This window comes from Buteo buteo, chromosome 10 (assembly GCF_964188355.1).
Source record: "Buteo buteo chromosome 10, bButBut1.hap1.1, whole genome shotgun sequence".
In the NCBI taxonomy this organism is placed as follows: domain Eukaryota; kingdom Metazoa; phylum Chordata; class Aves; order Accipitriformes; family Accipitridae; genus Buteo; species Buteo buteo.
This window is the reverse complement of record NC_134180.1, coordinates 6012157-6284811: the sequence shown is the minus strand read 5'-3', so window position 1 is coordinate 6284811 and position 272655 is coordinate 6012157. Positions and strand designations below refer to the sequence as shown.

Below are 272655 nucleotides of genomic sequence, written 5' to 3'. Positions count from 1 at the left end.
ATTTGGGGATGCAGGATGTCCACTGCTATTTCTTGCCTCAACTGCTTTAGTTTTCCAGCAGCTGCTGCCATGCCCTCCCCTTTCTCATTCTACACTTTATTGTTTGTATGTGTTTAATAGCAGGATTATTTCTGTCTTTTCTGTACTCACCTAACTTCCCGTCTGCCTCATATTCCTTATCTCACTCTGTCAACTTTTAATCAACTGTCTCAGATATTTTCATTAATTTCAGGAAGGGGCAAGGATTGAGCATAGAGCAAAGAACATTTTCTTACCGGTCCAAATTCAATCCAGCCTCAGCATTAGTGCTTAAAACATTGCTAGCAATGACTGCAAGTCTGGAAGAAGCACTCGTACCTCACCACAGATTCTGCTCCAGAATTTCAGCTTTCATTGAATAAAATTGCTACCAGCAGTGTCAGGAGAGAAAGCACCAAAGGAAGTAGAGAAAATTAATAGTATGTCATGTGTCATGGATGAGATCTTCTTCATCTGCTCTGAGAAAGTTTGCTAAGAAACATGTAAAAAAGAGCAAAGAGGAACACAGTCCACAGTTGTGGGATTAAAGCAGACAGACAGCAGACTGTATGTAGAACAAAGATTTTTTTCAAGACAAGACACCACGCTGTAATGTGTAGAGGGTGTATTTATTTCTAATTCCAGACATATAATGATTAGCAGGAGCCTTGAACAATAATATTCTTCTGCTACAGCATTCACCTCCTTACTGAGGCAAAATTCAACCTGTATCACACTGGGGGAAGCATTAACCAAGCCTGGGGAGGAGAATTCAGGTCTGTGCTTGGGATTGTTCACTCCTTTGTTGCAGGAAGGTGAGTAACTTTCACGGTCAGGAGGGCCTGGGTGGCCCGTTAGACTCCTGTACTGGAATCAGACCCTGGTCTCATGTGACCAAAAAGAAATGAGAATTTCATTAAAAAACCCTCTCATATTTTCCCCCTCATCTCAACAGCAAAGTGGCAAAGGAAGAAGCTGGGGGGACCAGTGCTCAGGGCTCCTCAACTTTCCACAATTCCCCTTCGTCACTTTTCCACACAGTAATTTGCTTATAATACCACGTGCTAAAAAGAGCCATGTCTGTAAAACAAGAGCAATGGAGAAGCTTTCTACAGTACACTTCATTTACAGCCTTTATCAGGCAAAGGAAGTGTTGTAGTGTGTGATACGCCACAGCCTTCAGTGTAGTATTAGCTACTGAGTCTTCCCCTCGCTGGCTTCCCCATAGCTCAGGAATTCTTCCAAAGTAATAGGAAGACAGACTTCTTGGCAATAAAATACTGGGAAAACACCACTGAAAACAGATGAGGTGGCCAGGTAGGAACAATATCACCATTTCCTTCTAGACAGGCTGCTGGCAGCCTTGGAGTCTGTCGAAATGGAGCCACAGGCGTTCATGTGCATAAGTAGCTGCTATTTATATAGGTAAATAGCAAAATTAATCTAAGATGAAGGAAGGGGTTATTCATATCACCTTTAATGAAATATTGGGCCAATAATCTCTAACATTATGAGTTTTGACTTTCACATACAGAGCTGAATTTTATTCTAGTTATACTTTCAGGGATCCCAAGATAAAAGACTCCTATGCAGCCTGTCAGGGTAGCCCCAGGTTCTCAGCGCTCCATGGAGTTCAGGTTCCCTCATAACACAAGCAAGCCCCTAATCTTTTAGCCATTTGGCAGTTTGGAGAGTGTAGTGGAGGAGGGTGGGGACTGGCTCTGAAATACAGTTCCTCCGAGTTCACAAAGCTTGCTTTATCAGCCAGAAGCAATCCCAGCTCTGCTCTGAGAATCACTTGAATCATTGCTACTCCAGTGGAGCTGTGGGAGGGGAGTATGCAGTGCTCACATCCCCGCACTGTTATTATATAAAACCTGGCACTGATCTCCAAGCTAATGAAAACAAACCCAGTGTTTTTTTCAAAACAACCATTTGGCGCCTAATTTTCAAATCCGCAGACCAACTGCAGCTGGCTCGGTGCCCATCACCATAGAGCTATTTACATATTTTCCTCCAGCAGCTGCAGTAACCTGTTATGTACTCATGTCTGGCCAGGCTGGGTCAGCCTCTGTCATGCTCTTACTGGAGGTAGGTTAAGATTTCAATTTTATTCTGCTAAACAAACAAACAAACCCCCAGTGTGTTAGGAGCTCAGTTTTTAGCAAAGAGAGGTGAAAGCAGAAACATTTGGCTCCCCTTTGAAAGATAATTAGCCCATTGTGCACTGTAACATGAGAAATGCTGCATACATCTGGGAGTGCTGAGATTCATTAAGACAAAGCCTCTGTCAAAGGTGAAGTTTACAGAGTAAAACGTATGTGAGAGGGGAGAAGACAGGTCTATGGACATCAAGAGGTATGTGCATGGAATCAATCTCTCTTGTGCATATTACATGATTAATAAAGGAGATGAAAGGAATGCTTTCTGCAATTCCAAAGCACACTCCACCCAAGATCTCAAAAGTATTTTACAAAGGATAATTTATCAACTTTTGTGACAAAATCAAGATGACTGTGAAGATTACTTAGGTAATGTCTGTATGTCTTGAGCTTCATGGAGTAGCTCGGTGGACCTGGCTTTCAGGTCCTATCAATGCATCTGTCTCATTGGAAAACATTTTTCCAGTCCACAGCTGGTAACGACAGTAAAGTGCCAGCCGGGGACACAGGCTCAGTTAGCACTTGTGTTGGAGCTGCATGCCCTTAACATGAGGGACAGCTCCGACTAACCATGAACCTACAGCAGGAAGCCATTCGCTGTCTTGAGTTTGGTACCTGACTGTACAAACCAGGAGACACCTTGCCCTACCCCACTCTCCTGCAGCCTGTGCTATGTACTGAATTTTGAAGGCCAGCAGCAACACATCATTTCTTTCTCTACCACCAGCGCACTGTGGGTGGGTGTGGGTGAGTAGGTGCAAGAATCAGATGTTTTGGGCAGCTGTGAAAGAGATTTGCTTGGATGGAGTGAATGAGCAGGAGCTACAGCAAATGAGGAGAAGCATTAGGTTGATGGAGATATTTGCAGGCTACCTCAACACTGCTAAACTCCATTTCTGGCTATCAGACTATCATAGCTTTGTAGGATTTATTGGTTTACAGTGTCTACAGAAATAAAGGAAAATCAGTTTCAGCTTCGCCCTGCGTCGTGCAGTGTGGACAGAGTTGCATGCAGTTTTGCCCACTGGAAAGGTTGGGGCCCTTACACAGTGGGAGCTGGAGAAATGTCATTTCTCGGTGGGTAATCCGCCCAAGTGCAGGAATTTCAAAACTGGGCCTGCTCTGACTGAACCTCTGAGCTCCCTCAAGTGCAAGAGATTATACATAACTCCATGTAATCCAGAGAAATAACTGGCGAGTTCAAAACATTGAGCTTCCCAACCTGCAGAGAACTAATAAATGACATGAATTCACTAGCTGACAGTTCTTCTCATGCACCAAAGAGACCCGGCCAGTTCTCCCTCAGTACATCAGGAAAGATTGCCTCAGTTTATCAGCATGGTGTCCACCTCTGTCACTCCCAGTAGTGTGGACAGGTTCTCTGAAGGGGTCTGCGATACTGCCATCATAAATGATTCGGGGCTTCATCAGTCTCTGGGGATTTACTCACACCATTAATGGAGATGCCATAGCCCCAGTTATAATCCCCCTGACGTAGCGTACACAGCTCAGTGCAGATGTGTACAACCCCCGTGGCACAGGCAGATGTGTTCTTAATGCCTGCTTGGGGTCTAGCACCACTTCGGTGGTTGTCTTGGAGAGTGGTCTACCTGAAAACACCTGCCTGATGTGTGACACCTGGACTCTGTTCAGCTTTAACCAGTGAGATTAATCTGGTATCTGCTGGATAATAAAGAAGCAGTTGACAAACCGTTATGCAGCTGTTGCTGCGTTTGCATTTTATAACATATTTGGAGTTGGAGGCCGATGAGCGCTGGGAAACTGTGAACTGCTAAATGACCTCAGGTATGCGGGAAGGCAGAGAGATTGGTGTGGGGTTACGTGGTTAGTGAGGCCATTGGCAGCTTATACTGGCAATTTAAAAAGCGGTAAAGAGTTAAGTCAGTGATGTATCCGTGTAGGGGAACACCACATCGTGTAGATAAACTGCCACTTGCAGGAGTCAGCATGCTGGAAGTGTGCATCCTCTTTCCTGTGCCGGTATCGTGCTGGTCTGAACTGGTTTGGAGGGACAGAAGCTCCAGTGTGTGCAAGCCTGTCATGAGTGTGTGTTACAGAATAGAAATCACTATCCACCCACTATACCCCTCCTGCTAAGCAAATATTTTTTGGTCATACCTCACTCAGTGGTTCTGGTTCAGTGGCCACCCCACCCAGTTTCCCAGTGGCAGGGGCTGGGTCTGCAGGACTGGCTTAAGGCCAGAGGGGAGAATACCTCCGCCCTACACTCTGCGAGGAGCTGGGAGTCCTTCCAGTGTTGTGACCGGGCACCTCAGGTACCCAGAGCTGCTCAGCCAACCTCAGGACGTCTTTGGCTGCATGACCAGAAAGGAGGACTCCCACAAGGAGAAAATCCTGTGGGAAGAATCTACATTTATATGGGCCACCCATGGGTGCTATGACTGCTTAGCCCTTTGCCTTTGCTCTCTCTTTACACAAATCTCTTGAATTCTGTTTACTTTTTCATTCAAATAGTTTTCTCCTTCCCGCCCTGCACATTTCTCCTTTGGTGTCAACAACAGGCAGCACCCTGGCCACACCAACCAATTCATGACCAATTTTCCTGTTCGTTCTTGTCAAAAATGCCTTCTTATGTAAAAGAAATAGCAATGTTTGCTTTCTACAGGATTCTAGTGTTGGCATACATACAAGGAAGGACCGACACCTCCTGGGAAGGTAGATAACCCCATTAGTCCCTTCTTCTCAGGAAACAGTCTTGTAGGGTTGTCCCTGCAATCCTCGGCCTCTTGGTGGGTCTTCTTCCGAAATAACTCACTTTGGGAAGGACCTCCCCTTCGCAGTCCCCCCATCTTCCTCAACCCTTGCATCATTCTTGCTGCTTTTCTGTCTTCCTTTGGCCTGAGGACCTCGGTGACCAGTGGCTGCTCCCTGCCCTGCAGGAGGTCACAGGTATGCCCCGGACTCGGCAGATGTCCCCAGCCTCCAAGGATAAAGCGTGGGCAGGTAACCCATCCATGCAAGCAAGGACTGGGAAATGTTAGAGCTCAAAGCCTTTGCTGAACATACTGTGTCATGAGATCAGTCATGTAAAAACGCTTCGTAGCTGTCTGGTGGCATACAGTGCAAGCAGACAGCACAGCTGAGAGCCAGCTCACACGCAGCTGCTCCTGTGGAATGGTGTCACTGGAGAAATGAAGGGGAGGCTCTGTGCTGGGGAGTCCTTCTCGCCTCCAATGGGGCATGCCGGTCAAAGCCCTCTTGGGGTGGGTAAGAGACGTGCCCTTGCTTAGTGAGACCGGGTCTGGGTAGGTAGTGTCCAACCACAGATAGTGCCAGTTAGCTTCTCTAACGAGAAGCACCAGGGACTGCTCAGGTAAATGCGCAGGTCACCTCAGGGCTGTGGGAAAGCCTATGCGAGAGTGGTGAAGGATCCTTCACGCAGGCACTCCGCAGCTTGGGACATGCCTCCTTCCCCTGCAGCACCTACACGCGCCCACCTGCACAGGGCACAGCGGTTCGTAGCATATCTATATGGCATTCGGCCATTGCAAAACATTGGCTGTCTTGTAAAAGGCAGCAGTAACGCAAATGGTGGTTGCATTTGTCCAAAGTGGCTAATTCTGAGGGAATTCCGTAGGGCTGTAAATGGCCTTTCCCTCCTGATAAGGGTGAAACCTTTCCAACCCCAGCAACAGCAGCAGGTAGGGAAGGAAGGTGAGTCACTGTGGTTCTACTGAAAGGTGCGCTGGCACAGCGGGGAAGCAGCATGTGATACACCAGCACAGCGGCTGCAGGAGAAAATGAGGTTCTCTATGTGGTCCCCTACAAGAAGGCAGGAAATTTGCTTCTCAATGACAGAAATAATATAATATATTTACCCAAACATCCTTTTCACTTGGAAGTGATGAGCAACTTACAAGGAAGACCAAAGCTGAAGCACCTATAATTGCAGAAGTGGATACAAAATTAAGGCATTTAATTGCATGGCAACAGAGGTGAAGTAGATTAGCCCAGACTGTAAAGTCCAAGTGTTGTAAGCCCCAGTGCAGCCTCAGAAGGGTTAAATCCTTTCCTTCAGCAGATGGAAGCAGCCTGCCTGAACTTGCAGCTGCAGATGGTGCCTCTGCTCGGGCAGAGCAGGCAGTTGGACTGGCCAGGTGGATGAAAACCATCAGTCAGCAAAAGCTCCAAGGAACAGGCAGGAGTTGTTTTCCAATTCTTCCTGGAGCAGGTGGACTCAGGAACAGATGTCAGTCTGTGGCAGCACGGGTGACAGTTTTAGCAGTGAGCCTGCGCTATAAAAGAAGCCTTTGCACAAAACATAATATTAGAAATACACATATCCTTCCCTGTTCATTGATGTTACACATAGTGATAGGGGAACTGCTGCAGGGTCGTCTGCCTTTCCTCTCTCAGGAGTGCAGTTTTCGTGGCTTCTCTGTACGTGTCTGTATGCCCATGCACACGTGCTGCATCAGAGGGGATACCACGGCTTGAGTGGAGCCGCTGGTGCCCTTGCTTATGGGTGGTGTAGGAGAAGGATTTAGCCTACCGTTTCCTCTCCTGGTTTTGGTGGTAGAGGCTGTTGGTTTCTGCTGTGGAAATTCTTGCAAGTTACCAAATACTTCTGGGAGGTATTGTCTGGACCCCAGTTTACTTACCAAGACCAGAGTTTTCTTTAAAGTCAGGTTCAAACTACTTCAGCTGGAAGAATGAAGGATGAATGTGAAAATTGCCCTATGATGTGCAAAGCAGTGTTTTGTTTAATAATATGCTTAAACGTAACTAATAAACCACCACCAAAGAAAGTGGTTAGAGTCTCTGATTGCCTCAAAGCAGGGCTTTAAAACTACATGAGAGAGACAGCGAGCAACACGGTAACTGTCTGGCAGAAGGCAGCCAGAGGTTAGCCTGGCTGGGCTTAGACTGATGCAGCTTGGCAAACACTATGTAGGCTTGCTTGGCAAACACTACGTAGGAGAGAGACAAAGCATCCAAAGGCAGCAGAGTCATTCCAGTGGGAGAAGGTTGTTTTTATTAAAAGAGGTAGTGGGGACTCTGCAGCAACCTTCACTTCTGTCCCAAGAAGCAAGGAAAGGCCACCTCGGTTTGGCTCTGATTGTTCCCTGGACAGCCCTGTTACACAGCAGGGACTCCACCACCACCAGCATCTCACCCAGAGAGGCTGGACGGACCCCTTCCCTAGCTCTCTCCTGCCCCCTCAAAAGAGCACAGTGGAGCATTGGTGGCAACTACTACCAAGTGCCCAAGCAGTGCCAGCATAGCACTGCATGTCTGTGAGAGGGGCCTTGCTCATAATCACAAGCTTCTGTGTCTAACAGCCACAGCCACTTCTTAGCTGGCAGAGAGAGATGTTATCACTTATGCTGTTCCCACATCCTCTTTTCAGAGCCCTGTTCTATCTTGGTGCATGGGGGTATTTCCATCCTTGACTGGGCCTCAGTTGCAGAAATATTGCATATGATGAACGCTGTGCAGGGATTTTTACTGGTTGCTGTTGTGAGTAATTATTTCCTGGAAGACACTGAGGCTCCATCATGTGCAGAAACACCCTGCATGAACATGTGAAGTTGAGCTAATGAAGCACAGAGCAGACCTCAGTGCAGAACCAAACAGCCCCGAACCTTGCAGAAGTGAGTGGGGCTTTCAGGTGTTTGAGGTCCGGAAGCCTCTAGTAGGACAGCCAGGATGCACTGGGGAAGGGGCATTTCCAGAAGAAACCAGTGCACTGAGAGCAACAAGGTCTCAGCTCAAAGGGGAGGCCTCTGGCTATCTATGGGACTGGTGCTGAAGTGCTTTCACATTGGCTGCTATGCATATTTTTGTTAATTAACATAAGACAGTAGCCTCTGAATTTAAAGTAGCCTGGATTTAGGCATGAGGCTGAGCCTGTCTCCTGCTTGCCTTCCCAATGCCCAGCCCTTCCAGCCTACCTCGGTCTGCTGGCTTGCAGGGTGACCTATGTCGCTTGCTAGAAGACATCTGGCAGAAAAACATGGCTGGATCTTGGCAAATGCAAACACCTGCATCTTGCAAGGCTTTGGCCAAGGAGGGGTAAGAGAGGAAGGTGGAGCTATGCTGGACAGCAGCAGGCTACAGCTTCCTGACTGTCCTCCTCACTTCCAGGGAGGTGGTTAAGTTCATGCTTGGAATTACTGGGTAAAGGGCCTCCACCATTGTGCCAGCTATGGGAGTGCATCCTGTGAGAGCATCTTTAACCTGATGTTACACAACAGCTTGTTGGTGAGTATAGGCTCCACAGTCACCCTCTGGGAATTCTGGCTCCCCTAGCAGGAGGGAAGGCACCTCTGCCTTTCCATGGTTGCAAATGGTGGATCTCAGAAAGCGTGTGTGGCTTTTTGCCCATGACAGCATGCAGGGGGCTGCCTGAAAGAGGGATGCAGTGAAATAAGCAGGTTGAGATGAGTTTGGACCTGACTTGCTTGCCTGCCTTGAAGGCTCATACCCCTGCAGTGAGCAGGATAAGCTTCAGCTTCAGAAGACGATGGGATCCAAAGCATCATCATTCAGCGGTGCATCCTGCACCTCTGTGAGGTAGACCATGGATTGTGCTGATTCTATACTTGGAAAAGAGGAGGGACACTAAGATGAGCCTCATCTGTCTTGTGGCAGAGAATGGCACTCTCTTTATAAACCTGCAATAGATGGGAGAAGGGCAAGGTGTTCACATGCTGAACTTTTCCTTCTTCCCTTGGTCTCCAGCCGAGTCCAGCTGAACTCTGTCTTTTCCAGTTCTGTCCCTGCATGTCCATGCAATGTTTGTGTATGTCTCTTGGGTAGTTTGATGCTGCTTCCATCTTCCATGCTCTGCATTTTTGCATTTAAACTCAATCCAGAATTCCCCATTCAGCCAGTCTGGCCTCCTGCTGTACTTGCTCAACTTCTGGCACACTGGAGTGGATCGTTCTCATACTCGTTCTTCTCCATTGGTTAATCAGAAATTCAGGTGGCTGCTTCATATCTACCCCAGCTCACTTCTGCTTCTCCTCTAGGCTGAAAAAGCCTCATTCCTTCCACCACTCCTCACAGGACATGTTCTCCAGGCCTCAAACATCTTCATGGCCCCCCTCTGAACTCAATCTAGTTTATCAACATTTTTCTTACACTGTGAGGCCTGAACCTAGACACAGTACTCCAGATGTGATCTAATGAGTGCTGAGTAAAGGGAACAATCACTTCCTTTACTCTACCAGGTGCACTTCTGTTAATAAAGCCCAGCATGTTCACCACAGCCAGGACACGCTGCAGACGTTCAGCCTATTGTCCACCAGGACCCCCACGTCCTTCTCAGAAGAGCCAGTCAGTCCCAACCTGGGGCTTCTGATTCAGCCCCAATCAGGTGGTTTCCTTTACCTTATCTCCCTTTTTTCTCCCTCCCATGCCCACCTGTTGGGGTCTTTACTTGTAACGGTTCCGGGAAAGTAATAAGGCAAAGAGCGTGGGGAATTAATGCAGAATACAAAGAAAGGGGGAAATTCAGATGAGATGCAAACCATTTGCAAATGCTGGGAATGTGGGAGAAGGCATTTACCACTGTTGGAATGGGGCAAAAGCTTCTGGAAACTGAAAAACTGGATTTTCTAAGAGGGACTTGTGAAGGCAATGATGGGAGGCAAAGGGTCTGAAAGAACCTTTTCTTGGGGGAAAAGCAGTGTTTTGGGGGGCATTCAATGAAGAATAGGAAGGTAAAATAAGGAGCAACCTGAAGAGAGTTTGGAAACTGTACATCTATGTGTTTGCACATTGAGTGGAAAAGAAAGTGTCATGAGTGGAACATAGCAATAGCCAGGGTGAGCTGGGGAAGAGCCCCGTATCTGCAGCACGCTCCGCTGGGTGGTTTGTGCTCACAGACCAGGCACCAGAAAGCAGCAGCCTCCTCCTCTGGGCAAGTGTTTATTTCAGGGCCACCGAACCTGGTGGTGGTCACATAGACAAAGCAGGTAGCATCTCCTTCTTCTGCACACCCAGAGCTGATGTAAGCAGCCACTTTAAGATAGCTCCAGGCACAACGGCAGTGGCAGGAAAGGTGACACCTCCTTCTCCAGCCTGGGGTGTGTGGCAGCTTCTCCTGCAAGAAAACCAGAGCTTGGGGATGGCAGGAGCATTAGCTGCCCTGTATGATAGTTCTCATCAGTAAAGATGATCTCAAACTTGGGTTGATTTTGCAAATAACAAATTTGGCATCCCTAATTTTTTTTTGCTTGACTTTCAGGAATGTTAGAAGGGAGCAGATTGGGGTTCCTTTTGTCTGTGTAGGACAGTCACCTTCACCCTGCAAGTGTCTGTCCATATTCTGCCCTCCTGTGGAGAAAAGCGTTAGAGCGAGACCTGTTTTATGATCTAAGGGATGAATATTCCTCACTGCTTGAACCTGTGCCCTGAGCTGGGTGACAGAGTCCAACGGGGCGTTGTGTGTCAGCTGGGACAACTGCCCTGGTACGGCAGGAACGAGTCCTGCCAAGACCAGTCCTCTGGTGTGTCCAACAGCAAGATGTAAAATTCTGTACTTTGTTTAAAAACTCAAGTTCTTCAATTCCCAATTAAATTTATATTTTCAATTCAATTTATATTTTCAATTAAGTATTTTCAATGTTAAGAAGTCAAATGGAATGGCCGTTGACAGCAGGAAACAGTCCTTTAGGTTGAACAGCACGTTCACCTCAGCTCCTTTTCAGAGGTAAGGATTTGTCCGGGCAAGAAAATCGCAACCTCCTTCATTTCAACAAAATCGTTTAACCTGTTTCTTTTGTCTGTCAAACGTGGCCAAACCCTAAAGTCCTTCCCGCGCTGGGGGCGGGCGCCTGAGGACCCCCCCCCCCGCCCAGGCCCGTCCTGGCTTTGGCCCCGTCTGTCCCATCCGATACTGAGCCCGAGGCTCCGTCGGGCCCTTCCCGGGGGCGCCGGGACCCCCCGTGTCGCCGGGACCCCCCCGTGTCGCCGGGATCCCCACAGGCCGGGGACGCCGCGCGGGGTCGCGGCTTTCGCTCCCTCCGCCGGCGGCGGCACCGCCCGCCCGCCAGGGGCCGCCCTCCCGGCCCGCCTCTGTGGTCCCAGCGCCAGATAGAGCGCCCTCGGCCCCGCGTGGGCGGCCCGGAAGAGGCGCTTTCCCAGCGTCCTGCGGGCTCTTCCCTCCTTCCGGTGCGGCGCCATTAGCGCAACTACAGGTGAGGGCCGGGGCCCGGGGATCCGCGGCCGGGGATCCGGGGCCATCCGCGGCGGGGCTGACCGCTCTCTCCCCGCAGGCATGGCGATCCGCTACCCCATGGCCGTTGGCCTCAACAAGGGCTACAAGGTGACGAAGAACGTGTCCAAGCCCAGGCAGTGCCGCCGCCGCGGGGTGAGTATGAGGCGAGCGAGGGCCGGGCCTGCCGGCACCGGCGCAGGCCCGCTGCCCCTCCGGAGCCCGCCGACTGGCGGAGGTTGCGGGCAGGGGCCTGTTGCTGCTGGGGTCCGCGCCTCGTGTTGCGGTGGCGAGTCTGGCGTGGAACCAGGCGCCGCCGGAGAAGGTCTGCCGATCCGCCTCCGTCCCCGTTCCCCGGCGGTGGGAGGCAGGGCGGCTGAAAGGGATGAGTTGCCGTTCGCAGCAGCTCAGGACCGCGGTCAGGGAGAGGTGTAGTGCTGCAGCTCGGCTCCTTCTCCGGCTGCCGAGGAGAGACGGGAAGGTTCTGAACCCACACAGCGCTTGGTGATGGCGTGGCCGTGGTAGGCTTGTCAGTGTGGGGCTGAGAGGGGCGGTGGGCCTGTGAAGGCTGCAACTGGCAGTCTAAGACCTAACTGGAGGCCTAGACTGTCTCAGTGCAAGGTGGGTGTCTGCCTACAGCAGCAGTTGGTGTAGGAGTTGAACGTGTCTTTCTGGTGGGTTGCAGAAGTATGTGCTTTGTGGGTCTTGTCCTTTTGTGGTCTCAGGGGTGCAGAGCTCTCTTCGGCCCTGAACCGCAGTGACTGGGAGTAACAGAAAACCTGCAAGAAACAGTGCTTTAAGGGTTTAGAAAGCTGGTGATGTTAGACATGGAGCAGGGGATTAAATCATGGAGAGTATTGAATCTGGGAAGGTGGGTGTGGAGTGAAAGAGCTGGTTATAGGAGAGTTGGCAGTAGAGCAGTCTGTAATGGAAGAGTAAGATAGATGCATTTCAACCACAGCTTAAATTGAATTAGCAGTTTGTTGTGGTTTAACCCCAGGGGGCAACTAAGCACCACACAGCCCTCCCTCACTCCCTCCTGGTGGGATGGAGGAGGGAGTCAGAAGAGTAAAAGTGAGAAAACTTGTCGGTTGAGATAAAGACAGTTTAATAAGTAAAACAAAAGGTGTGCACACAAGCAAAGCAAAGCAAACCAAGGAATTCATTCACCACTTCCCATTGGCAGGCAGGTGTTCAGCCATCTCCAGGAAAGCAGGGCTCCATCATGCATAACCGTTACTTGGGACGACAAACGCCGTTATTCCAAACGCCCCCCCCTCCTTCTTCTTCCCCAGCTTTATAAGCTGAGCATGACATCATATGGTATGGAACATCCCTTGGGTCAGCTGGGGTCAGCTGGACCAGCTGTATCGCCTCCCAACTTCTTGAGCACCCCCAGCCTACTCGCTGGTGTGAAGCAGAAAAGGCCTTGACACTGTGTAAGCACTGCTTAGCAATAACCAAAACATCTCTGTATCATCAACACTGTTCTCAGCACAAATCTAAAACATAACGCCATACTAGCTACTATGAAGAAAATTAACTATCCCAGCCAAAACCAGCACACAGTGAAATAGAAAATAGGCTGGGTGACTTCTGAAGTCCCTCCTAGTCTGGTTCTCTTGCTTACAACAGGTGTACCCCGCAAAACTGCCCCATAATGACAAATACTGGGAGTTATCCAGGTTTAATGAACGTGTGTGTTAATACAAGAGATTAATGCAGTTTGCATCTTTTATCCCATTTGATTAAATGCTGTGTCTAGATGTGGTGTCTGAGATGCGTAGCAATGCAAACCCTGGTTATCTAACGGTCCTGCTTTTTTAAAAAATGTTGGTGCATGCAAATGTGCAAAATACCCAGTACTGTGGCTAAAATGAAAAGAGATTAGCAGGTCTTGTCGCAATCACTGCGCTGCATAGCACCTACCGGGGGATCGTACTTCCTTGGGACGTGCTAATAGCATAAGCTAGTTTTGGGGCCTTAGCCCAGAGTTTGCCACAACCCTTTGTGGTCCTGTCTGGGTAAAGCAGCACTTATTCGTTGTGATCCATACATGTTTTTCCCTCCCTCCCTTCTTCTAGCGCCTGACCAAACACACCAAGTTTGTGCGAGACATGATCAGGGAAGTCTGCGGCTTTGCACCCTATGAGAGACGTGCTATGGAATTGCTGAAAGTTTCCAAAGATAAACGTGCTCTGAAGTTCATAAAGAAAAGGGTAGGTCAATCTGCCATCTTATTGAGGCTGGCAAAAACTCTGCTATTGTTAACTTTGTTTTCTGTCCTTCGCTAGGGATACTTTGCTTTTTAATTAATTCTCTTATTTTCTCAGTTGTTTGGGAAGTTACTGGTCTAATCTGAGGGAGTGGAGGGAATGTTCCTTGGGTTGGGTGGGAGAGCAGGAGATGGACATAAAGGTACTTTGCGAAAAAGGCCCTGAGCTACGTGAAGCCAGACTTGCCCTGCTATTTTTGCGTTATTTGCAAATCTGGTCTGGGGAAGAGCGCGGCAATACTGATGGAGGTTGGGTACCATTAACCAGGTAACTTGAAATGGATTTCATTGAGGGCAGCCATGAGAGCTGAAAGCAGCTTCTACCTTTCCCAAAATAATTGAGTAGAACTACTACTGAGATGTGATGGTATGTAGTTCCTGGCTGGCCAGTCAAGGTGGATGGGGTTTGAGTCCATGTTTACCAGAACTTTACCATCCTGCCTGCTTCTTGAATGCCTGAAGCAGCCAAGAAGTGTTAGCTGTCCTCTGCTGGGATGAATGCTGACTGCACTGCTCTCTCCCCTGCAGGTTGGCACTCACATTCGGGCCAAGCGAAAGCGGGAAGAACTCAGTAACGTCCTGGCAGCCATGAGGAAAGCTGCTGCAAAGAAGGATTGAGTTGTACAGGCTGTAACTCAATAAAGTCCTTTCTCACAAAAACAGTGTAGTGACTTGATGGCACATCTGCTTCAGCCTGTAGGAATGGGGTGCTCCTGGGGCTGCTGAGGAACTGTGCTGACAAGGCCCTGAACTGCAGTAATCCAGAACTTGCATTGCTATTCTATTTTACCTGCTGCTGGAGTTGCTGATATTAGAGTTGCTGGTACTAGCCTGTGGTATGTTCTAGAGGGGGAATCCTCTTCCTCCAGACCTTGCGGAGCTAGCCTTTCTCAGAATGTGGAAGCCTCTGCAATAGCTAAGCTTGTGAAGGCTGCGATACCTCCACCTCCCAGTCCATCTCCAAACCTAGATGCTGGTAGGACAGAAGTCAGTAGACAAAAATTGCTGTTGAAAATAGTAGTAACTTTGCACTCCTTCCCCGTGGCACTTCATTCTGTTCCTTGTGCAGCTTTTCTTGCTCATGCGTTTCCCTGTGTTCCCTCCATTTGTGCCCTACTTTCTGCAGTATGTTATCAAATCATGGAAGAATTGCAGTCAGTAAGAGCTCCATGAATTTCAGCAGGATGATTCTTTATTCTACACTAAGGGCTACCTTGCTGCGAGACAGGATGAGTGCTGTTCTTCCTGCACAAGGACATGCATTTCAAGTAGACTTCATGTAACTCCTCTTCCCCTATTTAAATTCAGTTTTTCTAGTATTTGCCTTAAGATGAAGTACTCAAGTTCTCTGCCCCAAGCCTGTGCTTACTGAAGTACAACAGTCATGCTAAGACATGTAGTTCCTTTTTTCACTCGGTGAACATAATACAGCTCCTGCAGTGGCAGAGACAGGCTATGGTAGAGTGCAGTGCTAACTGCTGCTACTGAGCACATGGCTCTTCTGTCTGTGCCTGCTCTCTTTAAGCCTGGAGTTGTTTCTGATGGTATTGACCTGTGATTTTATCTGGAGAACCATGTCCCTCGGGAGCTGAAAGTGCTAGCTCTGCTGAACTGTCCTAAATTTTCAGTTTCCCCTCCAGCCTAGTACAGGCTTATAAGCTGAGACAGGGAGAGGCTTCTGAGAGCTACTCATCTACCAGCACATCAGGAACACTATGTCAATCATAGCCCTAGCTCTGTAGAGTTAAATATTTTTGCATAAGTGTTGTTTAGAATTACAGTGAAGTAACTGAAACATCTTTAATTAGAGAAGACTAGACTAGCTCCACTGCTGGTAGCAGGTAACATGCACATTCCTTAGGTAAAATTTCACAATTTTATTGGAAATACTTAATGTGGATCATAATTCAATATTAAAGAGTGAGAAATACTTTATTCTAGCAAAGCCATAATTCATTTCAGCAGCTGCGCAGCAGCAATAGCTCCATGTCCCACTTCAGGATTGCCCCAGGTCACCCCATTTCTGGGTGGGGGCTGAGCATTAAGGGACAGACCACCTTCCAGCCATTAGGTTGTTGAGTGTCATCCTCCAGTGGAATCCAGCTTTGAAAATGCTATATCAAATACCTCTTTGTAGTGCTCAACAAAATGCACTTCTAGTCCTTCTGTAATGAATCCAGCAAGGTCATAATAATCCTTTTTATTCTCTGATGGCAGAATGATGCAGGTAACACCTGCCCTCTTCGCCTATGGGGAAAAGAAAGTTATGTAGTTTGTTGAGTCCTAGTAATCCATCAATCTACTGGAAACACACTCTCCCGCTTTAGAAACCAAGAACAGTTATTTAGGAGCACGATCTGGCTTTACTTTGGAGAGCAGCAAGGGCATTACTTACAGAAGATGTCACTAAGGATGGATCATGTTCTAGATCTCCCCAGGCCCCCAAAACACACACCCTCTAGTCCCACCTTCTCAGCTGCAGGGACAGCTGAAGTGGCAGCAAATATTTTAGAAGGGCTATGTCAGCACATTGGGGGATTGTTTAGAACAATTCAAGAGTCTTTTCCAACTTGGGTGAGGATAAACCCTAGAATCAAAGGAGGAATTAGAAACAGCTTATCAGACCAACCGACCACATCAACATGCATAGCCCATAGCACCTTTCTACAGAACCTTTTGATACGGACATCTGCATTGGAAGGAGGACAGAAAGTGGAGCCCACTCATGAAGTGGCAGGTTTGTACCCACTCACTTTGTAGGTGATCCTGCATTTATCCCTGGGTGGCCACTCGCACTTGTCCAAGTGCAGCCAGTCATCAGTGCCACAGACATCCCTACCATATGTTAGTCCTTCTTTAATGACTACCACAGAACAAAATGCGGAATTGCCCATTTTAAAGTCACACGAGGAGAAGGAATCCCACTGCACAAGGCTGTAGCCCAAACAGATTTGGGGACAGAACACTGATGTGAAGCCCCAGCTCAACAGGCTACTGAAAGAGCTAATACCATTCTTGAAGACAGAAAAATGTGCGTGATGCAAGGCTTATGTAGGCAAGAGCTGTGCAGATGAAAAGTACAGAGAGAGATGCAATGCTCGGAAAAGAATTCTGAAAACTGCAAATGGTTGAAACAAAAAAAACAAGCACCACTATAAATCCAGTGCTTGCAAGAGTGCTTCAGAGAACTCGATCTGTATAGCTTACTAAAACAAACAAACTTCACAGGGGAAAATGCAAGACATTAAAAGTTCCTTCCATCTAAACCCAGAAAAACATAGGGATATCTATGTGAAATTTTAAGTCAGGCAAATTCAAGCTGGAACTAGGCAACACAGCCTTAATGTTAAGGACGATACCTTATGGATACTGTCAAATCTACACTGGATGCCCTCCTTAAATAGGTACTTCAACCCAGCACAGATTATTGGACCATGCCAGTCTGTGTTAGAGAAGACAGCTTTAACAGCCAGATGATACCTTCTACCCTTAATTCTACCAGTCTAGTACCTAGATCAACACAGATGCCCTGGCACAAAGCCTGGGGTCCCATCTCCTTCCTCACAGCCAGAGACACAGGCAAGATCCCCATGTTCCCCCAGCAGGCTTTTCCACAGTATGTATTGAATCACTGCCTCTCCCACTACAGGAGCAATCACTCTGGGTGTCCCAGTCACTGCTGAGCCCAGTCCAGGGCTCTCTCCCACAGATGATGGCACAGAGACGAGAAGAGCTCTTACCGCAATAGTTTTCTCCTTGATTCCACCAACAGGAAGAATTTTTCCAGTTAATGACACCTCTCCAGTCATGGCCACGTTCTGCCTCACTGGGCAATTCATGGCCAGCGATAGCAAAGCTGTTACTATAGTACATCCTGCACTTGGTCCATCCTTTGGTGTTGCTCCCTGTTTAAAAAAAAAAAAAAAAAAAAAAAAAAAAAAAAAAAAGCACAAACCCCCTACCTTTAGCTCATTCACAGAGTAGGAAAGCCAGACGCTATCTTTGTCATTGCTGTTTGAACATGGCTCCAATTTCATGGGGTCTCAGGAAGGTTTTTTGCAAAGCATCACTGATGGAATCCTGCTATTTGAATTGGCTGATCTATTAACAACTATGTCAATCCTCACCTTATTCGTGAGGAATAATCCATGAGTCTACAGTTTGATTTCTGGCCCAATGCCACCACAATACTCATCAGGTTCAGGACTTTGAATAAGCAACATGAGCAAAAAAACAGAGCATGAATGCCTTGAAGCTTTTTGTTGACTTAAGTCAACCACGGAAACAAGGAACAGAGGTCAGCATCACAAGGGAAGTGAGCATCAAGAGTTACAAAATAGTGGAGGACAATACTGAAAATCATTCAAGGCAGAGAAAATCATTCAGTTTAGAAAACCCAACAAAATCCAGACCTAAACTAGTGACAAGTCTGGATTTATCTGAGACCAAACAGATCTTTGAGGTAAGCAGAAGAAATGAATGTTTGAGAGGGATCAGAGGCAAAGATAATGTCTGATGTTTTCTGATCCTCCAGGAAATGAACACACAGATAACATGAAGTACTTGGACAGACACAGAGCAAGCTGCGACAAGGAGACTGTGGACTAGGTTAAAGCATGCAATAGGTCAGAAGCAAAGCTTGGGCACAATCATAATACAAAACCTGTCTAAGGTAATGCACCTGCCCAAAGGCTGTTACAGTGTATGAGTCCCTCTGAGCATTGTGAGCATTTGTTTTCAGTCCCAAACACTGGGAAAATGCAATCACTGCCATTATATAGACTAGAAACCATGGCACAGAGGCCAAGAGTAGTATTTTCAATTAAGTGTAAATGACCTGAAGCCTTTATGAAGGCCTGGTAACAGAGACCTAAACTTTGGTTTCCTTGTAGCTGCATACAAGCTTTTATTCAAATTGCTTATCTCTATGCCACGGTTTCCCCACCAGCACAACAGGGCCAACAGCTACAACAAAAGTCTAGGAATCCTTACAGCATTATCCAAGCCCCTGTATTCTTGCCACATGCTTGCTGCAGAAAGGAATGGAAACATAGCTCGTAAGAATGCTTTCACAAGATCCTGAGGAAAGTGTTGTATTTTCTAGGTTTTACTGCTAAAAGGGCATTCTGCACAACATATGGACAAATGAAGTGTTTTCCAGCTTCATGTCTAGGTGGAGCAAACCAGCCTAGCTGCTATGCATGCTCTGTGAATTCTGCATCAGTTTACCTCTGGCACATGCAAGTGGATATGGGAAGACATGAGAAAGTCATTGTTGGGGTCCTTCTGCATCAGAAAGGCTCTTGCAAACGTGTAAGCTATTTTGGCACTCTCTTTCATTACATCTCCCAGTTGTCCTGTTACTTCAAGGGACCCATCCTTGTTCTCCTTGTCTTTGGGTCGCCTCAGGGATGTTTCAACAAACAGAGTGGAACCTCCTAAGAAGAAGAGAAAAACAACATCCTGAGAAAAGTTAAAGGAAAAATCAAACCAGGAGGTTTTGGTGATGCAGAAGCAATGTCAGTAATTTGGAACTGGGGCTCTCTGATGAGACACTAGCTTTTGGGTAAACAGCAGTTGAAACCTGCTCTCTGAATCCCTTCAGGAAGGCTAGCTAGGAATCTCAACAGCACTGCACTGACAGTCTCCATTCATTGCTCTTTTGGACTTCACACTCCACCAATATGGATGCAACCCCTACTCAGTGGAAATAATCAGTTCTTATAATGGTTTCGGGCTCTTCATAACTAAAAAGTAAGATCAGCTCATACCATAAAACCCTTCTAGCCAGTTCAGCCTTCCAGTATTAAGACATCTATTCAACTTCTCCACCATACTGATAATATCCCTCTTAACTACTTCAGTTCTACCCAAGGTCAATTAGGGTATGCAGGGGTCATATCCTTTGCTGTGTGCTGTATTTCCATACTGTGGTGCATATAAGTCCCTAAGTTACTAGGGGAGTAATCCAATGAATGGTAAACTAGCCAACTGCACCCACCCCAACAGAGTGCTAGAATACCTGTATCTGCCCTTGACATTGAAAGCCAAGTCAGTGGTGCAACATCACTGAAGAGATATAGCATGCCTCAGCTGTGCCATAAGTCAGAACAGCACCTCCTGCTTTTAAGGAAGCAGACGAGGTCTTGTCCTCTCTGAAAAGGCTCATGCTTTTAGTTATTGCTGTTCCTAATGTATGTGGTTCATATGGGATATGGAGCATAAAGAGAAAACATGCTGGCCTGAAGCTAAAATGAGCCTGGGTAAGGGAATAAGAAAGCGTTCTTTCTTCAAGAAGAAGTAGTCAGGATCTAAAAAGCCACAGAAGTTAATTTTACTGGTGCCAGTGGAAGAACTTCACTGGACTCAGCAGGGAAAATTCAGTTTGACTATCACATTCAATTTCTGAAAATTATATGGTAGTGTAGACATTAACCCCAAAGTCATTTTGTCTCACCCATAGCTGTCCAGGCCAGACCCATCACCACTCCTGGAGGAGTGGTTTCATACATGCGATCCACAGTGAAGATTGGCTTTCCTACGAAGTCCTGCAGGTTTTCAGGTGTTACTTGGACCATCTCTGCTTCTCCACTCACAATTTTATAGGCAGATTTCCTCAATACCTGAGTGAGACAGTAATTTGTTTCTGTAGAAAAAGCTGAGAAGGCTGAAGCACAGTGGTCATGGTTACACACAACTTTCCCTCACCTTTTCTACTTGTTTCTGCAGATTCCTCACCCCACTCTCTCTGCAGTACTGCTTGATGAGAACAGTCAGGACATCTGATGTGATTTTGGCTTTGTTTTCATCCAAGCCACACAGAACTCGTGCTTGAGGGACTAAGTACCTCTGAAAGAAATAACCCCCCACATACATCTGTTAGTATTTGTGACAAAAGCCTGGTGGTCCCAATTCACACAACTTCATTCTACTATTAGCTCAATGCCATTTTCTGGAGTCCACAGCCTAAGGAACACCCGCATTACTTTAACTGGCTGTTCAAATCAGAGGAACTCTGTCCAAAATGCAATGTGCCTAATTTTTTTGGACACAGTTGGTTGTAATTATGTAAGCCTGAATCTGCCAAAAACATTTTATCAGATGTAATTCACAGCAAACCAGTGGTTTCTCTTACCTCTGCAATTGCAAGTTTCTCTTCTGCTACGTATCCCGATACATTGATCACTTCCATTCTGTCCCGCAGTGGCTCTGGAATGGTTTCTGTTACATTGGCAGTACAAATAAAAAGTACCTGGAAGTATTACAAGATCCTATTAAGCATTTTCATTAACCTGCTGCTTTACTCCAATCAATAGTTCCTCAGGTCTGTGTTTCTCTGCCTGAAGGGCTGGAGCAAGATCATCTCTGTGGAATCTAATTTTTATTACAGGAAAGGGTCTGGATTTTAGAACTATGTAGTAGGATGTTCCTTACCCCCAAAATAAATGTTTAGAAATACACACAGCACAAACTGTGGAATTGGAATGCTCCAATATGGACCAGGAAACTATTTGCCTGGGGAGATCTAGATCTCACTTCTAAGTTATTTCTACCTTCTACAAAGTTAGCACAGAAGTGACCAAATTTATATATATATTTCTAATCCATCAAGTCTGCAATTAATGTAAGCTGCACAAAAAGTGCAACAGTGTGCAAAGACAACCAATTTCAAAAGCTTGACAGCAGCATGAGGCTACCTCACTTTATAGCAACTCTGCCAATCATTACGTAGAAGAAAAGCTCCTGCCTTTTCTACCTGATACCACGCATCTTTGTGTCCCTAGCTCTACAGGGAGTTAGGGCTATAGGACATATGCTGGTCATTGTGTTCTGTTAAGCATGTACAGACACTTCAGTTAAAGCCAACTCATGCAGAGACAAAACTATACCACTCATGTCTCAATCCCATCTGTCTGACTTTCCAACTGACTAAAATATCAACATCTTTTCATGGACAGGAAATCTCTGCATTGATACACATTCATAAATTCCAGCTCTACAACCTCTGCAGAAGAGAGAAATACCTTTGATAAATCCACAGGAACATCAAGGTAATGATCCAAGAAGTTAGAGTTCTGTTCTGGGTCCAACAGCTCTAGAAGGGCTGAAGATGGATCCCCTTGATATCCTCTTCCTATTTTATCCACCTATGGGAGAAAAACTTTAAATACTCTAAGAAGTTTCTCACCACAATAAATTCTCACTCAAAGATTCTTTCCAGGCTCCATCTGAAAATCTTCGTGTGTTTGTTCATAAACAGCCACCACCAGTCTATCAGTTTTGTGTGCATTCACCCAAGCCCCCACTATCCTATTGTGTGAGTTCATGACACACCTGACAAGACACAGGACTAACAGTGTTGTAGAGAAGCACTGTGAAGTCTCAGGGAATGTGCATACAATCAAAAGCAAGTGAGTTATCATGGATTAGTGGGCTACTACACGTTAAGCTAAGCTAAGCTGTATTCACAGACCAAAATACTTATTCCACAGTGGGAGGACTACAGGGTGCTAGCTTGTACCACTTCCCTAATAGGTAAGCTAAGACACTCTCCTTACTCTGCCCAAAGTGCAAAGTGCCTATACACAGCCACTCATCACAGCTCAGCTAGTGACCTTTGCTGCTTTCACAGAATCATAGGCTGAGTGAGGCTGGTAGGGACTTTGAGGTCATCTTGTCCAACCCCACTGCTCAAGCAGGGCCACTTAAGAGCCAGCTGCCCGGGACCATGTCCAAGGTTGTTGTCTCTTTCAGCATGTTCACGTCCCTCAGAAGGAGAGGTCACAACAGGGCCACTCTCCACTGCTTTTTCTCCCTAAAGAGTGGTGTTAACTAGATGAACATAATGCCATTTGCTAATACAGCCAATGCAAGGCTCCTCACCAACACCACTTAAGTAGAAGTGCCATGACCTACAGCTTTCATTACCTTTTGAATCAGGATACACGTTGGTTACATTACACTGCGACTCATTATCCAGTTTCTTGGTTCCCCATACCATTCCCAAGGCAGCTGCTGCTGGTCTTTCCCAGGCATGGCAAACAAGGAGGCTAGAGAGACCTTTCGTCTGTTCTGAACACCTGCCAATATATCCTGTCCTTATGTGCTTTTCCACAAAGCAGTAGGCTGGTAGCCCTGACTCACTTTATTCTCAAATCAGACCACAAATTGACTGTAAGCATCTACTCCTTACAGTCTTGCTTTAGATGTGCTGAGAGAGTGACTCTGTCTAATAATCACATAAGCAATAATGTTTTTCTACACAATGATGTTCCCACACCTAGGTAGGAACATGAGAGCTACTGAAGCCTCTGAATATGCAGCCAGCTCCATTAGGATCCTCGCAATCCAAATAGCTACAATTTAATGAGAAGGGCACAACTGAGATATTAAAGTTGAAGTCCATTATAGGAAGAGAAAACAAAGGGTCTAAGGTATCACTGTCATCCAAAGAATTTGAGAGCCCAGCCTCATTTAAATAAAAAACCCCTGGGATTTTTAGGAGAGTTACTGCTTCACCTTTCCTATTGAGGTCAAGAATTGATACATGTTTTTAAGATCAAAAACTAGAAGAAAGACCAGGTACATCACCTCATCGATCAGTATAAGTGGATTCTCTGTCTTGGTCTTCTTCAGACACTGGATGATTTTTCCTGGCATGGCTCCAACATATGTCCTCCTGTTTTACCAGAGACTGTATTTAGGGAACCACTGTAAACTACAGCACACATCACACAACACAGCATGCAGCTGATGGAACAGGTATATCCTGCTGGGAAACAAGTCTCTATTTCTTCTACATATATCAAAAGGATTCTCTATCACCATAGAAACCACCAAGACCCATCTAGTCTGTTTCCAGTAGAGATCAGACATGCATTTTGGCAGAATACTCCTGGACTGCAGTTTTTATCTTTAGTTTTAACCACTTTTATATTAGAGGGAAGCAAAGAGGTACGGCTGAGAACAGAGATGTTTGAATAGTGACTTCTTGGGGTTTGGGTAGAGAAACATTAGAAAAGGGAACATTGCATTCCCTCACTTGATAGGGACAAAAACCGGAAGATCAGTGTAAATCAAAAGATACACTGAAGGAACAAACTGCTAACAGCAAAACACAATCTTTCTGCTAGAGGGAACTGGCATCCAGGAACATACAGAAGCAGAACAAGAGGGTAACAACAGAGTGAATGCCAAGAAGCACAGAGCAGAGAACACCCTGAGAAGTATATAAAATACTTTGCTTCTGCATCATATAGGGCAGAACCTCACAAGTTCAATTAACACCACAGAACAGCTACTCTTACTAGTTTGAAAACACTGCTTGTTTTAAGGTGTATGTGGAAGGAAAATAAACCTGTGGCAGGGTCTGATCTACTGATTTTTGTATTCACATCATCTTGTTCTCCCCATGAATATTCTTGTTCCCAAGTTTTCCTCATGCAGCACCTCCCTCCTTGTTATTCAGAAACCAAGTCTTAATCACACCTGAACATGTGAATGGCCCTGTCCAAACTGTCACCATTCCCTAGCACTGGCATTTATAGACAGACATGAATTAGCATTTGGCATCAGTCCAATGCTTTTGGGTAGCTCATGCATTTTTTCAAAGACCTCCTATAAGCATACAAAAGAAGCAGGAAGTGACTGCACTTAGAATATGATTATGTTCCAAACTCTGCCCTTTGCTATCCTTTTCACCTCTTCCTATATCCCAACTCCTATCAGCAAGGGTTGGCAGAACAGAGATGAAAATTACAGACATAGTCCAACTTCAGTTAGGTTCCTATTTTGACAACATAAGTAAAAATTGCTGGATAGAGAAACTGTTCAAGTTACACTGACCTGTGTCCTTTTATTTCTGCTACATCAGTCATCCCTCCAACACTGAAGCGGAAGTACTCTCTGTTTAGGGCTCTGGCAATGGAGCGGGCAATGCTGGTTTTGCCGACCCCAGGGGGTCCATAAAAACACAGGATCTTCCCTTGGGTGGATCCTCGCAGCTGGCTGACTGCTATAAATTCCTGCAGAATAGACGAAACACCAGTAGTGAACAAAGGGCAACTGCAGCAACACCAAAACACATTTGTTATCAGGTCAAGCAATGATTACAAAACGAGCACCATATACAAAACTGGTCCTCAAATTTGTTGGGGAGGGCAAGGGGAGAAGCTAAGTAAGGATACTGTACTGGTGCACCTCTTTTCCCTCTGGTTATTTACACACTTGGTTGTCCCTGGCTTTTGTGCTCTGTACTCATCTCACTGGGAGAAGTAGTCTCGCTCTCTCTCCACTGTCTTGGAGCGGGAAGACAGACTTCTAGTTCTTCTCCCAGCTTCCCTAGTTCTCACCTGAGTCTCTAAAGCTACAAGTGATCATCTCCTACTGTACCACTTCTTTGCCAAGTTAAGCTTGCATCTTTTCACACCCCTGTGCTAGGCAACCCTCAAATAACACTCAGCAGTTGAGAAATGAAAAGATCATGGTTCAGAACTGAAGTCTCAACTGCTCATGTGCTTACAGTGACGAAATCACTGTGCAAGTGAGCAGAGATGTGATTCCCCTGTAACAAGCCAACTATTTAGCAAAGATGAGCCTTGATCTCTTCCCCCTACAGCACTGAACTCCACAGCAATACTATACAAGGACAATAGCACCAACCTAATTAAGGCTCAAACCTGTGTAGGTATTTCTCAGTACCTTAAAATCATCAACCTTGCTTGCATTGCTACAACTGGGGAATCTCCTATGTGTTGAAATAACCACATCAATAATCAAAGCCACAGACCTGTATGATGCAACTCTATCTATTTCTATATAAAGGCTGAGCCTAGTCAGCATGAATAGTGCTGACAAGCAACCTAAGAGACTGATACTCAAAAGGGGTTATCTGCTTGCAAGTGTTGAACAACAGCCTTACCACAAATCATTCAAAATAATAAATCAGATAGAGGGATTTAGTCACAAGTCTTGGGCACTACTAGGGAAAGAAGCCCCCTTTGGCTGTCAGTGAGGAGATACTTCACAACCTTTATCTTTTTTCTAGAAGAGACTGGAACAAAACAATTTAATAAAAGCAGAATTCCAGGATGTCTAAGAATTTACTATGCATTATATATAATGACATCATACTGTTAGCTTAGGAGATGCCTATATGGCTTCTGTGCACAATAATTACTGAGGAGGCCTAAGTGCTGTCCCCAAGGTAACACAAAGCTCTACTACATATAGCATGTGGGAAAAGTCAGAGAAACTGCCTTACTACACTCTTTGGAAGGAAATACCCAAGTTGAAGGCTAGCTACACTCAATAGCTTGACCAAATCTGCTAAACTCTCACCACGATTTGTTAATGCAAAGTCAGTTACTGCACCTGTCTCCCCTCCCCTGGGCACTTTGATGCACTTGCCCAGTATGATACAAATCCTGCCAGCACTGGGATTGTCTTTCACTGCTTGAATGCGTTAGCTGGCTACAAGGAGGAGCTTATTCCTGTCCCCTGGAAATGAAGGCAGTTCCCACAGAAAGTCACTGAAGTTGCTGCAACCTGTTGCAAGTATCTAGTCTTATCTAAAATAGCTTCCCTAACCACAGCAAGCACAGGCAGGACATCCTCAGGCAAAAGTGACACAAGTTGTGGAACAAGGCAACACTGAAAACTACCCTGTCTGCTTATTATGAGGGCTGTATTGCACAGACTATAAACCCTTCAGCATCAAACACAAATCTGAGGGACAGGTAAAGGTTGTGAGGCAAACATGCATCTTAGTTAACTGACGCCCTCTTAATTTTAGAGTTGAGTAGAGGTTCAGTATGTTTTGGAAAGGCAGTACCTTTGCCAGTCAAGAAGAACAATTTTAATAGTCTCTGAACAAACTGATTAAAATCCAGAGACTGTTTCTCTTGGACACTTACTCACTTGCTCAGCATTAAGTAGCAGAACAGTATATTGCAGTTCAAAATCAGAACATGACCTTCATTGCCTCAAGTAATTAAACACATAAAGTGAACATCAGAACGTTCTGTTCTTTCATGCAGCTTTCTGTTTGATCCATGAATTAACACAATTCAATGGAGAGCTGCAATGTGAAACACATGCAAAATGCTCAATGCTAAGCAGAGTGTCAAATGGGACACACTGCCTATTCCTGCCTTACCAGAATTCGCTTCTTGACATCATCCATTCCATAATGATCCTCCTCCAGAACTGCTTGGGCTCTGCTCAGCTCCAGGTTCTCCTCACTACACTTACCCCATGGTATGGAAGTCAGCCAGTCCAAGTAGTTCCGTGTAACACTAAGAGAAACACACAAGTGAGAGTAATTTCACAACAACCAGCTCACAACTTCCTCCACTGCCTTCCAAAATAATCTCATCCAGAACAAGTGGGATATGAACTACTCATGGAAGGGAGACTATGAAAAGAACATCATTACCTGGGCAGCCATTGCTAACCTTCATGATCTTCATTCCCTTGTCCGTCCATCCCTGCCCCGCTCCAAAATCAAAGCTTTTTTTCACAGCTTTTGCTTTCCCAAGACAAAGAACTTCCAATATACCATGCAAAGACCTAGATTTCTGCACACAAATTCCCTGTATGATTTTTTGGTCTTGGGCTGGTTCCTGTCTGAAGATGAGCAAGATTGTTTGTAAGCTCTGCACTACTGTCAACTGTTCGGATCAGGTCAGGAAACTTAAAAGGTAGAAAAACAGTTTCCTCTTGTTTCCCCAGTGGACCAAGACAATGTAAAGAAGAAAGATTCCTGGCTCAGAAGCAAGGAAACACAGCTGGATGTACAACACGACAGAGAAAGATTTAAGACTGGGGCATAAGGATGTTAGTGCGGAAGCTAACAGCAGAGATAATCAGTTTAAACAGACTGTTACTAAGATCACAAGTGTGTAAAAGCAGCACTCATCTGTTCTAAAACCGCACACCCAGATCAGCGATTCAAATGTACAGGGAGGTCGGCAGGATGCACTAAACAGTAAATTGTGCACAGTCATGAACACAGAGAAGCACAGCCTCCTTATGCTTGGCCGGCTGGTCCCAGGATTCACCCTAAGGCAATTGCCACACCAAGAGCTTTGGCTTTTTTCTCCCAAGTACTTCCTTTGCAAACTTCCTACCACTGTTACTATTTGGAGGGAAAGGTACTATGCTGGCTGTGAAGCCCAGTGTGTCTTTCCTAGCTTCCTCCCTCCTCCTCCTCGTGTATGATTATCAAGATGTTTCTCATCCAAATCACGTCTGCTCTCAAACACAGTCTTTTACTCCATAAAAGATACTTTATTCTAGAAGCAAAGATCCAGGACATTAAAGTGCTGATGACTACACTGACTGCTGTAGCACAAACCACCTCAACAGACAAACGTTCAAAGAAAGCTCAGGTTCTGACAATCTATGTCATGGATTATGTGGCAAAAGCTATTCACTCCTTTGCAATTCCAGCCCTGCCCCAACGCTTCAGGGACCACCTCAGGTAGCTTAGCCAATGTCATGTGTTAGCAACTAGCTTCTCTTCTCTCACATCTAATGAAAACACCTAAGTACAAGTGAGAAGAGCCAAAATTCAGGGCTGAAGGAATCACTGCACATTTCTTGAAGTGGAACAGACTGCACAGTTCCTATCTACAGTGTTAGGCTGCAAGAGAAGACCTAAAACGATCAAAAGAATCACAGAATCGTTTAGGTTGGAAAAGACCTTTAAGATCATCCAAGTCCAACTGTCAACCCAATGCCATCATGCCCACTAAACCATGTCCTGAAGTGCCACGTCTACATGTGTTTTAACACCTCCAGGGATGGTGACTCCACCACTTCCCTGGGCAGCCTGTTCCAATGCTTGATAAACCTTTCAGTAAAGAAATTTTTTCTAATATCCAATCTAAACCTCCCCTGGCACAACTTGAGGCCATTTCCTCTCGTCCTATCACTTGTTACTTAGAAGAAGAGACCAACACTCACCTCGCTACAACCTCCTTTCAGCGCGGTAAGGTCTCCCCTCAGCCTCCTTTTCTCCAGACTAAACAACCCCAGTTCCCTCAGCCGCTCCTCATAAGACTTGTGCTCCAGGCCCTTCACTAGCTTTGTTGCTCTTCTATGGGCACACACCAGCAACTCAATGTCTTTCCTGTAGCAAGGGGCCCAAAACTGAACATAGTACTCAAGGTGCAGCCTCACCAGTGCTGAATACAGGGGGACGATCACTTCCCTGCTCCCGCTGGCCACACTATCTCTGATACAGGCCAGATATACTCTTATGACAGTGGCCAGATTGAGTTCTAGCTAAGCTTTTGCCTTTCTAATTTTCTCTCTGCATGACCTAACAAGATCCCTGTACTCTTCCTGAGTTGCCTGCCCTTTCTTCCAAAGATGGTAAACTCTCCTTTTTTTCCTGAGTCCCAACAAAAGCTCCCTGTTCAGCCAGGCCAGTCATCTTCCCCAACGGTTGATCTTGCAGCGCATAGGAATAGCCTGCTCCTGAGCCTTTAAGACTTCCTTCTTGAAGAATGTCCAGCCTTCCCGGATCCCTTTGCCCTTCAGGACTGCCTCCCAAGGGACTCTCTCAACCAGTGTCCTGAACAGGCCAAAGTTTGCCCTCCGGAAGTCCACAGAGGTAAACTACGATAAAACAGGAGATTTGGAGAACAATCCTATAGCTAGGATGTGATCACATGCTACATTCAAGGAAAACAACGATGACAAAAAGAGAAAAGAAACTATTAAGATAAGAGCTTCACAGAATTGTATTGATTTCTCTCATTCTCCCAACTAACCCTGACAGCAGAGGACACAGCCATGGACTCACTTGAATTCTGAAGAGTGATTATCCAGCAAGCCCAACTTGTTCAACTCTTCATCAATCACATCCATGACATGTTTTGGCACTACCAGGTCCTTTAGTCGCTCACGGAACTTCTCTTCTATAGCATCCTTGTCCTCTTTTTCCAGACCTAGCTCTTTCTTAATGATCTTCAATTGTTCTTGGAGAAGATATTTGCGATGTGTTTGCTTTATCTTCTCTTCAACCTAGACAAAGCAACAAATACAGTAACTATTCTGTTCCTGGCACAACTCATCAAACATGAAATGCTTCCAAATACTTCTCCGTTATGACCTTTTCAGCAACTGAAAATACTACTTGGAAATAATTTGCAGCATGTTCTAATATAAAAAGTGACTCTGTGACATACTCCCTCCACATCTCAGTGGTCTCCACTGGCCATGACTCAGTACTTCAATGTTTTGTTTACGCTGGGGAGACCAAAAGCTGGGCAGAGTAAGCCAGACGTGATCTCCCTAGCACCAAATAAAGGGGAATAACCACTTCTCTTGACCTGCTGTCTACGCAACTGCAAATAGAGCCCAGTACGCAGCTGGCCTTCCTTGCCGCAAGGACACACTGCTAATTCACGGTCAGCTTCCTGTACATCAGGGCCTCAAAGTCCTTTTCTGCAAAGCTATTTTCTATTTGGTTGGCACCCAGCCTGTCCTGTTGCACTGGGTTATTCCAACCCAGGTGTGGGATTATGAATTTCTCTTTGCTGAACTTGAGGAGGTTCTTTCTGATTCCCTGAGGGGGACCAGTAGTAGCTAGTTGCGGTTAGACTTTACAGTGTCAATCATAACCTTTTCTGCCCAGTAGACTAGCCAATTTTTTCACCCACCTTATACTACTACCTTCCAGTCTGTAACATCCCAATTTGGTTATAAGAATACTATGGCTGACCACAACAAAGGCTTGCTAATGTCAAGGTATACAACAGTCATTGCTCTCCCTTTGTACTCTAGGCCTTCTTATTAGAGAAGTCAAGAAGGTTGATGAGGCACAGTTTGCTCTTGGAAAAATCCCTTCTGGCTCTTCCAAATCATGTCCTCCTTCATTTGCCTGTACAGGGCTTCCAGGAGCATTTTCCCCAAAATCTTCCCAGGGATTGAGGGCAAGCCGACATGTCTGTAGTCTCCCTGATTCTCCTTCATGAAGATGGGCATGGCATTTACCTTTTTTCACTTACCAGGAACCTCCCCATTCACCACGGTGTTTCAAAAATGATTGAGGCAACAAAATGACATTGATAAGCCCTCTCAGTATCCTTGGATGCATCCCATCTGCACCCACAGACTGCATGTGTCCAATTTGCTTAAGAAGTCTCCAACAATTTCTACCCCGGACCAAAAGCATTTTGCACTTAACATGAATTTTAAAAGCCCCAATTATTGGGAGTTAATAAACCCAGGAACTTTTAGCTCAGTATACACAAATCTTTGTACTACTTATACTTCGTTACCATTTTGATGCAGTTATTGTATTCTGATTAAAATTTACAATAGTCTGGAACTACTGCAGTTCACAGTAGTTAGCAGAGGGTCTTTTAAAATAACATTTACACTATTATGTGCTATATACAGTATTATGCTGTATATTTTTACACAGGTGTTTGGTAAACTGCAGTGTAGGGTTCAATTACATGGAACTTAGTTATCGGGCCTGAAAGTAGCTCATGGTCACAAGAGTGTTCCAGACGCCTTTAGAAGGCTTTGAACAGACTAAACAAGAAGATAGAAGAAGAAAGATCCCAATTAGAAAAACACAGGTGCACATTCCACGATAAAGGGAACTTGGCACAAACAACCTCAATTCAGGGACTTATCTCGACCAATTGGACTAAGACAAGTCTTGCATGCTCTAATTAATACGGCCAATTATGTCCTATGTTTATGCGCGTGTATAACTAACCTTTTCTTACGTCTGTGTGCGTGGACAGTACCGATGTAACCAATCACCGTTTATGCTTGTGCGCGTGGACACCAAATGCTTGCATGCAGCAACCAATTAGAATTTCTAAGCAACTTATAGAATTGTATAAAAATGATCGGCTAAGCTCAATAAACTACTACTACTTTGATCATCATATTGGTGTTCCATCATCCGGACCCCAGATGGAATAACCCTAAACCCTACACTGCAGTCCTCTAGGATTTACCTGCTTGCATGAAATTACAACTTGGACACAATTCAACAGCAGATGCTATAGCCTCATGTCTTGTTACTTTTACAATGTGCATGAAAAATTGCATTTCTAATGGAAGAAGAATATAAAATCTTAACTCTAAAATGACCTCCCTTTACAGTGTGTACCATTGTCTTGCTTTAAAATTCATCACTGGCCATACTAAGCATCACAGTGGTGGACATGATATAAATACATACTCATACAAGGTATGCGTTACTTGGAAAACTTACCTCCCTTCCAAGACGCTGCTGAAGTTTGCTCAGCTCATACTCCTTCTTTAGAAGGGACAGGGCTTTGTAAAGCCTTTTGGGAATCTGGAAAAGATAGACACAAAATGAGTTTTCAGACACAATATTCTTGTCAACTCCCAGTGAGAAAGGGAGAATAAAAAGCTCCAACAGGTTGTCTGAGAGAACTCTCCAGCACCTGCAGATGTGGAAAAATGAAACGTGTAGCAATTCCACAGCATGCAACCAATGCACAAAAGAAAATTATTTGCTACCGAAGATGCAGAGCATCCAGCCTTTCCCTTAAGTCAAGTTATTAATGACTTACTATATCGTTCAACAGGAACCTAGTCACCAGTATTAATCTATCATCAAACATAGCACTGAAGTTCCCTCTGTACTGAGGCTGGTAAAGAACATACAACAGACATACTTTTGATTCAGTTAGCATAGCTTTAGTTAAAAGCTTCATCTTACACTGGTTTCTTCCAAGATGTCTTGAAGTTCGTGCGACTCTGCCCCTGTTAGTGCTGCACCCATGTCACTCAGATAGATAGGGTTATCTACCACACGTTGTCCAGCCTGCATCATCTGAAGTACAGACTCTCTGAAAAAATAGTAATAAAACCCAAAATGCACTGTGTACTTTTTACATTCACAAGGGAGTACCCTTATGGAGTGATTTACTTGTTATGACAGAGTAAAGAAATTAAACACAGCTCAGTTTCACAGCAAAATAACTCTTTTTTTAAAAATTTGACTAAGCCAGTACTCAGTAACAAACACATCAATCACTCAATGAAAGGAACGATTGCTGATAAATAAAACCAAATATATGAAATGCTCTCTTAAAAGTTATGTAAAATTTTTTGTGTTAGTATGCTAAGACTCTTACTATGCTCATATTACATGGATCAGACCATGACACGTATTGCAATGACCTTCACTTAGACCCAGATCACCTGCCATAGGACTTATCATCCTGCCTTGTATTTTAAGTTTCACATCAGGTTTTCACAACTTCCCCTCTGTTTCCAACAATGGATAATAAATCTTACATCCCAAGACAAAATTCTAGGTGACAATTCATCAAATATCTCTTCTTCATTACAGCAAAAGGACAAGGCATACTCCAATCTGAGAACACGATGCTCCCAAAGCAGGACAGCATGGGAAAACATACCTGTACAAGGGGTTCAAGGCAATGATATCCCGGATTGTTTTGACAATTTCTGCAGTAAGTGCCTATAAACACAATAAAAATTTAATCAATAAAGACTGGAAAAGGACAGACAAGGCCTCAGTACAAACATGACATTCCCCAACCTCTCCAGCATGGGAGCACAGAACTACAACCCCTGGTCACCCATCTGCAATGGTGTGCTGTAATGGTACTTGGTGTTGGGGCAGTTATTCCTCCTAGGAGGCAAGGAAACATAAGAACGGCTATAGGCTGGCTTCCTGCATGCACAAAACTTAACTGGTTCTTGGCCAGCAGATATGATCAAGTTGACCACTCAAGTCACCTTGGAGCAGTTTGATAGAGGATATTACACAGATTTAAGCACAGCCCAACCTCCTCATTCAGCAACTTTTTGAAGTGACCAGTTCTAAGGAATTGAGCTGTTGTAATGAAAAATCATTATTTTCATATAATCCCCTCATGCAGTGACTGTGAGAAGAAGCTACTGGTTTCTGAAATTAAAGCCCGATTTTAGAACTCTTCATTTTAAGCATGAAATGTAGGTGCAATTCTACAGGACAAGTCCAGGCTTGTATAATTAATTCACTCACTTTCACCTCTTCTGTAATCTGAAAATCTTCATGAACCACATTCTCTACTTCTACCATGAGAACCTCCTGCGAGGAAGCAGCTACAGGATCTAGTACCACTTCCACAGGTTGGTCCTTTGCTCCAGGCTCCTCTTCAGCCTCTTTCTTAGAGCGCTTCTGTTTCCTTCTAATTTTCTGTTTGTTCTCAGGCTCCTCAGGCTCAACCTCTAGTTGCTTGTTTATACGAATCCTGGAAGCCAGAAGAAACCAGCTACAATCAACTGCCCTCTATTATATGTGATTTCAGCTCTTAAGCATGAAAAGGAAAGACTCTAAATTGTATTTTGAGTAAATTAAAAGTTCAAACTTTGACAAAGGTGACTGATTGTACGTGTTTTGACAAGGCTTAGCTTTTGGTTCATTTTGTCAAAATAAGGCTTGATTTAGTAAAACAGTAATAATCAAGTGGTAGATACTGATAGGACTTACTAAGTAAATTTACAGTAAGTTGCCACACAAAAAAGTTAACTGACCATTGAATTAGCCTATTGGTGCATGAATGAGAGGCCAAGGGCAGCTGACAGCACCTTTGTCATAAGCCTTGTTAGCTTTTTTGCAGAACTACAAGACCAGATTTCTAATGACTAAAAGAAAAATAATGTAAATAATGTTGGTGAATATACACATGCACACAAAGCTCAGTATCGCAGACTGACTTCTCAGTGACAAGTTGCAGCACAAGAGCAGAACAATTAATAAAGCATCACGGTTAGTATGTCTGCTCAGGAGCTAGTTTCTCTAGCTACATGAACCAATAACTCTGATGTGGATTTACACCCTCTTCCTGTCTCTCGTGAAAAGCAAGTTCACTGTTTCACTTTAATTCTGAATATTATGTTCTGCTTTTTCAGTTTTCTGATTCTCAACAATCAGTCTCTCCTTCAAACCACATCTGCTGCATTACCTACTGTAATACGAAATATTATATACCGTGTGTATAATGGACCTTGAAGTCATTCCATACCTAGACATTTGAAATTTTAGTCTATCACACAAAGAGATTTCCTAGATTATGATTTTGAAAGAGATCAAACCCACAGTATATTCCACAACAATTAATTGAGTATTAATGCCTAAAAGGGACAGGCTAGATCACATGGCATAATCACCTTCCAAAAAAATTTGTTTCCTCATTACTGTCTTTAAACTTTTCTGAATTTTGCCTGCTGTGCATACGACCTCACGTCAGATGTTTTCAATACAGATTATGACCTACAGTTGTCCAGAAAGGGATCAAAATCTTGCCCTCTCCACTGGCTTAAAAGGTTTCCCCACCAAAGATGAGTGCTAGACAAACACTCAGGAACTGCAATAGCCTTTGACAAAGTTGTCTTTCTAGGCTGTAAATATGGAGTCCAAAAAAATCTTGTGGTGTAGCAGACTCCCAGCTCACAGGATAATTGCAATTATGTGCAGGGTGCAGGTCTTATTTTCCATGTGATCTCCTTCAAAAAGTAAGACCTCCTCAACTACTCTGACTGTCTGCCACTAGCAACTTTTGACTACTCTTGTCAACAGAATAGAGTCACAGACAATTAAGTTAAAAAACGTTTTCTGGAGGACAGGGTTGGCTGGTGGTGGAAATCAGCTGCTGGGTAGAAGAACATCCCCTTGTAGTGCAACTGCAACAGAGTTTGGCAGTAGCCAGCAGGCCAATCAGCATGTAAATAGCTCCAGACTGACTATAGAAGCTGCTGCTCTGACCCTGAAAGCATGCTAGAAGGTTTATGGGGAGAGCCAAAGGAGGGATTTAGAAATGAGAGGACCCACACTTGCAGGACACCACATTTCATCATTTTGGCTGCTGATATAAGAGTTTCCTTTTCTATATTTTTATCCTGTAAATGCAGCGTACTCCTCAGATCTGATACCCAGTGTGGTTCCTATGGACATGACTGACCAGTGTTCTGTGTCTCAATCAAATAAATAAAGACCAATTTCCAACACCTTCCAAGTTATAGCGAAATATTTCTATTACAAGTAAACCAAACCCAATAGCTGCCTATTTCCAAAATCTAATCAAACAAGGTTGTGCTTTGATAATGCAGCAGGAGGTCTAAGACTTCATTTGGAAAGGAGTTGACTCGCAAACTCACACAAATTCAGCTTCAAGAAGTACTGCCCATTCTCTGCTGTCCAGAACAAATGTAACTGAAGCAAAGTGAGTGGGAGGAAAAAACCCAATGCTTCAAAGCAAAACCCACCCTGAATCTGTCTCCCCCGCCATGTTTCTGTCCTTGTATCTTCCCTTATAATGGAAATTAATTATTTGACACTTTTAAAACCACAATTTTATATTGTCTTAGCTCAAAATACTTCACACAAATAGCTAAACCCATATTCCCAACAATAATCCTATTCTCTTCAATTCAGTTCTAGGACAAGACATAATTACTGTTCTGGAATGCCCTTTTTTTTTTTCCTTTAAAAAAGCAAAAATACTGTCTTGAATTAGTTCCAGAGAATTTTTTTCACCATTACTAAACCTAAACCCCTAAACTTCAGCCTTCACAAATGTTTGCTTGCATCACATGACAATTTATATGAGAATGACAGGCACTAGCTCTTACTTTTTGTGACTAACCTGTTGCATCTGCAATAATACACAGAATATTGGGGCTGGAGCACCAGAGCTCTATCAGGATACATTGTAGTAACAAAGCAAAAGCTTGCCATACACAAGCTGTGTAGAAAATTGCATATATGTGGTGAAAACAATAAAGGGATATATCTGTTCATAAAGAAGTCTGGTGAGATGCAGTGGAAGTACAAGTAATTACCTTCGGTGTCCCATGACTATCATACGCAACTTGTCTCCAAGGTCCTGCATTTCATGGATCTGTACAAAAGTTCCCATCTGGTAGATTTCATTCAGATCTTCCACCACATCAGATTCATTGCTATTGAGGAAAAAAATTGGAGTAGATATTCAGAATCTTGAGAAAGCAGGTAATATTGAAAAAGAAAGAAACCACCACTGGTTGCAGAACTTTAAACTGGACTCAGGAGCAAAACCACTTCACTTTATCCCCACTGTTACCACCATGTAGCCCCCGTTCAAATCACCCAACTACCTGGATGGTTCATCTCCCTCCCAAATAATAACAGCCTTTTCTAAAGCAAGACTCAAGCTCCTAGCAGTGCTGGTGGTGGCAATGAAAACTGTCATAGTAAGAGGATGGTCCAAGCCTATATACAATTTCTGTAATACTATCCAAGGCAAGGAATTTGAGATCATAGCTTTTAGTGTAAATGCAGCCTAGTCACAAAAATAGCTTATTTTTAAAAAGATAAGAGAAACAACTTACTTATCATCCTTTTTAAGAAAAACACCAGCATAAGGCTGGGCAAGACGAACTTTCCTCCTCAGCAGCTCAACCAGCTTCTTATTTTTTACCTAGGACAACAATAGGTATGAAGTCAGAGATGGATTTTCCATAAGCTTTGAATCCTCAGTGTGTAAGGCCAGGCATGGTAAAACCCTATGACAGAATTATGAAGTCTAATCTCGGATTTTTCTAGTCTTGCCCTCATTAGGGGACAGTAATATGGAAGCAGAAGAATATTAGAGAAACATGGAATTTGAGTACTTAAAACAAGTCACTGAGTACATAAGACAAGCTTGAAGGCTGGGGCAGAAACTAGGCCTAATCTGTACAAGCCTTAGGAGCAAGAAACCTCTCAGTCACTTGAGCAACACGTTGCTATCACTGTTCCCTTCCCCTTTGATACCTGTATGTCCCAGCTCTCCACTTCTACTGAGGAGCTAGTCCAATCTTCCCCCTCAATTGCCTGAATTCTGCCCACCCAATCTAGCTTAAATCCTCTTCTCCAAAGTCCCTCTACTTAATTGTTCTCCTACTCCCACCAGCCTACCTGAGTGCCCGCTTTGAGTCCCAGCCAGTATTTCTTCCTGTTTTACTTTCTTATTCCCCTCTGCTCTCTGGATGCCACACATCTGCCCCTGGCAGATCTCCCAGCACCACTGTAACTGTTATCACAGCAGGCTGAACCCTCAGTGACCAAAAAAATACCTCCTCGTGAATTTTGCTGTTGCACAAAGTCACACTACTGACCACTGAGTGTTCTTTCGAAGTGATGGACATAAGCTGCATTGCTCAATGCTTTTGAGAATAAACAGCATAGTCTTGACAGAGCAGCGTGAGCAGTACCACTGTTGTTGGCCTATTCTAATCTTGGCACACCTATTTTAATTTTGCACAATGTATAGCAAAACTATGCTTGCCAGTGTCACAGACATTGACAGAGAGAAGAAAATTAGTAATTCCATATTCACTGTAGAGACTTCACATTGTCAGGAAAGGAAGTATTAAATGGTAGCACAATGAATTCGCAGGATAAGAGAGAGCACTTAACAATTATCTTAATGTAAGAAACTGTTGACCTATGTGTTGAAATTAATGACCTGTACGTAAAAGTGTCATAGGATTGCATGCCTAAAGATCATGATAGTATAAAATCTTCTCCTTCCCCCAATACATCTATGAAGACACTAGAAGTTTCACATATTAGATTTGGACATGCAGAAAAATACCACAGTAGAAATACCATTATGATAAATAACACTACTGGAACAGGAAAATATTGCTTCAGTTCTTGTTACATTTACTCCAAAATCAGATTGGTAAAATACTAGTGAGGTGCAAATATATGAGTACTTGTTCCAAAATGGCTGCATTTCAGGAGGGAAAAGTATTTCTGGTCTGTAAGGTCAAGTCACATATCAAAGATCAAATTTATGGCTCTTAAATATACATATAGGGGTGCAGAGGGGAAAGATCACACTCCGAAATTTTGAGATTACCATCCCTATCTCTCAGCACACTCTCCCACCGTAGCAGCATTGCTCTATACTGAATTCATGCTTTCTTCATGCAGCTCCCAGTTTACTGCCTTCACAAATACTGTTCTTGGTGCTATGACACAAGCCCACGAAGTTAAACCAAGGACACGTTTGCTTAACCTTCAGCAAAAGAACACAGAGAAGACAGCAAACTCTGAAAGACTTTCTGCACGAATCACTGCCCTTGCCCGTTAGAAGCATTACTGACTGATGCAATACTTAGGAAACCCGTAGTCTGTAACTATCCCAAAACAAACTACTATTCCAGCATGGGCAGGCTACACAGAAATAAACACTAAGAAACAGAAGGCTGTAGAGCATTATACACCTTTCCACCCTCCCCAGCGCTCTACGATTAAAAGAAACCTGAAGAGACGAAGAGTGTGGCTTTGAGGAGACAAGCAGCCCTGGCACTACCAGAATCTGGGAGGCTATACCTCATGCACCTTTGCATATGGTCAAGGACGGTTACACCGCCCACCAGAAAACCCCGGCCGAAGGGCAGCCGCTCTCCTTCAAGAGCTCTCAGCCAAGGCCAGGCGAAGCCACGCTCGGCAACCCGCTGCAAAACCGCCCCGGAGCCGTCGCCCGCCCCACGGCCCCGACACCCCTGGCGGCGGTCGGCTCGCTCCTTCCAGCCGAGCCCGCCGGGGCGGCGAGAGCGAACGCCCGGCTCCGGGACCGCCCCGCCGGGCTGCGGGCGGGCCGGGCCGGGCTCGGCGGCCCCTCACCTCGATGATCTTAATGAAGCGCGGGAAGACGGGGTTGCGCGTCACGGCGATGAGGGGGACGTTGGGGAAATGCTCCGGGACCAGCAGGGGCGTCAGCGCCGTCATGACCGGCCCGGCCCCGCCAGCGTCCGCCCCGCCGCCGCCGCCGCCGCTACCGTCCTCGCCGCCGCCGCCCTCCAGCGCGTCGCCCCCCGCCAGACCGCCGGGGCTCCGCTGGTGCCATCGCGGGCCAACGCTGAAGGCGGCGGAGGCCGGCGGCGCGGAGCCCAGCGGGGCCGGGGGAGCCGCGGAGGAGGCGGCCGCCAAGAGGCGTCGCCGCGCGGGTCCCAGCAGCGCCGGCCGCCAGCGCCCGCACAGCCGCAAGCAGCGGGCTGCCGCCATGCTGCCGGCGCGCGCGCCTGCGACACTTCCGCCGCCGCCGCCGCGCGCAAGCGCCGGCAGCGCCAGGGCCCGCCTTGCCGAGGGGCGCGTGGCGGCGCGCACGTCCCGAGCTCACCTGGGGGTCGCGGGTTCGCGTCCCGGCCCCGGTCCCGGCCGAGCGTGCGGGGTCTGGGCGGGATTTCTGAGGGGACGGACGGCGGCCGTGTGCCCGCGCCCTCCTGAGGTTGTGTCAGCTCGGCCATAGACTAAGGGAGTCCATAGACTAAGGGAATGATATCTGTGTATTATATTAAAGGATGGGAAGAGGGCGTGGTGGTTAATGAGGTTGTATTGGATAGTGTGGGACCTGAGCATGATGTAAATGGTATGGAATTAGGGATGGAGAATGTGCTGGTTTTGGCTGGGATAGAGTTAATTTTCTTCGTGTAGCTGGTATAGGGCTATGTTTTGGATTTGTGCTGAAAGCAGTGCTGATAATACAGAGATGTTTTTGTTATTCCTAGGGGTGCATAAGAAGTTGGGAGGGCATACAGCTGGGACAGGGATATTCCATACCATATGATGTCATGCTCAGCATATAAAGCTGGGCGAAGAAGAAGGAGGTGGGGGGACATTTGGAGTTGTGGTGTTGTGTCTTCCCAAGTAACCATTATGAGTGATGGAGCCCTGCTTTCCTGCAGAAGGCTGAACACCTGCCAGCAGATGGGACGTGGTGAATGAATTCCTTATTTTGCTTTGCTTGCATGCATGGGTTTTGCTTTACCTATTAAACTGTCTTTATCTCAACCCATGAGTTTTCTCACTTCTACTCACCTGATTCTCTCCCACATCCCGACGTGGGGGGAGTGAGTGAGCAGCCAGCTGTGTGGTGCTTAGTTGCCAGCTGGGGTTAAACCATGACATGGACATACGCAAAAGATGGCATCAAAGAAAAAGCTTTCGGGAAAGGCCTTGTAAAAATATGAATTTGGTATTTGACTCATGACATAGGCACAGGGAGATAAGGAAGTGTAATACATAATGCTAAAAGTAATGTCCCTAACTTTGTAAGTCATGGTCCTGAGGAAAAAAAATAGAAAAAAACATCATGGAAAAAAATTCCCTTTATTTTTCAAATATGCAAACTATCTTTATTAACACTGAAACTCACAGCATGAAGAAAAAAGCCCTTGGGAATTAACATAGTCAAACTGTCAGAATGCTATGAACACACTGTACAGCACTGATTTCCAGCTATCTCTTTCTTCCATGGGCAGAGGAAAAGAAGTACATACAATTTCAGGACAGTTTTCATGGGGAGATCTGACTCCTGAAACAATGTGCACATATCACATATGTAATGTGACACATGGCCTATCATCCAAAAATCCATATTCTTCATGGATTTTCACTCTTAAAATTAATTTTGAAGAGATGTGTCCTAATCCAAGAGCTCTTCATTTATATATGCATTGAGATAGCTCTCTATTTCATCCCAAATGTTGCCCATCTAATCATTAGGAATAAATCTGTTTGCAAATAGGAGAAACTTGGAAAGTTTCTGCAAGTAGAAGCAGCAAGACTGCAGTAAAGAAAAGACTGCATAAACTCTCAAATATCTGGTAATTTAAAAAGACAGTTGATAAAATGATTTAATAATTTCAGTTATCCAGTTTTGAAGGCTGAGTTAGTACAAGGTCAGTGTTGGGTTTGGAAGGAGTACAAACACTTCTGTATTCTTGGCTGAGCTCTTAAAGCCTGCCTCCTTGCCAAGTCAGATGCAGTGGGGATGTGGGTCCCTGGGATATGTGCTGGGAAGTCAAAGACAAAGTGGAGAATTTTGTCTGTACATTGAGAAGTTCTCTTTATATCACCAGCAGGTACAACTTCAAATCAGCATGTACTATGCTCCTTCCTGGTAAACCTTGCTTTGGAAGACTAATTACTGGAATAAAGTAAAATATTCTCTGTTTTTTTAAGGATGGGATTAGTTGGGTAAATCAAGGTGGCCACCAAAATGAAGTATGCAGCTTTACAGAGTGAGAGTTTAGTATTGCCTTTCCTTCTTGGATTAGCAAAAAAACCCAACCCCTCTGTGTATGTTTGTGCACATGTGTCCCTTTCATATATATATATATATATAGGTTTATATATATATATATGCAAATTCCTGACAATACTTTACTGTTTGGGTACCTTAAGCAGATAGATAATCCCAGTCATAAACTGCTTAATGACATGGATAAACACCAGAGCTAAAAACTATCAGCTGAATTCTGAAATTCCCCATGGGAGACTCATTTGCAGTATTTGAAAATGAGGCCTCTACTTGTTTGTGCTCCATTAATCTTGTGTTGAAAGCAGGAAATCACAAATGTCAAGGCTTGGAGTGTACTACTTTGTGGGAACATCTGAGATCATGTTGATGCAATGTGGTATGGAGAGCCCCTTTTGTGATATGTTCACATGTCTGCTAACAGCAACTGAAAACAGGTTAGACTCCTGCTGAGTTTTATTAAAGTATCATTAGGATCCTTCCAGATGCCTTTTAAAAATGATCAGGCTGGAAGGACCCTTTGCAATATCTCTAAACCAGAAAGCACGTGCATATATTATAAAGCCAGAAGGGACCCTTATGATCATCTAGTTTGGCTGTCTGTATAACCCAAGCCATAGGACTTCCCAGAATTAATTCCCATTTGAGATAGAGTTCAATCCAACAACCTTTTCTTCCAATTCATCCATCAGTTTGCCCTTTATATACAGGAAGTCTCTTCAGGATTAGAATTCAATGCTTTCTTGAAAAGTTGGACAAATAGTCTGGAAAAAAAAAAGAAAAAAAGATGCAGTTCAATATGGACAAATATAAATTACTGTACTTAAGTAACAATAATCAACTGCACAAACACAGGCTGGGAAATTACTGGCTAGGCAGGAGTTCTACTTAAAATAATGTACAAATTATCATGTATTACCACTGGAGTGGAGTCAATGCTATCATGCTGTTGTGAAAAAATAAGGCACTTTATTGGGTTTTATAAGCAGGTCTGTTCTTTACAAAGGTTTAGAGTCACATCAGCTGAGCTGTGTTAATGATAAGCTAGCGCTGTCTTAGCAAGCTAAGATACAAGCTACTGCAGAGTATCTTAAAACTCTTTGATTAAGATCCAGTCTTTAGATACAGCCGTCTCATCAAAGTAAGAGTCTCACCTCGCTAAGATTTAAGATAAGATGAACAGACTTGAATTCCTTGTATGTATGCATCATGGGCAGTTTCCTGATCAGCTGATGCACAGCATGCTGTTAAACTGTGGCAACTTGAGACTAAGATCTAAATCTTAATGTGCATGAAATATTCTTTCTTCAGTGCTCAGCACTAATAAATCTTTAGTTGGATTGTTGTGTCAAGTTTTAGCTACTCCACTTTAAGAAGGATGTGGAACAGCGAGGAAAAAGTCCAGAGGAGAGGAACATGAATGATTATTACCTGTGAGGGTATACAGGGTCTGTTTAGTCTAGAAAGGAGAAGAGCAGACATTATAATTGTATTCATACAAGATAAAAAAATGCTGCAAAGAGGAGGATAATAATTTGTTATCCTGCTCACTTGCCCCCTGCTAGAGCAGATCTCTTGTCAGGATAAGCAACCTGCCTCCCTCAGTCAGGAAACAGCTTGCTGCCTTAGGGTCTGGCACCAAATACTAGTAAATGGAGCTACAATACATTTCTATTTACCCTGCTCTATTATCCACTTTTATGTGAGATGCATTTGTCCATTTGTCTCAGATTCCCAACAATCGCCCAGCCCATAAAAATAGAATACTCTGCCCACAGGATGTGGAATGTGGCAGCACCAATATATAATCCTGCAATTCCTGAAAGACCAAAAAGAGCCTCAGGATCTGGCTTTGGACATCTCCAGAAATGTGTTTTAGGAAGCTTTGTTAGTGCTTGGGAGCTAAGCATGGGCACTTGTGCAGTTGTGGTTGGCAAAGTTGTCTCCAGATGACGCCTCTGAGGTCTTCCTTCCTGAGGTCCACTTAGGTGCACCTCTGAGTTTATGGCTAGGCCTTCTGGATGAAAAGAATCAGTATGGAAAGCCAGGGTAGAGGGGTTTAAGGCATATACTGGGTTTGGAATAATGAGCAGATCTCAAGTAAAAGCTACCCAATTTAGATAGATCGGCTGTGCAACAGGAGGTTGCTTGCTGCTGTTTCTGAGCTTAGCCATTTCTAAAGCAGGACAGCTACACTGTAGTAGCCCAAGAACTGTGGATCCTTTACATTGTCCTGTTTGTGTCTAGACATTCATTTACTGGATGTTCATGGACCAGGATATTATGGAGCAAGCCCTATTGGTCCTGTTCACTGGAGTGAGAGATACAGGCTGTGTTCCTGGCCACGCCAGGGAAAGGGGATAGAGCATGGATGAAGCAGGTCTCTTCTTCTTGCTCGAGCCTCGAGATGTTTTGGATGTTGTGTGGGCTTATGTCCAAGTGTATTAAACAGAAGCTGAGCTCCATTTGGTAGGAACTGAGAAATTTATCCTGCATTTATAAGTTTAGTGTCTGGAAAACTTGTACAAGTGCTGAGAAGTGACTGGGTACTGCCTATAAAAGATAAGGAGCTGTAGAAAGACAGAGATATTTGGAAGCACAGTCTGGAGCAATGTGACTGAAGGGAAGTCACTTCTGAAAATAGCCAAAGATGAGCAAAGGAACAGTTCCCTTAGGAGTCTTCTAATGAGGAGTGAAACTGTTTTCTGAGCAAATCTGGGGTAGCAGGGAGTCATTCCTGGCATGGAGGTACCACCCAGCTGCTCAGGTGGGCAAACTGTTCTTAAACTTTGCATTTCCCCTTCTGGTTTCACCAAGAGGAGAACAGCTTGCTAAAGAGAAATGAAGTTAACTGGTGTTTGGCAGAGTTTGGTAGAGGGGAGACCTGTTTCAGAGGCTGCATAATGGATATAATAAATTCTTTAATTGTTTGCTGCTTTCACAGGCCTTTAGCAGCTTCCACTACTGAAAAGCCTATTGACCCCTATTTGTGCTACCAGCCAGCACAGTAAGCCCTGTCCCTGCTGTATGGTCTCACATTCCTTCAGGAGCTGGGTGACTCCAGAATCTGCAGCCAGAAGGGTTGCTGGAGGAGTGAGAAGCTCTCAGGAAGCATCATCCGCATATCTGTGCAAACACCAGGACTGTGAGCAAGGAGGACACTGTGTTTATGATAAACACTCTTGGCAGTGAAGAGCTTGAACAGGAGTGCTGGGGCTCTCCAGAGATCTCCAAATGGCCAATGCTAAAAGCTTTATGTGCTTGGGGGAAGCCACCGACCAAGTGAAGGCTTTGCAGCTGTATCCTGCAGGGCGGAGTCATCACGGCAACATTTTGGTGCCAGCCCACAGGTTTTGGTGTCCCCGACCCACCTTGCCACTTAGCTGTGCTCGTACTTTAGCTCAGAAACGAAGGAGCTCCTAGTCCAGCTCATTCACTGAGTCTTCTTTACTCAGGTCTAACTCTTGGACAACATAAGAATGACTAAATCAAGCTTCTGTGGAATAAAACTTTCTTTGCAGTTTAATTTCCTCCTCTTTAATACCAGTCAGAAAGAGATGGGGGAGAAACAGGATCAGGGAAGACTGCATGTGGCAGAGGTGGGGAGAAAAGTGTGCATCTCGGAGAGTGGATCTTTCTCTGTCCTCTACTATAGACTTCTGTTTCAAGTCTTGGCTTTTATAGCATTAGTCTGCACTTTGCTGCCCAATTTCACAGTGCTGTCTCACTCCTGGGGTGCCTGTGGATGTCATTCTGTGGGCAAACCAGGTGGGAGAGCTGGTCTTTCTCCTCTATCACAGAATTACCAAGTTCGCAGTCCTGCGCATCCAGCTCACGCCGGGAGAGATGCTCCACAATGCCAGCCCCCAGAGAATCCCCCAGGACATTGGTGGTTGTTCTAAGGCGGTCCCTGAAAAATCAGAGAGAAAAACATGAAATATAGCTTCTTAGCAACAGCTAAGGGGATGAAGACTATTTCAAGAAACATCTTCAATGAAACTTTTTCTACTTTTCAAGTCACTCTAATAATTGACACTTCAACACTGACAGGAAAATAACTCCCAGAAAGCCTTCCTTGATTGATAGCCTTGAGCACAGGCTTCACATTCATTCCTGCTCTATTGCATTCCTAGTTTCTCACTGAAAATTTTGGACTTGCCACAAAATGAGAGAAACGTTATTGTGGTTCCACATTGACAGTTTGCTTTCCAAAGGGCTGCTAAAGCCTTTCTGCAGACTCAGATGAGTCTCACTACATCTGTTACACTTGAGCTGCATTTTGTTTTACAAGAAGTGCAGGAATTCTGGTGCAAACCTACGACTTAGTGCTGCTGTGGAGCCAAATTTCCTCAGGATGGACAGTATTCACTAAGACAAGGCACCAGATTCTTTGTGCAAAATAGCAAACGTAAAACACCCTTTGCAATGAGATATTCTCCACAACCACAACTGTACGTAAGAGCTGTAGCTATCACCAGTCCAGCAATCCATCAAATACTTCAGTGGTAACAACAGATAAGACTTTTGGTACCTGATTGAAACCAACCTTTCTGGGTCAGTACAAGAGGTAACCTGGCATCTTAGGAGGCAGGGCTTTTTCCAGCCAAGTCTGTTCTTATGCACAGTTCACAGGAGAAGTGGAGGTGTTGGGCAAGACTCTGTTTCCAACTGCTCAGCCATGGCTGGGAGCAGACTTCGGCTGCTTTGGCTACAAACCAGCAATACAAGATACAGAAGAACAGAGGAAACACTGACAGTGTGTCCCTGAGTTGGGATTTTGTTCTGTTTGAGAAGACTGAGAGAGTGAGGACTGTGCACAAATGCAGTCTTCAACCTAGTTCCTAAGAGCACTCCTGTGAAATCACTTGTCCCAAGGTTTAAAAAGGAAAGAAAGCTGAAATGGAGCAAAGTAGCTCATTAGCTGCACCCATCTAAACACTCCTCGACTGTGTACAGCCCAGTCTCATCCCACTTTCCGTGTTTGGTAGTGCAGAACCATCACTCTGCAGTGTGAGTTTGCTTATTATTGGCACAACTTGTCCCTACCATTCTGGAGATAGTTTCTGAGTGCCTTTTAAGATAAAGCAAACTAAGGACATTCTGCCTGGTGACCAGGCTGATCTGCAAGTGACCTCTGATGCCTTGGGTCATGAAAGTACATGGTGAAGTCTCCAGCATGGGCAGAATGTGCTACTGTGCAGAGGTCTCGTGGATACAGGTGTGTTTTAAGCTTAATGATACAGGTTACTGAGACTGCTTTTAGCAGAGACGTTGGGAGTACAGGTGAACTCTGTAAGCACTGGCAGGGAGCGCACAGCAGTGCATGCTGCTGAGCAGAGAACTTACAGAAACCAGTCCACAGCGATGATCAGCGTAATGTCTTCAGTAGGCAGCCCCACTGATGTCAACACTATAACCATTGTCACCAGTCCTGCCTGGGGAATACCTGCGGCTCCAATGCTGGCTGCTGTGGCAGTGATGCTGGAGGGAACAGGAAAGCACAGCTATCAGCAAAGGGAAGAAAAGAGGTAGTCGCATTTGCAAAAATGTCAGGAAGTAGCTCAAACTCATAGTCTACAAAACACCTTGGCAGCCTTTCTGCCCTGATCACCGAGCAGGATGGTGACACATGGGACATCAACACAGCAGCCAAACTCCCACCTGCCAGGCACCCATTCATAACAGACTGCACACTGCAGCTTTAGCTAAGGGACCTGGAAATGCAATAAGGCCTCAAGTGGGGCCTCAAAATTGTGGTGCCCAAATCATGTGTTCTTCTAGACCTAGAGGTGTAGTGCACCCTTCCTTTCCACACTTTTTTTTTTCTCATTGTATCTTCTGAGCAAAAGAGGAACCTGACCACACTTCAGATAAGACAACAAAACAAGCCCTTCCTGTAGCCTCAAAACTCTTTCAAAAGTCACCTTATTGTGATGATCTGCCCGAAGTCAAGTTCATAGTTGTTGACTTGTGCAATAAAGATGGCTGCAAGGGCCTCGTACAGAGCAGTGCCATCCATGTTAATTGTAGCTCCCACAGGCAGAACAAACCTCGTGATGCGCCTGTCCACACCATTATTTTCTTCCAGGCACCTGAAGGTGATGGGTAGAGTCGCTGAGCTGAAAGGAATTTACAAAATAACATGAATTCGGTATATGCTGGCTTTGAAAGAGGGACTAAGCCTCTGCCTGGTTTATGACCTTACCCACCTGCTTTTTCACCCTGCCATGTGAGCCAGAGGCCAGAAGCTGCTAGGAGAAAGAACAGTCTAAGCAAGGCTTCCTCAGATATGGTGCACGCTGCAGTTGCACATTCAGACATGGCTTTCCTCAGGGGGCTGGGACAGGGGCTGTGTAACCCTGAGGCTGATGATGCTGGTATAACACCAAAAGAAGGTGATGCTGGAGGATTCAGGGTACATAGGACAGAGCCTCAAGACCAAAACTCCTTTTCCAGCTATTTAAAAAACTTGAGCCCTTTCTCACCCCCCTCAGTGCATAAGACAAGAATAACGCATGTGAGAGAATATATCTTGCAGAGAAAGCAGAGAATTGTTTCTGAAAGAGAACATGAGCAGGAAAAATGCTGTGTGTTTCAGTATGTGGGAAAGACTGTTATGCGCTTGCCAGGAAATGAATATAGCAAGAAACATGGCATCTAGTGAAACGACAGCTACCTACAATCCCTTGCTTTGGCTGTGTTGCATGGCAGTGTGAGTCATTGAACAGATGGGTGTTTATGCCTTTGTCCAGGCCTCCAGTGAGTTTAATGCCAGCTGCATACTGGATTTGTGCTTGGGAGAGAGAAATGTGCAAATGTGTGAGTACATGTGTGTGAGGTATGTGCATGTGGAATAATGCTGCAATTTACTGGGATTTGATATTTGTCCTGAGCTCAGCATTTCAGTGCTGCAAGCAGAGTCACCACCATGTTTGGTAAGGAAGAATACAGGCCACGCACCGATGGCTAGAGGTGGCCACATGATTAGGGCTCCTGAGCAGGGGAATGGGAATCTTTCCACTCTCAGATGCGCTTGGCTGGACCAGTGCAAAAGCTGCTAGTGCTAGAAATTGTGAGAACACAGTGCTGCACTGAGGGCAATGGAGTGCTAAGCAGCAGCCCCAGAGTATCCACACCAGCCCCAACCCTATTCCTATGTAGCCATCGTACCTTGAGGAGGTGCCCAGGGCTGTGATGAGGGCCTGCAGAAGCCCTGCAATGAATACCCAGGGGTTTCTGTGAGTGACGATGAAGTAAAGCAGTGGCAGGATGCAGAGGGCATGAATGAGGAGTCCAACGATGACAGTGAGCGTGTACATCCCCAGCTGACCTCCCATCACTGCTAGGTCATCCATCTCCAGGATTTTGCCAGCAATTAAAAACATGATTCCAACTGGAGCGTACCTGTGGCAGAAACACAAGGGCAATGCTCAGAACTGGCACTCACACTTTCACACCAGCTTTAATGCATGCTGTCTGGACAAATCCCCAATAAGACAGCACACCAGAAGTGCTCATTGAGCCTAATTGTTGGATGATACTTCTGGTTTCTTTTCTGGAAACCTGGAGAGAGCTGGCACTTGTTCACCACATGGTCAAGAAACAGCTCTTGTTGCATTGTCAGGGACCCCAGCACTGTTGTGTGCACAGCTTGGGCACTGGTGGAGGTTTCCTCCTCCTTCTGGGTTCCCTACATGTTTCTACAACACTCCTTGTAGAATTGATAGGGGAGGTTACGTAGACGAGTCTTCAGAGTCCCCTCCTTTCCTAACAGACCTTGGGCTGAGAGTATTTTTTTTACTGAGAAGCACAGGGAAGTACAGGATAAACAGGGAATTGGGGAGTAAAAGAAATAGTGTCCTATAGGCTCTGGGATATCAGCCTTGCTATCTTCAGATGTTCACATTTAGGGAATAGGAACATATAGGGAATCCACATCTGGTGGAGCAAGGACTAGGCACACCAACACCTGTGAAAGCAGCCATGGCTTATATAAAAACCCATTTTGAGGTACACTGCTATCCTTTATATTCCTTATGGTTTTTTTCCCCCTCCATAACAATGCATCTCATGAGCAGCAGTGAGGCTCCACAGAAAGGAAGCCATAACACAGACATGGAGAATACCATGGGCACTAAACTAAACATGGACAAATAACTGGACCAAAGAAAATCCCAGCTCCATGGCCACACCTCTCAGGGCTGGGCCTCTACAGCTCAAGAGCTCACATGCAATTCATGCACAAGGCTCAGAGGTCCACATGCCGAACTCCAACTTAGCCTGGGAGGTTTGGAAAAGTTTCAGGAAAGGATTTCACAAATATTTCATTTCCTCTGACCTTCCTCTTAGAAGACATCCTTGGCTGCAGCTAGTGACCAGATGTCCCTAGGAAAAACAAGCTCCTGGGAGATGCTCTGCAGAGTGTGGCTTCAGGAAGGAGTTCTGGGCTGCAGCTGACAGTCCTACCTCCTATACCAGCTGGATTTTGTAAGTCAGGAGGTCTCTCCAGACAGTACCTACTGTATGCACACAGACAGTTTCCTGAGTGTAACCAATGTTCTATACATCAATGCCCTGCCTTCTTTCACTGTAAGGGGTTGCTGAGGAGGAGATGTTGAAGGCACCTTGAAATTGTCTCTGGGAGTAGTGTGCAGGTCTACTTGTTCCACTGTGCTTGTGTTCTCCCTTCTGTGCCCTCGGGCAACTCTTATCTTTTCTTAAAAAAGCAAGGCCCCAAGTTCTGGCTCATCCGTGGAGGAAAAGATCCCAGAAGGGCTGGGGCTCCCCAACACTCTGCTATGAGCTCAGGGTTGTTCTTTCCCTTTGTGTTTTTCTGTGTAAGGCCTGTCCCCCTATGCTGAGGATGCTGTTCTGAGATACAAGACTGTGACTAGAAGACCAGGGAAAGGAAGCTGGAGTGATCTAAAATGGGAGAGAGTGCAGGGCCGACAGATCCCTTCCCTGTCAGACAATTCCATGTATTCTGCCAGCCCCACATCTCTCCTGTCCCGTGGTACCTACCACAAACTGCTATTTAGACCTTGAGCCCTAGATGGGTAAAGAGCTTAAAGTAACAAGATTTGGTAAAATGCTGCCTTTTAGAGAAGACTCATCTCAGCAATGCCGTGTTTATCTGGACCACGTAGCACAGGCAGCCTTACACAGAAAGCAACAAGCAGCTGAGCTCTAGAGGAGCTGGGATCTGGGACGCCTCATATTGAAAGGGAGTAACTTCGAGTTGACCTCGTCAACCCAGCTCAGCTCTCAGAGCTTATGCATACAGATGCCACCCTGAGTAGCAGGAAAGTGGCAATAGGTTGTTGTGCTTCATAGCTAAGTCAGACTCCTGGAACATAGCTGGAAGGAAAGCTTGTGGTGGGAAAGCCTCACACCCTACCCCTGTTGGTAAGGCTAAGAGATCTTCCACTCCAGCTCTGTGGTCTTCCAAGGATGTTTCCAGCAGCCTCAAGGAAAGCAAGTCCTGGTGTACCTGATATTTCTAAGGTAAAAACAAAAAACAGGAAATGAAATGTGAACAAATATCCCATCCAGACTTTTCCCTCCAGCCTGATGGAGCCAAAGGAGAGCTGTGCCCATCTGCTTTTCCTGTGCATGTCATCCTTAAAGCTACCCCACTTCTCATCAGGTCAGTGGAAACTGCACCTGCAGACCTCCTGCTCCAACCGGCCGTGCTCCTCACCAGATGATAATGGCCACCAGCCTCATGATGGCTTCGTTGAGGCAGTTAAAGAACTCCCGCAGGGCCCGTCCCTTCTGCTTCATGCTGCCGATCACCAAACCGAAGCACATGGAGAACACTACCAGCCCCAGCGCGTTCACCCCATTGGCTGAGCCCGGGATGGGAATGACTTCTTCAAAGGTCAGCACCTCGGAGATGGTCCCCAGGGCATGAGTGACGTTCTCCAGGATGCTGGTGAAGTTCTCAGGCACAGGGATCTGAGTGGTTGTCACACCTGCTGTGACATTGGTGCTGTGGAGGACGGTTCTGGTGAAGACCCTGGTGCTGTACTGCGTCTTGTACTGAAAAGACACAGATTATCAGATACACTCACAGGCCCTGGTTCAGGAGCTCAGGACAACATGCTAGGCTCTTGCATCCCTTCCTAAAGAAAGGAGAGTACTGCAAGTTCCTGCTGACCTGTGTGGGAAACTTGCCTTGCCTGTTCTCAAGCTCCCTAGCTTAGTGATTTCATCAAAAAGTTCATAGAGCTGAAGGTCAAAAGAGACCATTGGAGCATCTCAGATCCCTAGGACAGAGGTATTCTGGCTTCTCTGATAACCCTTTATGCTGTTTCCAAGGGCAGTAGCACTACAGAAGTGAAATATACTTGGAGAATCTGCTCCCATTTCACTGCCAGTCCAAGACTGCTACCTGAGATCACACAAACCCTTCCTGACTCAGCATGGGATGGGGCAGAGGTTGACGTCTCCATCTACAGACAGCTTGAAAAGCTTTTGTGGGGGATGATATAATACAGACTAATGACTGCAATGCCTTCTGGAGCAGTCGGATTTGGGGAAGCGTGAAGGCAGTATAAAGCAATTGCTGTTCCATCCCTCAGAGAAGTAGGTTGGACCATGGTCTAGGGCACAGGGCGCAAAGGGAAGTTATAGGCTAGGCGGGATTTCATACCTGTTTGAAGCAGGCTTCTACCAGGTTGGGCGGGAACATATTCCTGCAGTAGATAAAACAAGGAAAGAGTTATTGTCCTGTTTGACTAGCAAGAAAACATGGGCTTCCTGGCCAATGCCTCTGTCCTGGAGCAGTATCTCAGGTCACAACTCTCACAATGCCAGCTCAGGCTACAGAGCAGATGGGCCATTTCTGTTTGACTGACAGACAGAAGATGGGAATATGCTGATCTGGAGCCAGGCACTCTCCTGCATCTTTTCAGACTCCCGCCGCATCTTTTCAGAAGGTTGTATTTCAGGTATGTGGAAGGAGACTACATACATACAGCACTGGGATATGGGTCCATTGTAAAAGCATCATCAAACCCAACCAAACCTTGAAACAATACCATATTACAATTTTTAACATACTGCCTTGCTCTCAGCCTCATGTCTACAGGTGTCCTTTGAGCTCTGTTACTTTGTACCTCAGAAACATGGCTTCATACCACTTGAGAGGGTACAGCTTTGCAATTCACTGTGTAAGGTCACAGCAAGGGAGGGAGAGACAATGTCTCGGGAACCACTTCCTTGATTTCCTTGGATTGGTGAAGATGGATATTTGGAGTAGCCTTTTCTGGGTGAATTTCTGAAGGACATGCAGTCATTGACAGTTTTCATTACTTGTTTTGCTGAGCATGCCTTGGCCTCATGCATTAATACCTCTAACAGAAGAGCTGGACTACAGAGCTCTAGGTCAAGCACTCAATCTCAGAGTGGCAAAGCCAGTTAGCTAGACTAAGCTAGAAGTAGTAGGCTGGGCAAGACTCAGCCATAAACTCTTTCCCTAGGAGTGTATGCCTAAAGCTGTGACACTTCCGAAAGACATTCCGTGGAGGAATGTAATCTCACTGATACGGTCTCAACATGAGACCATCTTGTTCACCTACCTCACCAAGTCCATGAAGGCATCTGTGGTCTGCACCTGCTCAATTCTGCCTTCTCGGTGAAGCTTGTCCTTAGATCCTTTTCCTGGGTGGATGATGATCACCATGAGGATGCCAATGAAGACTGCTATGATTGTGGTCACCATGTAGTAGACGACAGCCCGCATCCCCATCTTCCCTGAGGCTCTGCCATCCAGTGAGGCCATTCCTGGGGAGTCACATAGAGAGACAAGGTGAGAAGGTCTATTGTCTTAGAAGGAAGGGGGAAGCCCGAGAAAGATTCAAAGTGTGCAGGGCACATCTGTGAGTTGGACAGGGAGCTGGGTTCTCTAGAAAGCACAACATGCAAGGGGCAGACTTTGGAGCTCCGGGGTGATGTCAATAGGGGAGAATGTGGCTTGTGGTTACAAAGAAGCATAGCACTGGTCTTAGGCTGCATTTGAGCAGCTCCTAAAGCTCTCAGAAGGGAAATAATCCCCTCTCAGTGCACTGGGCCTTTCAGTCCCCACTGGTGGGATGTTTCAGCAGGTGGAATGCCTTGCAGTACCTTCTGCTGTCTGAAAGCTTGGATGGCTGGCATGTCTTCTATGAAGACCTAGATGAAACAAGTTCTCCAGACAGTGATCAGCTCCAGCTCTTTTGGACTGACACGAATTAACCTTCCCTAGGCTGGAGGAAACCTGAAGCTGACTTGGGCAACAAACTTGTTGACGTTTGAGGTTACATAGGATGAAATCCTTGTTAGTGCTCAAGTGTTGGGGATTGGAAACACCACATTGTGTCCTCCCCAGTCTTCCGAGAAAGCACAAGGCCTTCTGCTTCTCTTCCCCACTACTGAGCCAGCAGGAGTAGGAGTGCAAATCATGTTCACTACAGCTGTAGGTTCAGGCTTGTCACTATTAGCCAAGCTAATCCAAGCACCTCCAGCTGGGGCACAAAGGAGTACTCCAACAATAGGTAGCATCTGTCTTTGCTGATTATTGCCTTGGCTGAAAGCAGCAGAAAGCATCCTCACCTGTAATCAGGCTAGAGACAATGAGAGGAAGAACCAACATCTGGAGCATACGCATCAGCAGCTCGCCGGGGAAGGAGAAATACTTGATCTGGCGATAGGTCAGCTGGTACGGCCGAAGGGAAAATGCCAGGATGATCCCTGTGGATCAGCAAGGGATGAGAATGGAAATGGGACAGTGTGATCCAGTGGTATGTCCCTCAGTCCTACAGTGTGGCTTTTCTCTTTCTCATCTCCTTTCAGCTCCTCCTCTCCCCAAAGGAGCATATGCTCTTTCTTTTTCTAAAAGGCTATGATCCAGTTTTTACTGTATGCTCTCTCTCTCCCTCTGACATATTTATATGTACAGGACCCTTGTGCTAAACCACAGGTTTCCTCGTTGTTCTGTCTGCTGCTCCTTTGGGGTCTGTTCCCAGAAGTTCATGAACACAAAAATGCTGTGACTAGAGATATGATCTCCCAGCCTAACCTAAGTGTGACTACACAGTTCAGAGACTTTGTTCCCCCACCTCTTAAAGCTGAGTTCAGCCGGTGAGTTAGAGGCATATAGCCTGGACCAAAAGCTAGGGACAATCCACTCACTGCTGGGCAGATTTAGTTTGCATTGTATCACGGCCCTTTGCATCAGTTACCCCTTCTGGTCCTGTCAGGCTAAAGCTGTGGGATGAATCTGAAGAGCCCTTGTGCCTGTAGCTGCACTCACAAGAAGCCTCTGAAAAAACCTGGATGTTTTTTATGAGGGTAGGTGGAGCTGGATCATCAAACCCTATCTGTTGTAGACTGTTTGCAAGCTGCAGCCAGAAAGGATCGACAAGGACTTCCTCACACGCACCCTCTGCAAGGTCTGTTGCTCTTGCACACAAAAGTACTCCTGATGTGAACAGCACTTTGAGGTGTCAGCTCATCAGCTTCACCCTCCCAGCCGAATCGTTATGATAAAATAAAATCTTTGTAGAATAAACAAACTTTTCCCCACATTTATAAATGGTGCCCAGTGTTGCCACCAGCTCCATACCTAGTAAGACTGCAACAATGGTGAAGAGGACGAAGGCGTTTCTCCTGAAGAAGCTTTTAGCGCTGTCGGCAGTGATGCTGTGCATCCGCTTCTTGGCCCGCGCTGCCCGCTTCTGCACCGCCTGCCGTAAGCGCTGCACCCGGCTCTCGGCATTGAGCCGCTTGGCTGCGTCCTCGTTGAGGAACAGGCTGTTGACATGGCTCTGCTCGCTCATGGTCAGCACGGCTGCTCAGTCCCCAAGGCTCTGCCTACGCTGGGCAGGGAGAAGCACAGGCAGGAAAGAATAAGCTGCAGCACCCCACACCTTGCCTTCATTTTTAAGTCATTTTCCTGGGGCCCTAAGCAGGTTTAGTGTTGATTAATGAGCTCCTCTGCTGCTCTGCAAGGAGCAGACCCCGGGGCAAGGCATCGAGGGCTGCCAGGGTCTTGTCACAACTGTTCTGGTGTCTCTGGAGAGGCTCTGGCCTCTGTAGCACCCAACCTGCACTGAGGAGTGGTTTGTGGTGGCCTGGGCAGACAGAAAAGGCTCCACAGCCACCCAGGCTTGTTCGTAGGAGTTTTATCAGTTTGGACAGGAATGATTTTTTATCACTTGGCAATAAAACCAGTTCCTATACACAAACGGTTCCAAACAAGACCAAGCAGCAAACAACATTTCTGACCTACCTCCTAGAAGGACAGGCCCCTACCAAAGCAGCTATCCCCATGACAGCAAGTGGCACCGGCTGTTTCTGCAGAAAGGAACATAATCCCTTTGCCTTCTGTGGAGCCTGAGAATAATGCTTTACTGATTTTCCTTTGAAGCGCAACAGGACTTTCTAGTAGTATCTCTTGTCAAACTCCACTGATGGGGTTAACTTGCTGTCCTGTCTTCACAAATACTAAGGCTGAGTTCAAACCTACTCCAAAGAGCTAAATAAAGAACCAGTTCTGCTCCATTACCTACTGGCTGCAAGACCTGGAGCAGCCTACTATTCTTTAACTGTTTATTTTTTACTATTATTCCCATATTCCTCAGAACAAAAGAACAAGGGGGCTACACAGGCATAGCAGTCCACTCAAGTGCTGGAAGGCACCAGCAATCCAACAGTTCCTATCATTAGGAGGATTGTTGCCTGACTATGCAGGTGCTGTTTTCCTACTGTCACTGTGCCTTGACAGATACAAGGTCTGAAAATGATTCTTGTTCCCAGGAGTTTGCAAAGATAATACAAGACTAGATGAAACCAAAGAAGAACAAAGTCACCTTAGCACATCAGCAGATGCTGAAAGACCTTTCTTTGGTGTTGCAAGTCATTTGCAATCCTAAATTTAAGTCAAAGAAACCATCACAATTGGGATTACATTCTCTATAAAGTACACATCTAGTGTCTGCCATTTGGACCCAGATAAATGCCTATCATGAACTGAAGACATCGCCTTAAAGAGGAGTTGGTTCATGGTACAACATTCAAGGTCATTTCCAACAGACAGATGGAGGAAAACCTCCATTCTGATAGAAGATTTGTTTGCACAGATGCTAATGCCTTCATGAGGTTCAGAGCAGTGGAGAGACACCTGAGGTGGCCCAGCCAAGTCACTCTAAGCCCTCCCAAGGCTAAGCTGTGTGAAGGCCACTGGCAAAGATTCTGGGCTTTTGCTGCAGGAAACTTGCAGTGCTGCTGTGGTCACCCAAGCTTTTGGATTAGCAAACAGCATTCTGTGGATTTTGGTCTGCTGATTCCAGCTTGACCACGCATTCCCTTTCTTATTACACCACCTTGCTATTATCTGTTGGTGGAGCCAATACACATCAAACTAGGTGAAAACTTTGCCTGTCTTCCTCCTTTTCACTGCCAGTCCTACTTTTCACAGCCACATACGAGAGAAAAAAACTGCAAAGTACATATTGCTTCAGTTCATTAAGTTTGTGCCTCCTGAACTCCACAGTAGTTTAAGAAACTATGGATTCAGTCCCCTGTGCCCCAGAATTGTATTATTGTATTTAGTAGCATCCCAGATATAGGGTTGGACAAACAAAATTATTAGCTGTTGGGTTCTAATGAGCCAGGACTTTCACACATCTCGTATCCTCCTGTCTTGCCAGTTACTGGCATCCCTGGCCCTACAAGGAAGAGGACACCTCTCAGAGCTCACCCTTTACTATCACAGACTCACTGAATAATCCCTTTTCTGATCCATCTTATTATCTTCTTTTGTCTGCAGGATTTCCGGAAGTCTGTCCCAGAGCTTACTGCCCTTATGGTGAGAAAAGTAATTGTCTGCACTGTCAGCGGCTGGAGGGATAGAATAGAATAGAATAGGCTCTTTCAGTTAGAAAGGACCTACAACGATCATCTAGTCCAACTGCCTGACCAATTCAGGGCTGACCAAGTTAAAGCTTGTTATTAAGAGCACTGTCCAAATGCCTCTCAAACACTGACACGCACGGGGCATCGACCACCTCTTGAGGAAGCCTCTTCCAGTGTTTGAATACCCTCTTGGTAAAGAAATGCTCCCTAATGTCAAGCCTGAACCTCCCCTGGCGCAGCTTTGAACCATTCCCACGTGTCCTACCACTGCATCCCAGGGAGAAGAGATCAGCACCTCCTTCTCTATGTCTCCTCCTCAGGAAGACACAGAGAGCAATGAGGTCACCCCTCAGCCTCCTTTTCTCTAAACTACACAAGCCCAAAGTCCTTAGCCCCTCCTCATAGGACATGCCTTCCAGCCCCATCACCAGCATTGTGGCCCTCCTCTGGACACATTCAAGGACCTTCATGTCCTTCTCAAATGGTGGGGCCCAGCACTGCACACAGTACTCCAGGTGAGGCTGCACCAACACCAAAAAAAACCTCTCTTGACTGGCTGGTTATGCTGTGTTTGATGTACCCCAGGATGTGGTTCAATTTCGTCCTATGAATGCTGAGATGTGGCCCAATGCTCAACTCTATCTAGATCCCTCTGCAAGGCCTCTTGTCCCTCAAGAAAGCCAACAGCACCTCCCAGTTTGGTATCGTCAGCAGCTTGCTAATGGGGCATTCAACTCCTGCATCCAGATCATTGATTAAAATATTGAACAGCACTGGCCCTAGGATTGAGCCCTGAGGAACACTGGCCAGCCAGATGTAGCCCCATTCACTACAACCCTTTGAGCTCTGCCATCCAGCTAGTTCTTCACCCAGTGCACCATGAACCTGCTCACCCCACAGCTGGACAACTTGTCCAGAAGGATGCTGTGAGGGACAGTATCAAAAGCCTTACTAAAATCCAGAAAAACTACATCCACTGCCTTCCCTTCATCCACTGGGTGGGAGACCTTATTGTAGAATGATATAATTTTCCTTTGTGAACCCATGCTGGCTGTGCCTGATTATTGCATTATCCTTTAAATGCCTTTCAGTAGTACTCAGTATAATCTTCTCCATAATTTTTCCAGGAACTGAGGTTAGACTCCCAGGTCTGTAATTCCCTGGGTTTTCCTTTTTGTAGATTGAAATAACATTGGCTAGCTTCCAGTCAGCAGGGTTGCGGTGCAACTTCCGACAGCAGAATGGATTATCACCCAGCAATCACTTCTAAAAGCAGAACCATCAAAGAAAGTTTCAAACCCCAAAGACTCTCTTTCTTACTCCCAAACCACTCATGCTTCATCAAACAACCCAGCACACCTTGGTAAGGTGAAGTGCTACCTTACTTTGATATGCAAAGTTCTCATCTCTTTAGCGAAGGGAAAACAGTCGCTCTGATGGCTCTGAAATCACCCATCATGGGCTTGCGACATGCAGAGCAGGCTTCCCATTCCCTATGGTGACCTGAGGAGACCCGCGTTGAACCAGGACTATGGAAATGGAGACTCACCTTTCCTCCAAACCTTCTCTTTCTTAGAGTTGGACCATACCACAGCAACGGCATGAATTCCTGTACGGGGAAGGTGGGAGCAGAACCCACACTCACCTGCTCTTTTCTCCAGATGTCTCCCCATCCACACGCACTGGAAAATGTATTCTTGTGCAAACAAAATGAAATTTATATTTTGATACGGGAAAGTTCAGGATTAGTCATTAGATCCCATGTTCCTCCATGTGCTCAGCAGCCTTTTCAGAGCAAAACTTATTGCACAGAAGGAACTCACCAGCAGAACATGCTCCTATGATGTCCCCACCCTCTTGCTGACTTGCTCCCTTTCTCCATCTGCATATTTTGCAATAGAGCGGCCCCCTCCACAGCACATTCCCTCTGCATCGCTTGCCTAAAATTGCGTAAATATTTTCTATTGCATCAGCTGGAAGTTCTGAGACTGCCACAGTAAGTCACCAAAATACTCTTGCAGATTAACAGGCTGTCAATGGTTTGGATTTTCCTTCTTCTGAGGAAGAAGGTGGCTTGGCTCTCTTGGTGAAAGTTCTCCTATTTATGGCAGCTTCTCCAGGCTCCACTCTGCCAAAAGCACTCAGGGAGCGCATTTTTGGAGGTAACTTCAAGGTTGGACTAGGAAGCACAGGATATTTTGCAAGAAAGTTCAGTGTTGCAAAACTAATGCCTAGTTCCTGGCAATGAGGTTTCACATAAACAGTGGAATTTTGGCTATTTTAGTGACATCAGTCAGAAGATGGTGAAAGTAAAAAATGGGGAAGGAAGACTTTTGCACTATATTTTTTTGTCTTGCTCTTTGCAGATTTTTGTGTTGTTATCTTCCCATCTACACAGGGAGAAGATTTCCAACATGGGGGGAGGATGGCAATAGTGCTTAAGGACCTATAAAGAGCTAGGAAACAGGAAATCTCTGAATCAGCTGAGATGTATCTGTTCCAACTTGTACTGTATGTTGAAGAACACCTCTCCTCTTTATGCCTTCTCTGCCAAAGCAGCCAACATCAGAAAAGCTGAAACCATCCAGTGTGCAGCACCTTCCCATGAGCATTTTTTAAAGACAGAAGGTAATAAAATCCTGGCTGAAGGGAAAGAGGAGCTAGCCGTTGCACACTCGCCAGGAGGCAGTTTTGCTGGAGGGTTAAGTGTGGTAGCATCACGGCAGATTTGCATCCCCTTGTCACAAATTGCATACTTTTGGCCCCCACATGCACCCTTCTCCTTAAATACTGCTTTATCGTAAAAAGGACATAAGCAATGTCAGGACATGAAAATAATTTCATTTTCCGAAGGGTATCCTAGCTCTTCTCAGATCTGTGACAAGGGCATGCAAATATGCCCATATGCTACAACCTACTGAGTGGTTTTTTGCAAGTTTTTCTGACATTTGCCCAATGGGGAATGCTATACACAAACCTGAGTCTGCCCATCCACTGTGGTGGTAAGGACAGTGATGGAACAGCCCTGGGACATGGGCTGAGCTCTCTGCTCTGCATCCATCGTCCCACTGCAGCCTGGTGGCACGTGGGGAGAGTCTCATCCCCCGAAACACCAGGAACTGAACAGCTCCAAACTTAGAAACTGAGAGTAAAATATTGCACACAGCAGAGAAACTTCTTGAAATATTATCTTGACTGTATGCTTTGACTAGGGAGAGCAGTAGAAGTAAAAGACGATCTTCAAATGCATCTAATTGAAGAAAAAACCACATCAGTGAGGATATAACCTCAGTGTCAGATCAACCAGATTTAAAGAAAAAATTTGGCAAGAATCCCATACAAAAGGTTTTTAAAGCAATGGATATCTCATGGGATGAAAGGAAGATTCCCTTATGATCACTTGTGGTGACAGACAAAACCGAAATGGGTGGAATTTCATGGCTATTTATGCCAATCAAGAGATTTCAGTTGTGAGGTCCAATAAGAAACTCTGCAGAGTGCAGAGCTATTAATCTGCTCACAAGTGACATGGAAGATGAACTGCTCTGTGAATAAGTGAAAAGCAGTAAACACGGGAAGGATAACTCTTAAATGTACACTCTAGTGATTCAAAAAGATATTGGAAATATCACATGAAAGCACAGGCTGACAGCAAAAGAGTGTTAGAAATTATTATGGAAGAAATGAGGGGACAGAAAAGAAAACGGTCGTATGATGACCTACAAATATAGAGCATACTCCACCTCTGAGAGGATAAGTGGCATCCCCAGGCCTGCCCTGTTTGACTTGCTCTGACACCATGTGGCTACATCCTTGCTGGCCGGACCCTGCCCTGCCGCCACCTATTTGTGCTTGGCTCCCAGTCCCTTTGGGAGCTACGAGCCCATGTTGCTCCCTGACAAGGCTTTCTTGGAGGCCAGATATTTGGAGATGACCCCTGAGGGTGTAGTGTTGACATTTCAGACTTTGTCTTGTGATAAAGTGGAAGTGCCCAGGCATGAATTATGCTTGTGGGGAATAATACAGCTTTCATGTTGCAACATGAAATGCTCAAAACGGTTTTTTTCTTTTTTTTTTTAGTATTCAGAAATCAATATGCACATCTTAAATATTGCTATGTCACAACAACAGAAAAAAATGAAATTGTTGGGGACAATTTTAAGTTGTTTGCTGAAGGAATTTTGCATTTATCTCAGATGCTAAGAAAGCAATTGTGAAAGCCTTAATTTTCTTCTTACTTTGTTTTTTGTGCAGGCTGAGCTTCAGAAACTGATGTTTGACTGTTATAGAGCTGCCATCACTGAAATATTCCTGCACTCAGTTATTCGAACAGAAGCATCAAGAAGCAGGCTGTAAGTATTTCTTGCGGTTTTTTTTCATGTGATGAAAGATTTTGACTTCTGTATTGAGGCAGTTTGCATCCATGGAAGCCCACAAACAAGTTCCTCCTGAGCGGTGCACGTGTCAGACTGTCAGCAGGGGTTAAGGGGAGTCTTTCCACAAGAATGCATGAGCCATAAATCTGGTCTGTGCACTGGGCAGGCATGTAGACTTTCTGTCTGCCTGTTTCATGGTGTCTGGGGTAGCCCTGCAAAGCCCTACGGGAATGGTGTCTAAAACTGCGGTTTGGTGCAGTGTAGTGCCCAATGCTATACATCTGCAGGGCTGCACCTGAGGGCAGGATTGTGGGGGGAGCTGGAGATGGGCTGCATCTGCTTATGCAGTGCTACACAGGTGAGAGAGGGCCCAGTTCCACGTGGAAAACAGCTCCCAAGAGGTCAGGGCAGTGGTGCTGGCCAGAGAAGGTCAGTTCTGTGTGGCAGTGATGCCCTGAGTTTCTGCCAGGGAGAACAGACAGAGTTTGTGCTGTCCAGAGAACCCATTTCACTGTTATGTTTGTAACCAGCAGGGGAAACTCACTGTCCAAACAGAGCTTCACATGCCTTAGCACTCCTTCACAACAGGAACAGAAACTACATTTAAGCCTACGGAAAATAAACCTACTCCATGCCTGTGCACAGCTCTGCCCTCGCTCCAGTCACATGCAGCAGCCTCTGGGGTCACGGGGCTGCAAACTTTCTGAGCACGAGGGGAAAATGCAGAAGATCTTTGGTCTGGTTTTGTTCAGGCAACAGTCAGGGTTAGGCTGTGCTTGGTGGAAAGGAAATGCATTTGACTACTTTACATGGTCCAGATGAAACTAAATGCTTGCAAACCACTAACAACAGTGCAGCCTTTTCTTAGGGCCTCCATCCAGTACATCACCCCTGGGACCCCAGAGCTCTCTGGAGGTCCCAGGTGGGACCAGCAGCAGGGTCCAGAAACTGCTCTGTTTGTGGCCAGCAGGTCAGAGGAGGTGATCCTTCCCCTCTGCTCAGCACTGGTAAGGGCACACCTGGTGTGCTGTGTCCAGGTCTGGGCTCCTCAGTACAAGAGACATGGACATGCTGGAAAGTCCAAGGAAGGGCCATGAAGATGATGAGGGGACTGGAGCATCTGTCAGACAAGGAGAGGCTGAGAGAGCTGGGACTGTTCAGCCTGGAAGAGAGAAGGCTCAGCGGGATCTTATCAATGTATACCTGAAGGGAGGGTGTAAAGAAGACAGTGCCAGACCCTTCTCAGTGCTGCCCAGTGACCAGATGAGAGGTGGTGGACACGAATTGAAGTAGCAGGAAATTCTTCTGAAGCATAAGGAAAGGCTTTTTAACTGTCAGGCAGACTGAACACTGGAGCAGGTTGCCCAGAGATGTTGTGGGGTCTCCCTCCTTGGAGATATTCAAAAGCTGACTGGACGTGGTCCTGAGCAACCAGCTGTGGTTGACTCTTTGAGCAGGAGGGGTTGGACTAGGTGATCTCCAGAGGTCCCTGCCAACCTCAGCCATGCTGTGATCCCTCCACCTTCTGCTGATGTCCTGTGAGACAAGGCTTTACAGGACTTTTCAGACAGCACTGACACACCCTGTCCCTGGCAGTGTCCTGGAGCTGATTTACATGTATAATTAGTACATGGCCACAGTCTGGTTCCCCACTCTTCTCTCACCCCCTAATCCCTGCACAGCACTCTTGCACCACACTGAAAGATAAACAAGAAAATGCTACTTCATAGAAATGGCCAAGTGCCGTTTGTGGCTGTCGGACAGATCATGAGGACCCCAGGGGTGTCTCAGCAGAGGGGGAGCTATTGGTCAAGTGGTTCCACGGTGACATACTCCACTGGAACAAGGAAGGTCCTGCCCATTGGCAGGGTACGGCATTATAGGGCACTTTTGCCATGGTGTGCGGGGTTGGAAAAAGTAAATAAAAAGTTCAAGTGAAGACTTAATCTGCCTTCTTGCCCTGCATTTTGTTGTCTCATGAGGCAGAGCATCAGCAGTCGGCTCACGCGCTGCTCCCTCTGCCTACATATAGTGCACTTGCATGGCTTTCTGATTGTTATCGTGTCCAAGAGATATCAGCCGATTATCACATAACCCTAAGGAAGGCAAAAAACTGTGTGGCCAACACAGCAGAGGAGAGCTCCAGTCTCCAGAGGGTTCAGGCCCTTGGCTGGGACAAATCCAGCTGTCACTACTCAGAACAAATGGATGAGACAGTGATTGAAATGCTGGTGCTTTACATCATTGTCCCACTATTGCTGATATCTGCATAGAAGAACACACAAGGGGTTAATCTAATTAGTCAGTTTTACTCCTGGGACTAACAGAAGTTAGCCAAATTAGAAATGCCCACCGCAAAGTCTCTCCCAGGTTTACCAGCCTCCAGGGACTGGGGGAAAAGTGGCAATAAAATCCCAAAGCAGTGATGTTTAGTACAGCATGTACTGTCACACCACTGCCATGGGCACAGAGTGTGGCACTCAGATAAGCCTTGCTGCTAAAGGGATGACACTGGAAAAGCGTGTCAGAGTCAGGCATCCCCCCCCTCAACAACGGTTACCCCAGGCTCCCTCTTCCCTCTACTAATGCAACTCTCTTGGGGTTTTTTTGTTGCTGAAAGCCAGGCAGAGACTGTGAAATATTCAGCACTTTTGAGCCCACTGCTTCTCTTGTCTCCAAGGAAACTCTGCTATTATGTTCAATATCAAAACCAGCAGGATTTTCAAGGAGGGAAGTCTTCACAGGTAGCAGCAGGGAATCACCCTAAGGGGGAGAAAAAGGAGGAATCTCTGCAGGAGGAGAGGGGTTGGGAAGAGCTTTGCACAAGCTAGGCAGATACAGAGGAGCAAGGCATGGGGTCACTGAGAAAATTGTACTAGTCTTTCCATGGTGGACAGCTTCTGGTGCTGGGTCACCTAGTGAGAGGGCAGAAGTTAAATAGCCCATCCTTGCGTGGAGGGAGGGAAGGCTCACTGCTTGCGAGGAAGGGATGTGCCAGGCTGTTCAGGGGAAGGCAGGCAGGGACATGCTTCGCCCTCCGGACTCTGCTCAGTGGCCTGACAATTGCAGTTAGCAGCTATAAAGACCTATTTGCTTTTGGGCAGATCGTTGGCACTTCAGAGTAGGAAGCTCCAGCCCCTCCACCACCAGGTGAGTAAACCAGGTGCTTTGCAAGGACCATCTTTGCAAGGATGGCAAAGGACGAGTGGATGTCTCCACTGCCGCCTCACTTTCCCCCATCAGTAGCTCAGTGTCTGTGGTCAGGAGCATTGAATCCAGCCACTGTGCTATTAGCTGGGGTTTTTCAGTCCTGAGGACCAGGACAGAGAGACCTCACAGACCCCTTGCCTGGAGGCATCCTCAGCCCTCAAGCTGTTGGATCCTTTGCAGCCTGGCCCATTGCTTGCCCTTGGGAAGGGCAGTACAAGCTGAAAGCAAGGCAGCCAAAGCGCCTATGCTGAAAATTTCCATTCACAAGCCCAACTGGGGTGAACTCAGCCATCTTCGTGTTGCTATAGCAGCCCCTGGCAGGGCTTTCTACTCAGCGAAGTGCTAGGGCATCTCCATTTTCCACTCGCTACCTGGCAGCCAGCCCCCTCCCAGCCAACTGCTACCACGACAATGGACCCAGGAGGAGAACGGATCTGCCCAGGGGCCAGCCGCTGACCCATCTCTATAAGAGAGCACCAGCTAAGGGGAGAGGAATCTGCAACAGGCAGGAATTTCAAGCCCAGCTAAGCTCTAGAGTGACAAAGTGATCACCAGCTGGTCAGCTGGTTTGGGGCCTAAGTCCGATGCTCGGAGGACAAGTGCTGCTCTCCCCATTGCTCCCTACTCGTGCTAAGGTCCTCTGGTAAGGTTGTCTCTCTCTAGCTGTCCACCAGGCATTTCACCCCAGCCCAGAACACACAGACCCACTTTTAAAGCACTCCCCTCTGGGCAGTCCCCTCTCCTAAAGCAGGGTGAGAGCTATCCCTGTTGCTCTCTCATGCATATGCTCAGGGAAATCTCCTGCCATCCTCCTGTCCTGCTTCAGCCCCTGGACCTGGCACTGCTCTTATTCATGCATTCAGATTTGCTGACAAAACCACTCACCTGGAACGAGTGCCGGTTGTCAAGCAGGAAGGGCAGCGGGTCTTTTTCGCCTTGGGGGATTATTCTGAGTTGTTTCGTTCTTTAATTCTTTAAGCTCAAAGGCAGGATGCAGGATTTTCTCCTTAGAAAGGTACAGCATTAGCAGAGAGCTCTGAGCAGTACCTCCTGAGAGAGGAAAGGAAGACTGTAATATGCTCAGGATACATGGCAGTAGGGGGTGGGGGAGTGGCATGTAGGAGGAGACTGAAAAAATCTTCGATGATTGCAGGAGACGAGAGGACAGAAAGCACCTGTCACCATGATGTTGCATACAGCCCATACTGGATTTAACACTACCAGTGTTTTTGCACTCTCTTCTGCCTCCTCACATAAGCTGCAAAGAGAGTTAGCCGTAACAGAGAGCAGGGCAAGCTGTTAAATGAGAACCAGATCTCATCCCCATCCCACTCCTGTCCCTCAGTCTGTTCCTTCCATGAGGGTGGCTGCGTGCAGAAATCCATCCAGCAGCAACAGCTGGATACCCTGAACGGGCAGGTCCTTCACCAGTCCACTCTGTGTAAGCAGGACCTCAGAGATCCAGACATACCCCTATGGTTTGTCCAGATCAGCCCGAGGGGATGGACATGTGTCTGTGCCTCAGCTGAATCACTGTAATTTCCCATTGGTGTATTAGGCAAGTCACAAGGAGGAATCATTTCATTGAGTGTGCAAAGGAAATACGTTAGCAATACAGTCTGTCAGGGAGCCAGACTCTGCTTGCAAGGAAGCAGGCAAAACTTCCACTGTCTTTACTCACTGGTCTTTTAAATATTGATTCCTGCTGCAGTTTCTTTGATAGAAGTCCTGCATTTCAAAATTCCCATTAACGCACTACGCTAAAAACACAAGTCAGGTTGCAGGTGTGAGCACCACACAGCCCACGCTGGCCTCTGAATGGGGCAGAGTGAAAAATTATGTCCAAAAACCAAGCCCCAGCACCAAGGTTACAACAGCACCTCTGTTTCTGCATGATTCACAGGGGACATAATGGTTGTTTCCTGACAGTAGCCTTCTCCTTAATTCAGGTTTCACCAGCACAGGGGCTTTGCTGCATGCTCCAGCTTCAGCATACCAACAGCGATGCATTGTGTCTGCAGCTAGAACTTGCCATGGAGTTTGAGCTCATCCAGCAAGGGGTGGGTCAAAGCCAAAGTGTCAGGTTAATCTGACAGAGAGTTGTGGAACTGAAATCCCCCCAAGCCCTGTGTCCCCATCAGACTCTGTGGGAAGAGGAGAGCTAGACCTCTTCAGCCCAGGTTACAGAGACCAGCTCCCAACACCAGCTGGCTTTTTGCAGACATTAATCATAGAATCATAGCATCATTTAGGTTGGAAAAGACCTTTAGGACCATTGAGTCCAACCGTAAATCAGGACGGTGATTAGATGGGATTTTGCTGGATGGGCCATTTGGAGCCTGGGGTCTTGACTATCTCTGTCATTCTCCCTTGTTTTAACTTGCTCCATCTGCCAAATCAGCATGGACACAGGCCATTACCGCATCAGGAAACAAGGACACACTGTCTGCAACAGACAAATTGCTTGGTCTTCACGCGACTCGGTTGCTCACATGTAAAGGGAAGAAATGTCACTAATCTTCCTATTGAAGGCTGTACAAGTTCAGTGAGGTCTCCGTCATGCAAGTGTCAGCTGGGGACTGGAAACCCAAGCCCTGTACCTTGCAAAGTTTCAGTCACCTTTCCAGCAAAGCACGTATCGGAATGGGCTACATAAGAAGATAATTTTATTCCAAAATTAATGTCTCTGGTTATAGGGAATAGACTATAGCGCTCTGCCTGCACCATTTATCCAAAATACTCCTGCAGAAACGTGGCTGAGAGCCAGTCCAGCCACAGAGGGAAAAGGAGGCAGATCGTGGCAGCGCAGCCCGGTACACAGCTCATCTCCTTTGCCTCTTCTGCTGGGTCCACAACACCAGCTGCTGGTGGGGCAGTCCCAGAGAAAGGACATCTCTGATTCCTTGTGCCCTTGCTTCTCTCAGTGGCTTAGCCAGCAGCTTTTCTTACAGAAGGGTACCTGACTTCACTCTTACCTGTTTGCTGGAGGTTTGGGTGACCTGCAGCAAAGAGCTCTTTTCCTGGACAAGTGCATTTCTGACACTACCCAGAGAGGGGCAGAGCTGCCACACACTTGGCCATCCCTCGACCGACCGCTGCACATTTCTCCCTGAATCTACCTCAGGGACAAATGGTCGGCTACCAGTAAATAATTGTCCTTCTCCACTTCCTATGCCTGAAGTCCAGCTTGGCTTCTAGAATCTGTACTAATTCCTACCCAGTTTTATAATCCCCCGGTTTATACCCCTAGGCCTTTTTTAGCCATAAATTCACAGTGACAAATGCCTTAAACCTTCTCCTTCAGCAACTTTTAACATGCTTCATTTTGACTCGCACCCGTGGCAAATTCCAGACACCTTCAAGTTATTAAATAGGACACAGAGCAGCAGTCTGTAGCTATGGAGGAGGTGAAGAGCTCTGCATCTCCATCCTCCATCAGGATGGAGATGCCTGATGCCCAGGCAGAGACTTTCCAGGGTGGAGCAGTCCTTGGGGAACAAACCCCAGGGTGACCTAACTCCCCCAGGTCTCTCCTCTTTCTACGAGTGCCAGGCACACCTGATCATCCACATCACACAGAGGCCACGTGATAACCATAAGTTATCAACAACGGGTAAAAAGGAAACTCACAATGTCAGTCTTGTGAGAGGCAATGAGAAAAGACATGACAACTGCGCCTCATGTCACTTAGGCACCTTATAAAAGGTCTTCTGATGCTATCCTTGCACAGCCGTTTGAAGATAAAGGAAGGGCTTGTTGGTAAACAGCCTGGAATAGCTTTCCCAAATTAGCTCCCCGGTGATTCTCTCCAGAAAGCACCTTTCAAAATTATTTATGCTAATCTCACAAGTAGGCTACAAATGTTACATAGGGACAGGGCAGTTTTTCACCCACTCCCTCTTTAAACATGCCCTCAGTCTGTATCTCTGCCCAACTTGGAAAGACCTCAGTCCTAAACAAGTGAAGTTCTGGGCAAAGGACTCTTGAGACAGATTTTTACAAAGTGTTTGTGTGTCTAAAAGAGAGGTTTGCAGGTCCAGTAGAACAACTACTTGTTTATCATCTCTTTGTTTTCAAGAAAGATATTGATTATCTATTGGATCTTTAAAAAGCAAAACACCTAAAGATGGGCTAAGGGTTGATTTATAATGTAATGATAAGGAAAAAACCCACACGTGAATCTCTGTTAGCATGCAGTTATGGCAAATTCAGTTTGCTATACACAACCCGGATGAGGCATTGCAGGGCTGGGTTAGAAAAACCCAAGCAGATGGCTGTGTCCACCATCCCATGGTTTCACTGTCTTCCAATAAGCACTTACTGCATTAGCCTTTTGAAAGGCCTCAATTTGTCTGAACTGCTGAAAAAAAAAAGCACATTAAGGAGCATGCTGTAATGAATCGCAGGTATAAGTGTGTGCAGCCCTGTCACCTGAACGTGCAGATGACTGGGAGGATGTACGTGAACCATCCTTACCTGGACGTGTCAGAGGAACATGGATGTTTTCTGCTGGAGTGCAGAAAGCTACTGGGATATTCCCAGTTGCTAATTGTCGTGGGGAAAGATGTGATTTTCTTGTATGTTAAGCAATCCTTCAACCCTTCCTTTCCTGGATTTTGCAATTCTGTAGTCTTGTTCTCCTTGTTACAGTAACCTTAATTTGGGGGTTGGGACTAATTTTGTATCCTGCACTGCTGGCTTGGCCCAGGGAGCAGAGTCCAATTATGCAGCTGTGACCTTCATTCCAAGTTAGCAGAGTTTCTGCAAATGAATCTCCTCTGTGTTTCATAGAGCTGCTCAAATAATGGAATTTCCTTCCTATGGGAAATGCCAATATTTCAACATTTATTTTTGCCCTATTTTGGAATAAAAAGTCAAAATTTCAACTCTTGTAACACATGAAGTTCAGGGAAATTCAGAAATGTAAATAAATGTTTTGGATCAGACTGATGTACATCTACTCCTACCTGAGCTGTAATATTTCTTAATGTGAGTGCTTCTCATGATAATTTTTTTACCTCCTTGGATAGACTGCAACTCTCATGATACTCTGCAGTGTCCCCCTGTAGCAGAGGTGCTATGGTGCATCATACTTGATGCAGCCTGGAGGGACAGCAAAGGCCAAGGAGAACAGGACCAGGACGGCTAAAAGAGAAAGAGCATGTGATGCAGTTCTCACTGATGGCACCTACCGGGACATTTTGGCTAGAATTTCTGATGGGAAAATGAAACAAAGAAAGTGATAGTTAAAAAATGGTATATTCAATGACAAAAATTATTACCCTAAATTTTTGACTGCATCATTTCAACTGATGAATGAGACAATCTCCTGAAGTTTCCGTTGTTCAAAAGGGCCCTCATTTTCTCCTTGGTTCTGCTAAGAGTGTATGTGATTGAGATATTTCAGCTATTTTGAATCGCAGCTCATGTTGCCTGCTTCTACCAGTTGCACAGGGAACTTGTGCTGCACATTTCTAGGGGGCAGTTGTGCTTCAGGAGTTTGTGTGATTTGTTTCGTACCATTCTCTGTATATCACTATACAGGCCCAGCTAGTGCGAACTGCAGATGCCTAAGGTGGTTGCTCTGGTGATGCCTGAAGTCTTAAAAACATCATTTTGTCAAACTGTTTAACAAATTTTACTGACACTTCCACTGGAGAATGAATCCCCTGCTACCTCCCTGGTGGAAACTCACCTGGATTCCCCCAGCATGACAATAGGTGTGAGGAGTTATTTAGCTTTTCTTCCCTGCCCTAATCCACCTCTGACACTTCCTTCCAGCCCCATACTTTTCTACTGGCACTACAAACTGCCTAGCAGTTTTTCTGCCCAATGTATTTGGAAGAGACTTGATTTAGGTTTTATGCCATAAACAAATTCTTTCTAAAGACCTTTTTTTTTTGGCTTGCCTTATTGTATTTGTACATTTAACTCTACCCTATTTTATATTTCACCCATGACTTGGGAATGCAGCTTTCTTCCATGGTTTGTGCAGCACAGACAGTTCTAATGGCAATGTGGCACTGCTTTTTCACTTCTTTTTTCCCATGAGCAGACTGTGTCTACCCTTTCTTCCCACCACCGCTCTGCCTCCTGCAGTCTGTGCTTGGCTGTGCTTTGTACAGCACAAACAGCTTCCCCAGTTCTCATGCTCCCAGATTTTGCAGCATTCTCCCTGTTCACTGTTGCAGTTTCTGTGCGCAGTAGAGTTTCAGCACAGATGCTAACAGCCATCAGCTGCCTGTTTGTATATTAGCACGGAGTTTGCGTTCTTTGTTGAGATGGACAGAAAATCACTTTCTGCTTCTGCAGTAGATCAGTCACAAAAGCAAAGTACCAGAGCTGTCGCTTCTATGCTCTACTGGCATTTTAGCTGTTGACCACCTCTTTTAGACATACTATGAGATGCTTCTTTTTGCACTAGGCAGTTCTCTCACAGTCACTTACTCACAAGTTTTGACAGCTGAATTCCAGATGTACCCAATTACTCTGGCTGCTCTGGGGACAGATGCGTACTGCAACCTCAGGAGTGAAGTCACAGCACATAGAAGCATTTCTCAGGGCCCATCTTCACACACCATTTGAAGCACTATGAAACACATCCTGCCAGAATGAGGGATGGCATCACTCCCAGGGATTGCCCTTACAAAAATACTATTTCTTACCGAAACTCTCATATGCAAATTCATTCAATGAGAATATTTCCTGCTGTGGAGAAGGGTAGTGTTCAATACGGCACAAGATGGATGTGCCTTGCCACAGCTGCACTGGGAGGAGGGAGAAGCCAGGGTAGATATGATCACTGAGCCTTTCCCTGTCCCTTTCTCCACACCCTTATTTCTGAAAACCACTATCTGCCCAGCAAGAGGCAATTCAGACTGGCAGGTTATCTGAATGCCCATAATAGAGTAAAATTAGTGTGATCTGTTCTTATGTCTTCATCTCCTGCCTTTGATCCCACTCCATTCCTTCTGAGTGATGCTTTTCAAATAGTGAGGCTCAAATCTGAGGTGTTTTCTTCCATGGTCCAGGATCTTTTCTGGGGATAGAATCATAGAATTGTTTAGGCTGGGAAAGACCTTTAAGATCAAGTCCAACTGTTAACCTAACACTGCCAAGTCCCCCACTAAACCATGTCCCTAAGCACCACATCTATATCTTTTAAACACCTCCAGGGATGGTGACTCAACCACTTCCCTGGGCAGCCTGTTCCAATGCTTGATAAACCTTTCAGTAAAGAAATTTTTCCTAATGTCCAGTCTAAACCTCCTCTGGCACAACTTGAGGCTGTTTCCTCTTGTCCTATCGCTTGTTACCAAGGAAAAGAGACCGACCTCCACCTTGCTACACCCTCCTTTCAGGTAGTTGTAGAGAGCAATAAGGTCTCCCCTCAGCCTCCTTTTCTCCAGACTAAACAGCCCCAGCTCCCTCAGCCGCTCCTCATAAGACTTGTGCTCCAGGCCCCTCACCAACTCGGTTGCCCTTCTCTGGACACGCTCCAGCACCTCCATGTCTTTCTTGTAGCGAGGGGCCCAAAACTGAACACAGGACTCGAGGTGTGACCTCACTAGTGCCCAGTACAGGGGGATGAACACTTCCCTAGTCCTGCTGGCCACACTATTTCTGATACAGGCCAGGATGCCGTTGGCCTTCTTGGCCACCTGGGCACGCTGCTGGCTCATATTCAGCCGGCTGTTGACCAACACCCCCAGGTTCTTTTCTGCCAGGCAGCTTTCCAGCCACTCTTTCCCAAGCCTGTGGCACTGCATGGGGTTGTTGTGACCCAAGTGCAGGACCCGGCACTTGGCCTTGTACAACCTCATACAATTGGTCTCGGCCCATCGATCCAGCCTGTCCAGATCCCTCTGTAGAGCCTTCCTACCCTCCAGCAGATCAACCCTCCCGCCCAACTTGGTGTCATCTGCGAACTTGCTGAGAGTGCACTCAATCCTCTTGTCCAGATCATTAATAAAGATACTAAAGAGAACTGGCCCCAAAACTGAGCCCTGGGGAGCACCACTTGTGACTGGCTGCCAACTGGATTTAAATCCGTTCACCACAACTCTTTGAGCCCAGCCACCCAGCCAGTTTTTTACCCAGTGAAGCATACACACGTCCAAGCCATGAGCAGCCAGTTTCTCCAGGAGAACGCTGTGGGACATGGTGTCAAAGGCTTTACTAAAGTCTAGGTAGACAGCAACCACAGCCTTTCCCTCATCCACTAAGTGGGTCACCCTGTCATAGAAGGAGATCAGGTTGGTCAAGCAGGACCCGCCGTTTCATAAACCCATGCTGATTGGGCCCGATCACCTAGTTGTCCTGTACATGCCACATGATGGCACTCGGGATGATCTGCTCCATAACCTTCTCCAGCACCCAGGTCAGACTGACAAGCCTGTAGTTCCCTGGATCCTCCTTCCAGCCCTTCTTGTAGATGGGCATCCCATTTGCTAACCTCCAGTCAACTGGGACCTCCCTGGTTAGCCAGGACTGCTGATAAATGATTGAAAGTGTCTTGGTGAGCACTTCCATCAGCTCCCTCAGTACACTTGGGTGAATCCCATCCAGCCCCATGGACTTGTGTGCGTCTAAGTGGTGTAGCAGGTTGCTAACCATTTCCCCTTGGATTGTGGTGGTTTTATTCTACTCCCCGTCCCTGTCTTCCAGCTCCAGGGGCTGTGTACCTGTAGAACAACTGGTCTTACTATTAAAGACTGAGGCAAAGAAGGCATTAAGTACCTCAGCCTTTTCCTCATCCTTTGTCACTATGTTTCCACTGCATCCAATAAAGGATGGAGATTCTCCTTAGCCCTCCTTTTGTTGCTAATGTATTTATAGAAATATTTTTTATTGCCTTTTACAGCAGTAGCCAGATTAAGTTCTAGTTGGGCTTTGGCACGTCTAATTTTCCCCCTGCATAACCTCATGACATCCTTGCAGTCCTCCTGAGCTGTTTGCCCCTTCTTCCAAAGGTCATAAACTCCTTTTTTTCCTGAGTTCCAGCCAAAGCTCTCTGTTCAGCCAGGCTGGTCTTCCCTGCTGGCTCGTCTTTCGGCACATGGGGATGGCCTGCTCCTGTGCCTTTAAGATTTTCTTCTTGAAGAATGTCCAGCCTTCCTGGACTCCCTTGCCCTTCAGGACTGCCTCCCAAGGGACTCTGTCAACCAAGCCCCTCAACAGGCCAAAGTCTGTCCTCCAGAAGTCCAGGGTGGCAGTTCTGCTGACCCCACTCCTTACTTCTCAGAGAATCGAAAACTCTACCATTTCCTGATCACTATGCCCAAGATGGCCTCCAACTATCCCATCACCCACAAGTCCTTCTCTGTTCACAAACAACAGGTCCAGTGGGGCACCTTCCCTAGTTGGCTCACTCACCAGCTGTGTCAGGAAGTCATCTTCCACACACTCCAGAAACCTCCTAGACTGTTTCTTCTGTGCTGTATTGTATTTCCAGCAGACATCCAGTAAGTTGAAGTCCCCCCCGAGAACAAGGGCTAGCGATCCTGAGACTTCTCCCAGCCGCTTAAAGAATGTTTTATCTGTCTCTTCATCCTGGTTGGGTGGTCTATAACAGACTCCCACTATGATACCTGCCGTCCCCTGATTCTTACCCGTAAACACTCACCATATCATCACCATCATCATTAAGCTCTAGACAATCAAAACACTCCCTAACATACAGGGCTACCCCACCGCCTCTCCATCCTTGCCTATCCCTTCTGAAAAGTTTAAAACCATCCATTGCAGCACTCCAGTTATGCAAGTCATCCCACCGTGTTTCCATGATGGCAACTATATCATCATTTTCCTGCTGCACAGTGGCTTCCAGCTCCTCCTGTTTGTTGCCCACACTGTGTGCACTGGTGTAGATGCACTTCAGTTGGTCTATTGATCCCGCCACCTTTTTGCTGGGAGAAGCCCTAATTCCTATGTGACCGTTCTCAGGCGCTTCCATGGTTTCTAACACATCAATAACCCTTGCATCTTTGCTGCCACATGGATCTCCATCCCCTGCCTCCACTGAGACGGCAGACTGAAGCATTTTGCTAGCACACTGTCCCTCAAACATTGCCATGCTGCCCCCAGGCTTACCTCTAGTGAGCCTGGGATATTCACCTTTACCGAGTTTTTCTCATTTTGCTCTTTCTCTGCTCTGTTCCCTCCACAGCAGCTCTTTCCTGCTGTTCTTCCCCAGCTCCCCAGCCTCCCTGCCACCACAGCTGAGTGATGATGGGGCAACCAAGAATGGTTGGGGAGAAGGGAATCCCACCAAATTTCAGAATAAGAGTTGGGCTCTCAGGAAACACACGTTATTAGGTTGGAAGCAATCACTGTGGAACAGTCTCTGGCTTGAGTGATGTTAGCAGGTCCCTGGGAAGCCATGGAGGGGGAAATTTAGTCTTCAGTGCAGGGTAATGGCATCCCATAGGACAGCCGTGGTAGCAGGAAGGCCAAAACTGAAAGAGCAGCTGTGTTGAGAGGAAGCTGCAGAGCTGCATGGAGGTTATACCATATTGTTTGACTGCCATTTTTATGTTAAGCAATACAAAAATATTAAACAATATTTCTTGGCAGCAGCAGCAGTTCTCTAAACACTAGTGGACACAATTATTATTTGTTATGAGTGTGGTTTGTTTTGGCTCATGAGACACTGCGATACAGCACCTTCATGTACACTCTGCTTCATATTATTAACCTGAAATGTCTGAACTGGCAATTAATTACTTCAGGGGAATGGCTTGCATGGATTTCTAACACCAGCATGAGACTTTCTTTTGGGCATCCTGTATTAGTGAGTTGTACAAACTGGAGAAAGTCGAAAAGCCCTACTGTTGCTTCAATTAGCTTGCTCTGATACTGCTGTGGGCTAAGTCTGCCTTCTCTGAGCTGGGAAAACAGGATGGAAATGCTTTACTTCTGCTGCTCTGATGATATATTTGTCCAAATTTAACTTGGCCCATTTTCTTTGGCATTCTCTGCCTGGTATTACCATTAGCGTTGTGCTCTTCTCCAACGCTCCCAACACTGTATGTGTGTATATGTATTACAAGGACAAAAGGGACCAATTGTGATCATCTAGTCTGACCTCCTTTTTCAGGACAGGAATAGCCCTGTGTTAATTAATTTTCTTTTAAGTAGAATATACTATTTAGAAAAAATTCTGAACCTGCATTACTCTCTTCTGGTGGTGATGAATTCACCACAATTCCAGGCAAATTATATAAGCCTGGGTCTACCTGACCCTGGAAATTATGCATGATAATTAGGAAGAAGCAGTCAGCTGCTGCTGTAGAGGAGCTGAAATGAACTTACTAATGTTAATGGTAATACTGTCATTGACACACCAAGAGGCTGTAGCTTAATCAATGTGGATATGCAAACACTCGTGCATACAGCACCTGCAGACACAGTCTTAGAGGCTAAAATGCTAATGAGATCTGGCATATGAAAAGCTTAGTCAAGGTGGATGACCCTGCAGCAGTCACTGGGACAGCAGCACCTCTGAGTTTCTTCCAGATGCCCCCTCAAATCATCGCTTTCCTCAGTGTAGATTCATGTGGTTCCTCCTCCCAAGTGAGATCTTAAGACTACAGACCCAAGTGCTGTGTTGACTTCTGGGGTCTGACTTTGCAATTTGCTTTCCATTGAGAGTCTATCCAGTTATTCAGTGGCTTTCTGGAAGGAGAAGAATTCAAAACTACAGGACTTCAGAGAAAGCAGAGCTCTAGAGGAAATCTACACCCTTGGCTTTCCTTCACTGAATTGCAGAATCCTCTAAAACCAGCTGCTTTCAGCCACTCCTGATGAACTTTGTCTTTCATTCTCTCAAGTTCTCTCTAGGAAAAGCACACTCTACCTCTCTCTTCTTGAGAGACTTTATTTCACTCTTTTTATGACACCCTTCTGTCATGTTTCTTAGGCTCCTCATTTGACAAAACATCTGTTCACCTTGGGATAGAGCCTTGCCGTAAGACCCCCAGGTGGAGAACTCAAAGGTTCCCAGATCCAGCAGGAATATTCTCATCTTCCCCACTGTGGAGCATCTCCTGGAAGCTGTATCAGAAAGATACAGAATCTCCTCTTAAGGACTGCAGGTGATATTAAATGCATCTCTTTGCCTATCTGCCTTTGTAGTCAGAGAGTGGTATCTTATATCAAAGTTGTATTTAGCTATCTGCCTATCTTTGGATCTTGTCCAGTCAGCAAGATCTCTGCCAGATCACTCTTTTATAGGTGTAAATACATTAATGAAGTCTTAAGTCAATAAACCATCTTTCAGGTTAACAGTTGACTAGGTTGAGCTTCATAAGCTTTTCCCCTCCTGTTACATCTTTGATCACTTTGAACCATTTCGGGGGCAAGTATGGCCTTCCCTTCAAGCAGTTCTCCAGAGCTGGTGTCTCAGTGATAGTTTTGCCCCATTTGGTGCTACAGTAGGATCTGCCGGGCATCCTTCACCCACTGAGACTGCACGGATTTGATGCCTGGGTCTCCCTGGCACACGCAGGCAGCGTGCACACACAGTACCGCGCTGTGATTCAGAAGGTCTACGTACGTGTGGAGGGTGCTCTGAGCTGGCTGTCCCCTGCCAGCACGCAGCACAGCCATGTAAGGGATCCCTTCTGCCTCTAACTCAGGGACTTTTCTCCCCATCCCCTATCATGGATCATAAAGCAGACGGGTGAAGCGGCGGCCCCACATGCCTGTGGGTGACAGGCTGAGCTCAGGCAGGCACGCAGGGCCCAAGTCCTTGCACAGAGAAGCTTGGAGTGGTGCTGGCTGCACGCTGTCAACAGAGGCAACGCAAACTGTCTCACAGCTCATTACAGAAACTGAGCCAAAGGGAAGGCACGTTCCCAGCTTATCAGGCCACCTCCTCTGTGAGCTCTCTGATCTACTTTTCCAGTGATTGTTCCTGACCTAGGAGAAGCCCCTGAGAAATCTCACAGTTCATAGCCTGCAGCTAAACGGGCATCCGCAAGCAGCCACGGTGGGGAGCCAGGAGCATGGCACATGCAGCCTGACTAATCAGTTGGAAAATTCCACTCCTCTTCGGCGCAGCAGACCATGTTGAAGTGCTTGGGAAGCAAACCTTGCCAGCGGTGTGTTTATCTCCTCACCAGGCTGCTGCTCTGCTTTGCTCCCATGAATTGTGTCATATTTGCCAGGATACCTGCGCTATCTGCTCAGCCCTCTTTTAGCACTGCGATGAGAAGTAGCCCTGGAACGGCGTCCTGCCTACTTTGCTCTGCTTTATAATATTTTTTTTTAGCACTGACAGTCAATACAGAGTGACATGAAGAGTGAGGCTCCAGAATGGGGACGCCAGCAGACCTGACCTCTCCTCCAGCTCTGGCTAAGCTGAGCACCAGCAATGAGTTCCTCTGATGCTTTCACTCCTTGCACCTCTGCTAAGTGATCAGCTCTAGACAACCTCTCCTTGCCCCAGATAAACTAAAAACTTGCTAACTTGTGTAAAATTGGTCAAACAATTTACAATGTTCTCTTCTTACTGGAAGACTGTGAAAGATAAGGTAATGCCGATAAATGCTAGCCTTTCAACACTGAAGGAATCCCAACTGGCTGAGGATCTGAAAGCTTTCATGTGCTCCCAGCCCCCATCTCTCCCTCTGCCTTATTTGTGCACATTTTCCCTCTTCTTGGTGCATTCACACACACGCACACGCTCTTACCTTCTGAATTTGCGGTTGTGCTCGCTGTAGGTTTGTTTAATCCCCTGTTAGGAGGTGAGAAAATCCTGCGAGTGTCTGGGCAGAAAGCCGCATGCTACAATGTCGTTCAGGTCACCAGCATGCACCCAGTGCTAACCAATTGGAATAAATCCCATGGGAATTACACAGCTGTAAATCCTGGAAACTATGCTTCACACTTTGAATGTACTGTTGCTGGTTTTCTCGCAGTACTATGCAATAATACAGAAACCTATGGATTTAAGCAGCAAATAAAGAAATAAACTTTATTCAGACTTTTCCCCCTAACATTCCTAAAACATGGTGTGTCTCACTTGCTAATGGTCACAAGGCACCCTGCTGCTTCTGATCATGGGAGGCACAAGGAAATGGAGAGCAAGCGGGTCCACAATTATCCAAGGGACCAAACGTCCACCTTGCAGCAGTAACATGCTCTTGACGCTGAAGGGGAGCGAGGCACAGGCAAGAAGCACTCTCTGAAGGATTTTACTTAGGTACTCGGTAACAAGGTTATTTAATAAGGCTTCAATTCCATGATATGCTTCCCCTTAGACAGGTTTTTAGATGCATATATAAGTTTCATCCACATGTTCAAAGCATTACCTCAAAAAAGAGTTGATGGGGGAGATCTGTTAGCACTTTCCAGGTCAGCTAATTTAAAATACGGTATCAGAAGAGAGACTGAAATTTAAAGAAGTGATGCTTGCTCAGTCTAACCAACATTTCCAGGCATCTAGCACAAAAATTAATTCTTGAGTTCTGGTTAAAATGCGTATCTTGCATAGCTGTGGTAGAAAATGTGGAAGACTAGACCAAGTGAAGCAACACAGTCAATATCCTGCCTTTATTTACATGAAGCCAAAAAGCAAAGCTGCTTCTCGGTTAGAAGTGTGTGAGGTTCTGTTCACAAAACCTGGATTTGTGTAAACTTAGTAAGAACAAATTATATTAGAGATATCCCACACCCTCATCACCTATTCCTGTGACAATAGGAAATTGCACAAAATCTCTGAAAACCAGAAATAAGAAGGAGTATTTCCTGGTCTTTGCAAGTCCCTTAGCACCTTTAATGCTTCCCTGGATCAGGAGTCCTGCCCACATTTGGGATCTCCTGTATGAATAACAAAGTCTTCATGCAAAATTGAGCAGCAATCTGAGTATTACCTTTACAGGGTTCTCACCATACCTTCACGCCGTAGATGTAGAGTAAAGCCTGGGGAGGGTTCAGGAGGCAGGGGAGAGCCCAAATTGGCTCAGGAACCAATGTCTGCCTGCTCAGGTTGAATGACAGCATCTGCAAACTCCCAACTGCAGAGTAAAGCCAGGCACCAAGCTTTTGAAGATGGAAAGAAATCCTTTGGAGAGGAGCAGTTAGCCACAAGAGTCACATCCACAGCTTGCTCCTTATTCCTTCTGGTGCCTGTGACTTCTCCTGGCCCCCGTGTGCGGGGCCCTCTGCCACCCCTCCAGCACCCGGCCGCTGCCCAGGGCCAGGCTGGGAGCCAGGGCTGGGACAAGCTGTGGTGGTGAATGGATATCTCCCGGCTGAGCGATAGGCACAGACAGCAGCACAGCGAGAGCAGATGGCTGGCAGGGCTCAGATCCCGCTCCCTTGCTGCTGGGAGATGTTGGGCAATGGTGGCTGATGGCAGCAGGAGTTGCTGGAGGGGAGAAGCAGAAAGGAGCCAGGAGGCCTGAAGTCAGGTCTTGCAATGCTGAGAGCTGAGAGAGACGGAACTTGTCCTGGTGATAAAATTGGCTACAGCTGATAATAATGCGCTCTGCTATTAATAATGAACCATTTGCAAAGTCAAAACACAGGAGGATCTTCTCAGAGCACACAGGGGTCCCTGGGAAAGGCCAGATGAACTCCATCCCGAGCCCTGAACACTACAGTTGTGATTTGCAGCTTGGGGATGGCACCGACGCCATTCTTGCTACCATGTCTGCTGGCCCAGGCTGATCCAGCTGCAGAGCTGCTCACCACGTGTTTGCTCTTGCGTGGTGCTGTGTGGCATCTTGCAGATGCACTGCCTTACTGGGAATGCAATCCCAGACAGCTTAGGTGATGCTACATTGTGTGGTGCTTATATATCCCACGTACCGATGTATGAGAGTGTTGCTTATTTTTCTTTCAAGAGATTGACCACTTCCCTTAACTCAGGCTGCCTTGGCACCACAAGGTCCTCACTGAAGTCTATGGTGGGATCCTTCTAGAAAGGTCTTGCTGTGCAGCAGGTCATCAGTGGAGACAGACAGTATATCTGACCTCCAGCAGAGTGACCTGTACAACTGTGTAAACATGGGCTCTGCAGCCAGCAGCCACAGCACAAACTCCCACGCACAGTATCACAGGTGCTATATGTATAAATGCTTTTCAGCAAATGTTCCTTTTCTCCTTGGGTCAGAATGATCATTTCCATATCTACAGTGAATGATCACCTTAGAAAAATGCAAGAATAGTCTAAGACGCCAGCACTGTTTCAACAGAGAAATTACCTTTATTGTAATATGCCTTTGAGAAACAGCTTTATAGATAAATGGTTTTTCTTTCTTTTCCCTGCCAAAATAATAAATACCTTACTGAAGGACCTATTTGTGCCTCACCATCCTTATCAGCAGAATGGCAACAATGATCTGAATACCCTTGTAGAAGATGCTCACTTCTACTGGTTTAAAGCAAGAAAAGTTTAGCTAGTGGAGACTGATACTGGATTTGGACAGAGTATTGCTGTGAGACTCGATGTAAGGTTGTTTTGCAAAACTGAGGAAGGAGGCTGATATTACATTTTGGTCATGTCTATACTGAACTTTAAAAGTTCTGAAAGTTTTTTGTTAAAAAAGATCAGCAAAAGTGTGTTCTTTTGGGTCTTGTTTACATCAAAATTGATGTTTTTGTCTTTCAGGAAACTCTTTTTGTTGTACAGAGACAGCTGTCTCCTCCGCATAAAACTCGCAACTGAAAACTTGTGTTATCCACCCTGGCACTTCATCAGTGCGAGTCTCCATGCTAGTACTTAGCTTGGAAAAAGGGTTACTGACCTTCCTTTAATCCAAGATGGCACCCAGCAGACGTGATGCAGAAGAAAACAGACTCAGATAAATGGGTAAGGTAGTTCATCTGCATATGTGGCTTTGCGATGAAGGAGTGCTGCAGCTATGGGCATTGATATGTAAAGTGTGTCACTTTAATAATGTGGATAACTGTGATATTTACTGAACTGCTGAGATAAGGGCATCTTTGCTCCAGAATCAGTCTCTGTAGTTACAAACACTGTCCTCACTCTGGGTCCCAGACAGGAGTGCAAAACCCTGTGCTTGCTGCACAGCTTGCAAGCAGCTGTTGGGGTCTAACCCTGCTATCCTCTAGGGAAGCCTCTTCCATAATTTAAAGCCTTTTACAAAGCTCTGGTAGAGCTGTGGGGCTCTTTGGTGCTCAGGGGTCTCTCTGCAAAGACCCCTATACTTACAGCTGCAGAACCCTCCTCGCAGGGGCAGGTTGCAAAGGATTGTCCAGTTCAGCTCCCTGAATGGTGCTGTTTTCTGGCAGAGGTGGCAAATGCAGTGTCACTAGTTTCTTAAGTTTCCACTGCCCAGTCCAGGAGCACAGGGTGTGTTTTGGCCAGGAATATTTGGTGTCATCTACCCTGGTCAATAGGAGGTGCCTACATTATCCCAGTTGGTATGTTGCTGCTGCCCCTGATTGGCCCCAGAATAAAATTTTAGGGGTAGGTGATAGAGATAGTCCCAACTTGTCAGTGAGGTAGGAGTTTGTTGCTCATCTTGTGTCACTGCAGGAATCTATCATTATTGACTATATCCTTTTCCTGTACAGCTCTGGTATTCTGATGTTTCCCCATAGCTTATCCGGTGTGATGTCTCTTGGGCAGTGCCTCCTATAATCTTCCTGGAGATACGATGTGCTGGTGTAAGCGGTGGCAGAAGCAGTGTCAGGAGAGACTTCTGACAAGTTGCCTGGCCTCTCTGCTCCTGCCCTCTCCTGTGGCCATAAAGAACACTGATTTGAGAAATGAGGGCAGGCGTGCTGCCATGCTGGTACCTTGGGATCTTCCCCCATGCCCTGACCTAAGCATCTCCAGTGCCCTGACACTTCATGCTAGCTGGTGTGAGACCATGTGCCCAGCTCATCCACTCTGGCCGAGCAGAAAGTTGCTGTGTCCATACCTAATGCCTCCCAGGGGCTAAACTGCATCGGGCTGTTAACCAGGAAGGAGTGTGTTTGGCTTAATGCTGGGAAGGCAGAAACACATCTGAAGCCTGGGCTGACTTGCAGCTGCCCAGGGCGAGTCCTGAGAGGGGTCAGTGTTGCTGTAGTTGGTGGTTAACATAGGTATAGTGCCCTGGTTGACAAAGGTGTAGTGCCCTGCTCAGCATGGCTAGGGGACCAAATACTTACTTACCCTGAGCTGGAGTCAGAGCTGATCATGCAGGGCCCCTCTGAGAGGTCTTTAGCCAGATGCCTTTGTCTGTGCGCCTCATGCTCTGCTTACTTCAGGTTTTTCTCTGACATTTCAAGTCTAGGACGGTGCCATTTAGAATAAAAATTGGAATCCACATAATCAGTGATTTCCCAAGAAAGCATTCTAACCACCTAATCACAAAATTGTTGTGGGAAAAGTCATGATAGCTGACAATCCCAACTAGTGACACCCTTAGGGACAGACACCGATTATGAGACACATTGGCACCACATCCCAAAGCTTTTATTTTGTCCTTAAGATACACTACAGTTTTGAATGTCCGCAGTCTATATTTCTAATTTTCCCAATTGTTTTTGATGATATTTTTTCAGTGCTAGATTTTGAAGCCAAGACAGGCCTCAGCTGCTTTTATTACAGGCAAAAATGTTCCAGGCGGATGGAGACTCTTTAAAAACATAATGGAAGTAAAGAAGACAGAAGAGACCAAAGGTATGGACTGTTTGCAAGTGTATCTGCAAACTTCTTTGTTAAATAATTGCCCTGGAAGAGCCACCCTCCTGCTATACAGCCTTTGCAGACTTGAACCTGTGCACTATATGCCTCCGGATATATGGCCTTTCTTTGGTCATCTAGTACAGCACCTCTAAACTAAGATAGGCTGAAATTCTGTGATCCGGTGCTACAGGACGGGGTACTAGAGCAGGTAGCCATTTAGAGATGCTGAACAGAGAGGCAAGAACACAGTGAAGAGTATAAGCATAGCCAAAACCAAAGAAATGAAATTTTTCGGTAAGAAATTGTGAAAAATCAAGTGCTTGCTTCCCCATCTAGTGGTTATGTTCAGAAGGAGGAATGCTGCAGTAAAAATCGGCTGCTGGCCTCTGGAGGCTGGGGCTGTGTGCATGCACCTTCGGGAGAGAACTCTAGGATCAAACACCGCAAATGTGGTCTTACATGTTTTTGCATGTTGATCCTATTCAGATGGACAGGCAGTTGCAGTTACAACTGTCCACGTCCTCTTCCCCTTCTATTTGCACATCTCATTTCAGACAGTCTTTTAAGAATGGAAAAGATCAAATATATCACAGAATCATAGAAAGGTATAGGTAGGGCAGGACATTTTGTACTTTAACTTGCTGCTTGAAACAAGGCTGGCTTCAAAGTTAGATCAGGTTACTCAGTAGAATTTGGTCCAGTTGAATTTGAAACTCCCCAAGGATGGTGATTCACCACCTCACTGGTCTGTATGCCAGTACTGCTCCACCACCTTGGGAAAGCACTTCAAGAAAACAAAGTCCTAGGAAAAAAATGCTCTCCAGTCCTGTCAGAGAATGGGTGTAAAACTCCCCTTTTTGCTTGCATGCTGTGCTGGCTGCAGAGGAAAATGCTGTTTGCACTTCAGCTCTTAGGTTTTGCCAAGCACAGGCTCAAACTGCCAGGGTCTCCCAGCAATGCAGGGAGGTGAGTGAGATTTCTAAGCCTTTTAGTTCAGCCCCTGAATAGCCCTAATTACTGAAAGCCTTGCTCACACTTTCAGGCTCTATCGTCATGCAGAACCCACACAGAGCTATGAGGACCATGAGCGCATTGATTCGAGTCCTGGACCAGTGTGCCTGCAGGGTCAAAGCTCAGGAGCAGCGTTCACGTTGCAAGTGAATTAGAGACGTGAACTACAGCCTATGGACCCTTCTAAGGCATTTCTTTGTGAGTGGGCTTAGTTGCCCTTGCACACGTGCACTTTGCTGGAAGTGAGCCACAACTTGGAGCAACCCAGCTTGCTTCCTCCGAGAGAAAACATCAGCTTTTCCCAGTAAGGCAGCTTCAGTGATCCCCCCATGGCATTATAGGACTGTGCACACAGGTCTGGTGTTTTGACATCCCTCGTGGCAAGCAACACCTGGCCCTCTGATCTCAGGGCCCAGGAAGCCTCCTTGTTATTATCCTAGACCACCATCTAGTGGGTGCTGGTGATCACAGCCACAGGAGAGGACTTACACGATGGCCCATGGAGACCAAGTTGCTCTTCTGAGCTGACCCATAAGCAATGCCTGGCTGTGTGCCACCAAGAAGCCATTTAAATTGTAGAGTTTCGCTCAGCTGGGCTATTTGTTACATGCAAAACAATTAACGCAAAAACATTCCCCTTCATGTCAGTGGTGCACTGCCCTATGCTGTTACAGGGTCTGCAGTTGAACCTGCATACAGTTCCTCAAAATTCTGTGTAAGCCCCTCAATATTCCCATTTTTTTATAAGCCAGGTGCAGTTCTACAGTGCATTGAGCATGTGAGTAGCTTCACTCATGAATCAATCCACTGATAGGATCTATTGATCCTTTCCCTGTAGCAAGTATTTTACCTTGTAGATTTTCACTCTGAAATCATTGTGAATCCTTGCAGATGAGGCTATTAGAAGGAACTGAATTTAATAACAGCCTGAAAGCCTTCTGAAACTATACCAGATGCCAGAGAAAAGACAAGCTGTAGGCTGTATAGGTGGTTGGTTCCTCACATGGGCTTCCTCAAAACTGCCAGAAATTGACCTCTTTCTTTACAGCTGGAGAAAGATTGATGGCTTTCCTTCCTCGGCAAAAAAATCTTACGGCTCAATCCTCCCTAAGGGGGAAATAAATGTTTCATAAGAAATCAACCTGCTGAATTAGAACCTCTGAAAATATTAATCGTGGTAACCAACATCTCTGTCACATTGTTAAAGACCCTCACAACAGCTTATGCACAACTATTAGTTTCCAGTGACGAACCACTGCCTTCATAGTTGCAGGTGCCTTGAAATCAGGCCAACAGATGTGTTTTCTTTATTGTTGTAATTTCCAGCAAACAAATGTTTGTAAATCTGTGGCTTGGCAGATGTTCAATAACCCAATGTCATAACACAGCATTTTCTGGCTGAGCATCATGATACCACAGGACATCTCAGCCGTTACAAGAGGGATCAGGATTCTAACAAAATTTTCTGAAGTAGGTCTAGAAGACCCACAGAAATTGCCTGGGAGGTGGGAAAGACTGTGACACTGGTCAACTGAGTTTGACATAAAGCCATGCTGCTGTTGAAAAAGGAAGCCCTATCCTTCTTGAGGTTGCTTGTCCCTGCCAGATCTCTTGAGCCATAAGGAATGAGTCCTCTGAGAAATAACCCCATCAGTGCAGAGACAAGTTTAAGAAAACAGGTTTTCAACTGGATCGGTTCCAGCAGAACCTGACTTACACAGAGTCCTGGATATGCTTCCCAATTAATAATGGTCACTCTATCACTGAAAATCATAGAAGTGCTGGTAGAAGGGACCTCTGGAGGCCTCTAGTATAACTTTCTGCTTGAGCCAGGTCTACTACCAACAGCAGACAAGGTGGTATATCTACTGACCTACATGGTGTGAACATTTAGTGACTACCTTCTTGTCCAAGGCACTGGTAGAGCAATAGAGTTGGAAATGAGATCATGATTACCTGTGGTGCTGTCTTCACTCTAGAGTCTCTGTTTCTTTCCCTGGTGATGAATGCTTACAGCTATGGATCAAAATGCCAAGTGATGTTATTACTGTCATGCTATGGAACACAACACTGTGTAAATCTTTCAGGGTCTCAGCTCATCCAGATTACAAAGTCTCAGAAGTAGAAAGCCTTCAAACAGTGTGAGTTGAGGTTTTTTTTTTTTTTTTTGAGAGCTCTACCATGGAAAAATATTTAATTTGTCAAAGTCATAGTGACTTTTAGGCCATGTCCCTTTAGAAATGCTGACCTAACAATAGTACTAATCAGAAAGTATGGCATTTATAGTATCTTAATGGCATGCACCCAAAATAGATTCTAGTTATATCAGCAAGTTGACAAGCTCACAGGGTACAGATAACTCTTGTAATTAATTTCTAAAAGTCACAGGAACTGTAAAGTTGGTGTGGGTGGAATTTACTTTTTATTGAAATAGTAAAGTGCCAGGATCACATTTACCCTGGTATTATTATAGACATACTTGAAGGCAAATTAAATCAGAATCTGGTCTCCAAACTCTGTTAGGATAAAACTGTTAATTTTCCTCTCTTATGTTAATGATGCTGGAGAAGTATGGGCTCTAATTAGAACATGAATAGAGAACACACTGTGACCTGCTGGCTCTTGAGGTCTAGTGAGTGCAACTTTCTGAGGTAGGTTCTTGCTAAATCACTTCCCTTAACTAGGTCACACCACCCACTATGCTAGTACCACGGCAGCACAGTACAGTAATTCCTATAATTAAAGTTGCCCGACATTTCCATGACAAAAGCATGTTCACAGTTTTTTATAGGTTTAACAGGCTTTAATGCTCTGAAGTGAAATTTTCTGTAATGAATATCTGTATCAGAATAAGGGCTTAAATTAAAAATGTAATTATTGTTTTTTAGATAATCACACAATGGGTAATTACTCTCACACCTTTTCAATATTAGTGTTTGGCTCAGTTTGTAGGACATGTCTGCTTTGGGACAGAAACTTAATTCCATAAAAACTGGAGCTAAGTCAGCCACATTGTGTATCCCTGAAAATTATGGTTCCTGCATGATTAGAGACATGCTAATGTTTTTGGCTAAATTCTCTGCAAATTGTCTGCACCAAATGTGATCCCGTTCTCCAGGGAAGAGGCACAGACAAGGTCTAGACCCACACATAGACTCAGGCTGCCATTTGGACATCACACAGCTGCCACCACTGGTCTCTAGCCCTGTAAGCTGCCAGTGGACATGCACAAAAGGAAAAAAATCTTACAAAGCTGTTCAAAGTCTGAGGCAATGATCAGAGGAGATGATAAAGTCAGCTTTAAGTCAGCTGGGATCAAATAAAAAATGCTGCAGCCTAATGACCAGAGTTTCAGTAATATAGCCTGGGGCTAATTCTGATTTAGCAGTGTTGGTGTTCTCCATTGGCTCACTATGACAACAGGTATTCAAAGACCTGACCTGAAGGCCTGTCTGCCAGCTACTTTCTCCTTGCTTTCTGCCCTGCCCGCTCTCAGATTCCAGTACTTGCACTGTTGGGTAGGTGATCTGAGACCTCAGACCTCCTATTCTCTTAGGTGCTTGCTGGATATTTTCTTGGCTGTTGTTAGTTGTCAAAAGTTGCATTTAGTCTCTGAAAAGTTATCTTTAGTCTCTCAGTGCAGCTGCAGCTTTACCCATCGTGATGAAAATCCTGTTCGTGCGTATAAGACTAACACTCAAAATCTTACACGAAGAGGGCATTAAGGTTGCTCAACTTTTCAGAGTTGCCTTGTGAATAGGATGTTTGATAGACAGTAACGATAGCCCAGTTCTTTCAAAGTTTTTTCCTCTCCAGGGAGCAGATGCAATGGTGTTCACTGAAGAGTTAACTGTCCAACCTCCCTTTTTAGCCTCCTTACAGAGATTATGCATCTGGCTTTGCATTCAAATACTTTGCATTCAGACTCTGCTCCAAACACAGAATAATTAATTAATATTAATTATTATTAATTTCCTTGAATGATTTTCTCTGCCATGTCCCTTTTCAGTCTTGGATCCTCTCCAGAATTTAGATGCTTAATCTCCACGGGAATCAATGTGTTCAGCAGCCTTGAAAATCCAGGACTTCTTCTAGACAAACAATAATTTTCCAAATCTCTTTCCCATTCTTAGCTCCAGAAAGGAGAATTTTCTGCTCAGGCCTAACCCAAATGTTTCTGAAGCTTTGTTATATGTCCTCCAGGTATCTGCAGATACCATGGCCAGAACCCTTCTTTCAGAAACCCTGGGGATGACTTGCTCAGGACCATGTAACATATCAAATAGTGGCAAGTTTATTTAAGCCAGGGAAGAATGGCAGGACCCATCTCGGGTGAAAACCTACACTCTTAATAGTATTTTTTTCTGCCTTGGTAGCCTGCTGAGTGCGAGATTAAAAGAGAGTCTTCTGTTGCTTAAAGTGCCCCCCTGAATGCAGATGTGGCCTTCCCTGATCTCCATAACCTTCTGAAGATGATAGAGCATGTCTGCTCAGAGACATCCACCAGCTTTCAGACCCCTCCGACACAGCCCACTGGTTCCATGGGCTTGTGTGGGCTGAGAGTTCTCAAGAGATTCTTGACTTGATCCTGTCTCTGAACTCTGTCTCTAAGCACAGAGGCCTGGGAGACTTCCTTGGTGGAGGGTGAGACAAAGAAAGCATTTGATGTCCCTTGCAAGTTTCAACTCTACTTGAGCTTTGGCTTTCCTAACACCATCCCTGCATGCTGAAGAAGTATTTTTATATTCCTCTTTAGTAGTTTGTCCTTGCTTCCGTCTCCTGTACACATATTCTTTTGTTCATTCACAAGTTCTATGTTTAGCCGTGTTTGTGTCCCCATACATCTACTTAATTCCCTGATTGCTGGGACAGACTGCTCTTGTGCTTGGAGGAAGAGGTCCTTAATGAGCTGACAGCTCTCTTGAGCTCCTTTGTCTTTCAGAGCTGCCTCCCACAGAATCTCACCTCACCTATTCCTGAATAACCCAAAGTCAATTCTCTTGAAGGGTCTGTAGTCTGCCCTTTGCCTTTCTCACTCCCCTCAGGATCCTGAATGCCACAATTTCATGGTTGCTACAGCCAACGCTACCATTGATTATCACATCCCCAAACAGTCGTTCCTTGGTTATGAGTACCAGATCCAGGAGGGCATCCAGCTGAACTAGATGGCCTGTCCAGCAAGCGTGCTAAGTATTTGTCCCTAACACCATTTAGAAACCACCTGGATTTCTTGTGCACACTGTGTTGCTGATTCAACAGATAATGCAGCTTGCAGTAGTAATCATACAACTCCAAATAGTATTGTCTGATTTACAGAAAAGTTCGACCAAATGCTGACAACAGATATTGATTTAAAGATAGGTATCCTGATTTTTTTTTTAAATCAGTGCCATTCATTTTTTCTTACTAACTTTTGCCAGTTCTACTGTTGTATTCCTGACGGAAAATTCTCCTAGCAGTTAAACCAGATGGTTTAGATACATGGTACTTGCAAAAGGGATCAGGACCCGGGCCCTCAGATTCTGCTCTGCGCTAGCATGATAGCTTGAGGGATGTATTCAAATGATCAGGCACCATGCACACTGTTCTTACACTGTGCCACCACCTTGAAGCAATCATTAGGGGTAAGACTAAAGTCTGCCTCTGAGCTAGCTGCTGTTGACTCCCTTACTAATGAGTAAATACCTAGTCAATGCAGTCAGGGGAGCTTAGGTGTGCTGACCAAAGAAGCCAACAACACATGGGGCACCAAGAGAACAAGAGCACCAGAGTGTGGCTATATACAGCACTATACTGTATACAATAGACAGCATCATTCTGTGGCCACATAAAGCCTTGGTTCACCTACATTTTGAACAGAGTGTGCAGTTCTGGAAACAGTAGAGTTGGAAGTCACAGAAAATAGCAAATATTCATATTTGGGATGGAGCAGCAGCCTTCCATAAACTGAAAGTGTTTGAATTCTTCTGCCTGGAGAAAAGGCTAGGAAAGGTATGGTCAAGGCCTATCCAGTCACAGAATAGTTAGCTGAATGGAGAATTACTGTCTGGTAAATCCCACAGGACTGTAACTGCGAGGCACTAATGAAAGCAGTAAACAGGAATCGAGTATCCATTTAACTCATGGAGTGAAATTCTGGGTCCTGCAGCCATGGGAGGCTACAGAGGCAGGCCAGAGGGCAGGGCCAAGCAGGGAACAGAAAGATCCGTGGGCAGCGGGTCTCAAAGGCCCCAGCCCGATGAGTCCGGCTGCTAGGGGCCTGCACGGGGAGCAGGCCGCAGAGAGCGATCGATCGGGCTCACGGGGGTCCCCATAACCTGCCACCGCAGACAGACCGCAGCCAGGCTACCCGCTCGAGCCCGGCCCAGCCGGCACCGCGGAGACCTCGGGCTCAGCCGGTCCACCCTGCCGGGCCGGAGACGGCAGCCGAGGGACGCCCGCACCGCCGCACCCCGGCCGACCCGAGACAACCCTGCCCGGCTGCCCCGTCACCTCAGCCGCCTGAGGAGCCCCAGCCCGCGCACTACACTGCGCCCCGCCCCGCCCCACCTCCGCGCATGCGCAGCGGCACGCCCCGCCCGCCCCTGGGCCGCCGAGCGGGCCCCGCCCGCCGCCCAGCCGAGCCACCCGCGCATGCGCGATGCCGCCACGGAGCGGCGTAATTACCGCATGCGCTGCCCGGCGGGGCCCGCTGTAAGTGGAAGCCGTCCGGCCGCGCGATGCATTGTGGGCGTGATTGAGGAAGTAAAATGGCGGACCTAGCGAACGAAGGTAGGCGGGCGCTGGCGGTGCGCAGCGGTGCCGGCCGCGGGCCTGCCGCCGGTCCGGCTCGGCGCCGCCGCCGTCCCGGCTCCGACCCGGCCCCGCGATCGGCTCTCTGAGGCGCGCCCGGGCGCGGGCCCGCCCTCGGAAGCGCCCCCTCCCCGCGGCCTCTCCGTGCCCCGGCCCCTCTGGGGCGAGCGGCCGGACAAAGGGAGCGCCCGGCCGGGCCGCCGCGCTCCCCGCCGGCCCCGCTCTGCCCTGCGGAGCCGGCTGCGGGGCTGGCGTCCGCGCCGCCGCGGGGGTCGGCGGCGGCGGCGGGCAGCGCGGGGCGGCGGTCTTGGCGCTGCGCTGGCAGGTGCCTCCCGCCGGGCGGTGGCACCGGGTTGGCGGCGCGGCGGCTCCCGGGGGCGGCGGCGGCGGCTCCGGCGGGTCCGTCCTGCCGCGCTCCCTGCGTGCGGAAAGCGTGCCCTGCCGCCCCCGGGCGCCGGGGAGGGAGCCCCGCCGCTGCCGGAGCGTGGCGGTGAGCGCCGCGCTTCTCCCCTGGGGGAGTTCTGAGCCGCTTTGTGGCTCTTCTTGTCCGGGTGCTTTTTGGGGTCGTTCTCTGCAACTTTAGGGCTGCTGCAAATCTTTCCTTAACTTCCACTCGCGTTAATCCTTCTTCTAGCTAAGGGAATAGTCAAGGCGATTATGTAAGCCTAGATGAGGTATAATAGCACCTAAGTTATTTTTTAGCTGCAAACTTCTGAAGTAAAGAAATAGTGGTTTTGCTCTTCTCTGAAGAGGGTCAGGAAGACATGGGTTGCACTACTGCAGGATTTGGGTATTCTGCTTCAAGGTGTGTGGAATGTTGTTTAAGCGACAGTGGGCATCAGCAGTTTGCCTTTGAGAATTCCTAACTTTCCTCAAAGTCTCTGCAAAACGAAGTTAGCCCCAGCTGTCTCTGTTGTTTCTCATCGTTCTTCTCGGCTAACAAGAGGAGGGGAAATGCCCAGAAGGAGGGGAATGAAAGTGTGTGAGGCCCCTTCTTTCAAGAGTGTTTCTTACATATGAACTCTGTACCAGTGGCAATTACAGTTCTGATGTTAAACAGCAGGAAGCAAATGTCTATTGTAGGTGTAGCTTTTGAAGATGAATTCTACAAGCACTAACCACATAATTACACTTAAGTTATTTGACAAATCCTATGATGCAGCATGTCTTGGTCTGTTGGCTCCCAAACTCTAGATGAGCTGTCGGTGCCAGAGAGGCATGGTAAGTGGTCTCAAGAATGGCAGTAAGTAGTCAGATGTGTAATGACTATTCATGAGAAACTTAATGACAGTATTTACATACTGTCATTATAATGACCTTATAATAAATTTTGAGGATTTATTGTGGGTTTTTTTTAGAACCAGAAGTTTGGGAATGGCTATCTTAAGTCATGCAAGCCCCTGACTTTACCTCCCCATTCTAGTGGGAAATGTTAAGCTCAAGCGTGAATTGCAAGTTATTAATGTTTGTTACATCTTTTGGTGCTGACTTGTCACGTGTTTCTACTACTACCTCTATATTTCTGCAGAATTGTGTAGACTGTCTTGGGGGGGCTGGGGGCGTGTGTGGTTCCATCCTTACTTTTTCATCTGATCGTCCTTTTTCTCTCTTCTCTTCAGACCCTTTCCTGACTCCAGTGACTTCCCTCACCTGCTGATCTCTTTAGTTTGTGCTCGCATCTCCTTCCAGAGTTGTCATCTTCGTCCTTTGCTGTTCTGTTTCTTCTTGCAATAAGAATGTGATATAATCTTTTGTAAGATTAAGCAAGATCAGCTTGCTTCTGAACTGTTGTCTCTTCTGCTCATTCTAGTATCATTGGCTGCATTGTCTGGTGTTAGTTTTCTTTCCTCTGGTTCCATTTTTGAGGTGTCCTTTGTATATCAGTGCAAATACACATACTTTCTGGAATTAGCATTCTTCTGTTGAAAGTCAGTGGATTCCCTAGTCTTTGTTTGCCTTCTGACATGGCAATGATGTTCTCGGGTGACTTTGTTTTCTCCTCATTCTTAAACACATCAGTCTGTTAATTTTTCCAGTACTGTAGGTGAATGTTTTATTTTCTTGTACCCAGGTATTTTCATTTGAATATATAAAGTCACTATTTTGGTACTGATAATTCTATGATCTTCTGTTTCATATCAGTTGTCTTTTGTTTGAAGTATTCGATAGCTAAATGTTCATGTTCACAAACTAAGCGTGGTTAAAACAAAGCTCTTAATATTCCTTAATCTTGGTTGATCTCTACAACAGTGCTGTCTCAATCACACTTCACTGTGAGGTGTGAAGCTAATTATTCTTTGACACATAGTAGACACAAGTACCTAGAAAGAGGTTTCAGTCATTCTTGCAGATTGGTTTTGCTTAGCGTGTTTGAACAATAGCTTTTCTTGTCTGTTCATGCAAGTGAAACTTGCTTAGACTCTTTACCTGTTTGATTACTGCAACAAACCTTCTCCTGGCCTTGAAAAGTGCTTTTGTTCTGCCTGTGTCCTTTCATCTTACTAATGCAAAGCTCTTTTAACCTGTTGCTTTTACCATGGCACCCCTTTGTTTCAATTAATTAATTGTTTTTTCCTTTTCCAACAGTATATTAGTTATCTTTACCTTCTAGATTCTGATGTCTTTCTTGGTCTATTGTCTGTCTTAAATCACCACCAAGATGTCAATACTGCCTCCAAGTAACCATTCTACCAATGTCCTTTAAGCCTTCAAAATATTTTAATGGATGATCTTTCTGTGATGCATTTCTTCAAAAATACAAGCGTTCCCTCTAATGTTCTCATAACTACTTAATTTTCTTCATTCTAATTGTTCCGTGGATTTTTTCCATTCACTTGTCTTTCCTTTTTCTCTAGTGAGTTGGTGAAACTGTATACCTACCTCTTTGTAGTGGTTTGATGGCAAGCTGTATCTTGGCAGAAGGTTGTTGGATTAAGGGGGTCCTCTGCTGCAGAGAAGGGGGGTGAAGGATGAGGTGGTCCAAGTGCCACTTTCAAGAGAAGTTTGTACTGTGAAGTTTCCTAGGAAAAGGTCCTGGTCTTGGCATTGCCTCTCATCTTGAGAGATTAGCTGGTAAGTGTGGAGCTAATGAAGAGGAGGAGAGAGTACTTTCTCCCAACTGTGTGAAGTTTGATTGATTTTTGTCACAAAGATTTAGTGACATTGTGATAAAGGCTTTGGGGACTGGTATTTTGAGACGTTTGATTATTGAAAACCAGGATTTTGGAATAGTAGGCACAGTTGTTATTGTTACTGTTGTATAAAGTAGTTACTGAATGGTATTAGAAATTTTACCTGATATCTTTGGTATTATGTTCTTTGTTGGTATGCTAGCTGGATCGTGTCTTAAAACTGACACCTCACACATGTGGCAGTGAAGTATCATGGAGAACTAGACAACTTCCTGTCAGGCATATATTCACATAAATCTGCATGCTTTTCTCATTAATTTGCTGTTAATATACAACCAGTAATTTGTTTGTATATAACTTGCTGCTGAAGCTGCTCCTTGGATGATAGGATCTCCTTGTGTTGAGAATGAATTACTTTATCATTTTTCAGTCAAAAGGTACAAGTTTTTCTCAGGGCTAAAATTTATGGCTTTCTTCACATTTCCCTTTCAGGAGGTGTGTGCACCGCCTGTGTTGGCAAACTTTCTCCTTAGACACCAAACACAATTTATTTTGCTTTGTGAAATTGCTAAGCATACAGTTCGTGATCGTAACAAGCTTACTGTGTGTAACTGTCTTAAATATACAGAAGATGAGAGAATCGAAGCAGTTCCTCAAAAAGTATCATTCCTTTGCCAGACTTGTATGATGCTGACGCTGCTTCTGTGCTGTTTCTGGTTTTTTTTTTTGGTTGGTTGGTTTTTTGTTTTGTTTTTTCTCTCCCCCGACTGTATAATTCTACTTGCCTTATGGTAACTTTCGTAGAGAGGAAGGTCTGTTGTTACTTTGAGGGGAAAAGCTGGCATGGACCAATGTCCCTGACATTTGTAGACCCTATAAACAAGATCTTTTTTCCGATGGTGATTTACTTCAGATAAACTAGTGGATGCAAAGTTAGGCTGAGTGATTTGGTTTGTTGTTTTTTGATTTTTTTTGAGATGTCCTAATAATTCACACCCAAATGCCATAAAGTACTACTTAATTTACAAGAGAGAACTAAATACTTTAACAATTTTTTTTCAACACTTTTTGGAGTTCTTTATAAATATTTTATCTACATTGCAAAGTACTTGGGCTGCCTCATGGTTTTCTTCTTCCTGTCATGTGAAAATAAGCTACTTTTTCCATTTCTGACTTGTAACATTTGCTTTATGTGAAGTACCTGAGCTGAAATAGTAAAATTACCTAATACAGAGGGCAATTTATTTCTATTAATGCCACAAGGGCTTGGGAAATGAAAACATGTGCTTTGCAAATGTAAAAGGTTTGTGCTTTAAATATGGTGTATGGAATTTTTATTTCATCTTAAATATGTAAAAGGCATTCTACCTTCCTATGCCAGCTGTGGAAGTACTGTCTGGAAGTAGCCTGCTTACTCGTATTCTTGGAGACAAAAAAATAAAGGGTTTGAAGGTGAATGAGTACATCAGATGTTTTGTCATAAAAAGCAACTTATCAAAGTTTTGAAATGGAAGTTAAGTATCTTTTTTTCCAGTGTCATTTATAGTCACCATGACACCACTTGTGAAGTCTGGCTATAAATGAGCCAGTCATACTTCATGTCAGAAAGTATAAGAAACATGATTGGACTTTGCTTGTGGGATCTTTTTGGAGATTAGCTGTTGGTATGGTAGCTTGCTCATGGCTTTCGGTCTATTCGTAGCTATTGGAAGAGAAGAGTCTTACTTTATTATCAATACCTTTGGAATTGTATAATGCTGCAAATTGCCTGTATCTCTTAATATGTTTAAGCATGATTATTCTGCTCTTTATAACTTAAATAGTATTAAGGTGAAAAAACATTTTTGCAGCCTGAGCTGTTCAAATAAGCATAATTAAACTTAACTTTGAACTTAAATTTTTCTTGACCCTCAGATAAACCTTTCGCAGGCAATAAATTACCACTGAATATTTTTGGTGAGTTAACAACCTAATTGCTGTTCTCCTTTTTAAGGCTCTTTCATTGTTCACAGGTATGATCTAGTTTTTTCTCTCAGGTGATGTATTATAACAAGTTAAAGTCAGAGCAGTTGTTCTCAACTTGTATGCCTTTAGTGTTGAAGGTTGCTTCTTCAGATCTAAGCAAGGACTCGCTTGCCTGGAAGTTTGTCAGTCGTTTTTTTTCTGCCTCTCATAGGTTTCCATGTAGCCAGGTACTATTGCACTTTAAATGTAATTTGGAGTAAATTTTAAAAGAAAATATTTGAAATGGTGTAGTTCTTGGCTTTAAAAATAGATTCACTGCGTACTAAACTTGCTACGGTGGTCCGGTGAGGGCTTGAGAGTTGTTTTCATGACATGGGGCCTGGGTTTCTTCTAAAATCTAAAGATTACTTGAGTTGCCAGGATGGCTGGTGATCTGGGTTGCCTGACCTGTAAGGAGAGGCTGAAGGAACTGAGCTTGTTCAGCCTAGAGAAGAGGAAGCTTGAGAGGCACATTTGGAACTTTCCAGGGTCTATGAGGAGGTTATTAAAAAGGCAGAGCCAGGCTCATCACAGTGGTGTATGTTGGAAGGACAAAAGACAGAAGGTGAGAGGTGGAACAAGATGTTCAGGCTGGATATAGGGGAAAAAATTGGGGGTTGGTTATTTTTTTCACTATAAGGACAGTCAAGGAGTAGAAGAGATTACCCTGGGAGGTTGCTCAGCCTCCATCCTTCGAAGTTAAGACCAGACTGGATAACCTGATTAACCTGGTCTGACTTCATAGCTGACCTTACTTGGAGCAGGAGGTTGGACTAGAGACCTCCTGCGGTCCCTTCTAACCTCAATTATCCTCTAGTCTTATGGTCAAGACACAATGGTCTTAGTGGCAGAGGAGAAGAATGCTTTCTTGGCCTTTGTCACTGCTTTGCCATGGGATTTACTCTGTGAGCCTGGTAACTATACAGGGAAACACACCTCTATAGTATACTGGGGTTGGGTTTTTTCCCATTTTGTGCAGTATTACCTTGTCTTCTCTTCATTTATGTGGCCTTCAAGTGTGGATTCAAAAGGGACATGGTTTTTGCATCTCTGCACTGAAAATACCAGTTGGATTTTTCAATAATGGGTCATTTCATGCCGCGGTGAAGGTTTAAAACTGTGTGTTGCAAAAATAACTATTGTGGCCGCCAGAGGTGCCACCAACTGCTATGGTTACGTCGGTGTGAAGGGGTGGAGAGGTAAAACAAAGCCGTGTCTTGTCCAGTTGCAGAAAACATGGTTGACATCACAGAATTTGGTACAGCTACAAGTGGTCATGTATCCGAGTTAAAAATCTCACATTACAATATGACTTGAAGACGATACCTCTGCCTGAGCCATTGAGGTAATATTTTCTGTTTCTGTGGTTTGGTTTCTAAGGCTTGTGAAGCAAGCCGAGTAGGTTTAATAGTACATACATTTTTCTGACAGCAGGTAGGGCATATATAGATAGTTAATGACTCAACAGTGAAATATGCTAAAGGAATTTAGCCTGTGAAAGCCAGCTCTTGAGGTTTTTGTAATTACTCACACAGGTTGAAATGTCTGAGACTTATGAATAAACTGCAGGAAGATTAGGGACTTACTGTCTCAGTAAGTATGATAGTAATTACTGAAGGTCTGCTTTCCTTCTTACACGCGTGGGCTTTCTCAGAACACCTTTACTGAGACTGACTCGTTTAGAAAATTGACACTGTTTCTGCATCTCCAGCTCCTTGTTTTGCCTTGTTTCTGGCTGTTTATCTGGAGAAAAACCAAGTCTGTTTCACAATTTTTAAGAACTACATACTGTGTCTATTCATCTCTCAGGTGAAGGAGAAGATGTATTCTTTTACATGTATTGTACCTGAAGTTTGAAGGTAGGGGTGGCTTTTTTGTTGTTGTTGTTTCCTTTCCTTTATCCTGCTTTATTTTCCCTTTAACTTCATGACAGTTCTGTGGACCTAATGGATCCATTTTTCTGTAGGTCATCCTTCAGACACCTAGGATGGTGGGATGGAAACAGGCTCGCTAAGTGAGAACATGACTGTCTACCCCTGATCTTGGCTAGTACAAATGACAGTGTAGTTCTCATTTTCGAGTAGCACTTAATAGACAGCCATGTTCACCATGTGGGAAAAACCCCCAATAACTATGTAACTATGCATTTCTGTTTCACAAAAATAAAACCTGTTGTGGTGGTTCTTCAGTTGATAGGAAAACATGGTTTGTGTAAGTGCTTTCATAGGAAAAACTTTAAATACTAGAGAGGTTTTTATCTAGTACATAAATGCATTTGAAAAACATAACTAGGAATCAGAACTGAAAGCTGAAGCCAGACATTTGAATGGGAAATTTGGCACTGGAGTTTTTTATGAGGTAATGGATGATCAAGGGCAATAATACTTTGCTTTTAATGTCTTCAATAATTGATGTCTTTGAAAATGTTTCCCCAAAACAATAAGGCTCAGAAAAATATGCAGTGTTTAATGAAGGTGGTCAGATTTGGTGAACTAGTGATCCCTTCTTGCCTTGGGCTAGAATTAGGGACACATTTCCAGCATTGTGGTCTTGTTGCAGACTTTAGAGAAGACATGGTGAGCAAATGTTTCCCTGTAAAGATTACGTGCCTGACTAAGCACTGGTATAGTTGGTAGCCATGGGTGTCTGCTGTCTTGTCATTGTTCCTGCCAGATGCCATCATGTTGGTTGGTCTCACAGCCAGCAAGAGTAGTAGGAGATTCCTAGATCTTGAGTGCTGGAGGACTGTGTTCCTTCAGTGGGTAGAAACTCTCATATGTTGTACAAGAGTGTTTTCTTTTCCACCTTGACTAACAGGACTGGTCATAGTTTGTTTTACTAGCTTCTTTTCCCAGTCTCATTTGCCATAGCTGGACACAATCTCGAATATTTTATTTTTTTCACTCAGTTTTCTTCTTTGGTTCTTCCATCCAACGATTTATTTTTTTTCTGTGAGCTTTCTGCTGTTCCTGGCATCCCTATTCTTTTTTTTGCTGAATACTCAGTTTTCCATCACCAGATTCCATCTCCTATTTTGTCCTGTTCCTTTGCATCAACTTCTTTGGCTTCCCATTCTAGTCTTTTGCCAGCCATCCCATGTTTCCTCTGCACTTTGCATTGTTCTTGGATCTGTTTTGTTTTTTTTTAATTGTTTGCTTTCTACTCTCTCAGTACTTCAGTCCTTTCTTAAGCACTAAATAGACAAGTAGTTCTTTTCTGTTTGGTCCTCTTTGGTAACTTTGGTAACTGTGGGATTTGGTACAGGAGTCTCTTGTATGTTGTGCATTACACAATGAAGTCCCGCTTTTGAACAGATCTCCAAAAGGGAAGAAGACTAATACAGCATTTTATTGACTGGTTTGGCAGTCTTGGATAAAAGTAGTTTGGTAGAATGCATGCTACTTGTTGCTGTAATTACAGCATTAATGAATAGTAAAGTGTACCAAACATGGTATAAAGAAATTAACATCACTTTGAAGTAAAGGGTTAAAAGCTTGGACCTTACATGAGCGGAGCCTCTGACAAGCAGGTTATACCGAGGCCAAGGGAATCAAAAGGGATCCCTGGCTTGTTTCAATAAACTGGGTTTTGGCACAGGTATAGCAGTTAAGTCTTTGTTGATGACCTTCGTTAGTTAGTAGATTATTTTTCATTTTTGAAATAGATTGTCTGCATTGTTCTCATTAATGAGCATTTCTAAGATTCAGCAGTATTTGATGGATAGAAGAACTTAGAAAAAGGGAAAGAAGAGCAGGAAAAATGCTGAAGTAAGGAGCTTTATTTCATGATTATTTTACCTTTTGTAGAATAAGTTACGCTAGTCTTGCAAAATCAGTCTTGCAGTGGTCTTGCAGGGTTATCCCTCTGAGTTAGACCCACAGAAGAGTGGAAAGAGGCTTTTCCACCCTCACAAATAAATGCACAGAGCTCTTGGAATAATTTTAATAATTTTTACATATTTGTCAGGTAAAGTTTCACTTTTTCAGCTAAACTGATCTAGTAGCTAGCAATTCCCAAATGGATGATCTCATCCCCTTTTCCTTACATGCTGACCCAAGTGCTTTACTGATGCTGCAACTGACTTATGGAGGATTTTGTGATGCTGTCTTCTTTTTTTTTTTTTGCGCAATGTAATTCTTCTTGATGACTTTATTTTTTTTTTGTGGTAGCCTTTCAAGTTCTAAAAGTTATAATATTTTGATTTTATTAAATGTCTAGTCTTGTTTGTAAGATTGATTAATTGCAAAGGTAGAACTTTTGCAAAGAAATTAGCCAAAACACAGCTCTCCCTGAATCCCATTGTTTCACAGCAGTCTCAGTCTCAAGACAGACTTAAATGTTGTACTCTTCTTTAGTCCTATAAACATACAGGAGGGTTGCTGACTGTGTAGTCTATGTGCCGTTTCTTTTCAAATATAACTCGTGTGCAAGGTGTATCAGTTTAAGCTCTCAGGAAAGCTCACTTCTGCTTTATTCCCCCTCCCCCTATTTTTTTTGGTCATTAAGGATGTTGAGGTAGTTTTGAGGTCATTAAGGACAATGGAAAGCATACATTCATTCTAGAAATTCATTCTGTTCTTGATGACTAAATGTTGACGTGCTTATTTAGAAAATAGTGTCCTGCTAATATTTGAATTGGAACTTCAAGTAGAAAGCAGATGTGCTCTTAAATTATGCAGAAAGACTGGTCCATCTGTAATAATATGCATGGAATATTTGGTTTAAACTGTAGACCTGCAAATGTTGAAGATTTAGGACTTTTTTAAAGGTTTCAATGATAATGAAATAGAAGTATAATCAAGTATCAGAGTTAGGTGACCTTCAAGAAAGGGGTATGTGGGCTTGTACAGCAAAACTCCCTTTACATTAATGCATTACTATGGGGAAGGAAAAGCCTTTGCCAGCAAAACTTATATTCATGTGTTATTATGAACTTATGAACATGTGTTCATAAAGTAAATTACTGCAGCAAAGGGCCTTTTCCTCCTGATATATCTAAGTACAGTAAAAGTACTTGTTTGAAATAGAGATCTGGAGGGAAAAGACAAATAGCTTTCAGATATCAGTTGTATTGTTGTTCTTAAAACACTCATTTTTCCTTTTGAAGATGAAGTTCTTTATAATGTTGCCTTGAACCAGTGGAAACAATTTGTGTAACTGAGATTTAACTGATTTAGGGATTCATTTTGGTAAAAGCATCATGGAACATAACATTTTCATATTAGTCAATAATGAATGCGGTTGGGAAAAAAACCAATGATTTCTTTTTTTACAGAAAAGCCTGCCATTGCTCCACCTGTCTTTGTATTTCAGAAGGATAAAGCACAGAAGGTAAGGAGATGTTGACATGTTTTTTGTTTGTTTGTTTTGTTCTGTAGCCCTGAATCATTCCGTGGTGAGCAACTGTTTGTCTATATTGTTTTGAAGTTGAAGATGGATAATAGAGCATTAACATAATTAATGGGCATAGAGTGAAGAGGTACTGGAGGGCTAAAAGTGGGAAGATGTATGGTGGTGGCATGAAATGGGTGGCTCTTCAGACAGAAGATGGACCAAGTCTGGCAGAAAAAGTATCTTCAGAACTGTATCTTGAAAGGAACAGGTGGCAAAGGAGTGCTGACAGTTGCAGTTGCATGAGAAAAATCTGTTATCAGAGAAAGAAATGTTATGGTTAAGACAAAGCAAAGCATGGTCTAGATTATTGCTTTTCACCTTAGTATATTTAAATGTATCTCATTTCTTTAGTTAGTAAGCTGTGAAGTGTCTAATTACCTTGGAAAAAGGTAATCCTGTTCCCTCACCTGTCCCTCTGCCCCTGCCATGTGTTCCTGTCCCCTTTTGGGTCTGTGGTAGCGGTTATACAGTGTTGAGGTAAGTTGGAGCTGGGCTGTAATCTGCTGGAAGGTGTTCCATGGGTGAGCTTGTGTTGTACCAAGAGGTTGATACAACTCATCCTGTGGCTGCAGAAGGAGTAGAGCTCAGGAGAGAAATGAGAGCTGAAGGAAGGAGCAGGACCTTCCCTTTAATAGAAATTGCTATTAAATTGAAAGAGATTTAATGGAAAACCATGGCCATGTGGACCAAGTGCAGTATAGTTTGCATTGCTTTTCACTTTGAAAGTGATATACAAAATATTATGGTGTAATGCTAGGGTGTAGTTTTCCTTACTTTTTTTTTCCAAACAGTAAGCCTTCCAGTTTCTTATATCGTAAAAAATATTTTTGGTAGAAGAAATTGGTAAGAATCCCAATATATTGCGGTATTTAATTCTGCCTGATTAATAGTAAAAGCTGTTAACATTTGGAAAACAAAAATCATGGTTACCCTTGTTTCAGCTGAAGCTGGTGGGAATCAAGAGAAGTGTACTCATGTACACATAATTAAGTTTTTGTTGAATCACTGGATTGTTATATTATCTGTGCAATCAGAAAATCTTCTCAAATGTTTGAATAGAAATACTGAAGCATTTTGCAGTTGGTCGCTTGCTTTGGTTTGGAACAAGTATGACTTGAACTTTCTCATGGATTTTGTAGGCATATTCCTCAGCAGGAGCTTGAAATCTTTTGTAGCTTGGAAAGGATTTAAATCTGCCATTCTTCTAATATTAGCTAATCAAATATATCTTGGAGTAAATACTTTTGAGATGTTCCTTCCAATTACATTTTTTACAGTGGCTGTTCACATGTACTTTGGAACAAAGGGAGGGCTAGTATTTGTGCTATCAGTTTGGATCGCACTGTTTCCTTCTAGGAAACAGCTCCCAGTCACCTGCTGTTGCTTAGACTGTTCCTGAAGTCCCTTCTGAGTTGCACTATGGTGAGTTTTCTCCCCAGGTGTCCTTTAACCTGGCAGTGCTTCCACAGTTAGCCTGGAAGCAGTGGTCATAGCAATGTGCAACCCAGGCAGAGCAACATGGTCCTGTGTCCTTTCTTTGCTGGCCTGGTCCTTCAGTGCTAAGCTGGCAGGTCTCAAGTTCCTTCATGTTGTACCTTCTGCTTCTGCAGAGAGTGCATACCTGCAGTGGCCTGCATACAGTGCATGCCTTCAGTGTTAGGCTGTGCAAGCTCCTATGTTGGGCTGTGGGACAAATCTGTTGCACTCTGGTATGTCTCAAGAAAATATTTGTTAAAAATCTTAACTAAAGGCTTAATGTTTTTTTGGGCTGGCAGAGAGGATCCGGAGTTCCAGGAAGAGGGATCTGTGATTTAGTCTTCCCAACTGCTTCTGATGATGCTGAGGACTATGGTGATGTTGGGTAGTTATCTGTGTGCAGGACAGCCTCTACCAAGGCACAGCCAGAAAGCCCGACAGGTGGGGTGGAGGGACTGTGTGTATCGAGGCCTGTGGGTGAGCCAAGCATCTTAAAGGCACGGGGGTTAGAACTGAGCTAGAAATTTATCTAAATGCTAAGTGGTATTGGTGCTCAAGAGGGGGCTAGCCATGGTCAGTATGGGCATGGAATAGGTGTAGCTTGGCTGGGCAACAGGGCTTGTTCCTTGAAGCAGATTGTGAGGAGTCTACCAGTGGCATCTAGCATTTGGTTGCAAGTTTCCAAAGTGTAATACATCTATTAACAAACAAATGCTTATGTTAAACTGTGTAATGTGTGGAGATGTACAACTTTCTTGTGGGGGGTGGTTAATAATCATTTTAGTAGCTTATATTGTGTATATTTGAAACTAGAGAAAAAGAGTGAGAGAAGCATCAGTGCTGTGCTTCTTGCCATTTTATTAAATAAAGGGCCAAAGCCTGCTTGTTGCTTGTGCCAGTGGCTGTTTTTGGTAGTGTTGACACAATAGTAATAGAGTCAGAATACGGTGCTGTCAGCCAAAAGTAACAGCCACTTAATATATGCTGTATATATCAGAACCTAGCATTCAGACCAGCTGAGTGTCCCTTTAATCAACTGAATCAAGAAAAGGTCACTCAGGTTACACACTGATCGAGTCCTTTCACTGTATTTTTGGAAAGACTAACAGCTCTTAGCTTTAATGGTTAACTCCATTACTGTTTCCATACAAGGTGCCTGGTTAAGTGCATTGCCTGCCACAAAAGATTATCCTTATTAAAGTTAACAGGGAAAAATCTATTAACAGAGGAGTTCTTCCTAGAACAATGTTTTGAAGAAACATTGATAGAATTAAATCTGGCCAGGGAAGTCAAGGGCAACAAGAAAAGCTTCTATAGGTATGTTGGTGATAAAAGGAAGACTAGGGAAAATGTGGGCCCTCTCCAGGAGACCTGGTTATCCGGGATATGGAGAAGGCTGAGGTACTCAACAACTTTTTTGCCTCAGTCTTCACTGGCAAGTTCTCCAGCCACACCACCCAAGTCACAGAAGGCAAAGGCAGGGACTGGGAGAATGAAGAACCATCCACTGTAGGAGAAGACCAGGTTCAAGTCCATCTGAAGGTACACAAATCCATGACACCTGATGAGATGCATCTGCAAGTCCTGAGGGAACTGGCAGGTGAAGTGGCTAAGCCACTATCCACCATATTTGAGAAGTTGTGGCAGTCTGGGGAAGTTCCTACTGACTGGAAGAAGGAAAACATAACCCCCATTTTTAAAAATGGGAAAAAAACCGAAGACCTGGGGAGCTACAGGCCAGTCTCACCTCTGTGTCCAGCAAGATCATGGAGCAGATCCTCCTGGAAACTATGCTAGGGCACATGGAAAATAAGGATGTGATTGGTGGCAGCCAACATGGCTTCACTAAGGGCAAATTGTGCCTGGCAAATTTGGTGGCCTTCTACAAGGGGTTACAGCATTGCTGGATAAGGGAAGAGCAACGGACATCTGCCTGGATTTGTGCAGAGCATTTGACACTGTCCTGCATGACATCCTTGTCTCTAAATTGGATAGACACGGATTTGACAGATGGACCACTGGGTGGATAAGGAATTGGCTGGATGGTCGCACTCAAAGAGTTGCGATCAATGGCTCAATGTCCAGGTGGAGAGCAGTGATGAGTGGTGTTCTTCAGGGGTCAGTATTGGGACCAGTGCTGTTTAACACCTTTGTCAGAGACACGGACAGTGGGATTGAGCGCACCCTCAGGAATTTTGCCGACAACACCAAGCTGTGTGGTGTGGCCAACATGCTGGAGGGAAGGGGTGCCATCCAGAGGAACCTTGACAGGCTTGAGAGGTGGGCCTGTGTGAACCTCATGAAGTTCAACAAGGCCAAGTGCAAGGTCCTGCACATGGGTCGGGGCAATCCCAAGCACAAATACAAGCTGGGTGATGAGTGGATTGAGAGCAGCCCTGTGGAGAAGGACTTGGGGGTATTAGTGGATGAAAAACTGAGTATCAGCCAGCAATGTGTGCTCACAACCCAGAAAGCCAATTACATTCTGGGCTGCATCAAAAGAAGTGTGGCTAGCAGGTCAAGGGAGGGGATTATCCCCCTCTACTCCACGCTCATGAGACCCCACCTGCAGTACTGTGTTCAGCTCTGGAGCCCCCAGCATAAGAAAGACATAGACCTGTTCAAGCAGGTCCAGAGGAGGGACATGAAGATGATCAGAGGGCTGGAGAACCCCTCTGAGGACAGGCTGAGAGAGTTGGGGTTGTTGAGCCTGGAGAAGAGAAGGCTCTGGGGGCAACCTTATGATGGCCTTCCAGTACTTAAAGGGGGCCTACAGGAAAGATGGGGAGGGACTCTTTATCGGGGAGTGTAGTGATAGGATGAGGGGTAACAGTTTTAAACTGAAAGAGGGTAGATTTAGATTGGACATGAGGAAGAAATGTTTTACTGTGAGGGTGGTGAGGCACTGGAACAGGTTGCCCAGAGAAGTTGTGGATGCCCCATCCCTGGAAGTGTTCAAGGCCAGGTTGGATGGGGCTTTGAGCAACCTGGTCTAGTGGAAGGTGTCACTGCCCATGGGAGACGTGTTGGAACTAGATGATCTTGAAGGTCCCTTCCAACCTAAAACATTATGATTCTATGATCAGAACCTGCAGTTTGTCATGTTTATTTAGAGGGGACAAAAAGCACATCGTGTTCAGAATGATGCCTCTTAATTTTACTTTCAGTAAGGAGGTTCTGGTTGTCTTCTTTCACAGGTAAAAAGATAGGATTACTCCATCTTTTCTGATTTTCATTATAGTTATCAGTTAATGGTGGTTGTAAAGTTGGCTGTTTCCACATTTGTTGAGTGAGTCTCCATTTTCATATTTTCATTCTCCTTAACTCTTTGAGAACTATTTTTACAATGTGTGAAATAGAGTTCTTGCAAATATCTGAATGATAGCATCCAAATATTGTCCTTGTTTATACACTGCTATTCATTTTTCTGACAAGCAGAACTTCTAGTGCTGATACTGGTTGGAAAATTGCATCAGCTTAGGAAGACTCATAGCTGTTAAGATCTGAAAGCAGCATGAAGTCCGAACCTTGCTATGTTAACCATAGAATGTTACTGTTACTCCCATTATCTATCCTGATAACTTGTACGTGAACTATACTGTGCTTTTCATAGCACTTTTTGAATTAAAAGTTTTCAATTGATAGATACAACTTTTTCTATGATTAATTTTTGTCTCTTGTTAGATTTGTGTTTCTGCTCTGAAACTAACTTTAACTTCTGCCATAAAACCATTTCATGACAGTTTCTGGCTGTAGGTTACTTGAAGTCATTTTATGAAGTTAACTTTTAACTTGTGTTTCTGAGGTCAAAGTATGCTGAATTCTTTCTTGCATTTACACATTAAGTAGGTATAGTAGCTCAAACAAATTTAACCAGTAGTGTTGTAAAGAAACAATTTGTCAAAAAATGCTTTTAAAGTAGTGTCCTTTGTTCTGTAAGTGTGAGGTGTGGTATTCTTCCAGTCATTGATTGCTGCAATATGAGGATCATCATGACTCCCTAGTCATGAGTACTACAAAAGGTACTCAACTCAGCTTTAAAAAATGTTTTTGCACTTTAAAACAAGACATTATCTAATATGTAGCTTGCACTGTGTCCTCTTCCCTCCACCAGCTTGGGTTGGAGGTAATGGTAGAACACAGAAAAGAAGACTTTATTTCTAGCTTATTATGTAACTAGTTTTGGTCAGTGTACTGCTTTCTATAGTTGAGTTGGTGGTGACGAGCTTTTAAGGATGGCTCTGAAGGAAGATAAGTTACATGATATCTTGGTCATGTCCCATACCTAAGTGGTGCTGGAAAGTTAAGGTATAACTGACAGCTGGGTGGTAAAGGGGTAGTTTTTGGAGCGAACAAGGATTTACGTCCTTAAGTTGTTAGATCTGTCGTCGTGGTTTTAACTGTGGAGCTTTAAAAAATAGATGTGGAGTTGTAAAAGTGATTTAAGTGATTAGAAAGATGGCATTCCCATGTAGTCTGGAGAGCAAGATCATGAATTTAGAAAAGAGGAAGTTGTATTAGACAATACATAAAGTAGGGATTGGTTGAAGTCCTGGTTTGATATGGTATGATTTGGAAATGCCTGGGTTTTGGTGGTTTGAGGAGATGGACGATTAGAAAATGTTGTTTGTGCTATGGGCATGACTTGTAGGTTTAGGATGGTGGCAGAGCAAGAACTGTGGAGGAAGTCCCTTGGTTAGGGAGAGGCAACAATATTTCATTTTCCAGGCTCTCTTAGCATTGTTAGCACAGCTGCCAAGAGGTTTTGTTAGGAAGACCTAGCTGAACTGTGTTGTAAGTCAATAGTATACTTAAGGAATTAAAATTAATGCTTAAGACTTCATGATTGTGAATATATTGCTACACTGCTGCACTTAGAAGAGCAATCATAAACATATTTGGAGAGGACAGTTGTACAAGGCAAAGCTTAGAGGCATATAGAGAGGCTGATAATGTCAAAGGCTACTGAGAATACCAGCAAGAGTAGTCCTCAGCTCTAAGCAGGTGAAGATTGTGAAAAGATATACTGAGGGTAGTCTTTTTGGGCCATTGGATATGAGTGCTAGTTTGGGGAAAATGAGGAAAGGAGGCATAAATAGCTCAGCTTAGAACTGGGAGGAAAAACTGACCCAAGTGTTTGTGCCAGTCCTTATAAAAAAGGAATATTATTTCCTTGCCTATATTTGGTGGTTTTAGCATCACGTTAATCTTGGCTCTTATATATTTCTTCATGTCTCTCCTTATTTCCTGCAATGCAGAGGAAGCCAAATCTCCAAGTAGACTCTTACATATTTAGTCTAGGTGTGTTATTTTTGTGTTTTAATAAAATAGATGTTGTTTGATCTGGCTGAGCAAGGTGAGTTTGTGTAGCTGCCTTTCTAACATTATTAATCTCTCCATTGATCTTTGCCTTAGTATTTAAGAGACAGGAACAGATTTCTGCCAAGTTCTTCCTAGAGCTGTACTTATAAGGAATGATTCCTCTAGAGAAGAGGAGGCTCAAAAAGACACACAAATCATCATAGACATAAAACATGACAGCAAAAAGGAAGAGAATGAACTGTTTTTCAGCAGCTCCAAAGAACTTCAAACAAGACCTTGGATCAGAATTTATGAAGTTAAGAGATTAGAAAACACTTCCAATAGTAAACATGACTGAAGACTAAAATGAATTTGAAGAGCTTGCAATTTGCCTTGGATGTGCTTTTTTGAGAACAGCTGTACAAACTTCTGTCTGGAGCAGTTTTGTTTTGACAAATCCTTGAGGTCTTTGTTGGTTTTGTCTTCCATGTCTTAAATCACATACTATTCACAAAATTCTGAAACTTGCAGTAGTTTTCGATCCACCTAATATATATATTTTTTTAAAATATAATTTTATGTATTGACCTGGCCAAGAAATTCTCATCTTGGCATCAGATTTTTCTGCATAAAAGTGGTGATTGGCAATATTTTTCGTTTATTTCTTTTCTGAGTCTTGAAGCACATATTCCAGTTTTGCTTAAGGTAGAATTCAGATTTATGCTGGAAGCTTACCTTGTTTATTTCACTTCTTAAAATACTCACCATGTATTACAAAAATTACTAAAATCTGATGCAAGTTTACTTCGTGTACTTTGAGATGTTCTAAACTGTGTTGATATGAATTACTTGCAAAATAATTTGTCATTTTCACTTCTAAGTATATAGCACAAGTGTGCATTGAATGTTCTTGCCTCTTCTTGCATTATTAGCAATTTTATCATCTGTAGCTAGAAGTCAGCATAAACTGCTGGTAAGGCTTTTTTTTTCTTTGAATTTTTCCTATTGCTTGCTGAACCCAAGCATGTGAGCTACTACCATCCACATGATCCTCTGACAAGGGGTTCAGCAGGATGGGTTTTTGTCTCCTTTAGTTTCGTTGGGGTTTTTTTGAACCTGTTATAGCCTGGTTTAATTTGATGCCTTCCGCTCTTGCTCTGCGGGAGTCACTGCATTGCCATCCTATATGCCACTCCTGTTTTCATAGTTACATTCCTGCTCCTTTTCCCTCCAAATTCTGTGTGTTATGGCTGAAGAATAAGGTCTTTAGCTATTTTTATGTGGAAACACTTCCATACCCTCTTCCTATGCATCATTTTACTTCTTATGGGCACTGAATCTTAGTCATCTTCAGCCCCAGAGTCTGTCTACAGTTTCCTGATCGTTCCCTGTTGCCTCCAGATCCCTGGTGATGGTTAGCTCATCCTGAGGTTCATTCTGGCTGTTGGCAAGGATGGTCTCCCCCATCCCCATTTCCTAGTACCATTCTGGTTATAGCTTTCAGATTTTCCCCACTGTGGTTTTTTGGGTGTCCGTTGTCCCCCCCAGGTTCTTCAAAGGCTGTGTGAATAATGGCAGGGTTGTCTTCATCACCTGTACAGCAGTTGGACTACGGCTGTGGTCTGTTCAGTCCTACTGCGGTCATCTCTTCTGTAGTGGTCTGGCACTCTCGACCACGGGAGAAATGGGAAGTCTTTCAGCTGGAAAGCTGAGTGAAGTTGGTTATGCTGCCAGCTCTCTTCTGATCCTCAGGCTGAAAGCTTGCAGATTCCAGTAACTATTGACAAGGCAATAGAGGTTTAAATGTTTAAACTCTTCTACGTGTACCTGAAAACTAGAAACCTGGCTGGATCAGTGAGACCTGAATTACCTCCTTTGCAGAGGGAGAGCTGCTGTTGTATGCGTGGCCCTGCTATCTCTGCTCAGTGCAGATGAACTGCCTCTGGCCCTGTGGATGGCCAGAGAATCTGGTTTGGTGAAATTGAAGAGATATGGGCAAGAGGTTTGTGTTGTGAGGTACATGGGGAGGATTTGGCATAGCAGAGTGAGAAGACCAGAGGACACATGCAATGTAAGCTGAGAAAAAAAAATCCCATCTTCAGTGCTGCTGCTTGCAAAATTGCTTTTGTGGTTAGTGTGATGCAGGTAACTTGTGACTTAGTTCTTGTACTTTTTTTTATGGCTGTCTCCCCTTGAAGGGGAAGAAAACAGTTTGAGTGACATTTGGAATACTGTTAAGTTTGAAAGTGAGGGTTAGCATAAAAAAGCGACTAGGAGTAATGGGTATAAAATGTCGAGTGGAGGACTGAGGTGTCTACCCCTTGTCTTTATGTATGAATAACATACATATGTTGTAAGTGCTGTGGCCAGTTCCAGAGAGCCTTTTCATGCTCTTCTGAGCCAAAGAGGTAAGAATAGCAGAATGCTAGACTTGTCACCAAAAATTAAACCAAAACATTTCTTTAGCTCTTCTCTCTTATTCTGTGGGATTTTAAGTTAGTGTTTGGGTCTGTTAGTAACAGCTTCATATTAAAACCAGAAAATTTTGAAAATACAAAAAATCCAGCATCCCCAGCTTTACCTGACATAATGTTTTCCCTATTAAATATATTTTGAGTATTTTGAGCCTAAATGATAGTAATTTCTTGCAAGATTTAAAACTTGAGTAACTTCACTGAACTGAAATGAACCTGCATGTTTTGCTGTCTTTTAATAATTGCTTCTGTTTGAGGACAGGCCAAGTCATAGCTGAAGAACTTTGGGCCCTTAAGATTTAAAAGCTGCTGTTTATTTTTGAGGTTGCTGTTTACTCTGGTTTGCATGGACCTGGGCAATGATGAGCATTTTTAGTCTCTCTTCATTCTACTGAATGCTTTCTGAGAGCAAGCAAAGGTTACGTGCTTCTGAGTGACATCTTTGCCTAACCGCTTGAATCTCCAGATACTTCTTCATAAGACACCAGGAGGCTTGGCCCACAGATTGCATCTGGGAGAACGTCTTTGGCCTGCATGTTATCCATGGACTATAACTTAGTCCTTTATCACAATATAGTTGTTCGGGCTCAAAACCTTTAACTTTTTCATTCTTCAAATGTGTGCAGAATATGGTAATGCTTAACTTCTGTTCTACAAGTGGAGACCTGCAGTATTAAATGATCTGAGGAAATGTAAAGAGTCTGGCAGAAGTTTAGCAAATATAAAATCCCATTAGAGTGCACTAGCTATCCTATCACCACCCTCTTTGAAATAGATATGCAAACTTTTTAATTTACAAAAGAAAACATTGGTGTTGCTTTTCAGATAATTTACTGTCACATGAATATGAAAGGATTGTGTCTTGTGAATGTTATAATAATGAATTTCTGTGGAGAATTTTATAATCAACCCCACCTCCCTCAAACATTGTCTGAAGAAGCAGTGAAGGACAGTTACTTACAGTAATTGTCTGTTTAATTCTGATGTCTGAATCTGAGGGCAAAAACAATTAGCTGTCCTTTAGGCCTTGAGAGAAGGAGGAGTTAAACCCCAACAACCCCATGGCTGGCAAAATGCTCTTTTGTCAGGGACACTGACATTTTTAGCTAACTTTCAAAAAAGTGCATTTGCTCCAACTGGTGCTTTTTGTGGGGAGGGGAAGCTAATTCAGTCAGCAGGTTCTGTTACCTGGTTTGTGTGTATTTTAATTGGTGTCTCAGCAGCAAGCAATTCCTTCCACCATACTGTGAAAACAGTGGAATTTAAAAAGGGATTAGCAGATCCTCTCACTAGGACGACTGCTCTCTGATGTTGCAGCCTTGCATTGAAGGGACGTTGTCTTTTCTGCTCCCAGTCCCCTGCAGAGCAAAAAGGTTTGTCGGATTCAGGCGAGGACCCCCAGGGAGAGGTTGAGCCCCCCCACCATGGTCTGGGTCACAAAGAATCAGCTGGTGAGTGCGACTCTGAGCACCCTGCTCCCGCTGTTGCCTCAGTCAGTGCTACCCCGAGTCCCACTTCTGAAGCCCAGCTTGCTCCTATTCAACAAGAACTGGCAGGGGTAAGTGTGAACCTACCAAGTACTTCTGCTGCTGAGGGGATTAAAGAAAAAAAGTCCCTTTAACTAGGAGGAAACTGTTACTGTTAACTTTAGGTAGTGCAGCTCACTATCTGTCTAGTTCTTTGATCTCAAGCGTTAGTCTGCTCTAAGCTGTTGTTCCAATTAGTAGAAATGAAATTTGTTTGGGACTCCCTAGTGGGTATAATTATAGAAGATGCATCAAGTATTAATTTTAAAATTTAGGGTGTAAACTGTGTGTTTGTTAAGGAAAAGAGCTCTTCTAAATGAGTGAGAAAGTGTGTATATATGAGGGATTTGCTTCAAGCAGTTAGAGAAGGATTGTTTATTCCCCATGAGCTGTAATGCTGCAGCTTGATAAAGTGAACAGCTAATGCTGTGTTTCCATTAGATATAAACAGGAGCTTGTCATGTGAACCTGTAATGTACTTAACAGATTAAAAGCAGCAAGAAAGATGCTAAAGCAAAATTTTTCAATTTAGGTACTTGGGGAAAAAAAAACGATCAGTACTTTGAGGTAGGAAAAGCTGTCAGTGCTGTTAATTTAAGATTTTTCTACTGGTGGTACAGCAAAATATTTTTTGAAAGATTAGATGACTAAATGACTGCTACCATACAGTTTTTTGGAGTGATTTTACAAGTGTTCCTATCTTTCTGGTTGGTGGAGTGTGTTGTCTTGGTGCAGTTGAATGTCACTGCTCATTGTGACCACACACTAGGCATGTACTCCTTCATAGATCTTTCCCTGTTAAGGCTGCTCCACACAATACCTGCACCCTTTTCTTGCATTAGGGTTTTTTTGGGGGGGTGGGTTGTTTTGTGTTTTTTCCCAAGAATGGGCCATTGCAAGTAAACCCAGTGCCGAATGGATTGTCATGACAAGGTACAAACAGCTGTAGGTTAAGCACCTTTCAGTGTCCAGACTGCTGCTTGATGACCTGCTGCAGAAGTTTTTCTATTTCAATTTTCTTTTGAAGGTTAAAGTTTTCAAGGGTTGATATTTTACAATATAGCTGGTAAATGTAGTCACAGACTTTTATTTCAGTTTTCTATCATTTGAAATTGCCAGTGTTACTAGAATTGGCTGAGAGAACTGTATTAACCAGACTTTCAGGAAAACTGCAGCAAGTGGTCATTATCTTAGACTTGTTCTTAAAGAGCAGAAAATCTTACCCCAGTTAACCCAGGTCTGAAAGAAATTTAAGAACGAAAAATGCTGTTGGGGAATGTATGCAGTAATTCTTGGCTGCATCCTTGAACTTTACTCCATTCACTTAAATTTATGGAATAGTACAGTGCTCGGTGTAGGCACATAGCTGGCCTTCATATGCACTGGCAAATGTTCTTCAAATTATCCCAGTTTCTTAGGGTAAAACTGTCTCTTGCATCGACCTTCTGTATATTTCAAGGTATCTTCAGAGTGCTCATCCTGGTTTGCTGGAGCAGAAAGCTTCATGTAATCTTCCCAGGACCTCAGGAAGATAGATGAATTAAGACAGAGTTCTGAAGAAGAGACACTGCATATTTCTTGTTTACTTGGTATTGTCGGTACACAGACAGGCAGATATTTTTGCTAAGACATTAATACAGTGTGACCAGAGATATGGCCTTTTGCAGAGCCAATTATGATGTCTTGACTTCCAGCTGACCCAAGCGAGCCTAAAGCACCATGTAGGTGTGCCAGCAGGACTCCATTGTTTAAGAGATTCTGGAACAGCTTTTAAGAAACAGCCATGCCAGTTCAATAATGTTTATATACGTGCAGAGTATCTGGATTGCAGACTTGCTGTACCATGCTCTGAAGTCCTTGTATATATGACTTTTTGCATCTTAAATGTATTTTTCAAAGATAAACGCTGTAAGTGTACTCCTACAGATTTCACCTAATTATGTTGACTTTTTTTGCTTTACCTGAATTCTCCCTTGCCTGTTTCTGCTCATTATTGTGAATAAACAAAAACTGATAGATTTGTTGATGTTTGTGTAAGTTCTTCTCTGTTAGTTTGTTGTAAAGACTGTGTGAGGAAGTAATGGGTATAAAGAAGCAGTGTTTATACTTCAGTATGGGATGGTTAATTACCTTCATCTGCACTTTTAAAAAGCAGTTGGTAGCCTTTAAAAAGGTAATTTGGTTAATCAGAAATGTGTCAGAATTCTAGGAGCCTCTATTTAGAAATAATTGTAACTTTTCTGTAGCTGGATTTCTAAAAGTAGGGGGAGAAGGGAATAAGTGAAAGGTGGCTTCTATTAAATGAGGAGTAAATTGTAGGTTGGATTTTGATGTTACTGGTTTAAGTGTCTCTTCAGCTTCTAATTTCAAAGAACTGAATGGAAAGAAGTTGAGTCACCCTAATGGTTCCTTATAGGATGAGATGGTCCTGGCTTTCATTTCTGGTCTATAGTATACTTGTGTAAAACATGTATTGCTGTAAAGTACAGATTGAGTAACCTGGAAAGAGAGGCCTGAAATGGAAGGCTGGACTGCTGTTTATAATCACTGGTTGTAATCTGATGGTTTTGCAGTCTGTCAGGTAAACTGTTTGTCATGCCTATATTCTCCCTATTTTTGTTGAGTCTCCCCAGCTTCTCCTGAATAAGCAATGCTGGTAAGCAACTTCTGGCTGTAGCAGTAACTTACTTTATAGTATGGCTTCATAAGAAAATGAAGCTTGTGCCAATACAGTATATCTATGTACCCCCACCCCATTTACCTTTAACTCTGTCAGGGCTGTCCAAAGGTGCTGAGAGGTATGGAGAGCTTGGCTCTAGATTCCTCTACAGTCTGTGGGTAGAGGCGGATGAGAGAGAAGAGAAAACATCTCGCTGCCTCAAGCATTTGACTTCTCATTGCAGGTTATCCCACGTTGTTTGTCATCTAGGTAGGATATGTGGGAAATAAGGCTTCATTAAGTCATGTGCATACAGCTTTATTTTCTTGAAAGCCTTTCTTCAAGGATGAAGGATTTAGGAATATTTTTCAAGATCTGTAAGAGCAAATTGGTCATTGGTGAAAGCATTATTATAGTGAAAAAACATGAGATTTATCCAAGGTTGAGACAACCTGATAGGTGAATGACCAAGTAACAGGGAGTGAATGTTGACAGCAATTTTTTTAATAAAAGCAAGGAAACAGAGTGGTGTGTGTCTCTTACTGGATGCTGAGTATAACAAAATTAAAAAATAGTTCCCAGTAGTGTTGGTGACTCTGCAGTGGACTAACTTGTGTGTATTCTCATTCATTTGAAAACAGAAAATTGAACCTGGATATCTTAAATGCTCAGGTAGGAGTTTCAGGACTGAGGTAGACATAAAGGAGGTTCTTTGGCCTGTCTGTGTTTGGGGATCAGCCTAAGGGATTATGACTTTTTCTTCCCTGGCCTTTAAATTCCTGAGTCCATAAAAAATTTAAATCTGTTGCATTTTTCTGGTGGGAGTTATTTGCAAGGTCTGTCCCAACTTCCCCAAGCAATAATTGAGTGTGAGCTCTGTGTGAATGGGTAAAGATGGGAGGTAGTATACCAAATGATCTAGATATTTAGATGCCCATGTAGGAAAAAATACATTTGGGAGAATGGGAAGTCCTTTTTTAATTCCGTGCAGCATCTACTTTGACTAGGGTTGGCAACGTCAGTAACAGCTGTAACACTTGTCATGTGGACTCTTGCACAGCTTTAATCTCTTAAAACTCTTGAACTAGGAAGCATGGAAATAATTCAGAGAGAGTAGATACTTAGCTCTGCTTTGTCTTCAGTAGGATACAGTGTTGCTTTTGGATATTGATGCTCTTTGCCCACTAAATGTAGCGATGGTATATTTAGTTGTACTTGATCAGTTAATGAAATTATTATAATGTGATAATTTGAAGCTTGTGCTATACAGGTTTGACTTTTTTGTCTGTGTTACTTGAGCATTGAGAATACAGTACGTATTAGTAACAGCTTAAGAAGTTTTTGAAGTTCAGGGGGAAATAATCTGTTGATTTTTTTTAAACGATTTTTGCACATAGAGATCTGCAGTTCCATTCATGCAAATTTTTTACCAAATGGTTTCCTTTTGCTTTCAGGATTTTTGCTAAAAATTGAAACAAATTGCTGGTGTATGTGACAACCCTTTCTGTGCAAAATAGATTTTTTTTTTTCCACCTTCAGATGCTGATTGCTGAAACAGATGACATCATGGTGTTCCACTTTAGCCTTATCTTTTGGGAAACTAGTGTATGTTGGCAAGGGAGATGCCTAATAAGATCATCTTCCAATAGCGTGGAGTACTTCACCAATTATCTAGGAAGAACATGGATCATCAAATACAGTATTAATGCGATTGGGCTGATAGATATGTGTGGAGGTTGTGTTCCAGAACTGTCAATAGCTTTTCATTCCCCGTGCTGAAGGTTTCTAAAGTACTTGACTAGGATGCTAGTGAGGTAGCTATTACTTTTTCTGTTAATGTAAAACAGAACAGAAAACCCCTTAAACTTAACTGCATAGGCAAAATGCAGTGTAAATGGGTTTTTATTAGCATTGAGTGAAATACTGATAGGATGGTAATATCTAGATTCTAAATATATGCAGTGCTAAATAGAAAGTTTTGTACTTTCTGGTGTTCTTACATCCAAGGTATGTCTTTCAGATCATAGTCCTGTGCAGCCTTAACCAGTCCTGTTGTGTGTTGCCCGATCCATCTGTGTCCGCCTGTTCTCCACGCTGAAGTACGAGTAGTTGCAGTGGGGAAGGATGAGCTCTGGGGCTGCAGCAGGCTCTGTCTGTGTGGCGTGGGGCAGGAGTGGGATGAAAGGGTAGTATTGGACTGGGGAGAAGGTCCAGTATGTTAAGAGGTTTTGTAATGACACGAAGATGGTAATGCTGTCCTAGTCACCTTCCATAGGAATCCATCATGGGATTATGTTTTGTGAGAACAAGGGAAATTATATCAGCTGAGGAACTGGCAGAGCAAGTAGGAGGAGAGAGACCTAGAAATCCTCAGGAAAGATGTGAAACCTTTGTTCAAAGACTTCTTGAATATTGTGATAGATGGTAGCCTGTGATGTTTCCTGTTCTGTTCCTGGTACTGTGGAAGATGCTAGGAGCCTATCCATTGCTAATTTCTATCAACATATAGTACTTGGCTTATAGAGTGCCCTTTGAAAGACATTCCTCCTGTGCTGTCCTTTTGTTGAAGGAACTGATGTCAGTTACATTAGTTAGGAAGAGTGCTTTGGAATGAACTCTCAAATAATGGGCATGTTCATGATAAGCTTGGAACTTCTATGATATTTTTCAAAATCAAACCAAATTTGAAAATTGTCACTTTCAGATTTTCAATATATAGAAAATGTGACTGTAATAATCACTGCATACTCTCTTAGGATATTAGTGCTTGGATATGAACTTTCAGGTATCTTATTTGTAAATGAAATATTTTGAATTTATATTATTTAATAGTGTCTGGTTAAAACTCAATATGCCTTACATGTAAGTCATAAAAAAATGCTTTGCCTTGAGTGTGTATCACTGACAGTAAAGAAAATCTCTAAACTGATGATTAAAACATTTGGATGTGTCTAAAGAGATTGAAATGTTCAGTATGTGATTTTTGTTTTATCACTGTCATCTGATTTCAGAGATCAGCAGATGGATCAAGTCCAGAAGATGGAGATGGTAAGAGATTTGATTGTCAGATTAAAAAACACAAGTATATGTCTCTCCAGGATTTTGTGCATTTTCTCTAATTGCTTTTTTCTACAGAATCTGATCGAGAGGATGGGAGCTACTGTCCACCTGTAAAGCGTGAGAGGACTTCATCCTTAACTCAGTTCCCTCCTTCTCAATCAGGTAAATGTTGCTACACTATTATATATGAGGTGGGTTTGCTTCCTTTTTTTTTCCCCAGTCATGTCAGCAGTCTTACTACTGTATGCTGTGCTTTGGCTGAAGACCACAGCAGCCATGTACTCTGACTTTTTCTATGGCCTGTGTTAGCAAATTCAGTGAAGCCCAAAGGAGTTGATAGAAAATATTTTTAAAAAAGTATCTATGTGTAAGTTTATATATATTTGTAGTTTCAGCTTTTAATCTTACACTGTTAAATTGAAGAATTTACCAGAAATCTTTTTGATTTGTTGTGATCAGGTTGCTTCTTAACAAATTTATATAAATGCTACCTTTTTCTTAGTTACTTTGCTGCCAGGCAAATCTTCCAAGTCTCAGGTCGTGCCTAAGTTGTTTTAGTCCTTTTTTTTTCTCCCATTCCTTTAAAGCGGGGAGAATTCAGTGCATTTCAGCAACATTCTCACCTGGCAAATGCAAGAGAGAATGACTGCTGCCTGTTTGTGTATACAGTCAAGGCAGCAAAATCACTGGGAAGGCCAGGGGTAAATTTCTGCAATTCACATACACAGGAATGGTCATGTTTGATATTTGTGGTCACCCACAGGAACAGTCTTTAAAATTTATGCCTTCTCTCTTCACAGACACTCTGAAGGTTTTTAGCTTTGGTCAATAATTATTTTAGCTGAGATATGTCAGTGCTAGGAGCAGGTTTGGAGACTTAAGTTACTTTGTTTCTGCCATCTTAGTTGAAATAATGGAGATGAGAAAAACAGTAAAGGAGAGAACAGTAAAAAATATTCCTCTAACATACAACACATTTGGGAAGTGTGACTAAAAGATGAAAACCTAGTTATTTTGCTTTTAATTTTAAAGAAGTGATTATGGAATTTAAAATGTAGTTGCTGATATTTTATGGGCACAATATTCTCATTTCATGCTGCCAGTGCTAGTCAAGGGAAGAATCCTGTCTTAAGATCTAGTTTTTCTGGTGTGCAGCCTAGTGGGTTTCAAGGTCTAGTCCTGTTAATTGAGTACTGTTCAGGGAACCAATGTTGCTGCTCTCTGCATGCCAATCACTCTTAGTAAAAGAACACTGTCTGCACAAAAATAATGAATAGGGGTTTTTTGTCTGTAGACGTTCTGTTAGGATAACAATGTGTATAGCCTGTTAGGAGCTTGCTTACTTATTAATTGGACCTTAGATTCCTAGGTTCCCTGCAGTCACTAACTCTTCTAGTCTGTAATGCCTTTACCTTTTGAAATTACAATCTGTAAAATCTCAGATTTTGCTTAATGCTAACATTTGTTAAGAAGTGGAGGAAAACAATTTGTTTGGCACTCTTACGGTTAAATACTAGATGTTTCAGGATTCCATGTACTTTCTCAAGCATTTGCTTGACTAATGCATTTTGACTACATACAGTCATTTATTCCCTATTTGACTCCCTTGTTCTCTTCTGATGTGTGGTGTTGTCAAGCAGTGTCAACTTTGATTGGAATTGCAACTTCCATAAAGGCTTCTTTGAATATTGCTGACAGTATTTGATGGCCTTGGTTTACAGAAAGTCTTTCATTTTCCAAACCTCTTAAATTTTTTGTGGGGTTATGTTTCTCTTAAGGGTAGGGAAATTTTGCTTAGATGAAACCTGCATCATGTTTAAGATTAAGGCAGACCGTAATAAAAAGAGAGAAGATGGAATTAAAGGAAAGAGGCAAACATTAAAAAAAAAAAAAACAAAACCCAAAAAAAACCCAAAAACCCAAACTCGAAAACTTAAATACAAAAGGCAAGTGCTGCATCTTATGGTATAAAGGTGTTCAGAGATGAGTTTCCTTTTTCAACATACTTAAGCTTCTTCCACGGCCTCATAATAGCTAAAAGAGCTGATAAATATTGTCGTACTTTACCTCATGCAAGATGATCTCTTGGAGACAAAAAACCCCAGCCTACTGTTGTTGCTTTGTGACTCTTGATGCATCTACCTCCTGCTCTGGTCATCATATTTCATAAACTGCATTGTCTGTGATCCTTTGTACAACACCAAAAGTACTTCAACTGCTGAAGAGGGCCTTGACCAAACTTCTTATTACTTGCTTCTCTAGGTCCCAGCAAAGTGTGGAAAAGAAACACTGTCCTTTGTTCTTTTCAAACATTTTTTGCTGTTTCGTTGACTGTTATGCTTAAGTGTGACATCTGCAAATACTCTGATGTACTCTCCTTTGTTTCTGTAGAAATTTTGTCCTTGCAGGCCAGTTCAAACAAGGTGCTTAGCTCTTAGGGCAAACTCTTAAGCCTCTGAGAAGCACAGGTGTTAGCTTCCACTATTCAATAGGCATTACACTCCTTTCTGCCCTCTCTGCAGAGGCCTTTTGAAATGTTATATGTATTTTGTAATGATACTATACATTCTAACATCACTTTTAATTCCTACTTCAGATACAGTTCAGACTGGGAATCCTGTGTTTATCTTCCCTCCAGAATAAATGAAATTTGCTCTTTCTCTGTTTCAGGAGAAACTAAGGGGATTTTATGGACAACAACCTCTTTACTTCTATGGCTGTAATGCTGTTTTAGTTTAGAAGAAAAAAAATCTAAAATAAACAAAACAAATTACTAGAGAAATAATTTTCAATTTGCAGCCTTAATATGTCTGGGAACAGAGTTTGTAATTAAGAACAACATGTACAACTTTATTTTTCTTTTTCCTTGACTGCAGTAACAAAGAACAATGTCTTTATGCCATCAAGCTTCTGCGAACCCTCGACAGGCAATTCTGACTCAGAACCAGGTGAGATTCCTCATTTTTCTGATTTTTCTCAGCAAACTGCTGTTAGTCTGTCACGATCCAAAGTATTCTGATACTTCAGAAGTAAGACCCTATCTGGGAGAATGGAAGTGGTAATGATTCTGATCTTAGAGTTGTTCTCTTGCTCACTTCATTGCTTGATTTCATGCTTGCTGGAGGTAATTAAAATAACAAGTATCAAAATTCTTAAATGCTTTGGGAGTGGTGGTGGAAGACTGCAATATGACTCTATGCCTGCCTGTTAACCTCAAGATAAAACTTAAGGGAAATTTTCATTTATCTACTTTGGATGCTGGGGGGTTTTTTTGGTACTGAAAATCAAATCAACCATAATCTATGGTCATGATGATGTTCAGCCATGACCTGTGAACTCTGTGTTGACAGTACTGCTTACTTTGTTAATTGTTGTCATTCTGCAGTTTGGTTGTGTTGGTATTGCTGTATAGCAGCACATTGTTATCTTATGCCTAAATGGCATGAGAATAATTAAGTACAGTAAAATGGTAAGGTACTGAGTTGTCTTACTCTGAGCACAGCCATTATGCCCCTAAAATGAAACATTTTATAATTATACCTTGTAAGTTCTTAGGAACTCATTTTGTAATAGCTGTGGACTTATGAATATTATTTTTTTGAGATTTTGGTATTTTATCTGAAAGCCTTAACTGTAGTGAGTGCAAGCAAAGGAATTTTTTACCTTCATACTATAAAAGTATAAGGTAAAAGCTAATGGAATTACAAGAAACTAATATTAAGCAATTAATTTTAATTTAATTTATGATAATTAGCTTTTGTGTGCTTGTTAGCAGCTGTCATGTTCAGTGATGCTTTTGATTGTCCTTTCTTTAGTTTGATTCTCACTTGAAACCTCTGCTACCTCTGTTAAACCTCTATTAAGTCCTTCATGGAAGGAACTCCATTTCTCTTATGAAAATAATCTGTTTCGTGTTTCTCCTGAAAAACAATTTTTATTTTTTTTTCTTGCCACAGCTTGTGTTTCTGTCTTTGTGATGTATATTTGCTGTGATGATCACTGGAAATTCAGACTTCTTCTGGAAGAAGGGAATTTGTTCTTTGGAAATCTCCTTATGACTTCAGATATTTATAAAACTTGTGGGTTGCTACAGTGGGGAAAGCATGAGGAATTCTATGACTGACTGAATGTATGTAGTATGTTACAGCTATGTCCTTGCAATTTTGTGTTTTGCTTCTAGAGGAAAAGAGCAGTGGATTCCGGCTAAAGCCACCAATACTTATCCATGGTCAGGCACCTAGTGCAGGTGAGTTCAATGTTTTCTGCAGCAGTACAAAGAAACCAGTTCAAGCATCTTATTTATTTGAGTTTCCTCAAACTGCTGTTGTAACTGGAAGGTAGCAATACCTGTGTTTATGCAGGAAAAAAATCTTGTATTCTCCAGAGAGGTTATGCCCATATCCACTGCGTAATGTGTATGGATGCATTGAAATTTTGGCTTGTATCAGTCATGCATTTCTGAAATGTATCTCCCAGTTGTCTCTGCTTAGCATGCTTTGATTCAATTCTTAAAAATAGTCCTGGGCTTTGTGAACGCAATTTCTTTGGTAGCAAACTGGAACAAAAGGAGTGTTCCAGGAATGCACTGAACAAGTTCCAGCCATTAATGGGCACTCAGTCTAGGACAGGCCTAGAGCAAAGTCTGAAATGTTGTTCACTCCCCACTTTCCCCTCTCCCTGACTTTTGACGATAGCGTGGAAGTTGGGTCCTTGACCCTACCTGTTCTGCTGTACAGTTTGGCTCTTAATGAGTTTCCTGTTTGCTGATGTAGACCTAGCCAGTATGGGAAAGACATTAATATTACAGCTCCTTAGGAGTTTGAGGAAACAAACCAAAACTATTTTGGTAATGGAAGCTATTATTTGTTATATATGGAAACTGTTTATTTTGTTTGCAGGAAGAATAGTAAATTTGGAAAAAAAAACAAACAACAACAAAAAAAACAACCCAAGTGTTTTTGAGCTGACATGTGAATGTTTGAACTTAGGATAGTTGTTACATTTTGGTTGTTGTCATGTCCTTTGAATATGGGTGGCCTGAAATGGAACTGGTTGTAGAATATTCAGCTGAGTTGCTATGAGTGATTTCTGTTGCAGTATTTTATTGGATCAAGAGTTCATCTTTATTTTGTTCAATGAAGAAAACTGAACCTTCTGGGATTGCCATACCCTTACAGAGTTGATACTAAGGTGGTTTTGGTTCTGTGTTTTTTGTTTGTTTTTTTTATTAGGATTTTTAAGGTCAGTTGGCTTTTTGAATCAGTGAGGAATTAAAGAGTTGTAGTGCCGTGTATCTTACTATAGCAAACAAAAGAGGCCAGGTTAATTAAAAAAGCCAAAAGGTTGTTAAATGAAACAACATGTAAGACTATTACACTACCAATACATTTGATTGTATGAAGAACAACAAAAAAAATTTACCAGTATCTGGAAATTACTTCATTGGAAGGAGAAAAGACTTGGAATGTGTAGTTGAGTAATATGTCAGTCAAATGGGATTGCTTGTGTACTGTTCATTTCTCTTACATTTTGACTTTTATTTCTGAGTCAGTCATAGACTCTCTATGCTTTCCTGGGTAAGGTAGAGAATATATTTTTAAAGTGTCTTTTCAGACTATGAAGTTGTCTTCTCTATTTGGGACTAATTCTATCTTGAGGCTGAGTGAGGGATGGGAAAGAAGCGGGTGGAAGCTTCTTAAATGTCTGGTTTTCCATTGTATGTTCTGTTGGAAACAGTTACAGAGAAGATTAGATGAAGCTGAATTTTTCAACTTTAAAGGTTTATAGCTCTTGAAAAAACTTTGTACTTGCAGGTCTCCCTAGCCAGAAACCGAAGGAACAGCAGCGAAGTGTGCTGCGTCCAGCAGTATTACAGGCACCACAGCCAAAAACTTTCTCGCAGATGGGTGAGTAATGCTTTTGCTTTCTAGAATACTGTGGAGGGAGAACAAAAATACAAAATCTGTTTAGTGTAGCACTTTGTTTTCGTTCAGCATCTGCCCTTGTTTTTCTAGGTTTTTCTTTTCAGAAAAGAAACATCTTAAATGTTAAGTATATCTGTGTTATATAAGGGATAACACAGTCAAACCTTCAGTTTTTGTGTAGGATGACTGCCTGATATTGCCAGGCCTCTAACTTTGGTGTAGTCCATGCTTGGTTTTTGGAATAAAAAGACTTCTAAGGGTGTGGAGTGGCAGTCTCAAATGACAGCATTGACCATGGTGTAATAAGCTACTGCTGATCGATTGAACGGTAGTGATAGACTTCAGCTAGCCTGCACAGTGATGTAAAATGCCTAAATCACTAGGAGATGCCTTTAGGCTTGGGGACCATTTTGGAGTTGAGACTTCAAGATATGATTTTAATTCTTAAGTTTGGTCATTTATATTATGCTCATTGTATTGTTATCAAATTCCTTTGACATAGCTAATAGAAATAGGCAAGATTGAAAACTGGAAGTTAAAGCAAAAAACTGTTCAAGGTGTCCATGTCTCCTAAACTCCTATGTTTCCCTAGTACCCCACCTCTTGTTGTTTGGAGGTTCAGTTGAACTGAAACAGAAGTGACTTCAGTTAATGCTGAATCTGGCATAGAACCAAACATTTCTAGCTTGATTTCTTGGCGTGCCTGTTGGCACAGATTGGATTCTATATAGGACTTAATATTGGGGTACAAATTTTCAGTGGGAGTTCAGTATGTAAGTAGCTAGATCAGTCCAAAGAGGAGCCCTGCTGGCTGTGAACAGTATTAGACAGGAGCAGGGTGGTTGTTTGAAGTTGTATATGTTGAAGTCACTGCAGCTTTTGTATAGATTAAGTGACTTTTTGCTGACTTAGTTTTCTGCATTTGGAATTTTGATTCTACTAAGAATTGCTGAATTGTGGTCCTTGTCTCTTGCAAAATACTATGGGAACTCTGTAGTTTACATCGCAATGTTTCATGGGCTTAAACAACAAAAGAGCATGCAATTTGCTATAGAAAACTTTTAGGACAATCTGATTAGCTAGAGAATTTATGTCATTTTCTCATTCCTTATTGCAGTTCTCAGCAGTGGCACTAACGGTGTAAATATCCCGCCAGATTCTGCAGCCACATCAGAATCACTAAGTAATGCGACACTGAAAAGTTCTGACTCTGAAGACAAGGTGAGTTGAAGAATTGGAAGCACACTCAAGGTGACAGACCTTAAAATAGTATTCTCTGAACAGTGCAGTTTCATCAGTGATAGCCCCCTTATCTATCCATATTATGGTAGTACACTTGAGGTGTAGTAGTAGATTTTATACTGTCTGAATAGTATGCTATATTTATCTTTACTAACCGAAGAACTGTAACAAATATTTACTGAATCCACAGTTTAGGATGGTTTTTCACACCTACCTTCCTTCACAAAATATACAAAAATTGCTCAGTTCTGCTTCTACTGTCATTGATTCCTTCTAATCCTTCTAACTTTTTCTAGTCTTGCTGTAAAATCTTACTGCTGCTTGAGTGATGCCATTCCTACCATAGATGTTGAATTCCTGTAATTCGGGCATCTTGGTTCAGTGGACTGATAGCCAGAATACTGCTTTTTCATCTTATCAGATTGCATGAAGAAATACAGCTTCCTCCTGCAGATTCATCTCTTACCCTGTGTGCAGGGAGTCAGGAGAGTAGGGATTTGTCTTCAGTGAGGCGGGGGGAAAAGCTATCTCTTCCTCCAGTGGCTGTCACCAGGTCTGACTGGCTTCCTAGTCTCTGGCCTGACAGGACCACATTTACTGAATTCCTGTTCCCGTCTGAAATACTGCCATGGCAGCTGCAGCGAAAGATTACAGAGCTACTAATGGAAAGTGGGCTGCAGAGGTGCAGGATAGAAGGTGGTCCTTAGCAGGACAAAAGGTTCAGGAACCTTGAGGTCCTGTGCAACAGTGATGAACAAGCTGAACATGAATGAGTAGTGCATCCTTTTATTGATTAAGAGAACACACTGGGCTGCTTTACTAAGACTGCAGGCATTAGATTCAGAAAAGTTATTGTTCACCTTTACTTGCCACTGGTGGGTGGCATCAGGCGTATTGTGTATAGTTTGGGGCTTGCCAATACATGAAAGACACTCAAATCACCAAGGTGACTAGTGACTGGAGCACCTGATGTCTGATGAAAGAGTGAAAAAGCTGAGTATGTTTTGCTTGGACTAGGGGAGGGGAATTGAATTGTTCTCTTCAACTATCTAGTGGTGGGCTGTAGCAATATAGAATGAAACTTGGAAGTGCCTACCAAACAGATGAGAGGCTGCAAGTGTGGGGAAGAGCGATTCTAGTTGGGTATTAGGACAGAACTATCATATTTAGTGCAGTCAAATGTTGAACCAGGCTAGCAAACTGTAAAACTGCCATTCTTGGATTTTTTGAGACTTGACTGTACAAGGTCTCATGTAGCCTAGCATAATTTTGAAGTTGATGCTGCTTTGAGCATGGTTTGGACCAAATGATTGTTAGAGATTCCCTTGAACCTTAACTGTTCTGTGATTTTTTTTTAAATATTTTTTTTGAGATGTTTTAAACAACTGTGGAATTTTTTTTAAATGAAAAATTTGCCTTGTAGCTCTAGAGATGTTATCGGCTTGTCATTGTAAATGACTGGGTGACTCACCATGTCATAACATGTGTGTTTTGTTTAAAGAAACTCAATTACCTAGGCTAAAGTTTTCAATTCCTTTTCTTTAGGCAGGAGAATGTCAGAAAAAAGAGTCCAACAGTACTTCAGATGACGATAGCTGTGAGAAGGCAGAACTAAACGCGCAGCAAGCATTTGTATTTGGGCAAAACTTAAGAGATAGAGTTAAGGTAAACGTGTTTGTTATCTTGACTAAGAGTTGATGTATTTAAATGAGGATAAGAAGCAGTGGAACAGATCATTCGTTGGCATGAGCATTACACACTGTTTATGAAGTACTTTGAAGCCACTATATAACAGGGTTAAAACCTCCATGTATATATGCAAAAATAGAAGCTGTGAACACAGGTCAATTGGCTGTTTAGTAAAAAGGTTTTCCAGACATTTAATAAATTAATACTGTTTAGTAGCATAAGAAGCTTTTTCAAAAATAAACATATCTGCTGCAGTCGTAGGTAGCATCTAAACCTCAGGGTGACATGTTTTCTCTTACATTTTGGGTCAGAATTAAGTTGAAATGTGTTCCTAAGATGCTCCCATGCAACCAAGACTTCACAGGAAAGGTGAGAAAAATAAAATGGGGTAGCCTGGGTTCAAACCTGTGCATGGAGTAATTGACTAGATTGTTAGTACCTCCTGTTGAAGACAGGTTTGTGCAGGTTTCCTAGCATAACAAAAGAAAGTATAATACTGGGATATAGGCTTATATTGTTTTATTGTAGAAAGTGTTTGTGGATGGAACTTTGTCTTGAGAAAGAATGAGCTGAAAATTTTGTGGTCAGTAGTTAAAACTGTCAATACATACTTGTTCTTTTTATAGCTAGGAGATGAAAGTGATGAAACTGCCGATGTACAGAACGTTGGCCTTCCTACATCAGACGTACCTTCTGCAACAAATTATTTTCTACAGTACATCAGTTCCAGGTGAGACTACAGGGAAACGTATAGGACAGTTTTCCTTATTCTGTGTTCAAAATTATTTGTGATTCTGCTCTTTATTGGATGCAGGGCTTATACTGGGTCAGTGGGAACCCAGGCTTCTGAAGAATGAGGTGGCAAACTTCAGATCTGGGGGAATCCTCAATCATCTGGTCAAGGGAGATGCATTTGACACCATTTACTTGACCACGTCCTCACCAAAGCCTCTTCAGAAAACTAACAAGCATAAGATGAGAGAAGTCTTCTCATGAATGATTAGAAAGAAACAGTGATGGGATAAATTGGAGCTACCAGTAGAGTCCTGTAGAGATCTATGCTGTATTTGTGGTGTTCAATGAGGGATAAAGGATCAAGGATAAAGGGAAGAATAGTTTTAAAAAAAAAAGGTTGTTTGCTCTGAAAAGCTTATTATCATGAACAATATAGAGGGCCTGTATGAATAAGCAGGAACCTAACTGTGGGAGGTCTTTGAGAGAATTTCTGATTAGGCGATAGCATCAGAAGAAATTTGATGTAGGTATATGTAAAGTGAGGCAGCCAGGAGAAAACTGCTAATTATATATACAGTGATGAACTTTGACAGTCTTCACTTAAGGCTAAGATGTTGAAATGGCTCTGAAAATGTTAGCTCAGTAGTGCTCAAAAAAAATCAAGTAGTGTTACAGAAAGATTAGAAAACAGAAGAGAATTTCTTAATACCCAGAGCTGTGAATTCAAGTAGTAACTGGAAAAGCATGGGGGGGGAAATCCTGCTGAGAGCAAGAGTCGAGCGACATCTCTGCTCCTGGAAGAATCTGAACTGCAGATTTTTTGAGGCCATGAAATAATTGTAGGAAAAGCACCAATGTGTGCTTGCCTTGTCCTTATATTCTGCATTTTTAAGACCTTGTTGTTCACCATGAAGTAGGTACTTGGCAGTTTTGCAGTCTTAATCCCTTTTGACATTGAGCTTTTCAGATGATGCATTGGAGAGGTAGAGAACACCACAGAGTGACTCTGTGAATGCCAGGTCAATGCCTTTTCAGAGACACTGTCAGATTTTTTTAATCCTATTTGACAGACAATAACTTCTAATATGTGGGCTTCAAATAATGGAATATTAGTTTGTATATTTCAACTTGTATGACATCTACTGCCATATTTTGATTGAGTCTTCACTTTGGGAGGATTTATTCATGGTAGGTCAATTGCCAGAAACTTAGTTTTGGGCTTGCCTTTAAAAAAAAAAAAAGCATCTAAGTGGAGTTGGCTCTGTTTTTTAGCTGAGACGGCAAGACATTATGGCCATCAACTTGTAAAAGGAAAATTCCTCCCTTTGTGTGACATGCTGCTAGTCCTTTAAAAACTGTAAATGTGCTAGGTTACATGGCAGATATTGGTAGATCATATTGAGTTCCCAGTTGGCATTTGGAGCTCAGAACTGTGGTATTTAATTCCTGTAGTAGCCAAAATTCCTCCCCCTGAGGACTTCCTCTCTTCTTTGAATCTCCTTATTCAGAAGTAGCAACTCTACATGCATGATTTAAAGGTTTGTTTAGTTCTGCTTGAATCATGTAGTGACATGTGCCCCTATTTTCCAAACTTAGTGAAATGCACATAGGCTTGATGTCAAGTGGTCTACATTCTGCATGTTCACTTAGTAAGCATCTTGATGTCTTAAAGCGGCATGCCTGAAGGGAGGGCAGATGAACAATGACTTCTTAAGTTTTTGAGTCTGTAAAATAGAAAAACTATTGTCCTTCCTAAATGGGATTTTAAAATCTGTTAATAAAAACACCATATGGGAGGAGGATCCTTATTCTATAAGGGAGGGTTGAGATTTGATTGTGAAACTTTTTGGGGAGGCTGTAGCATTGCAGTTAGTCTAATAAAAGGCATTCATTACTTATCCCTGCTACCTTTGCTTCAGTTATGATATTGCAAGTGGTTTTGTTTCAGTTCTTTCCCTTTCTGAGAAAATTGACCTAAAAACATGTAATAGTTCAAGTTTGTGCATATAGAACACTGTTTAAAAAAAAAGTATGTTATATGATTAAACAGGAAGCCCTCACTTAGCATTCAGCATTGCTTAATATGTAATTAGATATCTAAAGGGAAGATACTTACAGTGACAAAATAATTTGCCATGATTCTGAGAGAATTCTCATTCTGTAAAACCAGTATGTACTCTCATACTACTAAGTTGAATTAATTTTTGCTTATGTTTGTGTCAACCAGTGCTTAATTTTTAAAGCCAGTGACAATTGCTCACTTTTTGAGGAATTTTCTCAGTAGAAGACAAACAGATATTTTCCTGACTTATAAAACCTGTTTTGTTTGGGTTTTGTGTTTTTGTTTGTTTTTTTTTTTTCCAGTGTAGAGAACTCTACAAACAGTGCAGATGCATCTAGCAACAAGTTTGTTTTTGGACAGAACATGAGTGAGCGAGTCCTAGTGAGTATCCACTGTGTATGAAATGTTGTAATTTTGTGAGTAGTTTGCATTATGGATTCTCACTCAGGAATTTTGAGAACCTTTAATTATACTTGTCACTGGAGCACAGTTTTCTTTCAGTGGTTTCCCTTGTAGGTAACTTATTTTGAGTGCAGTGTAGGGGTTTCATTATGAGCTATTGTCTGCAACAGCGGTGTTGTCCAGGATTTCCCTGCCAAGCTCTACCAGTGTAAGGAGATTTGAGTGCCTTCTCTGTAGTGCATGTGGTTCCTAAGTCCAAGCACTTTATGGCACAGCTTGCTTCTTTAAATGGCTTCTTCGATATAAGTATTTGAGGGTATTTTATGTTTGCTGTCCTCCAAATTGAGAAAAGTTCAGTTGCATGACATCCCCCAGTGATGGGATTTCAAGTCCAGCAGTAAGGCAGCTGCCTCAGTACTGAGGTGTGATTCAGGAAATTCTCTTTATTGTGTACTGACCTACAGTATAAATTCTAGTGCCCCACTGTTTCCTACTGTTGTTTTTATTGCTATGCTGGTACAAAAGAGAAACATTTAATGCTGTGCATTCATACCTGTCTTAACTGCTGAGCAGGGAGTTCGGTCAAGTATGCCTTGAGTTGAACTGTAGCTGAAACTTGTTTGCTTTGTTGAGCATAACTTCAGAATAAGAGTTGAAATTTGGTTTCAGTTCAGGGGAAAATAATTTGAGATAGTTTTCAGGTCACACTTCATTCAATTCCTTGGCTGGGGTAGTAGGATGGCTTTTACTATGAAAGCATGTCATCCCTGGGATTCTTCTTTTGCTGTATGGTTTATAAACACTGGACCCTTCCCTCAGTAACTGATCACTAGTCTTGTTCTGCAAAACTAGTGTATACTCTCTCTCTTCTCTTTACCTCCTCTTCTTTTTGCAATAGAGTCCACCAAAATCAAATGAAGGTAGTACAGAGAGTAATAAGGAGAATGCTGCTACAGAGTCTGGGTCTGAATCGTCTTCTCAGGAAGCCACGCCAGAGAAAGGTGAAAAACAAAATATTATTTTAGGAATGGTAGTTAATCCTTGTTTAAATGATTGCATTTTTCAATATCCTGTTACTTTATAAAAACAGCATTTTTATGTTGCCTTTACTGTCTCCTGTAACCAAAGATGCAGGTTAGGGGTGGGAGGTGACATGGTGGATGCTATAGATTCTCTTGTCCTTTTCTCTGTAATGTTAAACACTTACATGCTACACTGTCTTTTTCATGGTTGTTCCTGTGGTATTGGGTGTATCTTCAGCAGAATGAAAGTAAAGGGAATTAACAGAGCAGGTACTTGGATGTACAGATTGTAGAAGAAATGTGGCAGACTGTTTTTTAAGAATTCTATTATACTTCCAGTGACTGAATGTCTGAGTGAAATGTTTATTGTATTGAGCGGGTGCACCAAATGCGTTGCTTGAACCAAGAACTGTTTGCTGGGTTTTAGACTTCTATGACTCTTCAGATTGGCATGATTTTCTGGAAATTTTGGGAGCTATGGGCTTTCTCCAGCAAACTGCTTGCAAGCCAAAATAAAAGCAGAAAATGAATCACACTGTACATCTGTAAGCACAACTGTGTAGCTGGTAGCAGTATCGATACTGCTGGAGCACCTACAGATACATAGGTGTCCATGTGTCAGCAAAGGCTTTTAAATACTGTATGTGGGCAGAAAATCTTTCAATAGCTTACCTCTTCTGTCCCTTGTGTCATCTTTTGCTTTTAAAGCAAGTCTTAAAAGACAAGCTTTAACTTCTGCTTTAAATTTCAATCCTATTTCTAATGTTCTATTAACATCTGTGTTCTGTACTTTTATTTCTTCAAATTCTGGTATACTTGTGTGAGACCTTTATAAATCTTACAAAATTATATGCTAATCATTCTCAAACTTTCAAAATGTTGTTCAGCTAATAATATTTCAGAATCACTGGCGGAGTCTGCAGCAGCCTATACTAAAGCAACAGCAAGGAAATGTCTATTAGCGAAGGTAGAAGTGATTACTGGGGAGGAAGCTGAAAGTAATGTGTTACAGGTAAGAAACGGGTAAAGTAGAGGAGCTTTTGAGTTTAAGGGGATTCATACGGATGTCCAGTGAATGCACACCACCTGATGCCCTACAGCTCAGCCATCCTCTGTATCTCTAATGTATTTTCTTGTGTTAAAATGCAAACTTTGGATATTTATTATCAGATCCTTAGTTTGTTGTTTCTTAATTTCCTCTTTCTGAATAAATTTTAGTGTTTGGGCCATCCAGACAATCCCTAAGCATACTTTCCTGAATCCATCACACAAAAGCTCCTATCTCCAAAACAATTATTTGAAGAAAATTTAAATGAACTAAATATTTTTAAGTTCTTTAATTATTGTACTACTGAAGATTTTTTTTTAAAACTCCGAATAGACTATTATGCCAGCAGTCTGGTTTCTTGCGTAGCAGAAACCATAAAACAGTACTCAGGAATTTGTCTTGAGCTACTTAACTGCATTAGTGACATTTTAGAAGGACATTTGGTCATGACTTAGACTCCTGATTCTAATCGTGATTTATTTAACGTAGTTATTCATTAACTTAAATATACTTACTAACTTCAGTATGTTCTTAATAAAAACATGCAGGATTTTAATGTAAAACTAAGTGGTATATATATATAAATTTTTTCCTTCTCTCTTTATCCTCCAATTATAGTTTTTTCTTGATCTTTTAAGTTACTCAGCACTTGAACAGCATTCTTTTTTAAGGATAGCTCTTTGTTCTTACAGACATGCTGGTCTATTCTGACACCAAACAGATGCATGGTGTCAATAACTAATGTGTATTAGTTACACTTGTATTATCCTACAAAATAATAGTCTGTAATGTTTGTTGTCTTGGACTTCTTTTTGCCAGACATGAATGGTCTTTAAGTAATTGTTGTGGTACTTCTTTGTTTCTGTATAATTCAGAAACTCCTGGATGCTTCATGTAATTGAACAAGACACTGAAGAAATGAGAGTTGTGTTTCACTTCGGAAAACCACAACTTTTAGCAGTCGTATACTTGATAGAGGACTGATTTGCATGAATATGTTGTAACTTAAGACCTCTCGCCTAATTTATGTTCTTTTTTTCCAGTGAAATTTAATGCACTGGAATCCCGAATGGGACTTGTATGACAGAACTATGTTAATGTTGCAGAAGTGAAGTCTACAGAGCTAGGTGTTCTATGGTGGAGGAAATGAGAGAAACAGAGGGAACAAAAATGGAAATATATTCTCTACCTAGTGCATGCATATATGTGGGGAACTTGAGGGGTGACAGTTTGAAGTATGAAACCTCAGCAGTGACAATGAAGATGGATTAGAGAGGGGGATATAAAGTAGAGATGTTTGGCAGAGCAACAAAAAGGGAGCTTTTATGGGAAGCAGGAACAGTGCTACCATTAGAAAGTACAAAAGGTGTACTTTTTCAAACTGATGAACCAGGAAGGCAGGAAAAATACCTTTTGTTTATTCATGACTTTGTGTGGGTCAGGCTTTATGAATTGATAATGAGCTAACATGTTTGTTCATCCTTTCTTCCTTAATACAGGAAGAATTTTGCTTTGCTTTCATTGTGCTGGGTCTTCCCAGCAACAAATACCACATTCCATGGTGCAAAGTGCACCTAAGACTTTTAAAAGAATTGACTGATTTAAGATGATAGATGTCTCTTACCCAGTCTCTTATCACAATAAGTTTCCTCTGTGGAAGTTTGTACCTTATCTGAAAATTGTTATTGTTGTTTGATCTTGAACACAGGTATTCTTTAAGAACATATAGCTTCTGTTAATAAACCTTATGACAGCATATTTTGAGGAATTTAGTGCAAAAGAGAGGATGACTCCTTTGGTTTCCACAGCTATGAACAGTTTAAAATTCCAATACGAAATCTGAATATTTTTTTAACCAGCTGTAGGTAACTGAATATGAAATATATTATTACTTCAATCAACCACTATGCTATAGAGATATTTTCTGTTACAGATTCAGTGCAAGCTGTTTGTGTTTGATAAAAACTCTCAGTCTTGGGTGGAAAGAGGTCGAGGACTTCTGAGACTCAATGATATGGCCTCAACAGATGATGGAACATTACAGTCTCGGCTGGGTAAGAGGAACCAGGGGAAATGAGGTACTGGATGACAGTCAGTGCTATTTTCATAGGATGCTTCCATGACACACAGCAGCATCTGCTTTAGGTTATGTATTAGCTACAGCAACTCAGAAGCAGTTTAGACCTTTTCTCTTGCTTCAATTTATGACCATTTCCTCCAAAGAGAGTATCTTTTCATATCCTCCTATTGTAGCAAATGTTCCAGTTACTTTTTTTCCTCCATAAAAGCAAACTGTATTTATTAGCAGCTAGAATATTTGACTAGAAATTTATGGTGATGTTCTTCAGATCTGGGATCTTTGCTCTTTGGGACGGGGTGCTTGTGGCAGTGGAAGTCTGTTTGAATAGTGCACAGTTCTTAAGACTGGCAGGAATGTCCGTTAGCCTGAGATTATCAGTTTGGATCCAACCACTGAACTTTGATGTATTAAGACATAAGACTTTGCACTAAGTATCTTTAGATATGACTGATAATCTTTAATAGCCTACATTCTTCTGGTAAAAGAGGAATCTTGTCACAACTGTTAAAGGGCTTTCCCTTGATACTCTTCGTAAAGAGACTTAAACATTCACACAATAAAAAGCCATCTTTGCTGTTTTGAGCTTCCTGTTGTGTCTTTTTCCACCTAACTAATCTTGTATGTTGGCTTTAGTAATGAGGACTCAGGGGAGTCTCAGGTTAATCTTAAATACCAAGCTCTGGGCCCAGATGCAGATCGATAAAGCCAGTGAGAAGAGTATCCGGATCACCGCCATGGATACGGAGGACCAAGGCGTTAAAGTTTTTCTTATATCAGTGAGTACTGTTTTCTGTTTGCATTTTAACCTTCCTACTAAAATTGCTTGCTTAAATTGTAGTTGAGGTAACATTCCTATTCTTCTTTGCACACTAACTCCTTACCACTACCCCCACACCAAAGACAAGGGGCTTGGCAGTCTTTGCTTGTCTGAAAAGCCTTACTAGTTGTGAAGAAATGCCATGTAAAAGGCCACCCTAGGAAGCCAGATTGTCCAAAGCATTGACCATGGAGTCATGGGATCTGTTCCATGCCTACTGAGACTATAACTGTAGTGTAAGATAAATGCAAATAATTTTTTGCTATCAAGGGAAATAAGCATTTCGTAGATTGCTGTGTAATAGCTTAACCAAAATGAGGTCTACCAGAACTTGTAGCACGGGAAAGCTGTCATTGTCTATCTACGGTGTGGGCGGACGTATAGGTGCTCACTGGAAGTGAAACACTAGATATCTGTCAAGAACATTGTGTTAGTAGTTAAGGATAACACATTTTAACTTTGATTTTCTTTTAATACAGAGTATTCCAAGTAGTAGCAGGACAGTGAAAGTGATTTCTGTGCTTGGTAAACAGGCAAACAGCAATCCCAATTAGAATTACTAAAACACTTGGGAGATCATGATACAGTCAGCAAGAAAGAAGGGTCATTCCCTAATGTCTGCTAAGAGCACTTAGAGATTTTGAGAGGTCTGAACACATTCTTTTGACTTACACTGATTCTACACAAGGAATTGCTAAAGAATTAAGTGTTCTTATGGATCAGAAATTAAGAGAACAGCAACAAATAGTCAGCTTCCCCTGTGACATTAGATTTGTAGGACTGGGATCTGGAGTCCCAGAGTGGAACTTAATGATACCAAATATCCATTGATAAAGAAAGAGCAGTGAAATTAATGAAAAACTTCTTCTCAGCATTCTTCTAGATTTGAAAAGTTTGAGTTAATCTGTCATCATGTTATTCACTATTGATTTTAGTATTGATGAAGAGTACCTTGTATGGAACAACTTACTCACTGCAGCTCATTGCAGGGGAATTTTGCAGAGGTTACAGACGGGGAGGATGGAAACAATTTTTAATGAAAATTGGGATCGTTACCTTAAAGTTAACTTGGGGTAACAGTAGTAGTAGTTAATATGAGGACTTAATTGACATGGTGAAGACAGAATTTCATAGTATTCGAAAGGAGTTCCCTTTTAAATGATATCCATTAAATACTTGGTTTGATAAGCCTAAAAATTGTTTCTTTTGAAGGCATGAAGTGGCCATTAACCTTTGAGTAAAAAACCATATATTCCTGGACAGACACAAATGCTTCCCTCTGAAACAGCTGATCAGTATAAAAGAGTGTAAAAAACCAAACAACCAACCCCTGGAATAATCACCTGCCTGACTGCATGTCCATTCAGTTTTCTCATTATATCTTATGCTGAAACTTTGTCAGTGCATCATGAAAACAATTAAGTGACTTGATTACTAATGTGTGAAGTTGAGTGATTGACAAACCTGGAAAAATCTGTGCAAGACAAACTTTTTAATTAAGGATCTTTTTAGCATAAGCTTTTGGGACGTGTCAGGAAAGCTGTGTGACTGCTGGTTGAAGAAAATTATACAAAATCAGCTAGTACTCATTATGTTAGAGAAAGTTGGTGCTGAGTGGAGAGGAATATACCCTCATCATCAGAGTTTAGTAAATCTAGCATCTTGCTATGTATACCACAGCCTGTTCTGACCTAGTTTGAAAAACCCTGTATGAGAAAACTGAAAAGCAGACTGTGAAATTTGGCATGACTGGTATGTATTATGTAAGCAGTGTTTTTATTCTGTTGTAATTCCTTGCACCTTTTTCTTGTTTCTGAATATTAAAAAAATGTAGGCAAGCTCTAAAGATACAGGGCAGTTGTATGCTGCATTACACCATCGGATTTTGGCCTTGCGGAGTAGAGTGGAACAAGAGCAAGAAGTCAAGAATGTAGCACCTGAGCCAGAGGTAACGCAATCAAATGAGGAAGACAGTGATGATGATGTCATTGCACCTTCAGGATCAGTTGGAAGTGGTAAGCAAGAAAGTTTCCTGTTTTCCATGTGTTTTTCTTTAAGGCAGACTGTCTTCTCTGTAATTGTATATTATACATGTACTTTTGGCCTGTTACTTCTCACAGGTGTTTGTGGAATAAGACTCATTGCACAAATTGCCTTTTTGAATGCAACTGTTTCTTGTTGCTTCTCCAAACTGGTAAAAAGGCCCCTGTGCTGCTTCCATCTGAGTTACATGTCACAGTTTAGCAGAGGTTATCTGTGCTTCAATTAGTTCTAGTTTTGTTTACAGGATTTTTAAGGGGTGGTTGTGAGTTTCATTTTTGCCTTCAATGTGGCTAAGGCTTGCACATAAAACCTGAGATTACTGTCTTGGACTACTTTCAGCCCGCAGGATCCAGACTGACCCTTGAGTAGAATGCTATTTGGAAAGCAGAAAGTTTACAAAGGGGCATGGAAAGAGTGTGATTAATTTCATTGTACATGAGGAGACCATAATTTAAGAAAAGCACTAGTCTTCAGTTTGAGGAAGGCTTCCTTCTGTACTCCTGATTTGGGAGTCATCTGTGCTTTGCGTTCCTATGGCTTAGAACATCCAACCTTTAACAGAGACCAGTCCTCTATCCTGATTCACTGCAGGGGAAAAAAAGGAGGGAATTAATATGAACATAAGCAGTAGGTAGATTGAAGAGGCTGGAAACTGAGCTTTTAGGCTCTTGGTTGCTACTGGGATCCCCAAACCAGCTCAGTCAAGAACATAAAATTCTGCAGTGGACAGGACTTACTCTGGAGAAGGAAGATGTAAGGGAGGGGAAGGGGGAACTCTACAGTGCTCATCTGTCATTGAAATCCTAAATCTGAGACTGCTGTAGGCTTCTCAGGTAGGGCTTCTTATTGTAAGGCAAGAAACAAAAGATACTTCTTATGACAAAGAACTACTTTGTTTGTTTCAGGTCCTAATGATGAAGGTGACGGGCAGAATGTTGGCAGCACATAGCAGATGTGAGCCGATCTGCTTGCAAGGCTGCTATGAACACCATCTTGCAGGCATCTCTGGATACCCCAGGCCAGCTATTATTTCAGGCAGTGTTGAAGGCTCCAGGACTTCAGAACTGTGCATCCCTGTTCTGTTTGTTTGGTTTTTTGGTCTGGATCAGTAGATTCCACACAAAAAAAGCAGACTTTGAAACTACCTGAATGTGGTTTGGGACGTGAAAGCTCATCATATTGATGAGCCAAAAAAAAAAAAAACCAAACATTTCCCCTCTTCCTTGTAATTGAAATGGCACATTACAGCTTGTCACAGCTTTTCATTGGGACCTTTTGACTGTTTCTTCAGTAGTTCATGTCTTGCAGGCCTCCGAGATAAAACTTTCCAACACAGTTCCAACTCGAATTCTGCTTTCATAACCCCTACTCCCCCTTATGAGTTTCGGCCACCTGCAGGGAAACCGTGTCCTCACCAGTTCCTACGCTCACTGACTGCCCTTTTGGGTTCATTCTCTTTTTGGACTGCAGATGGGGCAGACCATGTTTTTACCTTTTAATCCCAGAGTAGGTTGTGGACACCATTGTTCCCTGTCTAGTGGGTTTGTAAACAGAGAGAAAGAAAACATTGTGGTTCACGAGAAAAGCTTTTTTAATGCGGTAATAAGAGACTTTAAAGTCCACAGGATGTTTTGCTAACTCCTTTTCTTTCTTCCCATTTCATTATTATTATTTGGGGATTTATATTGTGGTGATACTTTTTTATTTTAGTTTTTCAATAAGATGCTCTTGTGTGTTGAAAAAGTGAAACTATTGTTTTGTACTGTTCTTTTCTGTTACTATTTAAGGGAGAGCTAAGCCACTATATATAATAGATGTTGCATACAATTTTTCTTAGAAAATTATATGTTTCTGTGGCTACAGTAAAGTGTAGGAGGCATACAGGTTACACCTTCAGAAAAGTTGACGAGGAAACAGCTGTTAGCCCTTGGAAGAGTAAAATAGGCTCATTTAATGAGCTCTGTCAGCCATTAAAATAAATCTGTATAATAAAGCAGCTCTCATTTAATGGCTTGATTCAACAAGCCATTTAAGCACTTGCCTGACTTAACTACATGTGAATAATCTTACTGAAGTCAATGCAACTATTCATGCTTAAAGTTGAGTACATTTTTAAATATCGTGCTGAATTAACGGCCTTAAATAGAAAATTAACTTCTAACCCTTCCTGTCCCTGTTCTGTTTCCTGAAGTCTTGCAGCATGAAGAAAAAGGTAATATTGCCAGCTTTGAATAGTTTGGGCTGAAGGATATTGTATTCTGTTCCACCAAAATAAAAGCAAGAATGTGTTTTCCTGTGTGTAATTCTGAAGTACTCCTACTGTAACCATAACTCACTTTTTGCTTTGGATGTTTTCTAATCACTTGGGCCTTTTGTGTGACAGTTGAGTTTTATTTTGTTATTAAAACATATGGTATATTCTTGTCCAGCAAAGTTGGAATTTGGTAGTCACCAAGAACAGTGACCAAGTCACTTTTGCTATAAATTCCCCAAACTTTTCTATTTCCTTTATAAATAGTTTACAGATAGATAATTTCTCATTTCCTTGCTCTTTCTCCTGTAGGTTAAGGGAGATCTAAAATGCACCATTTAAAATTAAAGGGGAAGAAGCATTTAATGTAGCATGAATTGAAAATTAAAACCCAGGTTGTAGCACAAAAGCAACTTTGAAATTATTCACATAGCAAAACAGTCCTTATTGCCTCTATTTTCATGAAAGATGCTTTTCTTCACTGGGAGTCAAGAACATGTTTTTACCTGTTATCTGTTGTTAACCACTGTTGGAGACTTAAGTTTTTGGGGCAGGGGGATGCTTTGCTTTTCCTGGTAGCCTGTTGAAGGAACATCTTGGATTACTTTTCTGGGGAGTGAAAAGGGCTAATGATTAGCTGTGCCACTGCATTTGTGATTTCTCTGGATGGTCTGCTCATGCCTTTCTGCATTTTGTTTTTTTCTCAACATTATGAGTTTTTTTTAACCATGCACAAACCTATTGATGGACCCCTTCTCATGCAGCTCATTAACAGAAGCACAGCATGTTTCTTAATACCCACCCACACAATTGTTTCTGCATCACAAGGTCTGGGGAACTATTGTATTTTCAAATGTGATCTGCATTTTGGATCTTGGATCTTTTTACATGAGAGAGAGATACTCAGATTTAAACTACTCTTTTCAAACAATGTTGCAGCATAAAGCTGCTTGTTGTTGTCAGCATAAAGAAAATTAATAAGGTGTCTTGGTCAGCAGGGCCTACTTGTGGAGAAACAGGTTTTACTTCACGGTCCCAAATGCCATGGGGTCTATGCAGAGTCTCACTTTGAGGTGCGTTACCTAAAATGAAATTGATGGTGCATGAAGATTCAGAAAAATGGAATAAGCTTGCTTGCTTTGAGGTTTAGTGGTGGTATACAATCACCTACAGCATTCTAAAAAAAAAAAATAAAATTTGGCAACTATTTACTGATACAAATTTTATTTCAGCTGGAATCTTTGCATATATGTTTATAGTGAAGAGGGAAATATTACTGTGAACCACTAACAGAATTGGCTATAGATTGAGTTCAGGCCCTGCCCAGCAAGATGTAGTTATGCCAAAGCAAAACTCTTATTTCACTCTCTGCTTTAAGCCTTAGTAAACTAGTGACAGGTAAAACCAGCTGATGCCCATGTGTTTTGAAAGATTTATGTAAGACCCATATCAAAATGTATGTGGGAACTACATTAAAACTTTCATCAGAAAACAAGCAAACAAAACACCCCAAGCCCTGTGTTGTATTTCCTGTGCTGGGCAATGGCTCTTAGAAGGGAGGTTGACAACAACCAAGTTTGCTTTCCTACAACAATCTTCCCCTTTCACCACCCTCCTGCTGCATCTTTGCTCTTAGGTCTGTTGTTAACATATGTTACTGTACTTGTTCTGGCTGCTGACTGATGTGGGCACAGCCTTTCAAATTTTCCAGCCGAAAAAAAGATACTGAAGAGTGTAATAAAATTGAGCACATCTGATGGGGAAAATGTTGCAAGAATGGTGGTGTTACTAAAACCAGAAGTAAACTTCTTATCCATAAAATTAAAAATAAGATTACACCCACAGGAAATACAAACATTAAGGTAAGAATGTGTAGTTACAATATCTTTCTGTAGTCCAGTTCCCAGTGCATGATGCACTACTTCAGAGAAGACAGGGCAGGGAAAGATCTAAATAAACTAGTCCTCAGCAGTCCTCCACTGAAACCAGGCTGGGCAGATGTCCAAACTGTTAGAAGCCTGCAGGAATAAGAAACCTCCAACTTTGTAATGACTCTCTCCCTTGTTCCCAGTCACTGAGGTATCAATCAATTCCATTGCTTAGGTATTGCTGCCATTAAATGACTGTTCCTAATGCGTCCCATTTTGCAGTTTGACTGGCTTCTTGTTCTCTCAGTGAGTGTAGAAAATGGTTTATTTCTAGAAACGTTACATATTTGAAAGTTTACCATGTTTCCCCGTAATCTTCTCTAGTTTTAGGAATTCCAATTATGATAATTGCCATAATTTGTCATGCAAGATTTCATTAAACTGACTTTTCACTGTGTGCTTTTCTCCCCTTGTTCTTTGGTCTTTCTGTGCACTGACTTGCTTAAGCTGAACTCTCAAGTCCATTATGCGGGTAGCAGATAAATTCAAACAGAATGTATAAAGGTATTTTAACTTTCCAGGGTAATTCTTTTCCTCGTGTGAAGATTAGCACAGAGCATCAGAGGTGCTGAGAGAATTGCTAAGCTAAACTCCTAAAGTCAGTCTTAATTCCTATCTGTTAGGTTATCGTACAGGTATCTTGCAAAGAAATGCTCAAAGATAATTTCTGTAAATGAAAGTCTCTCGTTTAAAGATAGTATTCAGAGTTCCCTTTTGACTACCTCCTTTCAAGGGCGTAAAGATATGAAAGCTGAATTTGTTATCAAGAACACTGGTAATTCTGTTGCTGGTGGTAGGCAGTGAATGCCTTTTCTAAGGCTACTTGTGAATTAAATGAACCATTCCTGATTGCATTCTGGTGGCTTACCTTTGGCTTCTAATGAATCCTGGGAAAAGCAAAGTATTAAATGTTGTATTTTATGTCCTCCTGTTCAAGAGACCAGAAGGAATCAGTCAAGCCCCAGCTGCTGCTGGTAACAGTGATCTGAGCAGTTCATGCCAAGCCTCAGTCTCTACTAATTGTACACATGGGAAATGCTTTTTATATTGACCACTGGAAAGTAGCTCACTAATTGTAGTCCATTTTGCAGACAAGATAAGATTCCTGTTCTGGAGAGTTCAGAGCGTAAGTTTAGTGCAGATGGGAGGTCTATTGAATAAGGCCATACAAAAAGCTGCCAAAAGAGAGGAGGATGGGGAAATGTTTTGAATGTGACTTGTCAGTGGGTGGTTCTGTCCTCAAGTTCCAGAGGCAGAAGGAAACTAAATCATCTGCAGCTTGTAGTATGATGGCAACTCACTCCCCACATTTAACAGTTAAGGGAACTAATACTCTCTGTATTAACTAACTGGTTTGTAGCCATAGTCTACAGTTAATTGTAAAATACTTGGAGTCAAGTTAGATGCTTTAAGAGTAATGTTACTTACCTAGATTGATTTACATGTGGCTTTCCCTGGAACTTGCCCATTCGTAGTAACTGTTATGTTTTACTGTAACAGTTCTCTAATGAGTACTAATTGCCTAGGCTGTGTTTTACACCATTCAGAAGCCTGAGGACAGGCTTCTGAAAATAAACCATAGCAGCAGTGTGCCAGTCCCTAAGGTTAACTGTGGTCTATAGGTGAGGCATGTTAAGAGCTGCACAAAAACAGGTGCTGTGTCTTGCAGCTACGTACAGGCACAGGAGAAGTCAGCAGGAGTCTCAGTTCCACCTCACTTGTCTGTGGAAGGAGTGGTATGAATCCCCTGCATGTAATACACACTCAGAAGAGCTTTTAACAGCTGCTTAAAGGTTAGAATGCTATTCATTACTTAACGGTGTAGAGTCTTATCCTATGCAAGACTTAGTGGCTTCCATACGTTTGTTTATATTGGGGAGTGAGCATTTGCACCGTATGCTACCATGCAGTCATGGCTTTTCTAGTCCTGCTGTCCGAACAGTCACACAGCCTATTGTCAGATGTGCTTAGAAGGGACTTGGCAGGAGGAATAAAACTGCCCTATAAACTGCTTTCTTTAATAAACTGCCAGTGAGTACTTGATTGGTGCATTTGGTTTTGTGTTTGTAAGAACAGCCACTTTTGGGGGCACAGAGGAATCACTAGAGTGGCCTTGCTACAATGGACAGTGCAAGACCAGACTGAGCCTTGCTCTGTCACTAATATACCCCATACCAACTCATTCTAAAACCAGCGCTTGAGACAGATGGGGAATGAAGATGATGCGTCTGCCCTGCCCAAGGTCCACGCCACTGCAGCAGCTCTCTGGTATACCAAAGCCAGGGGCCGAGTCACAGATTGCTACAGGGCTGTGATCCCTGGATGTCCCCCATTCTCTCCCTGCTGTCAAGGCTGGGAAAGTTCAGACCTTGCTGCCACCTGGCATCCCTCTGTGCTGTCCTAGGAACTAGAGTTGTAAGCACTGGTAACAGCTATTTACTGGGATAATTTGGGGGGCAGTAGCTAGCTGCTTTGAGCTCCTATCCCAGAAAAGGGGTGCTGTAGAGGACTCCAGCATAACTGGGAAATGCACAAAGTATTTAATGAGATTTTCACATAAAGGCAAAAGAGAAGTAGATGGGTGAGAGAAAGCTTGAGCTAAGCATCAATCCAGTTATGGCCTTCTTCCATCTTCTTCCAGAGTTATTTCAATGGTGGGGAAAACAGAACTGGAAGAGCTTGGCTTGAAGGGATGTCACTGAGGAAGCATGGTAGTGAGTTGTTGAATGTTTTTATTAGCAAACTGAGAACTGGAAAAATAAATGCGTACGGTACAGCCTACACTACAGTGTGGCCTAAGTAGGTGTGTCAAAACATCCTTATTATTTCAGAAGGAAAAAACGGAGATACAAGTATACAGAGACAGCCAGAGAATTAGAGTCTTGAAAATTCATAAAAAAATCCAAGTACTATTTAGTTATAATTGTAGCTACTACACACACAAAACCAAACCAAAACGGCAAAACCCCACAAACCACCCCAAATCAGCCAGCACTGAAAAATTAAAGGCTCCGAGCTACGGGAAACGTATGTCGTTTAGGTTTAGACACAGAGCTGCAAGATCTGAAGGCCCCTTAAGAGCCACGGCCTGGCTGTGAGCCGAAAACGTGAAGCGCCATTACTTTTCTGACGGATTTTCGAGGGCCCGCCAGCCGGCGGCGGGACAGCCGACCTGCCCGTGCCAGCCGTGGACGAGGTCCGTGGCCGGGGGACGGCGCCGTGCTGCGGGAACACCGGTGCCGGGGCGGCAGCACCTCAAGCTGGCTCAGCCTTCCCCGCCGTGAGAGACGCCGCCTCCCGACCGGCCTTCAGGGCGGCGCGGTGCCGACATGGCGGCCGGGGCGGGGCCGCGCCGTTCTCTCGCGAGAGCTCCGCCGTTTGCTGGCGCCCGTGCCCTTGCGGCGCCATGGCGGGCTACTGGGATGGCCCCGAGGGCGAGGACTGCGCGCGCCGCACCTGGCTCACCACACGCGTCGGCGCCGCCGCGGGTGAGAGGACCGGGGCGACCGCGGCTGAGGGGGCCGGGGGGGGGGGGGGCGAAGCGGGGCCCGGGCGGTTACGAGGCGGTACCGGCGGGAGCCCCCTCACCGCCGGCCGCCCCCTCACCGCCGGCCGCGGCTTTGCTGACTGACGCCGTCGTGTGTTGCAGGCTTGGTCGGGACGGCCTACCGCATTATACTGCAGCAGCCCAACTCGGCCCTGGCCGCCTTGCAGATGGCAGCCGCGGACAGCGTCACCATGGGTAAGGGCCCGGGGGCGGCCGCTTCCCCGTCGGTGGGTCCGTGTACCGGGCCGCCCTGCCCGCCGAGGCCACCTCTGCCTTTGACTTTGTGCTCGGTATTGGGTGGCGTTTTAAGGATGGAAGCCGAGAGCCGCAGGGGTACGATGCCTTGAAAGACGTGCAGAGCTTCACAGTTGGCGTTTCCTTTTGCTGTGTTTCCTCTAACACACTACCTACATGTCAAATCGGAATAGAATAGAACAGAAGTTACTCACACGTGGGTAGTATTTTCTGCTGGATAAGGTAACGCCAGTAATATGGGCGATGGGGAACGAAAGAACTTCTGGGTTAATGCTTGAGATGGAGGAACAGCCATGTCAGCTCAGGCTGAAGGTGCATCTGCAGCAGTCTCTGCCTCCCATGTTCTTTATGTAAAGACATGTTCTTTATTTGAAGTTTAGGTGATGCATTTTTTGCAATCTAGAGTAAAAGGTACTTAGTATTTGCAAACTAGCTTGTTTAGGGCCAAAAGTATAGTGGAAGCAAATTCATTTTTTTACTTCATATGTTTAGGCATTGCACTTAATAAATCACACTTGAAGAGCGAACACAATGGTTTTGATGGCAAAAGGAGAATAAATGTGGGTTTTTTTTCCATCATGCTGTGTAGCCAAGAACAAACCATGTAGTTGTCTTGAATTTGCAAGAGAAAGTGGACACTGAAGAAATAAGCAGGCAACTGAGGGGGCTATTCCAGATGCAGGTGCAGATCTGCAAGGCTGAAGCTCCCCCAGCCCCTTGGCAAGTGCACAGTTTTCTTCTCACCAAATTCATCTTCTTTTTCAGTCTAATTTAATGGCTTATGTCACCTCTGTCTCTCCCTGTGCACTAGTGCTCTGAACTGGAAGCTGGTTCGATTCACAAGCAGTTCAGATCTGCATTTTTGAGTTGTTCAACTCTAAAACAGGACCTGGAATCTCCTGTAATGAGTTGAGCCATAGAAGGTCATTGTGATGGACTGGATAATGTAACCAATTATGACTTCAATAAATCCCATAATCCTAAATCAGCATATTGAATCCTCTTACCAATTCTTGAACCTGAGGAAGAGCTTATCCTGTCCACTGTTAAGGGGCCAGACTCATGGTCTGAAGCAATGTGTTTTGCTTCCAGACTCCTGTAGTCCAAAGCAGAGGAAGCAGGGAAGCTGAAATACAGTCCTTGGTCTGTGGGTTTTGTTTCCTCAGTGCTCTTTTCAGTTGATTTTAGGATCAGCATAATTGCATTTTCTGCTGAAAAACTGCAGAGGTTTGTAACATGAGCTTGCGGTTTACTAGTTTCCCATAGAGATTGAAAATTTTTATCCTGGACGTTTTTATTGTTCCCAAGAAAGATGAATTGAAATCTGCAGATGCCGCCTGGTAGCCAGTTTCACATTTCGTGATCAAGAACCTGTATTACAAACAAAAAAAGCTTCTTTCTGTATTTGCTTGACACAGTTATTTGCCAAAGTTTGCAGTTATATCGATGTAGGGTCTGATGGGATGAGGTGTGTAATTCAGTGGACAAGACAATGCTACTTTGCAGTTTCTTAGTTTGATTCAAAATTCTTAATTCAATTTCAAAATCAGTTTACAAAAAGAATAATTTAAAAACTCAATCCATTTTTCTACTATCTAAAAATCAGTGCAAGCCCCAGGCAGGCAGAGGAGTAAAGTCCCAGGACAAACCAACTTTAAGGAGAGCAGACCCGTCTGAGTTTCTCTACCTGATTCCCTGTGAGGCTGGATTCACAGGGACTTGTGAGCTGAGTTTCAGCACAGAGCTGAAAGAGAGCTCTGCTCTCTCCTACGCCCTGGGGGAACGTGCTACAGAGAAACCTGCTTCTCTCTTCTCTCTTCTCTTACAATCTGGCTGTTCAGGGGCTGCCCCATTGTGTCATCTGGAAGGGCTTTTATTAAGTCTAAGCTAATAACCAAGCTGGATGTGGTGGTGTTTGTCCGTAGCCATTTGAATGCACCTGCCTTGTGTGCTGGCAGACAGCAGGGTTCCTGGGGATCCAGCTAACGGCTGAGCTGGACCTGCTTGCTCAAGACCTGCGTGGCACACAGGTGGCTGCATGGCTGGACTGCAGGAGGTACCAGAAGGAACTGGCTGGGATTTGTATAATGCTGAGTCTCACCATAGTGGCTAGGATATGATGCCCCTGGGTAATCGAAATCAGATCTTGCTTCATTTTTCTCCTTTTTCCCAGAGAAGCTGTTGTACAGTACTGTGCGTCTCAAAAATGTGCTTTGTATGTAATTCTCAGTTCCTTGAAGAGTTTTGGTTTGGTTTTTTACCTTTTGTTTACAGCTACACTAGGAGCTGTGTTTGGCGTAACTACCTGCCTCAGTGCCCAAATCCGAGAGGAACCAGAGGATCCCTTGAACTATTTCATAGGAGGCTGTGCAACAGGAGCTGTCTTAGGTGCAAGAGGTAAATGTAGATAATGCCTGTAACAAAGTGAGCCCTCTCTCTTTCTATTAGGGAAAAATGTAAAATAATCTTGATGTCAGGCTTATTTGGTAAATATTCATGGCATCTGAATTCCATTTCATGCCAGTTTCGTTGATGCTCCATTGTACAGGTCTGCTAAAATAAATACTGCTACAGAAGGACACCAGAGATAACATCAAGCTGATTTACAGAATGAAAATAGTTGACCCAGTACTGCCAATTATAACTACCAGTCATAACTTGAAATTGCAAGATATGAAAAACTAATTGTGGAAATCCATATTTTTTTGGCAACAAATGTGATTTATTTTACACACAAAATATAATCTAACATCTGCCTTGTGAATTCTTCATGCACTTTAAGGGACAAGCTGTATCTTGCTGCTGTTCCTCCTATGGCATCTTGTCAGGGTAGATTAACTCCTGCAGGTATTTATCCAGCTCTGTTTTCTGTAGGCTTTCAGACTCAGTGTTAAAGATGTGAAGGATTTATTGAAGTTGTAATTGTGGTGAAATAGAATTTATCTTCAGTTTTCCTAGTTGCTGAGCTGATGAGAATTTGAAGCAGTGGTTGTTACTTTTGTCACTGAAATAAGCAATTTAAGATTGCCTATGTAAGGAGATGGGGTAGTGGATTATAGAAATTGGTATTTCAAATTGCAAGCTAAAAGGATGAGAACACTTAATTTAAAAATTAGTCACTTTTCCGACTTCTCTTGGCAAACAATGTCACTGATGGTCAAGGGACTGTGAGTAGCTCATGGAAAAATTGCAGAGTTTGTCGAGATCTACTGTATAGTACTTGTGCCCTAATAGATCATTTTCGGTTTGATGTGTTTTTTCCAGTTCACAGTTACATGACCGGTACCATGGCATGTTTGGGGTTTGGAATTACCGCTGCTCTAATGAAGATAGGTAACAAGGAGGGCTGGAGGCTGACGGGACCTCCCAAGCTGTAAATGTAGCCTTTCCCCCCTGTGAACTGTCTTTTGAATGCTGTATGTAATAAGATGCTGTGTAATAAAGATACTGTCAGATCAGCAGTTGTCACAAAATTTTGATGATGTCCAGCTGTTTACAGTGTTTGGGCTGAGACGCAAAAAAGGTGGAGCTGTTGGAGAGGAAGCTTCATCTGCTGCTCCTGCTGAGATTTCTATGCGCAAGTCACTTTGCTTCTATGTCTGTATTGTGCATGCAAGCTTGAGAGGTGCAATTACCGTTTTCAGTCTGGTCTTCTGGGAGTTGTTCTCGTAGTTTTGAGTGGGTCCTGCAGGATTTTTTGGCAAGGGTTGGGATTCCACCGCACTGAGACAAGTAAGATCAGTAAGGGTTTGGAGTCAAAACTGCTGAAGAGGCACTTGGCTCTAGCTTGATGAGGAAGTTGGGGTGGGGAAGGTAGGTATAGATTGCCCATAACAAGGTGTTCAGGACCCCAGGGGCTTTCTCCAATAAGCATTTAAGGAAGTCTAGAGCCCACAACTTCAGGATTAGAATGGGGGAATAGCTGACGTTGAAGGGACCCCTGGAGATCTTCCTGCTCAAAATTGGAGCAGGTTGCTCAGGGCTGTGTCTGGTTGAATTTTCTGTGTGCAAACAGGCACATCCAGCAAAGCCACCAAAAAGGTGTAGAGGGTTGAGACACAGGATGCACAAGCAGCGGTGAGAACTGCATCATTCAGTCTGGAGAAAAGAAGGTTGAGGGCTGATCTAATACCATTTTTTCACGACTTAATGGTTACAGAAAAGGCAGGCTCAGGTGCACAGTAAAGGGTGAGAAATAACAAGCACAAGTTGCAGAAAGGGAAATTCTAAGTAGATGGAAGGAAAAAAATTCTCACAGTTGGGATAGGTAAGTGCTGAAAAATGGACTTGGAGAGGCTGTGAAATCATCTTCGGGAGGACACAATTCAACCAGGCACATGGGAATATGAGGGTACAGGGACAGGATATTTGGGGATGAGGATGGGAGTTAATAGAGACAGGGAAAATTGGCACTAGGGGAAGCAGGGATGTGGGGTAGGGGAACACAGGGAGGTGTGAGGGGAGGGAACAGGAGAGGGGAACAGCAGACAAGGAGATTGGGGGACTCAAGGACAGCAGAGGGGACAGAGTGACAGAGGAGGGACACGTGGTCACAGCCATGGCATGCTGTGCTGCTCCCTGGTATGTGCTCTCTGTGGGCACGTGGGGATCCTGGGGGGTGCAGCATGGTCCTGGGGGTGCTTGGGGCTGGGCCAAGGTGGACCAAGGGGCTGGTGTCCCCATGTGCTCCCTGGCACCGGGGCTGGGGGAGCCCCGGCTCTTCAGTGTGGGGGTCAGTGGGGCTGGGCTCCAGTTCAGGAGCACAGCCGGTGGTGGTGGAGGTGTCACCACCTGTGGTGCTGGGGGAGCAGGGAGGGTGTTTCTCCCCCCCCCCACCAAGGACTTTTGAGGGGGCCCTGCTTCACCCTGGGCTCTGGTGGTGAGCAAGGTTTAGGAGGGGGCTGATGGGCCAGAGACCCCTAACAGGGCCTGCCCAGGGTAAAACCTGGGTTTACAGCCCTGCCCGCACCTTCCTGCTGCCCAAGAGGGGGAAAAAACTCCCGGCAGCTTCCACCCACCCCACTGCCTGTCCTCAGGGGACTCGAGTGTCCCTGCTGCCCTGTCCTGGGACTCCGGCGCCTCGGACCTCCCTCTGCGTGCACCTCTCCCAGCTCCTGGCCGAGGCCACGTGCCCTGTGTGGGCTATAATTACCCAGGCACATTCCTCTGGGGTCACAGGAGCTTCCCGGAGCGGCGGCAGGCGGTAAGGGGGGACGAGTGCATGGCACGGCACAGCACGCGGCAACGCAGGACACGGCATACAGCAAGCACAACGCTGGGCTGCAAAACGCACGGCTTGAGCGAGGACACGCAACACCGTGCAAACACAGCAAGCGACACGTGAGGTGCCACTCGTGACGGGGTGGGGGTGGGGGGCAACAGCGTGCAGCGCGCTGCGGTGTGACGCAGCATGCCACGCGAGGATCCGCACACCCTGACAGTAAGCGGTGCAAGAGGGAGCACGACGTGCAACGTCAGACACAACTCGCAGTGCAATGCATCGCAACATGCAATAGGCAGCGCGACACGCCACAGGCAGCGCACAGCAGATGCTGCCACGCACCAAACGGGCGGCACAGGTGGCTTTGCTGGGGAGCCATGCCAGGTGCCAAGTGGCTCTGCCGCTGTTGGAGCACCAGTAGTTTCGACTATGGGGCAATGGTTAGGGAAGGGCTTGGTGGCTTCTGCTATAGGACAGAGGGTTTGATCATTGACAGTGGACTGAGCTGTGGGGCAGCGGCGTTGGCTGTGGGGCAGTGGCTTTATCCTGAGGGTTCAGCAATGAGGCAGATGGGGGACTCTGGTGATGGATCCAGTGGCTTTCACTGTGGGCAGTGCCAGCAGCAGGACCCCGTGTCCCCAGCCAGGACTCCTGCCATGGGCCAGAGGCTCTGGCTGTGGGGACGGCACCCTGACCCCCCCACTCTGTGTTCCACAGGCAAGATGTGGGTTGCCGAGGGGCCAGCCCCAGCCCAGTGGAGCCTGCGGGATGGGGCCCACGCCAGACACTTCCTGGCCACGGCCGACCACCTCCGCACCGCGGGACTGCTGGTGGACGTGGCCGTGGGGCCGGAGGGCGACATGGCCCACGCCGTGGTCCTGGCCTCCATCAGCTCCTTCTTCCTCCGCTTCCTGGAGAGCAGGACCAGAGAGCTGCGCCAGGGCCCCCCGCCCAGCCTCCCCCTGCCACCTGGGGCCACGCTGTGGGGTTGGCGGGCCGTGCTTGCCTTCGCCTATGGGGGAACCGTGCCCCACGGCCGGGAGAAGGAGGTGGAGGAGGCTGCCCGGGTCCTCGGGGCCCCCCGGGTGGTGGCTGCCTGTGCCCCGCGGCTGGAGAGTGACCCCCAGGAGGGGGGTCCTGAGCCCCTGGAGGAGCAGTGGGAGACACTAAGAGCCATGGAGCAACTCCATGCCAGCGGCCTGGGCTGCGACCTCCAGCTCTGGGCAGGGGACGAGGTCATCCCAGGTGAGCTGGGGGTGGGGGGTCCCCCAGGAGGGGCTGAGGAGGGGGACAGGGGACAGCCGGGTCCCCTGCCAGGCATGCTGGGGGCTGAGGCTCCAGGTGCGGATGAGGAGCTCGAGGCGCCCACAGGGCTGGTCTCCTCGGGAGAGCTGGGGCTTTGGTGGGAGGGGGCCAGGACACCCGAGTTCCCAGGGGGCTGCTCAGTACAAAGGGTCCCCTGCTGCCTCCCACCATTCTTCCTCCTTCCCTCCAGTTCAGCGCCTGGCCCTGAGCTGCTCCTGTGACTTCTTCCGGGCCCTCTTCACTTCCCCCATGCGGGAGGCCACCCACGACCCCGCTACCCCGCTGGCCACGGGGCTGTCCCCAGCCGAGCTTCGCCTCCTCCTCTCCTTCGCCTACACGGGGGCGGTGGCAGGGCCGTGGCCTGCGGTCCTGGAGGCAGCCGAGACCTCCCTGCGCTACCAGGCCTGGGGGCTCCTCACCCTCTGCCTGGATGTTTTCACTCGTGGCCTGACCCCAGAAACTGGCCTGGACGTGCTGGCCTTCGCTGTGGCTTACGGGCTGGCCCAGGTGGGCCGCGTAGCAGAGGACTACATCTTGGCCACCTTCCCCAGTGTGGTGGCCACACCGGCCTTCCTGGATCTTCCTGCGCACCTCCTAATCCGCCTCCTCCGCTCGGACGGTCTCAATGTCCTCCATGAACTGGAGGCCTTGGAAGCAGCGTCACGGTGGCTTATGGCCAATGGAAATGGCCAAGAGGATCTAGCCAAGGAGGTCCTGTCATCTGTTCGCTTTGCCCTCATGTCCGGCCGGGAGCTGAAGAAGGTCCCGTCGGTGGCTGCAGGGGTAGCTGACCCAAAGGTCCTCCGTGAGCTCATGGTAGAAAGTTTGGCCCCCATGGCCCAGCTGCCATGCCGGGTGCGTTCCTTGCAAGAGGTGCTCGTGGTTTGTGGTGGAGACAAACTGACGGCCAACCTGGCTGCCCGGAAGCCCAGCCGACACCTCTGGTTTGCTCACCGCTACCTCAGTGCTGTGGGTCTGGTGAAGCGGGTGGAGTGGCGGGCACTGGGACACTTTCCTGATGGCCCACGCTTCCGCCATGCTGTAGCTGTTGTGGGCAACATCCTCTACGTCTTGGGTGGAAAATGCTACTACGGGGTCCGTGACACCCTGGCCAGTGTCTACAGGTGAGAGCTACAGGGGACCAGGAGGTTGCATGTAGCACCAGGACATTGTGGGATCAGAGGCGGTGTTGGTGGAGCTAGAGCTGCCCCATGGACCCAAGGCATTGCGGTTGGTCAAGTGTCCCCAAGGCATTCTGGGATTGGTTGGGTGTAGGACTAGGAGGTGCCTTCCCACTCTGGAATGTGACAGGCTTTTTGGGGGTAGGGCAGGGAGGCTTCTACCTGGAGATGCCTTAGGGCATTATGGGTTTGGTATTGCCCAGAAGGAGGGGATATTCCCATGCAAGGAGACCGTGTGGCTCCAAGGCTTTATGGGATTGGCCGGTTGTAGGTGGGTTGTTGCCCTTAGCAGTGCCCACATCACTTCGTGGCATTGTAGGTAACAGGTAGCCTCTTGCCTCTTTACCTCTCAAACCCAGGTATCAGCCTATGGATGATTCCTGGGAGCGCCGGGCCAGCATGACCTGTGGGCGAAGCTACTTTGCTGCTGTGGCACTAGGGGATTTCATCTATGCCCTGGGGGGCAGCTCGGGGGAGATCTACTGCACAGACACTGTGGAGTGCTATGACCTGGCCAATGACATCTGGAGGTGAGACTGCTCCACATAGACTCCTGCTTTCCCCTGCCTTAGGAGGCCCTTGCGTTGGCCAGTGGTGCCCGTTGAGTGGTCCTTGGGTCACTGATCCTCCAATGGAGAATGGGCCTACAGTGGCCTTTGGGAGAGGTCTACTAGGTGTTGAGCAACCATGTCCCTTGGGGGTCACTGGGTGTTGGCCAGTGTTGCCTATTGGGTGGTGAATGAGTTTTTGGCAATAGTATTCACTGAGGGTCTGTTGGCCACTTGCCAATGAGACAAATCATTTAAACATTTTCCAGCTGTGTTCATTGGGTGCGCTGTTGCGTGTTGGCCAATACTGTCCATTGAGGGACTCCACTGTGGGTTGACCAATGATGTCTTTTGGGGTCTACAAAGTGTTGAACGGTGATGCCCCTTGGGCATCCATTATGTGTTAGCTGATGCTGCCCACTGAGGCTCACTGGGTGTTGGCCAGCGTTGCCTGCTGAGCAGTCAATGGAGCCATGGCTCACTGGGGAACTCCTGGGCAGGCAGTCATCATAGGGTAGCCCTGCTTAACCTGCCCTTCACCCCCTCCCTCTCTCCTTGCCCAGGAGGTGCCAGCCCCTGCCAATGGCTCTGTGTGGGCACGCGGCGTGTGCCCTGGACGGTACCCTCTACGTGTCAGGGGGGTGTGACGAGGCATGCCAGTGCCAGGCGTCCTTGCTGCGCTACAGCCCGGGTGAACCTGCCAAGCTCCTGGCCCCCATGAATGGCCAGCGAGCTGGCCACATCATGGAGGAGGCGGGTGGGCAGCTCTATGTGGCCGGGGGGCTGTGCCAGCGGGACGGGCAGACTGGCTACAGGGACCAGCTGGCCTTTGAGGTCTACAGCCCCAAGCTGGACATCTGGGTCCTCCTCAGCCCCCTGCCCCATGCCCATGTAGCTGGGGGCGCAGCTGTGCTGGGGGGGGAACTGCTCGTACTGGGAGGGTACAGTCATGAGACCTACAAGGACACCCACTTGATCCATGCCTACCAGCCAGGCACCCGGCGCTGGATCACCCGGGGCACCTTGCCCCATGCCTATACTGACTTCCAAGCCTGTGTCCTCACTGTACCGCCTGCCTTGCGTGGCCCCAGCTGCGTTGAGGACCCCTTGAGATCACCTGAAACCCCCAATAATACCTAGGGGGGCTTAAAAGCTTTGCACACCATACTGGGATCCCCAGGTAGCATCCATGGGCACCTCTATGGGACAAAATTGCTCCCAGATCCCTCTCCCAGAATGGGTTCCTCCTGTGGTTTCTGGTAACCCCCCACCCCCAGGGTACATGCCGTAGACTGTAGGGACCCCATGAGACACAAAGACTCGCCACATGGCAATCCTGTGCCTCCAGGAATACTCACTCCCCTGCCCTGAGCCCTTCACTGGGAGCTGGGGATCCCCCAATTTCCTCCCACACTTGGGTTGAATAAAAGTGGCTCCTGAACTGCCCATCTGGGTCTTGTTGTTTCTGCTGGGGAACCCAGACATCCAGATGCTTCTTGCAAGGAGCAGGAGACCAATGACCTGAGTGTCCTGGATGGGTGGTGGGGACCAGGAGGTGGGTGGAGGGCACTGGGGCTCTGGGTGCCTGTGTTCATTGGGCATGGGGGAGGGTGTGCCTGTGTCTCAGGACTGAGAGGCATCTTGGGGTGCATGGAAGATCCTGAGGAAATAAGAGAGTTCTGGGGGTGCCAGGGTTGGGGGAGGTAGGTGGCAGGGTAGATAGGGGGCATTGGGGGGTCCTGGGGGCTTTGGGGTTCCTAGGTGGTTCTGGGAGGTCTTGTCTTCCTGGAGTGACCTGGAGTGCTTGCTGTGTGGAGAGGTGGGAGAATCCTAGGGAGAATTGCTAGGAGAGGTGTAGGCAATCGGGATTCTGGGAGATACTGGGGTACCAGTGGTACCTTTGGGGAGGGAATTGGGGATCCTGGGATGTGCAGGGGAGGGTTGCATGTTCTCATGGCTCCCCAAAATAGTATTTTAGGTGTGGTCTAATGAGTGCTGAGCCGAGTAAGATAATCGCTTCCCTTGGTCTACTGGCTATGCCCCTGTTAACCCAGTTCAGGCTTCTGTTGCACTCTCTTTGCCGCCAAAGCACGCTGCTGGGTCTTGGTCACCTTTCTGTCAACCAAGACACACAGGTCTTTTTCCATAGCTCTACTCTCCAGCCAGGCTGCCCCCTCACCAGCACTGTTGTGGTCTTCCTTCCAGGGTACAGGATTTCGCATTTTTCCTTGTTGACTTTCATCAGGTTTCTGTCAACCCATCTTCCAGGGTGAATGGTGCTCCCTGAATGGTAGTCCTGTTGGAAGCATACTAACTGATCCCTCCCAACCTGGTGTCATCTGCCAATATGATAAAAGCATGCTCAGTCATTGACAAAGACATGAAGCAGAAGAGTTTCCAGCACAGCCCCATGTCGTACTCTATATTCTACCATCAGCCAAGTAGAGTATGATCCATTAACCACTACCCACTGGTCCTGACCTTCACACCACTTTTTACCTGTCCAATTCTCCAGCCATTCAGAACTTGATGGCCTAAGTTGGATGCCATGACATTGTGGGAGAAGTGTCGAAAAGAATTCAAATATTCTGAGGAGGTGAGAGCTGATGCATGCTGCCCCACAAGAATGTGAGAAACAGCACCCTTACAAAACAAGAAAAGGCATCCTTAAATGTGCTATACAAGACCAGAAGGGGATGAAAAATGTCCGAAGATGTAGTAACAGTATCTGACAAAGGAAAAAAAATCAATGTAAAGAAACAGTTCAAACTGAAGTAATAGGGCTCTCTGGGGTCACTGGGGTCTCCCTAAGGCCATCCACGCGTCCCTAGGATGCTCTGAGGGTATCTGAGTTCTCTTGGGCTGTTGCAGTCATCTCTAGAGTTGGTCAGAGGGATTCTGGGTCAAATCTGGGGTCTCTGGGGCTGTTCCTGTTAGAATCATAGAATCATAGCATTGTTTAGGTTAGGAAAGACCTTTAAGATCAAGTCCAACTGTTAACTTAGCACTGCCTACTCCACCACTAAGCCATGTCCCTAAGCACCACATCTACATGTCTTTTAAATACCTCCAGATGCACTAGCACACATGAGCTTGACTAGCAGACACGTTTGCATAGAAGGATGCTTATCTCAGCTGGCCAAGCAGAGGAACACATACCCTTCTGTGGATTGAGTAATTAATCTGGCAGAAGGCCTGCTAACCCACAGTAGCCGGATGATACGTTTGGGACAGTGAGAATTGGAACAGGGTTTGAGACTGCAGAAGTGATTCATATGATCTAGTTGCTGCATTTGTGCACCAGTGCTGGGGCCTGCCATTTAACCCCCCGCCAATGACAAGCTCTGTCTCCTTCTCACACGTCCCAAAATGTCTGGGTGACTTCTGCACAGGTGGTCACAAAGTTTGGCCAGCCCCTGGATACTTTGTCCTAGTGTGATCCCTTACAAGTCACATCTGTCGCCCTCTGAAGCCTCCTGCTCTCCTCCCCCATTTCCAGCCATCCCATGATGGGTCATGCAGGGGCATCGACACCTACCATTTCTTAAACTTATTACATGACAGTGGGACATGCAGTGGGATGTTCCCACGTGATTCAACCCCACATGGAAAGATCACACATTTGGGGCAAAAGTCAGGAAGCTGGGTATAAGTGAACTTTTTATCTTCACTGTTCCAAGTACTGAAGACAATTTAGCCATTCACTGTACCCTGCCAGGACTATGGGAGGTCCAATGAAAGGAAACTAGCACCCATTTGAAATTCAGGCAAAGAGAATATTTATTCTGTGATTAACAACCTGGCACTGAATTGAAGGAATAGCGTAACTTTATCTACATCGTTCAAACAGAAGCAGGTGGGACATAGAGTACAAAGTAAGCTCCTATTTCCCACATTCACCCCAAAAACAGGCAGCGGCAGCCCCACACTGTCACTTGCCCAGTTTAGGACATCTTCTCCCCCTGCCAAGTATGCAAGTAATTATTGCAGATCTAGAAACCTCAGGGTGTGCGAGTGAATACTAGAGGAAGGAGCTGGATGGCTTCCCCCTGGGCAAGCAGATCTTTCCCTTGTAAAACAAGGGTATGTGAAGCGGAGCCACGACCCTCCATCTCTTTCTCTGAAAATACAGAAGCATTTACAAGGTGTTGCCAGCATATTTCACTCTGACATCACCGATGGCCTTGACACCCCTGTCCAGGCTGTAAGCAGAAGGGGACCTCAGGGAGCTGAGGTTTGTGACCTTCAGTTTCCTGGAGAAAGACCTGAATGAAGCATTCGGAGAACTATGGTGGACCCACAGCTCCTTTGTGGTGCAGAAGGAGGAACTTGCAGGAGGACTGCGTTGCATTCCCAGGTCTTTAATCGTGCAGTAAGTGACCTCAGGGCACAACTCTACTTCCCTGATGGTACAGAACGTGGGGCGCCGGAGGGGGCTTTCGAGATACATCACGGGGCTTTCTGTTGACTCCCTCCACCTCCTCAGTGGATACTGCACCTCTTGGGTCTGCAGGGACTTGTGCCAGAAGGGCCGTCGCACCAGACACATCCACGCCAGCCAGCCTGCCAGAGCCAGCACGGTCAGGACCAGCAGAGCCAAGGAGGCCAGGTAGAGCACCCAGTGCAATAGGCAGCAGTTCCTCAGCACCCACTGCCCCCACTGCGGACCCTCCCCACCTACCCGCGAGCGCAGCACAGGTACGGCCAGTCCTGGGATGGAGCACGGGCAGACGGGGAGAGGTGCAGGCTGGGTGAAGCGTGTGGTGTCCAAGGTTGCTGGCGGCGTTGGGGCATGAGTGGAAAGCACGGTGGTGGAGACCACCGGCGTGGTTGACGTCAGAGGAGGAGATGAAGATCTGACAGTGGAAGAGGCCTCTGGTGTGGCAGTAGAAGGTACTGCCGTGGAGGTGGTGAAAACCATGCCAGTGGACACTATGGGAGTAGCACGGGTGTTGGTAGTGCTGGCGGTGAGGGTGGTTTGGGGATGGCTGCTGGTGCTGAGAGGTCTGCTGCCCACAGTGGTTGGCAGTGAGGTAGCAGAGACAAGGGTGGTGGGAGTGTGCGGGGTGCTGGCGGGGGCTTCAGTGACAACGGCAGCAGTGCTGGGGGTCTCTGTGGGTGTGACGGTGGGACTGGTTGGCGCAGGAATGGTGGTACTGGGAGCTCTGGTGCTTGCAGGCATCGCAAGTGAAGTGCTTGGGGCAAGGGTGGAGCTACAAGGGGTGCTGAGGGGAGGCCTGCTGGTAGCGAGGGGAGGCCAGGTAACAGCATGGGGCATGGTAGTTTGTTCTTTGGTGATAGATGGATGTGGGGGGGAGAAGGTGACCATGGGAGCTTTCTCCATTGTTTCTTCCTCATCACCATATTCATCCTCTTCCTCCTCATCCACATCCCCCACGTTGGGGCAGTTGTGCTTGAAGTTGATGACAGGCTTCAACTGATGCTCGTCGGGGCTTTGGCACACCACCTTCTTGGGGGCAACCTCAACCTTTGTCTTCCCCAGGCCCCGCTCCGGCTGATAGACGCTGCCACTGTTCTGCCGGATCCAGGCTTGCAGGTAGCGCAGATTGCAGTCGCAGTGCCAGGGGTTCTCAGTGAGGAAGACATACATGAAGAAGTGCCCCTTGGGGAAGAAGCCAGTGGGCAGAGTCTGCAGGCGGTTGCCTGAGAGCCAGAGGGTCTGCAGCGATTGCAGATCCTGCAGCAGCTCCTTGGGGAGCTCTTCCAGGTGGTTGTCTGAGATGTCCAAGTCCTCGAGGGCCGTCAGCCCCGCAAAGACCTCCTGGGGCAGCGTCCGCAGCTGGTTCCCTCGCAGGTCCAGGTCCTTCAGGTGTGGCACGGCACTGAAAGACCTCGGGGCCAGTGTCACCAGGCTGTTGTTGGCCACAGCCAGGTGGGTGAGCTTGGGCAGGCCCTTCAGGGCAGGCAGGGCCCCCAGCTCATTGTGGGAGAGGATCAGCTCCTTCAGGCTCTGCAGCGGGTGCTTGATGTGCAGAGACACCAGACGGTTGTTGGACAGGTCGAGGTCCTGCAGGTTGATGAGGTTCTGGAAGACCTCGGTGGAGAGGGACACCAGGTGGTTGGCATTGAGCAGCAGGATGCCTGCGTCCTCAGGTAGGCCTGCGGGCACCGTGCTGAGACCCTGCCCTGTGCAGTTCACCTCCAGGAGGTCCTTGACGCTGTTCATCTCCGACGGGCAGGGCTGGCTTGGGTCGGTAGTGCCAGCTGGGGGCAGCAGGGCCGGGAGGATGAGCAGGAGTAGGGCAGGGACCTGCATGGCTTGGAGGCGAGAGCCAAGAGGTGTGGGCGCAGGCAGGCACATACCTGCATGTCACCTTTCTTCCCACACAAGCACCATTCGCAAGAGCTGGCAACCCCCGCCAGACCCTCTGGGAGCCCTCTGAGCCCCCCAGCTCCTCCCTGGGAGGATGGAAGGGAGACATGAGTCCCACAACTACTGCCAGCACCCACCTTGTCATCTTGTCCTTGGAGGGCAGCAGGCTCAGCAAGGAGATACCATCTCTGCCCTTTTGCTCACCTCATCCTCCTCCACGGGAGGGAGAACCTAATTCAAGCGCCTCCTCATGGTGGTGCCTCCTCTGCCGGGGTGGCATTGCCGCCCTCACCACTGCAAAAGCAGTGGCTCTCTGGTGTTCATGTTCCTGCATACCCACATCCATCCCAGCCCAGACAAGCCGTGTGCTGGAAAAGGCTCCCTGAATAAGCTCTTACCCAACACCAGCTGAACCCTCTGCTAGATCTGGGTTCACAAAGTAGGAGCACGAGTCATGTGAAAAGAGCTTCCCATGCACAGAGGTGGCTACTCTGAGTTCCCAGCCCCTGATGGACACTGCTTCCCTGGGACTCACCTGTGGACCGTCCAGCATTTGCTCTCCTGCCGCTTTGCCTCCCTCCTGCCCAAGGACCAGGCGCTGCTCTGGCGGCAGCGCTAGCAGGGGGGCTGCCCAGACCCTCTATCAGCACGCACAGCTGTGGGAAGGGAGCTGCGGCTTCCTGAGCAGCCAAACCCATCTCCTGTCCTTCAGCACAGTCCTCGCTTTAACTGTGCTGCCACACCACCGTCTCCTTAGACAAGTCTCAACCAGAGACCAGCTCCATAATTTCTTGTTTCTGCACAGTAAAGCAAGGGAGGGTTGCACCCAGGAGGAGCCCTTGCATGCCCCCCAAGCTGCACCTTTTTACATCCTGGGAAAAGGGTCCCTTACACAAATGTCTGCCTTTTCCTCTGCTTCAAGGCAGCTCTTTCTCAGTATGCTCTGGGCTTCAATCCTTGAGGCACCTCAACCTGGGGACCGCAGCCTAGCTGGCATACCAACGAGAAACAGTTTCTGCACATTACCTCAGCTAGTTGTTCGTGGTGTAGATGAAGGATCCTTTCTTTCTGGCTTGCCAGGAAAAATGGGGATGGCTCTTCTGGAGAGCTGAGAGACAGCTTTAACATTTGTGGGAGAAGCCTCAGCAGAGACCAGGCAAGGAGATTAGAGGCAGAGGAAGTAGCTCGGTTTTGCAATTCCTCCTGCTGTCTGTTCCTGCAGCCAAGCCGTCTCCACTTCCCTGGCCCATAGGTCACTGCAGAGCATCTTCGACTGCAGGGCTGGAGGGTCACCCAAAAGCTGCAAGGGGAGATGCTACAGAAGAGAGGACATACTGTTTTTCTACTTGTTTTCCATTCTGTGGATTGTGGTGGGTCTACCCCAGCCAGCAGCTAAGCACCCACCAGCCACTCACCCACTGCCTCTATAGCAGTATGGGGGAGAGAACTGGAAAACTAAAAGTCAGAAAAAAACCTTTGTGGGTCAAGATAAAGACAGTTTAACAAGTGAAGGAAAGAGGGAGAAAAATAGTGATGCAAAAGCGTTCACTCATCACCTTCCACCAGCAGCTTGATGCCTAGCCAGCCCCCTTAGAAAAACTTCCTCCCTCCAGTCTACTTACTGTAGGGGCATTTTAGTTCAGCTTGTAGTAAGAGGGCTGGAGGCAGCAGCAGAAGCAGAACTTAGGGGACAATTTTTTGGCTCTGCATAAGTAATTTCCAACAGAAAGCAGGGGATAGAAAGGGAGAGAGCAAATGTAACCTTGGCCACCTTACAGGATCGCAGGGATTAAGCCTGTATGTGGTTGCCCCTCCTCCACAGCACTACTCTTACCCTCACCCTGGACATACAGCATCCCCCATGACACCACCAGTTAGTCTTCCATGCCATGGACCCACATTCCCAACCCACAGCCCTTATCATGGCTTCTGCCGCTCTGTCTCCCTTTTCCAGGTGGATGAATGCACTAGGACACTTTGAACCTTCAAAAGGTCCTTCAGCCCACATGCTCCACTCCCTCAAGGAGAAGGAGCAGAAGACCCAAGCAGTCAACTGCGACATGTCTTGCTGAAGGGGAAGAGGCACACTGTACCGGCAGAAAGGGGTGCACAGGTCAGGAGTCATCTGCAGGCACACTCTTCTCATGGCTGGTTACGAGTAGTGAGGAGGAGGCCAGGAGAGATGCTGGGGTTCTGACATCCAGGTGGGGAGAGCAAAGGAGCAGGGATGATGTCTCCTTGCTGAACCTGCTTCCCTCAGGTGAAGGCAAGAGGGAGATGAGGGTTACATCAGCCATCCTACTAGCAACGATGCTTTTGCCTCACATTTGCAGTCCACTTTTTAATTTCTGCCCTAGGTTCACCTTTTTGTCCAGCCCATCAACTTCTTCTCCTGTTCCAGAGCCTGTTCCCATGCATCGGGGGTCGATCTGCCATGAGGTTGTTGCCCCAACCTTGATTTCACCCGCAGACAGTTTCAAGTGAGTGTTTGGAGGGAACAAAGTGATCCAGGCTGTTCCCCACTGCCTTTAGCACCTCACCAATACCATATATAACTCTGGGAAATAGGAAGGAGATCATGAGGTGATGGTGCCCGAGGGTCATAGAAACATGCAACTGCATCAGCCCCAGCTTGAGGAGCACGGTGCTCCTTCTCCAGTGCAGAAAGCAGGGTCTGTATCTTCACCTTCCCACAGCCTTCTTTGGGGACATGAACCACTCTTCAGAGCCCTGGCAGCAAGGGCCACCCTCATGCTGCCTGTCCCTGTGGACTTATGACACTGTTCACAGGAGGCTTTGGAACTCTCTGTCACTGGGTCCTTCGACAAGCCCCTCAGCTACTCACACTGATTTGGCTTCTGCTGCATCATGCGGGCTTGTGCATGGCAAGGAAAAAAGCTAAGACATGACCACCAGCCTCTGGGACAATTACTCCTGGGGGCTGGGCAGGCCTGGAGAGAAAGGTGAAAGCCCTCTTTGGGCTCCTCCATGGTGGGAGGATGGAGCTGCCCTGGGCTGAGCATGAACAGACCTACCCTGGCACACATGCAAGTGCATCCTCTTATTTCTGAGAAGCCCATGAATTCAGCAGTAATGGTGAAGCCTTTCCTTGGGAAGGTCCGTGCTTGCTGGACAAGCTTGCTCCTTGAATGGAGGATCTGCTGTGAAAGCATGTCTGGCCTCAGCAGAAGCACATACTTCTATCCTCCCCTTGCAGGTGGCAGTTTCCACTGCAGCAAAATCTGGAATTGCCCGGAAACATGCCGCAATATGAGATGCCCTTCTTCATACGAATTTTTGGTTTCTCCAGTTTCATTTCAGCCCTCATGGGACATTCTGGGCCTGCTCCAGGCTCCTCAGCACTGTAAGCGAAAGCAGCTTTTCCTCCCCCAGAATGACCGACTACAGATGGGCTCCATCTCACAATGTTAGATGCCTCCAGGTCACAGGTGAGCTCGTCACCTGGGCTCGTGCTGCAGGCAGGCACAGGGACAAGCACAGCCATGGACCAATTCCACTGACATGCCTTCCTTGTCTCCTGCAGGATGCAGTGAACCATTTTCTCAAAAGTGCCTGCAACTCCCCATAGGCCAAAAGGAGGTGGAGACAATGTCTCAGACACAGACATTTGGTACTGACACACAATGCAGACAAATCCTGCTGAAGTAACTTTATTCTGTAGGTTTAAAAAGTGATCCCTGTTGCAGGAGTGTCTTTTCAGTGGAAGTGTTGTTCAACAGGTAAGAGAGCGAGGATGAAAGGCGACAGTCACGAGCTGCAATCGGGGAAACTCTGACCAAACATAAAGGGTTAATCCTTCCCCTTGAGGGAGGTGCAGCACCAGGACAGAGGTCCAGAGAGGTAACAAGATCTGCACCCTTGGAGATCCTACACAATTCAGCTGAACAAGGTCCAAAGACACCTAAGGCAGCTTTGAGCTTAGCCCTGCTCTGAGCAGCTGATTGCAACAGAAAACTCCACAAGTTCCTTCCAAACTAAATCCTTCTCTGAGTCTGAACTCCTGAGGTCCCCTCAGAAAAGCTTCCTCTTACTCTCCCCCCTTCATCAGGGACACATTTTGAGCCACGTCCCAGGACCCAGCCAGACCCAAGGGTGGACGCTTATCCCCTCGAATGATGCCAGTGGAAATGTGAAGATGGGAATCTCCTCGTCAACACTGAAAAATGTAACCCGTCCCTCTTCGTAATCCAGAGAGACCCTGATCCGCTTGGGAGTCTGGATTTCAGGAAGGAGAGTGCGATTAGGGGACGTGAGAGCTTGGAAGTGCCCTGCCCACTGCCCCAGTGCCCAGATGCCCTGCTCAGGTTTAAACTCAATATCACCCTTCCTTTTCACATCTTGTCGAGAGACGCCCACAGTCCATCCTCCTCCATCCACCACCTCCACCTCCCAGTAGTATCTCCCCGAGGTGAAGCCTTCACGGCCCAGCACACAGCGCCACGGGTTAAATCTCTCAGGGATGTCGGGGAGGTCCTGCAGCGTGTCTTCTCGTTTCACACTTTTGCAGTCGTCAGACAGGACAAGGTCACAGTGGGCTGTGTCTGGATCCAGAACCACCTTCACTGCAGGACAGATAGAGTCAACACATCAGAGCTCACCCTAGGAGAGATCTTTGCTGGGGCTGCATAAGGAAGAAAAAGGGTGCAAGCAATAACTGGCAGGCTGCAGCATGGGAAGCTGCACAAGATAACAATATTAGTGCAAGGAACAAAAAATGAAGCAGACGGATGACATCAAGTGGAGAGGAAAGAGGATCGTCAGCAGACCTCCAGGCTGAAGAAGTCCCCATGCCTCTAAAATGTGGCCAGCACTGCTCACTGAGGACCAGGACTCTCCAGATTTGCCTAAAACTGGGGCATGCACCCAACGAACAAGGGGTGTGAGGGAGGGCAACTAGCAGGAAGGGAGATTAAGGCAGGGAAGATGATTCAGCACCTTGAAAGACCAAACTTTAATTACCTTCTTCTATAGGCACTGCGTATTTTCTCCATGCTTTAAGAAAAAAAAAAGAAAACCACATGAGAGGTAATCTGAACACACTTGTACTGGATTAGCTCAGGATAATGATATGCCAGTGTAGCTGCACATTTTCTGAATTGCTGCTATATTTGTGAAAGTCATCTCACACTGTGTAGCTTCAAAACTTCAACGTCTAGCTACATGAAAGGACTCCATCCATTTTCTACAGATATAATCACGCTGCCTGTCCTGATTCAGACATATTTATGGCCTGTTTGTACTTTCTTTGAAAACTGAAAGCATTTTCTTCTTAGTATAAAAGGATTGCAGGGAATAGCTTAAAAATGCATAGAGAGCAAAGAAAAATGACGTTTCTGAAATGAGTTCAGTATTTTCTACCTCTTCCTTTCCCAAAAGGAAAACCAAAACCAGGACATACATGCAAAACCCAGATCAGAAAATGGCCCAACTGAAAAGTCTCCCATGTAGGAAGGAGAACAATACTCACCAAGTTCCTCAGCTTGTTTCTCTGAAAAAGAAGATAAATCAGTACATATGGGTTGCGGGATATTGATTTGGATATAACCTCTCCCATAACCACCTGCACGTGCAGGAGGGCAGGCTTTTGCCAACACTTGAAAATGCAAAGCCCTCTCCCACCCCCAGCCTCGAGCTCCGCTCTGCAGGTGATGGTGCAGGTTGTCCTGCTCAAATCTGGGGCAGGAAAAGGTCTCTGGGACGTCCCTCACCTACAAGGGGCCGTGTCCCAGGGCACTCTCACCCTGCCTGTGCCACCGCTGCAGTCACCCGTCCCCAACCCCAGACACGATCTTCAAAGATCTTTAATTTTTTGATTCTCAATTTCACTCTCTCCTCCCCCCCCCCCCCCAACCACTTTTTGGTTGACTTCACACTTTAAAAGTGTAAATGAAAAAAAGACCACCACTCCATACAGACCCTGTAAAAAATCCTTTGTAAGGAAGAAGAAAGAGACTCACCGATTTCTGCATCACGGTCCTCTGAACGACAAACAGAAACACACGTGAGTTACTATTTGACAGCGTCCCTTCCCTGAGACCCCAGCTAAATGATGACACAGGTGAGGAGTGACTGTGATGAAGGGGGCAGATCTGCTGATTTACACTCTGACAGCAAGGATGCTCATGACTCCTGAGTGAGCTGACCTGTATTTATTTTCCCCATCATTTATTTTCCTCTGCATTGGCACCAATTTAGCAAAAGTTCACTTTTAATAGCCAAAGGGCTATTACTTGGCAATTCTATGAGCTACAAGCTAGTGAACAAATAAATAAAAATATATGTCCTTTTCAAGTGTTTTGTTTTTTTTTTTTTAATTTCTTGGTAATCAAACTACATTTTTATAAGAAAATTCTCAACATCTTAGGTTTCTGTAATCTTCCCCTAAAACCCAATAACTTTTCAGTACTATTTCACTACTTAAATTAAAATGAGAGTGTTAAAAAGCATTGACAGCCACTCAGGGAAAAAATCCTAATGACTTTTCAGAGCAAATTTTCACAATATTAGGGGAGGGCAAAGTAAAGTATCTGCCTGAAAAGAACATTTGGACAGAATGAGAGGATGAATAAAAAAGTCTGAAAGTTTTACAGAAGATTTCACTGGGAAGACAGGGAGTGAGACTTACTCAGTGCTGCCGCTTGCATCGCTGAAAAGCAAAACCAGAACAGAGCATCACCACCAAAGCTGATTCCTTTTCCCCTGAGACACTTGTTGGGGTGGAGACGAGGCTGAAATTGCTTATGATGGAAAAACTTCAGCCCAGGAGCTCCTCAAGACCTTTCTTCTCAAGACTTTTGGAGATCTTGCCCCCCCTCCCTGAACCCACCTTGGGCAGAGGCCAGGACTGCCTTGCTGGAGACCTGAGCAAGAGCAGGTGAAGATGAAGGGGCAGGTTTGCGTCAACAAAGGAGCACCATGGGGTTAAATCTCACCTTCAGTGCTACCTAACCTTTCCTGTCCCTGTGGTTTTTTAGTGCTGAGACAAAGCTGAGGCCTGTGCAAAATGAAATGTGCTACCTCAAAGCTTCCTCCAGCTTTGGGAAGAACCTTGACAACCCTTTGAAAAGCGAAGTTCACTGTTGGTAGAACATCTGTTCACGCTTTCTTTGGTTATTCAATGGTTTTCCTTAAAATTACAACATCATTTCATAATTTCATCATTTCATAAATTAATTTCACAATTTCCTATAGCTGCTACCCAAACCATTTCCCTCCCCCACATCCCTGAGAAACATGCCCCATGAATTCTTCCATTTGAGGGAATTCTCCAGTTTCTGAAAAATGGAAAGAAAAGCTTACCTATTTTTTGCTCATGCTTTCCTATGAAGGAAAGAAAGAAATGTAAATAATTTTTAAAATCATCCCTTCCAAAGAGCACTGATTAAACCACACCAGGAGTTACAGCCCCTTGCAGAAAGGCCATAAGCTCTGGAAGTGCTGCAGTGCCTGTACAACCCTCTGGCTCCATCTCCTTTTGGTAAGGATAGAGGATTTCAGTTTCCTTTATTCCTCTGTATTATTTACTCCCAGAGGGGTCTTTCAGAAGGAGAGGAAGCCCTGCCAGGCCCCCAGAAGTGCCAGGGGTTTTTTTGCAGGGCCAGGCAAATTATTGCTCCATTTCTGTGGGCAGAATCCACCCTCGGCTGGGGCAGAGGAACGGCTGGCTCACGCTGCTTTTATGCCCACTTACTTCTTGGCTACCCTTTTTGTTGGAGAAACAACCTTTCTTTTCTTGCCAGAAATTAAATCCCTGGGTCTTTAAGTTCCCTGGCACTGTACGTGTGTCCAAGACACTGAGACAAGACTCTGGGACCATCCAGGCATTTCTTAAACCCACTTGTCTGTCAAAACCAGAGGCAGATGAATAGGACAGCTGCCCAGCCCCCTTCCCCAAACACCACACCAGGATGATACCTTTAATTTTAAATAGATAAGCAGCAATAATAAGGAGAATGACCGCAGCAACCAGGACCACACACAAGGCAGTCATCCAAGGATGGGCGTTGTGGAAAAAGGGATCTGAAATATAAAATCCCCAAAGGGGTTAGGTTACTTTGCAAGTAGCAATGGGAAGTAGATTATTTCTATTTCATACAAGCTCATCCCAAGCAGGTCTGAATCCCAGCTAGGGCAAAAATCAGCTCCTGACTGTACTCCACAAACCGACAAAAAATAATATTTAAAAAAAAAATAATTTTGGCAATTTAGCGCTTGTCTGAGGATGACGTTTTGTCTGCCTACATTGTGGGGGATTTTTAAAGGGAAAATGGATTTCTAACTAAATTATTTCTAGTTAAATCATGATTTCTTCTCCTTTGGAAAAAAAATATTCTATTTCATTAGACAACATAGGATCAGAAACAGGGTAACATATGCATCAACAACAACGCTCCAGTGCAGAGCAGTATCACCAGAAGGTATGGGCCCCCCAGGGAAATAAAGTCTCCCAAAATTGTTCATTCCCAAAGTAAAAAAGGAACAGGATGCAGATGAAAAGCACGTGATAGTGGGGTGCCGTTTGGTGTATGGTTAGTCCAGTTCACCATTGCATCTCTGTTCTGACATACTCCCTGCCTCAAATCGATCTTCCAGTAAGAAAGGAGCTGATCTGTGTGATAAGGAAAAAAAATACAAATATATTCAATATATGCAGATGCTAATATGAGACACAACTATTTAATTCTCATACCAAACAGGTAGAACAGGATTTCACAGCAGGTGAGACTAAGGGCACGGGTCGGTTTCTCCTTTTTTGTTTGGTTCCAGTGTTATGAATGTTTGTATTTAACCCAGGTGCCTACAGAAACTCTGCTACAATGAGGGTTGCCTTTTTCCCCCCCTAAACCCACACTTCAAGACAAAACTGGTGAATTTTGGCCGCACACCTGCACAAACGCTGCCAAAAGCCGCAGCTGTTTGTACACGCAGCGTGCGAAACACCCGCGATGCGCTGAAGACACAGCCTGCAAAACGCACCTGAGATTTTCTGCCAGCGGCGCTTCCCAAGTGCAGCTCCACTGGGAACATTAACAGGGTGATGCCCTCGTCCTCTGCTCACCTGATATGTAAAAAGCTGATCCCTGTTCTTGACTGTGCAGGACATGTCGAACCGAGCAGGAGAGTTTCTGGTTCGTGCCCCTGGTGAGGATTATGCTGCTTTCCGCTGCAAAGAGTCCGCTCTTATCCTGGGTAACGTTTTCTGAGAGGGATGGGAGATGCCGCCCGTGGGGATCTTGCCACAGCACCTGGGGCTGCGGGTACCAGCCGGCCGAGCGACAGGCCACCCGGATTCCCCCGTCCTGGTAGCGCTCCAGCGTGATGAGCGGGGCAGAGCCGCTGGCTGCGGGAAAAGAGAGACCCCTGGGTGATCCCATGGGTTACTGGGGGAATAAGGGCGGGTGGCTGTTCCTTTCGCTGTCAAGAAGGGCTAAACTTCAACACAGACAAATCCCAGGGTTTTTTTTAAGAGGAGTGTCACCTGGAGTCGGGACATTTCTTGCAGTCTTTTTCACGTAACTCAAAGATCTGCTCTGGAGGCTACTACTGCAGCAAAATAATCTGCAGGCCTGGATATTAAAATATGGAAGCATGAACCAAGACATTCTTACTTTATTACCCAATGACAAATTTTTTTCTTACACCCAGTTATATGAAGAAAACAATATCGAGAACACTTCTGAAGTAGGTAGCATATCTCATGAGGTCCTTACAGCTGCTCTGTAGGGATTTTTACCTCTCTGAGACATTCTTAGTATTTTCAACCACGGCACTTAATAAAACCCTATTTCCAAAGCAACCATCTGAAATTGCTTCTGGGAAGAAGGACAGGGAAGAAAAGCACTGGCTACAAGCAAGTAAAATAGAGGCACCGGGGACACGGACTACAGACCTGTCACCTTCAGCTCCACCACAGCCTCATCGTAATCCGAGTCACGGTGAATAAAGCAGGTGTAATTCCCTCTGTCAGACAATTGGACACGGAAAATTTTCAAGTCCACGCTGCCGTTGGCGAGGCCGTCCTTCAGCAGCTCGGTGCGCCCTTGGTATTGAAGCATCTGCTCCCCATACTGGTCCTGGCCCCCCTTGTAGCGATGCACGAAGGGCGAGAAGTGTTCCCGAAACCAGGTCACCTCCGTGTCCTGCGCCCTCTGCTCCGGGGAGAAGCGGCAGGGCAACACCACATCCTCACCCATGGCCACGGTGATGGGGCCAGGGGGTCCTGTCACATTGAGCAGAGCTGGGAGAAACCCCCAGGGGAAAAGGAATAACCGTGAGTTTGCTGCAGCGACTGAGGTTGGAAAGCCAGCGGGTGCTGCTCCGTGTGGTTCGCGTGCTGCCGTGCCACGCCATCACATTGGCAGCGTAACCGTGCCACGCCATCACATTGGCAGCGTCTCCGTGCCAGGGGAGACGAGGCATTGAGGGGAGGGCTGGGAGAGGGACCCCTGCCACACAGCACGGTGAGTAGGCTGGGGTCAGGCTACGACCCGTTCCTCTGCTTCCCTGTCCTGCGTTACCGTGAAAGTTCTTCAAATTCCTAAAAGATTATTTGTTCTCAAGGGGACAAGTGCCGCCCATGCTGCTCAGGGTGGGAGAAAGCAGGATAAGGAATGAAAGAAGTGGCTGGAAGGTTTCTGGGTGGTTGGCTGGAGAAAGCAGACAACTTGGGTACAAATAAAACTCAAATATCCTCAGCTATTCACACCTATTACAAGAGAAAATAAAAACATCTCAGGTGCTCTGGGCACCTTTGGAAATTTTAAAAAAAAAGGTTTATTAATAAGCTGGCCACTCAACTCACAGAGAAAGTGGTTTCTGGATGAGGGGAAAAAAAAACAAGTCAACTTTTTTTTTTGGCCAGGGCTGCCCTGAAGAAGCTGCTTCAGGTCAGCAATCTAACAGAAAAAGAGGGCAGAATATTTTTTAAGATATTTTTTCCCTTTTTTGAATTGGTTCTGCAAAGGGTCCAGTGCACCCTGGACACAGCCCAGTAAAGAGATGACATGCTGGGAACGTGCTGCAAACAGGGAAAGCAGGGAGGGAAATAGCAGCAAACCATAATTAACTCATCAGCATCATCAAATCTCCGAGTTCAGCGAGGTTGTGTGAATGCCTGTCCTGACATGGCCAGAGGAATAAACCAGGATCCAGAGGGATGTTGGTGCTCTCAGAAGTGGACAAGGTTTATGGCAAAGGGCCTGACCCTGCTCTGTGCTCTGCCCTTCACGGGGAGTTGCTGCACTGGCAACTGGGAACATACTCAGGCTGGAAGCAATGCCACAGGGATCAGCAAGAACCAGGGGGATTCCCTACCTGACTGCAGCTCGTGAACTTGGAAAACTAAACCACAGATGATAAAAGCCAGCAAAGAGCAGCGGAGGTGGAAACTGGAGAGCATCCTCTTCACTGGAGCACAACCTGAAGATGGGGAAGGAGAGGGAAAGGGCAAAAGGGAGGAGAAACAAGGGAATAAAAAAAAAAAAGGCAGAATTCACTTTTAAAGGGGTTTATTGCAGATTGTAGCTCCTTTTTATAATGTCTAGGGAACAGCGACAGATGCTGAAGGTTGAAATCAATTTTCCATCATCAGCTTTTGCTAATGCTTTGAAGACTTTGCTTGCTGCTTTACATATGAAGTACCCAACCGGTATAAAAAGTTGTAGGAATTTCCCATGGGGAAACAAAGGACAAGCTGCAACATCTCCTCTAATTCTATGAAAAAGTGGCAGTTGTTTTAATATGGAGCCCTTGCTTTTCTTATCCAGCCATAAGAAAGAGATGGTAAGGCACAGGATGAGAAGGAGAAACCCAGACCAAATACATGTGGAGCTGGGGCTGTGTGCTTCTCCTCTGGGACAAATTCAGGGCTCAGTTAGTAGCTCATCCCCTGCCACCACACTGAGGGTGGGAAGAGGTCTCAGACCAGGGAAAGCAAAATAATCAAAACAGTAATTCAACACCCAGCCAAGATGGGACCTGGTCCTTCTCTGAACCCCACCCCAAATGCTCTTGTCACTCGCTGACCTAGTCCTGGCTTTGTTAACAAGAAGTGAAAACTATGACCAATTTTGGCAGATGGCAGAAAGCGATTTCAATCCGCAGCATTCCGAGAGATGCCACATACCTGGAGGCTCCGAACTCATGGGATCAGGGCTGGGGCAGTGGTTGCTCGGCCATCATGTAGTGCATCCAGAGGGGCCACCCCAATGCGAGCTGTCCATTTCCCTGTTCAGAAATGAAACAAAAACGTCACTCTGTGTCCCAGCCTGTCAACTGTTTCCTCCTCCGCTGCCTCCAGCCAAAAATGAAAGCCACCGAGTCATTCGGGGTTTTTTTCAGCAATGCTTTTGCTCCAGAAATGCTTTTCTGGCAACATCGACAGGCACGGTCCTGCCACAGACCCCCTCGATGGCTGCGGATCGCAGCCTCCTCCCACAGCTCTCCCTGGACTTGGGAAGGATTGGAAACTGGCAGCAGTTTGCACGTTCCCTTCCCGGAGGGAGTGGGAAGGAGGAGGGTGACTGAGCTGGGATTCGCACCCAGAGGCAGTGCCGGGGTGGCAGCAAAGCCCAGCACTAGCTTAACAATTGCTTAAAAGTAATTCCTGCCCCGGCCAAAAGGTGAGGCCATCGAGGATGATTTGTTCAGGGAAAGCTGCTGCCCTGAGATGTGTTGCGAAGGCAGCCCCGCAGGGTGCTCAGCCCAGCCAGGTCCAGCAACCTCCCGTCCCCAGCCGGGAGCGTGGGCGCACGCGGGAGGTGAGAGCACCTGCTCAGGTAACGGGACCCGATCAGGGACCTTGCCAAAAGGGATGACAAGGAAAAGAGGGAGATGATGAATGGAGCGTACAGAGACACAGACCTGGCCAACAAATGATAGCAGAGATAAGTGTAATAAAGCAACCTCATCACTCATAACATCGCTGGGCTATGGCAAGTCTGCAGGCATCACTTCAGAAGGGGGCCAGCCCGGCTTTTGTGACTGTAAGGATGCAAAGCCGGGGGTCCCAGATACTGGGGGGTGTCAGTGGAAGTATATGAACAGCTAAAGGCACGTGCGGTGGAAGGGAATCAGGGAGGACAAGGTGGGGGACAGACAGAAAGGGGTGTAAAAGGGACCAGTCGCGGGTAAAACGAAGCCAGTCAGTGCTCTTGGCTGGCTGGTGAGTCGGAGTCCCCAGGTCCAGGCAGGGCTATCAGGCAGGCGGAAGGTCCACGCTGGTGTCTGGGAGGCCCCCGAGTGTGGGGTGCCTGTGGGCTGAGTGTGTGAGCGCTGCGTGTTAGCAGCAAGCATCAAGCTGGAGCAGCTGGTGAGCTGAGGACCCGTGGGGAAGGCGAGAGGGCCCAGGGTCCGGGCAGACAGAGGGGCCGTGCTTCTGCGTGAGGTATCTGCAAATGTGCACGTAAACACAGAGGGTGTCGCGTGTGTGCCTGCAGTAGTGACCTCCTGCCTCTGCCAGCCCCGGGGACGTGGCTGCCTGTGCTGGTGGGTGATGTGGGTCCTGCAGGTGGGTGCTGTGCGACCGGCTGTGTGTGTGTGTGTGTGTCTGGGATAACTTTGTCACTGGTCGACCCTGAGATAGGAGGTTCAGCAGCAGCTGCTTGCATATACTGGCTGCGAGCAGCAGCCCCCACCGTGCCATGCCCGTGCCACCATGCGACGGTGGTCCCTGACTGAATAGTCCCTGCTGAGCCAGTCTGTCCCCAGCCGTGACTTCCCAGACCCCTGTCCCAGCGCCAGGCAGCAGGTGCCCTCACACTCTGCTTTGCTTTGTGCTCGACCGGTGGCTTTCAGAGTGATCTGACAAAGCAGAGTGGGTGCCGCCTCCCAAGTTCCCTAAGAGCAGGGGTGAGACCATCACCCCTGGGCACATGAAAAGCTGCCTAGAGCACAAAGAGGTGGGATGCAAAGCCCAGCACCTGCTGTCCCCCATTTACCAGTTGAGCGATCGAGGCAACACGTGCCCTGCAAACATCTCCACCCTGAAACCCATTGGCAGCGTGACAAGTCTTGGGCAAGCAGTGCCTGTAAGGAGCCAGACCTCTTCCCTCATCACCATACGCAGCCTGGGCACCCAGAGCGTGGCCACCGGTCTGTAGCTGGTGTCCCCAGATGACATCCCACTGGGCTGGAGGTGCACATGGTGCCCTTGACCTAGGAGGGCTTTAAGCTACAGGAAAATAGAGCCTTTTCCAGCGGTGCAGCAGGCTCTTATCACCCACCTGCAGCTGGCCGAAGGGAGGGGAGACGCGGCAGGTCCCGTGATACAAACAGGACGAAGGCACTGCAGGAACGTTGAGAGGGAACTCCCAAATTCAAGTGTTAGATGAGGTCACACACCCGCCAGCAGCTTCAGGGCACGGGAGACTGTTGCCAAGAGGAGGGAAGGTGGAAGCTCCAGTGGTGTGATCCCCCCAGTGAGGTGAAGGTGCTGGACTCCCAGCTGTGCTCTCCAGACCACTCCAGCCCCTCTGGACTTTGCTCTGTGCACTCGAACAAGCTGGAAATGCTTTGCAAGCCCAGTCCAGCCATGAGCTGCTGAGGAGATCAGAGGAGTGGAGAGCAGTCTGAAGACCTTCAGACCCATCCAAAACCTCCTTTCCTGGAGCCAGCCTGCAGGTGAGTGCTGGCTGTCTAAAAAGTGCCTGAATGCTGTGACTTTTCCACCATTCCTCGTGCTTCTTTGTCATCTTTAGGCAGTCTCTGAATCTTGTAATTTCCACTTTCAACAGGGAATCCTGCCTCCCCACCTCTTGATTTTCTGCAGATGTGCTGGTGTCCAGGATGGAGAGAGAAGAGAGTGAGACCCTGGAAGAGATGAGTGGAAGAGGTGGGTTTTCAGAAGGGAAAAGGAGGGGGAACTGTCCTCTGTTGAGGAGAAAAATGCATCCTGCTTCTGCTGTGGAAGAGCTATTTAGGGTCAAAGCACCCGGGGCTTGACCCAGCCTGGGCTTGTCATGGGGTTGAGACTTGGTGGCTGCAACACGCCCAGCTGAATTCCTCGTGCTTATCTGTAGACCACACCACCAACACCAAAGACATGAGCTGCCATCCTTGGCTCCCTCCATTGCCCACAGAAAGAAACAGGAATCTGGGGCCATGGGTCGTTGGTCTTGGGGTATCATCTACGGCGGTCTGCACTGGTTTGTGCCCAGACGTGCCTGTTTTGCTCTGGCAGCTCTAGAGACACCCAAGCTCGGGTGCAGGTGTCTGCACAGCAGATGTGCACCCATCCACTCAGGTGCATCCTCCTGCAGGAAACTGAAGTCTCCTTGGCCAGGGATCGCATGGAAGCTCCTGGATCAGGATCAGGGCGGCTCTGAGTCTGGGGCAGTCCAGCAAGAGGGGGTTTCCCACCCCACACTGGACATCTCTGGGCAGGGGAAAGGAAATCGCCCTGTCCCTTCTCTTGCTGGGGTGGATGCAGCCCCGATGCACCCCTGGGGCTGCCTGTCCTGAGCAGCTTCTCCTCCTCTGTCCCCAGCCGACGTGACCCTGGACCCAGACACCGCCAACCCCTTCCTCATCTTGGCTGGCGACCAGCGAGGCGTGGGACGAGGGGATGAGTGGACTTCGCTGCCCGACAACCCCGAGCGGTTCGACACGGAGCCGTGTGTGCTGGGCAGCCAGGGCTTCACCGCAGGGACGCACTGCTGGGAGGTGGAGGTGGCCAAGGCGGGGGACTGGTGGGCTGTGGGGGTGGCCCAGGAGTCTGTCAGGAGGAAAGGGGTCCTCAGTTTTACCCCCCAGGAGGGGATCTGGGCCGTGGGGCAGTGGTTTGGACAGTACCATGCTTTCACTGATCCTGACTGGACCCCCCTGCACCTTGCCTGCCTCCCCAGGGCCATCCAGGTCTGCCTGGACTTCACAGACAGGCAGGTGGCATTTGCTGATGCTGAAAACAAAGCCCCAATCTTTGCTTTCTGCCTGGCTTCATGTCCTGGGGAGAGGCTATGCCCATGGCTCTGGGTGGGGATGGACTCATGGCTCAAGCTGTGTCCCTGACGCAGAGGGAGTGTGGGTGGCAGGAGGGGAGACTAGAAAGGCGAACACCATCATCTTGGGGCTTGGTGCTGGGAACTGGGACGGTCCTGCATCCTGCCAGCTTCTCCTCACATGGTTCCTCTGGCCACCAAGTGGGAGGAGTGTCAGGTCTTGGAGATGGACACCGCCAAAGAGGCTCCTTCATCCCCAGCACCTCACAATGGTGTGGGGGGGTCCCCACTCCCAGGGACCTTGCTTTGTCCTCTCCTGCTAACTCCTGCTCTTAGCAGAAGAAAAGGCTAACGTAGGCAAAGGGGAACATTGCCTGGGTCCAGTCTAGATTTCTTCTCCAGCCATATTGCTGGCTAGACCCTACTCAGTTGTCACCTTTGTGGTGACAGCTGGGCACAGACAACAGCACTGGTCTCCTCCAGTAGCTGGAAAGAGTGGGAGCACTGGGTCAGGCACAGATATCCTGCCCTGGCACTAGGGGATGGGCTCACCATCCTCTCTGGCACGGTATGGGGACAGGTGACATCCCATCGCACCTGGGTTTTGCACATCTGTGAGACCAGCAATCCAGCAAAGCAACCCAGGGGACCATCCAAGGAGCTAATCCCAAAAGCAGGGGCAAGTCATGTTCTTGGCAGAGCGCAGAAGAGGGGCAAATCCTGGTAGGAATGGACGAGGTCTCCAAACGGCTGCCTACATCTTGGTACCAGCACGTCCTCAGCTCCTGGGGCCAAAGCTGACATCGTGCCCACGCAGGAGGAGGGAGAGCTCACCCCTGCTGGGGCCGTGGCTCTGCGTTTACACGAGCACACTGGGAGAAAAGCAAGATCCCACAGCTGAAGCACAGAGGCAGCTGGGTATGGGTCTGTGAAGAGCTGGAATCAAACCCAGCAGGTCACCATGGGCTTCTGGGCACAGAGCAAAGAGAAGGGGTGGGCTTCACCCTTAAGCAAGTTATCACAGTTGCTTTTTCACAACCCTCCTTTTCCAGAGGTTGTATTAAACATCCTAAGCAGAATTTGTGTTTGTAGCATTGTTTTTCTTCACGATTCTTTGAATCCTTCCCCTTCCACTCCAGCCCCCAATCTCCCTTTCACAGGTCAGGTTTTTCAACAGGAGATAGAGCCAACATGTTTAAAGCCCTTCTTATCTGTCAGCAAGGTCTTGTGGGATGGGATTTAGTTTCACATTTGTTTGACCAGCATTTGAACTTTGGTTATTTATATAACTTTGGTTATTCATATTTTTCACTTCTACCATGCAATACCACAAATCCTGGCAGTTCTACAAACCAGCAAGACTCAAACCAGCAATTCCTACAGACTCTTCCTAAACTTCAGCAAATTCCTAGTATTAATTCTTTGGCTGGAGAAGATGTAAACCTCTAAATTTTTCCACTCCTTTTGCTGGAGTTTTGCCCTCTCACACCTGGAGTCTTACAAGCCACAGCATTTCTATTCCTCCTTTAACTCAGCCTCCTGTTAGTGCCAGTTGCTAGAGGCCACTTTCCAGCTGAATCGATACTCTCCAGAAATTTCATTCTAATTTTATTTTATTTTACTTTATTTATTGTTTTTTACACAACAGCATCAACAAGAAGAGACAGCAGGTCTCATTGGCTAGGTAACTACTCAGTCCCGATGCTCTAACTGCAATTAAATTTCTATTATAAGTGATGGCCCTGGTGCCCCCAGTCACCCTGTCCTTTCAGAGCAAACTTGCATCATAAGAAAGTGCAGAAGCCGTGAGCCAAAGGCACTATGCCCCAGTCTCTGTGCCTTAGTGTCACTACACATCAGTCAGTGGAGAAGCCAACCAGGCTTGCAATCAGAGACCTTAGAAGTGACATGTCCTTGACTGTTTCCCCAGGGATAGACCTTCTTGGTAGAGTCATACGGGTTCATCAGACTCTGGAAAAATGAAACATGACCATCAGTGGGGCATCCCTGGTATTTGAGGTATCCAGCTTTGTTCTGGGGCGGGAATCTTTGCATCCCCACAGCAGCAGTGATTTAAGGGAGAAAGCAGCACATACCTGCTCAAAACGTCACCAGTGTCCTAGACAGGAGAGACAAGCAGCTCAGTGCTACTTATCCTGCACACACATTCCTCACGTTCCCCTTGCACAGTGAATGGACACAGCAGCAAGGTAGAGATTAATAAGTAAGATAATCAAGGTAAGATTAGCCTGTCGCATGTTTCTGATTTGCTGGTGCCTCGTGCTGTTTGCCAAGACACCTGCAGGGACTTGTGTCCTGATTGCTGGCACTCCTTCTCCTTGATCAGGCCATCCAGATAAATAACCTTCTTAGAGGATTTAGCAGCATTTTCTTTCAATCTTGTTTCAATCTGCTTCTCCAGCTCTCCCAGCCCAGCCAGCAGCAGGCACTCTTGTTCCTCCATGTAGTGTCGCAGCTGCTTAAATTCAGAGGCAATCTTCTGCCTTTCCACCTTCACTTTTTCTTTTACAAGCAGAAACAATTCTCTCAAGGGAGGGCGGGACCACGGAAAGGGACAGGCAGCAATTAAAAGCATCCACGGCTTTTACTTTCTGGGGTGGAGCATGACTGTGATTCCCAGGGTGCTTATCATGCACCAACAGCTGGACACAACAATTCACTTGCCCAACAACAAAGGCCAAGAATCGACTTTTCTTCACCCTCCCTAAATGAAGTTCTTCCCAGTTGCACTGTGCACCTACCAGATGGTCCCGACAGATCCATCGCTCTTTCCTTTCCCGTTTCTCCAGTTCTCCTTTCTCTCTCCTGAGGCTCTCCAGCTGTGACTGTATTTCCTCCTGGAAGGAGGGACACCCTTTTGGAGCTCCCCACTGCCCACATGTACGCTGTGTGTCCATCAAATAATAGTCCGTTCCCTGGGTTGGACATAAGCAGCCTCTGGCACAGGGTCAGCCTCTGGAGCTGTGAGTCCGGGATGCTCGCAGGGGTTGGTAGGACCGTGAAAAGTGGTGAGGGAACACGCAGGGGAAGGGGACTGGGGAGAAACCAAGGAGGAACAGGCAGCAAGGGGTATAAAAGGGACTGGTCCTGGGTAAAACGGAGCTGGTCAGTGCGCTCGTCTGACCCAGCCCTGCACCTGATCACTGCAGTCTGTCCTACCTTCTCATTATATCCTTTCTCAACTGTCTGTGTGATCTCACCCTGTATCCCATGGGTGTGAGTGCTGCAAGGACTAAGTGCCAGCTACTGGAGGGACCAGTGCCAATGGATTTGGTGGCAGCTACTGCAATCAGATGGGGGGTGCAGGCACCCAGGGGCTGTGGTCTCAGGTTCTGGAGTCAGTGGGGTCTCAGAGCAGCTCCTACAGCAGGCGGGGGTCCTGAACACCAGCCACTGTGTCTGGAAGGGTGTGTGTCCCCAAAAGCAGCTACTGGGTGGGACCGGTGTGAGTGATGTGAGTGAGGAGCTCAGCACTGGCAGCTGGAGTGGAACCACAACCCATGTACCTGGAGAGAATCCCTGTGAAGTCAGATGCCAAAAATCAAAATAATATTAAAGCCTGATTACAACCACTACCAGCACCCTGGTCTGGCAGGCAGCAACATGACAAGGGACGCTGGAGAGGCCACAAGGGCAGGAAATTATAATACGTCATGTATGTAAACTGCACAACACAATACAGAGGACAGACTCCCATTATCCTTAGGAAAACTTGATAAATGTTATGTCAAGCCACAAGGCATGGGCAGCAACAGGAAGAGAGCGGTTAAAAACCAAACAAACAAAAAGCATAGAGGGTGTAGCTACAGCTTTGACTCCTTGCAGAGAGTGTGGGCTTTTGCAAACCACAGACTAGAAAGCTTTCAGACAGGTATATAAAAACATTGCATTAGCAAAGAATGCCTTAGAAAGCTGTGAGCAGATAAAAAGCTATGCAGCACAGGGACTGCACACAGAGTAACCCCCAGCCGTCGCACGTCATGACAAAGTGCCTCGGTAAAAGAGGTAATTAGAGTGGAGAAGGCAGCCTTTCCTCACCGACATGAAGCAACGGTCGAGAAAGGTGCACGGACGTGTCCCAGCAGCCTCCCCTCGTCCCACCTTGGGCTGGCCCAGCCACTCCAGCCTCTCCACGGTGTTGCCCGTGCGGCCAGGGAAGGTCTCCCAGCGCTGGGGACAGGAGGGGATGGTGGCCCGTGCCCATCTCAGGGCAATGCAGCCCTGGCACAAGTTCTGCCTGCAGTCCAGCATCACCAGAGCGCAGGAAAAATCCAGGCAAATGGAGCAAGTCGCCTCCTCCCGGGGCTCCTCGGCTGCCGCCGTGGCCGGGCACAACAGGGATGCTGGGCAGAGATGCTCGGGGTGTTTCACTTTTGGGAACAGAGCAAGCATGGCTGCTGGGATGAGACCCCAGTAGCTGTGGGACCCCCAGGCAGCTGCAGGTCCCCCCGGTGGCTCTGGGACACCTCCAGCTGTGGGACCTCGGGTGGCACAGCACAGCCAGAGCAAGACAGACCCCCAATTCTCCTTCCATCCCACCCTTATTTAAATTAAAGGGGGGGTCTGGTGTTTAGATCTGGATGACTTTAACCCAGAAGAAGCCCTGCTGTCCTTAGCAGGATTTTCCTCCAACAGTCACCCGGCTAACACTCTCCAAACCCCCCTTCCACAGACCAGCTTCCCTTTTTCCTGTTCCTCCTACCTCTGCGTTGCCCACAGTACTTTGGTTTTTCCCCTCCTTGCCTTTTCCTCCTTTGTACGTCGTACAGTTGCAAAGACAAAGGTTCTTTCATTTTTCTGTTGCTTCATTATGTACTTCATGATGTTGCACGTTTGCAAGCCAGAGGCAGATAGGACTCTCCACCACGATACTTGCAGCTCATTTCAGATCAGCTGCATCTTTCAGCAATATTTCCCCTTGTGCTCCCAGCCCAGATTAACCCCAGGATTATTGCTTTTGGGTGTGCTGTTCCACTCCCTCATCCCCCCATTTATTTTGAGCTCCGGCAGCTGGTTGAATGCCTTTAAGTATCACCAGTGCTGAGACTATTTGCATGAATTAGCATGCATGTCATTGATAGCCATTTTGTAGGGATTTAAAGCTATTTAAACAGATTTCCTTGCCTCTTTCATCTGCTCCTTCCCCTGCCACGCGGATGCATGGGCCACTTGGCTACACGCGCTGCTCTCCCAGCAGACCAGGTGGGTGAGTGAATTAATGAGCCCAAAGCCCTTCACTGGAAGTGTTTATCACCTCTCCATTAAAGGCAGGGCAGGCACATGAGCAAAACTCTCCCAGCGTCACCCCCAGCCAATATTTTCTGTGCCAGACATTGAGCTCTTTGTATTAATCCATAATGGTGCGGAGGCCAGAGCCCTGTTGTGTCCCTGGACAACCACAAAGGAGCAAAACTCTGCCGAGATGCTGCAGGAGGTGGCACAGGCTCCCTCAGTGAGGGACTTTGCTGCCAGGCCCTCTTGAATCCATCGTGGCCAGTGCCTCCTTGCTTCTCTGAGTCCCCTCTGGTCCCGTTCCCTAGCTGGGTTGGCAGTGCTGGGACGTGATCCCCTCAGTCCTCGCTGCTGGGGGGAGTGCTGCCCTGCTGCCTTTCCCTGGGGACGAGTGCTTGGCCCTTGGAGGTGACCTGGCTCCAGATGCCACACTCGCCACTCAAGCGTGGCTACCGTGAGGGGATGGGGAGCCGACGCCAGGTTCAGCAGGGCTGTGCGGGTTCCAGACGTTCTGCCATCCGACCCTCTGATGAGGGATTTCACCTGCTTGGTTTGAAGCGGCATCAGAAACGAAGATGCCCAGCTGGAACTGAAGGTGACAGGTTCGTAGTCTGTGTCTGCCTAGTTTAGGAGAGAAAGCTCTTAAAAATGAAGTAGCGACACATCAGATGGCAGGGGCCGCTCCTGACAGTGAAGCTGCTTGCGACTTTTAGGAAGGGGAGGCTGTTTGCTGCCAGCCAGGACACCTCTGCTTGTTTGGTTTGGGGTTTTTATCCAAGAGGGTCCAGGGCAGAAGCACCCCAGAAATAAGCAGACTTGGGCATTTCTATTCTCTTTCCGTAGGATTATATGGAGGTGGTAGGTAACTTTGCAGCTGGAGATTGCGCCCTATTTCAAGGGGGTTTTTTTTCCCTCTCACCTATTGTACTTCTCTCTTTAAGAAACTGAGAAGCACATGTGATCCTGAAATATAAAGACTATCTCTTAGTTTGATACTGGCTTGGAATAAGATGGAAGAGCTTGTTCTTCTCATTTAGCCTGTGCAAAATAATTGCAATTCCTCATTGCTGTGGTTTCTGGAATCTGAGAGTAAATGTCAGATGTTGAAAACATGCATAGCTTAGCCCAGTTTTTCTTTTAATGCCATTCTAGCCATGGGGTCTGGTCCTCACATCTCTGTGGAGAAGAGCCAAGGAGGCCTCCAAGTTGTGTGCCGACCAGCTGGCTGGTACCCAGAGCCCCAGGTCCTGTGGAGAGATCCCAGCCATGAGCACATACCTGCAGAGTCCCCAAACCAATCCTGAAATGTGAGGGGCCTCTCTGAAGCACAGAGCACCCTCCTTGTCATGGGAAACACCCCAGAGGACTTGTCCTGTGTGGTGAGGGACACCTACCTCAACCAAGAAGAGGAAACTGCTTTCTCAAAGCCAGCTTAGTCACTCTGACACAGGCAGGGTGAGACAGGAGGAAAGCTGGGTTTCTCAACAGATTGGTGTTCTGGATCCTCTTCACTGGAATTTTGTGTTTTGGAGGGTGAGAAAAGGTTTAATGGGTTCCTTTTTGTTGTGCTCCCCCCCCCCCATCAACTCTTTGGCAGCTGAGTTGCACAATTACAGCATTTTGGTGAGAAACACAACAATTTCATGTAGTATTGCACCGTGAAGACTTGTGGGAGTTTAAATTCAGCTCTCTCCTTGTGCAAGAGGTATCTCCGCATTCTGGTGCCGCTGCGGGTAGGAAGCCTTCAGGAATGCAGAGGTCCTTGAAAAGCAAGGCTAGACTAACATGGGTCCTCTGAGGAGCATGTTTTGGGGAAACAAGCTGAGCCAGGAGTTTTTGTCCCATACCCAGGGCCTGCGTGGACAGCACATCATGGCTGTGACCAAGCGACGGCATGGGGCCAGCAGTCGATGCGCTGCCTCATCGGCTGGCGGCTGGACACGGAGGGCAGCGGGTAACTCACGAAGCCCACGGTCCCGTCGGCACCAAGGTGGGGTCTGTCCTGGCAGCAAAGGTAGAGCAGGGTGTTGATCAGACCTATGTGAGCCTCCCTGTTGCCGGTAGAAAAGGCTGCGGCGACAGGCAGCAGAGGCACCTCAATAAACTGTTTTTTCTCAACACTGGTCTGTGTCAGAGATACTTCAAACAAATCCTGCTCAGATCCAGTATGTTCTTCTGAGCAGCCGTGAATGAAAGCGGTCCCTGTTAAAACGTGTCTCCTTTTCTAATGGTGAGCCCTCTTTCTCTGGGTTTTCTGTTTCTTTTACACTGTTCTGGCTGCTGCTGCTGCTGCTTTTTCTTCTCATCCTGGGCAGACTGCTGTGTTGCAGCACAGTTTTATTTTAAAGGACTGGGGTGAGCCTTCTCCGTAGGAACATAGCATTCTCTTTTAAAGCTTTTTTTTTTCTTTTAATATAAACAAGGCCAGAGCCCTCTTGATTTACCAGCTTGTCCAGGAAACATGGGTCTCATCCAAGGTCTTGCCCAAGGCTAAGGCCTTGTCCAGGGCCTTGGAAACACGTTCCAACATTGTTTTTGCAGTGTCTTGAATGGTATTTTTAACATGCAGCTTAACAATTTCCATCCCCACCACCACTTCAAAAGCAGCGCAGCCTTTCTAACCAGGCTCTGCAGTACAGGTCCAATGCCTGCCCCATGGCCAGGGGCTAAGGGCAGGGCTGGGACCGCAGGAGGTGTTAAGGCTCCTCATCACACCATGGAAAAGGGACCGATGGGTACCTGGGTCTCTGCCCCGAGGTGCCAGATCCAGCCCTGGGCAGGCATCCTGCTCCACACCACATTGCAGCCCCTACCACGATGCTGGCCCCGATGGCTCTCCACACCAGCTGTGCAGCGTGTCCCAGGAGCGTGGATCAGCCTCTCCAGCCACCAGCAGCTCTCGCACGCTGCAGCCTCAGACACAGCACCCACCAGGGCTCACTATCAAGGAGGTGATAGCCCTCCCGTCTCCAGTAACAACACAACAGCCCAAAGTTTGTCTCACTTTTATTTACATAATTGCACAGCCCGTTTCCCCATGACACTGGAACGTGGCGGGTCAGAGACACTGATTTCCCACATCCATGAGCTGAACATCTTCTCTGGGAAGGAGGAGAAAACTCAAAGAGTTGCTATTGGGTTTTGCAGGGGCACATGCGACAACTCCAATTATTGGCAACTACGATAAAGACAATGAAGCTGAGAGTGAAGCCATGGCTGCGCAGCAGCACAGGGCCGGGCCCCAGTTGCCCCCAGCCAGGGACTTCTGGCTTTCACAGTTGCATATTTGGATCAACAGTGGGTTTCTTAACCAAAACACTGGCTCCATTAAGTCCTTACTAGGGGAACGTGGTGCGGGAGTGCACATCCTTCGTTACCTGCCAGAACTAGACATGGTGCAAGACCAAGCTCCTGGGAGGCAGCCAGGGCTGGGAAGGTTAAACCAAATCCCCAAGTTTTTCTTCACTGGGAATGTCCTGGTGATACAAGGTTTGTTGGGGAGGGGCTGAAGAAAGGCGTACCCAGGACAAGGCACAGAGCAGTGGTGCAGCACTCACTGCCAAGGGAAGGGGTGTGTGGAGGGAGGCAGCACCTGCATGGGAGCTCCACTGCACAAGCTGATTTGAAGCAGGATGCTACTTCGCAGGGACCGTAACTGCAGCTAGGCTGAAGAGGCCTGTCTACACTACAAGCCTCCAGAAGAACCTGGGGACAAGTCATCCCGGCACAACAGGGAAAAGGGAAGGTGCCCATGGGTACGTGGCAGAAGGGAAGAGACAAGCAGGGAAGCTGGCAGGGAGGGAGCAGAGGAGCACAGCCTGGCTGTGTAGAAGATATTCACCCCGTGATCAAACGAGACCCTCATGCTCAGAACAGAGACCAGCTTGGACCAGCCCACAGGGACCCACCGCTGGGCAGAGACAGGCTGCTGCAAGATGTGCTGGGATATCACCGAGTTGCATGAGAAATCCGAGACAGGAGATGGAGGAGAAAAGCAAACGCAAACCAGGCCACAGGGCTGGAGCAATCCTATTGGGAGAGATAGGACACTGGCCCCTGCTGCTCATGCCACCAGCTACTTCCAGCCTAGGATCAGGGAACACATAAGGAAAAGCATCCTGCTTTGCAGCTAGAGAAAAGGAAGAATGGCACGTGGTGCTTTGAATTCAAGAAATTGCAGGTCTCGATCTAACGGGGCACTGGACTGATCCACTTGGGTTCAGCAAAGAAGCTGAGGGACATAGTGTGTGATACCACCACCCACTGCAAGGACTCAGGCAGCTTGGAGCCTGCCTCCTCCCTGCTATCTACCCTCACCATTGCAGGAGTGAGAGCCAAGGGTCACGCCAAGCAGCCACACACACCGCTGGAGCACCCAGCAGGGCAGCACCAACACCAGCATCCTTATGGCCTGCCCCACTCATGGGGCTCAGGAAATCACAGCCCCAAGCACAGGCATCATCTGGCAGGGTGGGGAGGCAATAGAGAGGCAAGGACTAAAACCAAATTCAGGGAGACTCTTGGCAGATTGGGCGCTCCAAGACAGAGGAGCTCGTTAGCTGGGTGTGCTGGAAAAGCAGGTGTATGAAGGAAGAGGAGGAATGCTGGCCCTGCAGGATAAGGGACTTGGAGCCTGTTCTCTGTGAACCAGCGAACTTGGGCTGTTTCACTAGCGGAGATGTAACAGGTACGCAGCACTTTCAGAGATGAACCAAATCACAGCAGCTCCACCAGCTGCTGCCCAGGAATGTGCAAATAATGTACACAGAGAACAGCCGAGACCACCTATGTCCTGCCCAGCAGCTGCAGAGCATGGCCTGTCCCATAAGGTATGTGTGTAACTGATACTACAAGAGGTCCAGCCTCAAGATGGTGAAAGGACATCAGCAAACAGAGACTCCAACTCTCACCTTTTGGGGTCAGGAAAGCTCCTTTCTGAATCTTTTAAAAGCAAAAGGCAATGGTGGGTTTAGCTAGTACAAGCCATCACTTCCCGCCCTCGGATCCTCCATCTACCTTTGCCAGACATACCAAGAGCTGAGTGCATCTGAGTCCTGGGGATGAGCCAGGATCTGCAAGGAAAGCATTTTGTGAGATCACGTCTGCCCAGGAAAAGATTTTCTCATTTTGAAACTTATTTTGAAATTCTCAAAATTACAGTACTTTACAATACAAAATGTCTCCATTCAGTATCACATCATTTACTCCTTCTGGGATTATAATAATTATTAAAAACACACAACTTTCTAGAAAGGACAGAAACACCACGAAAGAGACCAAAGAGTAATGGGAAAGGCTGCTGCAGTATTATCAAAACCAATTTAGTGCAAAGGAGAAGGGGACTTTCAAGAACGGTCGATGAAAAGTGTTCTTTATATGCTCATTTGGAGAAAAGGCATAGATTTAACCTCTGAATGAGATCAGGCTGCCAGCTTCTATACTGAAGCTTAGAACATCAACACAAAAGGACTGAAACACAATATGCATGGCCATTAAAAAATAATATTATATATAGATATATATATAGAGAGAGGGAGATATTTTCCACATATGGTATTTAGTTATAGGAAAGTGTCCCTGCAGACAGGCATATTCTGCCATCTGGCTCTTTTGGGCCATTTCACATGACAGACATTGATTATCTGTCTGTTTGCCATAGTATAAAGTACGTGCTGACTGCAAAGTCCCTTCAGGTGGGACAATTGTTTTCTAGTGCCTCCACAGTTGCCATGTTTCCTGCGCATGCGGGGACACCCGACCTTCTTTGCTTCTGCCAGCCGCGAAGGGCTGCCCTCACCCCAGCAGCCACGTGGCGCAGCGGCCAAGGGACGGCTCAGACGGTGGTTTCATCCGCGGTCTTCTTCATGAGCTTGGCGGAGAGGAGGGAGTGGGGCACGGGGTGAGGGCTCCGTGAGGCTGGGATCATCAAGCGGACTTTCTGGTTGGTCCTTCGCCACTCCGAGTACAGCTGGCAGTGGTAGCGGAACGAAACCTGGTGGGCAATAATGCATCGGTCTGGTTACCAAACCCCGTCACAAGTGCCGAAGACCGTAGAGGGCCAAGTGAGATGCAGTCACCCATCCACCCTCTGCATGCTCTCTGCATATTCCTTCTCAAGCCACCAGTACCCCCCGGACAAGGGAGACAGCACTGACCCTGAAATGGTTTGGGGCACTCCATGTCCCAAGCCTTTGACGAGGAATCAATTAATTTCTGGTAACACCAGGCTGAGTATGGCACAGCCAAAGGGGCTTTCTGGGCAGCACCAGGACAGAGGGACAGAGTTGGCTCAGCTGGGTTTGGGTACCAGGCCAGTGAGATGTGGCAGGGAGGAATCACAACTTGCCCTTTCACTCTAGCCACAGGCTGAAGTGAGCGCCTTGGCTGGGCAGAACGAGGGGTTCTCAACAGGACCAGCCTCAAGTGGCTGAATCCAACCAGCCTCCTCCCATCTCACAGATCCTGGTGGCTCTTCTCTGCCCTTTGCAAAAGCCTTCTCTCCTTGGTCTGCAACAACAGGACATAGGTTGGACTAATTTTTTCTGACAACACTGTAGCCTGGGAGACTTGTCCACCCGGAGGAAGACAGGAGAGGATGCAAAGGCTGGAGGGGACCTAACCAGAGGCATGAGCTGGCCCTGCAGTTTCGGAGCAGACCTGCAAGGGGGAGCTTCAAGCTGTGCTTCCCCAGCAGGCTGGACTCCTTGCTGTGTTCTTTTGCAATCATGAACACAACTACAGATTTTCTCACGGCTCTTGCTGATTACTTAGCTTTGAAATTACACTCTTCTAGAATTTCTTGAGGAAGGAGTAAAACCAGCATATATTTCCTTCCTATTTATTTTGCTAGAAACTGTGAGCAAGAAAATTAAATAATGAATCCAGTCGGTGACTCATCAAAACCAAGCTTTCGTACTTTGTACAAGTACAGGAAACATTTAGCTGGCAAGCAGGAAGTACCAAGAAGCGTATCTGACAGGGAAAACTCAGTATTGCTATCACTTTTGGATAGGTCTCAGACATCTGCTATGAGAACTGTGCCATGGCATTGAGATAATTAGCTCATTGATCTGTGCGCTCCCCTTTTTCCTGTTCTAGAGGGACAACTGTGGGAATAAGGTTGTTTGCTGATAAAAAAGAAGCAAATGCATCTCACAGTCTTCAGATACAGCATATGAATGGGGAGGTAATGGTGCAAACCTCAAGGAAAGCTCCACAGGAATGAGCTGCAACCTTGGCCATGGCTTCTCTCGCAATCCTCACATTGATTACAGCCATCACCACCCACTCATGTAACAGCCCTTTGTGCTGCACAGCCCATGGCTGCACAGAAGAATTGCAGTTGAATATGGTAAATGTGATAAAGGGGCTTCACTTAATGCCCTTCGCTGTTCAAGGAAATGTGAAGCACGGCAGAACTAGAGCCATTTTAGTCAGGACTCATTATTTCACCAAAAAAACCCCATTCTTCCATTTCCTCCAGATTTCCAGCTCCTCCAGACCAGTCCTGGGACAGAGAAGATGGAAGCACTTCCTCTTAACGTTTCCAATTTTAGCTTGGCTTTCTCCAGAAATCAACCTTATGCAGCACATACATGCAGCAGTGGAGACTTTCCTCAAGAACTGCTGGTGCACTGCAATTGCTGCATATTTTGACAGAAACACAGATCAGGCACTCTTGCACCCCCCCAGAGCAAAGGCTGCAGCACCAGCTCACCCTCCACTGGCACCTGCATCTGTGTGGGAGAGTTGCAAAGAATGTCCTAACCCCAGAGAAAGCTGTTACTCTGAGAGATCAAAGCATGAGATGGCAGGGAAATGAGCTGTGGCATTTCCACTGCCTGCAGAACTGCCAGCTTTTTGAGGTCCCACTATTTCTCCTCCACTAACTGCACTTCATCACTTCCCAAAATGGTGCCTCCCAGCAAGCAGCTGGAAAAGGGTATCAACAGGGCATGAGCACACACAAACAGGGCTTTGAATAGGAGAGCTGAAATTAAGTTCCAAACCCAGAAACCCACCCAGCAACACAACACAAAAGAACCGAATGGGAAACAGTGGGATGGGAAACTGAATGGGAAGTCCCCGGCCTGGGAGCCCCTGGAGAGAGCGGGGCCTGGGGAGCCCCAAGGGCTCAGGGAACAGCAGGGCAGGGAGCTGCCCCCAGTCCAGCTGCTCCTCTGGGCTCTCAGCTGGGAGCACTCACAGATGTGCTAACATAGCAAATTCACATTTGCTTTCCTGCTCTTTGGGACTCACCCCAAGCTGCAAGCTCCCAGCTGCCTAATTCGGCATGTCCAAAAAGCTGCAAAGTGGGGCATCTGCAGGAAGCTCTTTCCCAGCACAGATCAGTTCAACATCCAGACAGGGTCAAGTGCAGGTTCCCAGTAATTCCCAGGGCCTCCAACCCAGCAGCACAGCTGTAAAGCCACAGCAGTGGGTCAGGACAGGCTGGCTACCCAGTCTTGGCTCAGGGCTCGAGTCCAAAAGCCCAGTATGCGAGAGAAGTCAGAGGTCTCCCCAGGGCCGGAGTGTTCCTTGCACACATCCTTCTGTGCTGCTGACATCTTAAAAATACTGCGTAGAACTTTGTTTAGTTGTGGGCCACAGAGACTGCCAATGGCCAGTCTGCACCTCCTTCAGGCATGGTCAACCTGTGGCGGGCAGCACAAAGCATGGAGGGACATGAGGGCAGATTATTTAAGGGTCAAATATTTTCCAGATTTTATTTTTCCCCTAAACCATCTGGGTATGAAGTTTGTGTTTCTTCCCCAAAATAGGAACACGCACAACACCTGGAACACTGCCTGCCACCAGCACCAGACCTTCCCACCGAACTCCAGCCACACTTGGGCATATCTGCGCCCAGGTACATGATACCCCAGGGAACACAGCTCCCGTGTCAGTCTGGAAAGTAGATGATCAGGATGTGGTTTCTCATTCTCAGCAACAACTTTAGCAGCTCCCATTAGAAGATAATTAAATGGATGTTCAAGAGAAAGAGCCCTAGGTTTTCGCACAAGGGGAGTAAGAAACGGCTGGCTGCACTGATGCCGTGCAAGCCAGTACTTCGATCCCCCTTTTGAACAGAAACAAGGGCCTGAGCAGCAGACACTTACCAGCGTCCAAAGGACGTAGATTGTGAAAAGTGCTATAGTTAGTGCTATGAGTCCAATGGCCTCCAGTCGGCTGTTGAACTGCAAATGATCCTGGGCTCCGCGCAGACACAACCAGCCAGAGATTGCCGCCAGGGGAGTAATGAACAGGAAACACACCATGTCACAGAAAAGGGTCCTCTTCTCATTGCGGGGACCGGGATCCTTCAGCCACTGCCAGAAGGAAGGGAGAAAGGGCATTAGTCAGCAGCACACAGAGCACACAGCATGCTAGCAAAACAGGACTGCTATGCTGGGAAGCTCTCACATGCTCTCTGCAGTCTATACGTACCTGGTGCATATACTTAACTCACATAAACCTTCACAAAAATAGAGCTAGAGAGCATCAAGTATATTTTCAACAACCAAAAAGGGAAAGGGAAGAGACAGCTGAAGAATATGTACAGGGCAAGGCAGTAGTAAATACAGGAGCTCTCTGGGCTCTTCACTGGAGTAGCAAGAAGCAGGCAGCAGCTAGCAGCCAGAGGAAGGCCGGTTCAGTAAAGCCTGGCTTAGTAAAGGTCTGACAGGTCTTGGATTGAGCTTCAACAGAAACATATCTGCAACTGGTGTAGAGGCTATGGGAAACTGGGACATTAGGGTCTGTGGCCAGGCCAAGCCATAAGGGCAACTGTCCCAAATCAGTCCTCTGTTTCCTTTTGGCGAATCGTGGCATTTTAGAGTTTTGCTCTTGATTTAAATCAAATCTGAAATACCCAGGTCCACCTGAGAGACTGTGCAAGACAGCTCTGGAGAAGGAATGCTCTCAAGGGTATGGGCACTGTCCTTGGGGCTTGAGCAAGCTGTGGCAGTCCAGGGCCATCAGTGGGAAATGCAAACATCCATGCACCCAGTATTTTCACTGAGATGATGACAGAGAGGAAGAAAGCATATCACTTCAGCAACTAAGAAACCAAGACTGGAGGAAGAAAAAAAAAAAAGAAAGAAAAGCAAAAAGAAAGTGAGTAACTAGCGGGAAGTTTTGCACCTGAGCGGACAAAGCATGACAGCAGCCGAGGGGCCATGCTGTTGGGCTGGCCCTGGCAGAGGAAGGTAACACAAACCCATTTTCTTTTACAGAACAACCTGTGCCCTCACAGAGAAAGCCTTTGACCATTTCTAAAGAGGAAGCAGCACAGCTGTCAGGTGAGGAGAGACACAGAACTCAGCTGGCTGGGGGAAGATCCCCCATCGCTTTCTCCCAGATCTCAGTGGATCACAAGTGACCATGAAGGGATGAGGCCTGATCATACAGAGACAGCTGCTGAAAACTCCACCTTCATGACTACAAAATCCCAAAGACCTTTCCACTGCTGGTGACCAGCCACTGGCCACCACGTTACACACAGAAGAGATCTACCAGGACCAGGACAGAGCCAATTCTAGTGTAGTCCTTCCCATTTTCAGGCTTGCTTTCTTGCCTCCCAGGCAGTAAGTGATCTGTCACAGTGGAGGTTACTGCACTTTACGCTGTGTTACCAAGAGGCTTTGCAAGCACTTCCATCTTGCAGCTCTCAAAAATTAGCAGGTTACAGAATGAACGCAGCTGTGTTGCAGGCAGATTTCCCTCAACAGGCAATCTCTAAATGTTCACTACTTTCAGGAGTCCCAACTTGCTTCCAGTGTGGGTTCATTTTAGAGACTTTGACAACAGCAATTGTTCTACTTTTCCTGGGATTATGCTATTTTCAGCCTTTCCTTTCCTTTTTTAGAACAGCAAGCAGCTGTGGTTCCTACCAATACCCAGAGTTGTTACACCACGTTTTTACTAGTGGTTCTGTATGCTGGGCTGCTGGATCCTTCCTCCTTTCCTGCACAAGGATGACTGGTCTCATTTAGGACTTTTTTTTCCTCAAAAAAAAAAAATTTAAAAAAATTGGAGAACATGATTGAAAAGGCACAGTCAGAGCAGGGAAGGGAATATCCCCAAGGCAGCCAGGGCCAGGCAGGCACATCCTACTGCCAGACTTGGAATAGGGTGCCCACTTTTGAACAGGCAGCGTGAAAAGGGGCCCATCTGAGAACTACGCACACAAATCTCCTTCCCTACAGGGGAAACCACAGTTTAAATAGCAATACAGAAGGGGTGGTGGCAGGTATGCAAGAACTTAACAAGACTACATGGGTCAAAACAGAGCACTGGTAGGTAGCCTGAGGACATGGCTGGCCAGAAAGACAAGCAAAAAGTGCTGGCCCAGAAGGGGAACATGGAAGGGTGCATACATATTAGTGCAGATTTAACTAGAGAGTGTCTAATGTGAGGGATGTACAGCGAGACACAGCAGAGGGGTGAGGACAGGGTGAGAAACACAGACAACTTTTGTTGAAATGGGAAAGAGAAGGGGGAGGTGGCAAATCTGGGCAAGGAACAGCAACGTGGCTGGGGTGGTCAGAGCCACAGCAGCAGCACGGTCTGCAGTCACCTGTGATAGGACACCGAGCTGGCGAAGAACGGAGGAGAGGATGCTGCAGCAACAGATAAGAGCCTGGCCAGGAATTTCGGGTGGGAGGACTGATAAGCAAGATATTTTAGAGAAGTGACCTGAAGCGTCTGAAAGACCCAAGCAGAGCAAGAACAACTGAAGCTAGAGAGCAAGCTGGGAGCTGAAGAGCACAAGATAGATCTGGGGACAGAGCAACAGTCCTGCAATAACAGAGGGCAAGTTAGAAGCATTTTAAAGCCATTCTGAGCACGACTTGATGGCCAGACAGTCAGAAGGAAATTTCAGAGCAGCCACAACTGTGGTTTGGCCAGGAGGAGCTAGGAGAAGGGAGGCAGACGTGCAAGTCACCCCTTGTGTGGCTCTGCAGAGGAGATTAGTGGTGATGAGCTGTGTGGGGAAGATAAGGACCACACATGCAGTCCTGAGCAACTGTAAGAGGAAGTGAGGGTGGATGGCAGCTCATCTACGCAGTAAAGCTGCTCCTACAAACAGTGCATTGGAAGCCCCATCATTCAAATCCCTTGCCATGTGCCTGGCTTTCCCCACTCCAGCCAGCACAGTGCTGCCTCAGGTAAATGCTGAATTACCCCGGCTGGACCAACAACCCTCTAGCAGAAATCCCAGAGCACCCCATCCTCTGTAAGAGGACATCTTGGGTCACTTTTGACTCTCATACAATAAGAATCTCTGGGACTGAAGGCAGATAGGTATTTTACTGCATCTTACTCTATTTATATTACTTGTGACCTTTGAAACTCCTTCTTCCTCCCTAAGATGGGAGCCAAACATGTAAAGGCAGGAAGCAAATTAATTTCCTTTTGAAGCAGTTGATTTAGTTTGCCAATATGCACTGACACAGTAAAAAAAAAAAGAATACAATAAGCCACCCTAAGGGTGCAGTGTTTCTGGCACAGCAGCACATCACTGCATATACAGGACTTAAAATAAACCTTGCAAACAATCCAAAAAGTGGTCAGTCAGATTAAACAATTTTTGTAGGGAAAACTATCAAGTAAACATGGGAAAGCAACAAAAGCACAACTTGGTCTTCTTCCAGGCCAAGTCCAAAACCAATTGCTTCCATGCTGCAATCACATGTGAGACTAAAGGGAAAAAGGTAGAACTGGCTGCTTGCTGCCCACTTCAGCTATGAGCTGGGTCTCAGACCACCCTGCTGGAAACAACCTCCCTCTGCTTGTGCAACAAGAAGTTATTCCAGGTACAATCATATTTCTTTGTCCTCCAGCATGATCCTGAGGCTCTCCCAGATGTTCTTTCTACTGGGATCAGCAGGGCTGTGGAAGGGAGCTCATTTCTTGGACCCACGGCAGGCCTATGGGATGATGAGTATCTGATCTTTGGATGTTGCAGTGCCCAAAAAACTAGGGTGAGCCCAGGTGACAGAAAGCAGGAAGAAGGCATGCAGAAAAAGGCACCAGGACATCATCAGCTCCTCTAGAAGCCAAGAGCAGAGCTCAAAGTACAACAGAGCAGTCTCCCAGACAGTCCATGCGAGCACCTGCTACACTGCATGTCTCAGAGTTGGGCTGCATTCTGCCACTTGGGACCAAGGGGAATTGACTGATGAGGGATCATCCCAGCAATGCTCAGCACCTTACAGTCTTTCTGGGGCATTATAAATGGGTGTTTTAGAATAAGCTTTCATTGACTTTTACAGCTCGCTCACCTTGTGTGGCAAAATGTACATGGCTGTGAGCTATTAGCCCATTTCATAAAACACATTGCATGCAGCATTCTCGTGCCAGCCGATGGCAGTCCCATGCCAAGCAGGATCAGCACAGTACAGAACCAGCAGTCTCCAGCCAGCACATGCTCAGGTCTCTCCCAGCTGGACCACCCGCTCTCGTGAGCACCATTCAGGACCAGCATGACCTGCCAATCTCACCAGCTGACCCTACCACAAAGCTCCCTATGTGCTTCAGAACTACAGTATGATGCAAGCCACAGCAGCAACAGGACTATCAGCTGTGTTACAAAACATCCTGTGTCCTTTCTGTCCACCAAAGTTAGCCTGTGGCTGCTCAGGCACCTGTTGATTTTCCTTTCACTGCTGACCTGGTGCCTGGCTACGTAAGACAGAAAGGAAAACATGACCTTGATTCACAGCAGCACGATTAGCCCTGTCCCTGCCCTGAGAAACATGTCGAGTCAAAAAACACAGCTTCAGAAGAGGGACCATCACACCTCTTCTCTGGGCACCCACCAAAACCTCCTTGTAGGCCACTGAGCTCCACGGGCAGCCCCAGCAGGATGGTCCTGTTTCCTTTACCAAGGTGGGGAGGGATGTTTTCTGATGGGGTACCCAGAGTTCAGGAAGCCAAAACCCAGAAACACCCCTAGCCCTGCAAGCAGGGCAGTTCAGAGCAAAGTGGTCCCTCCTCATCCTCCTTTCCCCATGGCACAACTGGCTGCCCTCAATGCTCTGCAAACCTCAACAAGCTGAATCTCTCCTTGAACAGGCATGAGAGCCTTTCCAGTGCACTCAGCCTGGCTCCAGCCACCACAAAGAACAAGGCACTGGGCTGACCCAAGGAAAACAAGAGCTGCAGGAGCACTAGAAATGGTGGACAGGAGAAGAACTGACCCAAGCAGTGCTGCAGGTCACCAGGACACTTTCCTACACAGCAGCAGGTGTTTCTGTGGTTGGTGTCACCACGGGAAATGCTGTGCCACAACATGCACAAATATGACATCATGGCATTGCCAGCAGCTGCCCCTCAGAGAAACCCCACTGGTAGCAGGTGCTCTAGATCCTCAGGGTACAGACAGGGCTGGACAAAGTGGTGAAGATGGACGTGTAAGAAAGAGACTAGCGCTGATAAGTGCCAAGAGCGCAAGGATGAAGTGTTTCTAGTTTTGTCCCCAAAGAGGCCATTCCAGCTTTGCAGAGCAGTGTCAGGGACTGTACAGAAAAATACCAAGAGGATCTAGGGTGGGATCTGAGAAGAGCATCTCCAGACAGCAAATGCAAGTAAAGAGAGAAAGGAAAAGATGACAGAGGAATGGAACTCAGCAGGAGCCAAAAGTGATTAGTTTTTCACTAGATACAGGAGTCTAACATAGGCCTGCACTGAGAAAGGAGGGAGACAAGCTGAGGAAGGGGGTAGAGGAGCACAGATGAGACAGAGAACAGTGCAGTGAGTTCAGCAGAAGAGTTCAAGGAAAGCACAGAAAAAAGTCTGTCTGCAACAAAGATAATGCTGGAGGAAGGGTGGGGGAGAGTTTACATCACATCTCAGTTCTCTGAACTGGAAGGGGGCCAGTGATCACTACACTGGGTGCTGCACCCAGAGGCAAAATTTCTTTTCCTAGTAACATAAGCAGAATTAATAAGAATACCACTATTACTCCCTGCAAACCTCACTTTGCTTGTACCGCAGACATCCCAGCAGCGCCTCCCACAGCTACAGAGGTATGAGAGACTAGTGAGATGGAGCAGAAAGACAGCACATGGCAGACCTACGGGAGGTGTCCCATACTCCAGCGTGACCCAAACAGCCAAACAAACCTCTCTGAGAATTTCAAACATGCTTTGTTGCAGGCGACAGTTGTGTTTGGAAGCCGTACTTCCCTTATGAGACCAAAAAAAAAAAAAAAAGAGAAAAAAATGCACTGGCCTATATAAAATATCCAGCTTAAGTGAACAAAAAGCATTAGCAGTCAGTGAAAAATAAGCATCTTTTAATCAAAACTGCATAATAAAACACAAAGAGAAACAGTAGGAACAAAAAACTGGCAGTCTCTCCTGTACTGCATAATACCCTTGGAAGGAGCTGTTTTGCAGAGGCATAGGCACACACGGATATTACTAAAGCTGCCCTTTCTAAATAAAGCATGTTAACACACATATTGCAGGAAAGCACCAGCACTGAAGACATGGAAGCAGAATCTTCTTGGGGCTCCATCACAAGACCTGCTTGCAAGGACAGAAATATGGGAACAAAGGGTGTGGCTAAACTGTTCCAGTGGTGGCTGATTCACCAGAGAAATCTTTTTTGGAATTAGTGAGCTGTCTCAAATGAGTTTTGCTTTAGCAAAGGTATTAAATGCTTAAAGAAGCATTATGAACAAGTCATGCATAACACTTATTAGCTTTTACCACCAGGAGACATTGGCTTTCCACAGCCTGGTAATTTTAGCAAAGCCAGAGCCTTGGCCTCAGCACCAGAAATTCATGCCCACTCTCAGATCTAAGTACAGTAACCCCTAGGTTCCTCTCCCCAGGATTTACATGATGTGTGGACAAAAATACATCCTTCCTCTTTAACATGGACTGACATTTTGCTGGGATTAAACAGCTGCTGCTCAGCCGTCTGCCCGAGCTGCCAGCCCGGGACATTTCCACACAGAGACTTCGGCTGTTCAGCACAGACCCGTGGCACTGATTGCCCAACACCAGGATTGCACCAGGCCAAGTAGGCAGCGTGGGCCAAAGGAGATGGGAAACCAAAGCTGACTTGCAGCATGGGCAGATGGCCTGAAACAGGAGTCTCTGGAGGCCGGAGGTGTTGTTTTTCTTAAGCGCATTTAGAAACACTCAGAGGGGACAAAATTAACAACAGGTTAAAGTTAAAACCCTTTACAAGAGGTCAATGAAATGAAAAGAGAAATGAGAGGGTCAGTGCCACAGCAAAATACACAAAATAAGGAGCCATGGAAAGGAAATACTTTTGCTGGTAACCTGGGAAAGCAGAGAGGGCAAATGGGCAGGAGTGGGCTCAGGTACACAAAACACGGACCGACCCATGCTCCCACCTCACTTTGTGGGCAGTGGGCTGCAGGCAGGGAGAAGACCAGGAGCTGTGCAGAAGGACCACACTTCCTTATGGCTGTAGAAACAAAGCCACAGCATCACCCTTGATAATGCTTTCTAGAAATACACAATACATCCAATACAGTACCAAATGTCTCAATCCATGCAGCTCTGCCTGAAATCCTAGAGGACAAAGCATCTTCAGTGAGGAGAGCATTTTGTAAGAGAAGATAGGTTTGTGATGGATTTAGCTTCAGACCAAAGAAAGAAATTTACATGGAAGGGAGAACACTAAGCGGGGGGTGGGAGGGTAGATATTTAGACTCATACAACAAGCTGTCTGTAACAGCACTTACCTTGGTTCTGCTAGAGCCAGAAAAAGGCAGGCACCTTCAGACAAGCTAACCCATCCTAACTTAGGTTTCTAAGGAGGCAGGAATTAATTGATCACAAGAGGCATTTCCTTCTCTCCATAGTCTATAGGGCTCTAAAGAACAAGGTTTGGCTGAGGCTAATTTGAGGTGTAAAAATTTAGGGCAAATAAACCCAACTCTGCCTAGAGAACTGTGTGACCATCCGTGGCCTGGAAGAAAGAGCTGTCTAGACTGAAGCAATGCTTCATTTGCAAAGGAGCTTGTTCTTCTACAATGCTCTGACACCAAAGATACTTATGTTTCCTGAAGATGAATCCTAGGCAGTAACTGTGCATTCTCTGTGCTTTACATTGTTGGAAAAAAGAAGAAACTACCTGTTCCAGGAAAGCTGTATGCACTGCAACTTTTGGTTTGAACATTTCATCTAAATACCTGGAAAACTTCAGCAGTAGGTAACACAAACATATTTTGCACTTTTTGACTATGCCAGCCATGCTGGCTAGAGTCTCATGGATTCGGATCACTTCCCCATAAACATATGGATGCCCATTAAACTAACATTGATGTAGGAAAGTCAAGTACCAGAAAACCATCCCTCTCCAAGGCTTGGCCACCTCGTTCTCTGCTGGGGACATGCTCCTCACTCGAGAGCCCCACTCCACAACCCGTTTGTGCTGGAGACCATTTCAGAGAGCCAAACAGAAGCCACTCTTTCCTTTCCCAGCACAGGCATCGGCATGGTGGCATCCCACACCCGTGGCTACAGACCCTCCCCAGGCACCTGGGACCGCAGTTCAACTCTCCCTCTTCACCTGCAGTGGTTCAAAACATGCTCCCAAAAAAGCACTCAGCCCATCAACCTCACAGCCTAACAGTTAACAACAGTCTTTCGTGGTTTTTTCAGCTTTCAACCAGCTTCTTAGTTAAAAAATAACTGAGCTAGGCTGAACTGCAGGAGATATCCTCCCTGCACCCCTGGGCCAGCCCATGGCTGCCAGAGCTGGCTCCGGTCTCAGACGAGTCCCCCACTCCCGGTTCAGAGATCAGGCACACTGGCAGCAAACACTGTTACTATTTTTACATTGAACAGACCACAACATAAATAAATGGCTGCTTGAAGAAAATAAAAATCCAATTCTATTAAAAAATTCTCTTTAATCCATGCTGAACAAGGTTGCTGTGTTCCCTCCCTAAAGGAGGCTGCAAAATTAAATTACTGTTTGTGAAGTGCTCGGATATCACAACAATAAGTAACCCAGAGAAGCCCATGGGGAAATGAATTAATTTTGTCTTGTGAATGGGGATACAAAAGAGCACATAGCCACACAACACCACAGGATAAACAAAGTTAGCTAGCAGGCATCTTTCACCCGTGCACGGATCCTGGAAAACGCAGTCTGTGACCACGTAAAGACCACACTAATGCAGATCTACAAGAGGACTGAAGTAAAAACTAAGGCAATTTTGGTTGTGGCATTTCCTGACTTCCAAGAACTTTCTGCAGCTTCCGCAGAAGCATTTCAACTCGACCATGTAGCTTCCCAACAACGCTCGCCAAAACGCCTCCTCCAGTCCACAGTCACCTCTCAGCCTCTCTCCTTCTGAAAGCTCTTCAAACACACATAGACAGAGCTAGTTCTTCTGATGGCCCATTCCCACGAAGATCAGCAGTGCTGACCAGTGACCACCACAGCCACTATGAGCAGCTCTAAGTCTCCCCAGGCTGGAAAGGTTGGACACAGCAGAGCGAACAGCAAAAGCTATAGCTGCTTTCTCCTGTGAGGACCAACATCAGCAGGTAGTATGTCACCTAATTCTCTTATGGGTTTCATGGTGGCCACGTGACAGCAGAAGAGAGCTACGATGCCTGGATAGCCTTTCACACCTGGGACAGACCCTTTCATCGACACCACTGCCATAAAGTATGCTCCTGCATTGTTCCCAGTCCTAGTCTCTAACCCATTTATCCTCCTCTACTCACCAATTTCTATTTTGACTTCCTAGTTTTACTTGGTGAACAGCAGATTTTTTTTATCAGAGCTACTAAACAGCACACTCGCACATGAGCATCACTTCCCCGAAAATTTCAAAATGTTCCCCACCCCTCCCCGCAACAAAGGAGTGGAGAATCTCTCAGATAAGGCGGCTGAGGGAACTGTGTCATTTTTAAATGACTAAGCAGCCTCTTTCCCTAGCCGCCTTCTCAGAAACAGATGAGCAACTTGGAGATGACACTTCCCAAAAGTATTTGGTGAAGAGTTTTGGCCCAATCTGGTGTGGGGATGAGATTACACCAGACTGCAGACAGAGGGTATTAATGGAAAGTTCCAGCAAGCTGGCAAGGTGGTTATCAGCTCTTTCAGAAGAGCTCTGCACTAAGGGCAGAGCCTCTGCTAACAGCAGGCGCGCTTTTGAAAGTGGCCCAAGTTCTGTAAGTTGGCCTCTAAGTGAACAAAAAGCCCAAACAAACATCACATGGTGAAGCACACTCATTGTCACTACTTCCAATGAGCACAGATTTCAGTAGTGCAGATGCTCAGAGCAGTTGTAACGACTCCCAAGGAAAATGAGAAACTGAAGTCCAGGACATTTTCCCCAGACTCTAGGCAGGGACCAGAACGTTTTACAGCGTGGTGGAAGTAGTACAACAAAACCAGGTGGTCTTTCCAGCCAGGTGAGCCACTTCACTCTAGTAGGAGCCCTCCACTCATGACACGTCAGGTATGCAGTGCACATGCTGATCAGCTGAACCAGGTTGTATGAACACCCGGCACACCTGCATGCCTCAGCCACAGCCCACACGCTGCTCAGTGCAGCTTGTGTCAGACTCACAGCACTCCATTGCGTGGTGGGGAAGTGCTGCTGGCCCCTGGGAAAGAGCAAGAGCAGGCTGCTGCCAAGGAATTTATTAAACCAGGCTACAGGCTGTTCCTCAAGCCCGGGAAAAAGCTTGCTGCCAATGAACTGCAGGCAAAGGAATTGCTCTAGGGCTGTATGATGATGGCAAGCTGCATGTTAGATTCTACAGCAGGGATCACTCTCACTGGCTAACTGGTGACTTTTCATCAAGTGCTTACCAGCCTCCAAACTCAGACAGTGTTGATGGCACTTTATGCAAGCTGTTCCCCTAGCAGACACAGGAGACACCAGAACAGGGCAGATCATCCCCTTCACTGTGCTCAAAGGCAGTCCCCAGACATGAGAAGTAACAAATAATTCGTGTCCCAAAGCCTTTGACACCTATCAGTAACGGTTTGAGGGGTCTCCTCCTCTCTGAAAACACAGTGGTGTTTCTCTTGCAATTGAGGCTCATTAAATGCTGCCCACGCATCACCTCTCAACACTCAGATTGCTTGTTGGTCACCACACCCTTACAGGCTCCAGTTCAGAAGGGCTCTTCACAGATTTCAACAGGAATTAAAATTTGATTGTCCCAGGCTGCTCACTCATCCACCTTGGAGTACAGACAAGAAGGCAGACAGAAGACCCATGGCTTTCCTGTTGCACTGTCCCAGCAAGCTCCTCTTGCCTGCTGGAGGCACAGACATCAGTGTCAGAGGAGAAACCCCTCCAATATACACTGGTCTTTGAGCTTTTATTCAAGTATGCAGTTCTCTAAGCCTGTACTTGTTACGAGGTGCTACAGCATCTGTGAACTATGGCTAAACGCACTTCCACATGTTTGTTTCTGGGCATGAATACTTTACTAGCTCTTAAGCTAAAACATCTGAAACCCATACTCAAAATTTTGGCCCGCATAAGCCCTAACAAACTCACTGTCACTGAGCTTGCCTGCAGTATGTCCTCAAAGCCAAGATACAGCCCTTCCCAAATGTTTTAAAGCAGTGGTTTTCAACCTCTGAAGCAACCATTTGAGAGTTTTTGGTCAAAGAGCCATTTTACATGTTTTAGCAGCTGGGAGAAAAGCGCTAAGACTCAGACAGCACTAACCACTGATGTAGTGCTCTTTTACAAATTGCTTTGCTAAATACATGGTTTGGTTTAGTGCTGTAGTCTAAAGCCTTCTCCTGTCTGGGGCCATCAAGTCACTGACAGGCAGTTATAAATTAAACAATCATTAAAACTGAGTATCAATTTTGCAAACTGAAGCTTGAATGCTTCCCCAGTTGGGGGACTCTCTTCCCCTCCAAGGCTCGCTGGACACCCAGAGGAGATGGGAGTGTGGGAAGGAGAGCTGGGACTGCAGGAAGGAAGAGGGGGCAGGTATGGTTTCCAGAGGGAGATGGGAAGGGAAAGGAAATAACCTCTAGAATTGATGGAAATGGAAACAGAGATGGGAAAAACAACTTAAAATTCCAATTGTGACTCAGTTTTAATCTAACTGATGGAGCAAGGGGAAGGACAGAGTGGACAAGAGCAGTCACAGTTACAAAGCAGAATTAACCCTTGCCTCCCCACACATACACTTTTGGTGGCAGGCACCAACAAACCTCCAGAGGCTGGCAGGTGACAGGACTCTGTTGTTAAGAATCAGCTCACAAACCTTCTCCTGCAGCCTCACTGATGACAGTGCAGCAGCAGGAGCACTGCTTTGCATTGGTTTGAAATGCTATCAACAGGAAAAGTAACTTCTGAAACAAAAACCAGAGCTATGTGCCGTAGTCCAAACACAGCCAGGGAGGCACGTGATGAAAAACGCTGCAGGGACAGGGTGCACGCAAAGAAGTGAAGTATTTGCAGTGGCAACTCCCGATGACCCTTTGCCAATTCTGTCATTGCTGATGGCTGCAGGACTGAAGGGCTCCCAAAATTGTTAACTGTAAATCCCCACCCACAGACTGATGCTTCTCTGCAGTTGCACATTGTGTTGAATGAACACCCAAGCCCAACCTAGCAGCAAACTGACAAGGGAAGAGCCTGCCTGCAGTTTCACAGGCAGCAAATGGGATCTGAACGGGGTGCAGGCAGCAAGGGCTGCAGGACCTTGCTTTGATCTTCCAGGTTAGACCTCAGGTGTGCCAGCAACACCCTCCTATGTGGTCCTGCAGCACCGCCAGAAACGGTAGGCATATCAACATTGCCTGCTCACCTGCCAACACAACTCTCACGTGTTTAGACAGATTAAACCATCTTCTAATACAAACCGTTACAGCCTTTTGTACTGTAACTCACTGATTTACTTATTCCTCTTTGGGGACGTGCACGTGAATTCTGAGGTCAGAAGATGGCCTGGTCCAAGCTGCCCTTGTTCCCCACATGTAAAGGGCTTCATTACAGGCAGCTGCTAGAAACTTCGGGGGCCAAAGGACATATGAAATGTGAGCACAGCAGACCGCCTAAACAGGGGAATGAAGAGAGCCTTGTGACAAAAAACCAAACCAAAACAAAAAAACCAAACCACCAACCAGAGCCTGGATTGTACCTTCCAACTCTGGGAGGCTGATGGATCCGTCTGGAACCTGGCCCCCCTAAAGTCAATGCAAAGAGGAACATAAGGACTGGCTGAGCCTTGTCCTGCTTTCTCGTTCTACTGTGTGGAACACAGGGCAGCAGCAGGGCACCACAGCTCAGCAGGAAGGAGCAAGACCCAAAGGCTCTGAAGCACGCATTGATATAAGTCAAGGGAGGACATGTCTTTTATGAACAGTATCAACAATCGCCACATCTCACTTTTCAGAGCAGAACATGACAAGGAAGTCACACGCAAGAGCTGCACTAATGCAACACTGTAAAGTAAGATTAAAATTAACAGGAAAAAAAGAATATTTCTGAGAACTTCATATTTCAGTCGGTGGTGTGGTGACCTCTGTGTTTCAATGCTCAGGCATTAAAGTATATCTACAAGTGCCATATTTTCCGTAGTCCTACAGACTGCCACTGGTAGGTAGCATGTGTGGGGTTCACAGGTAAGAGTTGCCCCAAACATCGCTACTGCATTCTTGCAACTATGTCACTTGGTCTGATAAGAGACTTAATCTCTCTAAACAAATTGTTCTTTGTGAGTGCTAAGGTACTGCAAGGAGGAGGAGACAGCAAGAACCACAAGGACAGTAGGGCAAATCAGTCATTTTCTCTCAAATGGTAAGGAAATAAAAATGAAGCAGGAAGAAAGTGGTACCTCTGTCAAAGGTCTCGGTCTTCTCTCTACAACAAATTCTGTGTGGCAGAGCTCACAGTAACTTGTGTTGGAGGAGGATAACCATTTTTCCAGGCAGCTCTTGTGCACGGTGCCCAGTGTTCCTGTGCAGTCACACGGGGAAAGCAGTCCCTCCCCACTTCCACCTTCATGACAGATTCGACAGATGGGACCGTCACTGAAGAGGCAGACAAACAGAATGAAATCACCATCAGAGCAGGCAGAACGATACAGCCACATCAGAGAATGGGGTCCAATCCCACCAAGCCCCAGAATGGTGCAAACACAGCAGGCAGCACATGGCAGAGCACGCCAGGCATGCTGCAACTCTCTAAAGCAGCCTGCTGCAGCAAGAAACGAGTCTCAGGGGAGCATGGAGGTGCCTGGGACTTTTTAGGTCAGTAAAATCTGGAAGTTGTGTTGATGAGCACCACAACCCCCACAAGAAGCTGGCACGTCAGCGGGGCCAGCTCAGCTGGCCACAGAAGGGACCGCAGCACACGTGTCCCACAGTCTCTAGCTCTGCTCACAGCAGGCAGAGAGGCTGACACCAGACTCAAAACCAACCCTGAAGCACTGATGCAAATCCAGAAGCCCAAAGCAAAGCTGGATGATCCACGCTAGTCACAGCGTGCCCCCAGCCACCTGGAGCCACTCAAGAGGTTTGCAATCATGTTGCATTTATCAGATCACCCATCCACTCTCACTCCATCTCTGCTCTGCATCGTGGTTTTAGCAGTAACTGCATAAGGAACAGCAATATCTAAATATACAACTACATTGACTCTGGAAGCTCAGCTCTCCAAGGACACAACATATTTCATGGCAAGCAGTCACCCAGACTAAGCTCTTGACATACAAACCCTCTGCCCATCACAGTGCAGTAACTCAGCATCCTATCTGCACACTGCCATACAGAGAACTGTTCGGCAGCGTTTGGGCCTTTAACTGGCTGCAGAAATGCCTTGGTGCTTCAACAACAACCACTTCTCATCCCCTCCTTGGCTAGAAGTTTCAACTACAGAATCAAATCTCTTTGATCATGCTCAAGATCTGCTCTCTTGGGACCTCACAGAACCAGAGATGCTTATCAAGGGAAGTATCAAACACTTTCAGAGACACTTGAAACCTCCCCCACAGGAGGCCTGCACTGCTGATGACACTCAAACCACCCATTTGCTCCCAAGGTGTTCCCTCACACCTCTAACTAGCACCACTGACTGTGGACTATTAGTGCTACTGCTCCAGCACCCAGAAACTGTTGGCTCAGGTGTATCAGATGATACTCATGCAAATTTTCATCACAGACTAAAGTCATTGTCTTTGCACCTATGTAAACTCAGAGCAACCAGTGTCCTCCTGCAGCAAGGACTTCCTCTAGCTGCACAAAGAACCAAGTCCTTTTCACTTGAAACCTCTCATTTGCTTGTTTTGTGTACTATCCCCTAATTCCTGTCCTGTAAAAGACAATGTTTTCCACACACCCCCGATTTACAGACCTCAGACCTCCATCATAGCCTGCTCAGTCACCTCTTTCACAAGCAGAAGAGTCCTAGCCTATTCAGTCATGCCTTAGACAGAAACACATCCACTTTTCTTATCACCTTCTCTACCCTTCCTTCTACCTCTTGCATTTCTAAAACATCTTTTTAGAGCTGCAGAGACCAGAGCTACAGTTTTCAAGATGTGGGCACACCAGGGATTTTTGCAGTGACTGTCTTCTGTCCTTCATTGCTTTCCCAAGCCTTAGCACCTTATTTGCCTTTTGGTCACTGTTGCACATAACTGTCACATGCCCAAGATCTCCTTCCTCCAAACCCACAAACACATGCGTAAATCCCAGACTGTTGTTCTTCATCTGCATCACTGCACGCTGAACTGCAACCATTATTTCAGCCTGCAGTCATTTCCAATAGCATTCAGTTCCCTAAACTCAGGCATCTAGTGCCATTTTAGGTCCAAGGGCATCCCAGCTGGCATCCAAAGGCACAGACTTCCTAGAAGCCCTGTGCCACATCTGCCAGCTCCATAATGAGGATGTCTTGGGCTCCCTGGGAAACCTCAAATGGCTCTAGACACCAAAGTTCGCTATTCTCAGCAATTCATTACATCTCTTCAGTGTTCACTGTTCATCAAGATCATTTAGGAATAAAATGCTGGACAGCAGAGGCCCAGTACAGGGCTACCCTCCCTGGAGCATGAAAACAAGCCACTCACTAGTATCTCACTTCTTTCCCACCTTCCAACCAGCCATTTCTTTCACACAACAACTGTTCTCTTACATTCATAGATGCACAGATTTGGGGGTGGGAGGAAGGGTGAGAAAGGAACATCTTTATTTCAAAGACCCTATTGCATGTGTCCTCTTGAAATCCAGGTGAGCTTTATCAGCTATCACCTTTTTTCCCATATTGCTGACAGTACAAAAGCCACACTGATCCCATCTCACACTTCATCCTCCCCTGCTATTATGACTTTAAAAAAACCCCAACACCTGACTGCAAAAGAAGTTTGTGGGATTGCAACACAACAGTCAGGACAAGCAATTTGCCATCTTCAAAACTAGTAGCACTACTTCCATTAGTTTGCACAACCAGACAAAACAGAAAGCAAGAGCAAGACAAGGAAACACAGTGCAAGGAAAAGGAGCATACTGGGGAAAAACTTTGGTGGGACATGCAGGGAAGAGAAGAGCCAGCAAGAAAAAGTGCACATCAGCTCACTAAAGGAGAGGCAATACTCCTCTCCTGGTGCATCACAGGAGATCTCTACCACTTCCAACTCAATGCTTAGCAGGTTTCATCCCAATTGGACTTTTTAATCATATTTAGGGCTGTGAAGCAATGTACACTCACTGCACCATCCCCTTCTCTCTGCCAAACATCACTGGTTAAACACTGACCCTTGTTCTCTCCTCATTTTCATGTGCCTTTTATTCTTCAGCCACGACAATCCCTGCAACAGGCGTTTGGAGAGGTGGTGGAAACTCCATCTTCAGAGATACTGAAAACTGCATCGGACAAGGCTCTGAGTGGTCTGATCCATCTTGGAAGCTGGCCTTGCTCTGAAAGGAGGCTGGACCAGATGTCCTCCATAATTCCCTTCCAATCTGAATTATTTGATCATTCTGTAACCTTTATTGCCATAAAGCTCAGTGCTGTATCAGAACAACAAAATTACAGCCTACTCACACAGCCTTAGTGACAGGAACAGACTGAAAAAACCCCAAGCCTTCAGTGCTCTCATGCATCTGTTATTTCCTAAGAAAAGCATCTGTAAGATATTTCATCCGTTCTCTTCCTGTTTGAGAAGTTTCATATTTCCAGTGCATTAATATAACCTTGGCTACCAATAAACAATCCAGAAGGAAAAAAATTTGCTGACAGTGCGAGAGAAAAAAAATTTCTTATCGGCCTCCATTTTCCTTCCTTCCTATCCAGAGGGGGAGGGGGCCTGGTCACACTCCACATGATACACCCTCGAACACAGTTTTCCAGCAGGCTGTAGAGACCGTATCACTAATTTAACCTTTTGGTACAGTCACACTGCTCCTGGCTTTGGTTTGCTAAGTGCTGGTGACAAGGAAGAGAATGAAACCCACCACCACCAAAATGAACAAACTGGTGTCCCATGAAGATGCATGAGGAATCCTGTTGTTTTGTTTTTTTTTTTTTAACATGTAATCCCAGGCAGTCTCCCCAGCCAATTTTTACACCTCCACAAGTTTTAAGGGTCCACACAAGTGCTCGCCCAGCCTATCGGTTGTCAGAGAACAAGCTCAGTTCCCTTTGCATTTTTATTGACCTGCTCCAGGTTTGCTAGATACAGCAATTATGTTTGCCTCAGTTCTCATCTAGCTTTCCTCCCTCACATTTGCAGTCACCACTTTAACACCTCATCAACATTTGGTCAAATACATTGAAAAAAATAACAGCTGTTCAGACAGGATTTGAAGACAAAATGTGACCAGTCTCACTAGCTGGACTGAATGATGCTGCCAAGTGTCCTCTGCTCTGGAAGCTGCTCAAAACATATGATGAGAAGCCACATCAGTAAGAGTGAGCAAGTGAAGCTGCCACACATCCCCTCTAGCAATAGCTGGACACTGCAGTTCCTGCAACACAAACAGCCTCCTCTCCCTGGGGGCTGCAAATCGACACCACGCCTTTACTCCATGACCATATCTTGGAACAGGGGCTGTGCTCCATTTTCAGCCCTTAATCACCTCCATGAATGGCAGCCCTTGCTAACATGGTGTCCCACCTTCACTGCTGCTCAGCAAGGACTTGGCAGAGGCACACAGCGAGAGGCCACCTGTGTCATCACATGCTGGAGCAGCCGCAGACCTGGGGAGTTTTGATGAACACACGAGTCCCAGTCCACCAGCACATGCAACCAGCGTGAGCTCCCACAAAGAGAGCGCAGGCCTGGGAAGCATCTGGCTAATGAGGATTTGCACTCGGTATCAGTGCCCTGGCAAACTCCTTCACAAACAAGACTTTGTTGTCTCCCTCCACCCCTAGAGCCACAAAAAAAGGAAAAAAAAAGCCCAGGTGCAGTCATCCCAAGCCCTTTCCCCGAGGCAGCCTTACCTCTGTGCACCCAGCGCCTTGATCACCGTCGAGAGGAGCCGTCCATCCTTGGCGGTGACCTGCGTGACATACTGCGGGCGACCGATGTCGGAGTCCTCCACCGACTTGGAGAGGGCAGCACTTCCCGGGCAGTCGCACAGGGAGCCGGGGAGGTGGCAGCAGTCGCCCGTCGTCATGGCAGCTCCAGGCCCCTCTGCCCCAGGGACCGGCACGGAGACCTGCAGGAAAGGCACCGCAGTGAGAGCCCGGTACCATGGACCACCCAGCCAGGGTGCAGGTCCCCCCTTTGCCACCCTCCTCCAGCCCCTAGGGCTGCCAGTGCCCCGGGGCCCCAACAACCACGGGTTTTGCTAGACTTCTGTCCCCTTTAATAGGCTTTGTGAGGCTGCCTTACCATAAAATTAAGGCTCCAAGTGTCCTACTTACATAACTTAGTGTCAGAATTGCAAATTTGCTTTTCCCAGAGAGAATTTCTGGTACCCACCCTTTAACCTGATGAAGCCTTTCAAACCCAATGTGCCAACACAGAGATGGGGAAAGCAACAAGAAGCCCCATGGGCCTATGTCATTCTGGCTAAAACTTTCCTGAAAACTTACGTTCATACCCTCTGTAGAAGTTGCCAAGTTTCACCTGAACATGGCACTTAAACCGCTTTGCGTGGCTCCATTCAGGGAAGCCCTTCTCTCAGCTGCATTCAGGTGCTTTCTAAGCCCTTTAAAGCCTGTCCACCAAACTCAGAAGGCTCACCATCCACCCCACCTTTGATTTTCCCTTTTTTTATTTCTTTACAGAAATGCATGCCCTTCCATTTCCACATCCCATGTGGTGTGTCCCAGCAGTGAACATGCGGATATTAACCACGCACAAGCACTGAAAATTCTCCCAGAGCTCCACAGAAACAGCAGCAGGCCGGTTTTCTTCCTTTCCCTCTCAACGGTTCAGACCAATCATGACTTTTATACAGCCACGTGCAAACAGCAAAGCACACCATCATGTTTTTGGCACTTCTGCAGTTTACCCAGCAAAGAACGCACAAAGAACAAGCAGCAAATGCAAGAATCGGGGAGAAGATGCAGAGAAAAAGCCCAATCTGACAAACCAGGAGCTGGCTCAGATGAGCCACGTGCAGACGTGAGAGCTCGCTGCCTTTGAGGGAAGGCAGCAGCTTGCCCAAGCTGCCAGCAACAGCCATGTTCCTCCCTGGCAGGGGTTATATCAACCCCAAAGATAGGCATGCTTTGCAGATTCAGAAAAATCCCATTTTCTCCAGTCTCCTTTAGCCTGGTCCCTAAGAGGCAGCTGTGCAGAAATAAAGATCTGGGGTTACAATTAGTCACAAGCTGAACACAAGCCAAAAAAATCATACTGCTGGTAAAGACCAAAATCTTCGCGTCTGTAAACAGGACTGCCTTATGTAAGGCATGCACAGTAATCCCTGTGCACCAGTGCTTCTGGGATCATAGCTGGAATGGTGTCTCATCCTGGTGGCTGGATTTCAAGAGAGAAACAAACCCATAAAAGAAGTTCAAATGAAAGCAATGAAAAAGATAAAAGGTCTGGGGGGCCCCCCCACCCCCAAACAACAAAACCAAACAAAAATAACCTCAACCCCAAAACTTACCAAAGAAATACGAAAAGAATTAGGTTTGTTTAATTTGGGGGGGAGGGGAGTGGGGAGTGTGTGGAATCATCAATCTCCATCTCCTGGAGGTAGAAGCAGGCAAACAAACCTTCACCATTGCTTCCAAGGAAATGCTTTTTTATTTCAAGATCTCTGTGCACAACAGGAGTCAAACATTCCCATGAAACTGCAGTTTCATCAGGTTCAGCTAAGCCTAAATCAAACTAAAATAGCTAAAGAAAATAAGGGCTTGTTCCTGGTTGGAGGCTTGGCCAGACTACAGAGGAAGAAAACAAAAAGCCAGTGCAAGAACGTGATCGTTGAAGCCCTGAAAACACTGATTTGGGTAAGCACAAGTGTTCTTTCATGTCTTGGAAATTAAGCAACTCTTACACAACCAAGGGCTTCATCTGTCAGGACGGCTCCCTTCATGGTGAATGTGTTCCAAGAGGGAGAGAGCATTTCACTGGTGTCTCATTACCAGACACCAGTTTTGGTAGCATTCCCTCAAGTTACAGAATATTTTCTAATTTCTAGTAGAAAAGTATCTAATCTCTTTATTAAAGCTGCTCTTGCTTACTATCTGTAATCCTTCTTCTGCATATGAAGAGGAATAGGCTTGAGCTTGTGGGCTAGTCAATCCACACTGAAACAAATGGGAATCTTTCAATCAACTTAAAAATGAACTTAACAGACCCAGCATTGCCTTGACTCAGTCTCTCCACCTGTGCAAAGAGCACACAGGGTTAGAGCCACTTTTCTTATTGGTCTCTTTTTTTTTAAAAAAAAAAGGCTACAAGCTCTCCAACTTTAAGGAGCAAAAAGTAAGATGATAAATGCTATTGGAATGACTTAAGTCAGCTGGTTTGCAAGTTAAGGAGTTCTATCAACTTTAAAAGCCTCTTACTGAACCAGGCATGAGAAGATACATGCTTTTAATAAAAAGGTCGGTTCCATTTGTTCAGCCAAAATGTTGTTTATTTTTAAGTCCAGAGGAAAAAGGTCCATTTTGCGTATTGGAATAAAACTGCCCTCACTCCCTGTGTCCTGGGAGTATTTATACCGAGGCTCTTTGTGCTCCACATCTGACAGATACAGGCAGCACTGCGTCCTTGCCCTGGCAGCCCTATTCAGGGCTGAAAGGGAATCGCCACCCTGCTGTCCATCAGGAAACGCGCGGTTTTCTATTACAACTTATTTGGCGCTTCCTTGTCGGGGTCCATCCCAGGGTGGAACCTGAAGTCACTGCTTTAATATCTGACTCATGCCATTCAGCAAATACAAAGGAAAAGCAGCAAGATTTTCATGGATACAGTTAGTGAGGAAGTAACCAAAATCCAAAGATAACATCTGCAGTGCACTCCAGTTCCAATTTCATACCCAGCTGAACATGAACCACAGTGTACAGCCAAGCCAGTCCCTTTCCTGGCTCCCTAAAGGCTCAGCTCATCAACACACAGCCTTCTCTTACAACTGTCAACAGCTCATCGAACCCAAACCCAATGTTACAGCAGAAACACCAAAAACTGGGAGTCAGAATCAAGACCCAAACAGCTGGTTTGAACCACACACTGTTTTTTTTCTGGGCAGCTGTGATTTCTGAGCCCATTCCTTAGCGATACATTTCTTGTTCTCATTAAAAAAAAAGTCTCAGAGACATTAAGTTTATTATCAATATCCCCTCTGCTGCAACAGTTAGACATGAGCAAATAAATCAGAAGTCTCTTCTCAGCAACATTTTGTATCCTCAACTTCTGAGCAGATCCAGGATATAAAGGGCTGAGTTTGTAGAGATTACTCAAATTGAAGAAAAACAAACCCTGTTTGTGGAAAGTTGGCTCAGAAGAGCAAGTTATGCACTAGGACTCCAAAACTCAAACACGTGCAGCAAGATGAGCCGGTTCCTCAAAGAGCAGCTAGTGCTTCTTCACTGCTCCAAAGCAGAGACCACGGTGCTGGTGCAGGATCCTGCCTACTATGTGGCTTATGCAAAACATGCCAGCAAAATTTGCTTGTCAATCTGTTAAAAACCCTTGTCAGTTTGTTAAAAACCCTTGTCAGTCTTCAGGCATTGCAACAAGATATGTGATCCAGTTTATATCATCCAAAGGGCAACAGGGGTTTCAAAACTCCCTCAAATGACTGAACAGCTCAAGACTGCAGAGATCAGGCTGGACCACCGCTCTCCATCCAGAAGACATGCCCAGCAGGAACAAGCAGAAGACAAGGAGCTAAAGGGTCCCCCAGCTCTGTTCTGCATATTTAGACTTTGCAGCTGGATAAGACAGTTATTTCTCCCAGACAGGGAAGTCATAGCAGGCCAGATGAATACCTTGATCAAAGCCACAAAGAGAAAAGCCGCAGTCAAGATGAAAAAGACAATAACAGGAAAGGCTAAGGCCAAACGATCACAGTAAAGGGCAATTGTTAGGTGCAGGTCATGGGTCCTCTGGGCTGCTTGTGGCCTGTCTACATGATGAACACCTCAACTGGTGTAAACCCTTGGAGCAATTACGAGGCTTTGACAGGATCCAGAGCAAACTGGAACTAGAACCAGCTCCACCTTGTTCAGGTGCAGCTCATACGCACCAGCTTCTGTACAGATTCGCTTCCCTGGAACATCTCCACCAAGAAAAAAACCTCCACCTCCTGGCAAGGCTGTCAGCGGCTAAGTCTGTTGCTCTCACTGAGCAACACATTTCCCTGATTACTGTAACCAAGACCTGGCACCTCACTACTGTGCTGCCAGGAGATAACCAAGTTATATAGCCAACATAACCCACCCATCTGTACATAAGTACTTTTTTTTTTTTTTTTTCCTAATTCAGCTAGTAACCCACTCACTGTGTGCAGATCATCAAAGCTCAGACTGGGACTCACACAAGCTGACATTTAACCTCCAGGAGCAAGGCTACCCAGTCTGCTTTCCAAATCCATTTTAGCTAACTTGGGTATGCAGACACTGAGTCTTCTTATCATATGATCCTGCAAACGTCATCAGTGAACTAAAGGTTTTTAGTTGCTAAAGGGCATTTCCAAACATCAATGCTTTCCTTTTCACCATGAAAACTGGATTTCCCAAATCCTGGGGCCTTAAGATCATCTGAACACAAACTTCTTGAGGGAGACAAGTACAAAGAATTGCTTCCTTCACCACAACTAAGCACCTGCTCCCACACACCCTGTCTCATCCAGCTAATGCACATCTTTCCACAGCCCAAGTCCAATCCCAGGGCTGCAACATGTTTTTCAGCACCCGGCTCTGGCTACTCCGGGTGGCTGCAGTTCCTAAGTGATACACCTGTAGCCTCCGTGCTCTGGGCAACTTGCAGGGTACACCCTCCTACACATCACAGAGGGCAAGCTCTGGCCTCCAGACCCTCACGCCCACACTGATTACATACCCCCACATACTGCCACCAAAGATATGCATGGGTGGGATGTGATGAGTGGCCTGAAGTGCTCCCTGCTACTGTTAAAAGGTTGCATAAGTGGTTTAATCTAAAGAAAACAACAAAACAACAAAAAACCCCAAGAACTGGTCCCAAACTGCTGCAGGGCTTTGTTTTTCAGTTTTGTTTGTTTAAACATACTCCCTGCTGAGGGTTGAAGACCGCAGCATTATTTCGTTCTTAAAAAAAAAAAAAAAAAAGTACATCATAACACCCTAGAAGTACCCGAAAAGCCAGCAACAGATCTGCCCACACTTGACCCATCAGATGAAGACAACTCTAAAGCTTCACAAGATGTGCCCTCAGGCACAGAGCGGGGAATTCTGCTATGAGACCTCACTGCAACTCTTGCATCGCCCAGGACTTGGGAAGAAATCTTGTGAGTCATATGCTCAGAAGTCATCTGAATGCAATGGTCCTACAAGTCAGGGTGCAATGAGCCTTGTCTAGTGAGAAAAGTGGCGCAGCATTTTATGACATATACCCCAATATTCCAAGTAAGATCTGATGCCACACAACAGCTTTTAAAGCATTTTAAAATTTGGCAGGTAAGACACAGGAAAGCATATCACTCCCCAGGAGCTTCTCAATTTCCTGCCTTGCCTGCAACGTTTGGTTGACAATCATAGCTAAAGAAGGTGCTGTAAAAACTTCAGCATTAACTTGCTCTTCAGATAGTGCCAGTGGAGCAATGCTGTGAATTGGACAGACCTGACACCAGGCTCAAAACAAAACAAACCCCAAAACGCTAGGGGAAAAAAAAAAAAAAAAATCAAAGGACAATATCCTGGGAGCTTGTGAACCTTCTAATAAAGCTTCACACCAGGAACCTCCTCCTACGCCTTTAACAGCAAAACATACAGGCTGAGATACTGTGAAGCACCACTGCTGTCCACAGAGGCTTACCTGTCTTATCCCTAAAGCTGAATTACAAACATTCACAAGACACTCCAAGTTTAACCATGTAACACCCAGGAGGTGGTTAGACACTTATAGGAAGCGGCGTTTTTGGACTCCTGATTTTGTCATATTTGTACATTATCTATCACTGTCAGGAACTCAACTCAGCTGCCTCTCAACTATTCCAATAACACAACTCAGCAGCAGTGAAATAGTAATGCAAGCCTTCACTTACCGAGCTCCTGCTGAGGACAAATGATCAAAACTTCTCTAGACCAAGCCACTATTTAGGCATATTCTAGAAACTCTCTGAAGTCTTGGTTATTTAGACTATGGTTTGATGGCAAATGAGTTTGTTTTCCAGACAGAGATGAAGAGACAGTCTTCCACAGAACGTGACTTATTCATTTTTTTCCAAATGGACACATTGCCAGGATCTGACTTCTATTCCCTGTTGGTAAAAAAATATTGCAGTAAGCCTTCGTGTTCAATATATGGTTGTTTTCCAAAGCCTGCATCCACACACATCCCTCCTCTCCAAAACTTTCAGCATATTTGATCAACCTGTGCAGTAGCTGCACTTCTTCACCATGTCTTGCAGCACTGGCAAACTACCATCTGGCAAAGATCAAACCCATGTGGCACATACCCTGTGGTTCTCAGCAGGCTCCCACCTGGAGTGAGCCCTAATTTTCAAACGAGTCCATTAGGGATGGGCCTCATGTGAACACAGCAGAACTGCAACACAGCAGGGCTCCCGTTACTCCAGATTTCAGGGTACCCATCATGTTGTTCACCCCCCTGGTTTTCAGTCAAACTATTTTAGAAGAGTGTTGCCTAATGTGTAACAATATGTTACTCAATATTCAAAAAGAAGAAAAAAGGTTCAGTTTACATGTTAAGAAAAAGATCAGTATAAAAATGAGAAGCCTAAAGAATGGTTTTTTTTTTTCCTTGCTGTAAGCTTGTACTTGGGAAAGATCAAGCCATGGGTTATAGCTGGAGTGCCAAAATGAACAGTTATCTCAGATCTTCTGCGACTTGTTATCTGCCATGAGACCATCTGAAAGGAAAGTTTACTACACTTTAATTACCAACATCTGGAAAAACAAATTGCAACATTAGAAGAAAATTCTTTGCAGAGGGTATCTCCAACCAAAAATCAGCCATTCAGCCATCTTAATAACAAGTTTCATAAGGAAACAACTGAAAACCAGCTGGGACATGAGAAACACCTGCTGCTCCTCTGAGCATTCAGAAGACATCAGCTTTTAGAGGTGAACAGCAGCACAACTCACTATGTAATGCAACTGCATAGACCTTGTGCCTACCTCCCTCTGCATTTTACCACTCTCTGCAGGGAAAGAGAGGTGTATTAGTAAGACTTGAAAGTTTTACTGAAGTCATGAACCAGGGGAAAAAAAAAAGAAAAAAAAAACAGTTATCATGCCCACAAATCAATGCTTGCAGAAGTGCTACCCATCAGTGGAGAAAACAACTGTCCCACCACCCACAAGCACATCCTCGCCCTGCTCCCGCCTAGCAGTGCTGCCTCCTGAAGGCACCAGACCATGTGTCCTCTACTGAAATAACAGCAGCAACAACGCAAGAATACTTCTGCTTCCCAGCCCTATCGCTTCAGAGAGCTCCCCTTTAAAGAGAGGCAGCATCTGCAGCAATGCCAAAGCTCAAGGGTTCCCCAGTCCTATGCCAGGCAGCTTCAGTTTATTCAGAACAAATGGATTTTCCAGCTCTGGGTAATACATCAGAAAAAAAACAATTTTAGTGTAGCAGTAACACATGCACCAGATTAACACAGAAGCGCCCACACAACATTGGACAGGTCAGTCCCTCAAAGGGCATTACTCAGAAGGATGCAAAACATTGATTCAGAATCGGGAATCCCATGCCAGGAAGAACTTGCATTCTCCTCACTGTTTTCCTCTTTGGTTTATAAAGCACCATTTATACCATTACACAAATAATAACACTCTTCTTGGAGACAAACTGGAGCTGGAACAAACTGCCTGCCAGCACACAGCAGCCCTGCTCGCTCCAACTGCTCAGAGCAGCGCACGGCCGGCATGCAACGACCACTCGAAACAAGGCAGCACGCTGATCTTCGAACAGATATTTGAACTGGAATTTAACTGCCTATTTATGTTTTTCAGCCTAGCTATTTCACTGTACAAATCTCTCTAGCAGACTCAGTTTTCAAAGACCTTTACAGCAAAGGCACCACCACAGCCTTCAACCCCACTACCCATCTGCATCTGAAGAGCTCCAAAGCAGGCACCAGCTGAGAGCATCCTCTTTCTCCATGGTCAGCCAAAGAGGATTAGCTGACCCTAGCTGATTTCACCAGTATCTCCCTTCTGCCCACTCCTTACCACTACAAATTTCCTCCTTGATCCTGAAGTGAAACTTCACAATTGATATCAGTGCTGCAAAATCCCAGTTTCTCTCTCTCTCCCCCTATTAAGTTTGCAATGTTTTGCTTAGGCTGCATTTCTAGTTCTTCTGGAGACACAGGCCCCAACTGATTTGTCTACAGGGAAGTACAAGAAAAACTGGGAGGAAATAAAAGTTGAGAGCAGTCCAAAATTGTAGTTTACTTTTTCCCTCCCACCACTCTCAAATCTAAACCCAAACAGCTTTCAGCTGAAACAGGACTCAAGTTCTCAAAGCTTCAAACAAAGAAATAGGTGTTAAAGCTAAGACTGGAAGAGCTTGGTGCATTTCCCTATTTGCAGAGGAGTGCTTTAGAAACTAGGTTTGATTTGTTTGTACTTATATTTGCCAAGCCAGTACTGCTCCTTGCCCCCTCGTTCCCTCATTTTGGGAACAGCAGGAGAGTGTTTCCTTCAGTCTATCACTGACTTCATGACAACTGATTAAAACTGCAAGAGCAGTTACAGCATGCCTGCCCTTGAGGTTAACCACACATAATCATCTTGTGTTATATCAGGAATTGAAGAGTTTAGTTAGAATTGCTACGTAAAATCCGGAAGAAAAAAAAAAACACTCAACTTACAGATGCCTATTTTGATTGAAAATGGGAACAAATTGCAGATTCCAAACTGTAACACTGCTCATCCTAGAGAGGTCTGGGGCAAGGAATGCATTTGGACAGCTGACAGGTAGGAAGAGCTGCAGGTCAGTACAGCTCCTGTCAGGCTATTCACTTTACTAGAGGATATGAAGTGTTCAGTCCCTGCCCCAAGACACTTTGTCAGTCCATGCCTTCACGATTTTCCCATTCTGCATTTTCCCATCAGTGCTCAGAGCTCTCACAACCTGTAACTGTCACAGCTAGAGAGAGACATATTCCACCACCAGGAAAGGTGGCCAAAACCATAAGAAGCCCAGTAGTGACTTCCCCGCTTTTACACAGCGGGATAAACAGCTGAGCGCCCTCCCAAACACTTAGCAAGTGGGTAACCACGTCTCCCAGTAGAGCTGCATTTGTTGCTGCTATGCTGATGAGCTAGAGCTGACCTGGTCTAACTACGGCAAACACGGCATAAAGATGACAGAGCAAGCGCGATTGTATCCTCCCCGGGCAACAGTACTGCTGCAGTCGGAGCTGGGAAGAGAACGAGACCAGACTTGGAGAGCTGGACAACCTGCTATTCACGTGCATGACATTAACTGTCTCAATAAGCCACAAACTATGCCTCAGCACAGATTAATCCATCGTTTTAGCACCAGAGAAAACTGTTTTACACAAATTTCATGGAAACTGCTTGCCTACCCGTCACATTGATTCAGTGCTGTGCTCATTTCCTTCACACACAAGTGACCCATGGCTTTATTTTTCATATGACTTGTCTTTTACATCACAGAGACTGTGGGCCCATTTCTTACAAACTTAGAAGTGGTTAGTGTGTCTTCAAGGGGACAAACGTAAGTAAACAGTGATCACTTCTCTCTCATGGGAAGGTTGTGAGCTAAGAGCATACAGAAGCATGAGTTAACCAGAGTAAATAAGACTGGGGGGCAGAAAAGACACACCAGTTATGAACTTTAATCTGGAGGAGAAAAAAAAAAACCCAACTGTTTAGAAAACGGAAACTCCGAAATTTCCAAATATCCAAAGCTGAGTCAAGTGGAGGAAAAATAAACTCATCCTGTAGTTTATAGTTCAGGATGCCTGATTCCTCCCTTCATCTTCTAAGAAGAAGTTCTGTGTTTTTTAGTGTAAAAAGCCAAGACATTTTAAACAATAGTGAAAAAAGCCCCTAAATGCACACTTTACTTTGTATCTCTGCCTGCAGAACTATTACAAAGTTGCATCCTGAGGACCTGCAGCAGTCCCTCAGGACTAACAAAGTCTCAGAGCTCATATCCAGCCTCAACTTGCCCAACTTGTGCTGGATGCATTTGGGGTTGATTTCGGCCATTCTGTTTCAAGGAATCTATGGTAACTTCCTCCCAGGGAAACATTGCATCCTGCACTTGCTTGATACAGGCCAGCATCAGTAACCTAGAATGGGAAAGCCCCTCTTCCAGCATCTATTAAGGCAAGAACTCTGTCGGAAGCTGTTTACAATTAGTACATTTGTAATACAGCTCATCTGCATGGTCTCCTTGGCATCCAGCATGGGGTGACCTCACTCTGCAGCCTCAGTGCAATTCCACAGCAAAAAAAGGGCAAACACATCAGAAACAAGAAACTGTTAGTTCCAATGCTTTTTTTTTTTCCTGTTTCCACTTAAAGACTGCCAGTGGTGTTAATTAGCTAACCACACACAGACAGCCCAGGTTTTACAGCTGGTATTTAATGTCCATGGTATACACATTAAGCCCACACTTGGCTGTTTCCTGTGCCACCTGGTCCACTCCTGGCAAAGTCAAGACTTTCTTACTGATGGAGGCTGCCTGTAATGCTCCACAACACATGTCTGGGGGTAGTTAGACCTTGTGTCCTCAACCGGAGTTACTAAATTCACTGTTACAGTGCATGCGAGAAAGGCATTTTCCAGTCTCAGCTCCTTTCCCTTCAAGCCTGTTTCCAAAGGGTGACATACCATCACAGTTTCAAATGCACCTGGAAAACCAGGGCTCTTCTAGCCCTCCAAACACTCTCCCCTGCAGCTGTCTCCACAGTCCTTTGGAGATGCAAAAAAGTATTCAAACACTTAAGCCTTGGAAAGACAAGGCTAACATCCAGCTGTTAAAAGGATTATTCTGTGCATGTGCAAGCTTGGCAACTGAGCAAGGTTGTTTGTCCCCATGAGCAGGGTGGATAAAGGGGACTGGCCATGGCCATCGGAGCTGACCTACCACAGCCGCATCACAGGCATTCTTGACAAGAACCTGGAAAAAGTTCGAGAAAGTGCTAGAAACTGTATTGGAAGGGAAAGACACAGAGATAAATGCTTGCTGGAAGGAGAGTGGAGCAAGGGAATGAGAGTCCCAAAGAAAACGAGGGCTGGTAACAGGAATGGTTGAGAGGGGAATACAAACAATCCCTTGAGTATGAGCAAATAAAGGGCACAGGGTGGGATGAGACGCACATCTCACTGACGGTTCTTCTCAGACACACATCAGGGCAGGACAGCCTTATCCCCAGACAGTGCGGGGAAGGTGCGCTGAATACAAACAAACCTGATAAAAAGCCAGAGCTGCTCTAGTTAACCCTGGCATTTCCAGTTACTCATCAGCACTGACTTGAGAGACACCCCACCTCTCTGCTTGTAAAATCTGAGCTCTGCACAGCTTCCTCCGAGACAGCAAGTCACACAACGGCCTGAACTCTCATCGAGGCAGTAACACCACATAGCGCCGATGCGTCACCCTACGTTTAGGGGGTCAGATGCAGGTGCGTCACCCTACACTTAGCCACAGGGACGTCCCTCAGACAAATCCCATAAACAAGGAGTTTTGGCCTCTGTTGCTAGCAGTTAAGTTGTCTCAAGAAAACTGCTTTAAATGAGATGGAGAGATTTATAGGTCCCAGTTTAAGAAAAGTCAATCACAAAATCTAAGCTTATGCCACAGAGGAAGCCAGCTGGTCCTCCAACACACAACTGTAGCAAGCTCTTCAGTTCTGCCGTGACACTGAATTCATTCTCTTGGGGAATCTCTGTTACAAGCTCTACAAGACAGTGCATTCCCTGTCATGCCACACAGCACTCAGTAGGTCAAAAATATGCATTAGAACAACAGCCAATAACACTCTAAAAGAGGAGAAAAAACAGGCATAGGAGCTTTTGCAAGTGGACATCTTTTCCTAGTAACTACTTATACCCGTGGCAATGAAGTCTGACGAACAGGTATGGAAAGTTGCTGCTCCAAACCTCCAGGCCTACAGCATTCTCCTCCCAGGTTAAGCTTCTACGCAACACCCCCAGCTTTTCCACGCAGGGGATGGATGTCAGCCCCCTCCCCGTCCTCCGCCGGGAAGAGCCGCAGGCCCGCAGGAAGGGGCCGCAGCTCTTGCCTTCAGCAGGCGGCAGAGGCACCGAAAGGCCGGGCTCACGGCCTCGCTCGGGACACCGCGCTGGAGCCGAAAGCTCCATAAAAGAGCCCGGTAGCCCGGGGGGCAGCTGGCTCGCACGGCTGCCCGGGGCCGGCGCCAGCTGCTCCTGCGGGAAAGGCCACGCCGCAGCCGGGAGGGCGGCCGCGAAGAGCGCGGCCGGGTCAGCCATCCTTCCCGAGACCCCGCGGCGCAGCACGGCCCAAGCCGCGGCTCCGGCACCCGAGCACGGGCGGCGGGACGCTACCGGACACCGGGGCGCTGAGGACACTCCCCGTGGCGGGGACTCCCTCCCCTCACCCCCCCCCAAAACGGGGGCTGGGGGACCGGGAGGGCTGTCAGGGCTCTCGGGCCCCCCACCTCCACCGCAGCCAGACCGCGGCCCGGCCGCCGCGGGCCCGCCCGGGACGCCGCTCCCGTCGCCGCAGCCCCGCACCAGAGAGCGGCCCGGCCCGGCCCCGAACGGCGGGCAGGCCGCAGCCCCCGGCCGGGAACGGAGCGCTGGGTCGCGTCGGGCCGGCGGCGGCCGCTGCCCCCGGCGCCCTGCGGGTGCCGCCCCGCCCCGCCCGGTACCTGCGGTCCCGGCGCCCGCGGCCCCTCAGCGCGGCTCGCGCCGCCCCATCGCCGGCTCCTGCGGCCGCCGGGCACCGCCCACCCGCGACCGCCCGCCCCGACAGCGGCGCCGCCGCCGCCCGCCCAATCCCCGAGGCGCACCGAGCGGACGCCGGCGCCGGCCCACCCAATGGGTTGCGCTGAACCCGGCCGGCGTCGCAACGCGACCACGCTGGCAACAGCCGCTGGCCAATAGCGACCCGGCAGGGCGGCCGCGCCCCGCCCCCCGGCCAAGGGCAGGCGCGCCCCGCCCCACCGCGGCCGGCGGCCCGGCCCCGCCCCCCGTCGCCTCAGGCCCCGTCGCCTCAGGGTCTCCCCGGTAGCGCGGGGCGGCCCCGCCGCGGTGCCAGCGGCTCCGTCAGGGGCGGCTGCGCCCCCTCGCCCCTACCCGAGGCTTCGGGAGGCCGGAGGGGAGCGAGCGGGGAGGCGACCGGCGAGGCGGCGGTGCCTCCTCCCCTCGGGCCGCCGCTGGAAGGGACCCGCCCCCCGGAGGATCCGGCGCGGCCTCAGGCCTCCCTCCTCTGCCGCAGTCCTGCGCCTCAGGTCTCGGCCGGCCTCACACCCGCCTTACTCGGAGTAGTTGTTTCTGGAGCAGCAGGCAACCGGACTCCTCCGTCCCTCCGTGGAGGAGCACCAGGACACGGGGGCGTGCAGCCACCTCCGCGGGCCGTGCGCTGCCAGGCCGGGTGCGAGGGGGCACCGGGAACCCCTCCAAGGACTAACACAGTGTCCTGAAGCGATGGCAAGAGCCCTCTCAAGAACATCTGCTCCTGGGAGTAGTGGATACCGAGGGTAATTAACTCCCGGCTCTGGACTGCTGCTCCCTACAGGGGCACAGCCCCAAATGTGCATACCCTTGGCCATGGCAGGGGTACCCATGCTAGTATCAACCACAGCGCTTGGGCTTTGGAGCCAGCCAGGTACCAGGTCTGAAATTATGTTCCCACCTTATTCTACAGCTGTGCCTGGAACAGAACTTTACACACACGGTATGATTTGGCAATCTTTATATCCACAATACATCATAACCATGCACAAAAATCAAGTGATGTGTATATTTACAAAGTGAATTGCACTTAACACAGGAACCAGGAATAAAAGTAAATGAAAGGAACCTCTCTTCTGGGTTGCATAAAGGTCCAGTGCTATTTATAGCCTACAAAGCCTAACAGACAACACTACCGTGCATTATCTGACCAGTTTAAAATAAGAATTACTGTTATTTATTGAAATGGTGCAGCCCTGGAGATACTCATTTCATGGAAACATTCCATTAATCACTGTTCAAGCTGTATTATCTATTAAGACTCTATTAAGAGTCTGCAAGTCAAAAGAATCCAACCTCAGCCCTGACTCACTGTATTTTACTTGAAGGACAGTTAGTCTTCACCTCTTAATTGTCTGGTTTTTCTTTTCTTATTTGAAATTCAGGCCCCTACCTTTAATACTGTTTTCCCTAGATTTTTATGAAGGAAAAAAGCCTCCCTAAGTGACTGAGTCACTTCATTAGGATCTTTTTTCTTCTACAGAGTCCAGAACCTCTAAGCAAGTTCTTCCTTCATGCTTGGAAGGGAAACAATCACCAAGCACAGGTAAGACTCAATCATTAACAGCCCACAGACAGATCACATCCACAACTTCTGGAGCAGTACAGCATGCAGGAATCAAAATGTCAGGAAGCAAAAATACCTACTGTACATTTTTCCAAGCAGCTTTGGTAAGTGACCTACTCAAATAAAAGGCACAGACCAATCCTTACCATCCTGGCACGTCCAGCTGAGAGAGCTCTCTTCTGTTCGCACAAGAACACCCCATTACCAGCCTTTCCACAGACTGTGGGGTCATTACAAGTGATCTAACAGAACAGCAACCCAACAGGGGGGATCTCTAGGATGCAGCAGTCTTTCTACTGCTTCTAACCTGCTAGAAGTGCTGAGAAGCAGCCACAGGGGGAAGAAAGGATCATAGTGCCTTTTCCTTCTACCAAATTTGATGGTCTCTGCAGCACACACAAAAATTTTTAACAAAGTAGCAGGCAGTCACTCATCAGCTGGATTTTTACAAGTACAGAGCTTTAAAACATTCCCATGAATCAAACTATCTTGTCCTGTGCAGGCTGTAGACAAACTTTCAGTAGGGATCCCAGACCTTAACTCCCCTAGTCTGTAAGCATCTGACTCAACAGGAAGAAAAGTTGTTAGATTGAGGCAGTCTACTCAATGAATTTCTTCTACCAATTACCTGTTTGTGTGCTCACCACCAAATCATTTTTACGTGTGAATTTTGGCCTTTACTCTCCCCATAATAAACAGAGTAGTTAGCAGAAAAGACTCCTGTCTAATACTGCATTGGAGGACCTGTTCTAAATATCAGCAGGAGCCTTCAACTGAGGTTTGTATTACTGACACTGGGCGGTAAGCACCCAGTGCTTTTTAGTGTTATTTTTCAATAGTTAAGTGAAAGTCATCCTCAACATCCAAGTAAGGCAAGCATAGCACATGTTCCTTCTTTCACAGGCAGCATTCCTGTAATCAGGAGATTTACATAAGCCAAATTCTGCACTCAAACCTCTTACGGCAGATGGAAGACAGCTGGAACCTTTTCTATTTTCCTGACAGCAATACTGAGACACACAGAGCCAGTGAAGTTGCAGTATGAAGCCGTCCAGGTGAGGTTACATTTAACTGTTCTTTTCACATCAGGAAAGCATGGTTAAGGAGTCTGGCCTATTGGAGAGCTTCTTTGAATGTCAGACAGCTCTTCAACAGTTCAAGCTTCCTCAGGATTCCTCCAAGTCTTCCCCTCTACAATTTCAGTAGCTATCACCAACAGTGGGTTGGGCTGTAGGTATAGTTTCTGAGGAGTGCACAAGGCTTTCAGCAGGACACCAGAGTACTCAAGATCAAAAGCATTTTCCCCTGTCTATGCACAGGAAGATGGTTCTACCAGGCAGAACTGGTGCACCGTCCTTTTTCTACTGGCACTAATGGCCCTGTGCTTAGTCTAGGCAAGAGCGTCTCAAACCCACAGAAGGGCTGCATCTCTAACTGCCTGGAGAGCAGCACAGCAATCTGGGCAAGAGTCAATACCTAGTCTAATAAACTGAGTGACCACAGCAGATAAAACCACCGCTTAGTTTACAGTGCTCACATAAGCTATGTATGTGCGTGCACACACATGCTTCCCATGTCTTGGGTATACCGAACAGTCCTGCAGCAAAATGCAGTAGGCCTTTCCACGTCACACAACAAGTCTCCAAAACAACCCAATCCCCCTGGCATGAACAGCATGGGTCCAAGATCCACCTGCTCTGAGGGGGCTTTGGTCAACACACAATGAAGTGGTACAAGGTCTCTTCAATACCCATATAATTTAACAGCACTTAAGCCCTAGACATGAACCTTTTGTTGGGACTCGGAGACAAAGTTCAGAGCATTCCACAAAGTCAAAGACTAAAGAAAATCTCTTTTAAGAGACAAGGAAGTGACTAAACTGCTTCTCAGCTTCTTATACCAGGCCAGATTGATTCTAGAAACTTCATGTTAAGTACAGGATTGCAGAGTAAACACATTAATACATCACCCTGAACTAGTAAGTCTTCTTAACAGCATGATTCTTCCTCATGCTATTCAACTCATTTCTTTATAAAAAGTTTTGTTCAAAAATTAAGGAGCCCAGCTCCACTAGTGTCCACCTGTTCTTGAATGAAATACTTTCAGTATCTCAGAATTTTCCATTCTCTCTGATGGTGTGCTCATCTGCCAGCCTTCTAAATACTAACTGCACATCACATTCTGGTCTAGGACCACCAAAAAGGAGACTACTCCAGTTCCCACTGGCTGCACCTCCTCTCAGAGGATGCTGTTGAAGTAAATACCATGTGTTGAAAGTGCTTCCCGACCTGGGACACCCTTAGGACAAAGCACTGTGATGCCTAAAGAGGAATCTATATCCTTATTCAATGGGATTAGGCTGCAACCATGCACCCCTTCACCTTGAACATATCCTCTAAACAAAGTTGAAAAGTGGAAGTGCTAGGCACCATGGGCACCCTTTGCTGTGAACTGCAGCCCTCTAGGTGCATACAGTACAAAATTAAAGGCATTGGTCTGCAAATCTTATAAAAGAAAAGCCATCAGAGTTAACCGCCCTTAATTTTATTACATAACCAGACAGAACAGTTGAGACTGGAATGTCAGATTTCCCCTTCAAGCACAATTCACAGTTTCATATTTGCTTTGTATCAGAAAAGAAAAATCAACTCACTAATACGCAGGTAGGATTCATCAAGTGAGGTACAGTCTCAGAATACAGAGCAAAAATTCACTGCAAATTGCTTCACTAGCCTTCAGAGAGCAGCAGATGGTCTCCAACTCTTCCTTTAGATAGTTTCACCCCATATTTGCCTCACCATAACATTCAGCATATACCAGAGGGGATGCAAGTGTGTAAGAGCTAGTGAATGATGAAAAGCCATCATAGAAGATTTTCACAAGCTAGCAAGAGACTGACTACACATGTTGTGATAACATTCTTCCCATTCACCAAAACAAAGTATTATAGTAGTTAGCCCTGCTGATGACAAATTTGTTACATCAGGTGAAGTACAATCATTTGAGAATTACAGTCTGCAATTCAGTAAAACAGAATAAGAGGAAAACAACAGGTTAGTAGTTATTAAGTGAAATCTTAATATTACGCATTTTAGTAGAGGTCAAGAAGATTATGCACAAGGTCAATAGTGAAAGATCATGAAGAGAAAGTTCAAGATGCAGAAGTTTTACAAAATGTATAAAGTATTGTGTTTCTCTACAACAACCAAAACCCTTACAAGTGCAGGTATATACATGACATGAAAATATTGCTTCACTCACTCAAACAGGGGTAGGAGAGATCTAGAGAAAAAGCAGCATGCAAAAAAATCCTGGGACTATAGAAGATCCTGCTTTCAGACACTGATCTACAGTACAAAATAAGCCTACTTGTACAGGTTGCAAAAGGTTTCTGAAATCAATATGCTGGCACTTACTGTACAATAATGTTAACTGATTAACATAAGCCATGAATAAATATTAAGCCACTTCATAAAGCCTGCACAAGCAGCACAGGCATTCATGGTGGCAGAGAAAGCAATGCAGACATACTTCATTGTTCCCAAATAAAACAATAGGGAAAGATTTCCCAAGCAGGAAACAGTAAACTACACAGCTAGACTAACTGTATTAGGGGTAATTACATACTAAGTAATGTTATTTTCAACAGCTTTCTTACCTGTGTGCAGCCACTAAAAACCTCACTGTGAGACTTTATCAGGACAGAAAACAGAGCATTTGGTAGGATAGCTATTTTCTTTTAATTTCTCCCCCATGTTTACAGAAACACAAGAAAAAAAAAATCTGACTATGGGAGGAAAAAGCCTTGTCACCTAAATGTAGTTATTTCTTCAATATAGTTATAGTCAAGTCCCCATGGTTTCTCTCCCAGAGGAAAAAAAAAACAAAACCAAAACCATTTGAGGAGAGTGTTTCATGGGATAATATCCAGCAGCAGATGTTCCAACACAAACATGTCTATCAGATCAGTGCCTACATTTCAAGCCCAAAAGTCACCACATTGAAGGGTATTTCAGAGGGAGGGGAATGTTAGCCCTACAATTAAAGCTCTAAGGTGAAAGAGGGGACTTGGGAATGGGGTAAAGGAGGGAAGAGGGAGTCACTGAATCACAGGAGATAAGAAGTGCACACAAGTTTCTAAATGAAGCACAGACGAAGTGAAGGGCACAGGAGTCATCTACAGGAGGTCACAGGTTCTGACAGCACTGGAGTTTGTTGGATTTCTGTCCATCGGTGGTTGGTGGGACACTGATGTCAACTACATTGTTGCCAGGAGACTCATCGTGTGCAGACCGATCTGCAATCTGCTTCTGTGAAACAATGCGGTAGATTTCTGAAATGAGAACAGACTTGTTAGAGCCCAGAAAGACATTACCTCCAATGGAGCACATGCATATGTCAGAGCAAGCTGTCAAACAAGATGCTAGAACCCAAGAATGAGAAGATTATAACCTGGGAGCTGTGAAAGGGAATCTAGTCTGACCAGCTGTGGCATGTAACATCTGGCTGGCTTTCCAGCTCCGTAATGGATATGCCAGCTCTGTCTGGAAAAGTTATTAAGACAAGATTCCCTACTGTCTTCCACAACAGCGCTTCCTATCATGTTCTTTTTCAATGACTCCATGAACACGGAGCCTTATTAAAAGGCTTTTTAAATGAGAAAGGAACAGGAATGCTCCTTTCTGAAATAGGGAATCATATTTTTGATTAAAGAAAAGGGCAACGTAATCTAAAACCACCAATCAACAGGATGCTTGCAAAACATCATTGCGCAGCAGCAATGACGGTATCTATTTCACACTAGCTTCTGGCAAGCTGCTACTACCAAATGACAGAAATGCCTACTCCTCTCTGCTACAAATCAGTTCTCCCACCTATGACAGTAAAAAGCCACATGGCTCCATAAAGCCCCACATTGATCTGAAAATACTTTTCCTGAGAGAATTAATTTATTTGACTCAAATTAATTTATGCCTGAAAGCACACAGATCCACAAGGCTATAACTGCTGAAGAGAGACTGCCAAGTTAAAAGCTTTCAGAAACAAACCATTTCAACTGCATAGTTAGTAGAAATAATTTAAGTTGAAAGGTTTTTAAATTACTTATGTCACTGACTATAAGCCCTTGTTCCAACTTCCCTTCATTGTGAGACAGGAAAAGGGCAAGTACCTCCCTGGAAGTCTGCGGTAAATATTACGGTCACATTCATACAGCCACAACCTCAAAACAGCAACACCCAAAATCTTTAATAAGAATAAAAAATCATGGGGCACTATGTGGGTTTTATTTATTTATTTTAAAGAAGCTGCACATATTTACATTGTTTAAAATTGAAACCTTTAACCCAAGACTGATCTCGTTGCCACTGGCTACCTTCAGCTCTTTCTGCTGAAAGGGATGAGGAGAGCTGTACAGAGATTGTCACATCCCCCTTCTTTCATGCTCAGTGGTATATTTTAATACTAGCTGTTCAGAGTCATTGCCAAGCCCTCTTTTTCTTTGGGGTAGCATCTGTTTGGATTGGTTTTTTTTTTTCCCCAGTCTTTAGTGATCGCTCAAACTGGTTGCCAGTAAGGAAACTCCTGTCCTGCTTCTCCCACCCTCTTCCCTCCTCCAAGTCCCCTGCAGCTGCTCCCAACTCACTGCTCTACACAGTGTATTTTTCTCAGGTTTCTTCTCCTCCCTTAGAAGGATGATTGTCCCCCAGGTAACCACTTTAAGGAATAGCCTTTTCAGGACTACTCAGTCTTACCAGCCACATCCCCACTGTACCTGAACTGGACAATCTCAACACTTTTGGGAGCACAGGACACTGCTAAGAGATAGTGATTTGAGTTCCGTTTGCCCAGGCCTGACCTCAGCTCCAGTTCTGGCTCCCTAAGTACCTTATCTGTTACAGCACACTGTATTGGGGCTCTCTCCTAGAGCAACCATAGGCCATCTTCTCTACCCAGGGTCAGTCTCAGGACAACACTGCAAGGGAAGACAGGATGGATGGTGACCGCTGAACTACGCTCAGAGCACTAAAACCATGGATACCATCTCAAAGAGCCAGGCAAGTTGCCTCAGATCCAGCCAAATGTCACAGATAAGCAGTGAATCTGCTATAAGGCTGCCCGGCACAAGAGACAGTCCCAGCTCAGGCAGCAGGCGGTCTTCTCTATGGCTTTGTCTCAACAGCAATGTTCTCCAGTTGCTTCACCAGTAGCTCTAGTAACTTAATGCAAATCTTGCTGGGCAGCAAATATAACCCATTCCTAGTCTGTCAGGCTTTTTACTTATAGAAGCAGCTTGGCTACCGTTTTTCTCCTGCCTGCCTCTTCTTGGTCATCTTCCTTTAATTGCAACACATTTCTGGTACCAACAGATTTGGCCAGCACCAGATATAGCGATCCCAACAGTTCTTACTGCTTCCCTGCACACCTCTGCAAAAGAAACCTAAAAGAGTCTGCCTTACAGAATTCACGATATTAAAACTCAGCTTTTTTCCTAGTAATAGGCTCATTCATATATAATCAAGAAACAATAATACAAAGCCAGTTCTTTGGTCAACATTCAGTAAGCAACATACACCAGACACTTCCTGATAATCAAGCAGAACCAGAACAAAGGCTCATTCTCATTTCACTCAAATCAGTATCTGGTCACAATAAAGCTCAGAAAATGCTCATCTTGAGATGTTGCGGGACATGTAAATCAGGCACAACTTGACAAAACAGTGTACAGGGGTAAGACTATAGAAACAGTTTATCCGTCTAGAATTCAGCTATGGTAAGCAATAGTCAGGAATTGGATCCTGCCAACTGTTCACGTTATGGATCTTAAAGAGCTTTTCAAGAGATGGAACAAACACCCTAACAAATTATATGGTGTTTTCTCCTCTTTAGGACAAGATTCAGATCTCATGGGGCAGCCAGAGGTAGAACAGTAATCCAATACCTGTTTGATAGCCCTCTTCCTATTTAGGTATGATTTTTAAGGGTTCTTTGCCAATTAGCAATTACTTCATTTTAGGAGTGGAAGACTATGCTTTGAAACATCAAACATGCAGAACACGGAGTGGAAGGCAGAGTCGTTCAAGTTCATCAGAGTTTGTCAGCTCCAATTCAGCAGTCCTGCAGGCCCATGATGGTTTCCTTCAGACATCCTTGGGTGTGACAGCACCATACTTCCCAGGACTCTGCTTCCAAGGATTAGCACTCGGTACTAGCTACTGTGCACTCAGCCACATCTACAGCAGTTATATGTGCTGAGGAACATTCTTGGGCAGTGGAACTCATAAGCTGTGGCCTCATTTTGGCCTCTGACCACTATCACATTCTTAGACAATTCCTGGGACTCTTCAGGGACATTCCCAGAGGGCAGTCTGCATGCAGCTATGCTGTTGGTGCATAGTCACCTACAATCCTTGCCATCATCTGAGAACAAGAGTTTAGTAGTCTGGACAAAAATACTATGTACCAGTCTGCTTTGGTGCAAGAGAACACACTGGAACTTTTAATTTCCTAGCATGCCTGTGGCTTCGCTGCCTGAATTTTGTGCACGCACAGAACTACTAGTGCCTTTACAACAGTGCTATTGCAATAGCTTGAATTCATGGAACATCAGGAGACTAGAAACCTCCAGATTCTTGGGCAGAAAGGTATGCGTGGGGTGGGAGGCAGAACACAAAGGCAAGATTAGAAGGCTTGCAAACTAACCATCATTCCCAACATTCATTTCCAAAACATTCTAGATAACTGCAAAACATGCCCATGAAGAAGATCCACTACCTCAGGAGGTCCTCTGAATCCATAACAAACCATACCTGTAAGGATGTTCTTGAAGGCTTCTTCTACATTTGTTGAATCCAGAGCGGATGTTTCAATAAAAGATAAGTTATTTTTTTCTGTAATAAATAACAAGTTGCTCAGTTAAAAAAATTAATAGCACTTTATTTCACCTTTACTTTGAGGTTTTCACCTTTATTTTTAGGCCAATCAGCCAGGGCTCAGTCTTTTTTTGTTGTTGGGTTTGTTTTGGTTTGGTTTTTTACTGTTACACTAGGAACAACTTGGTGTGCCATTTATTTAGCTGCTAGCATTTCAGCAGCGTCACCTGTGACCACTGCCTTTCCATAGTGTGAGAATGTTTTCCTCACTGCAGCCCTTGTTCAGTCAAGCAGTACAATATTATTCTCATCTGGCTACAGATGACACCTAGAAGTACCTTGAGCCAGAGCACAGGCAAAAGCATGTTGGCTGCAACAGGAATCACAATTCCTGCAACCCCAAAAAGATAAACAGACCTACACTTTCCTAATCAGACCCCACCTCCAAATTACAATAAGCCCCCTGGTAATACAGTCTATTTTCTTCTTTCCTCTTACAATGCAAAAGATATATTTTTTTATTATTAAAAAAAAAAAGATTGTGATTAACACCCAAACATGACACATGGAATGGTACTGTACCACCTGCCCAGAAATAGGCAAATTTCAGTCACAGAACTGAAAACAGCAACACCTGTACCATCACTAGCTATTTAAAACAGCCTTAGTAGGAAGTCAGGGACAAAAAATAAGTTGTTGAACCAAGAGATCAAAGTAATGCACTATCTAGAGTGCCTACTAACTTGTTTTGCTTCTCTTATATAGACTTTACTTCTCATTCATCTGAAAATTTAAAGTGGTTTTACAAACCACAGGGTACTTGCTTACTAGCAAACTTCAGAAAACATGTTTAAGCAAGCCCTAGTGATATTCCTACAAGGATTTTAAAGGCTATACATTTAAATTCCACCCCCAAGCTTGATATCCACACAAAAGTAAGCTGAACGTCCCTAGGCCTATAAGGGCAAAAGAGTATTTGACCAGTGCTCAGCAAGATAAGAGAGAGAAGTAATGCAGTGGCAGCAGCTCACATAACCCACTTGATTTCTCCCAACAATTGATAATCTCCAAGTATGATGATCACTGCATTTAAATGAAACTAGATGACACTACTATATGCATCAGTGCTCTGGAGCAGAAACTAGACCATCTCAGAGAAGGTTCAGTATTCATTCGCAGCTGTCCACATTGATACGTGCTCAGTAGAACTGGGCCTCTAGGAAGGCAGGAAAGACATTTTGTGTTGTGATATTTTATATTTCTATTGTGACATTTTCTCTTCTAAATGTTGCTTACTGTTTCTAGCCTTGCTAAAGGAAGTGTTTAATCTTCAGCTATCAGGCAGTTCAAGGACAGTGTTTCAAAAACATGTACTACCACTAGATTTAAAAAAAAAACCAAAACACCAAACAAAAACCAAAACAAACAAAAAACCATAACACAACCCACCCCCCAAAACAACCACACATGCTATTTAATAAGCCAAGATATTTTCATTTAAAAAAAAAATAAAAATCTTGAATGCCTTTTTTAGGGTCAAAAATAAAACTTGAGGTGAAAGTTCAGTCCTGGACAACAATACCATGATTACAGCTTGCACCAACATCATCAAGTTCAGAAAGCACCAACCTAGACCACACTGTCTACAAACCTGCAAAAGCCCGGGCCTCATCAGTGGGCACAGCTCTCAGATGGCGGAGGTCACTCTTGTTACCCACCAGCATGATGACAATATTGTTGTCTGCATGATCTCTAAGCTCCTTTAGCCAGCGCTCCACATTCTCATAGGTGAGATGTTTGGCAATGTCATAGACAAGAAGAGCCCCAACAGCACCGCGGTAATATCTGAAACCATAAGGCACATTCCTTTACAGAGAGCTCTGAGTTATACCAACAAACCTGGTATCTCTGGCTCTTGTATACTGGTTACTACTAAAAAGTTAAAAACATTTCCCCTGCTTTGGAAAAAGTTGTGCTGATGCAAATACTGCTGTTGGGGGTTTTTTAAGCCTAAAACCAAGTTCCGAATGCTGGGGTTTTTTTAATGGCATTCCCAAAAATTCCAATGTATGTAACAAAATGCTGAAGAGACTGTGGAAGCTATGACATCTTCAGTCTGCTAAAACAGCGTGCAAGAAAACTCACAATGCATTTCAGAATCGGTACTTCTAGAAGGTTTTTGTGAAGTTACAACTTATCTTTCTGCCAGAAAAATAGTCCTTAGTAAAATGTCAGTATTTGTTGCTGATCTTTCAAATGCCTCCTGTCCCTCTTAGAAATTAAAGAGGGGAACTCTGGGCTATATTGACACTTATCCACAAGCCCATAATGCAAGAACAGAGTTTGCTCCCTCACTGCACGTTTGGGCCCATTCCAAGGGCTCAAGACAGCACAAGCCAATCTACATCAGCAATCCTATAACATCCATATCTCTCTTCCACACAATCCTAACATTTCTCCTCCGCTCCACCAGCCCCCATTGGACATCTCGTCGAACTGATTCAAAGCATCAAGTCAGCAGAAAACATTCACTTCTTACTGCTGCTTGGCGTTCTGCTGGCTTAGCAAGCTGAACTGGCCTAGCAATGTGTCAAGCAAGAGCTCGTGCCAATACAAAGGAGAGGCAGGATCACAGGACTACAGATGCACTCATTCTCATCGGCCAAGTCTGTTGCCGAACAAGACTCAGCCAGTAGTTTTTCTGCTAAGCTTCTACAGCAGTAAGAACAATTCAAGGGTCACAAAAAAAATTCTGAAAAACACACTAACAATTACGGAAAAGATGCAATTTGAAATCACCACTTACATCTGTTTCTGCCTTACATTGTTTTTGCATTCCTTCCCTATAGATTATTCTCTTTGAGCTCCATGCTCTTCTATTTTTCTCCCACCTATTCTGCATTACCCTATTTCACCTCAATGAAAAAAGTTCCCCTTACCTTGAGTTTAATACAAATGGCTCAATCTGTGCATGATTCAGAAACAAGTTTGTGCCTTTAAAAACTCATGTACATCTGTAACACTACAAAATTTCAACTCACTGATCAGACTATGCCCTGGATAACTAGGCCTGCCAATAGGGTTTTCTTTTTTTTCCTCTAAAAGATACTTTTGCCTACTAGCTACACAGAAGTAGGTACACCCAGAGCTTACATCTCAAGACACTGTTTGGATTAACAAGGTGCCGTACATGAAAGCTTCTCAACACCACTGTTCTAAATAGGGATGCGCCTAGTGCTGCAGTCAGCATTATCACAGGTGCCTTTCTATTTACCGGTTATTCAGCATGGACTCTTGGACCTAATTTTCAGGGCTGTGACTAATTCAAAGTCATTGAGATTTCAAGGGAGTTTGTGGCTGCAGACTGCCCTAAAAATACCCTCAATCTCAAGACTGAGGGGCAATGAAGACCAGAAGCCACTGGCATTATGGTAAGCTGTCATGCCTAGACCAAAACTTGATGCCAAACAGTACCCAGCTTCCATCAGAAACGACACTCATTCCACATGATGAAGATAGCACATACAGGGCAGGTAAAAAAACCAGATCACAAGATTCAAACAGAATTTCCCACACTTTTCATTTAAGCTGTCATTTTTTCTATAATAGTATCATTAGAATCTAAAAATTACTTTAATTATATTAATCAAGCAACACAGAAGTATTTGCTATCTTATGACTTGGATCTACACTGAAGTCTGTCATAATGATTTTGTCATGTGTCCCAAATATGTTTCACTAGTTCTCTACACATAAATTTACTGGTACCGTCTCTGCTAGAATTCTGCTGTTACACTGAGCAAAGACATAGTACTCACGCTGAGGTAATGGCACGGTATCGTTCTTGTCCTGCAGTATCCCAGATCTGTGCTTTTATCGTCTTCCCATCCACCTGGATGCTCCTGGTGGCAAATTCCACCCCAATGGTGCTCTTACTCTCCAGATTGAACTCATTGCGTGTGAAACGTGACAGAAGATTACTCTTCCCGACTCCAGAGTCTCCAATCAACACAACTAAAAGAAAAAACATTATTTTCGAAATTAAATCTTCATACCAGCATTTACAGAGTGCAGTAGTGCTACCTTGCTGCTACGTTGCCTTGCAGACAGGACCCAGAGGAGTTGCGCAGCCAGATAAACATAGGAGAAAGTTATGCTGACAGCACCTCAGACTTTACTACTCACAGCTTGCTTCTCCAGCCCCAAAACAGCCCCAAGCCTTTTTGTTGCTAGCAGCTCCTCAGTTCCTTAGAGATGGAAATGAGAAATTGCTACAGGGACTGTTAGCAGCTACACATTGCTTTGGAGGCCCCAAGCCACTGCAAGTAATTAGAGGTAACTACACGTCCCTTGCATACTCCACCTTTTTCAGAGGAAGGCTGCAACCCATACTTCAAGAAACACTACAATCAAGAACATGGCAACAGGCAACCTGTCTGCCTGAGAAAAGCCTGTGTACAGTATAAGCCTACTCTATTTTTATTTTTTTAAAAAAACAAACAAACAAATAACCAACAACACAGAAAGTAAACAATTACTTGGAGTCCCTGTTGGGGTCATACAGGGTGTTCTATTTCAATAATTTAATTCGTAAATACATTCGCCACAAAAAGGGGAAAAAAGGAGACATTTGATACTACAAGCAAGATACAAAGCAAAGCAGAACTTCATCCAGCAAAATGAGTTCTAGTAGATTGCAAGAGAAGTAAAAGATGAGCTAAAAATCTCTGCCTCCACATGAGGTGTTGCCATGTTAACAGAAAAATGTTAGTGCAGAGAGATCTTTCGTACACAAAACCCAGCTTTACTGAAAGGAATTGTGAAAATAAAAGGTACACCGTGTATGTAGTAGGAGCGTCGCCCTACTTTGGGGCTGAAGCTCCCTGCTGATCCCGCGGCACACCTCTTTGCCACTCCTGCTTGAGCAGGCTGCTGCTTCATACTCAGCCACGCTAGACCGGGCTCTCCATGAAACCTTCTCATCAACAACTCAGACAAGATGCATCATACTAGGTTCTTTACTACGCAGCTAATGCAACTACACACATTTTCTTAAATCCCTGTATTACTGACTAGAGCAAGAAATAACTAAAGGGAAAAAAAGACTAAAAACAACTTAAGTCTCAGCAAATACTGTATCATATATGACTTTGGTATTCAAGCTAACAGTATTCTGGCTTGAACAGAATGAAGAAAGGCAATCTCAGTGAGGTTTCTTCAACCTTGAGAATATTTCCTACTTCGGTTCAAAGTACAGATTTATTTATCTTCCTCATTCATACAATCTGTTTTTCCTATAGAAAAGCAGACATGGGCAGAAAACACTCCTGATCCCTCCACAACAAATTACAGAAGACTCTTCTCATTACACACTTCCAGAATGAGCTCACCAGCGTTCTCCCAGGACCAAGGATCGTACTCGTCTCTTAGTGTTATTACAGCTTTTTTCTGCTCAGGCCATTGTTTCAGGATACAGCTCTGGCAGCATACTGCTCCAGTTCACATACCTTCCCACCCCTGCTAGCAAATTCCAAAACTTCTGCTGTAGCCCTCCGTTACTCTGCTGCGACAGCTCCCGAGCTGCCTGCATAGAGAGATATCTGAAATGCTCCAGACTCCCCCCCCCAGCATTTCATCCGGCTGACAGCACAGATAGACAGACAATTGTGCTAGCACAGCTGAACAGTCAAAATACAACAGAGGCAGGAACGGGCAGCCAGTGGATCATGGCAAGGCGCCACAACTCCCCGCCCGGGATAGCTTAAATCAGCTCCTCACAGTGCTCTCTCTGCCTGCACTGGCAAACAGCCTAAACCATTTTTTAGGGTATAAGAACAGATATATAAAAAAAGATTTTTATGATGAGTTCTAACTCTAGGATTTTGTTAGCTTTATTTTCCAGACAAACAGTTTTTCATCACTAATTCCACGGGGTGTTCCAAGAACGGGCCGAAGGTCACCCATCTTGCACAGTGATCTGCTAGTTTGGAGTACACTGTACCCTACAGCAAAGCCCTGACCATAACCAGAAGGAGGTAAGAACATCCACCACACAAACTAGACCAGCTTGGAAAAAACCCTGAAGCTTCCAACTGTTTCCGAAGGGAGCTACCTTCTCGTGAATCTGCAGCTCAAGAAAGCAGAGCCATCTCTCCACGTTCTAGCCACCTCCTATCCTCTGGCATTTTAAAATTACCAGCTTTGTGCATAAACCGTGCAAACAGCTCTCAGGTCATTAACTCCATCTGTCACAGGAAGAAAATTCAGGGGGTCCTGCGCTACTTTAGCTGGTTACTCGTCTCTGCTGCAATCTGGCAGCAGGCTCCCCTTTACCAGGCTGCTCCATATTCTAGCACAGCTCATAAGAGAGCATTTTTGAGAAGTTACTGGATGCAGAAGTAACAAAGGAAGGCCACCAGATCCCAACTCAGTAGATAATGTTCTCTCTACCTTATAGTCTCCAAGTGCTTCTTGTTAATACTCAGTCTTGAGCATTAAACAAGCATTTTCACCTTCAGGAGAAAGACGCAAAGACTGGAGGCCCACACGCAGACAGAACCCACAAATTTTGTTTTCTATGGGAATTGAGCAAGAAGATACTTTCAAGATTCTGGACTAAGTGATTAGATCTCAGAAAAGTTCCTGAATATGGGAACGGGTCACCAGACAACATTGCCCGTTCAAATGCAGAAGTCTCGACACAGTAGAAAAGAAAGTTCCAAATCAGATCTAAGAGCCTGAACACTCCCTAAACGCATCTCACCAGAATCAATGAAGTCACACTCCCTAAACAGCCTTGAGGGCCACACTGGTAATGGAAAGATGCACTGGTTTTAACCTGGAAGTGACCTGAACCAATAACCAGCACCAATCATCATCAGATGGCTCTAAGTACACAAGCAAGCCACATTTAGTGCCCTCTTTAGTGGTGCCGCTCCTTCAGTCTTTCCTGATTTTCTCTCTCCTCCACCACACTGTGCCAGCCTGCAGGTTACCGTTCACCACATTACCCATCTGTCAATGGCAAAGCATGCCGATCTCAGTCACCATCATCACTCTGCTTCCCGTGTCTTGTTAGGCCTCACAACACAGACCCACAGCTGCCTAAGCCGAGCACAATCCTTCTACCCGGACACCCACTTCATACCTTGGGATCCTGGTACAAAGCAAGCAAAAGACAGAATTAAAAATCCAGGGCAATACATTGTTGGTAAGAAAAAGAAAAAAAAATAAACGATCAAGTTTATGATAGAATTTTAAATACACTAGTTAATTAATCTGGCAAAAAGAATATGTTCTTTTGAACGATCAAGAAGATTAAGACTCTCTCTAGCAGAGACCACATAAGCAGAGTTCATTATAAATATTAAGCACATAAGGTTGCCAGATATTGATGACTAATATGACACGCATTTGTTTTTAATAAGCACAGCCTTTGTTAGGCTTAAGCTCTAATCAGAGCAGACTAAATTCTCACAAAGGTAAAAGAAATCTCTTTCTTCTACGGGTGTTTTTTCTTTCCTTTTTCAAGAGCCAGCATGAATTTAATTTTTAAAATAAACACTGATAATAGCTAATCTTCTTTAGAGGAAAATTAATGTACAGATCACATTTTAATAGGTACAAGGCTTCCAATATTTTAGCAACTATGAAAAGGTCATGAATTCAATTCCAGATCCAAACCATTCAAAACTCATCATGAAAAGTTCCTGCTTTTTAACCATCTCAGCTACAAAACTAATTGGGAACAGAGCCCTGAACCGCTGGCTTTGCTTGGGTTACATCACTGGAACATGTACAACAAGATCCTCACAGCCTCATTATTCTGCGCAGCTCTGCATACAGAATTCAGCTTGTTCTCCCAAAGGTTGGCTCAGTCATTTTGTTAACAAACAACATTTTGTTGTGATCAATAAAATAAGCGGTTCTGACTGTCGGGATGCACACAGAAGAAAGGGAAATTGGGAATAAAGATAAAGAGGCAGTAGTCTAGCAGAGCAGCTTTGACTATAACCACACTCGCATCCCCAGAGCGCCACCAGACCTTAAATTAGTTTTCGCCTACTGTGTGCTAGAGCCGATAAGCCAATAATGTTCATGTCTCCTGCAGCCCTATTGAAAAGGCCAGTCCTGAAGCACAAGCTGACGGGCAACGTGAATGAGGGAGCACTAAGAACAGTGAGCCAGCTACACACAGAAACTGTTGCTACAAACTCCCTGGCCATTTTCACCCCTGAACAACTGTTTTGTAGGCAGTATTTCACATGAAGGAGACTAACAATAAATGGGGCTCTTTGCCTTTTAAACTTTTCATACAGCTGATTTATATAATCTATGCTAAGTGACAGAAGTTCCTATACAAGCAGTTCTAGATCTTCCATTACACAAAAAAGTAAAAGTTATGACTTTAAAGCAACACTGCATTCAACTGGAGTTATCCTAAATAATATACAATGCGAGGATGCAAATTTCTCAAACAAGCAACAACTGTAAAAGCTAAAATCAGAGTCCAACCAAACTTCATTTGGAAATAAGTGGTAGAGGAAATGGTCAAACCTTAAATTTAATAAAAATAATCCTTCCCAGACTGCAACCCTCCTCCACCATTATTTCTACCTCTGAGCACTGCACGTGTCTGGTAGAAGAGAGTTCAAAAGCCATCTATGTAGCTAAGAAGGGGCTAAAACAGAAGTCAATCAAACCCCTGGATATTATTTTTTTTATTCTGTCAATTCCCCTTGATATTTAATTCCATTTTTGGAGGAGGCAGAAGGGAAAGGATGGGGAGTTGGGCCTACAGCGGAGACCTCATCCCACTTGGTCCCACTTACATCTATTATTTCTTGCCTAGTCCCAAAAAGCCTAGAAGGAAGGAAGGAAGAGATGAGTAGATAAGGAAGGGGTTTTTTTCTGGGTTTGTTTATTTTTGAAAAAGACATCAACACAACTACCCCTACCCAAAAGATGCACAGAAAAGGACAATTCTCTCCCCCGCCTTTCATTAAGTGCTACAAAGTATGCCAAGTTACTTTGCAGTATCAACACAACAGCATGCTTCATGACCAAATAGTTCCAGGTTAAGTTTCACTCCAGATAAAATTAAAAAATACGTTTTGAAGCAGCATAAGTATTTTTAAAGATGAATGCAGTTTTGCCTACCTAATTGACTATTCACAAAAAGAAAAAGAAATACATTTTTTACGCTTTCAAGTTCCTGGCTATTAAACCACTTGGGAAATAGATGGGGGAATGACTTCAGAAGGAAACTAGTGTAGACCCAGACAGTTTAGCATATTGGAGGCTAGCCTTCTGCTTTATAGGCAGAGAAGAAATAAGGGATTCCCCCCGCCTCTATCTTGAAGACGGTAAAACAAATACAGCAAATGGGCAAATACATCCATAAAACATTTCCAACAGATGAGTAATTGCTCTTTCCCTTCATCCACAAGCAGGTGTGGAGTCACTGCTGCCCTTGTTAGGGTTCAGGTTTGTACAGCGTGCCCTGACATCAAACTCCTGGGAAATTTTCATGGCAGCAAGCGCCCACCCACGCCCCTCCCAGATCACCGGAGCACCCACAGACAGGCAACCTCAACCTCACCTTTTGTAAGACTGAAGTCTTTGGACAAATCTAAGGGTTTCAGCCATGCTACCACAGGAGACCGAGCATAAAACCGGTTGGGAAACACGACGGTGAACGTTTTACACCCATCTGCACCATTCCTTAGGCCTCAAAGGCAGAGTTGTGGGATGCTCCGGGGAAGAGGTCAGCCCGCGCATCTTTACACGTGCAGGACATCGACCTGCAGCAACCTTTGCACACCCACGACGATAAAAACCACCTGAGCCAGCACAAGAAGAGCAGCACCCAACCCACCCCGCACTTACCTCTCTTCTCACACAACCCCTGCACGCAGCTGCTGGACAACCCAAAATGTCACAACTATGGGGACGGAGCTATCAAAACAACCCCAGGCTGGTTTAAGCCAAATTAACACCGTTAAGCTTCCTGGCTTCGGTTCTTAGGGTTCGGCCAGCAGCCTGCGAAGGAGCTCTCCACCGAAGCCGAAGTTTTTTTTCGGCTCCGGCTCGACGCCGGGGGCGACCTCCGCACCGCCGCCACCACCGCCCGAAGCCCACCGCCCCTCCAGCCCCCGGCCCAAGCCCTCAACCTCCCCCCGCCCGGGGCCGCTCTCCCAGCGCGGCCACCGGGGGAATCGCAACCGCCCGGCTGCCAGCGCGCAACCCCCGCCGCGGCCGGGCGGGGAAGGCCCGCGGGGGGCTCCCCCCCTCGGCAGCCCGGCAGCGAGCCCGGCGCCGGGCCCAGCGGCGGCCGGGGGCGGCCGGGCGCTGCCCGCAAGGCCGCCCCGCGCACAAAGGCCGCGGCGGCCGCCCCCGGGCCCCGCGGCCTGCCGGGCCGGGCCGGGCCCAGCGCCGCCGCGGAGCCCGCAGAGGGGCGAGGCCGCCCCGGTGCGGCGCGGCCCGCGAACGGCGGCGGTACCTTTGAAGAGGTAGTCGTACTCGTCGTCGCGGGTGCCCATGGCGATGGCGGCGCCGACCCTCTGGCTGCCAGGCACCGACCGCGGCCCAGGCGGGAGGGGGGGCCGCTCCCGCCGCCGCCTATCAGCGGCCGCCAGAGCCCGCAGGAGGCGGGCGGCGCGCCAGACCCATCAACGGCGCCCAATAGGCGACGGGCGCGCCTCTGACTGGCGGTCGGCGCTGCCCAATCGAAAGAGGGCAGCTGGGGAGGGGCGGTGCTTGGGTGCCTGAGCCGGGACCCTGCGAGACGAGGCGGTGCCGGGGCCCGCGTTGGGGCGGGGCCTGGGGAGGGAGGGGCGGGGTTTGGTGGACGGGCGGGGGATGGGGGCGGGGCGTCGGCGGGGGCGCGCAGCGCCGAGCACCGCCCGGCGGCGGGGGCGGGGGGCGCCCGGCCCGGTGTCAGCGCAGCGCAGAAGCCGGGGGGTTGCAGACGGGGACAGGGGGGGCCGTGTTTCCTCCAGAACCACCGCAAGCGATGCTCGGCTGCCGTTCGAGGCCATCGCACCCTGCGCGCCCGAGCTTTGCTTTTCTCTTCGGGCCGTTCTCCGGGCTGGGCCAGATCCTGCCCCGCACAGCGCTCGGGGTCTCAAATACCAGCAGAAAATGCTGTTCTGGCAAAAAAAAGCCCCGCACGGTGACACAACTTGTTCCAGGAAAACATTTCCCCTTTTTTTTTCCTGGCATGGCTTGAGGCAACTTCCTGAACGGATCGGTGCTAACAGCAAAAAAGCCGCTTTGCCCTTCGCCTTCCCGACAGCAGAGCCGTGACAATTCATCCTGCGAGCGCAGGGCCAGCCTCAAAGGGCCACCGGGAATACCCGGGGGTGTCCCCTCTGCTTTGACGACCTCCCTTCCAGCGTTGGCCCTACGCAACGCGTCCCCACGCAGCGAGTGCAGGCCGGCATCGCATCCGCTGGCGTAATGCGTTCGATTTGCGGTTGTGACGAACCCTCACAGGGAAAACGAGAGCACCCCCCCTTCTCTCTGTGACGTGCGGGGAAACACGCTCTGCTCATTAAACCTATTTCTTGCTTTCCTGGGCTGCGTTCATCACAGTTCATCCGCCCTACTTTCCCCAGAGGAGTCTTTAGCCAGCTAAAGGATTAGCGGGTCTCCAGCATCACGCAGGAGCAAGGCTGAGACAGCAGGGAGGAAAAAGATGGCTTTGGACTTAGTTTTGCCTGCCGTGGGAGAGGGCCAGCGCGTGAGAGGGGTCGGGGCAGTGGGAGACAGTGGTTCAGACCCTGTGGGCTGTGCGGCGCTGAGCTCTCTCCACTTCCACCAGATACCTGAACACCCTGGGCAGGCGGGATCGTGGTTTCTAAGGGGTCCCATTTTCCAAATATGACTGCTAATAAATGTGTGGGAGCATGTGAAGAGGCAGCACCCAGACTAACAGCTACCTATCGGCAGGGGTGTCCGGCTCCTGCTCAGTGAAAATCATTCTTTTTATCACCCAGGCTCTGAAAATGCGGTAAGAAACAGAGCATGCTGCAAACACATTACATTCCCACTGCTGTGCTGGGAAGCCATCTTTGTATCTCCATCGCATATCAGGCAACGGAAACAGCTGGGAAGGAAAGTCAAAAATTCGTAGAACTGGGGGTCTAGGGAAGATGCCAAATCCAACCTAGCAATGGGTTGGGCCAGTTGCTCCTCTCTGACAGACAGCGATTGCTGAAGAAGCAGGGAAGAGATCTTTCTTTTCACCTTTTCTTTGCAGTTTTGATGCTCACATACAGCGTGGGCCATTGGACTTTTAATCCTTCCCATGCCGAAGTGAGTTTTAACAACCAGGATCTGCGGGAAGCATTATCACTTTCTCCCATTCATGCTGTTCGTATCCCTGCAGGACCACAGCAAATGGCCCTGCAGGGTAATGACTTGAGCACGTCCAGGGATGTTGAGCATCCAACGGATGAATAGTTAAATAGCATCAGGAGAAGCAAAGCTGGAACATGTAGGATGCAGAATCTCCTGGGAAGGAGAATTACCCCACACTGAGTTTCCCACACCTGACAATGCCGCATCCAGTGAGCAGCTGGGTGAAAGGAGGGAGAAGAGAATGGCTTCTTGCTGGTCTTGCAAATGAGGCCTTCACTTTCCTTGCTTTGTTTGGGTTAAAATGGGCAAAGCAAAAGTAAAACATCTTACTTTCATTATCACAAGTGACATAATTGATTCTGAGCTGAATATTGGATGTGTATGGGGGGATAAAAAAAGCCCAAAGCTATTTTTTATCAGTTTGGATGGAAATCACTTTCTTCTTTTCTTCTTCCAGTGCCTGGGAATTGTTGCCATTAAGTTCTAAAGAACAATATATGACAGAGGTATCCTCATGAGTGTTGTCCAGCTCCAAAATCCCCTGGGGCAGAGTTTTAGGAGTTTTAGCACGGGCTGCAGGGACTGAAGATGATGACTTGGTGTTAGAGGAGGAATGCTGCCCCGGGGTGATGCAGAGTGAAGTGTGAGCCCGGGAGTCCCGGTGTTCTTTGCCCTCAGAAGTCCTCCAGGTTCATGGTATGTTTTGCGTTAGAGAATCAGTGTTGTGTCACCAAAATCAGCCACGTGTCACCAGTTGCTGACAGGGCAATGCATTTGCAGACCCTTTCTGGAAATCCCGTGTGTGCCCTCAAATTGGTCACAGGCCATCATGCCTCAGGCAGCAGAGATCCTACAAGCCCCAAATATTTTCTTAAACTATGCTGGGGCACACACCCTTAAAAGCAGACAGGCGTATACCATCTGCTTCTTTTTTTACATGATAAAAACTTGCTCAGAGTGGTCACCCAGTATGCTGCCTCTTGTCCTGGGTGCCTCAGCCCCCGTGGTGCCCCGGGGTGTAGCCGCCTGCCTGGGATGCTTGAGCCAGGAGTTCCCCTTCCCACCCACTTAGTGGTATCTGGTCCTCTGGGTGTCTGTGAGCACCCTCAAGGGAGCCAGCCCAGAATACTCTGCTTGGAAGGTGTCCCTGTAAGAGTGCGGGTGCTTGCAAAGCCATGCCAGACGTGTCCACGGGAAACTCCGTTTGTGCTCAATGCTGCTGAGCTCCAGCAGAAGAGCTCAAGGTACTGGGACAACTGGGAGAGTCCTGATGCCCCAGTGTCCACCAGACACCCCGACACAGCATTTGGAGTGAGGGACGGCTTTTGAAAGCCGTTTTGCTGGCTCTGGCAAGGCTGGGTGTCAGGGGGCTGGGGGGGGCCTGGGGAGTGTTGATGGGTGGAGAACTCTTCTCTTGTTATTAATTTGCTGTTTCTTGGCTTTGCACCAGGTTTCAGATTTAAGGGGGGGTTTGCCTTTTTCGTTTCATTGTGGTGCTCTGCAATGGCCACACCGGCGGTGCGGGGCTCGGGGCGATGCCTCTGGCTTAACCCCTCCAGTGCCACTGGCACAGGGGGTTCAGCCCACCCACCCAAGCTGGTGCAGCTCTGTGTGTGCACAAACACCTTCCCTTTTTACCAAACTTTGAAAAGAGAGATTTGGATTTCACTGTTGTATAAAAAAGGGCTCGAGGCCCCACTGTCGGATCTCTCAGCGGTTGTTTCTGCCATTCAGATGCAAGCTGGATTTGGAGGGGGCTCTGCGCAGCAGGTTGGGGCTCTCCTCACTTTCTGGGGCCACAAACGCAGCTGGGTTGGGACATCGGTACCTGTTGTGCAACATCTTCTTGATCTAACGATGCTCTGAGAGAACCCCGGGGTCCAGAGCAGCTGGGGTTCCATCTCCTTCTCCTGATGAGTCCGAGCTCCACGCTGAAGCGTGTCCCAGCCCTGTGTCACCCAGCCGGAGCGCAGCCCCAGGCTGTCCCACAGCACTTCTGGTCCTGAAAAGCCCTTGTCCCACTACGTCCAGACGCCCGGCTGAGCTCAGACCCCATCACAGCCTTCGGCACAGCCCCTCCAAGCCCAGAAAACAACCAGCAAACCCTTCTCGCCAGCTGCTCCGTGAGGTTTTACTGGGAAGACCCGAAGCCCAGGGTGGACCAGCATGTCCGGGGCTGCTGTGGGACCACCGGCTGGCACAGCACGTCCCAGCCCGTACGGGAGCGATGACTTTTTTGGGGGGAGCAGCAGATTTTGGTAACCTGAAGGGGATTTGTGCTTTGGGCAGAGCACGGTGCCTTTCCTCTCGCTGTCGCTGGAGGGAGCTGCCCTGTCCGTTCCAGGACTCCCAGATGTTAGGACAAGCTGCAATTCAAGTTGTTGTTAAAAATGAAGGAGCTGGAGGATTCCAGGAGGGGTTCAGATTAAGAACAGAGACCCAGGAATGGCTTCTTCTGCAAACGGACCTTGGAAGGGCCCCGGGACACCACACGCTCCAGTGTGGGACCTACGTGCTGGGGCAATGGGGGGGCATTGACACTGGTGGGATGTGGAGACTTGCGTGGCAGGACAGGGCAAGACCAAGACACAGAAGAAAGCAGCGGCGGTAGGTCCTTGGTTAGGCAAGATTTGGGGCATTTAGCCTTTTCCCAGCTGGTGTTTGGTGCCAGCTCGTGTTGTCCTCCAAGCACCTCCTATAGATGCTAAAGATCAAAGGCACCACTGGGGAGCAAACCCCAGATTTGCCAAAAAAAAATCCCTGGCAATGAATAAATACAGCATAGCTCCTTCAGCAGTTTCTATCTGATGCATAAACCCACCTTAGTCTCATCATTTTAGCATCCAGACTGAAACACGGCACTCCAGTATCTGCTGGTACACCCAGGGACAAAACAAGCTTTGAATTAAGCAAATGGAACATTAAAAATGTATTTCTGAATGCAAGAGTGAGCAGATAGATAGCACAGAGCCAGCTATAACAGGCTGTTTGTGCAATTGTGCTTGGGGCTATCATTAACCCCAGGCTTTTCCCCAGGGAAGGAAGACAGAGAGAGGAGCTGGGGCCACATTTAGGTACATCAGGTATTTATACAGCCGCTCTAGGGGACTAGAGCAGTCTCTTGTCTCTCTTTTCTGCAATGAGCAATTTAGCTAGTCAAGAAAGGGAGATAAAAAGAAGCACTTGCTATTTTCTCCAGCTCCAGCATCAGGCCACATGTCTGGGATCATGAGCACAGCTGGAGTTTACCCCCATCATCTACAAGGCTCCTGCTCCATTGCCAGCTCATTTCATTCCTACGTATATGTAATCATTCCCCAGAAGTTGCAATAAATGCTTTTGGAGATGACTGTGCATGTATGGTGTGAGCAGGTAAAACACTACTACTTATTGGGGCTTGTCCTGATCAGCTCCAACTTTAATCTATCCAGATAATTCAGACCCCAGTCACCAGTCTCATTCAAGGTATTGGCACAGGGTTTTCCAGCCAGCTACAAGGAATATCTCCCTGGTACAAAGGTCTGCCACCAGGGAATAAGAAAAGCCAGCTCGTTGTCACTTGTAAACGTGCTGCCCCAGATCCTGATTTCCAGCGGTTAAAACAATTCAGAAGTCCATAAACTTCAGGCTAAAAACCACTCCTGGAGGCTATAGCAGGTATTTATCTCTGAGACCTCCATAAGGCTACAGCTGAAAATTGAGGCGAGAAGGAAGAGTAGTGCTCAGGTCAAATTCCCAACAAGTGAAGTTTCTGAATCCAGAGTCCTCACATAGCTCCCACACATCTTCTGCTGGTAAACTATCAGGCAAATAATCCAGGCAGGACAGTTACAGGCTTGTTTTTATTAAAAGACATCTTCAGAAAAGATATTTTAGTACAAAAAAAAAGTTTAAAATACACAAACTACAGTTGCCTTTTTTTTTCCAGCATCAACATTTATAAATTACACCACATCATTGTTATTAACACTGCATTTAAATATGGAAACAAATTAAAACAGGAAATTCATCAACAAAATCCAACATACTACAAATGACTATTTACAATATTTAGCAGCTAGGAGCTCTAGCACGGTAGTCAATATGACTTCAATAGGGCAGGATGCTTGGGAAGCCCCAAGACGGCAGCTTGGCCCGTAACAGTATTTTGGAACCTGTTTTGCCCACCTCTCCCCAGATACCCACCCCAAAGGCAGAGGCGATGCTGTACACGAGGGTACGCACCCGACAAGGCGGTGCAGCTCTTGCAGAGAAACCCTATTGCCCCCTGGCCCTTCAGAGCAAGTTTTGGGGTGTGCATGCAGGATGGTGCTATTCACTCTGCAAAGGGTGGGGGCTCCGTTGGGAGAAGGCAGCCAGCCCTCCAGGCTTCAGGGGGATTTACAGCTGGCAGCAGGGCTCGTCCTGCCCAGGGACAGTCACTGCTCTGTACCTGTGCCCTCCTAGTGCTCGTCCTAACCACCCCCAGCAACACTGGTAGCCTCCAGGCAGAGCTTAAGACTCAGCCTTCCAGGATCTGGCCCTCATGTCACCAGCTGCAGGATCCCACACATTGTCTCCTGGAGCTGGAAGCAGTTTCCCCAGATCCTGGCAAATTCCAGCACAGCCAGAAATACAGGGCTGTGAAGCCCTGGGGGCCAGGGAAGCCAGGTGAGCCTGAGGTCCCCCCGCTTCTGCACAGGGTGTCCTTCAGCCTTCCCACCAACACGCATATTCTCAGGGCGTTGAAGTCACTGGAGCAGGGGCTGTGCAGATGGAGCAGCCCGAGGCTCACTGCCCCACGGCACCAGCCAGGGAAGGAGAGTCTGGGGGCTCTCACAGGAGAGTACGTAGGACATCATTTGGGAACAACAGTGAAAGACAGGACACGGCAAGGCTCCGTACCCAACACTCAGGTCCAGGGTAGTGAAACACTTCACATGCTCCCCTTCCACCCAGCCCCAGCTCATCAAAACCAGCACAGAAGTGTTCAGACAGGACAGAAAGCACCAGACAACTTGAACTTGCCGCAGCAGCACGTGGCAGGTTGGAAGACCCTTGTGCATGCTCTGCAGGTGGATCTCCCTGCTGGTGGCTCCTCTTCTGGTTTGGGAGCTCCCATCCAGGGGTTTCAGCAACATGGAGCTGTTTTACTTATGGTGAGGAGCTGTGTCATGCCACTAAAGGGCTGCTAACCAAGAGAAACGCTCCTCGGGGGACTTCCTGGGGAGGGTAGGTTTGTTTTCTGTAAACACCAAGTGATGGAGCTCAGGTCTGTGCTCCGCAGAGAAGGTCAAGTCTCAAGTGGCAGCTTTAGGGCTCTGCTTCCAGTGCTGCGGGTTGGATTTTCATGGTGGTTGACTTCAGCGGGTAATACCTGCCTTTCCATGTCTTCCAAAAGATGCCCTGCTTGCGCTCGTGCCGCTGGCGGGGGATGGATCGGAAGTACTTCCCATTGAGGTTGGCATGGCCACAGGTGCTGAACCACCAGCCACCTACCAAGGCAACGCAGAGGCAGGTTTAACCCACAGCACTTCCAGACAGAAAACAAATCCAGGTACAAGGCAGCTGCTGCCCCCATTTTCCCCACTTCTCCAGGGCTTTGGGACCTTACGAGACCACCTCGTACACACTTGAGGAGTCCCATGCCCTGGGAAACCTTTGCACAGATCCCGTATGACTTCAGGATGTGTCTGCAAATCCCTGCTGCTCTTTCTTGCATGCAAAACCCCCTCAAACCCTTCAGCAGCCCCATTTCAGGCCTGGGGACTGGCCTCTGCTTCGCTTGAAACATTTCCAAGCAAGGTGGCAGCCAGCAAAGCTGTTGCGAAGACAGATGCTTGGGCCAAGACCCGAATCATGAACCCCTCCTGGTTTCGGCTTCCCTCCTGGTTCCCTGCACGGCTCCCCCAAGGATGCAGCTTTCCCAGGGAAGCAGGGGACAAGTCGGGCTCAACACCAAAGGGGTCTAGTCCCACAGGGTCACTGTCCCACTCAGGGCCACCACCAGAGAGCGGAGGGCTGAAGGAAAAGTGCACGCCACCGGGAAGGAAGAGCTTGTACTGACCTGAGAGGTGTTTGGCACAGTTTGTGTCAGCTTTGAGGTCGTGGTCACGATCCCGAGTGGAGAAAGGCAGCTGCCTGAAGTCCCCGATGGCATTTTCCAGCTCTCCAGACAGAGGTCCCAGCAGGTTGAGCATGTAGGCTGTGCTCTCACCACCAAGGCTGAAGACAAACTGAACCACCTGGGAATTTCCCTCCCAGTCTTCCAGCTCAATCAGGAGATTGTATCTTCCCTCTTGGACAAGGTGATGTATCTTCTCCAGGCCCAGCCAGAAGTCACCTGAAACAAGACACATTGCATCGGCTGCAGGGACAAAAAACATGCTGTGCGTCCTGGTTTCAGCTGGAATAATTTCCTTCTTAGTAGCTGGTATAGTGCTGTGTTTTGGATTTAGGATGAGAATAATGTTGATAACACACTGATGTTTTAGTTGTTGCTAAACAGTGTTTGTACCAAGTCAAGGACTTTTCAATTTTTCACGCTGCCCTGCCAGCAGAGGCTGGGAATGCACAAGAAACTGGGAGGGGACACAGCAAGGACAGCTGACCCTAACAAACCAAAGGGTATTCCATACCCTATTACATCATGCCCCATCCCACAGGGGGCAGGTGGGTCCAGTATATAAACTGGAAGGAGTTGGCTGGGGGGCACCACAACTCAGGGATTGGCTGGGCATCAGTCCGCAGGTGGTGAGCAATTGTGTTGTGCATCACTTGTTCTGTGTATTCTCATAGTAGTAGTATTTTCCCTTCCTTTTCTGTCCTACTAAACTGTCTTTATCTCAACCCGTGAGTTTTACTTTTTTTTCCCCCCAATTCTCTCCCCCATCCTGAGGCAGGGTAAGTGAGCAGCTGCGTGGTGCTTAGTTGCTGGCTGGGGTTAAACCACGACACCGTGCAAAGCCAAAACACGAACAGGCTCCAGAGACAAATAGGGACAACCCAGGACACTGCAGCATTTGAATCGCTGTCTGGTACCTGCAGGACAAGTCAGGAAGACCAAGGACTCTTGCTCTGCAAGCAGTGTCCCCTCCCCTCCTCAGCCCAATGCTGTGCTCCAACACGTAGAGATCTCCAGGGGCCAGCAAGGGGGAATAACTTGTACTAAGATATCACAATAAGAAGACAGACACCGTTGTTCACCTACCGTGAAGGTCTCCAAAGCCATTCTTGTAGGCATCCCAAAGCTGGTCAAAGTCCACAGAGCCGTCTGTACGCCTCTGGATCACTGTCCAGCCACCTTCTGTGGACCGGAAAAAACACGGTCATTTGGGGTTACCATTTGCAAGACCACCGTGCAAAGCGCTGCGGGACATCTCCGCTGCTTTACCTGCGGTCATGTCGCAGTAGACTTTGAAGGGCTGAGACCCCGCAGGCTGCACCTGGAAAACACCGCTGCTTTGCTGCCCAGCCAGGAAGAGCTGGTGGCAATCCTCTGGAAGCTCTGTGGGGGAAGGAAATGTTGATTAAGAAAACAGCCCTGTGCCCCACTTCCTCAGCAGGCTGCTCCTACCACGGCCCTGGCACTTGCAGCCCTGGCCACGAGCCTGGTCAGCTGCGCACAGCAGTGGCTGCGACTCTGGAGACGACAGCCCCCGACTTCAGCATCTTTAAACGCCGTGACCCCGTATCTTCCCATTTATCCGAACGCAGCTCCTTGGGCTTCTATCCAAGGCAGAAGCCAGGCGTTGGGCCAGGCTGGGGCGACCTAGGCTGGAGAGCAGAGCTCCCCATTGAGGAGACGTCCGAGGAGCTTCCCAGCTCCCTCTGTGCCCACAGCAGGCAGGAGCAGCCCATTTGGGGTGGAGTAATGCCAGATGCCAGCCAGGGCCAAGCATCCCCATCCCACCCCAAGGCTGAAGCAGCCTCAAAGGGCCTCAGGGGAAGAAAGAAACCCCAAGTCCTGCCACCAGCAAGGCACCTGAGCATCCAGCACACGACCTCTTGCTCCTGGTGACTCTGGTGGCCCCAGGCAGATGTCCTGCTGGGCAACTTGCCACCAGCCGGCCTGGGGCCAGGCTGGGGTAACCCTTTTGCCCAAGACACCAACCGGGGCAGGGACGGGGTGGGGTGGGAGGACCCCAAGGAGCCCGAGCTCATTGCACGAGTGGATCGCCTGGGATGAAGCCAACCCCCAGCTTGCCCCTCTCCATCCCCACACCAGCCAGGCTCCCACCTCTCCTTCTGCCCCTGAGGGGACTTTGCCCAGGGCTGCCAGCAAAGCACCGTTTCAACAGCGCTGACAAAAGTCCACCCAGGAACCACCACCCGCAGCACTTGGGGAGAGACAGGGATGGCGGCGGGGGGGGGGGGGAACCTATTACAAAACCCAAGTCAAAAGGCCGCAGGAGGATGTGCAGGGACTTCAGCCCCCAGGCTGTCAGCCCAGTCAAGGGGCTCTTTGTCAGCCGGGACAGGTGCCCCCATCACCCCCAGACAAAGGGGGTCTGTTCTCCCCGCACGAGGGTGGGATGGATTTTGGTGGCTCACAGCTGCTGCCAGCACGACCCCAAGACAGACGGGTGAAGAAACCTAAAGACAAGCCCCAGGCTGTGCCGGGGTGCTGGGCTACCCCCCCAACCCTGCTGTGGGGTCCCCCTTGCAGTAGCTGCCCCTGGGGTCAGGGCTGGCACCATGACCCTGGGTGGCAGCGGGGAGAGGGGCCTCCCCCACGACCACAGGGTCTTGTGTGGGGCAGAAGTGGGGAAAATGGGGCCTTTGAGCTGCTGAGGACAAGAGCAGCCCCCGCGGGGCATCGGCCCCTGCCCCATCCTCTCTGGGCACCCAGGGAGCCCCGATGCCGCGTTGGGGTGAAGGGCAAAACCACAACTGGAGGAAAGGTCAGTTGGGGGGACCCAGGGGACGGCAATGTGACTCCTGCTACCACCTTTCACCTATTTCTCCCCAACCCCAGACCCCCCCATGGTGAACTTTCCCCTCCTTGGCACAGGCAGCCCCTCTCCCACCGCCTGCAGCGGGACAGCCCCACAGCCAGCATGGCCGGACTCACACTGCCCTTAGCATCCCTCGGACCCCCCAGCCGACGCCAGCGCAGGACTGCTGCCACTATGGGCTTGGTGGGCTCGTCCCCACGGGACGAGCATGTGACCCTGAGCCCTCCCCAAGCCTGTGCACACGTGGATCGAGGGCGAGCGTTTTGCACGAGGGATCAAAACCACACAAAGCCAGCCGGCACTGCGGGGAGGCCAAGTGCATCCCCGGTATCCCCACCTTATAGGTGAATGCAGCTAGGGAAGCCAAAGGAGGCTCAGGGGAAGGAAAACCCACAACCTGACCCTATACCCACAGCTGCACCAGCCCCGGCTCACAAGCGTGGCTGCAGGGAGGTGCTGGGCTCACCCAGCCTCACATTGCTCCTCGCCTCCTCTCCCACCGTATCTCCCAGCATCAGCAGGACAGTGCCTGGGCAGATGCTCAGTGGCCCCAGCATGCAGAAGTCAGCCCCATCCCTGTTTGTTTTTTTTCTGGGCCCTGGCCACACTCAATGCACTTGGACCTCTTCTGTTTTCCTGGTGCAACAGGGACTTTCAAGCAGCTGAATGAGATGCAGCTGCTTGAACAGCCTCAGCTCAATCTTTTTGTTTGAGGAACATGCTCGTTAGTTCCAGTTCATGTTGCACATCCGTATGGCACCAACAGAACAACAAGACCTCCTGGCTGCTCTGGATGTTTTTCTTTCCCTCCCCCTTTATTTAGCCAAACAAGACAGAAGAATCAACAAGGCTCACTGGAGCTGCCCCAGGCATGGCACCGTATTTACCCAACAGGATCTCCAGGCATGACGAGAGGTCACCAACCTGGGATAAACAACCTTTCTTGCGGATGGCAGGGCATGCCTGGAGCTGTTTGCATCACCCCCCCGCCTCACCCTCCCCAACCCAATTATTTTGGAGTCCCAGCGCCACAGGGAGAGAGCGAGCAGGGCTCTACCTTTCCCCTACTCGGCCGGCTGCCAGAAAGCACAGGCTCTGCCTAAAGACCTGATCCTCTTTCTGCAAGTGATTAAACCTTTCACTCTCCAGGCTGCTTCAAGCCTTCAACTTTCACATGCTTGGCCCCGTGCCATCTCTGGCCTGAAAAAACTTGTGTTCGCTGGATGCAAATAAAAGGGTCTTTCTGAAAGGGCTGCTGGTGGAGTTCATCGCTCTTCCCCAGGGCCATGCAGGCACTGCAGCTCTGCCTGACAATAGGCAGGGAGCTGCCGGCACAAGCCTTCCCCGCACTTGTCTGCTGTGAAAGCAGCCACAAGCCTCCCCAGGCAAAGGGCACAGGGCTGGCCTGCCAGATATTGTGTGCTTTAAGATTTGCCAAAAAACTCACTCGACTTGCTAATGAGAGGAAGCCAATTTGTTTTCTGTCAGTGATACCAACATCAGGGATTAGGCAAGAGAAGGGGGAACACACAGCTCAGCCAGGTGGGAGGGGGTCAGGATGCCCGGGGCACTGGGGATGCTCAGGGTCTCCCCATCAGGGACAGTGGGGTGCTGAGCTCTCACCACCACCCCCCCGTGGCATCCCCAGGGGCTGTGGGCCCTTGCTGCCTCCCACCGTGCTTCACAAGGGTTGCTGCACCCAGCACCCATCAGCTGGCGCAGAGCCACACAGACTCCATCTGCCACCAGTAAGTAGCAAAGACCCAAACCCATCACCCTGCACCCCACTTCTAGCATAACCTGAGAATGGAGCAGGGGGGTCGGACTAGCTGGTTGGACTAGATGACCTTTGAAGTTCCCTTCCAACTTAAACAATTCTAGGATTCTATGACACGCTACTGAGGGCAAGTCACAAAGCAGAGCTGGGAAAAAATGGTGGGGAAAGAGGTTTTGAGACAGTTTTCTGGCTCACTAGTGCTGCTCTGACCAAAGGACACCTCACGTAGCCCCACTGTGGGCTGGCCAGCCCCACTGAGCCAAGCGCCAGGAGGAGTTTGGAGCCCCACATCCCATCTCTGTCCTCGTCCGCATCAATTCTGCAGCTCTTTGTTCTGCTCACCCAGCTTTCAGGCACACTGGTGACAGCTCCAGGCTCCACATACAAATTACTGTGTGTTTTCCCATAGCTATACCTATATTAAACCCTGGGCAGGATTTCCCCATGCATCCTTACCCTGCCTGGTTTCTGTTTGGCTCACACTGGACATCCCCAGACAGCTGCACAGACAGAGCCAGCACCGTGATTTAGCTGACATAAGAGCAGCTGCTCCTGACCAGCAAACCCTGCAGGGACACCAGTTCCCGTCTGGGAGGGAGGCTGCGGGACGCAGCGCAGCTGGGGACACCCGCTTTGCTGCCCTTCGCTCTGCGGGAGCTCCTCCAGCCTCCTCGCCGGCAGAGAGGATGCTCCAGGCAGAGCCAGGAGCTCCAGATGCAGCATCCACTCGTCTGCTCTGGTGCACGTTTCCCAGGGCTGGGAGTGCCCAGTGCCTTCACTGCCCAGGTGTTTGCTGCACCTCAGCACGTTCTGCTAAGCATAGTGCGAGCTGAGGCACTTGTCTTTCATGTATGAGCCCTAAATATGAGCCAAGGGAGATAGACGCACAAGGATCTAGCTCTCCTCTTGTGGTCCAGGGCTCCCTAACGCCACGCTCCACCAGCAGGCTGACTGAAAAGCAGACTCTGCCTGGTGGAAGTGGGAGCAGGTGAACAAGAGTTAACTCCAAGGAGCAGAGACCCTCCTCTCCTGCTTGCATTCACCCCCCCACCTGCCAATCCTCTTTGACAAATAGCCACTAGCAGTGTTTGTCCGCTCCTCACTGCATTCTTAATATCAGGCAGAAAAATTCCTCTCAAATCCTTAAATTCCTACCCGTGCTCCAGATCCCCTCAGTCTGGCCAAACTCCCAAGCTCCGGTTTTGTGAGCACATCTCACATCCTGACTCAGGACAACTGAACCTTTTGTTTCCAAACAGTTGCAACTGCAGCAGGTTTGCTCCAGCACGGAGGAGTGGGGCAGCACGGGCGAATACTCACTCTGTGTCAGCACGGGCTCCCCGCTAGTGTTCTGACTCTGGTTGGTGAGGCTGAGGCTCTTCTTCAGGTTTATCTTCCACTTCGGCGACTGCGTTTTGTTGTCTTTCAGGTGTAAGGGAATCAGTAGATTGACCTAAAAAAAATGCACAAGTCAGAACAGTTTTACCTCAGCTCATTTTCAACACTCAGGGGAACTGATAGGCCAAGCCGTCAGCTGCTCCCCTGTGACCAGAGCTGGGGCTGAACTTGCCCAGAAACCTCAAGGAATAAGAGATACCAAAGGCTGGCAAAGCCAGAAATGATTGTGGCTTTTCACACCCATGCTAATGAGTTTATTCTGCAGATAAACTCAAAGAAAGAGGCCGGAGAGGGTCTGTTCCCACACACCAATTCCTCCTATTGCTCCGTGCAAATACTCGGGGAGCTTGCAGTTTGCTACCCTTGCACCAACACCGCAGCGCAAGGACCAGGGCCACGGCCTTTCTAGGGTCCCCAAAGCCAGGGAGCAGCGGCACAGCCGGTTCTCCTGTCACCAGAGCACTGTGCCAGCTGGGCTGCCGCGGCGGTTCACGCCAGGACCAGGCTGCGGTCCCCGAGCCGCAGAGCGGGACAGGAGCTCACCTTGCTCTGCAGGCTTTTAATTTGCAGATTCTGCTTGTCCAGCTTGTACTGCTGCTGCTTGATCTTCTGCAAGAGCTCCTCGATTCGCAAGTTCTGCGCATCCATCAGGGACTGCGGGGGGGGGGGAAGAGCCAGGTGAACCCCGCAGCTCTGGGGAGATCCGCCTGTGCCGCACATACCGCACGGAGCCAGGTGGGCCAGTCCCCCCCAGATGCTCCCGGCACCCCCAGGACCTTCGGGTGTGGGGGGGTGTGTGCGTGTCCCCGCTTTCCCGAGGCCAACCCCCACCCACTACTCCCAGCACCCCAGGAGGGTCGGGTCCCCCGCACCCCTCCGGGCTGCCCCCCCCGCTGTGTACCGGGAGAGCTGCTCCCCACAACTGCCCCGGGAGGGTCGGGGATCCCCCCCCCTGGGTCTCCCACGGCTGCTCCCGGCAAGGCAGGGTCCCCTCCCCGCTTCCCCCCAGCCCGGTCCCAGTACGGGGGGGAACTGGAGGGGGGGGGGGTGCCTGGTGGTCGTGTGTCATGTCCCCCCGCCTTGGGTCGCTCCCGGTGCCTGGGTGGGTCGGGTCCCCCCCTGCTCCCCCAGCCGGGTGTGTGTGTGTGTGTGTGTGTCCCCATCGACCCTCACCTGCAGCGCTCCCAGGTCCTTCGCGCTCTGGTTATCGACCGGCCTCGCCTGCAACACTTGCCGGACTCGACCCTCCAGCTGCTCCAGCCGCCCCTGGATCTGAGCTTTGTCGGCCGCCACCTCCTCCAGGCGTTGCCTCAGAGCCTCGGAGAGGTTGAGGAGCTGCCGGCCGCGGCCCTCCAGCTCCCGCACGCTGGCCCGCAGCCGCTCGCCCCTCTCCTGCGCCTCCCGCGCCTGCCGCAGCAGCCGCCCCATGGAGCTGTTGTGGGCGCTGAGGCGGCTGCCGAGCTCCCGCATCTGCCCCTTGGTGCGGTCCACGTGTTCCTTCAGGCCGTGGCCGAGCTGCAGCAGCCCGTGGGCGATCACGTTCACCTCGTCCCACGAAGCGAACTGAGCCCGCCGCTCTTTGCCGCCAGCCCCTACCGCCGGACGTCGCTCGGTCCCGGCTCGACCCGCGGCCGGTCCCGCGGCCGCCCCGGTGCACAACAGCAGCAGCAACAGCAGCGTTAGCCCGGTGAGCCGCATGGCTGCCCGGCCGCCTCCCAGTGCGCGCCCCGCCGCCGCGCTCCCGCTTTTATCGCCGCCCGCGCACCGCGGCGGGGACGGCCCCGGCCCCGGCCCCTCCCCGCCCGCCCGGCCCCGCCGCTTTGTTCGCCGTCCCCCGCCGGGCCCCGGGCCGCCCGTGGCAGACCCGGTTCTGGGTGGTGGCAGCTTCCACCCGGGGCAGGCTCGGTCCCTCGCCGCTGAGCCCTGCCCCGCGCGTGTCCTCGCACCGTGTCCCGTCCCCATCCCCATAGAATCATAGAATCATTTAGGTTGGAAAAGACCTTCAGGATCATCGAGTCCAACCATCAACCATGCCCACTAAACCAGGTCCTGAAGTACCCTGTCCACTCGCTTTTTGAAGACCTCCAGGGATGGTGACTCCACCGCTTCCCTGGGCAGCCCAGTCCAATGTCTGACAACCCTCGCAGTAAAAAAATTTTTCCTAATATCTAACCCAAATCTCCCTTGCCTCAACTTGAGGCCATTTCTTCTCGTCCATCCCCATCCCTGTCCCCATCCCCATCCCTGTCCCCATCCCCGTCCCCATCCCCGTCCCCGTCCCCATCCCTGCTGACCACCCTGCCCCTCACCCTGCACCGGGGACCCTCATCCCAGCCAAGCCCTGCCGCTTGCCCTCTCCCTCACCCCGTGGAGCCCCCAGCCATGGGTGCTGCCCCACCGTGTGCCTGCACCCATCTCCTCTCCCCAGGCCGTGCCCCACCGGGAGCTGTTGGCCTTGGGGTGGGTGTAGGCTGTGGGCACAGGGCTCCCAGGCCGTGCCCTAATGGGTGCTGGGGGCCCTGGAGTGGGTGCCTGCGGTGGGAGCAGGACTCTGCTGGGTGGCCCTGGGCAAGGATGGATGCTGCAGGCGCAGGGCTCCTGGGTGATACCCCGCAGGGTGCTGCCAGCCCTGGGGAGGGTGCACATTTGGGGTCAGCTCCTCTGTGCACCTGTGGGGAGCAGGACGTTCACTCCTCTAAATGCTCCCTGTCTCCGAGAGTGCCAAGGATCAATTCCTCCCCCCTCTAAGGCTTCAATCATCCCCCTGTGAAAACGTGCATCTTCTTTTATTTGCAAGCATCTTGGACTCTGGTTACCTGCTCTTCCCTCTTGTCCTGCCTTTTTCTGCTGGCCTAAAGGGATTTTCGGTCTCTGTTTTTTCTCCCCAGGAAGGAATTCACACACCGTGATGGAGTCACTCTCGGCTCTTTTCAGATAAGAGCAGATGGAGCCCTTCTGCTCCCTCCCCTCCGGGTGTTTCCTCCTGCCGCCCCAGCGCTCCCTCCCTCCTCTACAAAGCGCATCCTAGAGCAGGGACCTGCGTTCCCATCCACACCATCTTTAGGGGCTAAATCCCCGCTTCCCACCACTTGCTGGGCCCTGCCCACACGTCTCGCTGATGGCGAGCCCCCGTGGGACCAGGGCTGCAGCGGGGGCTTGTGCCGAGCTTGCCTCTGCTCAGCCCCGCAGAAGCCCACGGCAGTTCTGCCTCCATCTCACCGCTGCCAGTCCCAGCCCTGCGGCTCTGGCATGGCCCACCCGTCCTGGGGGAGAAGCCTTTTCATCTTGTCCGAAAATGCCTGGCATTAGGAATTACCCTTCCAGGAGTCCCCATGTTACCTGGGGGTGCAGGTAGGGTGGTGGCACGGGAGCTTCCCAAGGGCAGTGGCCGCCGGGAGCAGCTTTCCTGCCCTGCACAGCTCTTCCCTGAGGATTTTTTGCCAAGGGTCTGCACTTGAGATCTGCCACTCTATTAAACTGCGGTTTTGCAGAGCTCTCCCATGGCACTCAGCCTTGCCAAAGCGATGACGTGCACCCGATACTTCCATCAGCCAAACTTATTTTCCCGTGGCCAAGTAGGCAACTAATATTCAGGGTTTCCCATCTTTTTCCTTTGCGGGGATAAATTCCCTGTTGTTGGGGGCGAAGCATCTCTTTGGTGTAGGTGTGTTTATGTACAAAGGCGTAGGAGGCTCCTGCAGAAATAAAAACCAGCCACCCGTTTCTTGTTCTTCTGGCCCTGAGCCGTCTCCAAGCATTTCCCAGCTGCTGCTCGGAAAGGGTGAGTGAGAGGCCTCAGGGCAAGCACCCAGCAGCGACAGCACAGGGAGGAGTCACAGAGGTAGGAACTGGGGAAGGAGGAATTTGGGAAATTTCAGCAGGCACAGAGTCGAGAGAGCTCCCAGCCCCCTCCTCCAGCAGGCGCCTTCTCATTTATTTCAAGGTCGGAAGGAATTTTTCAAATGAGGAAAAAGGAAAAGAATTGTGGTCGTCGCTTTTTCCAAACCTTTGAGGTTTGGGGAGCCCCTCTGTGCTCGTCCTGCTGCGGTTGCTGGAGAGGAGCTGGGGCCACTTTGGGGGGGCTGGTGGTGATGGGGAGGGGTCACACACACACACACACACACCCCCAGCAGGACGAGAGCATCGGACTTCTCTGTGGGGCCTGGGGTCCCTGTGTGGCACCTTGGTCATGCCAGATGTTGTACATCTGCCCCCCCCCCCCAAGGGACAGACCTGCTGCCACCCCCACCACCCCTCCTGAGTGCTGGAGGGGCAGCCACAGCTCTGCCAAAAATTCCCAGATGGGGTCGTCCCCACCAAAAAAACCATGAAAATTCTTTTCATTTTGGTCCTGCGGGTTTTTGGCATCCCAGGAGAGAGAGCGAGCTGGCAGGAGCCATGCCCACGGAGCCCGGGGTTGGAGCACCCAGCATCCCGAGAGCCCTCTGACCTGGGAAACACCAAACCCCCGAGTCACTGGGACAAACAGGGAATCAAAATTTCATGTGTTGACTATTGCTCTGGATTAACGACGTCAGGCAAAATGAATCCTGTGTGCAGCTCCGCTCCCTGCCCTGCCGTTACCCAACACTGGAGCTTGTCCTGGGAAATGATGGGGTTATGCCGGGTGCCGAAGCAGACATGTTCCCACTGGTTATTTTCTGCATTTGCAGTGTTTGTGCTGAGGCAGGAGAGAGGTAATGTAAGAAGCCAAGTCCTGTTGAGAAGCCACATGATTTATGCATTTTCCTTTGGCTGTGTTTTCCTATTGGGACATCTCCAATTTGCCCCGAGAAATATGAATTTTTAATGTACACAAATGAAAAGTCCCCTGAGGCCCTGAGCTACCCTGGGCTGTGAATGACCACCGGTCAATGGGAAGGTGCTCTCTGCAGACCCGAGTTTAAAGAGAGCTTAAAATGGCCTGGCCGGCAGGGATTGATCTCTTAAGGCATTTCTCCGTGCCATGAGGAAGCCCTGGTCTGCCCCGTGTGGAAGGCTGTGGACGAAATCCCTGTGGGATCCTGACTGCCCGGCTTGATTTGCGGCTGGGGAAGGGCCGAGGTTTTCTCCGGGGGGATGAAGGACCTTTTACCCTGCGCAGCAGCTTGCACCCTCAGGAGGGACCCCACAAGGACCCTGCCCCAGCCCAGCAGACCCTGCGGCCTTTGGGACACCGGAGCAGCCCAGGGAGCAGGAGGGCACGGTGGCCCTCGGGGCTACCCCTGGATCTCTGCGTGCTTCATCGAGGTCCCACCGGCTGGGGTCATCCCCTGGTGAGGGAACAGCAGACTCCAGAGGCAGTTATTTTTTGTGGAGGTCTCTCTGTGGGAACAGGCGTCACTCCCATCCCAGTCCTTATCCTTATCCCAATCGCAACACCCATTCCCATACCCATTCCCATCCCTTCTTCCATGCAATCCTCCCAGTCCAGCCAGCCGGGAAAGGCAGTATCCCTGGCACGCACCACAGGTAGCTCCTCCAAACAACCCCCACACGCCTGGCGGCACATTCCCATCTCCATCGCCATCCCCATTGCCGTCCCCGTCCGGCCGTCCCGTGCACAGCAGTCTGCGAGCGGGCGGGCTGCGATGGGTGTCTTTGTTCTCTGCCTTTCTCCATCTCAATCCTTCCCACGCTGACCTGGCGGGTCACTGTGCGAAAGTTCAGCCCGGCCTGAACTCACATGAATTCCTGCAGCTGCTCAGCCCTGGGCTCACGTCACCAGGAGGGACGGGAGAGATGCCGACTTACAGGAAGGTTGCTCACAGTGTTGCTTTATTGTTGGAAATGGCAAACAGAAGGGAGACTCCAATGAGAGGGGAATAGGGCATATGTGAATTATGCCGTCACCGCTTCAGGGATAAATTTAGGTTTTCCAGAGGAACGGTTATTCTGATTCAGTGGAGGTCGGGAGACGTCCAACAGGGATTTCCTACTGGCCCCTGGCTGAGACCAGTAGCACGTCTCACCCAGACAAGCACTGGCAGCGTTCCTGGCTGGAGCAGGCAACCCATCCACCTTGGTCTCTGCTCAAACCTGGTCGCGGCAGTGAGTTATCTATTGCACACCCATGGGCCCAGCCCTGCTAAAGAAACAGTTCTGCCTGCTAAAACCCCCCCACACCGGGGTCACTTATTCCAGCTCTTCCCAAGCACGAGCTTTGCTGGACCAGAAACTCTGTCCCCCCCCCTGCTCCGGAGAGGGGCTGTGTGGCTCCTGGCCTCGGCATACGGCAGTGAGGGACCAGCCTGGCTCCTGCAGCCTGCCTGGACCTGCTCCACAGCCAGGTTGGTTGTATCTCAACCCTCACCGCCCCGAGGGGACTGGTGACACTGGGGCAACACAGTTGACCGCCTGAGCCCCAGCCTCATCCTTCCCCAGGGCCAGGGACACCCCCTCATCCCTGTCAGCGAGTTTGCAAAAGCTTCTGCTCTTGATGGCGCTGCTTCCTGAGCAGAGACAAATTTCTAAGCAGGGTGAGTCAGAAACATGGAAAATTGGTTGCAGCCGTCCACCCCCAGCGAGGACCATCTGCATCGGGAGCTCAGCCATGTTGCCCGGGCTCCATTCCCATCCTCTCTCCTCTGGCTTTCCCTGCCGGCACAGGGCAGCCCTGGGCAAACTGCTGGCAGCCCAAGCGAGGGGAGAAGATGTCGGTACCTGGGCTGCAATGTCCCCTATGGGCTCTGGAGGATGGGGTGAGGATTGCAGCCACCCTGGGGTTCCTCTGACCTGGGGCCGATCCCAGGCACTGCTAGCCCAGAGCAGGGAAGCCCATTTTCACACTTGAAAAGCCGACATAAAAGGCCCGCGACACTCTCGATCCAAGCGGCCTCCTTATTTTCCTGGCAGGGCTGGATGAAGGTTATGCAAGTCTTCGCTACCCTTTATTCTTCCTGCCATCCCGGGGCTCCTTGGGGAGTGCTGGGGTTACTGTGCGGAAGGTCACACATGCCAGAAGGCAGGAAACCGGAGGGCTTGGGTTAACGTGGGAGGCTTGGCAGCCGAAGAAATCCGACCCTTATTTTTACAGTCATCTCTCAATTTAAACAACATGCGTTTTGAATTAGGGGCTTTCGCTGGCTGGGCTTGCAGCTCATCGGCACAGGGAGCTCCAGATCCCCAGGGGATGAGGCTGCCCTTTGGCACACTCCGTTTGCTCCCAAACCCATGTGGGAAGGGCCAGACCACCGAAACCGGGGCTGGGCTCTGCTTTCCCAACGAAACAATGGTGGCTTCCCTTTTACTAGCAACCTTTGGCTAGCGACAGAGACAGTGGCTTTGGAAGAGCTTTGTGGGCAGGGAGGTGACAGGGGATGTCTCCAGACGTTTTCTGAACATCCTTTCATTGCCTTCACCATTGCTGGAAGAAGATGCCCAGAACCACTGGAAGGAGACAGCCGCTGCAGCAAGCATGAGCAGAGCCCACAGCGAGTGCATCCACGGTCCTGTTAGTCACTCCTGGTCACCTATCCCCTTCTCTGCAGCGGGGATGGAGACAGCTCTGGCACTCCTCGGCACTTATCAGTCGGCATCTGCCGGTGGCCGTGGCCCCTCCATTCTGCTGGCACAGCTCCTCGCAGACTGGATCTCCTGGTGCAGCACGAACGGCTTTTTTGGCTGCGCTGTGTGATAAACCTCAGTCACTTCTGCTGCCCAGGACGGTTTTTAGCCACCCCAGGACATGCAGGATGGGTGGCTGCGCTGGCCCTCGGGGACTTGCACTCCTGTCCAACACCTTGCTGCGTGAGTGCTGGGTAAGTGCTTTTTGGCCTCCTGAGCTCTCCCGCATGCTGCATTCCTATCTCGTTTTGCTCAGGAGGTTGTTTCCCACCGTCCCCTTCTCCCCTGGTGCTGGGCAGGTCCCCATCCCATCAGGACACTCCTGCAGCAAGGGACAGAGGGAGCCGCTTGGAGCCAGGCTGGCAGCACAGGGCTGGCCCCAGGGCTGGGACGACGCTGCTGCCGGATTCGGCTGCTCTGCACCCACAGTCAGCAGCAGCCACGTCCGTCGAGGGCTCCGCTGGGTCCCTGCCTGGCCCTGCATCCCCACGGGGCCATGGCTGCTTTTCCACCCAGGAAGGGACCTGCTGGCTTCCAACACCCGTAGGAGAGGGCTGCAGAGCTTTAGATGGGGGAATGCCAGGGGAGACACTTCTCCTCCAGCCAACGCAGGGGAAGAGCACGCAGGCTTTTGGGCACAGTCCTGAAAACCCCGGCTGGGGATCAAACCTCTCCCCGGAGCCTTCCTGCTCGGTTCACAACTAAGACGACGTGGTGCTCAGGCTCCCCATCTGGCTCCGGTGGCCGAAGCGCAGGGAAAGGCACGGCTGTACCTCAGGGGACCAGGTGAGGTAGCGGTGACATTTCTCAGCCCACCCAGCCAGCTGCATCCAAACTGCGTACTCAGCTACGTAACTGGGTGGCCAGGAATACCGGCTTCGGGATGCATCTGGGAAGTCAGGATATTTCCTACTGCTGCAGAAGGTCACATCGAGAAGGTAAGGGGAAGGGACAGCACAGGCTCTGCAGGGTGGGGGCCAAAAAGAAGTGACGAAAGCAAGGCTTTCTCTGTCGTGAACATTTTCCAATAGGGGATATAAATATATCTTAATCTTTAGCCAAGATTTTTATGGATTTTCATGCTCGGATTCTGTTTTTTTCCAGATTTTCACACCCCACCCCACAGGACATGTAGGCACTAGGAGATGAAAAAACTCCCAGTGCTTTCTGTTTACCGCAGTGAAAACCTGAAAAGAAACAAATGAAAATGCCCCAAAGCACTAAAAGTTCCAGCAGCCCCTTTCCCAGCCGCCTCGCTGGCAAAATGGCAGCAGGGGCTGGGAGCCCGGAGGGCTGCAGGAGGGCTCCAGATCCCCAGGGGATCCAGGAGGCTGGGAGGTGGGAGCTGGCCCCATTTCCAGCCCTGGCATTTTCCCTTGCTGTGACAGTGACCTCGGCTGCTTCTCAGTTTCCTTAGCTGTAAACTGAGCATTTCGCTGCCTACGGGGCAGATCTGAGCTCTCGCCAGGGCACAGCAGTCCCGTAGGGCCTGGTTTCCCAATTGGGAGCTGCCCAGCACCCAGCACCCACAGGTAGCTCCCCTGGGGCATCCTGCACCCAGAACCCACCACCCAGCACACAGCACCCGCAGGTACCGTGCCTACCGTGCCTGGGGCATCCCGCAACCGGCACCCACCATGCAGCGCATAGCACCCATAGGTGCCACGCACGGGGTGTCCTGCACCCAGCTTTGACTTATGTCCTCTTGCACAGCCTGGAGAAGGAGCACATGGGCATGAAGTGGTTCTGCTCAGGCAGGGCTGGGACAGAGCAACCTCTGTTTAGTTTGAATTTCTTAGAAAAACAAATGTTGTGAGGTTTTTACCTGGTGTAGACAGACATTTTGATTTGCAGGACTTTGCTCGGCAGACGGTAACAAAGCTGAAGCGGGTCCAAGTCTGCATCTGAGCTTTGAGCTTGGATGCTTGCGTCGGACCTCCTCACCCACCCGGCACTGAACACGTGCCCTTGGAGCTGCCTGGGTTTGACATCTGCTGATCCTCCCACTGCAAGGAAAATCAGATACCTAGAGAAAAAAATACTGATGCCAAGAACCCGCCTATGTGGCTCAGGGATGCCTGAAAATTGCTTCCCCATTGCAAAGTGCAGAGGAAATGTAAATCCTGAGCACAGTCCAAGAAAATGCCCACGCCCCAGAAAAAGGAATCTAAAATGGGATGCTTCTTGTCAAACAAAGTGGCTGAGGATGCCACGATTGTCATGGCTGGTGGTGACCCCCTGAGACCATGGAGCATCACGACTCCTCCATTTCAACTGAAAACTAGGGTTTGTGTTGGGAAGTGTCACTTTACAAAGGTGGCTTTGGGGTTTGCTTCTGCTAACTGACCACTTCCAAAATCACCCAAATCAATACCCTCAGCCGGGCAATATCTTCCTTTGGGAGGGCAAGGTCAGGGTGCAGAGGGGAGCAGTAGGGTGGTCCCAGCCTTGTACAGCACCTGCACCCCTGGGCAAGGACAGAGCTGGGGACAGCCCTGGGTGAGTTGCCAGCCTCCGGGCGACTTTCCATGTGTTACATATTTGGGAGGATTTTTGTTTAATGCTGCAAGAATGAATGGCAGGTGGCACAGATGGGCAGGGCTTATTGGCATACCTTGCTGGAGATCTCTGCTTTCATCAGGATTTTCTCTGGACCAACAAGAGAAAGCCCACTGGCAGTTTCTGGTGCATATTCCTCCACCCAGTGCATGGCTCCCCGGGGACACCCCATCATCAGCCTCACCTGGGACTCTGAGAAAATGTGAATATCATCAGGAATGCAGTCTTGCAGCAGGGCCAGCCCGATGCCTTCCTGGGACTCAAGGCTGCCTCAAGCACTGTTGGGCTAAGGGCAAGGGTTTGCATATGGCTTGTGCCAGCCCGTGCGGCACCGCCAGCACCGGGCTCAGCCCTCCCAGCGGTTTCCTCCTCCTCTGTTAGTGTCCTGGGAAGTCCCCAGCCACATTTAGGGGCAGCACATGGATGCTCACAGCCACTGGTGACACACGGGCAGCCTCGCGGGGCTGGGAGCCGCTAGGACCGACTTGCTGCTTTCCAGGCGATGCTGAGTCTCGCTGAGATGCTGACAGCTGCTCCCCACGCTTTATGGGGAAGACCGTCACTGCAGCTTCAGGGATTTGGTGAAACCCGTCTGTGCAGCCAGTGGGGCCGTGCCAGCGCCTCACAGGGAGCCCAGGTGATGCTTGTTCGCACAACCTCTAAGCGACCACATGCTGTAAATGTTTGCAACCCCTGCATGGGGTTCATTGGGATGATTTGGGGGGACATCAGTGAGAGGGACCCTGTCGTCCCAGCTTCTGCGTGAGGACAGTTTCTTCTTCTCTCCCAAATCTTTCTAATACCCTGAGCTGGTGCAAGGGATGAAGCTGTGCTTGGCTCTGCAGCTCCTTTACCCTTGGACTTCAGTATGTGGTGAAAAAATAGCTGTCAAAAAGGGGAGAGGTGACCTTTGTCATTTGAATAACTGTTTGCTTTGTCAGCGCAAGCACAGTGTGTTTGAGGATTTTGTGGAAGGTTCCAGTGGCTCTGAGCCAGGACCAGGCAATTTTCACTCTCTCCGCTGGCAGCCACGAACCACACCGGGAATGTGGCCTTCTAATCCCTGCTCAGGGAGACATTCGGGAGAGGAGATGCCTTCCAGAGAGTGCTAGTGCAGACTCTCACCTTCCCTGTGTGTCTCCATGCCAGAAACGTTCCCCTCGTTAGTTGCCTGACCATGGGATGGGAAGGGAGAGGCTGCAGGGATGGGATGGGATGGGGTGGGATGGGATGGGATGGGGTGGGATGGCGGAGGCTGCAGGGTAGGATGGGATGGGATGGGAAGAGGAAGGCTGCAGGCATGGCATGGGAAAGGGGAGGCTGCAGGGGTGGGAATGGACTCAGGAATGCCACAGGGTGTTTGGGATTTAACGGCAAATCCTCACACCATGCTGGTCCTTTGAACACAGAAAACCAAAAGCTGAAAAAGTGGCCCCCTGCCTTCAGGGGCTCAGGCAAGGTGCTCAGTCTCTTCTGCCATAGGGGGGACAAACGGGGCTCCCGGGGGAGCTGAGAGCCCAGCTGGGGGCCCAGAGAGCGGGGAACGGGGCAGCCGGCTGAGCCAGGACCCCCAGCTGCAGTGGGGACGCAGAGCCAGCGCTGCTGCCCGTGGCTGAGTCCTGCACACCGGGGAAGGACCGGGGCACTGCCCGCAGGTAACCGAGTCTGCATCTGCCACCACGACCTTTCTGCCTGGCTTGGCAAACCCAACCCAGAGAATGAAATTAGAAGCAATTAAAAATTAAGCTTGGCTCAGGCTCAGATCAAACTTTCTACCAATTTTAGCTGCTTGTTGCTTTGGAGACGGCATGCACTGGAGTTCAACCGGTGATGCAACACAGAGAGGGGGTTTCTGCCAGCGCCGGGCTCTTCAGGCCAGGAATAGACACGAGGGCGGCTGGTGGCCAGAGCGGGATGAGCCTGGGTTGGAACCAAAGTACACACTAAGAGCAGAAAGAAATGGGCAGGTCCTGCAATACTTGACATCTCATTTGAAAATTTGCAGCTTTGTTTTCTGCTTCTTGATTAATTCTTGCTCAATTAATTCTTTTCCAGAGGAAAAAGGGAGCTTTGGGGGCCAAGGAGAGAAACAAGACCCAGCTTAAATCTTCCAGCAAAGACCCCCAAGACCCACCAGCTACGGAGGGACGCCTCGGGTCCCCGCAGAGCCGCTGTGACGAAACGCAGGGGTGGGCTGGGGGCTGGTGCGGCAGGATGGGTTCACTGGCCAGGGTGCCACCCCAGCAGCACCCAGAAAGCTTCCATTGCATTTTTGGCCCACCTCAGACGCTGACTCATGGGCAGCACAGCTCGATGCAGAGCAAACAGGCCTGAGGTGAGGAGCAAGGACAGCAGCGGGCAGTGATGCTGAGCCATGGCATCACTCGCACTTCGCCTCCCCTGGGAGGGCAATCCCGCGGTGACAGGTCCCTCGGCAGCACCCATGGGTGCTGGCTGGCAGCAGCCCTGCAGCAAGCCTATGGCAAAGAAGAAAACCTCCTCCCTAAAGGCATTTCCCAGCTGAGGGGTGTTTTCACCCCAGAATGGGACCGGACGATACCACAGAGGCTCTGCCACCATCCTGCAAACTGGCCCTGACTAACCTCAGGGCAATCCGGTCCCCTCTGGCAAATGCGGAGAGACCCTGTCCCGCTGCTATGCCATGGTCCCGACCCCCACTGGGTGGACATGTGAGCCAGTGAGCCCCCAGGCCATCTGTCACCCAAGGGATACCATGGCCAAAAAGAAATTAAGCCCCCAGTCACCCACTGCTGGCAGGGCTTTGAGGCAGAAAAGTGGGAAATTTCAGGCTCTGCAAAGCCCACAAACGGTTTCGCTGTCCTCTCTGATTTCACATGGAAGGCAATTGGGGAAGGCAAGATGCCACGGTGATGGGCAGTTGTCTAAAAGCCAGGGACAGCTAGTGGGCTCGGGGCAGACAGCCTGGCTGGGATGCAGCCCTTCACCTTTGGGTGCCTGTGGTGGAGATGGGTGAGCAGCCGTCACGCTCGGTGGGTGTCTGAGCCACGATTCCTTGGGCCAAATGTCTACGTGGGACTGAGCTGAGCGACATCCTTGCCTGCGGCATCTGCACAGACTGGGTCACCCTGACGTGCAGCGAGTGCCTTGGGTCTCAGACACAGCTCCAGCATTCCAGACGGCTGCTGAGGAGGAGAATGCCACCCCTCATTTACATTACCCTGACAATATCCCCCATAACTGACCAAACGAATCATGCAGGGCTGGGAGAGCTCCCTAATTAACACAGTTATTATTAGCGACGTCAGGACAGGTTTGCAAAAGCCAAGTTCAGAGTCCCCGTGCCCGGCGGCGGAGCGATGAGTGTGATGATGAGACCATCCCACACGACCTGGATGTCCTCTCATCACTCGGGAGTCTTGACCGCATCTGGACCGTGGGAGCAGGGACATCCCTGGGTACCAGATGGGTTGGATGGGCTGGACAGGCACTGGTGCTGGCATGGGTGCCTTTGCACAGGGATGAGCAGGGCCATGTTGTCCCCAGTCTTCCCCCATGAGCCAAGAAGCCACCCTTGGCTCACACCCAGGCAAATCCCAAGGGATTTGGGACCTTCATTATTCAGGCCAAGACTCCTGGTGATCCCAACATCTGGATGTTCAGGGAGAGAAAGGCAAGAGGGTCCCGCTGAGCAGAGGAAAGCGTGCCAGCCGTCCTGCGACACTGCCTCTTCCTCAGCCCCCAAATCGCTCCGGCTCCTGCCCGCGAGCCAGCGGCTCCGCAGCCTCTTTGCTGTATGTAGGGCATCCCCGGGGCGCCCGCAGCAGCTTGTGCACTGCCAGAGCTCCTGCTGCTTCTGCTCCCCATTGAGCGCTTGGAGAGGCGCCTAATTCATCCTTTCAGAGTGGAGATAAGATGGATTAAGGCCTGCTGAACGCTTGCCAAAAGAATTGCCATTAGGCCCTAGAGAGCTTAATCTCCTCCAGACTAAAAGCAGACAGGCTGTGCCGTAGCTAGTCCTGTCTGTCAGGGGATAAACACCCAGTGCAGGATTTCAGGGAAACCTTTGGAAGCTACAATATGCATGCCAAAGTGTACATGGTGTCCAGAGTACCCAAGGCTGGGTGCCGAGCCCCACGCTCCCCCCAGCACCCAGGGGTGACGTAGCTGAGCATGATGCAAAGGACCTTGTCAGCCGTTGGAGTTTCAGACACCTCTGTGCCTTGATTCTCCCTTTCCATGAGCTCATCTCCAAGGCTCCTCCACCCTGGCAGTGTTATCTCCTGCAGATTAGCTCTCCGAAGCTGTCCTTGCCCGCGTGTTTCTCAGCTGACTCACGTTTGTTATTTCCTGCCCCTATCTCTGATTTCCTTCGCTGTCCTCACGCTACCCCTCCCCAAGGTCCAGCTCCTCTCCAGGTATCCCTGACCCCACCACTGCCTGGGGACCGGCTCATTTCCCAGCCTCCAGGCTGATTTCGGAGGATGGTGATGTCCCTTGCCATGGAGCCAGAGCATCAGGAGGGACAGAGCTCCCTCTCCCCACCAGTGGTGATGGAGAACCCCAAATTCACCCCAGGTTCTGCCCAGCACCCTGCCCGCAGACACCTCCATGGCCACGTGCAGGGCTGGGATCGGTGCTGTGCCCAGCATCACCGCCACGGCTCAGGGAAGGCAGTGCCGGTCCGGTGACTCACCCTTGTACGAGAAGAGGTGGTGAGACTGGCTTGGGGTTTTGGACCTCTTTGAAAAGCCAGGCCAAGCAAGGCAGTGTTTGCATTTTAGTCAAATCTTGGTGGTGAGCAGCGGGGTGTGTACCCGGTGCCAGTCACCACGAGGAAAGCAGCCCCACTGGCTTCGCACCGCAGCCTCCACCTCTTGGGATCTGGCAGAGAGGGAACGGTCCCCATCAACCGCATCCCACTGGAGACCTGCAGCTGTCCAGCTGTCCCATGAAGGGGATTTTTGAGTTCATTTTTCTGCTGGACCCTGCAAAAAGGCAGGGCGCTGGCAGCATGCCAGTGAGTGATGTTTGCAGCGTGGGGTCTGGGGCTCATCGCACCTCTGCCCTGGAAGACACTGACATCCCCGATGCCATTTCCTCTGGGCTTTTGTGGCCAGGAAGGGTCTCACCAGCATTCCTCTCCCACCAGCCCCATGTGGGTAACTTGGGCTGTATTAACGAACAGCCACTAAAACCCCCAGCCCTGAGCCCTTCCCTCCAGTGCCTTGGGGCACTCCTCGCCCTCAACTTCTTTCCTGCAGGCAACGAACCCTCCATCTTCACTGCTGTCTCCCCCCAGCCCTCCCACAGCCATCCTCTCCCCTTCCTCGCCTGTCCCCTGCCCTTGCATCCCACCAAGCCGGCGGCTGCCTCTGGCAAGGCGAGCGGATGGAGGCTGGGCACCGGTCTCCCCAGTCCACCGGCATGACGCAAGCCAGACTCCGTCGGCGGTGACACACTGTCCCGGCCAAGCAAACACAGCTCGGAGCCTCGTGTTGCATTGCGACAGTCTGCACGGCCCCGGCACTCACAGCCAAGGACAGCCCATGCCCACGTCTGGCAGCAGACGGAGCTCCAGTGGTGGCAGCTCGTCTGGTGCAAGAGCCATCCTGGCATCCCCCCAGGGCTGCTTTCTGGCAAGGCTGGGGCCAACCGCAGCGATGGACGAGGGAGGGCTGAGCTCTCTCAGTTCTCCCAACGCAGCCCGGGATGCAAGGGACCTGCATCCCAAATGGTCCCGATCCCTACCAGCGTGGCAGGAGCCTCATGCCAAGCCCCGCTGGGGTCCTGCAGTGTCTCTGCATCCTTGCCCAGGTCCGCACCCACTCTGCCCTGTGGCAGAGCGGGGCTGTTGGGGACATGGGGGGCATTAGCTGATCCCCCAGGGGCATTTCGGTGCTGCCCCTGCACTCCCTGGGGACACATCAGGCACGTGAGAAGGGGCTGAGGCTGAAAGTGAAGCCGTGGGGTCCGTGTGGCACCAGGCACCGGGACACTCTCAGCTCGCGGGATGAGCTGAGGCACCAGCGCAGTTTGGAGCAGGAGCCGAGGGCACCAGCTGCCCCGGGAACGATGACACAGGGACTGGCACGGCCAGAGCCACCACCGCCGAGCCAAGCCAGAGACGGCAGCAGCATGGCTGGGGTGCGATGTTGGGGCGTGGGAGGAGGCAGTGAGCAGTGATGGGCAGATGTAGGTGAGAGTTAAGTCACGCTGTGGAAGCTGAACCTTCCCCACGTTCCCTTGATGTAATATTTGTGGGAGCAGCATGTTCCAGCAGCGCCATAAACACAGGGAAGGAATAAACTCGCCTTTATCTGCCTGCGGGGCCTTGGGACCATCTAAATTAGGAAAGGAAGAAAAAAAACCCAACAACCCCAAAGTGTTTGTTTTCTAGCTGAGCTGAAAACAGACCAGAATCTGGGAGGGGGAGGTTCAGCCCAGACAGGGGCAGGTGGGAGCCAGGACATCTCGCCTGGCCCTGGTGCCACCCTGCATCCACTGGAGACCCTCTCCCTGCCCTAGAGCCAGCCTCT

General features: G+C 47.1%; 12 protein-coding genes across 32 annotated transcripts; 5 read left to right on the top strand and 7 right to left on the bottom strand.

Moving 5' to 3' along the window:
• Positions 1-11301: 11301 nt before the first annotated feature.
• Positions 11302-14320, top strand: RPL36 (ribosomal protein L36). The gene is made up of 4 exons (XM_075038326.1): positions 11302-11368; positions 11447-11541; positions 13470-13604; positions 14189-14320. Exons 2-4 carry the CDS (start codon positions 11449-11451, stop codon positions 14276-14278), a joined length of 318 nt encoding a protein of 105 aa, XP_074894427.1. The 5' UTR covers positions 11302-11368; positions 11447-11448; the 3' UTR covers positions 14279-14320.
• Positions 14321-15517: 1197 nt separating this feature from the next.
• On the bottom strand, positions 15518-39729 carry LONP1 (lon peptidase 1, mitochondrial). The gene is made up of 18 exons (XM_075038325.1): positions 39333-39729; positions 37046-37134; positions 36518-36637; positions 33699-33927; positions 33088-33149; positions 32382-32511; positions 31908-31991; positions 29472-29692; positions 26817-26955; positions 24506-24684; positions 23252-23339; positions 21685-21807; positions 20796-20912; positions 20369-20509; positions 20118-20283; positions 18890-19098; positions 17401-17565; positions 15518-15907 (listed from the first exon to the last, which is right to left on the bottom strand). The coding sequence occupies exons 1-18, from the start codon at positions 39711-39713 to the stop codon at positions 15743-15745; spliced, it is 2808 nt and encodes a 935-aa protein (XP_074894426.1). The 5' UTR covers positions 39714-39729; the 3' UTR covers positions 15518-15742.
• A 1069-nt stretch (positions 39730-40798) lies between these two features.
• On the bottom strand, positions 40799-80412 carry LOC142035799 (excitatory amino acid transporter 4-like). 9 transcript variants are annotated; one of them, XM_075038324.1, is made up of 14 exons: positions 80130-80412; positions 78926-79175; positions 66117-66281; positions 55355-55607; positions 54343-54480; positions 53331-53535; positions 52403-52445; positions 51449-51789; positions 48919-49152; positions 47673-47867; positions 47095-47229; positions 45555-45658; positions 43180-43207; positions 40799-42512 (listed from the first exon to the last, which is right to left on the bottom strand). In XM_075038324.1, exons 4-13 carry the CDS (start codon positions 55566-55568, stop codon positions 43203-43205), a joined length of 1614 nt encoding a protein of 537 aa, XP_074894425.1. In that variant the 5' UTR covers positions 55569-55607; positions 66117-66281; positions 78926-79175; positions 80130-80412; the 3' UTR covers positions 40799-42512; positions 43180-43202. The 9 variants fall into 9 exon arrangements, with proteins under 9 accessions (XP_074894425.1, XP_074894424.1, XP_074894418.1 ...); XM_075038323.1 differs by lacking the exon at positions 43180-43207 and having other exon boundaries at positions 80130-80411; XM_075038317.1 differs by lacking the exons at positions 40799-42512; positions 43180-43207 and adding an exon at positions 77166-77285 and having other exon boundaries at positions 43258-45658; positions 66117-66267.
• Positions 80413-91538: 11126 nt separating this feature from the next.
• Positions 91539-142356, top strand: RANBP3 (RAN binding protein 3). Of its 2 annotated transcripts, XM_075038313.1 has the most exons (18): positions 91539-91662; positions 102094-102149; positions 112818-113021; positions 118660-118696; positions 118784-118870; positions 121585-121656; positions 122889-122954; positions 124522-124614; positions 125750-125853; positions 127420-127539; positions 128190-128293; positions 130663-130741; positions 131661-131763; positions 132672-132796; positions 134766-134886; positions 135546-135688; positions 137564-137744; positions 138678-142356. In XM_075038313.1, the coding sequence occupies exons 1-18, from the start codon at positions 91641-91643 to the stop codon at positions 138719-138721; spliced, it is 1761 nt and encodes a 586-aa protein (XP_074894414.1). In that variant the 5' UTR covers positions 91539-91640; the 3' UTR covers positions 138722-142356. The 2 variants fall into 2 exon arrangements, with proteins under 2 accessions (XP_074894414.1, XP_074894415.1); XM_075038314.1 differs by lacking the exon at positions 112818-113021.
• A 2926-nt stretch (positions 142357-145282) lies between these two features.
• Positions 145283-149211, top strand: NDUFA11 (NADH:ubiquinone oxidoreductase subunit A11). The gene is made up of 4 exons (XM_075038312.1): positions 145283-145439; positions 145601-145693; positions 148028-148150; positions 149018-149211. Exons 1-4 carry the CDS (start codon positions 145358-145360, stop codon positions 149128-149130), a joined length of 411 nt encoding a protein of 136 aa, XP_074894413.1. The 5' UTR covers positions 145283-145357; the 3' UTR covers positions 149131-149211.
• Positions 149212-150530: 1319 nt separating this feature from the next.
• Positions 150531-155622, top strand: KLHL33 (kelch like family member 33). Of its 3 annotated transcripts, none has more exons than XM_075038309.1 (5): positions 150531-151093; positions 151692-152219; positions 152470-153403; positions 153820-153990; positions 154572-155622. In XM_075038309.1, exons 2-5 carry the CDS (start codon positions 151697-151699, stop codon positions 155146-155148), a joined length of 2205 nt encoding a protein of 734 aa, XP_074894410.1. In that variant the 5' UTR covers positions 150531-151093; positions 151692-151696; the 3' UTR covers positions 155149-155622. The 3 variants fall into 3 exon arrangements, with proteins under 3 accessions (XP_074894410.1, XP_074894409.1, XP_074894411.1); XM_075038308.1 differs by having other exon boundaries at positions 150531-151098; XM_075038310.1 differs by having other exon boundaries at positions 150946-150956.
• Positions 155623-157806: 2184 nt separating this feature from the next.
• On the bottom strand, positions 157807-161517 carry GP1BA (glycoprotein Ib platelet subunit alpha). 2 transcript variants are annotated; one of them, XM_075038301.1, is made up of 2 exons: positions 161369-161517; positions 157807-160287 (listed from the first exon to the last, which is right to left on the bottom strand). In XM_075038301.1, the coding sequence occupies exon 2, from the start codon at positions 160283-160285 to the stop codon at positions 158147-158149; it is 2139 nt and encodes a 712-aa protein (XP_074894402.1). In that variant the 5' UTR covers positions 160286-160287; positions 161369-161517; the 3' UTR covers positions 157807-158146. The 2 variants fall into 2 exon arrangements, with proteins under 2 accessions (XP_074894402.1, XP_074894401.1); XM_075038300.1 differs by lacking the exon at positions 161369-161517 and adding an exon at positions 160878-161276.
• Positions 161518-162814: 1297 nt separating this feature from the next.
• Positions 162815-174783, bottom strand: LOC142035792 (butyrophilin subfamily 1 member A1-like). Of its 4 annotated transcripts, none has more exons than XM_075038302.1 (12): positions 174586-174783; positions 172488-172588; positions 171677-171781; positions 170253-170600; positions 169422-169703; positions 168278-168382; positions 167663-167683; positions 166989-167009; positions 166321-166341; positions 165831-165851; positions 165323-165355; positions 162815-164925 (listed from the first exon to the last, which is right to left on the bottom strand). In XM_075038302.1, the coding sequence occupies exons 2-12, from the start codon at positions 172504-172506 to the stop codon at positions 164408-164410; spliced, it is 1494 nt and encodes a 497-aa protein (XP_074894403.1). In that variant the 5' UTR covers positions 172507-172588; positions 174586-174783; the 3' UTR covers positions 162815-164407. The 4 variants fall into 4 exon arrangements, with proteins under 4 accessions (XP_074894403.1, XP_074894406.1, XP_074894405.1 ...); XM_075038305.1 differs by lacking the exon at positions 174586-174783 and adding an exon at positions 174405-174568; XM_075038304.1 differs by lacking the exon at positions 174586-174783 and adding an exon at positions 174301-174377.
• LOC142035793 (E3 ubiquitin-protein ligase TRIM7-like) lies at positions 174617-177371 on the top strand. Of its 2 annotated transcripts, none has more exons than XM_075038307.1 (3): positions 174617-174982; positions 175131-175193; positions 175848-177371. In XM_075038307.1, exons 2-3 carry the CDS (start codon positions 175148-175150, stop codon positions 176366-176368), a joined length of 567 nt encoding a protein of 188 aa, XP_074894408.1. In that variant the 5' UTR covers positions 174617-174982; positions 175131-175147; the 3' UTR covers positions 176369-177371. The 2 variants fall into 2 exon arrangements, with proteins under 2 accessions (XP_074894408.1, XP_074894407.1); XM_075038306.1 differs by having other exon boundaries at positions 174664-174982; positions 175096-175193.
• A 7173-nt stretch (positions 177372-184544) lies between these two features.
• Positions 184545-222104, bottom strand: MARCHF2 (membrane associated ring-CH-type finger 2). 5 transcript variants are annotated; one of them, XM_075038296.1, is made up of 6 exons: positions 222016-222081; positions 215197-215412; positions 208988-209205; positions 204378-204573; positions 190671-190880; positions 184545-187543 (listed from the first exon to the last, which is right to left on the bottom strand). In XM_075038296.1, exons 3-6 carry the CDS (start codon positions 209161-209163, stop codon positions 187385-187387), a joined length of 741 nt encoding a protein of 246 aa, XP_074894397.1. In that variant the 5' UTR covers positions 209164-209205; positions 215197-215412; positions 222016-222081; the 3' UTR covers positions 184545-187384. The 5 variants fall into 5 exon arrangements, with proteins under 5 accessions (XP_074894397.1, XP_074894398.1, XP_074894399.1 ...); XM_075038297.1 differs by lacking the exon at positions 222016-222081 and adding an exon at positions 215611-219480; XM_075038298.1 differs by lacking the exon at positions 222016-222081 and adding an exon at positions 217352-219480.
• Positions 222105-226189: 4085 nt separating this feature from the next.
• On the bottom strand, positions 226190-242165 carry RAB11B (RAB11B, member RAS oncogene family). The gene is made up of 5 exons (XM_075038294.1): positions 242040-242165; positions 235357-235552; positions 233190-233383; positions 231476-231556; positions 226190-228000 (listed from the first exon to the last, which is right to left on the bottom strand). Exons 1-5 carry the CDS (start codon positions 242077-242079, stop codon positions 227855-227857), a joined length of 657 nt encoding a protein of 218 aa, XP_074894395.1. The 5' UTR covers positions 242080-242165; the 3' UTR covers positions 226190-227854.
• A 5560-nt stretch (positions 242166-247725) lies between these two features.
• Positions 247726-257717, bottom strand: ANGPTL4 (angiopoietin like 4). Its single transcript, XM_075038292.1, has 7 exons — positions 257186-257717; positions 256556-256666; positions 255935-256067; positions 251274-251387; positions 251091-251186; positions 249948-250223; positions 247726-249375 (listed from the first exon to the last, which is right to left on the bottom strand). The coding sequence occupies exons 1-7, from the start codon at positions 257708-257710 to the stop codon at positions 249194-249196; spliced, it is 1437 nt and encodes a 478-aa protein (XP_074894393.1). The 5' UTR covers positions 257711-257717; the 3' UTR covers positions 247726-249193.
• Between the last annotated feature and the right edge of the window lie 14938 nt (positions 257718-272655).

Coding starts and splice junctions, on each gene's coding strand:
- RPL36 (XM_075038326.1), top strand. CDS start 11,449: ATGGCGATCCGCTACCCCATGGCCGTTGGCCTCAACAAGGGCTACAAG. Junction 11,542..13,469: donor GGCAGTGCCGCCGCCGCGGG/GTGAGTATGAGG, acceptor CCCTTCTTCTAG/CGCCTGACCAAACACACCAA. Junction 13,605..14,188: donor TGAAGTTCATAAAGAAAAGG/GTAGGTCAATCT, acceptor TCTCCCCTGCAG/GTTGGCACTCACATTCGGGC.
- LONP1 (XM_075038325.1), bottom strand. CDS start 39,713: ATGGCGGCAGCCCGCTGCTTGCGGCTGTGCGGGCGCTGGCGGCCGGCG. Junction 32,512..33,087: donor GCCTTGAACCCCTTGTACAG/GTATGTTTTCCC, acceptor CTATTTTTTCAG/AGAGTCTGTACTTCAGATGA. Junction 29,693..31,907: donor AGCAGCGTCTTGGAAGGGAG/GTAAGTTTTCCA, acceptor TGCTTTGTCTAG/GTTGAAGAGAAGATAAAGCA.
- LOC142035799 (XM_075038318.1), bottom strand. CDS start 55,568: ATGAGCGAGCAGAGCCATGTCAACAGCCTGTTCCTCAACGAGGACGCA. Junction 51,790..52,402: donor TAGAAGCCTGCTTCAAACAG/GTATGAAATCCC, acceptor GTGTCTTTTCAG/TACAAGACGCAGTACAGCAC. Junction 45,659..47,094: donor ATCGCTGTGGACTGGTTTCT/GTAAGTTCTCTG, acceptor CTGATTTTTCAG/GGACCGCCTTAGAACAACCA.
- RANBP3 (XM_075038313.1), top strand. CDS start 91,641: ATGGCGGACCTAGCGAACGAAG. Junction 130,742..131,660: donor ACATGAGTGAGCGAGTCCTA/GTGAGTATCCAC, acceptor TTTTTGCAATAG/AGTCCACCAAAATCAAATGA. Junction 132,797..134,765: donor CTGAAAGTAATGTGTTACAG/GTAAGAAACGGG, acceptor TTTCTGTTACAG/ATTCAGTGCAAGCTGTTTGT.
- NDUFA11 (XM_075038312.1), top strand. CDS start 145,358: ATGGCGGGCTACTGGGATGGCCCCGAGGGCGAGGACTGCGCGCGCCGC. Junction 145,440..145,600: donor ACGCGTCGGCGCCGCCGCGG/GTGAGAGGACCG, acceptor CGTGTGTTGCAG/GCTTGGTCGGGACGGCCTAC. Junction 145,694..148,027: donor CGCGGACAGCGTCACCATGG/GTAAGGGCCCGG, acceptor TTTTGTTTACAG/CTACACTAGGAGCTGTGTTT.
- KLHL33 (XM_075038309.1), top strand. CDS start 151,697: ATGTGGGTTGCCGAGGGGCCAGCCCCAGCCCAGTGGAGCCTGCGGGAT. Junction 152,220..152,469: donor AGGGGACGAGGTCATCCCAG/GTGAGCTGGGGG, acceptor CCTTCCCTCCAG/TTCAGCGCCTGGCCCTGAGC. Junction 153,991..154,571: donor CTGGCCAATGACATCTGGAG/GTGAGACTGCTC, acceptor CTCCTTGCCCAG/GAGGTGCCAGCCCCTGCCAA.
- GP1BA (XM_075038300.1), bottom strand. CDS start 161,040: ATGGGTTTGGCTGCTCAGGAAGCCGCAGCTCCCTTCCCACAGCTGTGC. Junction 160,288..160,877: donor AAATGCTGGACGGTCCACAG/GTGAGTCCCAGG, acceptor CTCGCCTCCAAG/CCATGCAGGTCCCTGCCCTA.
- LOC142035792 (XM_075038302.1), bottom strand. Junction 168,383..169,421: donor ATCAGCTTTTTACATATCAG/GTGAGCAGAGGA, acceptor TTTATATTTCAG/ATCCCTTTTTCCACAACGCC. Junction 167,010..167,662: donor AAAGCATGAGCAAAAAATAG/GTAAGCTTTTCT, acceptor TTTGCTTTTCAG/CGATGCAAGCGGCAGCACTG.
- LOC142035793 (XM_075038307.1), top strand. CDS start 175,148: ATGGAGAGAGAAGAGAGTGAGACCCTGGAAGAGATGAGTGGAAGAG. Junction 175,194..175,847: donor GGAAGAGATGAGTGGAAGAG/GTGGGTTTTCAG, acceptor CTCTGTCCCCAG/CCGACGTGACCCTGGACCCA.
- MARCHF2 (XM_075038299.1), bottom strand. CDS start 209,163: ATGACGACGGGCGACTGCTGCCACCTCCCCGGCTCCCTGTGCGACTGC. Junction 204,574..208,987: donor AAGGCGCTGGGTGCACAGAG/GTAAGGCTGCCT, acceptor CTGCCTCTTCAG/TGACGGTCCCATCTGTCGAA. Junction 190,881..204,377: donor GACCGAGACCTTTGACAGAG/GTACCACTTTCT, acceptor TCCTTCTGGCAG/TGGCTGAAGGATCCCGGTCC.
- RAB11B (XM_075038294.1), bottom strand. CDS start 242,079: ATGGGCACCCGCGACGACGAGTACGACTACCTCTTCAAAG. Junction 233,384..235,356: donor TACCGTGCCATTACCTCAGC/GTGAGTACTATG, acceptor TTATGGTTTCAG/ATATTACCGCGGTGCTGTTG. Junction 231,557..233,189: donor TGAGGCCCGGGCTTTTGCAG/GTTTGTAGACAG, acceptor TATTTATTACAG/AAAAAAATAACTTATCTTTT.
- ANGPTL4 (XM_075038292.1), bottom strand. CDS start 257,710: ATGCGGCTCACCGGGCTAACGCTGCTGTTGCTGCTGCTGTTGTGCACC. Junction 251,388..255,934: donor GGAGCCCGTGCTGACACAGA/GTGAGTATTCGC, acceptor CTTCCCCCACAG/AGCTTCCAGAGGATTGCCAC. Junction 249,376..249,947: donor CTGTGCCAAACACCTCTCAG/GTCAGTACAAGC, acceptor TTGCCTTGGTAG/GTGGCTGGTGGTTCAGCACC.